Source organism: Neopsephotus bourkii, unplaced genomic scaffold (genome assembly GCF_033783945.1).
Source record: "Neopsephotus bourkii isolate Nb327-2 ecotype Australia unplaced genomic scaffold, CSIRO-AGI_Nbou_v1 NB_234, whole genome shotgun sequence".
NCBI classification, from domain to species: domain Eukaryota; kingdom Metazoa; phylum Chordata; class Aves; order Psittaciformes; family Psittacidae; genus Neopsephotus; species Neopsephotus bourkii.
In genome coordinates, this window is record NW_026900744.1 from 17,564,337 (window position 1) to 17,780,581 (window position 216,245).

The 216,245-nt window shown below is 50.3% G+C and overlaps 3 protein-coding genes and 1 long non-coding RNA gene across 5 annotated transcripts; 2 read left to right on the top strand and 2 right to left on the bottom strand.

Annotated features, from left to right (window-relative positions):
* The first annotated feature begins 5,170 nt into the window (after positions 1-5,170).
* Positions 5,171-9,996, top strand: LOC133208031 (uncharacterized). The gene is made up of 3 exons (XR_009724219.1): positions 5,171-7,525; positions 8,118-8,189; positions 9,215-9,996. It is a non-coding gene; the product is annotated as an uncharacterized LOC133208031 (long non-coding RNA).
* A 15,426-nt stretch (positions 9,997-25,422) lies between these two features.
* BRINP2 (BMP/retinoic acid inducible neural specific 2) lies at positions 25,423-38,676 on the bottom strand. The gene is made up of 8 exons (XM_061345633.1): positions 38,565-38,676; positions 31,607-31,974; positions 29,583-29,773; positions 29,248-29,438; positions 28,819-28,924; positions 28,223-28,459; positions 27,791-28,013; positions 25,423-27,432 (listed from the first exon to the last, which is right to left on the bottom strand). The coding sequence occupies exons 2-8, from the start codon at positions 31,906-31,908 to the stop codon at positions 26,316-26,318; spliced, it is 2,367 nt and encodes a 788-aa protein (XP_061201617.1). The 5' UTR covers positions 31,909-31,974; positions 38,565-38,676; the 3' UTR covers positions 25,423-26,315.
* A 2,102-nt stretch (positions 38,677-40,778) lies between these two features.
* Positions 40,779-94,595, top strand: ASTN1 (astrotactin 1). 2 transcript variants are annotated; one of them, XM_061345640.1, is made up of 23 exons: positions 40,779-41,140; positions 61,866-62,053; positions 65,108-65,501; positions 66,996-67,142; positions 67,570-67,677; positions 68,780-68,929; positions 69,450-69,617; positions 69,824-69,908; positions 77,530-77,604; positions 78,092-78,229; positions 78,608-78,758; positions 79,484-79,650; positions 79,839-80,033; positions 80,359-80,486; positions 82,800-82,904; positions 83,037-83,225; positions 86,283-86,551; positions 86,798-86,931; positions 87,584-87,735; positions 88,076-88,211; positions 88,322-88,422; positions 89,057-89,240; positions 92,558-93,062. In XM_061345640.1, the coding sequence occupies exons 1-23, from the start codon at positions 40,858-40,860 to the stop codon at positions 92,679-92,681; spliced, it is 3,771 nt and encodes a 1,256-aa protein (XP_061201624.1). In that variant the 5' UTR covers positions 40,779-40,857; the 3' UTR covers positions 92,682-93,062. The 2 variants fall into 2 exon arrangements, with proteins under 2 accessions (XP_061201624.1, XP_061201623.1); XM_061345639.1 differs by lacking the exon at positions 92,558-93,062 and adding an exon at positions 93,950-94,595 and having other exon boundaries at positions 40,783-41,140.
* An 8,244-nt stretch (positions 94,596-102,839) lies between these two features.
* On the bottom strand, positions 102,840-189,707 carry PAPPA2 (pappalysin 2). The gene is made up of 22 exons (XM_061345637.1): positions 189,215-189,707; positions 183,160-184,222; positions 164,473-164,618; positions 158,171-158,464; positions 157,241-157,433; positions 155,610-155,731; positions 153,905-154,397; positions 153,248-153,376; positions 152,458-152,549; positions 151,993-152,186; positions 150,655-150,792; positions 147,169-147,304; positions 146,719-146,938; positions 136,108-136,279; positions 133,542-133,719; positions 131,210-131,423; positions 124,559-124,727; positions 123,727-123,859; positions 122,493-122,602; positions 119,727-119,798; positions 105,416-105,514; positions 102,840-103,436 (listed from the first exon to the last, which is right to left on the bottom strand). Exons 1-22 carry the CDS (start codon positions 189,705-189,707, stop codon positions 103,362-103,364), a joined length of 4,935 nt encoding a protein of 1,644 aa, XP_061201621.1. The 3' UTR covers positions 102,840-103,361.
* Between the last annotated feature and the right edge of the window lie 26,538 nt (positions 189,708-216,245).

Below are 216,245 nucleotides of genomic sequence, written 5' to 3' on the forward strand. Positions count from 1 at the left end.
TTGGTCCTCTGTTAAAAGGACAACCATGCCACCAGCTGCAGTCCTCCCAGCACTCTGAAGCACATCTCCTGAAGATCCACCAGCCTGTGCTGATCTAGACCACTGGCTTCATCATTTCATATAGAAGCATACGTAGATTTTTTTAAAACCACTTAAAGACCACTTCAAAGCTCTTTTGGCATCTCACAGAGAGGCAATGGAGGGACAAAAGCAGACACAAAAACAGGAAGGAAAACCAGGAACTGTTTAAATGGCAAAAGGGATGGAAAGCCAAGAGGGGACCATTCTGCCAAAGGCTACATTAGCAGAGTAGCATTGCTCGATGTGGTTACCAACAATCAGATCTGCCCCAGGGTGGAGCATGACTTGCTGGGTTTTAGGGAGCTGTTTCCACCTGAAAAAAAAAAAGGCTTCTGTCTTTTTCTTTTGTAGAGCCTGTTCTCTGCCTTGGGCTAGGAAAGAAAGTAAAATATGAAGAGTTAATTTTTCCTAGCCAAGAAGAATGAAACAAACTTCCCCTCGAGTGGCTGACTGAGGAAATCAGCACCTTACGTATTCCCAAGAATAATACAATCAAGTAGTTGGGGGAAAAAGAAAAAGCCCATAACACAATGTTACTTTTCCCAGTTCAGCACTCTGAATGATGAGCCTACAAGCTGGAGGGAGAGGTCCCAAGAGAGGCACCTGTGTACAGGAGATGGACACAACAAGTGTCTCACATGGGCCAATATCTGAAGCGATTGCTCTCTAATTTTCTACATCAGTGAGAACACAGTGCGGTGCCATCAATCACAGTCAGCCTCCCCTCGGAAAGCCACCTCCTGCCTCACTACTCTGGCATCCCCACTCTGCTTCTGCCCCTGGCTGGGGAGCCGCAGGTGTACCAGCCAGCAGTGCCAGCAGGCACGTTCTGTCCCTGGGGGTTTCTTCCTTGTGTTTGAGCCTGCTTGTGTTTCTGCCCTTCTTCTTCCTCCACCCCCAGCACCTGTTCCTTGCCAGTGCTTTATTTCCAGGCTGCGTTTCTCTTTTGTGGAGTCAGAAGAGGCCAAATACTCCTTATATCCCCAATGAGGAGTAGGTGTGGAGCTGCTTTTCCTGGGATAAAACCCCTGCATTCTGCATGGGAGAGGGAAGGGGGTGGGTTTTGTGCCTGTACTGCTCATCTCTGGATAAAAAGGTTGGATTTTATGGGTCTTCTAAGGCTGCTCCTGCAGTAGTGGCCATCAGAGCATGTTCAGGGGACTGCTGTTGCCTGCTTGGCTCCTTCATCCCAGCCGCAGCGCTGGGCATGGAGTAGCTAAGAGAGCCGTCTTTCGTGCTGGGCTGGTAGTGTGATGCAGTAGCTCTTGGTCTCTCGGTTTCTCCTTCTGTGAAGTACTCTGCTCCTTCCAAGCATGCCTGTGTTTCCAGCAGACCCAGGGACACCTCTTTGGCAGGAGCAGTGGTGATGGGTGTCCTGAGCATGCCCAGGGCAGACACACTCCTGAGATGGCCAGACGGCTAGTGGGAGATGGATCTGTGCTCATGATTGTTTCTTCTACTGGAGCGTGGACACAGCTGGTGGGTTTGATAGCTTTTGCTTCTTCATCTCATGTGCTAGGTTTCTAATTGTGATGGCTCTTGGTAGGTCCAAGACAAAAAGTGGTATGTAGTCCCATTTCTGGCTCCATCAGCTCCAGCACCAGCTAGAGCCAAGGACCATGATTCTTTTTTGAGCACATTCCTAGACAGAAGCATCTTCTGAATAAATCTGTGCAATTGCCACCTGCGTCTCAGTCTCTTACACTGCTTTCTGAGAGCTGCCAAGGATCCTTGACCTCTCTTTCAGGCATGGTTTCCTCCATGTGTCAACCCTGGTCTGGGGTTGTGATGCTATTGCTGGCTTCTATAATAGCTGCTTTGTTTACTTCCCAAATGCCTGCTCTTTCTGTAATGAGCTATAATTCATCCTGGTTTATACAGTGCTCAGAGATACCTGGGGCAAGGAAGGTGTGCTATTAAACCAGCTTCTAGGCTGCTCTCTGGATTGGGGTTGCTGATCAACTGGAGGTGTAAAACACGGAGGACAGGGGGGACCAGAGTGAAATGGGGAATAATTATCTAGCAGGGTAAAAAGGGCTGACTGAGTTGGAAGCTGCTGGGAGCTGACACATGGGTATAGATGAATGGCTATGGCAGGCAGGCAGGGCGGAGGGGTGAAAGATGGTTTTTTAAAGCATCTGCTTTCTTCTCTTCCTCTGCTTTATAACCTGTTTGAGAGACTGCATGAGAAACACATTTTTTTATTAGCAGCTTGGGAGTGGAGAGTAATAAAGATTAATTTTTTTTTAAGTAATTCCTTGCATTATCTTTTAATTTCCTGTGCCAGGGTTTGATTTTTAAATCTGCAAACGGAGTTCACCCCAAACGTGCTCATCAGTTTGGAAGCGGCAGCCAAAGGAGCTGGGAGACCTGGTGAAGCTGGGAGAGGCCCCAGCCCCAAAGCTGAGCCTGAAATCCCAGCTTCTGGGTGACTGCTGTCTGCCTCCACTTATGGACCTGATAAGCAAAGGCTCTCCCTGCCCTCTGCATCTACATTCTCCATCCCTGCCTCCATGAACACAGAAGACTCGATGCTTTGCTGGGCTTTAACCTGCCTGGGAGACTGGCTTATGATGGAGCTGTACTACATTCACTGCCTCAGATGAGCTCTCACGTGCCCTGTTAATGTACCCATAGCCATGGTTGCTCTGAAGCGGGGCAAATGTGATGCCCTGCATCCAGAGACCCCAGCCCCACCTTACTTTTACCACTGGTCACCTTTTCATAGCTTGTTCTTCATAATATGGCCATGCTGGCTGCTTGAGCTTGCTCTGAACTTGTGATCTCTCTGTAGAGCAAGTGGTGGAGGCAGAGAGCAGACATTACGGAGAACCAGCCAGTGCAGACAAGAACATTTTGGTTCACGTGGGCATGAAAGCAGCTGTAGCTCAAGTGCTTCATGTGGGCTTTAGATGGGCAGAGGGGAAGCTGAATGAAGGGGGGAGCACAGTGGGAGTGTTGTGTCCTGAAAAGGCATTTTAGTGGATTACATCACCACTGTGTTGGAACCAGGACCAGAATGAGGGATTTTGGAGATATCTGGGGATGGGGAAGAGTCAAATCATGCATGGGGAGCACACTGACCCAGACAGCTCCTGGCTCCCTCTGACAGATGCCATCTGGAGCAGGCTTTGTGCATGCCTGGGTGTCTGTGTGCTTTGGCAGCCCTTCTGGTGGCCAGCTCTGCTGACCCAGTGTGGGAGGACTGTGCTCTCGCTCCTGATTGCTTCCCTGCATGGCTGGAAGATTGGGTCTGCATCACAGCAGAGGGGCTCCGTGCTCAATCCTGCCTCACTGCTGCTCGCACATGGCCCCCTACTCCTGGGAAGAGGAGAAGCACACCTCAGCCCATCCCCAGGTGTGAAGTTTGGTTTCCCCATGCCAGGTCATCTTGGTGTGTGTGTTGATATTTTGCTGGGCAGAGCTGTCCCTGATGAGGTCTGGGTTTGCAGGCACAGTGCGGGGGGATGTGGGTTGGTCTGCTTTGGGAGGCTGTGTGACTGCCTGGCACCAGGCATCGTGCTTGCAACTATAAATATGCTTTGGGTTCTGGTTTTGTACTTCAACGCAGGCTGATGTCTTGTCCTGCTGGCCAGGCTTCACCTCACTGCATCCTCTGGTGTCCAAGGGAAGTGATGAAAAGCTATGGTGGCTCCTGCGTGTTTTGGGTGTGAAAATGCATTCCTCAGCCCTTTGTTTGGATTATTCATTTAGTCGAGTGTTGGCTGAAAAAAGGATCCTGCCCTCTGCTATCAGCAGAAGAAAGTACTTTATGGGTGCTCCTGATCTCAAGAGGGAAACTGAGGTACAAAGAGGTGGCTTGATGCCTGTACCACAAGCACCTCAGTCACACATAGAATCAGAGGATGGTTTGGTTTGGAAAGGACCATAAGATCATTTGAGTTCCAGCCCTCTGTGTATGGCTGCCAATCCCAATGTCCCAACATGCTACAGCTAGCCACAGCTTTGAGTTGTGTTTTTCAGGCAGAAGAAGCATCATTTGCTAAAGTTACCAGGTGCCATGAGAAGTGGGGGGCAGCTCCGATTGTCAATATCTGCCCCAAAGCAGAAACCTCTCCTGTTGTGATGGGTTCTTCTTTTTTTCCTTCTGAAGTTACAGAGAGAAAAATGGAAATAAAAAGCAGCAGGGAGAGAGCTGTTAGAAAGCTTAAAGCTGTCACAAGGCATTGGTTAGTTTATGTGCAGTGAAGTATACAAACAAGTTTTCAGCGTCTTGGTTGGAGCCAGGGAGCATGTTTTTTTGTGTGATAAATATGTTTTATAGGTCTTTTATGGGATTTTTTAAAATGGCTGTCCCAATAAATTATTTACCAGGGTAATAAAAGATCAAGGAAATTGTTCCAACCGTGCCGCTGAGCATCTAAATCCCAAACATTTACTGGGGTGGAAGGACCCTCCGAATTCCCTTGGCCTTATAAAAGATGATCCAGGTGTGCTGTTTGTCTGCGGTGTTCTTTTGGAGGCCAGGTCCCAAGCCAGCCCCAGTACTCAGTCTGTCTCCAGGCGGTCTCAGAGGCTTGACATTGGTTTTCAGCCCCTCAGCATCTACTCCTGCATTTCCCTCCACTGCTGGCTCTCACAGCTGCAAATTTCTTGATAGCCTCTGACTCTTTATTTAAGTTTCCAAAAGTTCTCAGAGGCATAATGGTCCTACCTGGTGTGAAATAGTCATGTTTGTTTCTGTAGCTCTGAAAGAGAACATCATAATCTAGTTGAGCTACAGGTGGGAAACTATAGATGCCAGAGAGGAACTGGGACTATAGCAATAGGACAAGGGATAATGTGTTAAAACTTAAACAGGGGAAGTTTAGATTGGATATAAGGAGGAAATTCTTTCCTGTTAGGGTGGTGAGGCACTGGAATGGGTTGCCCAGGGAGGTTGTGAATGCTCCATCCCTGGCAGTGTTCAAGGCCAGGTTGGATGAGGCCTTGGGTGAGATGGTTTAGTGTGAGGTGTCCCTGCCCATGGCAGGGGGGTTAGAACTTGATGATTTTAAGGTCCTTTCCAACCCTAACTATTCTGTGATTCTATGAAGTGGAAGGCAGAAATCACTTAGAAAGTGCAAGGAGTTTGAAGAAAGGCCTAAGCTCCTGCAGCACAGGCCAGAAAGGTTGCCATGTAGTCCTGCAGACAACAGGGACCCCCTCCTACCTTAGATGTCTGGGTTGGTACATTTCTCCTTGCTTGGTATCAACTGCTACACAAGGGGTGGGCCAGGTTCTGTTTGCTGCTGGGCTGGTCTCCGTGGCACACAGACCCAGAATAGCCTCTGTGGAGGTGAAATAAAAATTCATGGCATTCCAGCCACAGAGACTATATTCCATACATATATATTGACATATATATACCAATGCCCCATCTTCTGGGGCATTGGGCCAGGCTTTAGGAAGTTCAGGCACTCTCTGTCCTTACTGCTCCCAAGGGAATGGAGAAAGGAAAGGGCTGGGGGTCTTACAATGGGTCCCCACCGCAGGACAGAGCAAATACTTTGGCTGCATCCCAGACTTCCTGGAATAGGAAGTGGAATTAGATTTAACCCTCTGTGGGGTTTAAAAAGACATCTACTTGTTAATACCAGCGGCTTTTGCAAGGACTCTGGTAGAGAGAGAGATGCATCCCTATGTGGTAAGCTGGTCATAAATAAATTTAGATGGGATTTTAAAAGCAATTTCTGAGGCTTGAAAGAGATCATTCTGGAGTGGCCTTCAAAAGGGATGGTGGGTGGGAAGGGACAGCCGCTGTTTCAAGATAGATCTCAATATTAATGGGAAGGATTATTCATTCAGAGTCTTTCCAGAGGAGGGAGTCCTTGGGTATCTGATGTGTTGAAGTGAGACTGGATTGATCTTTGTTCGTGCTCTCTTTAGCTTACATTAATCCCATGCCTCAGGGCTTCTGCTTTCCTCCTCAGGGTCCAGCAGGAAATCCTCAACTCCACTGATGACTAATTTGGCTCCTGGGTTTGGTGGTGGTCCTGTCTCTCCGAGGTGATGGAGAATGGCCACAGCTGGGAGTACATCTGAGTACAACATGTCAGCCAACAGGGAGCACAGGGCTTTATTTGGCTTCCTTCTTGTGCCTGGAGGCTTCCTCAGATCTTACCATTTCCTGAAGTAATTCCTCTGCTGTTAGAAGGCCCTGGGAAATTTGCAGAGCTGCTAATCTTCCCTGTTTGCTTCCCATGCCACGTTACTGTAGTGGCTTTTGGACTTGCTGGTCCTGCAGCCAGGGTATAGCCATGTCTCCAGACCCTTTGGTCTAACAGAAGCACTGGAATGGAGATCCTGGGCAGCTCCTGGAAGTACTCAGCTGCCCTTCTGAGCTGTCCTAAGCCTGGGGAGAGGGCAGGCAGCAAAAAGGGGACTTGTTCCTCTACTCTGAGAGCTGGACCAGCAGGAACAGTCCCATAGCAGCCATTCTCTTGGCTGCTGGCTGCCAAAGGACTGGGGTATGTTCAGTGCACCCTAGAGGATATCAGTGCTGGAACCTACTTCTGCGGTGCGTCCTGTGTGAGTGAGCTAAGCTGGGCTGAGGGCTCAAAGCCATGAATCATTAAGGCTCTGGCCTGGGAACGGTGTAAACTGGAGCTATGTGTTTTAGTGGGTGGTGTTTGCTGGGGTCAAGGCTGCGTGGTTTGGCATTTAGGCTGGCAGCTGGGCACTTGGTTACAGAGCAGGCTTTCTATTGCAGGGAGCAGAGGATGGTATGGGGTCTGATGTGTGGCTTTAAAGAAAAAGGGACACATCTCACCACAGCCCTCTTGTTAATCGTAAACACATCCTGCCAGTTTGGGAATGGATGTCATAAATTAAATGAGGATTGAGCCAGCATGGGGCAGGTGTAAGAAGCCCGGATGATGAGTGTAGGCCAGGCTTAGCATCTCCTCCCGCTCACTCCAGACTATGCAGCATGACTCTGCTGACTTCAGTGGCATTTCCTCCTGGCTTGCCTCCTCATGATGGGAATTGGACTGCATGTAATTGAAACGGATGGGGTGTCTGCCAGCACACTGCAAGCCATGTTCCCCTTGGCAGCTTGAGCTTGTTGATGGAGGACAGGGGAGACAGGCTGGGGCAGACACCTGCACTGAGGGGAGGTGAGCCTCAGCATCATGGGGATCCCAAATCCATCCCCATCTGAAGCTCTCTGGATGCAGCCCCCTATTGCATAGGGGTTGCCCATGCCCAGAGGGGGACTGATGTCTTCAGCTGCTGTTGCATGAGCAGTAATTTGCCCTCATCCGTGATCTCCCCCTTGCTGGCACCAGGACAGACATGTGAATAACTGCTTCTCTGAGCAGCTTTCTGAACCAAGGACTTGATCTTAAAAGCATCCTGTGATCGGGCTGGCTGTGTCTGACCCTGAGCTTTGCATCACCATGTTTCTCCCTGCCTGAGCATCAGTCAAGAGAAGCCAAGGGAGGTAAAAGGCTCCTGGGGCTTGCGTGGTCCTGAACACTAACGTGAGCTTGGCGTTCATGGCCGGTACAGCAAGCCTTGGTGTAAGGCCAGTGATCAGGATGCGCGGGTGTTGTAAATCCGGCACCTACAAAGATGCAGGGAACAAAGCGGGGCAGGATCTGCATTTCAAAGCGTGTTGTTTCTGTAGCAGCGCAGGGAGCAGACGTGCCTGCCTGCCTGCTGCCAAGGTGGAGAGACAAGCTGTTTGAACTAGAGTCTCTGGGAGCCCATAACTACCAGCTCCATGTTCGGGGCATGGTTAAAGGAAAGCTTTGTACCCCTGCACTAATTGCATTGTACTGAGCCTAAGAGGTGATGCCTGCTGGGCATGGACCTGAAATGGCTGCATCAGATGAAGATGTCTTGAAACCAGGCTTTGCTTTCAAGTATACGTGGCCCCGGAAACGTGCTGATGAACTGAGGGAGGCTCTCTGTCTTAGGGAGAGCGAGCTCCTACCTCAAAAAGCCTGCAGTCCAGGCAGGAGAGGCAGCCATGGGAGTAGTAGGTGAAAGAAAATCCAGCGATGATTAAATGATTTGGTTTTGTCTTCCAGTTATACGAGGGATTAAGTCAGGAATGACCAGACATGGCCAGAGCTCCAGCCTGGCCACAGTTGCTGGACAAGGTGGGCTCCTTCACTGCATATGGCTTCTTTAGGAAAAAAAAGAAGAAAAAAAAAGGGTTGCTTTTGGCTGTGAATGTTTGTTGTTGGTGGTGGCATTTTCTGGAAGGAGAAATTGTAGAAGGTGGGTGGGTTTGGACAACGTGGCACAGTTTTCATTTCTCTGAGCTGGCTGACTCGGTGGGAGATGGAGCATCTTGTCCCCAGCACTGCTGCCTGCTGTCACACTCCCAGGGCAACTGTTTCACTGGGGGAAGAGAGCATCAGCAGATCCCAGTTTCTGCCCTGCCTGGCATGGGGTTGTACCAGGCTCAGTTTGTGGATGTCCCTGGGCAATGGACGAGCAGACCTCTGCGTTCCTTCACAGCCCTGCTGACATCCAGACCCTCTGAGCGGAGACCGGTGATAGGATCCTGATGCCTGGCTTCTGTTGAAACCTTGTGTGCCTTAAAGGGACTGGAAAGAGGGGCACTTGCAGGGGGAGATGCTTCCTCCAGGAGCCAAAATAAAATACAGCAAGGAAGTGCTGGATGTAGTAAATAAGATGTCTTAATGTGTCCGTGTGTGTGTGTCCCTTTCCCCCCAGTTGAGTGGGGAGTAAGGATGGTTTTTGTGAATGAAACTTTGTCCAGGTCAGTCACCTGTCTGGGTTATCACTGTGCAGTGATCAGAGGGCACCACAAGGTAAAAAAAAACTAAAGGAAAGAAGAAAAGTCCCATCTGTGCCACTCAAAACACTTCTGCTCACTTGGGCTGTCATCCAGCACTCATGCATGCATGAGGGTCTCCCCGGGCAGCACTGTGTGGCATGCATGCCTGGGGCAGGTCAGCAGGGGCTTTGCTGTCGATGTTTGGAGCAAGGTGTCATGGCATGGAGCCAAGGAGAACCTTGCTCTTTACCTCTACCTTTGCAGCATGCTCATGAGATGCTTTGCAAGATGATGGCTCCTCTTGGTGATTTCTGATTTGATTGCAGGTGAGCCTGGGCTGGGAAGTTACTGTATTTTTCCTTGTGTTCCTTAATCAAGTGATCCTGCCTGAGGGAAATTGAAACCTTACTGGAAATGAGGATGTGGTTCTTCCTGCTGGGATGACTGGAGGACTGCAGGATGTCACCCCGAGGCAGGACATCTTTTCTCAGACAAACAGGTACTTTAGGGTCAATGACATGTAAAAGCCAATTCCCTTGGTCACAGGTCTGGCCTTAGGCCAGTCTCACTTTCAAGCTGCATCTATGTAGTCTTGCTTCTGGACCCATGGAAACCTCAAGCGCAGTTGCCAGCACTGCTGTGGCTGTGGGACCTGCACAAAGCTGTCCTGGGAAGCAGCCGAGCCCTCTCTTAGTGTTCATCTCCAGTAACACCTGTGTCGGGAGGAGGGTGGTGGTGGGATGTGTTTCTCATCTGGCTCAGTGAACTGCTACAAAGAGCAGCACGATGGTGAGCAGTCCTACAGCTGAGACCAGAGCTGGACCCAACATGGTCACCATTGCTGCGACAGGGCATGTGGCTGAGAACCACTCTGGCCACCACCACTGCCACCACTATGTCACCATTGAAGGCATAGCACATCCCACCTCTTGCCAGCTGCTGGCATGCAGGATGTCACACCATCAGCACGCAGTTGTGCATTTGCTGTTTTACAAACCTCGGCTGGGTCATTAACAGAGGAGCGAAATAAAAAACCAGGGCTCCAAATGGATCCCACTGGGATTCCCTGCAGCAATTAGCTTGATACTTGAAAACATATTTCCAATCTTTACTGCTTGCTCTCTGTATTTGAAATAATTTTCTACCCAATAAACCTTAGTAGCCCCAAAACATAATTTTAGTGATTCATTAATTAACAACAAGGTGACCCGATGGTTCAAAAGCTGAGCAAAACCCAATGCATATATTAGGCAGCAAGGCAGTATTTCTGAGATGCTCACTGGGCAGTGTGCGGATGCAAGTGCTTTATATAGGACATTACCTAAGGCCTGGCTGGCCAGAGCGGAGGGCAGTCTGGGTTCTTGGTTGCTGGCGGGCACGTTCTGCATGGGATAACTGTGCTGGAATTTGAGATGCACCTCTTTCTCCTGCAGAGCTCTTGACAGGTTTTTAATCCCTCATAAAAAATAATTTGGGGTATCTGATAAGCTTAGGAAGGTCTCTAAACCTGAACACTCTCCTCGCCCCCCTTAACATTCCTTGTGCCTTCTAGTAGGGAGTTTCAGGGGTTAGAATTGCGGTATATCCTCTGAGCTGTTGTGCAGTCACCACCTTCCCTTTGCTTTGATTTACGTCCCTGTGAGTGCATTAACCAGCAGGACTAGCGGAAAAGCTCTGGTGACTGCTTATCCACAGCTCCCTTTGCAGTAATTCACACTGTGGGGGAAGCACAAGCTTTGAGGTGCCTGGTTGCTTCGGTTGCTTCATGCCTTCTGCATTCAGTCAGAGCCTGTGAAGGGTCCTGGACTGGGGAAGGCACCAAGTGAAGGGGAATATGTACTTACTATGCCATTCAGAGCTGATGCGCATAGAGCTAGGCTCACCTGCGCACAGTTAACCCAGCCCAGGTCCCTCTGGGACCCACTCCTGCCCAGCTTCTGCCGAGTGTGAACAAGGATGGGGGAGCGTTGCCAAGGAGGTTGGATCTGCTCCCTGTGGGGCTTTACCCGGGCAGGCCTGGAGCCCATTGCAGGCTGGTGAAGAATGATGCACTGGTGGGATGCCTTCATCAGGCCTCAGCTGGCCACCTGGAAAGTAGCCAGTGACCATGAGGGTAGGGTGCCCCTCCGTTAGGAGGCCATGGTGGGGCAACTGGAGCACTGACACAGTGCTGCATGGTCTTTGTGTGTGAGGTAAGCTTGTAATCTTCTACTTAACGAAAGATGGGAGGTTGCATTAAAGGCTGCTGCCTCTGTCTGGGTTTTCAGCTATTATGGACTCATCCTGCTTTGTCTGTTGCATGTGAAATATCCTATGTAAAGCTACGCAAAGCTGCAAAGCTTCCATAATCCATCCTAAAGCCACCCTGTCCTTCCATGTGAATATTATGTTAGATTATATGCTTATTAAACTCACTCAACAGAAGTTCTACATCCAGCTGGGGGTGATAGTCTTGAAATGCCATTAAGGTAATAATTATATTACATTGTCCTTCATCCAGATTTTGAGCGACAGTTGCTCACACCTGCTGCCAGCCTTTTAAGTAATAAAGGGGAAGGTTGTGTCATAGTGGGTGGTGTGATCCCAGCTGGGTAATGTCCTGGGTGTGGGAGTCCTGTGCTGGCTCCCTGGGGAGTTCTGTCAGCACCCAGTCATTGTGCTAGTCCTGATCAGAGCACTCTTCCCCGGCCACCCCAGGGCTCCTCCAGCTTCTCCAGTAGGGTGGTGTGAAGAAAGGGGAGAAGGCATAGTACCGTGTGGAGGTGTGGCCTGGGACACCTCTTTGGCACCCACTCTCTGGTGGAGGACTCTCCATGGGGATCAGCACCTCTGTCTGAGGTTCCCTTGTCTTGCCCTCACACATCTGGGTTGTTCCCACGCCTTGGAGATTGAGACGATGCCATTTAACTCGTTCGTAAAGTGCCTAAGTTCTGCTGGCAATCTGAACGATGAACTTCACAAAACTCTGTGCTCAGAGGAGGAGAAACGGAAGGGAAGTCTTTGAAATGAGACTCCTATGGCTCATCCTTAGTATCCATGGTGTAGTCTGATCCAGGCCCCTCTGGTTTGCCCAGCCTTTACAAAGCAGCTGGTTGGCCAGAGCCCTGGGCTGGAGGTGAGGGACAAAGCCATGGATGTCACTTTGCTCTTGTCTCCTCTGCTCAAATGGAAGGCTGAATTAGTTTCAGTTCTTTCTATGAAGCTTATATGTTATACGGGACTTACTCCTATCAATTCCACTTACATCCTTGTGGGGAGAAAAGTTGCAATTTAAAATGTAGCAAAATTGCAGTAGGTGGTTATTTTATAAGTCGAGTGAACTCTATTTATCCTCCAGTCAGGTGTAAGCCCACTGCCTATCACTCATCACACCCCACTCTGCGCAGCCCTGCCGAGATGATCTGTTTATCTATAAGCCTCATGAGCCTAGAACGTATTGCTTCCTGGGTTATAACTGGATTTAGCAGAAATGAAATCTTCCCCTCAGTTTCTTGGTATCAAGTAAGAGCCGAGTACAACCTGACATCCTGCTCCTAAGGGATTTGTAAGGCTAAAGACTCTGAAGACTTGTTGAGGTGTCTTGCTGGACCGCAATGGGCCTTTACTTCCAGAGAGGAAATCAGTTAGATTTTGCATGATACTGGATTTATCTGAGTGACTTTGGTTGCCAGGTCCTGTCAGAGCTTGGAAAGGGATACCACTTCTCCTGAACACATGGAAGGGCAGAAGCTGTGCAGCAGCACCTGGTGCTACACAGAGGAGGTTGGGACTCCTAAACGTTAAGAAGGAGCCCCAGGAGGATGTGGCAACCCAACCTGGCTGTACTCCTCCTTTCAAAGATGTCTCGGAGCTGATATCAGTGTGGACATGATTCCAACCACTAACAAATCAATATGGATCGTTGTCTCCCTTCTGGGAACTGCATCAGGAAATGAGACACTGGCTGGGGGGGGGGATTATTACCCTCCTGGAGAGGGTAAACCAGCAGTGACAAGCCAGAAGAGTTCTTTATGGCTGTGGGATGAGCTAGCACTTCATTCCAGAGGTCACTGTGAAATGCTGCATGCCCATTAGCTGGTATGAGTGTCTCTAGTCTGTGGCAGAAGAAGATGAGCTAGTAATTGATTCCCGGATGCAGACGGGTGGATGGACACAGATCATTTAGAGGGCAGTTGGGCCACCTTCCAGGTCCTCAAGCCTCTCTCTATATCACCACTGATGGCTGTGCAGCAGGTAAGGATCTCTTAAGCCCATCGTCAAGGCCAGGTGAAATGGTGGCACGTGTCTCTAGGGACCTCTAGGTGGGCCCCCGAAAGACTCGGGGGCTTCATGCCGTTGCTAATGTGTCCTGTCTGCTGAAGGGGATTATGTATGCTGATACAGAGGTAAATACAGACATGCCATGCTCCTGGCTCCAGTGCTGGGCATCCCACCATCTGCTTTCAGCTTCCAGCCTCTCTCAGAGAGTAAGCTGCTGGCAGACATCTACCATCAGTCATGGGTGGGGAGCGATTGGCTGCATTAGCACGACACTGATGCAAATTTAAATCCTTCTTTTGCTCTCTCCACTAGCAGCCCTGTGTTTTCAGGAAGAAAGAGAATGGGAAACAACTTTTTTAATGAAGTAGAGCATTTAAATTCTCTTTATATTTAGTCCTATCTAGAGCTCTTTACCCAAATGAAGCAGAAAGCATTTACAGCTGTATTTTCCATCACACCAACCAAGGAATATATTCATTTGCAGTAACATGGCACTCAATGGAGTGGAAAATAAGCTCCCAAAATTGCTCTCGCTATGAGACGGTCTCAGTGACTAGTAAAAGCCCGTTTGGATTCCTCTGACCAGTCACTTTGGTTATGATAATAATTAATTTGATCAAACACCTGAGCTGGGGCAGTAACACTTGGCCCTGAGATAGTTCTGCTCAGGACCAGGCTTGGGGCTGCCACCTCCACCGCAGCTTCCACTGCTCCTGCTCTTGGCTTTGCCTGCCTGGCAGACCTTGCTGAAAAGCCCAGTGCCTCCAAGGGTGGCCATCAGTGCACACTGGTGCTCAGCAGCTGATGCCCCCCACGTGTCCTGCTCCACATCTGCCACACAGCTGCAGGAGGGGACAATGCCAGCGCCGCGGCAGGGCTGGCCTGTGGTTGGTGACAGCATTGCTGTCACACCTTGGCCACCACGCACAGGCTGGAGTTCAGGATTCCCTGCAGGCTACGAACACGGGAGATGTAAATGGGTTCCTCCTTCCCTCTGCAGCAACCTGAGGAGGACGTGAGTGGAGCATTAAGCAGGTACCGACCGAACACCAGCGGAGGGTTCTGCTAATTGCTTGTGATGTCTCGTCCAACTCCGTCGGCACAAGCAACAATTGTTACTGGAAGTGCAATTAATAATTAAGCACTGGATGCTGGCAGGTGTCAGCAGGAATCTGCGGGGCCTGGCATCCCCCGCATCAGCACCTCCCTCTGCCTGCACGGGAGCAGGCAGCGCCAGGCAGGATGCATCCCTTCACCGCCTGGATCAATACTGGGTAGGATGCAGATTCATGCCTTGAAGAAATAACTTGCTGGTAGTGCTTCCAGAGCGTGGATGATGGCTGCCTGCTGTCTGAGGCTTATGCGGCAGGATGGGAGCCCGGCACTGCCTGCCTAGCTGTGGGGACCTGTTCATCATCCCCAGTTAGCATTGCAGGAGTGCTTCCCAACTCAGTCAAACCCTGCAAGGATGTTCTACAGGTGTACAGGGCGCTGCTCAGCAGTGCTCCTTCACAGTGCTGAAGACTTGGAGCGTGTCCCCGGCTGGGGCTGGCATAGCCACTGCAGGGGTAACCAGGGTGTCTGGCTGCAGGTGCCTTAATGGTAATGCCCTGTTCCAGCAGAGGAGGGGACTCTTTCTGTCCCTGGGCAGCATGTCCCCCCTCTGGGGACAGTAGCATGCAGTGGAGTGCCAGTCCTGGTGGCAGAAAACAGGCCCTTGGTGCATTGAAATGTCTTGTTGAGATGTCCTCTGGGCTTACTGCAGTCATGGGACCCTCATGTCCCCTCTCACAGGCTCAGCCAGCATTGCTTTGGCTTCCAGCTTTGGCTGCTGCTTGTGATGACTTACAGCCTTCTTCAAGCTGGATTGTATTTGTAATTACAGTTTGCATCTGAAGATGGGCTGCTTTGATGGTTCGGTTTTGGCTTGCATTGTTGGGGTTTTTTTCCTACTCTTTTTTTGTCTTTTTCCTTTTAAAGTCCAATAGAGTTTAAGCTCCTTGAGAAGTAGCTTCAGCTTTTAGGAAGGTGCAGAACCTTTTCCCTGGGTAGCAAAGTGTTGATTTCCTACACAGGCCTGAGTGATGGTGATTCCCTTATTAAACTGCACTTAGAAGCAGTGACTGTCAGGCAGGGATGGAGAGCTTCTCTGATAAGTTGGAGCTATTCATTATTAAATTATCTTCATTCACTTGAACATCTCTTTTTCATTGAATTAGATGAAAAGTGCTCAAAGGCAGCTGCTGCAGCTGCTTGGAGGCTGCCAGGAGCAGTGTGCAAATGTCACTGCTGGCCTCTCCTCCTGCGCCGGCCCCACCTGACCCTTTCCATGGGATGAACGGACCTTGTGCTGGTGTAAATCTCCCTGAGGTCACTGTGGGGTTGCACCAGCTGATGGCCTGGCCTTGGAGATCTGACTCACCAGCTCGGAGGATCTACCTGGGATCAGCTCCACTGGAGAGTGAGGTAGTGAGACCCCAGGGCTGATCTTAGCCTGGGAGGGGATGAACAAGGTGAGTGTCCTCATTAACAGGGGCTGGTGTGGCTGATGGGGGAGCCTTGCCTCAGTACTTCAAAAGCTGTATGTCCTGCTGGGAGTGCAGCTGAGTTATGCTTTAAGCTTGGCTTAGAGGATCCTGCAGGGCATGTGAGCTCAGCCTGGGTGCCCAGGAAGCTGTACTGGTGGGGGTGCAGGCAAGAAGCTGGCAGGCAACACGGTCTTGGGCATAAAGCACATCACTGTGCAGACAGCAGCTAGCTGCTTTGGTTGTGCCCATCGCTGGGCAGAGGCAGTGCATGGCACTGTCACCCCACATGACAGTGGGGTTCAGTGGGGAGTTTATCACTTTTCTCACAGCAAAATTGATGCAGGGACTGCCTGGGGCTGGGCAGGTCTCAGCCTGTCTAGAAGGGCTGCCTCCTGGTGTTGGGTTGTCTGGTTGTCTTACTAACAGCAACAGCCCTGACACTTGTCTGCCACCCAAGTAAGAGCTTTCTCCTCCTGCCACCTCCCCATCCCCACCTTTACCTCTCATATTGCTCCCTTTCTGTGGCAGTGTGTGCTGGGCAGTCACTAGCCACTCATACAGGCATGGCTCTCTCTTAAACATGAAGCCAGCTAGCCCTGGGGTGCTCTTGATGAACATGAGCTCTGGCTCCTTCCTGCCTCTCCCTGCAGATGGCTTTACCCCTGCCCCTGCTGCCCCCTCCATCCCTGGGCAGCAGCATGTACCTGGTGGGGGCAGCCACTGGCTGCATTGGGCCCAGCTTTGGCCCTCAGTTGCAGATGAGCTGGTTTGAGTCCTGGTGGTTAGTTCTGACAGAGGATGCCATCTGGCTGCCTGATCTCTCTGCTCTCACCTTGGCATGACTCGCTGGCACCCAGCCCCGTCGCTCGGCATTGAACCAGGGGGCTGCTGTCTGGGCACGCCAGCCCACAGCTCTTCAAGGGGTTTTGTGGAATCTGGGCTGGTTTAAAGCTGCCCTCTAGAAATAGGAGGCAAAACGCCTTAGACACAGCACGCTGTGCCCAGGCATCATTGATCTCTGTCCCGTCATATGTAAAGCTGCATCTTTCCCTAGAAGTAGGATATAAAGCTCAGAAGTGGGATATCTGGCTGATGCTCAAGCCCAAACGTTTCAGGAGCAGGCAGCAACCCTCTCACCTATGACAGCCTGTGACCCCACTGGTCAGTGAAATTCCCTTCGCTTTGCTGCCCTGGGCACTGTGAAGTCCTTTGCATCTCCTACCCTCAGCTATCATCTTTTTTGCAGCAAGGAAAAGCCGGCCCCTTGGACCAGCTCCTCAACAACTGTTGCTTTTCCTTGCCAGTAAATCTCACCCGAAGAAGCCGCTTTGATCAATGCGCTTGGATTTCAGCCTTCAGCCTTGATCAAGGCAGGGGGAGGGACAGAGTGAGTACCCATGGGCTCTTTGGAGATGGTCTAGAAAACTAAGCTCATTCTCCAGGAAAAAAACCTGCTTCACAGTAAGAAGCAGTGCCGTCGGAATAAGAGTGAACCAGGCAGGCAGAGGAGGAGGAGGAAGGCTGCAGGGTTCCTGGGGTCTCAGCTGGACTGGGCCAGGTATGGGTCCAGCAGTGATGTGATGGCGGTGTTGTGAGGCTGGAGCTGCTGGAAACCATAGCTTGGGAGGCACAGTGGGGAGGGCGAATGTATGCCTCCCCCCACTCTTAGCTCTGCTGCAAACCTAGTTTTCAATATGTATTAGCTTTTTGACTCTCCCACCTTCCCCAACCAAGTGGGGTTGAGAAAGTTTCCTGAGCTGAGAATGGTCTGTATTTGTTTCCTTGGGTCAGTGATTTCCTTCTCATCTTTAACTGGTGGGATTGGTGCTGCAGGTCAGGTGTTATGGACCTGAGGACAGCTCTGGGACAAGAGCAGAGGGGGAAATGGCATCCCCTCGCCAGCTGTGGTCTGCCCATTTCAGCCATAAGCTCTTTGTGTTGCATGAAAGGATGATAAGGTCGGAGTTTCTGGTTAATAGCAATTAATGGCCAGGAGGAGACCTCAGGGGCGGCTTTGTTTCCCCTACCAGTGCATACAGGAACACCGTGTCAGCAGCTCCAGTGGGTACAGGCCCCTCTGTGGGTTGCATTACCTGGGAGGGGAGCAAAAGATGGAACAGAGAAGCAGAACCTGGAGGCTCCCATGAGCAGGTGAAAGCTCTGGCCAGGAATCACCCTCCAGCACTGTCCTTCCCCACTCTGGCAATCCTCCTCCTCCTCTGTTCCTGCTTCTGCTCCCTCTTCTCCCGCTGTCGCCTTCCTCAGGTACACACACATGCGCTTCTTGCCTTTCCTTTTGGCTACAGATGGTAGGCAGGAAAACCAGCCAGCCAGATGTGTTTTTCATAGCTCCCAAGCCAGGCATAACTAAACATTTACATTTATTACCAATTAGAGGGGAAACAGACTGTAGTTTTATGTACTGTATGTGGCTGGATATATTTCAGTTTGTGACCTTACTTACATCCCCCCCAGCAATTAAATCTTTCTTGGCTGGGAGCAAACCCCTGGAAAGCATCCACAGCACCAGATCCCATCCCAGCGTCCCATGTCCCTCTGACTGGGAGATGATGTGGATGCTGTAGCAGCCCCTGACACTTGGTGAGCACCAGCTACTTTGCAGGCAGCTGCAGAAAGCCTGTGCAGGGGTTTACTCCTAGATGATGCTGAACACCCCTAGGGCCACAGGTCTGCCCCATCTCCAGGGCAGGGATTGCCATAGTGCCCAGCCTCTGGCAAGAGCTGTGTCCATTAGCCCTGTGTACAGATTTACACACAGTGTGGCTGCCAGTTTGTGGCTTGCAAGAGCCCAAAGCCAGCGGTTCCTCAGCCAATTTCACAGCAGCTTTTGGTGACGTTTGAGCCAACAGTGAAACATGAATAAACCCATAACCAGATTTCAGGCCTTACTGAGAGCAGGAAAAGGGGTGAAATAAAAAGTGCGTGGTGGTGGTGATGTCCCAGTCTGTCACCAGCATGGTCACTAAGGGACTGACATCCTAACAAAGACCAGATCCTGTTCAGCAACGGTCTGGCCCCAGGTTGGTCACCACAGTACAGTGTCATTGCTTGCACTGCTCATCTCTGCGAGGCCAGCAACTTAGCCAGAGCTGGTCTGAGCTCAGGATGGGATTTGCATGTGACCAACTAGCCTTGGACAGACTGACGGACTCCCACTCATATGAGGATGAGGACTTACTGGTTCTATGGGTTTGCTACACATGATCATCAGCTCTCAATCCTGCCTCTAGGCAATGCTTAAGCTGCAAAGAAAAAGTTACAGTCCTCTTCTTCAGGCCACCATCCTCTGGGCAGGAGAGGAAGGGAGAAATGTGTGGTGGGGACATACTGGACAAGGGTGTTCTTTAAACAAGGCTGTTCCACATCCACCCTGGTACTGGGAAAGTGCCCATCCAACACCACCCCTGCAGCAGCCCTGCTGGGATGCAGAATGCTGCAGCCACTGGCCCCTGCTTAGCCTGCCCATGCCACCCCCATCCTCCTCCCAGCAGGTACTGAAGCCGTCAATTCAAGCTGCAACATCCCAGTGCCTTCCCTGCTCCCAGTTTTTACCCAGAGGGTGCCCTAAACTCTCCGGCAATCATGCCTGAAGCTCACCTCTGTCTGTGTCACCTGGATCCCTGTGCACACCTCTGCTGTTGCTCAGGCAACAACCTCTGGGTTGGATGCCCCTCCTCTCTCCAAGATGCTGCAGCTGGGGAAGCACCCTACACAGGGAGGGAAAGCCATGGGCAATGCCATACAACAGTTGCATACATCCCTCTGGCTGCTGATGGGATGCCAGGGGCATTTATTGCATCACAGAAAGACTTTAGAAATGCAATATTTTATTGGAAGCCTATTAAACTGTTCAAACAGGCAATTAAGAGACAGGCAGTGTTGCTGTGTGGGATGGCAGCTGATGCAAACTGAAGCAAGGCGGGGGTGGATTGCTCACCTGAGCAGGGAGAGCCATGGCCTGGTGTGGCCATAGGGCCAAGGCCAGCTCTTTCAGATAAGGAATAAATAAAGCTGAGAGGCTCAACTGGTGAGTTATGAAGAGCTGCAGTATTTTGGCAGAGCTATTGGAGAGTGAAAAGGATGAGCTCTGGGGTGGAAATAGTCCAACCCAGCCTCAGCGTATGATTAATCTGTTGCTTGTGCCCATCTACTGGGGGGCAGCATCCTGCCTTCGTTTGGCCAGGGTGGCAGGACCTGGTAGGTAGAGGCAGGACCAACGATGCCACAAGCCTTGGCCACCAGCCTTTGGTCGCTTCTAGAAAGGAGTTGACACAGGGATGGGGCTGCGTATGAGCCCTTATCCAATAAGAGCTGGGGAGGAGCAAGACAGGAGGTGCCACATCACAGCTTCATGCATGGATTTGTCCCATCTTCATGCTAATCAGCAAATACAGGTGATGGTTTAGTGAGATAACTGAGCTTAAGGTTAGAAAATAATAGCTTTTTTCCCTCCTCCCTTAACTTTGCTGCAGTGTGGCAGGGTGTGAGCTCTTGGCAGCTGGGATGGTAAATGTTTTTCCATGTGGTCTCATGATTATTAATGGGTTTTAGCACTTGACAAAGTCGAAATTGGGAGACAAAAGCTATTAGAAACTAATTTGGGTAATCAGTGATCTGTTCCCCCAGGAGCCTTCCTGAGGGCAGTGCTCCCAACACCACTGCTGAGGCACAGGAAAGAAGGAAATCTCTTTTTCACTGGGTTTCATGGGCTTCGGGGGAGCCTCTTGATTTATGACTGATGAGGAGATGGCTTGGACAGAGCAGGCATGATCTGAGCATTGCTATTCTTGCAGCAGTCTCCTGGGATTTATAGGGTTTCACATCCTTGGACACTATTTGGGTTGGTTTATATGCCATATTTTTTTTACTGTTGTTTTGGTGAAACAACCATAGAAGCTAGTTTGGGAAAACAATGTGGGAAATAAATCCTGGTGGCACAGGCTTTCCCAGTGATGAAATGTGCTACAGGTGGAGAAATAGGTCCCTGAGATGCTTTTCTCCTTCAATTCCCATCTCCCTGAGTGGATCAATAATACCAGGGGCAAGGAACTGTCATGGGGCATCGTATCAAGGGAGAAGCTGGAAGGTGGCAACTGATGTAGTACCCACTGCTGATTTCAAGGCAGATCAGCTGGGAGGGTTTTTGTGTCCTCATATGGAGCAGGAGCGGCCTGATCTCTCTCCTTCTGTCTGCCCATGATCCAGCCTCTGCTCCCGGCACGTGCAGCAGGAGCAGAAGGTCTGTCGTGCAGCTTTGTTCTGGTTGTTTTCTCACAGAGCTTTGCCCTCCAGGGAGATCCTTCCAAACTTCACCACCCATCTCAACCCGCAGCCCAGGAGCAGAGCCAAGAGGTCCCTCCCCTGGGAGCAGTGTCCCGGGGGCAGCTGGGCCATGGGGTGAGGGTCCAGCCCAGTGAGCTAAGTCCTGCAGCCAGGCTGCTGGCTGTGAATCAGAGATGCCCCTGGCCCCAGCGCTGCTGATTTACACTGGCTGCGGTGGCATCCCAGGGCAGAGCACCCGTATATAATGGACATGGTACCATTGCTGGCAGCAGCAGCTCCCAGCTCTGAGCCTGGGGAGGAGAAAGCAATTTGCCATCAGCGGCCGCAGAACCCTGCGAGTTTCTCTGCTTGCAGAATGGGATGCTGTGACGGTATGTTATTTGATGGTGTCTAAAGTGGTCCTCAGGTTCTCTTTGAGAGCGGGGAGCAGCTGGGGAGCACTCGAGTTCAAGGGCTGGTGCAGGCAGTGGGGTTGGGTTGGTACTAATGGGTGGGTGAGGTTATGCTTTTCTATTTCTGCTTAAGGAGGAGGCAGTACAGAGGGAAGAACGGAGCTGGGGAACTGGGAATAGACCTCCTGAGGTGCCCTGAATCTTGAGTCATCCCGGGTCCTCACTAAACTCCTGGCAGGGGACACAGGAGGGTGGCTGGGACGTCTCCTGCATGTCTGGGCTGATAGCAACCTCTCTCTGCCTCCTCCCCACCTGCTCCTTGCAGCCCTTTCTGCCTTCTTTGGAGACTGCAGCAGGAGGCTGAGGAGGAGGAGGAGGAGGAGGAAGGAGGAAGAAGTTGAGGTCCTCATCATTTCAAGAGCCTGTTAATTGTCCCCCCATGCTTCCTAAGAAGTGGCCATTTACTGCGGGCCCTGTAAATCCTCTCCAGACATGGAACACCAGGGAGCATGGCATGGGAGGATGAGAGCCCTTGATGGCTTTGAAAGAGACAGCAGAGAGCTGGAGCAGAGAGAAAAAATCCAGCCCACTGTCAGCAAAGGGAGAAAATAGACCGAAACAGAGAGAAACTAAAAATGTGCTGAAGCAGCTGATGACAACCCAAACAGCGGGAGAAGGCTCCTGCCTGCCAATTAACGAGGCTCTGGCGCTAATTTGCCACCTTGACTGCACTTCTGAGCCTGTCAGGAGAAGGGGGAAAAAGGAAAAGACGAGGCTAAAAGAGAGATGGTGAGGTTCTGGTGTGCCTTGTGGCTACGCAGATGTCGCTGGGCTTCAGAGAGGTAGGGGAAGCAAGGGGGTGATGGTGAACCCCCTCCATGAGCCTTGAGCGGGAAGAGAATGATGGCAAGTCTCTGTGGGCTTGTGTGTGGCAGAGCTGCTCCTAGCCGTGGCACTACCCAACCTGGGCATCCTGGTTTCCCAGGGATAGCATCCCATGGTCTGGTTGGTTAGATGGGAGAGTAACTGGTGATCCCATGTGTGCCCAGGGGCATTTCTGGTACCTGTGGACAAACCGTGTTACATGGAAGAAGCTGGAGCAGTGCCGTGCCGGGATGGAGAGGTCTGCAGGCAGCTTGCTATCGCCTGCCTCCCCCAGAAATGCTGTCAAACAGCTAAACAGCTCTGTTGGCAGCTGCCTGGTGGTTATGTGTGGCTGACGAAGCTGGAGGAGCCTTCAGCAAAATGCTCGGCATGAAGCCTCCCGCCGAGCAAATCATCTGATTTCCACTTCTTGCCCGTCCTGCAGCCCGGACCAAGAGGGCAGGGACTGCAGGGGTGAATTTCAAGCAAAATCTGCACCAGTGTGCTGTTTGCATGCAAAAAGAAAGAATATCTGCCAGCAAAGTGTGTTACCTAGAGCCTCCCCAGCCCTCCACCCTTCCCTGGGGATGTTTTACCCCCTGTGTGTCACATGCTCTTCTCCCAGGCTGACAGCATCAGCTGGGAGCTATGAGGAGGATAACTGAGGTGGGCTGGAGCAGGGATGCAGACTTGGCCCCAGAGCCTCTCTCCATCCTGACAACACTGTCCCTGTTATTGAGGCTCAGCCTGATACGGAGATGCTCCTGGCCGTGAGGCCAAAGGCAGCACCTCATGACAAGCAGGGCTGGAGGATCAGCAGGTGCTGTGGAAAAGGGGTAAAAGCACTGGAGGGTAAAACCAGCGTAGGTTGGGTAGCTGGAGCCGTGAGTTTTTTTGATTCAGGTGTAGCCAATCACAGCCGAACATTGTCTGTCTTGGGGCTGGGAGATGGAGGTGGGACCAACCCACACCTGGAAGCCACAAGCAGGAATGCTGAAGGAAAGCACTGTGTATAATCCAGTCCTGCTGCCAAGGGCTGGGGGTGAAACAGCCCGGCCTTTCCCCAGCCTCCTTTTCCCTGGCAGAGCTGCTAAACAAACGTGTCTGGAGGGAACTGGAGCATCTGCAATCAAGAGAGTGAGAAGCTCAGCTTGTTATTTAAGAAGCAGCTTTCTGGCATTCATGCTGCAGAGAATATTGTGTAAATGCAGGGGCTTGCAAACCAGATTCCAGGTAAGGGTAACCACAAACACACCAGCTTTTAAGACCGAATGGGTTTGACACTGAATTCCTGGTTCAAGGTGGCATGCTGGCTTTTTGCACCCCGAGGCTAGATCCTGTTAGTGCCATGCAGCAGTGACTCTCCAGCCAGCCCTGCTGGTGCTGGCACTGTTCTTTGCAGGGGAATGTGCTGCAAGGTAATCAGATGCTGACCTCTAGTTATTAACCTCGTCTTCTTAATCACCTCCATTGAGTGCCTTAATTGCTGAACAGGGATGGGAGAACCCAACTGCTTCCACCCGGGATTAACATGCAGCCTGGCAGTCCCCTTGCAGGGGACTGGAGGGCACAGTGCTACTGCGGCTCTTCCTTTGATTCACCCACTTACCCTGAAAGGAAGTGCAGGTGGCTTTACCAGAATACAGCAGTTTATCAGCAGAATCCAGGGAGCCATCGCATCCTTTCCTCCCCTCAGGTAGAGAGGTGGTCCAGCCCCACGGCATGGGGGCCTGTGGCCAGGCATGTGGTTGGCATCGCTGCCCCTCCTCATCTGCTAGCCCTTACATTACCAATGGGTGCTTTGCTGAGAAGGTGCCGTGCTAGCTGCTGGGCTGAGAATGCCATACACACCCTCATTTCTAATGAGAATCTAAACCAAGTGCCAAACCCAGTGCTTTTGGGCAAGACATGATGAAATCTTGCTGGGGGACTGCAGGAAGGGGAGGCTGAGCATACAAAGTTGATGGCACTTCCCAACAGCTGCCTGCCTGCCCCTGCCTTATCTTGCATTAAATTGAATGTAAACAGCCTTCATCTGCTTCTGTCCCCACGCACCCTCAGGGCATCACTTGCTGATTCTAGCGCCAGCACCATGATGGAGAAGCCTGGGGTCAGTTCTCCATTGTGTGAAAGCTGCTCCACCATGTCCTGGTCAGCGGCAACTTGAGATGCTGCCAGACATCCTGATGGCTCTTGCATTCATGTCCAGGTGACTTTAGGATGTATGACCGGTTAAGCATGCTGAAAAGCATGGCAGGAAATACTTTGGCTGAAGGAGACAGAGGATAGAGCAGAGGAATGTTAGCGTGATGCATGGCCCACATGATGATGGGGAGAAGTGATGTGATGGCTCAGAAAGGTGTGTAGCAAAAGCCAAAATGATCTTTCTAGCCGGGAAGCCTCCCGTCAGCAGGAGCACACAGCACTAGCGGCCCTCCCACCTATACCCTCCCCATCCCTGGGCAGATAGATGTCTGCTGGCTCCCCCCCCGGAAGCTGAGATGGTGGCTTTGACTTCTCGTTTCCTCCTGGTGTGTTTAATTGCCTGTTTTTTCCTCTTTAGGAGTGGGAGACAAGGGAGGAGATGTGAGCAAAGGAAGACAGATGTATGGAGAAGTCCAGGTGACAGATTGAGGGATGCTGTAACCACAATAGCCAGCCTGATGGATTGATAGATTAGACAGGGAATATAAATAGCAAGCATAGTTTATCTACCCCCATTTTATTTTCCTCTCGCCTATCTCTTGATCTCTCCTGGTGTTATTTTCCTCCTGCTTATCTCTTTATCTGTCCAGTCTGAGGATGGAAGAGAGGGGTAGCAGGCTGGTGACAGAAGCAGGATGGATGAGCTCAGGCTACCGCCGCTTCTGCAGCATCCAAGCAAGCAAGTTTTGCCAGCTGGGGAGGATTAGGAAGCAGACTCCGATCTGCACACTGATACTTTTGCCCACCTCTTCTTTTCCCTGTACCCTGCCTGCATCCCCTGCTTTTGGGATGCTGTAGGCTGGGGGATCAGCTCCTTCCTCTCTCTGCACTGTCTTCAGCCAAGAAAGTGGGGCAGCTGCCGGAGCGGGGAGCTCCACTTGTCTGGATACCCAGTGTTTCCATCTGACAGCCGGGCAGCGCCGCTGCTTGATATTCTGGTCAGGCACCTAGCACAGTGGCAGCAGCACTGGGAAGGAGGGAGGGATCCACACAGCAAGGGAAAAGCCAGGTCCAGAGATGACAGTAACTGTTTGGGTTTTTTTCTTTAATCTCCGTTGGTTTTGGTTGCTCTTTTGCTCAAAAAAGGCATTATTTAAAAAATATATTAAACAGATACATTTTACTAATATGTCTCTTGGCTGGAGCCACTGACAAGAAATGACACTCCCCAAATAAACAGGCTTAAAAAAAATCCCTCCCAAACAAAACAAATAAATAAATACATAAATAAAACTTTTTTTTTCTTTTCTTTCTTTCTTTTGTTTTAGGTTTCTCTTTCACATAAGGAATTGTGGCCCAGAGGTCTCTGCCAGTGTCAGTGACTGCAGTGTCCCTGGGGCAGGTGCCAGGTCCTTCCCATGCGAGGGGTGATGATGCCTCAGTACTGCAGCAGGCACAAGAGACCCCAGTGGAGATCTGCCGGGTCTCAGGGGCCTACAGTGTGGTGTCCCCCTGTGCCCATGTGCACAACTGCAAGAAAGACCACAGAGGATGCAAAACCGAAGGCGTCATATAAACCTCTCTTAAAAAGACTACAAAAGTTGGGGTGCTGAGGATCCACTGCTGGAGGATCCTCATGGCAGGTTGGGCATCTGCTCCAGCTGGACCCGCAGCTGCCTCTGGCCAAGGCACATCCCTCCTGGCCATTGGCGTGTCCCCTCAGCCACCAACTGAGTGGCTGTGCTGGCATCGTCCCCATGCTTGGAGCTAGTCTGCGCTGTGTGAACCATCCCTCCTCCATATTCCTGCTGGTGTCCTCCATCCGCTCAAGCCCTGTGTCTCTTTGGCCAGTCGCTGGATGTACTGTGGAAGCACGCGGTTGGCACTAAGGCCTTGATTTGATTTTTTAGGATAGTTATTCCTTTGCTCCTCTCAGGAGTCCTTTCTCCCAACCCCCTCGCTCTTAGATCGGAGCAGCCCTGGCTGTTAGCTGCACAGCTTGCCCGTCTCCTGCTCTAGTGCGTTGGGCAACTTGGCATTGAAGGCCCTCAAAGAGGACTGGATCCTTGCCACCTCATTGTTGGCCAACTTGAGCCTGTGCCGGAGCAAGCAAGTGAAGAGGTCAAGGCGGGTTTTGCCAGGGGGTGACAACCTGTTTACCCGATCCCTGATCTCCAACAGCTGAAGCATGGCTGAGTCCTGGGAGCCCTGTGTGTAGGGGTAGTCCAACTGAAGTATCAGATCACGAATAGCATCTGGCTCAAAAGGCAGGCTGTAGCCAAAGACTTGCAAGCTGTTGATCTTCATGTACCCCAGGTTCTTGGAGGGATCTGCCATCTCCAAGGGTTCATAGTAGATTGTCTCGTTGGAGCTGTCATCCAGAGACTTGATGCGGCTCCGCAAGTAGACGTGGACCGTTTCAAAGAAGGTCTTCCACTTATTGCCCAAAGTGAGCGTCCAGTTTTGGCATTGGGCAGAGGCATCGACATTAGTCCTTTCCCAGTCTGGGAAGCTGCCTTCATTGACGGGCATGAACCAGCTCTCTGAGTGGCTTCCCCCGAAGGGATTGACGTAGATGGCCATGACAGGCTCCAGTGTGCTATTCTTGGTGAGGCAGATCTGCAGAGAGAGTGACAACATCACGTGAACCAGGCCAGGCTTGTACTTGTTGCTCTTCAGGGTCAAGAGCATGCGTTTCCTCCAGGAGGGGTCGAACCAGCTCCCCAGGCGCATATCATTGCTGATGAAGATGGAGTGCACCTCGATGCGGCTGTCCCGTTTCTGCAGGAGGTACTTGAGCTCCAAGTCCTGCAGGTCCGTCTCCAGCCCCAGGTAGTGCTCCAGTGAGTCGGCCACTTGGGGGCGGCAGAAGCCCTGGGTGAGCACGTAGCCGTGGTTGCAGGTTCCGCAGCGGGTGCTGTTGTCCTCGGCACAGCTGGCACAGGCTGGCCCCTCGCCCAAGGCACACGGTATGGACCCCTGGCAGGACGGCTGCTCGGAGGGACATGTGCAGCTGTGGCTTTCTTCCAGGAAGGTCCCAGGCACAGTGGTCTCGCTGCAGTACAGGAGTGACTGTGCACGGCTCCACCAGTAAGGGAGGGACCTGGTGGAGAAGAGACACAGGAGGAGAGATGCTTATATGCCATCTTTCGGGTCATGATTGAAGGAATTTCCCTAGGGATGGAAGAGCTGCCCATCCTGTGGTCAGTTTTCTGCACTGCCTATGGCACTCCATGAATAAAGCCCCATTTTCCACCTCTAGGCTTAGACTCAACCTCTCAGGGTCACATTCCAGGGTGGCACGGCTGCCCCTACTGCCTGCTTGCCCCCAGGCATCCCTCCAGCAGGGCAGGGCCTCTTAAAGCCCCAGCCATAGGTAGGTGGACCCTCTGGGTGTGAGCCTCCCTCAGGACTCTGAGCAGTGGTCCCCAGTGCGGGACAGGGATGCTGTGGTACCCTACCTCTCCTTGGGCAGCTTGAAGCGAGGTTGCCGGTGGCAGCGTTTGCTGAGGTTGAAGAGCCGCCGGATGAGCCGGTGGGTTTTCCTAGAGAGCAGTTTCAGGCTGGTGCCCAGCTGCTGGTAGCGATGCTGAACGTCCAGGTCCATGGCCCAGAAGTGGGAGATGGCTGTCCTGTTCAGGAAACGGTCTCCAGGGAGCCTCTTCACCAGGGCCTGAAACTCCTCTGTGCCGGAAAAGAGATGGTGTCAGCAGACCCATGGGAGCAAGTGGCACAGGTAGGGCTGGAGGCAACTCCCCTCCACCCAAACTCAGGTCTTTACAGTGTGACAACCACTCTGAATCCTTCCCTGGAGCCCCACCACCCAGCCTGGGCTGCTCCCAAAGGAGGAGCTGCAGGGAAGGAGATGCTTTGTGGGGTGTCCTCAGCCTCACCTGACTCCTCGAACTGGCTGTGGTGGCTCTCCCAGGCTCTCCGGAGCTGGGCCAAGCTGCTCTCCAGCCCCTGGATGTCAGCCTCAGGGCAGTTGCAGCGGGGGAATGCAGGCTGGCACTGGCAGCGGCAGTCGCTCTGGTGGCACACCAGCTCCCCGGCTGAGCTGCAGGCGATGTAGCTGAGGGCAGCCGCCACAAACCTCTCCCGCAGGTAAGAAGGGAGCACCATCTGCAGCCCTGCAAGCAGGAAGAGTCCCAAGAGCATCAGGGCACATGTTGTGGAGCCCCTCGAAATCATTGTCTGGGCAAGGAGGGAGTGAGCCTTCACACTCCCCAGGCTCCCACCCTTACATGATTATCATATCAATTTGCTGTGGAGCCGCTTGTCTGGGCTGTGCATCGATCTTGGCTCCTCTTGGCAGACGAGCAGCAACCTCATCCTACACAGCTTTGATTATTTTCATCCCCTCTCCTCCCCAGCTCCTAAATTAAAAGCAGGATCTTGAGCCAACATCCTCCCCTGCGGCCCCCTGTGTGCCCACAACCATCCACAGTGGCACTTGTCCATCACCACGTCCCCACCAGACCAGCCCTACCTTGGAGCTGCACTTTGTTCTCAGGGCTCTGCACCAGGACGGAGCTCACCGAGTCCAGGTTGTCATAGTTGCTACAGCCGAGTGGCCCTGTCCGTGTTTCAGTCACCTAAGGGGAGACCCACAGGTGGTCAGGGACACGGGAGGGGACCCAGAGCACGTGCCACCCCACTGAAAGTGCTGCAGATAACCCCTGGTGGACTTGCCATGCCCTACTCCTTAGAGCAAGCTTGGAGAGGAGGATTAACTGCCTGCTAATTGGCTTGCTGACAGGTGGCAGCCCTGCCTGCAGCCCTCTGAAAAATGTGTCTTCATTAGCATGCCCAATTTCCCATAAATAACACAAATGTGCTAACTTTGCCTGCTCTCCCCTCTGCCTGGTGAGGTGCCGCTGTCTCCCGGTGCTGCGCTCTCCCTTGCGCCCTCACTTACCTTGATGGCGGCGGTGGCGATCTGGATGTGGTGGAGCCGGCGCAGTGTGCTCTCCCGGTCAATGAAGTAGGACGCTGCCAGCTGGTGCAGGGTCTCCAGTGAGACCCCCGAGCTGTTCCCGGCCACCCCGGCGGGCTCTGCCCTGCGGCTCAGCTTGCGCTTGTCCACAAAAATGGTCAGGGACTCCTCTCCTGGGGAGGACATGCAGTGCTTTGAGGGCTGCTGCCGCCCCCATTCCCCTCCTCGGTCATATTTCTCCTATAGTGCTTATTTTCCCACCCACTCTGCCCTGTGCAAGGGAGGTGAGCGGGCAGCAAGCACCCACCAGCACTCACCTCCCAGCGTGGCGGCGAGCAGGAAGTGTGTCCCATACTTTCTGATGAGGCTGTCGGTGATCTGCTGAGCGCTGGGTCGGCGTCCCAGCAGGCGGATGTTGCGGATGAATTCGGGGGCCAGTGGAAGCGGCAGGCTGAAGAAGTCTTTCCTCTCCAAGGCCAAATTATTCACCTTCCAACGAGCAAACTCTCTGCGGGACGAATATGGCAGTGAAGGGAGGGTTTGAAGCAGGTCCAGCTGTGCCACATGCACGCTGTCCCCTCCACTGTTCACAGCTTCCAACTCAGGGCGGGGGGACCACCCCAATCTCCCCATTGCTGCAGCACAGGTGAAGGACCTGTTGGGCTCACCAGCTATAGATCCAGTCAGTACAAAAGCAACATCCCTCCCTAAGCTATTGATGGAGATAATGAACTACAAGCAGCGGAGATACCTAATACTGATTAATTAAGCACCTCCGGCAGGCATTAATCACAGCCCTGGGCAGGGCCAGAGCCTTTTCCAGCCTGCTGGGCTGCCTGGGCCATGTCCATCCTCCACCCTCATGCCAATGGGTCTGAGTGAAAATCTAACATCTGGGCCTTCCATAGTTGTAAGTCTTAGCACCATTCTGTAGCAAGCTGGAGGCACTGGGATGTGGTGGGGCTGGTGGTGGGTCCCCTTGTAGCCCCAGACACTGTGAATGTGCCCCACTGGGCCTCCAGCATCACCCAGCCCCATGGGGGAACTGCCAGCCAGCCACTGCCTGGAACAACCAACAGCCTGTAAGCAACCAGAGACTGATTTCAGCCTAATCTGTGGCATTTTGCTCTAATTAAAACCAGGCCTTGGCTTCAGACAGTTTAATTAAGGGCTGGCTGGGAAAGGAGGGAGAGGGAGGAGTGGATGGCTGCAAAGGGAGGGGCTTGACGGGTGCTGGGTTGTCTTGCACCATGGTTTTTGGGCCCACAAAGCAGGATGTTAGGGCCAGGAGTGGAGCGGAGGCAGGATCCTGCTCTTCCCCTTGCATGCATGCTCCCTGGGTGCTGGGGCACAGGGTGCTGGGTGGCCAGGAGCCCTGCACCAGTTCGCCCCCATCCCATAGGCAAAGCAAGCCCTGAAGGCTGCTAGCTGGTTCTTTGCTTAGAAGAGGTTCAAGCCAGCTGCTGTCCTTCTGGCTGCTTTTTCCCATCCCACCACCATCACCAGCAGCATCCCTGGAGGACGTGGGTCCCTCAGCATGGTAGTATCTGTGCGTAGGAAAGTGGCAAAGAGGGGAGAGGAGCTCTCTGCGGGTGCTGGGCTGCATAACAAGGCTGGCATCCTGGCATTTACGTCAGATCCCCTGGGAGGGAGCAGCTGGGCTTTGCTCCACTGCTGGAAACCCCCAGGGATGGGCACGAGTGAGCAGAGGAAAGGAAGAGGGCTCATTAGCAGAAGGTGACAATTATCACCTGGAAGTGGTGGAGTGGGTTTCCCATGCTGGCTGTCATGGGGTGGCTCTTTACTGGAGCCAATGCACCCTGCTGTTGCTGAACCTGGTTCTCTAGTGGCAAGACACCACCCCCATCAGCATTGGCCCCTATACATGCAGCATCCCAGTGCCACAGTTTATGGGATGACAGCACTGGGAACATGCCAGAGAGTCAGTTAGGGTGACTTTTTGTGAGCAACATTGCAGGCTCACTAATTTAGCACAGAAATGTGTGCATGCAAAAGTACAAAGGAGTATTCCTCCATGCCTCTCACCACAAGGGTTGATCCCATCTCAACCTGTGCATCAAATCACTCCCAGCTTGGGCAAATCCTGCCTGGAGCCGATCCCAGACATGCCATGAGCATCTGTGGGGCTGCTGTTATATTCCCTGAGAAAGCAGCATCTCACTTGCACCCATCTGCTGACTCTCCTGATGGGCAGCTTCCTCCCATACACAGGGATTAATCAACACTTGTGTGGATTAAAGCAGGTGTGTCTCCACTCTGCTGTACCCACCACAGCCCTCCCACACCACAGCTCTCTCCTGGGCTGCCCGTGGTCTCTCACCTGTAGATCCTGTACCTGGTGGTGAAACCCTGCCGGTAGCGCTCCATGAAATCCACGTAATCCTGGGCTCGGTAGAAGGGTCCGCGGTCGGTGAGGAGCCAGTCGAGGGGTGCCCGGCCGGACGAAGAGGAGGATGACGATGAGGAGGAGGGGGTCGCCGGGGCAGCATGCTGCTGGGGCACCGTGCCACCCGCCCCGCCGGCCACCCCCCAGCGGCAGCACGTGCTTAGGGCCAGGAGGGCCAGCGGCCACGGGAGCATCGGCAGGGGACCGTCAGTGCGTGGGAGCTCCTGCCGCCCCATCCTGCTGCTGCCCGGCCGGCTTCTTCATTCTCTCACCCCGCAGCAATCCTCTGGGACAGCCCTGTCCTGCAACGGCACCGCAGGGAGCCCGTGAGGCGCAGCACCGGGTGAGACGAGAGGTGCTGGCCACTGTGTAAGTTAAATGAAATCCTGGCTAATGGCTGTTTGAGGCATTTCTGCCTTTCTCTCAGCTGTGCATCAGCCCGGTGACCCAAGCTTGCTGCTAAGGAGAGCCCATGTGGTGGGACGGTGGGCTGCCTCTGTGCCTTGCACTTTGGGGATGCCTGTCATGAGCACATGCAGCTCATTTTAGCAGGGCTAAAAAATGATAAGCATGGGGAACTGGAAAGAACGTGCTCTCCAGGTATGGGTTGAGCTACATGGTCCTGATGTTAGGCTTTCCTTTGCCTCCTGCCAGTGGCTGGCTGGCTGGGCTAATGGTGATGTTTTGACTGCAGTTGGTGTTTATCTCAAGCCAAGATCTTTCTGCTCTCATAAAGCAGGGTGCAGTATCTGCGGGAGTAAAAATGGAACTTCTGGCCCCAGGGCCAGAGCCTGAATTTGCAGGTAGAAGTGGCAGACAGGAAGCTGCAAGGTCCAGTGGAACTGGGGTGAGACAAGGTGTCTTGCTGGGCAGCAAAAGCTGTTTGATTAAAAATGAGGACCCCATCATGCAGTACATCCAGAGTAGGTATTTTTATTCTGGGGAGGTGGCCAGCTGGGGACCAGAGCCCAACTGCTCATCCCTGCTGAGCAAACACCAGCCCTGTGTTATCCCGGACCGAGCTTTGCCATGTGAATTATCAGGCTTTAACATGTACAACTGTTTTAATTTTTTTCCCCTCTCTCTTATTTTTAAACCCTTAAGGGTGCCCTTTGATTATGCTTTCTCAGCTTCTCACTCAGCCCGCAAGGCTGGGGCCCTGTTAATTATAAACAGAAGCTGAGATTTTCACATCACCAGATTGGGGATGCTGGGGCAGCAGGGTGGGCAAGGGAAGGCAGGAGCAGCAGGCAGGGCTTTTCTGTCTCCTCTGTGCTATCTTTCCACATGTCACCCTGGTTTCACCCAGCTTTGCAGGCAGCCACATGACACCCCAGTCATTGCCTCCTGCTCCTGGCATGTGGAGGCTCCCCTCCAAATCCTGGCCCAAACGAACAGCCCCCACGCTGAGGTGGGGAGGCGGACTGGCAATGTGAGGGTGGTTTCCTCACTCTATGCCTTGAATGTTGGAGGGGGCATCTGTCCCCCCTGAAATATGTCAGGACTTGATGCTGGCTGCTCACAGAGCTGCTCGTGTGCTGCCACGTGTGGGTGATGGCTGAGCAGCTGAGGCACTTTGGCTGCTCTGCTTCCCTGCCTGCAACCAAAGCCGGGTGGGGAGAAGCAGGCACTGGGATGGAGCGGCTGCCTTAAGCAGGCAAGCACCTTGCTCTCCTCCCCAGGAATATCTGCAGGTGCAATTAAAATTGAGCTGGCCTGAGGACCAAAGGAGCCTGCCAGGCTCAGGAGTAAACTCTCTTGTCCCCCTGCTTTCCGGCAGCCATGGGTCATGCTGCTGGGCTCTATGGGATGATCTGGGGAGTGGGGACAAGCTGCCCAGGAGGGCATGGCGGGATCCAGGGTCCAACAGCAAACTCAATGGATTATTTAGATGCAAATCATGGGTTAAACACTCTGTGACTTGGTACCTCTCCCATATAGCAGGGAGGAAAGCAGTTCTCTGGTTCCCAGCTGAGAAGCAGAGGTGAAAGCACTCTTTGAAGAGCATCTTTCTAAACATTGCTCGTGGAAACATGCCGTTTGTAGCATTAAATATGGCTGTGCCAGCAAAACACCTTGCTGAAATAGCTGGTGTGCTAGGTAGCCTGCCTGTTGCACCATCAACAGGGTCTCATCCCCTGTTATCTGTGGCTCCCGACCACCTCCAGCCAAGGTGGGGCTGGGCTGGCCCTCTCTCCCTCCACCAAGGTCTGTACAGCCCAGGGGATGATTTTCCACAAGTGTGATGGGAAACTGGGCTCATTCCTCACCATTTCACACCGGCACAGGCTGGTGTGGATGGTTTTGTGCCAGTCATCCTGCTGCCCTCCCCAAGGCTTTCCTGGTGTAAATCAGGAGGATGTGGGAGCATCCTTCCTATGATTCAAAGCACACAGGGGATATACTTGAGGGACCAGGTAGAGCACTGTCTCTTCCAGCAAACCATCCTGGGTGCTAACATCTTCCCACCAGCACTGACCAGCCTCTTGCCAGCACCATGGCAGTCACCCCCAGGTGTCTTCCCCAAGAGAGGCTTCCTGTGCTGACCTTCCCTCAAAACCCTCTCTCCTCACCCAGCACTGCAGCTCAAGGCAGCAGACCTGGATGATCATGATGGGGGCAGATACTAAGGATGGAGCCATTTTGGATCACCCCGTTCCTTAGGCTGTTGTCCCCAGACCAGCTAGAAACCATTTCAGCCTGCTCTGATGCCTTCCCTGGGGAGCTTGTTCTGAGATTCAAGGCTGAACATGGAATGTTTCGTTGTGGCCTCCTCATGCTTTATTGCAGAGCAATAAAAATAGTCAGAATTGGGTATTTTCAGCACTTGACTGGTGCAAGCTGGTGCAGATCCAATGAAGGTCCCCTCCTGGTGTGCAGAGTCCCTTAAAGCAGCCAAGTTTCCAGCCTTGCTAAATGAGCTCTTATTTACACCTATCTCTTATTTACACCATGAGTGCTGGCAACTCTGAGGCAGCTCCTGCTTGGGGACAGGCGCTGACGCACATGAGCGTCCTTCCCAACAGAGACTTGAAGCTCCAGGTCAGGCAGGAACAGGGAAGCCACAATGGGCAGGAGAGCCTGCATGGGGGCTATACAGAGTTACACAGCAAGCTTATACCTGAGTAGCAGCTTCCCTGCATCATCGTTACTGGGCTAATTTATTTGCTTTTATCTATCACGCGTTATACAAGATAAGCACATGCAGAAATTGCTATAGCTCCATATAGTCCCAATTCCACACAGGTGGGGGGATCTGCTGCTCTGCAGGGTCAGGGGCAATGCTTATCAGGGTGCAGCTCTGCCTGCTCACACCAGCATCCTCCTGGGATGCTGGGAAGAGCAAAGCTCTTTGGAAATGAGTAACCCCCTCGACCTTACTACTGAAGCTGGAAATAACTTTCTAATCACTTTTCCTTGATCCAGAAGAATGAAGGTTTGATGAGAAGCATCTGACTACTTATTTTTTATTTTTGCTTTTTTTTTTTTTTTTTAGGGTTTTGCATCACTAAAGTTGGAAAACTTCCAGCTTGTTAATTTTTCTTTTTCTCCTCCCTCTTCTATAAAAAGAGTGCCAATGCAAATATTTTGGCAAACTTTCCCAAGACCACAACATCCTTTGCCAAGTATTCCTGATCTTATTGCAAGCCCTCTGTGTCCCTGTTGCCTGCAGCAGAACACCCCAATGTCCCTCCAGTGATGACCGATGCACAGCCCAGGCTGTGATGTGTCATGCGCTGCAACTTAAAAATAGCTTGTTGCAACTTCTAGAGGTACCCTTGATATGGCAATGGGATTGCTTCTGCGGTGGGTGTCCTCATCCAAAATGGCTCAAGAGAGACCAAGACAGAATGGTGTGGGGTTCGGATGAGGATGCTCAAGTGCTCGGGTGAGGTGCAAAAGCCCTTCTCTACTACCCTTGGAGCTAGTGGCAACAGCAGCGATGTCCTGCAGAGTTATGTTGGGGTCCTGCCTGCTTCCATGCTGACGGCATCTTCAGAGCCACGTGCTCCACCACTAATCAGGCTGAGTTCGATAATTAAGACGTTAGCTAATTATCAGGGACGTTAACATTGATTTCTGCCCTTTCATGCAGCAGGAGCGGATCTAGACACATAAACCGGGAAGCGTGTGCCGGGGAGAGCTGTGATGGTATTTGCTGGGTGCTGTGGGGAAGAAAGGGACTCCAGACAGGTTCTGGCACTACACCCTGTAAATGCAGAGCTGAAGACTGGAGCAAAAGCGTCATCTGATGTCTGTGCCAAGTGGAGCAGTACTTATCTGTGGCAGAGCTGTGGGACATGCCCAGCCATGGGGGCTAGTCCCTGGGGCACAGCAGGAGCAAAGGTGCATCTGTATGGGAGCTGAGAGCCATGGGGATGGGTCTTGAACTCCCTGGGGATGCCTTTTAGTGGGAAAGAATGTCAAACTTGACTAGTGAGTCACCTTCTCATTAAACATGGGGAAGCTTTATCAAATTAAGGACACCTAAAAAGAGTCTGGGCAGAGGCTAAACGCAGTTTAGATTCTGAAGTGGATTGACTCAGCTCAGTCGTGCCTATATGTATTCATGCAGGCACCCCAGCACCTCTTGCTCTGCCGCTTGCACCCCCCAGACAGACAATCCCAAAGGATGCTCAGCCCAGTGCTCTGAAGCCACCAGGCTTACCTGGGGCTACAGAGGACCTGCTCCCTTGCACCCAGCCCTACCCATGCCGCTGCCTCCTCTGTCCTCCCAGCTCTGTTGTGGTTTTCAAGGATCTGCAGCCACCGGGCTCGCATCCGCACGCTCCCAAGGAAGCGCCAGGGCCTCATTGATCTGCCGAGGTAATTAAGAGAGCGAGCCAGGCACTGCCGGAGCGACAGCAGCACAGTAATCGCTGGCAAAGTGGGCACGGCGGGGTGCTGTCAGCAGCCTGGCACCCAGCCTGCGGAGACGCGGCTCCAGGCAGCGAGCATGGGGACAGCCACCTCGGAGCCTTCCATCCCTCCCTGAGCAGCAATCTTGACGATCATGATGGTGGCTGTGAACCAATTCTCGCTAGGCTTCTGCTAACCACCCTCTGTAGCCCATTCTGTTGCTATTGCTAAGTGACTTTAAATCACTGCCTTTCTCCAGCTCATGAGACTGGTTTTAAAAACCTGCAAGACTTGACAACTTGGGTTCCTTTTATTAGCTTCTCTTCACATCCTCAAGAGCAAGGCACTTGAAGATGAGAGTAAAGGAAAATAGTAGAAAATCCCAGGACTCTGGGAGCTAAGGATTTGCATAAGACATCAAATGAGATGAAGCCTGGGCTGCCATCAGGGGAGATGGCAGCTCCATGCATCGTGTCACACCAGCACCATGTGTTCTGCCCTCTGGCTTTGCTCACCCGAGACTTTCGCACCCACGGGCAAAAATCTTCTTAAAAGAGCAATGTGCAAAATACAAGTCCTCCCAGCATGGTGATGGCAGCAGTAGCCCTGGCTTCCGCTGCCTTGTACTGAGCTCTCAGCCTTAAGCATCCCTGCAGATGGGTTTCTGGGGCTGGGCAAAAGCATCCCTGCACATGAGAGCTGTGGAAGAGTATTCCTGCAGCCCCCTTCCCAGAGAAGATGGCTCCTTATCTCGTGATGGACCCTGCAAGCCAAGTATCAGCCTCCCACAGGAGCTGGGTGGAGGCAGTGCAAGGTGATCACCGCTCTCTTCCATCCCTCACTGGCTTTCACACAGGTGGCAAATGTCACAGGTGAGCAGTGATGCGCAGCGGTAGCTCAGCATTAGCAGTCCAGGGTAAATAAGGTGGTGGATGGCTGGTGCTGGGCAGAGAGGGAGAAGAGACCTGGGTTGTCAGAGTGTGGCCACTCCCCTCCCCAGCCCCTCGCTGCTCCCCAGGTCTCAAAACTGTCCCCGAATGCACCAAAGCCAGCTCTGCCTGGAAAGAAGTGCAGGGACCTCCTTGCAACATCTCCGAGGCTGGTAGGGACCCTCCTGGCTGCTGACAGAGGGGGGACACTGACATCTGCCGGCAGCTCCCTCCCAGACCCGCAGCAGCACCCCGGCTCACCCTGCCTGGCCCCGCACCGCAGCAGGGGCAGTTCTGGTACCCGCCACCCTGCTCCAGGGCAGGCTCGGAGGGCGGCGACAAAGGGGTCCTGCTAAGAAGGGACAGGACAGGATGGACAAACATCGCTGTGCTCAGACCTGATGCTCCCCAGCCCGGTGCTTTGAAGATCCAGAGTTTTGTTTCCTACTGAAACAAATCAATGCTTAGAGAACGGAACTGAACCTCGCAGCCAGGGACCCCGCACTCCTGGAGCTGCCGGCCCCGGCACCGCTCTGGGAACCACACGCAGCGGTCAAGGCGCGCAAACACCTTCTGAAAGGTGCTCGCTCCCGCCTCGCTCTCCTGCGAGAGAGCCCAGCGCTGCTGCGCTGGCCCAGTGCATGCCCCGCAGGGGAGATGTGGGCAGCACTTGAGGGGGCATCGCCGCCGGTCCCGCGGTTCCGGGACTCCTCACACCGGCATCATCCTCGGAGCAGGGTACGCTGCACGAGCGGTAGGAGGTTTCCAGCAGCCCAGGCACCTTGTTTACCGGTCGCAGCCCCCGGGACCTGCTGGGACGCGCACCGCGGTGGCTCCCGCCCAGAAAGAGCTCGTTAGCTTTCGCTACACCTCTCTGCGAAGCGACCCCGAAGCACGAAGGCAACTTGACCAAGGTCACCGAGCGAGGCGGCGGCGGCAGAGCGGTGTCCCCACAGTTGCGCACGGCGGTATGCGGGATCTCCGCCGTACGCGGTCGCGGCTCTCCCGCTCTACTCTGCTCCTTCCCCTTTCCGCAAGCCATCGCGCTGCCTCGGCGGGGTTCCCACGCAGGCTCACCCCCTTCCCCGACCCTGCAGACTTACCCCAGGCTCCGGCTCAGCACCGGCGGGGCACCAGCCGCCGCTCCATCTCGTCCCGTCCACCTGCGCTGCGCCTCAGCAGTCCCGGTCTCTGCCCCGCCGCCGCCTCCCGGCCGCCCCACAGCGCCCCATCGCCGGAGAAACCGGGGGCCCCGACAGCATCCCGCGACCGCACTCCCGGCCCCGCACCGAGTCCCGCCGCGCTCCGCGGGCGCCGCCGCCGCCACCAGATAATATATGCAGGGGCGGCAGCCAATAAAAGGCGCCGCCGGCCTCCCCGCGCCATCCCATTGGTGGTGCTGTGCTCGGGGTGGGGCAGGGCAGCGCGGCGGGGGACACGCGTGCAGCGGTCCCGGCCCGCCCCGCCCCGCCGCTGGGGTCTCCCATCCCCGTCGGCCGTTCCTGCCCTCCTTCCCGGCCCCAGAGCTGAGTCCCGGCAGAAGGGCCGCGTGGGCCTCCCCGCGGTGCCCGGGAAGGGTTGCAGGCTCGAGGCCTCGGCAGAGCGCTGGCGTCGTCTGGACTTCAAAGGAGTCGTGGTTGTGCCAAATTGTCCCATCAATACCGGTAAATGATTCACGAGGCTGGGGATGTGGATGTCGTGCATTGGAGCAGTCAGCAGGAGGACGTGGTTGGTGGCGCCGGATTTACCGTTCTCTGCTGGTTTTAAATGTTTTATTTATCTGTATGTATTATTCACGCCTTCTGCCAAGCCCCTGGTTTGCTCCTCTTTGTGCAGTGTTAGATGTTACAGGGGCATTGCTCTTGGAGACACTCCTGTTTCCAAAAGTCAACAAGCATCTTCTTGGTGACACCTTCTGAGTGTCGGCACCTTCTTTTCAGGGAAAAAAAAAATTCCTCCTTTTAATGAGTTTGTATCCCCTGGTAAGAGAAGAGGAAGGAGAGGGCCTGGTGGAGACCCTCAAAGGGATTTCCCTGTACCCCTTCTAGGGCCATGCCCTGTCCTACAAAGGACTGCTGCTCATTTTTCCTGATTTTTCCTGTTTATTCTAATTGATTCTGCTGGCAGCTGCAACCAGTTGGTGCTGGAGGGGGACTGCGTTGCTGAAACACACCCTGCTGCATCCTCACTGGTTTATGTTTAGTTTGGTGCTTGGCTCTTTTTGTTAAAGGGGCTGGTATTGGAAATGGGTAATTTCTGGTGTTTTTCCTTCCCCAAATGCGGTGGGTAACTGAGAGGGTTATTATAAATCAGAAATGGGTCTGGAGAAAAGCATCTCTGCTTGATGTGTTTGGGGTACAGGCTCCCCTCATGATGCCCATACTAGGATGTGTTAAGCTTCACGATGGCATGAAAGAGGGAGGAGAAATTTGGGAAATTCTCTGAGGCTTCTGCAAGGTAAGGAGGAAGCTCTGAAAAAGAAAACATATTGCAAGATTTTTTTGAAGTAAGGTCTGTCTGCTGTGTGTGGTTTCCTTGAGAGGCATCAGGCGGGATGGAGCCATGTCCTGCACAAGGAGCTGGTGGGGTGGAAGCTCCACTTCTAGGGCAGTGCTGCCTCTACACCCCTCTGCTCCAGGGGTCTCAGATGGCAGGAGCCAGCCTCCAAGGGTGAAAACCGAACTGGCATGGTCATGTGTGCCTGTTGGGCTAGGCCTGGGCTTTTCATCTGACACTGCGAGAGGAGAACATTTAACACCAACATTTTGGCTGCAGAACTGTAGGTGTCTACAGGAAGGTTTGGTGGTTGGGCAAGCTGTTGGTGCTGCTCTGAGCTCACTTAAAGAGAGCGAACATAGAAAGCATCCAGTGCAAAAAGAACCAGCAGCTTTGGGGTTGGCCCTTACCCTCCAATTTATTTATTTATTTATTCCCCAAAAGTACACAGGTTTGAGGGCTTTGGAAGTCCGTGACTTCTCCTGGGATTTTGGAGGTTGGTGACTTCTCCTGGGGCTTTTGGGTCTGCGACTTCTCGTGGGATTTTGGACATTCATGACTTTGGAGGTCTGTGATTTCTCCTGGTTGGGTACTTGTAAGTTACTTTCAGTGCAGAAGGTGTCAACGGTAGCCGGGTTGGGGCAGGCAGCACCGGCACCTCTCCCGCCACCGCATCGCTCCGCAGTCCGCACGGTTTTCCATGGGTGGGGCAAAAGATTGGAGAAGCGGAGGAAGGGGGGGGCGCGGGGCCGGGGAAACCGAGCAGAGCCGAGCCGTGCCGTGCCGTGCCGTGCCGTGCCGTGCCGAGCCGCACGGGGAGGCGCCGGGCCCCGCGTCCCCGCCCCTCGCCGCCGCCGCCGCCGCCCGCCCGGCGCTGTGAGCGCGGCGCGGGGCTCCAAGATGGCTTTGGCCGGGCTGTGCTCCCTGCTCGCCGGCTGCTGCCTGGCTGCGGGCAGCGGCCCCGCCGAGGCAGCGGCGGAGGCGGCGGCCAAAGAGCTGGAGTGCAAGCTGAAGAGCATCACGGTGTCGGCGCTGCCCTTCCTGCGGGAGAACGACCTCAGCATCATGCACGGCCCCTCGGCCGCCGAACCCAAGCTGCTCTTCTCCGTACGCAACGACTTCCCCGGCGAGATGGTGGTGGTGGATGACCTGGAGAACACGGAGCTGCCTTACTTCGTGCTGGGTGAGCCTGCGGGCAGGACCGGTGCGCGGTGGGTCACCTCCCCTCCCGGCGGCGGGCCCCGACCATCCCCGTCTGCGGGGCTCCTCCCTGCGGCACCGGCGTGCGGGTCCCCTGCGGCTTCTGAGCCCCAGTGCCGGTTCACCCTGCTGCAGCATCTCGGCCCTGCCCGTGGCACCTGCTGCAGTATCTCGGCCCCGGTGCCTGTTCACCCTGCTGCAGCACCGTGCTGGATGCCATGGAGATGCTGCAGGCCTGGGGTGCTCTGTGCATTCCTAGGTTGTCATCTGCAGGGCTTGTTCCCTGCTGAGTGCATGGCCACTGGTGGCTTGTGCTGGCAGGAGGCCCACAGTCTGCTTCTGGCATGCCTGGATTCAGGTGAGAGTTTCTGCTTTGTCTGCCCTGAGCAGAGTCACTTTTCCTTCAGCCTGGTGGAAAAATACTCCAGTGCCCAGCATTTCCCATCCTACCTGCGTATACTGACTCCAGTGTTCCTGCTCCCAGGTTTTAGGCTTTGGCCTGCTCACATGGTCCAGGTGGTTCCCACCTCCTCTAGCCAGGCCTCTGCATTTCACCTACTGCCTAAGGCTCATCTGCCCAAATCTAATGGGCTTTTTCAGTTCTCTTCCACAAAAAAAACCCCAACAATTTGCTCCAGTGTTTATGCTGGGATCTGAGCAAGGCCTCTGCCACTTCTGAGCGGGGACCCTCCCTGCCACCTGGAACAAGTCACTGAGGTTTTTAATTTTTAGTGACATCGGTACAGAATACCAGTTTCCTACCGCTGCCTGCACATAACCCCCTGCCCTGGGCAGATGCTACTGTTGCTTTTCAAACAGCCCCTCAGTGGCTGTGAACACCTCCTGCAAGCCTTGTCCATTTGCTGCTGCTCTTGCAGCACCTTGGGTGCCCTTTGCAGTTTTTTAAATACCACCATTGTCTGAATGTTGGCACAAAAATGAGGTACTAGTGTGTTGCTTTGTGTGGCGTTGCTCCTCTGTGCCACCCTTGTGTGCAAGCAGAGTATAGCAGTGGCCCTAACCTGGTGGGTTGGGTCTTCTCCCCAGTGCTATGTCACCTTCATTCATCTATGTGCAAAAAAGCCCCCGATCCTGGGTGCTTTGTGGGCTTGGGGCAGCGCTCACTGCTGCATGGGCATCCCCCTTTTCCCATGGGAAAGACAGAGGTAGGTGGGGGGCTTTTGATGCTATAGGTGGGGAGGTATGTGGAAATACCCTGGGCTGGTTCACTCGAGGCCGGGAGCTGTGTGAGGAGGGGGCAGTAGGCTGTGTGGCCCCCTTGTCCCCTGGTCCAAGCCCCATGCTGCGGGATGCTGCGGCGGGAGGCCGGAGAGCGTTGCTGTGGCAACAGGGCGGCAGCGCTGCAGATGCAGGGGGACTCGCAGGCATGGCCGCCAGCCTCATGCCACACTGATGCCCCAAAGGCAATGTGAGTGCGTATTCTTCTGTCCCCCTTGGGCCTGCTCCCATCCCTGATAGGCCCTGGGATGCTGCCAGTGAGGAGCATCTGGGCAGGGATGTGTGGCTGTGATCCGGTAAGGGTCCCTGTGCATAGCCCCTGGCTGATACTGCAGGGATTTTCCCCAGGATTTTTCAAATCCATGAAGTGTAATGTGCTGGGCAGTGAAAGAAAAGACCCGACAGCCCCCATTGCACCCAGGACTTAAACTGATGATGCTGGGCAGGTGGCTGCTTTTGCCTTCATCTCTTAGCACCACCAGCCAAGCACAATGATGAATGGATCTGTGCCAGTGCATTCTGATATTCCTGTGGTGGCCAGGCTCTCCCGGGTGTTGCCACCTGGGACATTGGTCCCCAAAATCCTGTGGGTGCATAGGGCTGTGTTGGGCCTAGCACTGAAGGGTTTGGCCTGTGGAGACACAGAGGTGGTCCTAGTAAAGTTTTCCCCACCTGTGATGCTGAGGCTTGGAGCTGGGCTGGCAGGAGGAGGCACTTTGCAGGCCCCCTGTTTGCCAGGGTTTTGGCTTGATGACTCCTAAGAAATACCTACCTCCCTTCTGTGGGAAAAGGGCTTTCTTGGAAGCTCACCTGGCAACTTTACCATGTGTGGGTATTATTATTATTATTGTTGTTGTTGTTTTCATCCTTTGCCATGTGTGGGTGTTGTTGTTGGTATTATTATTATCCTGGGCATTGCTTTTGCATGGCAGAAGCCCTGGACTGCATAGAAGTCTTGCAAGCATGCTATACTCAGCGGGGACATGGCCATGTCAGGTTGAACTGGTGTCCGTGGTTGTTTATGTTTCCACAGGCCCTCGTGAAAGGGGTTAGAAAGTGTGTTTGAGCATTCTTCTAAGAACCTGGGTTCACATGGTGCTGATTGCACTACGTCTGTCAATACCCAGACCCATTAATTGTGCCCACCCTGTTGAGTCTGAACGTGTAATAGTGTGTCAGAGTGGTGGATAATCTGCACCCCTGTGTCTGTGCCTCTGACCCTGGAGCTGGGCACCTGCTCCTCCTCTCAGTGGCCTTTGGTCCCAAGGCCTGTGTACAGGAAAGGGGCTCCCGAGTGGAGGGGAGCTGCCCCACTGGTTGACAGAAGCTTGGACCAGACCCCAGGGTGGTGCCTCCAGGCCAAGGAAGGCCTGGGTTTAGACTGGGAGCACCATGAATGGCAGGTGGCGATGCACAGGTGCTCCTGGCAGTGTCACCTTGACTCTGCCATGTGGGCTCTTGAGCAACTCCTTTGAGGTTCCTTTGTGCCTCAGTTTCCCCCAAAGAGGGTGGGAGCATATGGGGAGGTGGCTGTGGCACTGTGGTGGGGGAAGCGGCAAGGGGAGCAGCCAGGAAAGGGTTAGGACTGGGGATTGCAGGGGTGGTTGGGTGTCATCCCCCTTTGGCCTGGCTGTCTCCTCAAAACTCCCCTAAATAATTCAAGTGGTTTCAAGCTTGGCCAACATTCACAGAGACTGGTGTATGTGATTTCCCCTGCCTTGGTGGTACCCCCCTGCCATGGTGGTCAAGCTGGGCATCCTTCCGATGTCAAGGTTTTTCCCCCAGCTAGAGATGTGCTGGGGTCTTTGGAGAGCCACATCTGATGCTTGCTAAAAATGAAGTCCCAGGGGTGTGTGTTGACCTGGGCACCCCAAAACTGGCTGTCACTTCTGACCCTGATGAATTGCTCCAGTAACATAACCAGCTTAATGGTGAGTGCGGAGGTTGTGGACACCCCCTCACTGCTGGTAGGTGGTGTGTCAGGGATTCTGATGGAACCCTCCATGCCAAGCTCTGCTGGGGGTTGCCTGTGCCAGTGGGGATGATGGGCATCTGGGCAGTCTCCTGCCTGAGGGTCTGGAGGGGGTGGTGGGAATGTCATGTGGGGGACTGGCATCCATTGCCTACACACATTTGCTTCTGCTCAAGCTGTGGCTTGGTGGAGGGCTCAGGGGGATGCACTTGCCTTGATCTGCTGCCCACAGCTTTAGCTTTGTATTTCCCTTTACCCAAGAGAGTGAGGCATTGCTTGCTGCTCACTTCCCGTGCATCATTCTGCTGCCAGAGGCAGGTGTGTTGGGTGCACTGATGCTCAGCCCAACCAAACATGCAGACCCTGCAGCTGATCCCATGTTCCTCTAAAAACAGAGGGATCTGTGGGATTATTACCCCTGGTGTGGGAGGAGGGAAGGCACTTGGGCAGGGCTTTCATCTGGTTTGTAGCTCCCTTTGCTAACAAACGGAGTGTGTTTTAATTGCACTTGCTCCTGCCTTGTGCATGTGCTGCCTCTCTGCCCGTGTTTGCTCAGGAGCAGTTCGGCACACGTGGTCCCCATGTGTATTGCCTTTCAAGCTTGTACCCATAAAAACCCACACTGTTTTATATGCATGTCCTCAAAGGGACTCTGACACCATCCTCCTGTTTTGCTGTGGGTTATTTTCCCACCTCCTGAATTTTCGGGAAGTGAAGGGGGTGTGGGAGCAGAGATAGGGCTGCTTGCTGGTGCGCGTGGGGCTGCCTGCATTTAAAATCACCCTGTTTCATCATGCTTTAAACCAAGGAAACCTCAATTTGAAATGGTTGCCTTTCATCTCGTTTTGTGTTTGTTGCATTACTTGTATTTTCTCCTAAAGGGGGGCTGCGTCTCACTGGTCGGTGACCATTAAGAAATGCTAATTAGCAGTTCAGTATTCCCTGTCCGCTAACCTTCACACCCCCTTCTTCCTCACTGCTTGGCTCGGCAACATCCAACCGCATTTGATATGTCATTAACTGGGTTCACACTCCTGCGGGCTGCTAATTTTTCTGAGCCTCATCCTTCGCAGGTTATAAACTGGCAAGCAGGGTATTTATTAGCATCCTGGCTTCCCATGGCCCCATGGGCTTGGCGGAGATTTGCGATGCAATTAAAGAAACGCATGAAAGATGGTGCCTTTGACTCCTTTGCCTTCTCTGTAATGAGCAAGGTAGTTGAAAAGTGAAGTCTTAAAATACCTTTTTGTGTGTAAAGTCGACTTGAGGAGCTAGAAATCGCAGCCGATGGGTCGAGCCCATACTTTCTGGGCACTGGATAATTCGAGGTCCTGAAATACCAGATTTCTGATGTCCTCTTTCTGTTTCCTTGAGTTTGGAGGAACTGAAGGAGCTTTTCCTGCCCACCAGTTTCCAGCCCAGCTGCTGTGCCCTGAAATGGGGGCAGCACAGCCCCTCATGCCCCGATTCCCTCATTCCCCATCACCTTCAAGGGAGCCTTGGCAGTAAAGGATGGTAGAAGGTTCTCAACTTCAGTGACTTTAATAGATTATCATAAACTCAGGCCTTAATACAAGCTGTCATGATTTCAAATTATCTTACTTTTAAATTAAATAGATTCCTTTTTAAATACAAAATCAATTCTAATTTTTTAGAGGGGTGAGATTTTTCAAAGGCACCGAGGAGCTGGGCATATTTAACTGCTCTGGAATATCTGCTCGAAATATCTAATCAATTCTTTTTTTGTTAAATCCCAGCTAAGCTCTTGGCTGTGCTGGCTGATGCTCTGGCTTAGACTCCCCTGGGTTAATTATGGGACAGCATGGTGGGTTGTGGAGATATGAGACAGGTCACTGCAGTGATGTGGGCTGCTGCTAATTGGGGTGACGGGCCACCAGCATGCCTGCCCACCCTGGCTCTCCTTCCAGGCTGCACAGGGCCACAGTGAGATGTGACATCCGTCGGCTCTCATCCTCATCCCACATGTCTCCCCACTGCTGTGGACCGTGGGAGGTGTGTCCCCCCCAGCTGCCCTCAACCCCCAGCTCCTAAATGTCTCCAGAGGAGGGAAATGGGAACCAAGAGGCTGCAGGGCTGTTATCCTGCTTTTCTTCCACTTCCACATCAAGTGAGAAGAGTGTCCCATTGGGTTTTGCTTGGGGTTGCTTGGCCCTACTCATCCCACCTGGATCTGGGAGCTGGCTGGGGGGCCCAAACTGATGTCATGCAGGGCAGCTCTTTGGTCCCAGCTCTCTGTGGTAGGAAAGCAGTTCTTGGGTCTGGCTACCAGTCCCTGGCTTGACTTCACTTCCAGGGGCGGTGCTGGCACCCTGGCATCACTCCCAGAGCACCCGTTCCCCATCACATGTTGCCGTCTCTCAAGACTGGGGTATAGCAGAGGGCTAGAATGGGGCTGTTCCCACTGTGGGACCCACAGCATTGCTCCAGTGTGAACCCTGCACCTGGAAATAGGTGTAATGTTGAAATAATGGAGCAAATATTAAGAAATTCTTAAGTATCTAGAGAACAAATGAGTTAAATTATACCAGAGGAGCTCAATTGCCTTGCTTAGATTGATTGAATTGCTAAATGAGCCCGACTAATGGAATGGAGTGGATATATTGGACTTTTACTCAAGATCCTGAAATAATTTCTCTAATAAGATTGTGAGCCATTAATTGAACTTGGCTTTGATCCTGGACACTGTCGCATGCACTGAAACCCGGCGCTATGATCTATGTTCTAATGTGCCTGGCTGAGAGGGTGGCCACCGGCACCTCCCTCCTGGGTGGCTTGGAGGGTGGCCAGGAAGTTCACCAGGGGGTCCCAACACAACCACAGCAGGGCCTGTGGTGGTGAAGGGACCCCAAATCTCCCTGTCTCAGCTGCGCTCCTTCCCCTTGGCAATACCCACCCTGGCAATCGGGTGTGCTTAATTCTCTGCTGCCAGCAGCTGATTGCCTGGCTGGAGTTCTAAACCCAGTTCCCATTGCTATGGGGAGAATTTGAGATGGATGCTTGGGGTTTACATTTATTGCAAATCCAGGCATGCCACCTTCTTCCTGCATCCTCCTGGAGTGGTTGCTGCTGCTGCTGCTGGTGGTGGGACATTGTCAGTAGCATCCAGAGTGCTGTGGGCTGCCTGGTCTGCCATGTGAGATGCTCGCCACCAAGGCCTGTGGCCTTGCAGAGCTTCAGGAAAGCAGATCAGAACCTGGCCTGGAGCTCTTGGTGGGGTAGGACACTCTCATCTAATAGGGTTTGAGTGCAACCTCCTGGTGGGACCATGTTCCTGCTGTTGCTCTTGGCCATGCGATCTAAACCTCACCTCTCCACATCCCTTTTCCATCTGAATGATGAGGCCAGAGTGGATGAGGTGATCTGCTCGGAGTCACTGAAGCACTGAGAACACCCTCATGCCTGGTCACCCTACTCCAGGTGATGGAACCCAGCACCAGCTTCAGCTCTGATCAGAGGCAGCCCTTAAAACCCAGAGGCTGGGATGGAAAATGCTGGAGGAAACTTGGCAGCATCCCTGGGAGGATCACAGGTCCTCCATTGCCAAACTGGCGGTGACCAAGGCTGAGAAGGGAGACACAGGGTTCACATCCGCATCTTAGGAACACCTTGCCCCATGCTGCATCCGTTGCTGACCTGCTCTCTTACTGGGAGCGGAGGTTTTGGTGGTATGGCAGATGCAGAAGCCCTCTTGTATGTTTTTTCTTTAAGAAAGGAAAGAATCCTAAGGAATAGGGATTTTGTCTCTGGGAACCCGTTGCCACAGCAACTGCGCATCCAGCTGGCTCCAGCGGCAGCAGGGCTGAGAGGGGATCTCACTGACCCAGAAAGCAGTGGGGGGAGCGGCTGTGGGGCTGCTTGGTGTTTCAGTGGTGGGTATCCAGGTCTGGCAGCACCAGCCAGGGTGGGCAGGAGACCAGTGCTGAGCCAAAGGAGCAGTGTGGGTCCTGGCCCCTCTTTCATCTGGATGTGCAGATCGATGCTCCCAGCTGTCTTTATTCACTCCCAGCCTTAATTTATCAGACTGCATCCAGGCAGGGATGCTCGTACTCACTCCTGTTCCCACCTTGAGACCTGTCCCAGTTTTGGGGACCACACTGTCTGTGTGGGTGCTCCTCAAGCGCCCCCAAAGCTTTGTCGCATGCATTGCCCTCCTAGAGTTGTTTGTGGTCCCAGTGATTGAGGAGACCCTCGGGCAGACACACACCTCCCTGATGCTGCTATCTCACCTCTACCCTTCCCTTCCCATGCTGGTGGTGTTTGCTCCTGGGCTTCATCCCCTTCACCACCAATATTCTATTCTACTCTATTCTGTTCTATTCCAGTATATTCTATTCTATTCTATATTATCTTTTTTTTTTTTTTAGTATTATTTTTCAGTGCTTGCAGGAGGCTCTGAACTCATCTGTCTTGGAGTCCTGCTGCAGAGTGGTCCTTCATATGAAGGAATTTTTGCCTGGCAGGATTAAGGCAGCCTCTGGATGGTGACAGCTCTGTCATTAACACTGGTATCCTTTTACCTGTAAGTTTCTGGGTTCTGGCTTCTCTGCAGCCAGCCTGGCTGTGGCCGGCAGCTCACCTCAAGAAGCAGTGCTCTGGAGGCTGGGGGGTTTCTTCAGATGAGGAAAGATGTTTGATTTCCAAGTTCTGGCTGCCCTGCCATGGCTTAACTCTGGGAAAGCACCAGAGGAGAGCTGGTATTTCTGATCCTGTTCTGCTGCCCTGCAGTGAAGAGATGATGCTTGGGATCAATGCTCACCCCGGGGCACTGGTACTGGGCTCTTTGCAGTCTGTTCTGGGATCTGGTCTAAGCTGACCACATGATTTGCTTTGCTATGGGGCTTTGTTTGCTGGTGATGGGCTTAAGCAGTGGTCTGAGCTCTCCACTGTGTCCTGTCTGCAGAGCATGAGATCTACTGAGGAACAGGCAGTATGTGTAATCTAAGGGGCATAAAGAACCTTTAAGGAACCCCCTAGCTGGTGGTGGCACATCAGTCACAGAAGGTTTGGGTCTGTGTTCCTCATGCAAGAGGAGAGGCAGTCCTGGCTGGCTCTGGGGCATTTCAGTAATTAGGATGACTAACGAGCATAACAGAGCAAGCAGCTATGGGCATACAGAGAGCTGGCTTTGCTCCCAGAGGAAGCTGATCCAGCTAAAAAGTAACCTGGTGGAGGAAAGGAGTTGGAAAAGGGTTGAAGAGAGTGGCAGGAGGTGATAAGGAGACTCTGGTCGTGCCCTTCCTTGTGATTGGCCCAGCAAGGGCTGTGTTGTCTCAGGAGCTCTCCCTAGATCAGGTCTGTGGTCCAAGAGAAACCATTGCCTGGCTGCCAACGCCTCCATCCACATGTCTTTGGGATGGAGGTCTGCCTGATGAACAGGGGAAACTGGGTGCAGGCAGCACATTGACCTTGGGTGCTGGGAGCAGCACCTCCCAAGAGTGGGGGTGTGGTTCCTCTCTCCTGCACTCCTACCTTCCTCCCCTGACAAAAAACCCAGCTGCGGTGTCACCGTCACAACACACTGGCTGCCTGGGAAAGCAGATATTAGCAACCCTGAAATATCCCAGAGACAGGCTCTTGTGTGATGGGAGACGGTTACCATGGAAACCTCCTTCAAATAAAAAAAAAAGGAAAAAAAACCCCGGAATTTAAAGCAGCCCTTGTAGCTCAGAGGAACTGTAGACCTTATTATGGCTTTTGGCACACCCCCACACCCCCTCTCCCCTTTTTCTTTTATTTGCTCCAGCTAAAAGCTCCAGGAGACAAGGCAATTAGTTTGAACATCCCAAGGGGAGCGAGAGAGGGAGGGCACGGTGCTGGGGACAAGCTGCCTAGCCTGGTGGGCTCCTAGTACTTCTCTGTGTGGGTGCCCTGTGGACACCCAGTGCCTTCTCTTAATGGGATTTCTCCAACACGGAGGAAGAAGCATGGTGTTTTTTCAGAAGAGGTGGGTTAAGACTTAAAAAAAGCCCCCTCCTAGTGCTGTAGGTGGAGGGCATGGGGGGTGGGTTGGTGAGAGCAAAGGATTCAGGGCATTGCAGGAGGAGTGAGGATATGGGAAATGAGTGTAGGGCACAGCTCCAGGATGGGGGCAGGTGGCTCAGTGCAGGTTGGGGTGATTTGTCTTTATGTGTGTGGCATGAGGAGGTAGTGCCTTTTTCATATCCAAAAGGGCAGTGTCCTGGCTGGGGGGCTCCTGTGGGGATAGGTTGAGCTGTCCAGCTTCAGTGGGGAAGGGGAGATGCCTGGGAGACAAGACATCACACTCACAAATTTTCTTGTCAGGGCCAACTTTGTAGCTTGTGGCACCAGGGTCCCAGGAGGGCCAAGTCCAGCACAGAGCAGAGTTTAAATTGCTGCGGTGCTCTCAGCCCATGTGCTCCCCTAATGATGTCCCCAGTGTCTGTAGTCACTGGGAAATCTCCTGGAAATGTCAGGTTTGGACTGGAGAGCCTGCTGTGCTTGCCACTGCCCCGAGCTCGCCCCAGGCTCCCCTGGGCGCTGCTTTCGTGGCGGTGGTTGTGCTGGTGTGAAGCTGTTTTCCCATCCGAGAGGTACACCTCCCCAGCTTTTGCTTTATTGTTCAGCCAGAAATAGCTGGGCTCTGGCTTTTCCTTTAGGAGAGCTCTGCAGAAGGGCAGTGACAGGACTTGAGAGTCATCACACTGCAGGCTTTCTTTCTGGCAAAAGGGACAAGCCAGGGAGTTTGTCTTTGCAGACATGAGAGGTACGGCCTGGGAATTAGGGGGGAATTATAAATGTCTCTGTTGGACCATGAGTGGGGAGCTGCAAGAGTCTCATCCCAGCTCATGCCAAGGAGCACCTTTAGCTGGGCTGGGATGCGAGTCCAAGCATCCGCAAGCAAGACAGTGCTTGAAACACCCTTCCAGGGTAAAATCAAACCAATTTTATTAGCTGCTCAGTAGAAGTTGTTCTCTTCCCAGGTGTACCATGCTTCTGGCATGCTCAAACCTGATGGGCAGGAGAAATAGCACAGCCACCTTTGTGGATGGTGGAAACGCCTGTAAGCCGGGGAGGGGAGTATATCCTGTGCATCTAACACAGTTAGTCAACCTTGGATTCTGCTTCCACAGATTTTTGTTATCATGTTTTCCTCTTTCCTTGCTTATTGAGCAAGGCACATCACTGGTTAACAGCAGGGGGACTCAGCCTCAAACTGCCATCTGAGCACCCCTTAGCAGTCCCCCCATGCTTGCCACCACAAACTGGGGTGAAGAGGTGTTATGTAGAGGAGCTGTGAGCTAAACAAGGGATAGATGTTCCTGAGATGGACATGGTGCATGTCTCCCCACGGGACACTGGTGGCATGATCAGCCTGGGCTGGATCTGGCCTCCTTGTAATTAAAACTCAGCACTGGGCGACGAAGAGTTTTTCATGTCCTGCGGGATGAAAGGCAGCATGCATGTGAAGCACAGCCATGCCAACAAGGTGGTGCAGGGAGGGCAGGAAAGGATGGTGGTGTGGTGGTAAATACAGGAACTTGCAGTTACCTGGTGCTCATAGTCTGGCAGAGCTCTTTGCTCTTAAGATGTGAAAATGCAGCTCATTCCTCACCTTAATTTAATTTTGTTTGCTTACAGAAATGCTTATTCGCTAAAATGGGATGCTGCTTCCCTTTGGCACAGGGGGAGAAAGAGGCAGCAGCACAGAAATCTCCTAGTCATGATGGTGCTGTCCTGGCTGGGGTGGCCTTCGGCACTTGGCTGGGCCAGAGCATCCCAGCTTAATCCCTTTTTTCCCAGCCATCTCAGATTTCAGCACCAGACTAAGAAAACCAGTAGATTTTCCTCCCTTTTATTTTTGTCCATGAGAATGCAAGAGCACTTTCTGACTGTGGCTGTGACATGGGGATTTCTTTTTCCCTGCCAAGGGGGTGAGCCCTGCCTGAAAAGACAGGCAGGTAAATACAGGCAGGGCCATACTGCTGTGTGATTGCATTAAAGCTGATGGGTGCTGAAACCAGAGAGCGGTGTTACATAATTTGGACTGCAATGCAGAAGTGCTTGCTTAATTTTTAATTATCCAATTGCTGCATGTACGTAGTACTCGGTCTGGGAAGTGGGGCTGGCCCACGGGCACGTGCAAGGGAGCTTGGCTGGCAAAGACAACGGGAAAGCCTTCCCCCATGTTCCTGTCCCTCCCAGCATGGCAGGAAGAAGTATGTTCCAGTGGCACTGACACACGCAGCAGGAGCAGGGCTGGGCTGCAGCTGCTGGGAAGGATGCTCTGCAGTCACCACAGGGAGCAAGGGGTGTCCCATTGAGCTGTGGGAGGACGGATGACGGTCTGCAAAGGTCTTTGAGGTTTCTGGGGCTCACAGTTTTAGATAAAGGGAAGACACTGTGGTTGCTTTGCATCCAGATTTGCTGGTAAAAGAGCCTTGAGTGCCTCCTGGGGTCGGTTTGTTGGGATGCAGGAGGAACAGTGAAGGAACTGTTGTAGACCTCAGCTGTGAAGCACCGTTTCTTTCCCTCCCTATTTCTCCCCCTCTTTCAAATCCCCGCTCTGCACTTTGTGTCCTTCCTACAAAGGCAGCCACCTTGGAGCAGCTTAGGCTTCAGAGTTCCCAAAATAACAAAGGTTAAAATAAATTAAAAAAAAAAAAGAAAAAAGAGAGTTCCTACAAGATCAAGTCATTGCCCCACTTGCACCTGGGCTCAGAGCTTCAAAGTGGCTGCAAAGAGCCCCCCATGGCATCCATTGTAGGGCATCTCAGTGCTCAGGTTCCTGTCTTTGTCTTCTTGAAGTCATGGGAGTTTTTGCAACAGCCAGGATAAAGCCACAAGTAATTGCGCCCATTGAATGTGGTGGGAGGCTTACTGCTTTTGCTGCCCATGAGGGCAATCTGGAGAAGATTACTCATGGAGGAGAGGGACATGGTGGTTGTGGTGATGGGCAGGTTGTAGCAGATGAGATTGGTGTCCTCCTATCAGGCAGGTGGGCAAACAGCTCCTTGCAGGAAGGCTCCATGCTCAAAGTGGTGCTTTGTGCCTCTGCTGGCTCCACTGATTTATATAGATCATCAATATGACAATTATATACACCTGCAGATTTAATTACCTCCATTTTTGCCAGGCAGTGACAGATTTATACCTCTATTCAGTTCCTGTAAATCTGAAACAAGCTTGACTAGACCCAAAAGCCCTCCCATTGATCACTACATACTGGCTGGTCTCTGGCCCTCTTGACAAGCTCTTCCTTCAAGAGTGATAAATTCGAGATGCACAGTTGACTTTTTTTCTCCTTCTACTTTTTTTTCTTTCCTTTGGGTTGTTTTTTTTGTGTGTGTGTGTTTTTATTTTTTTAACCTTCTTCCTGTTATCTTTCAAAGCCTTTCCACAAACTTGAACACGGGACTTGAAACCAGGTAAGACCTAAGCACTGAAGACTTTATGACATTAGGCTGCAGTCAGCAGCCCACGCCTGCCTTCTCTATTCCAGTATGGGGCCACTAGCAGGAAGTCATCCTGTTGCCAAGGCCAGCATCAGTCCCTCCAGGAGAAGTGGGAGGAGGACCACCTCTTAGAAGGTGGAAGAAGGAACTTTTGGCCCTGCTGGTAGCACAGGTTTATTTTGGTCCTGTTTCACTTCCTGGGAGGGCCACCTGATCCATCCCATGTCCCAGAAGACAAAAAGGTCCTGGCTGTTCCCCTAGGAGATGAGGAAAGAGTGGTTGCGCTCGTTTCCTGTGCCAAAATAATGTCTAATTTGCCTGACCTCTTGGCCTTGGCACAACAGGCACTTAAACAAATTAGTCTGCAGGAGCAGGCTGAAGTTTACCCTTGAAGTGAAGTCCATGTCATGGCTGTAATGCATCCCCCTCGCCTCCCCCTCCTGTCCCACCACTGCCGCTGCCTGACCTCGCCTGTACGATATGCTCCAATGTCTTGCTAAGTGCCTGGCAGATGGGCTGGAGTGGCTGGCCATTACCTTCCCTGCCAGCCCATGATGGATATAAATAGCGCTTTGCCTTCCTGTGAAAATCGCTGGCTGGCTTGGAAAGCTGAAGGTAATCTTGGCAGGTGTCTTGGGTCTGTAGGGTCTGACGGCATGGACGGCTGGGGTTTGGAGAGGGGGAGTTGCTGCCTGGGTGTTGAGAGGCTATCTCAATGGAAGGGAGCTGCCTTGGGGTCTCCTTCCACCAGCAAGGCTGTGCCTGGAGGAGCAGAAGGTCTTGGCTGTTCCTGAAGGGACATGTGGATAACATCCTTCAAGGGTGGCCTGGATAGCACCTAGCTGGCTTTGTAGCCACCTTCCATCCCCAAGAAACTGAGCAGTGTTGGGGGACGCAGTTTTGTGGTCCCTTGGCATGTCCAGCTGTGACAAGTTGTTGATAATTGGGGAAAAGTGTTAAAAACACAGCATATATAGCATGGCCCTTTCCCTACAGAGAACGTCTGTGCTGCAGGGATTTCTTTACCTGGGATTTACTTCTGGGCTGTCTGGCTCAATAGCTGCTGTTGGATTTGTCTCCCCTGAGTTTGGTTTGTTTCTCAGTGCTTTCATACTTTATGGTGGATGAAACAGAGCACTTCTTTTTTTTTTTTTTTTTTAGTTTTTTTTTAGTTTTTACATGCCTAATTCTTGCAAAGCAAGAAATAGTGAATAATCATTGCCTTTCCCACTGCTTCACTGGCTTCATGATTTTATAGGATTTTATCATGTCCATGCTCAGTTGTTTTCCTTGCTGAGGAGTCCTAATGCAGTTGGCTTCTCCTCTCCATAAAGCCATTTGCAGTATTTCATCTTCCTTGTACCCCTCCTGTGATCCTTCCAAACTTTGCCTTCTCTGTAACGAGATGGCTGACCTGAATACTGCTTGTAGGATTTGACATCAGCTTGCTTTCACCAAGTTGAATTTCACCTGCCCACTTCCTTGCCCATTTTCCTCCAGCACTTCACAGCTTTAGCTTTGAAGAGACTAAATTTAGCATTGGTGACCAACTTTTTCGTTTGCCTCCTCTTCTAGAGCGTTTCTGAGCAGTCGAGGTCCCAACAAAGATCTCCGTGGGGCTTCTTGGTAACCTCCTTTCATTGTGAAAACTAACCTCTTACTAGTTTCCCACCTGGTGGGCTTCAAGAGGACCTTCCCTCTTAACCCAACCCCACTTCAGCACTTTGGGAAACTTTGTGGGTAGATTTTGACAAGAACTCTTTGTAATGAATCCGTCAAAGTGGATCACCCTTATCTGCTGGCTTAGAGTGCTGAGTGACCCATGCACCTACCAGTTCCTCTAACAAACTGTCCAGGACAGGAGTAGAATTTTCTGGTCTGTAATTTTGATGATCCACAAGAGCTTTTTTAAGAGATTGGGGTCTCTTCTGCCAGGTTTTGCTTCCCCAGTTGTTCACCCTTTCTGAGTGATAGCTGTTCCGGTGGAGTTCTGCAGCTGGCCTCCTCTGCTGCTTGGAGGTGAACACCATCTGGGATGAGCGGTTCATGTCCTTCATCTCACTGATTTGCTGGGAGGTGATTTAGCACAGTAGTTTTCCATGGCCGATTCAGAGCTTCTCCATCATTTGGGCTCTTTCTGTGGAGATCTGGGTTTCCCTCTGGAAGAGGTGAAGTGATAGCACTACAGGTTGGGATATTAACTCCAGATGTGATCCTTTCTGGGGTTTATTTATTTGTAGGTTGTTGCCACACAATCTCTTAAGTTTGCCTTTGTTAACTGTCATGGTGTGGGGCTTTGGTTTTTCTTTTTCACATGACCATGTCTTCTGAGTGTTGGTCTGGAAGGTGAATTTGTCTTCCCCCACCTCCTCTACAGTACCCAGTTACAGCAGATGGGACCAAACTGGCAAACTAGGAGTGAAAATTAAACATCAGCAAATGTCCTAGTCTACATTTTTTTTTTTTCCTTTCCCCAGCTTTGGGTCAAAATTGACAAATGTGGTGGGAAAATAACTGTGGAGAGAATGTCATACAGGTGTGGTTGAGCTTGTCCTTGGGTCCACAGGGAATAGCAGGGGGATGTCGTGTTGTAAGGTCAGCAGCTGCAGAGCAAACTTGGTCAACTCAGACCCATTAATGACGAATCAGTGTCCTTCACTCTGGACACAGCTGCGTGACACAGTGTCACTCCCAGAGTGATGGAAGGTTTTGTTTTAAAGGAGATGGACAAATTAGGGCTGTGGCCTGAATTCCAGTTCAAGGCTACAGCACAGCAACAGCTTTGAAATGTAACTCCTTGACAACCTTTCCAAAAGCAAAGGCACCCTGTGTTCCAAGGAGAAACCTGGTTAGCTGTCAGCCTTGCTATGACAGCTAATGGCTTCATATGTACCAACCTCACGGGCAGTCATGTTAGGATGGTCCTCTCTGACCTAGCCAGAGAGTAGATGCAGATGCAGTGGATGTCTTTTCTTTGAGCCTTTAGGTTCTCCCATGTCTATGGAAATTTTGTCAAAGGCACTGTCTTCCATGAAGCAGGTTCCTAGTAGATACAGTGCCATTTGTGTTTGCCAGTATGGAAAATGTGGTTTATCTTGAAAAGGCAAAATGACCTACAGAATGAACTGTTTTTTCTACCTGAGACTGAAGATAGGGAAAAGAATGCAAATAAAATATGTCAGTGATGAATGTGATATTTTTTATAAGGGCTCATAAAATCATGAATATTATCCCATGAAAGATGCATCACTAAAACCTTGGAAATAAAAACGAATTAAATATCAGGATATGTATTTTGACATCTGAATTGATATGAATCAAGGCTCGAGGCCCCAACAGAGAGTGTGAGTGGCTCATGGTGGGAAGGTGTCCAGCGTTACTTCAAACACTGGACATCCTTGGAGGACTGCAAGGCCAGGGCTTCCTTTAGCTGAGTTACAGCCCTTTAAAGAATGTGCAAGGTTTAGACACAGAGCAAAAGCTTCAGCTAATGGGGAACTTAAATAAGAACACAGTCAGGTTCTGGATGGAAAATAAGGCAGGTTTAAATGTTAACGAGGAAATACAAGTCCAAGTCAAAATCTGCTCTATGAAATGGGTCTGCAGAGACTGGCATTATGGCAGAATTCATTTGACTAATCAGAGGCATCTATTTGTGCAAAACACTTCCAAATGGAAAGGAAAATAGTTTTGCCTTTTTTTTTTTTTTTTTCCCCATCAAATGCTGCTGCTGTGCAGTTTTAAGGAGAGTTTCTGTCTTTGTGTGCCACAACGTTGGGTCTCAGCGGGAAGATGAGGATAGGACGGACCCATATCAGTGCTGGGCTTGAGGGCCACAGTTTCAGCATTGCACCAAGTCAGGCATGGAACTGGGCTGTAACAGAGCTGCTGTCTTCTAAAACGGGAATATTCAGAGGTGTTTCCTCCAAAAGGACTGGCTTGGCTTTGGGTGGGATGGTTGTTCCTAGAGAAATGAGGTTATTAGGGATGATCAGTAATGAAGAAGGTATAAATCCACTCACCTCCAGCAACTTCAGCTGGACTTTTGTCCTCTCTTTAGTTTGCTCCTCTACGACCCTTTCTTCCCTGCTCCGTTCCCTTACAGATGGTCTGGGAGGGGAGCAGGCGCAGCCGTTGCATTGAAAGCATCAGGCTGGGTCTTCGGAGGCTGCTGCTCCTGTAGATAGGAAGGACCTGGGCCACATTTGATAACAGGTGAATGCAGAACAGCCTAATTAGCGGTCTCTTACTGTTATTAACCCCTGACTCAGGTAGACTATTTTTTAACAGAGGTGCAAGCAGTTAATACTAGTGCTAATGCCTTCATATCCAAGCCCTTAATGGAAGCCGTGCAGGGACCAGGCCTATCATCAATATCTTTCAAACTTTGAACTTGAAATTATCCTCTCCCCTCCTGCCTTTTCCTGGGGGGAGGAAGTTGGCGGGAGCTTTCCCACATCCTCTCACTTTTCCACCTCCTCCCAAATCTCGGGCCCTGTGGTATGAGCTGGCCAGCAGGGCTGGCACTTGCAATCCATGGTAGAGCTGAGCCCCTGTGCATCCCAATAGATGACCCCAGCTGGCTACATGGGTTAGTGTAGCATCTCCCACCAGATGATGAGATGTCTGCTTGGACAGCAAGACAAAGATAAAAGTGGAGTGCATTGGACTGGGAGAATAAAGAGCAAATAGATGCTGTAAGGGAGGAAGCTTGCTCTTGGTCTTGGTCTTAGTTTTCTTTTTGTCTTGGTCTTGCTTGAACCAAAATCCAAGGGAAATTCACAGACACAGTAAAGCATTTATATGTATCTTTTTTTTCAAGCAGAAATGGATGTGGTAAGGGCAGTTAGCATGTTGCCAAGACCTGAGAGGAGAAGAGAAACATGTCCAAGGATGAAGCTCCCTCATGAAGGCACTGCCTCAAAAGCGTTTGCAGCAGCAGGGATGGTGGAGCAGTGTTTCCTGCTGTGTGATGAAGGGGTCACAGCGTGCTGGTTTGGGGTGATGGCAGTTGATTTCTGGGGTGTTTTCCTCTGTTTCTAGCACTTCAGACTTGTGTGTGATGCAGCTGCAGGGTCATGTTGTGATGTCTGGTGGGAGACAGTAACGTGCTCAGGCTCTGTGGCTGGATTATTGCTCTTTTAAAACAAGAATTTATTCTCTTTCATACATTTTTCTTTTTAAAATAAGCCTGTTAAAATAAATTTGAGATTATGACAACCTATTTTAAGGCTTAAATTTACTATAATCTATTAATCATTTAAATAACTTCCATCAAGGAGTCCTCCTCAAATATTAATGAGCTGAAGGGTGCTGCTTTTTCAATGATATGTCAGATCAAGGGAAAACATCTTTAACAGTAGCTTTCTAAATGTCACAATGTCATATATTTAATATCTATTATTTTCACTCTTTACAATGGAGCAAATGCTGGTATTTACATTTTTCCAAATGTCAGTGCTTTGAGTTCCTGTTGTGCATAAAAGCTCTTGCCTTAATTACTCCTAATTTCATGTTAGCAGGCAGGTGAGGGAAGAATATTTTCTTACATTTGAGCTAGTTCATTTGAAGTTGAGAAGCCGTGGGGAGTTGGGGAATCGAGAAAGCTTGTTTTCCCCTTTCAGCCCATGAATAAAAACCAGGTGGGAGAGGAGGAGATCTGCTTTTTCGAACCCTCCCGGCTCCCAGGACCAGCTTTTCAAAGGGGATCTGTGTGCCTAAACACACAGCTCAGCGGTTAGAGGGAATTTCAAAAGTGCTTCTGGCTTCCTAGCTGCTTTAACTCCTCTCGGTTTTTCTTCCCAGTGGCATCAAGGAGAGCTCAGCATCTCTCTGCTTGGGACACTCAAAGCACGCTGATTGCCACCAGAAATGTGGCCCGTGCTGAGCAGAAACAATCTGCCAATTCACTCACTGCAGCTAATGTTTCTTTTGATTAATCAAATCAGTTTGGGAGGATGAACCTGGTTCCTGATGCAGATTTCCTCCCCCCTCCCCGGTAGCTAGCTCACTTAAGGCAGCCTAATGAAATTAATTAACAGTAAATTTAAAATGTTGTTTTTCGGCACTGTAATTGAACTCCAGTTTTCATTTGAAGGCAGCATGAAACAAGCAAAATAAAGATGACAATTTACAAAGCAAGACAGGCTCTTTCCCATCAAAATGAATGGCTACAAATGGGATGGAGCAGACTGGTCTAGCTGGAGCATTCCCACAGGGCACAGGAGGGAAAGCTGTGTCTCACTGGGAAGCTCATCACATTTTTAAGCGTCATTCCAACATATGCAATTGAAGCTTATATTTTCAGGAAAAAATAACTAACTTACAATGCAAGGCTCAAGCTGATGGCTGAGATCTAAGTGGTCTGAGATGGTGACCAAGGTGATCTGGTCTCAGATGGCAGTGGTGGTTAAAACAGTGCCCATCTCTCCTAGGGATGTGCTGTTGTCTCCTCCCTTTTGCTAAGACCCTTTGCTGTAGGAAGTCCCTAAATTTTGGAGTCAGCCAAATGAATTTGGTTTGGTTTGCTATTTAGTGTCCTGTGGCATGGGTCGTGTTCATGTCCTCAGCTGTTCCTCCTGCTTGGGTGTCCTCTGCTGCTGTCACTCCTCAGCCCAGTGTCATGGTTTAAACCTAGCCTCTAACAGTACCATGCAGCCACTCACTCACCCCCTTCTTCCCTCCTCCTTGGGTGGAATGGGGATGAGAATCGAAAGACTGTAACCTCACGGGTTGAGATAAGAACAGTTTAATAACTTCAATATAATACAAAACTACTACTGCTACTACTCCTAGTAGTAATAAGCAAAATAACAAGGGGAGAGAATATAAAAGCAAAAGGAGAAAGGAAAAAAACACCAGTAAACACAAATGATGCACAATACGGTTGCTCACCACTTGCGACCGATACCCAGCTCAACCTGAGCAGCGATCTGGACCTTCTGGGTAACTCCCCCCAGTTTATATACCAAGCATGACGTGCTGTGGTATGGAATACCCCTTTGGCTAGTTTGGGTCAGGTGTCCTGTCTCTGCTTCCTCTGGGCTTCTTGTGCCCTTCCTCACAGACAGAGCATGAGAGGCTGAAAGTCCTTGATCAGGGTAAGCGCTACTGAGCAACAACATCAGTGTGTTATCAGCATTGTTCTCCTACTGAAGACAAAACACAGCACTGCACCAGCTACTAGGAAGGAAGTTAACTCTACCCCAGCTGGAACCAGGACATCCAGATCTGTACCACTGCCCCCAAACCCTGAAATTAAAAGTAGTTAGGGGAAGTCAGAGTGTTTGGGCATGGGGTGCAGGTACATCTGCAGATCTCAGGGCTGAGACCTGTGTGTGGAGCTGTAAAATATGGTTGAAGATGGAAAAAAAATGCACCCTTATTACAGCCAGAGCTGCAGGTACAACTGCAACCAATGTATGTTTCTCCATTCACAGAGGATGGGAAATATTTTCTCTCTGCAGTAACTTGCAACATGGTCCCTATGATCCTGTGAGTGTCACTGAGAAGCCTATATCCTCTGCTCCTTATGGCTTGTGTTGTGTTTAACACAAAGCATGTGGGTGAAACCCATCCAAATTAGGGATGGAAAGATGCTGCTGGGCTCCCCAGCTCTGGCCCCGAGACGCTGTCAGTAAGTGCTTTATCACTGCACTACATCTGTCTTTTTGCTCTCTTACCAAAATGTGTAAATACAGGGTGAATTCTCCACCTCCCCCTTTTTCTCCATCACTCTTGTCCGCACTCTGGCAGCATCTTTACACCCTGGCAGAGGTTGGCTTTTGTGCCAGGAGTCAGGATCACATGGAGATTTCAAAGCTGATTTTCTTTCTTTCCCATGCCAATCCACATCTGGATTTTACCTAGAAATTTGGTTTTACTCCACTTTGACCCTTCGGGCTGTGGGTTGTATAGGGCAGTAATGATGCTGGCAGGAGGTGACTGGAGGGAGCCTGCTGTGTGTGTCTCTTAATCCCTTCACCCATTTTGGGGGAAGAGGTGAATGTCCCCCACCACCCCTCTCCTCCACATTTCCTGTGTGACCAGCTTCGCTTTTGCAGAGATCTCGGGCAATACGGATGACATCCCACTGGTGCGCTGGCGGCAGCAGTGGCTGGAGAATGGCACGTTGCTCTTCCACATCCACCACCAAGACGGGGCCCCCAACCTGCCTGGCTTCGATCCCACAGATGAGCCCCAGACCGAGTCGGCAGAGGAGGAACTGAGGATCCTCCACATCTCTGTCATGGTATGTGATGGGAAGGCAGCTCCTCTTTAGGTGTCCAGAAGCCTGCAGAAAATATAGGGGCCATATATTTCCCCATCTGGGTCCAGCTAACCTAGGACTGGGAACTGAGCCACATTTGAGGGCTGGTTAAGATGCCCTGGACACCTCTCTAAACCATACTGCATTCAGGGTGCTTTAACATTGGGCTGTTGTAAACCTCTCCCTTAATTTGCATTGCTTTACAAATATGTTTGCAAGAGTGGCTTTATCCCTGGGGGCTCAGGGCTTTGAAGGTCTCAACCACTTTAACCCAGGGTTAATTCACATTGACTTTGTCAGGAGCCCTTTGCGCGGTGGATGATGCCCGGTGTGTGCTGCTCTGGCACACGGCGGGTGTCGTGGTGCCACTGGGCACTGTCACTGCCACTTTTATCAGTGCTGCAGCCCTGTGGATGTGGTTTCATAGCGTGTAATAAACAAGAGCATCCCATGTGTGGAGACTGCACAGATCTCATCATCCCCCAGATATGTGGGGATGAGGTTTTTGTGGCAGAGAAAGGAGGGCAAGGCAGAGATCTGCACGTCGCAGGTGGGTCTGTGGTTTGTTGGTTGCGGTTTTTTGTTATGTTGGAAAAAGTTTGAGGAATCCAACAATTTTTGTGCTACTGGAAGATAATTAGCTGGAGACAATGTGTTGCTCAGGCTGCAAACTGGCTGTTTAATGGTGCCTACCCTAATGAGAGCGTCAATAGCTCTTCCAGATTGCAGCCCCAGGCCAGGTTTCTCCTCCATCATTTGTGCTTGATTAGTCTCGAAGAAAAAAAGTAATCACTGGCAAAGCCAACCCCAAAAACATTTTACACTGTTACCTTATTTTATTATTATCCTTTCCCATCTGCCTCTGAAAGGGTGCGTCACTCCAGGGGAGGCTGGCCCCAGTCTCCCGCTGCAGTCTTGGTCTTTGTGGCTACCACTGAATCCCAAGATTGAATACTGAGATAGAAATGCCTGAAACAAACTCATTATAGAGCTGATGAAAAGGATGTCTGCAACTCATTGCTGTCATACCAAAATGTGTACATACACATTGAATCCTCCCTCTCCCCCTTTTTCTCCATCACTCTCAGCTCTGCTCTGGCAGCATCCTTACACCCTGACAAACAAAGTTTGGCGTTTGTGCCAGGAGTCAGAATCACGTGGAGTTTTCAAGGCTGATTTTCTTTCTTTCCTGTGTGGTTGCCAAGAGAAGAAGTGTGAGCAAGGGGCTGTATCCATCGTGACAGCAGACCACATGCAGACCGTGAAAGAAGCTCTCCTGCATGCGTCCAGAGCAGAGCTCCTCTGCAGCTGTCATATGAGTGCTGGGTGGGGGGAATGAAGGTAGAATGAGATTTCTGTGCCCCCATGAAGGGGAATGGGGTGTCTGAGGTGGTGCCCTGACACCCTCCAATGAGCAGTGGTTGGAGGGAACTCCAGCACTGGGTTTTATCCTCTTTTAGAAACCTCTTGATATCTCAAGTGGCCACATGCATCTTTTCCTCAGGGGTAGTTTGAGCTCTCAGGCTATCAGGGTAGAAGAAATTCAGTTTCAGTTGAATAACAGGTCATTTCTGAGAACCCAATCAGCAGTCCTCGACACATGTTCATCAGCCTGACTTGAGCTCCAGCTTGGTCTCCCTTGTTTATCAGCATAGGTGTATGGCAGAGCTCTCTGGTGTTCGGGAGATTTAATGTTCCTACAGAGGGCAGCCAAGGAAAGCCAGAAATGCCACATGCTTGTGACCCCTTCTGCAGCTGGACCCTTCCCAAGAGCCATAACATGGGTGGCCATGTCCGATGAGGATGGGGCTAGCTCCACTTATTTATGGATCAGAGGAGCTCAGAGGGATTTGAACATGATACAGAATTGGATCCTAACTTTACCACTAAAATCCACAGTATACGCCTGTCCAGTCACAAATCCAATGACGGTTTTCAGCTCCAGTGGGAGATTTCCCACCCTCCCACCTGCAGGCTCCTGGCTGGAGAGATGCCATGAGCCAGCCAGCCCTCCTCCTCTGCTGAATTGCTTGTTCCTTAATCACTGGAGCTTCTTTGGATTTTCTTTTTTCTTCAAAAAGGAGTTTTGAAGGAGCCTGGGAGGGTGCATCACAGCTCCATTGTCCTGGGAATGAGAGAGGGTTAAACCATAATGGCCATTAAAGCTTCTTCTTCAGCTGCCTCTCCTGCTTCTCATTCAATAATTCCCTTGATGTTTTATCCTAATGGAGCATATTATTACTATTATTTTATTTTATCAAGATCACCTGTTGCATAGCAAAGAGAAGGGGGACCAGAGGCATGGATGGAAACAGAGCTCTTAGCTGGCTCCGCATGCTATTATTAATCTTAGTAATATTATTAACGTTAGTATTATTGGAAGATGGGGCATAAAGTTCAGCTTGGGCTTTTCTCTTACTGCCTCTACCTGTGTGCAGTGATGATGTCTCTGCAGGGGGTGACCTTGGGGAAGGTGGTGAGGTGGTGGGGCTTGGTGCAGTTTCTGTGTCTGCCCGTGCTGCGCAGGAGCTTTTTCGGTCTCTTCCCCCTGGGCGTTCCCCAAACAATGCTTCAGTCATCCGGCTGTCCCGAGCCTTGATCTCCTTTAATCTGTGCTGCGCTTTCTGCAGGATACCCTGGGAAAATCTCCCAAGATTGAGAATGACAGCACTGAAGCTGGTTGGAAATGGGTCAGAAAAAGTTGCCTGTAGGAGTGTTTGCCTGGAATAAAGCTGATCTCTGCTTTCAAAGACATGTTGCAGGAGAGCGAAACAAAATATGCTCTGCTTTAAATGCTGCTTTTTCATGCCTCAGTGGTGACTTCAGAGCGGGTCCAGCTTCAGGCAGGCTTCAGCTGGGAGCGCTCGGCCAGTGCTGAGGACTCCACGTGCCAGCATCCTCTTATCGGCATGACCAGGCTCCTTTCACCATTGCCTTTGCTTTTGGCCACATTGGAGCATCCCCGGGGCATTTGCATCCTCAGGGGGTGCCTGGAACTGGTCCCTGGCTGAGCCCTGCTCGTGTTTCTGCCTGCAGGGGGGGATGATCGCTCTGCTGCTCTCCATCCTCTGCCTGGTGATGATCCTCTACACCCGTCGGCGATGGTGCAAGCGGCGCCGGGTGCCTCAGCCCCAGAAGAGCGCCAGTGCTGAGGCGGCCAACGAGATCCACTACATCCCCTCGGTGCTGATCGGGGGCCACGGGCGGGAGAGCCTGCGCAATGCCCGCGTGCAGGGCCACAACTCCAGCGGGACGCTCAGCATCCGTGAGACCCCCATCTTGGACGGCTACGAGTACGACATCACGGACCTGCGGCACCACCTCCAGCGCGAGTGCATGAACGGCGGGGAGGACTTCACCAGCCAGGTCACCCGCACCCTGGACTCGCTGCAGGGCTGCAATGAGAAAGCCAGCATGGACCTCACGCCAGGTGGGGATGGGATATGGGGCATGGGCTGAGCTGGGTGCTTTCCAACTTGTCTGCTCTTCACAGTATGTTAGAGATTGGAAGGGACCTCAAAAGATCATCTAGTCCAATCCCCCTGCCGGAGCAGGAACACCTAGATAAGGTTACACAGGAACGTGTCCAGGCGGGTTTTGAATGTCTCCAAAGAAGGAGACTCCACAACCTCCCTGGGCAGCCTGTTCCAGTGTTCTGTCACCCTCACTGAGAAGAAGTTTCTTCTCAAGTTTAAGTGGAACCTCTTGTGTTCCAGTTTGTACCCATTACCCCTTGTCCTTTCATTGTTTGCCACTGAGAAGAGCCTGGCTCCATCCTCGTGACACTCCCCCTTTATATATTTATATACACTAATAAGGTCACCCCTCAATCTCCTCTTCTCCAAACTATAGAGACCCAGCTCCCTCAGTCTTTCCTCATAAGGGAGATGCTCCACTCCCTTAATCATCTTAGTTGCCCTGCGCTGGACTCTCTCCAGCAGGTCCCTGTCCTTCTTAAACTGAGGGGCCCAGAACTGGACACAATATTCCAGATGAGGTCTCACCAGGGCAGAGTAGAGGGGAAGGAGGACCTCTCTCGACCTACTAACCACCCCCCTTCTAATACACCCCAGGATGCCATTGGCCTTCTTGGCCACAAGGGCACAGTGTTGGCTCATGGTCACCCTGTCGTCCACTAGGACCCCCAGCTCCCTCTCTTCATCGTTCTATACAAATTTGCCTGGAGTATTTTCCTTGGTTTTCCTTTTTTTTTTTGTTGTGTGTGAGATGTTGGTGGCATTCTGAAGGTGCTTCATTGCTGGGAGACTCTGTAGCCAGTTGAGAGCAGTCCCTGCTGGGTGACACACAGCTGGGGCAATGCAGGGTGGAGCTTTGAGTGAAAGGGCTATGGTTCCTGTGGCCCAATTGAGAACCAGAATGGTGTCCCCTCCAAGCTACCTCATGGTGACCTCCAAAATTCCTTCCTGTATCCCAGGATTTCCAGTGTCTTCTTCAGCTGAGATTTTTTGTAGCAAGATTATACTTGTCATCAGTATGATACAGAGTCAATACTGTCTTTTGATCACCAATGCAGCTTCTTTGAAGCTTGTAACATACTTGTTTGTTGGCCCTTTTACCAACTGACCCATCCAACTGGAGCCTTCTGAACTGAGACATAGTTTTGGAAGGCCGTAGTCTGGACCCTAAATCTCTCCAGGCATTTTATTTACATACCTGGGTAAGCAAAAATGACCTGACAGGCTGAAAGTTAAATCTCAGCCTTTGGCTAGCTTGGTGGAGGTGTTGGTCCCCTTCAAGCTTTGAGGAAGTCATGAGGGTGCACTGGGGTTAGCTCAGCCCATTGGCCATGGCATCCTGGTCAACTCATGCAGATGCTGAAGATGGATCCAAGAAAATCGCTCTCTTTCTCCTTTTGTAAAATCTTTTCTGCTGAAAGATTTTGCCTTCAATTCTTCCTACTCAGGAAGCGATAACGCCAAGCTATCCCTGATGAACAAGTATAAGGACAACATCATTGCCACCAGCCCTGTGGACTCAAACCACCAGCAGGCCACGCTGCTGTCCCACACCTCCAGCAGCCAGCGCAAGCGCATCAACAACAAAGCACGAGGTAGGGGAGTCCCTGGGGCAGACAGGATGCTCTGAGCTTCCACCCACCCATGCTCCTCCTTGGGATGGAAAAATAGGGCCAGTGTTGGGCAAAAGCATGGAAAAAAGGGTTTGGATAGGGATAGCTGAAAAAGTGGTGTCTGCAAGGATGCAAATGGTGTTGAGTTAAAGATGAACATGGTGTCAGGCTTGGAAAATATTTTATGATACCCGCATGGCCATGGGGAAAGTTGAAAGGCAATGGGAACCCTGGCAGGGAGCATGGCTGTTCATGGTGGAAAGGGGAGAGGATGCTGTCCCTGCTGTGCCCAGCAGACAGGGCTCCTGATCTTCAGGCATGGCTTGTCCTGAACCGATAATGTTGGATGTGGCGGCTTGGGGTCACACAGTGCCAGCCCTGCCATGACTACACTTGGTGTCCCCTGCAGCTGGCTCAGCATTTCTCAACCCCGAGGGGGACTCGGGGACAGAGGCGGACACGGATCCCCAGCTGACCTTCTACACAGACCCCTCACGGAGCCGGAGGCGCAGCCGAGGTGGGTGCAGGTGTGGAGGCGGGTGGCAAGCCAGGGCTCCTCTTGCCTTGTGTGTTGTTGTCTCTCTGGGTTTGGAAACTTCTCACTGGCAAGCGATGGAAACCCAGGCACAGTTCATGCTGCTGTGGCAGGCACCAGTCCCCGTTCCCACAGAGTGCTGCCGCTGCTCTCTGGTGCAGTTTCTCAGCAGAGAATGAAATATATTCTGATTTTTTGCTGGAGGCTTCTCCCAGGCTCTGGTGTGTATTAATGAGTAACACGCTTCAAAGGCTGGGCCGTGAGCTCCTGTGCTGCTGCTCAGCACGGTGCTGCCTTGGGTTTGCTCCAGCACCATGAATGTACAATCTGTATGTGCAGCAGAGGATGGGGACAGGTTTGGTCCCCGGGCAGGAGTCTCAGCTCACTGCCCTGCATCCTCCCTTTGGGAGGTTTTCTCCTCTGGGAAGGAGAGTTTGTGTCTGTTTTCCTTCATTGAGCCTTGTTTGATGGATGGTGCCTTGTTTTTCTGGGAGTGGTGGGAGCGGGAGTCATCTCCTGTGCTGGGAGGGGGGCTGGGAGGTTGGTTTGGGCTTTTGTCTCTGCAGGGAATAGCTCAGCCTCCAGCCAGCTTTTTCCACTCAGGTTCTTCAACTGAGAGACTTAAAGTCAAAGACCTGCACGCCCTAAGGAGTTAGGGCTCTCCAGTGCTTTTTCAAAGGCATCCAGGAGGCTGTTGTCATGGCAAAATTAACCTGAGAGAAGTGCCATGAAGGAGGAGGGGAGGAAAAGAGAAAAATTGCATTTACCTTTCTCCTCCTCAGTATCTCTGTTCTGCTTTGAAGTCTCGCTGCTGCAAAGGTCTCAGCATGCTTCAGTGCAGGGGTGCAGGAGAGAAACTCCCGGAGAGACCATCTCCCAGAAGACCCCTGCTGCCACAGGTGGAAGGGAGGGTCCCACAGCAAAGGCTGCTTCATTCTCTTGGAAATCCAGAACAGTTCAGCTTGATTGGATTGATGCTGTATTTCCAGTGGGCTGGGCAGGGTCTCTGCACCCTGAGATCTCCTGGCTGCACCCAAGATCTTCCTGCGTCCCCTAAGTTTGACTTTGCTTTAATTTTTTTCAGTGGGGTCCCCTCGAAGCCCTGTTAACAAGACCACATTGACCCTCATCAGTGTGACGAGCTGTGTCATCAGCCTTGTGTGCTCTTCCCACATGAACTGCCCCCTTGTTGTGAAGATCACCCTCCATGTCCCTGAGCACCTCATTGCTGATGGTGAGCACACCACTGCCTTACCCACCCCTCCTGGCCCATTCTGTAAGCTGTGATGGAGGAGAGGAGAGAATGATGGAGAGGACAGATGCAATAGGGGTACAGGATGGAGGGAACAGGCGTAGGACAGAGGGCACCAGTATACATGGGGGATGGGTGCAGGACGGGGGGGATGGGCACAGGACTGAGGGGACCTTTGTGGGATGGAAGGGACAAGTACGGGATAGAATGGACCATCATGGGATGAAGGACATCAGTATGGGACAGAGGGGACAGGAGTGAGACTGAGGGGACGGGTGTGGGATGGCGGTGGCAGTAGTGGCAGAGGGGACAGGCACAGGGTGGAGGGGGCTGTCACAGGATTGGAGAAGACAGGCATGGATGGAGGGGGGTATCATAGGGCAGAGGGGATGGGCACTGGAACAGAGGATTTGCTGTGGAACAGGCGGGCTATAGAGGGAACCGTCATGGGATGAAGGGGATGGCAGTGGGTTGCCCCTGCTGACTCCCCTCTTGGTGGCAGGGAGCCGATTCATCCTGCTGGAGGGGAGCCAGCTGGATGCCAGTGACTGGCTGAACCCGGCGCAGGTTGTTCTCTTCTCCCAGCAAAACTCCAGTGGGCCCTGGGCCCTGGACCTCTGCGCCCGGCGCCTCCTGGACCCCTGTGAGCACCAGTGTGATCCTGAGACTGGTAGGTGGTCAGATGGTTGCAATGGGTTTAGGAGCTCATCTCTGCCTGCTCAACCTAGCTTCCGTGGGAAGATGCTTTCTTGCCTTGCTCCACGTGAGATAACAAAGCTGCTGGGTGCCCCACGTGGCTGCAGGCTGAGTTTGGCAGGGAAGCACATGGAAAGCCTTGTCTTTCCAAGACACTCATGTCCTCCTCTTTCTCCATAGGTGAGTGTCTCTGCTATGAAGGTTACATGAAGGACCCTGTGCATAAGCACCTCTGCATCCGGAATGAGTGGGGAACGAACCAGGGGTGAGTGTACCTGACACAGCATGCACAGGCTTGGGCCATCCACACATGAGCTGGTTGGCTTCAACAGCAGCATAGTAAGGCTGTGGCAAATCCTCTTGGGTAAAAGAGGCATCTTGGTGAATCATAAGGTCAGTGCCTGGCTGAGCTCTGCAGCAGGAGGGCAAGAGTTGAGGATTTCTAGTCTTTCAACTAATCAGAGATGATGTAGAAGAGGCCATGGCTAGGTTTCAGAGTAAACACCCCCTAAAGAAGATAAAGGCTGCTCCTCTTCCCTTTGCTGGCATTCTCTTCGGCATCTTGCATTTTGTGGGGTTTCAGTTTGGGTGTATGAGGTGTCAGAGGAGGGCTGAGGTTGGGCTGTGGGCCCCAGTGAAGGAGGGAGGCCTCGGGTTAGGGATGCCCTATTGAAAATTGGGCAAATCAGATGCTTCAGTGCCATGGCCTGAGGGAACAGAGCAGTCACTGCTCCACAGCTTTACAGCTCTGAAAGTGCAAAGGAATTTCTTCTGCTGTTTCAGCAACAATTTGGTGGGGGATCCCAAATGTTCCCATCTCTCTGTGACCCTGAGCATGTTTCAGATGGCCCTTAACGCTCATGAGTCTCTGATGTGCAGATGGAGACTTCCAGGGATGGCTGGAGGTAGAAAGACAAGCTGGTGCAGAAAGCCAGGACACCCCCAAACTCGGAGGTCCCATGTGCCCTGGCACCTTCCTTCAACCCCGTTTTTCCTCCCCTCATCTTGCTATGCTGCAGCTAGATTTGTGGCAGCCCTGCATGTGGCAGGATGCCCTCTCTGAAATCATTAGTCTTCACAGCGGGGAGAGAAAAATCATCAAAGGCTGGGCTTGGCGGCACCCGCACTGTGCTGCTGTGCTGGGGGATGGCAGCCGTGGGGGGCTGCCAGTGCCGGCTGGCCCTGCCTGCAATCCTGTTCACTGGGGCCTGGAGAGAGCACCACTGCTCTGTATCCGTTTTAAAAGCAATTTAGCAATTGAACCCCAAGCAGAGCACCAGCCAGCCGCAGGAAACAAGGGCCACTGTTGTGGGTGCTCTGAGCTGAGCTGGGACAGGGCGATGCTCATGACGCGGGTAGCCGCATGCTGGGGATGTCCTGAGTGGTGCGGTCAGGGTTCCCAAACCACAGCTGGGAAAATACAGGCAGAAATACGGCTTCCTGCCCTGTTCATCCCCAGGAGACAAGTGTCTGACAGGGATGTCCTCAGCTCCTCTGTGCCCATCTAATAAGAAGCACTGAGTGATGGTGTCTGGGGCATGTGAGGGTGTATTCCCCCTGCCAGGGACTTGCCCATTTTGGGACGTGTTTGGTTTAGGAATGGGTTAGAAAGAGCCCACAGCTGCCCACAACCACACATGACTTTGGTGCCAGCCTGTGCCTCTGTCAGAGCTACCAGCAGTGTGCTGAACCCACCACCCTGCAAAAAGCAAGAAGGCAAATTACTTCGTTGGGGCAGGTAATAAAAATGGATAAGCACTGTGGAGAAGCATTTGCTTCCTTCCTGTTTGCTTTTCCTTTGCTCTTGGGTGTGTGACTGCAGCTTCATGCTTTTCCTCCCATGCACGTTGCTCTTCTGTTAGCTTCTTCCTGACCTAGCTGCTCCGTTCTCTAAAGGGAGAGTGGAGAAAAAGTTGCTTTCAGGTGAATTGGAGGAAAAAATATAGATGGTAACAAGCAGGAGAGAAGCCAGGGGCAAGAAGGACAAATTAATTCCTGAAGCCCTCTGTTCTCAGATCCAGACCCAGCTGTAGTCTCGGCAATGCCATTCTGAAAGATGCCCAGGACCTACTCTATTCCTCTGGGGGATTTGGGGCCACTTTTCCAACACAGCTGTATCCCAGTGTCTCCATGGGAGCCTTCTCCATGTTCATGCTTGAGCTTCTACTTTCCTTCTGCAGCTGTGTTCCTACTCGGCTAGGATACATATTGCCTTGGGTCTCTCCTTATATACCAAAGTTAGCTATGACAAATTGTATGCTGTATTTCCAACATCCTTTTCTGTTCTGGGCAGAGAAACCTAGCAGATCTCATTTTCCCCAAGGTGCAACACAGCCCTAGACTATGATGGGGCTGCTGAAGTCCTCCTGCCCTTCTCTGGGCTCTCAAGGCTTTGACACTGCAGTGTTGGGGCTTTTTCAATGCCACCCTTTGAGAGCCCCTCTCTCGAGCTGTTTGAAGCCAGGGTAATTTTGTGTTTCTTCCTTGAACTTGACAGATTTTTGTTTCAGAAAATGGCAGCAGCTGAAACCACACTTAACTGTCCCTGCTGCAGCTTCCACTATTTATAGGGGCTCTTGAAGGCGTGTCCACTCTAAGCATTGTGATGCCAAGGCCAGCTTGATGTTTAATGAGGGTTTTTTTCCGCACTGCAATCTGTTCCTATGTCCAAGGGCTATTTGGTGCAGCTCCGTCTGCAAGGGCTTGTGACGGTGGAAGTATCTTCTACCTGTCCCTGTGAACCCTGGGCCTCCCCGAGGTCACGCCTCTCTGTCATGTCCAGCATCTTGTCAGAGCCCATATAACTGAAAAACTTGTAACTTTAATCTGGTATTTATGTTTTTTTGGGGGTGGAGGCTGAGCTACCAGGCCATGCTGTCTTTTGTTGCACTCCAGCTCACTCCAAACTCTAGCCTAAAAAGGGTTGTCCACAGGCTCACCTGATAGCGATGTTTGCAAATCCTCTAATCTTTCCCCCCATCCCAGGGCAAGATCAACTGTGCCTGAATTGTTTCTGACCATTGTTTCTCCAATATGCTCCTAACTCCTCCAATACTGGAGCGATGTGCTGCAGCCATGGGTAGCACAAGCCAGGAGGCAAGTCAGTCCCCAGAGAAGCCACGTGGCCCTTAGCAAAGGGGAAGTCAGCAAAGCAGGAACAGTGGGCTCTGCAGATCCCTCTGTGTGTGCTTGGGAGCAACATGATCTGGCTATGACCTCTTTTGCTTTCCTAGGGTGGCATTTTTATCTGAAAACTGATTCCAACCCTTTTGTTTAGATAGGTTTGCCATTGGTTTGTTTTATTTACAGTGATTACGGGTTGACTTGGAGTCTGTTCACTCAGCAGCATCTAATTTTGCTCATGAAGGTGAGCTCCTGTTTGACCTTTATTGGTGATGGCAGCAAGGCTTTGTGTGTTGTGTGTATTTTGGGTACCATGCTGAGATCCATGCCTCTGTGGTACACATTTTACCCAATACATCCAGTCCCTAAATCTTCATTGATTTTTCAAAAAGTAAGACATTTTTGATCATGGGTAGCAGATACATTTGATCAGCTGCTTTTTTTGTGCTTCTCTTCATCTGTTTTAAGCAAACCTGGCTGTTGCTGCTTGTGTGTTCACAGTCTGTCTTCCTACTTTGATATGCATTGTTAATTAGCTGCTTTTCCGCTCTTAACACTAACATTTCCCGAGTAGGATGCAGTTTCCAGCAATCCAGCCAATCCTGCCTTGTCTTTGCTCATCAAACCCAGTTCCTGCGGTTACTTTGTGGTATGACTTGACCAAAAGTCAAATCAGCTCATTCTGCCTTTAGTTAATGAACTGTTACCTGCCCTCATTTGTACTTCTTCATCTCAGCCCTAAGATCAATCCTATGATGGCCCATGGCTTTCCCATCCCCATGTGCTGTTCTTGCCTGGATGCCCTTTTCAGACACCCGATGAGATTTAAGATGGTCTGCATTTAAGAGGTCTTTATCAACGTGCCCTTTCAACTTGTAGTGGGCTTTACCCCAGCATGGTGAGGCTCTAGGTCACTTTAAGGCAATTTAGTGAACGTGTTTGGCTGGGTACTCTCTTCATTTTCTAGCAGCCGGCAAGTGGTGGCCACCACAGCCTTCCTCCCATGCAGAACAAGTTACCCCTTTCTCCACCCTGCTTCCTTGCAGCCATTTTTCCCCACACAAGATCTGAATTAGGGTGATGGCCTGTGCCCTGTGCACCCACCTCCCCTCCCTGGGGTGCCTCTTCTCTTAGGCATGCAGTTATTTCCCTCTCTGGCTGTACACCTGCTCCTCCTGTACCATCCCCATGAACTACCCTCTCCCCACCCCACAAAGGAGCCAGGGAAGCACTGAAGTGACAAGGAAAGCACTTTTCTGCTTAAAGTCTTTTTTTCCCCCTTCTTCTCATTTTTCCCACCCCTTTTTTCTATTTTTTCCTTCTGCCTCTCTCCATCCCCTGCTGTGTGCCTCGGCTTTGCGAGCTTAAAGGACGTCCAGATAAAAAGCTCCTCTTTCTTTCAGATCCTTTCACCAAACCACCCATCCGCCTCCTCCTCCCACCCCATTCTGCTTGCAGATTTATGGGCAGCCTAGGGAGAAAGTGCCAGCATTAGCATTTTTAATAAAGAGCTGCTTGGAAGGGATGGCAGCGGGTGGGGAGGTGGGAAGGGGAGAGGCATCGGCAGCTGAAGCCTGAGCAAAGCCATTGCAAAGCAAAGCAAAGTCAGAGAAGAGCAGGGATGGGCATCACCAGTGGTAGAAGTCGGCAGCTCGGTGCTGTCTGCCTTCTGCTTGTCCCCCATCAGGGTAGTGTAGGCTCTTCATGGGTCCCCAACTTGGTCATTGTGGAAACCCACTGGGGCTGCAGGAGGGGTGCCAGTGCTGCTGGGATGCTTCTTGTCTTTTCAGCCTAGGCTTGAACCCCTGAGCTGCCAGTGAAGGGATATGGTGAGTGTCATTATGTGCACCACTTGCTCCCAGCATACACTTGAAGCTGGTGTTTTGATGCCATGATGGAGTTGGGCATGGCCATCCTCATGCTGCTTGCTCTGTGGGAACCCCCAGGAGCACAGGGAGTCAGGGAATTAGACACAAAGTCACATATTTCAGTGTCATAACAGTAAATTACCTTCTTCTCCACTGGTGTTTCAGCCACGCTCACATGCAGTGACTTCTCAGAGTCCTCTGCAAAGACTGTCTCCTGCAGCCATTCTGACCTCCCTGCCAACTCCTCTCAAACCAGCTGCTCCAGGTTAGCTCAGTGTGGTCACAGGCAGTGGGCTTTGATTGCTCATCCCACCCCTCTTATTTAGAAGAGCTTTGCACGGAGCAAAGACTGGCAGGAGCACAGTTCTCAGTGCTGGAAGTCAATGTGGCCTTGTCCTCTTGGGGCTGCAATTCAAATGTGGCTGGGGTCCTCTTGACGTGGGTTAGAGCATCACCAGCAACACTAGGTTTAGTGGTATTTTGGGAGCTTCCACTCAAGCCTAAATGCAAAGCAAATCATAGCTGATGGTCCAGCTGGAAAAATCAGAGGCCTGAAGATCATTTCAGGAATACACCTTTGGCCATGGGAACTAGCTGACTGAGTGTGGGGAATTTGTTGTTTCTCAGCTGCCCTAGTGATCCCCTATTTTATTGTTTCAGATGCCTACCTTAATGCCAAGGCTTGCAGGGAGCTGAGAGCTATAATTTCTGGCTCATTTAATCCAACCTGGTCAGGCACAGAGCACCTTCTGATCAGTCCTGCTTTCTTCTGAGCTCTGAGGGCCATGCAATCAAAATACCTGCCAAAAGCAACAAAAACCAGAGCAGTGATGTAGCTCTAGTGATCACAAAATGAAGGGAAAGAGTCAGCTGTTTGGGCGTACATGTGTGCACAGGAGATGAAGGAGGGAGTAACAGAGTGACAGGGGCACAGGGGACAAAACACAGTGATGGAGAAGGTGAGGTGTCCCTGAAGGAGGAGATCTTGCCCCATCCTCTGCAGCAGGAGGCACAAGTCAGCAAGGGGGTGTGGGTGGAAATGTCAGTGCTGAGCTCCTGGAGAGCTTCCTCACAGATGAAGGTAGACAAGTGCCTCTTCTTGAGCTGGAGGTCTTGCATGTAGACTGTTTCCAGGCTTACCTCATAAGGCACCATGTCCTTGCAAGCTCAGTGGTGCCTACAGCGTTGATTGTCTTCTGCCATGTATGCACATAGCTAAAGGCTGAACATTCCTTTTAATAGGCCTTTTGTGACCCCCACTAGAGGCAAAGTGGGGAAGGCTGGAGAGCTGCCACATGGTATCATCCTGCAGCATGGAAACCTTTCCCAGCTGAAAACCATCATTACACAAATTTTAGTCACAGATGGCAATTGCAGCCTGGGTGGATGCAGCATGGCCTGGGCACTGACTTCCATCTCCCAAGCAGGTGCAAACCCACCTACAGTGTGTCCCAGATGTGTTGGCATCCATTGACTGCCAGATGTGCCATCCGGCAGAGTCTGTCAGCCACCACAACTCTGCAGTGCCTGTCCGGTGCTGAGCCCTGCTGCAAGCCAAGAGCAGCTCTTCATAACTGCTTTTCTACCCAAGTCAATGTGGAACAATACCTTGCCTCTGCTTTTGTTCCTTGCCTGGCGTGCTCCTGAGAAGCAAGAATAAAACCCATCTGCGGTAGCACTGGAAGGCGGAGGCGTGTGGCATTCAAGGTGTCGTCGAGACGCAAGGAGCACATCGCTTTCTGACTGAAGCTGACCTCATTCAGGTCAATCCGATCTGTGGGCTGAATGTAATCCCCCTCTCCCAGCCGACCGGATGGGAAAATGGCATTGTATGCCAGCAAGGAAATGAGACGTGCACTGTAATCCTGCAATCAGGATTTTTATTTCTTTTTTTTTTGTCCTTGCTGAAATAACTTCAGATTAGAAATTAAAGTGCTTGTGCAGAAGAGCTGTAATTGCCTCTGGAGAAAATCCTCAGGCTTGTCAGCAGCACCTGATACTCTCACCCTGAATTTTAACAGCGGTGATGCAACGGCATGGAAAAGCTTTCCCTCCCCAGATCTGAGCTCTTGCAAAGAGAATTTGGAGCTTTAGCTTTTGGGAGCGTTTTTTGTGCTGGCTAATTCAAAACTCACCACAGTTGAGTCCGGGTGCCTCCCCTTGTTCTGCCATGTCAGCCTTGCTCTGCAAGTGATGCTCTTCCAGTGGGGCTTTGCTGCTGGGGGATGCAGATCACAAGGTGTTGTGGCCATGGGTGTCCCACTAAAGGGCACCAGCCACTGAATCATGATTGCACGTTATGCTGTACTACCTAGGGCAGCAGGGATGGAGGAGATGGGACCATCCTGCTTGGTTCCAGGCTCCCAGCTTGTCTTCCAGACCCATTTTCAGAGTCTCACAGAGGCTGAGGCTTCCTCAGTTCCCCTCCTGAAACAATGAAATCCAAGGGCAATAAGGAAGGTGGTGAAGCTGTGGCCCCAGACCTCACATGCTCCCTTGCAAAAGCCTCACAGAGAGAATTCAGCTGTGGTTTAGTTCTTTTTGCAATTCCATGGCTGTGACACCAAACCCTAAATGAGGTCTGGGCAGGTGGTACCTGAGCATGCAGAAGCTTAATGCTTATGGATGTGGGGGCAACTGGAATGCACTATGTCCTAAAATAATGGGTGTGATACACCACCGACATGTTGGCAGATTGGGGCTGGGGTGAGGATCTGATGTAAGAATCCCAAAATTAACATCTTGGAGGTGGGGCTATTTTATCACCTTGTCCTGGTTTGGTTTGAGTCACCTCATCCCAGGACCCCTCTGCGCAAGAGCTAGGGCCTAAGCAGGGGCAGTGATGTGAGTGCGCAGGGGCAATGCCAGTGTGATGTTTCTGGGTTTCTCTTCTAGGCCTTGGCCATACACTATCTTCCAGCGTGGCTTTGACTTGGTGCTGGGTGAGCAGCCATCCGACAAGATTTTTCGGTAAGTGGTAAAGGCAACCTGGTCAGCACACTTGGGGGCTCAAAGATATGACGGAGGGCATACGGGCAGGCTGGTACTCCAGCTGGTAGGGCTGAGCACAGCTGTCCTGTGCCACCTCCTGGGGACATGCGAGCATGGCTGGGAAGGTTCTACTACAGCTGCCATGTGGGATGCTGGATGCCCAGCAGTCTGTTCCTCTTCTTCATTCCCGACAAGAAAAAGGTTTTAGCTCTGAATGAGGACTTCTACCAAAAAAGGGAAGTGCCTTTTTTTTTGTAATTACCTAAATTACATGTGCTTTTGAGGGGTCATTTGGGTGCATTCAGAGGAGCCACACCACTGTGTGTCTGACACAACCCATCTGTCTTTGCTTGGGCTGGCATTCCTGCAAGGCAGGGTGGAGCCTCAAGGGCTTGGATTTGGGTGGAGGCAGCCCTCAGGACTTGGCATTTCACTCCATGCCAGCCTTTGCTGCTTTCCCTGTCAGGTTCACCTATACCCTGGGGGAAGGTATGTGGCTGCCTCTGAGCAAGAGCTTTGTCATCCCACCAGCTGAGCTGGCCATCAATCCCTCCGCCAAGTGCAAGACCGACATGACAGTCATGGAGGATGCAGTGGAGGTCAGGTAGGTGCAACGGTGGGGAGAGGTTTTTAGGATGCATTTCAAGCAAACAAATTGGCAGTATGTCCTTAGAGTGAGAAGACCAACTCAAAGCATGTGAGGGTTGATGAGAGCTGGGGCCCCAATCCCACACTTTGCAGGTGCAAATTAGCATGTGCTTTGATCTGCCCCATTTAGTGCCTGCAAAGCTGAGCTTTCGGAGGTAGCTGTCATTATCTCAGTAGCCCCTGCCTCTCTCTAAAAGCTTGGCTGCCATTCTGTTCGCTGTCAGACTGAGGGGGACCTGAGCTCCAGAACACCCCACACAGCAGCCGCGGTCATGCATATGTTTGCAACATCTCATCAGAGCTGTGACACTCCTCCTCCTCCTCCTCCTCACAGGGAAGAGCTGATGACCTCCTCCTCCTTCGACAGCCTGGAGGTCCTCCTTGATTCCTTTGGCCCCGTCCGTGACTGCTCCCGGGACAATGGGGGCTGCAGCAAGAACTTCCGCTGCATCTCAGACCGCAAGCTGGATTCGACAGGCTGTGTGGTGCGTGGTCCTCTGGGGATCTGCAGATCTCCTTCAGTGTGCACAGGGAGGGGGAGAGTGGAAGGGGAAAGGCTGCATCTTTCCTCCTTTGCCATTGCTTCAGGATGGTTATTTTGGGGTTCTGCAACAAGAAGAGATGTTTCTGGGCTGATATCTCCTCCATCCCTGACCTTGCTGCACACATGCACAAAGGAGTGAGATCTCATCAGCTTGCTGGCTCTCTGGGAGGTCCCACATCACTCACACATGTACCCTATCCCCAAAACAGCACAGCTGCTTTGCTCTGCAGAGAAAATGTGTGCCTCAAAATGGAGGTGTTTGTGGGGCTGGGGAATCCTGCTGTGATACCACTGGAGCTGGACATCAGGGTGGAGGCTGTGAGTATGGGGCACAGGGTGGGCTTGGAAAGCACAGCATTGCTTTGGTGTTCACTGAAGATGGGTGCTGGTAAGCAGGCTTGATTCCAGCACATTACTTTGGTATGGAGCAGCTTGGGTGGCTCCCATCCCAGGGTCTGCACTCCCCAGGGCTGCAAATAGGCTTCTGTGCGGGAGGAATATCTGCAGTGGTGGGCAGTGTTGCAGCCACCCGTCCTGCAGCCCCTGAGCAGCTCTCAGGCTGCGATTTCCAATGGAGAGCAGTGCTGGAGCCCTCCCCTCTGCTTGAGCCCCTGGGCAGAGTACTTGCTCAGGGACTTTACCTCTTGCTTCTCCCACCCCTGCCAGTGCCCAACAGGACTGAGCCCCATGAAGGATGGCACAGGCTGCTATGACCGTCACGTCGGTGTGGACTGCTCGGATGGCTTCAATGGCGGCTGTGAGCAGCTGTGCCTGCAGCAGATGGTCCCCCTGCCTGATGACCCCCTGCTCTACAACATCCTCATGTTCTGTGGGTGAGTGACCCGTTGCTGCCTCAGCCATTGGGACACTCCTGAAGTGCTGCTGTACTTTGCTGCTGCCACCCTGAGCTCATAGCGCTGGGAGGGAGGGTTTCCTCTGTTCCAGATGTCCCTGCTGGGGTGGCCCCATTCCCTATGGGTGGAGGCTGCAGCTGATGGTGGACCCTGTGCTGGCTTCCCAGGTGCATTGAGGACTACAAGCTGGCCACAGACGGGAGGTCATGCCAGCTCATCTCGGAGTCGTGCCCCGAGGTGGGGGACTGCGGTGAGCCCCGTGAGCTGCCCATGAACCAGACGCTATTTGGGGAGATCTTCTATGGCTACAAAAACCACTCCAAGGAGGTGGCTGCAGGACAGGTGCTCAAAGGGACGTTCAGGTGAGCTGGGGATGTGGGGAGGTGACCCCAGCAGGGTCAGACCTCACCATCCTCTCAAGAAGGCAGCAGGGGAAACCACGTGGGGCTGGACCTTAGCAGACTGCCTGGTCCATCCATGTCTGGCCAAGCTTTGTGGGAGGTGGAGGGGCCGGTGGGCAGGGCATATCTGAAGCTTTCCATCAGAGTAGATATCTTTGTGACCTGTGCCCGAAGGAAAGACTTCTTGTTGGGTGCCTTTATGGCATTGGTCACTGGCTGGTGAAGATGATCCCTGGCAGTTCCCCTGTTTTCCAGCCCTGTTCTCCTCTCTGCAATTAACTTCCAGGCAGAACAACTTTGCCCGTGGCCTGGAGCAACAGCTGCCAGATGGGCTGGTGGTGGCCACAGTGCCCCTGGAGAACCAGTGCCAAGAGCAGCTCTCTGACCCCATGCCCGATCCTGAGTTCCTCACTGGTGAGTATGTCTGACTGGACCTACACTCTCCCAACAGGGCAGGTATTGGTGTGGGTGGCTTCATCACCTAACCCTCTCAGGAGATATATCTGGTCTGGATTTAGCATCCTGTGTTCATTTGCAGCAGCAGGGCTTAAGAGGAAAGCATTAAAAACAAAGGAGAGGGAGAGGCTGCAGATTCATGGTGTGGTGTAAAAGCTCAAGGGTCTATTGGATATTTGGAGTATTTGCAAAAAGGATTTTTTTTTAATTCAAGGCAAACAAATTTTCCAAGTATCTTTCCAAAAGTATTTCCAAATCAGGAACCCTTTGTCATATATGGTAATATATGCTTCATATATAATGAAGCATTCAAAACCTGCCTCAAGCAAACCAGAACGTCTTGGTTTGTCCTGCCAGAGCATCGTGGGCCATGAGCAACAGGATTATAATGGATTTGTACATAACCTTCAAGAAATTACCCTTCTTCCACCAAGTTGCCAGCACTGATGAATAGCCTTTGTTTCCTTGGTGTTTGTTGCCATTGGCTGAAATTGCTAAGGACACTGGGCAGCTACTAAAAGAGAGGTGCGGATAGTAAGGTTATTTTGGAAGGTGTCTGCAGGGTGGTATTTTACAAGACCTTGTGAATTCACTTCATTTGGCAGAGCTCCTAGGAGGGTTTTGGGGAGCATATGTGGGCTGCATGCAGGGTGCAATGGGTGCTGGTTCCCCCAACAGCACATGGCAATGTAAGTGTGTGTGCAGGCAGATGCAGGCAGGAGAAGGGTGACAGTGGGTCCACAGGCCTGAGATACCCCAAGAGAGCTGTGTCTGGTGGGTCACTCCTGCAGCCATGGGGATACTCAGCCCTGCCTGGAAGTGATGGAGGACACCTGCCTCTCCATGGGGCTCTGCTGCCCTTGACATGATTACGTGGTTGTAAGGAAGGCACTGCCTCTGTGGACTCAGCATCAGAGCAGGGTTATGAGACTGGGACTCCCCTGGCAATTATGCCAGGGAGGCAGAAGCCAGTAAATTATCCTATTAATTTCCCACTGCTCTGCTGGCTCTTTGTGCCTGATCAAAAAAAAAAAAAAAAAAAAAAGAAAGAAAAGAAAAGAAAAAAAGGGAAAATTAGTAAAATCTTCTCTGCTTGTCAGTGAGCAGGTCTGGATATTGCTGTGAATACACAAGAGGCAGAGCTGCTGAGTAAGGAAGGGCTGGTTTTGCATAAACACTTTACAGGGAAGAGCAAGGCTTTGAAGCTGTGTTGGTAGCAGCCAACACCGAAGGGAGAGGCACTGGAAGGCAAAAGATCTTATCCTCCTTATTCTCTGCCTTCATTTGTTGTTATGGAGCGGGGGATGCCCAGTTATCCTCCTGAACTCCTGCTGTGAGGCTGGTTAGCAGCAGAGTTTGCTGCTTTGCTGTCAAGTGGAGACGAGCCATGATGGCTGTACAGCAGTGGAGCTGCGAGGGAGGAGGTGGCTGTGTCCAAGCATCCTGCTTAGCACACGAGGGTTGTTCTGATCACCAAAATCAGAGCCATGAGCACCCTTCAATTCAATTTCTGGGACTTTGGCCAAGGCTCGGTGGCCTCTGTCCCTCTGCTCATGGAAGCTGAGTTACTGCATGCCTTGGCTTGTTCTCTAGGCAGTGGCTACCCAGCCCTAGTCTCCATGAGTTTCTTGTTCCCATAATGCATATGGATGCAATGGATGGACAATGGGATATCTTTGCCCCTAGAAGGAGACACTTTGGGTTCTGCTCAGCCCCATTACTGCTATAATGTCCTGAGGGAGCATGAGCATTGACAGGAGGGCAGTTTTCCCTGTATGTGTGTCTCCTGTTCGGCTCAGTACTGGACAAAGGTGACCTGTGGCCTCTTGGTTGGCCACACTTGGGGACACATGGCGTGACGGTGACCGTTCCCAGGCCTGCAGACAGCTCATTAAAAAGGGTAGCTCTCATTAGTGAAATAATTAGCACACCTGGGCAGGACTTGGGAGCGGGCACTGGAAAGGAAGCAGAAGGGGAGTACAGGAGGAGGCTCATTATCTTGTGACACAGAGCCCCCAGTCACAGGATGAAATGAGCCCATGTGCCTTCCTTCAAAGCCGTGGTTTTAATTGCCAGGGAGCAGCTGACCCTCTGCTCTGAATGCCTCGCTGCCTCCTCAGGGGGATGTGGTGTGTGCACAGTCCTTTTCCCCAGTTTCTTTCCACCCCACCAGCAGCATTGCCCCAGGCACAGCGCAAGGGGCTGAGGCCATCCCCATGGTAAGGCATCCCTGGGCAGTGGCTCTGAGCCCCTGTGTCTTTTCTCTGGCAGGAATGGTGAACTTCAGTGAGGTGTCTGGGTACCCCCTTTTGCAGCACTGGAAGGTGCAGTCTGTCATGTACCATGTCCGGCTCAACCAGATGACCATCTCCCAGTGTAAGTGTATGAGGATGGGGGGAAGAAGTGAAGAAGGAGTGGTGGGCTTGGCTCCCCATTGCAAGGTGCAGGGAGATTGCAATGGCTTGGGGTTCTCTGGGATCTGAGCATCTCCTCCCATCTTCTTCCCAGCCTTTAGCAATGCACTCCACTCTCTGGATGGGGCCACCTCCCGTGGAGATTTCATGGCACTGCTAGACCAGTTTGGCAATCATTACATCCAGGAGGCAGTGTATGGCTTTGAGGAGTCCTGCTCCATCTGGTATCCCAACAGGCAGGTCCAGAGGCAGCTTTGGCTGGAGTATGAGGACATCAGCAAAGGTAAGAGCCCTGCTTGTCCCAAGGAAGGGTCTGTACAGCCACCCCATGGGAGGGAGAAGCATAGCAGGGAAGTGCCTATTTCATGTCAGGGCTGTGTCCCATCTGTTTTTCTTATTTGCACCCTTTGAAGCTGGCCAAAGAACTATGTACTGCAGCAGCATTAGTCTGGGCCAGAAAGGAAGATAAATACTACATCCCCAGGGAGATGGAAGATGAATGCACTAATCCCACCAAGCCGTCCTGCCTTGTTCTGGACTTAACTGTTATTTGTCTTTAATCTTGTTACTTCCTTCCTTTTGTCTCTGCCATATCTGCTCTCTTCCACTTGCATCCTATGGCAAGTGGAAGACTTTTCTCCTTTGAATGTGTTTTCGTCTCCAGGGCTATCAGCAATGTGCTTTTAGTGTCTGGAAGACAGTTATGAAGTGGAAGGTTCCCCATGGTGCAGAGGGCATCTGGCACTGCTGCACCTCCTCTGGTGTCCTCACCGAAGTGAGGTGTGAAGGGTCCGTGGTGGAAGGGGTTTTGCAGGGAGGTGATGGCTGGTTTGGATGCAGGCTCTCCAAGAGCAGCAGCAGCCTAATGTCTGCCTGCTGCCAGCTGTCAGCAGGACCACAGCATCTCTTGTGCTGGCCTCTGCAAAGCTGCCTGCAGGCATTTTGCTGCCTGTGCTGGGGATGTTGGGTTGCACCACCCAGGTTTGTGCAGCAAACAGGAGCCAGCTCCCAAGCCCAGACAGGGGGACGCTGAGTGGAGATGCTGCTTTTGAGGTGACCTTGGTTTGTTGATCCCTGCCCAGGAGCTCCCAGGTGCAGGCAGCTCACATGGAGCTCACAGGCACCATGAGCACCGCATCGTTTCCATCATGAAGCTTCATAATTCTCAGCATTGGCACCACCTCATAGTGCTGCTCTTGCTGTGTCCTGGCCACAGAGATGTTTGTTTTCTCTCCAAGGGCTCTTACGTGGGTAAGGCTTCTTTCCGAGCCTGAGTCTTGATCCTGTGTGCTCAGACCTCCTGCAGCCTGGACATCTTCCCAAGCCCACCTGCTAGAGTACAGACCCATTGCTGTTTTGCTGTGGGCTGTCTCCAGATGTATCATCTTTTGATTGCAAGTACTTTTTTTTTCCCCTGCAATTTCCTCCTCTTTGATTTTCCTGCTTGGAGGCTTTTCAGGTCTGGCAGTCTCTTTCCACCCACAATATCGCGTTTCGTTTTCACTCTGGCACCTGCCACTTTCTCTCCTTTGCTCTTTGTTTGCAAACGTCAGGAGCTGGATATTGATTGAGAAATTGCAAGAGACAAATCATTCCCTGGCTACTCTGCTTTCCCTCGGTGCCTGCTAAGTTGCAATTCACAGCCAGCCCAAAGTGATCCATTTCCAGCTTCCTGGGGGGGGCAGAGTAATGCTCTGGTACCCCAGGCTTTGTTCAACAGCCTTGTTTTCTTTGCAGGAGTCTTGAGGATAGGCTAGTGCTGGCCCTCTTCTCAGTAAGCCTTTGAAATAGGAAGATTTTCCTATTAAGCCATGGGTGTGCTCTCTGGCAGGTCTCCACAGCAGCCAGCCTGCACCAAGCCACCACTGCTGATGCTCTGAACCTGTTCCAGGAGAGAGGCTTTGCCTGGGGATCCTTCAGCTTCCTCTGACCCCACTGACCATCAACAGTAGTCCCTCTGGGCCCAGCTTTCTTCAGTGTAGACCCAAGGACATCCTTTGGCAGGGGTTTCAGGTGAAGAGCACTGGTCCCCACATGGCAAAGCTCACAGCAGCAGAGTGATGCTAGCCAGGGCAGCAGTGAGCAGATCCTACCTACTTGACTGCTGTGCCAGGACTTTTCCCCTTGTGTCAAATTATTTCCTGCTATGGGAGTGCTAGAGAAAAGTCCACCAAATGCTGGGTCTGGCTCACTGCCCTGTGTGATGTGGACACAATGGCATCAACCATTAGGCACCTTCACATGGAACTGTGAAAAGCATAGACCATGGTGATGCTTTCCTGGTGCAAATCTTTGTTCTGAGCCTGTTGAGTTGCAGGGTCAGCAGGGCAGGACCTGCAGATAGTCCCCCATGCACACGGGGCAGAAGGTAAACGAGCCCTTAGTTTCTTCACAGGCTGGGAGTCTGTGGTCCCAATGGGTGACATATCTGCCTTCATGTCACCATTTTCTTTCACTTCAAGATGATGCTAAGCCCTTAGGGAAAGACCCTATCTCCTTGCTCAACTACAACTTTGTCTACCTCTGTCATGCCCCATGACAGTGCAAAGAGATAGGAGCCAGGCTAGAGCCATGTCCTGAAAGGGAACTGCTTCCAGTGTCCCTTCCCCTGCATAGGGACTGAGGGCAGGAGGGATGATGGGGCTGGAGAGAGGCTTGGTGGCTTTGTAGCCATCTCAGGAGCTTCCTGGGTGTCTTGAGACACTGACAAGTCTTCCCTGCTCATTTTGAGATTTTTGGTGCTGCTGGCTGTGCATCTTCGAGATGGGAAGAAGGCACTGAGTCAGCATAGACTGTGTGCGCCCTGGACTGACGCTCATCCTCTCTGGTCTCATCTTCAGGTCTGTCACATTAGCTTTGATGGAAATCCTTGTGAACTGAGTGAGTTGACTGAAGAAATCAGCTGTGGTGCCAGGAGGGCTTTTGCAGTGGAATGGTTTGGTCAGGGGCTTTAATGGGGCATCAGCATGGGGTGAAGGTGCCCACACAGATCCTTCATCAATCTCCAGCCACATGAAGGAGGCTTCTTCTTGCGGAGACCTGCTGCAAGGGTGGTTCATCCCAGTGGCAGGCAAAGAGCTTGGGCTGGGGAAGCTGAGGCACTGGGAGACAAAATAACCTGATGGTAGAGTCCAGAATGGACTTTTAGTCCTGATTCCTCTTCTGAAGATCAGTGAGCACCTCATCCCTACAGAGGAAATGGGGACCTCTGAAGAATACAGAAGGGTCTCTAGGCAGCATTGCCTCTCTCCTGGGTGGATGGCAGGGCACTGGCCCCCTTCCATCCGCTTACTGATGGCTTGGAGCCCACCCTGGTGCCCCTCTTTTCCTCCTTTCCCAGGAAACTCCCCCTCGGATGAGTCGGAGGAGCGTGAGCGGGACCCCAAGGTGCTCACCTTCCCCGAGTACATCGCCAGCCTGTCCGAGTCAGGCACCAAGCGCATGGCAGCCGGTGTGCGGATGGAGTGCCAGAGCCGCGGGCGCTGCCCCTCCTCCTGCCCACTCTGCCATGTCACTTCTAGTCCCGACGTGCCAGCCAAGCCCATCCTGCTGGAGGTCACCAAAGCAGCCCCCATCTACGAGCTGGTCACCAACAACCAGACACAACGGGTGAGGAGCCATTGGCTGGGGCTGGTGGGGTGGGCATGGGGAGGTGGCAGGACAGCATCGAAGTGATCTTTGCAGGCAGCTTGCAGGCATCATGTCAAGCTGTGGCAGACCTTGCCCACTGGCCAGCCCTGCTATCCAGCGTGGACAGACCATGCTGAACCCACCGAGGGATGGATGAACACTGACTTGATTTGTGGTAGGATGAGAGCTCACCTGCCCAGTGCTTACCCCCTTCCTCTCTCTCAGCTCTTGCAAGAGGCCACCATGAGCTTGCTGTGGTGCTCAGGGAGTGGGGACGTCATTGAGGACTGGTGCCGCTGTGACTCAAGTGCCTTTGGGGCTGACGGGCTGCCCACCTGCGCGCCTCTCCCGCACCCCATGTAGGTCTCCATAGGTGCCCAGCCTGGCCTCTGGTTGTGATGGGTCTGGGAGGAGGAGGTGATGGCTAATGGCATGGTAACAGATGTTGGTGGGGCTGGGGTGGTGTTATGGAACAGGTTTGCAAATGGATAGAGGGGACCTGGAAATCAGGCAGAGGGTGCAGAGATGCAGTATCTTTTCTAAATCCAGCTGAAAACTGATTTTAGATCCATTCTAGTAGAGCATTGCCAGAGAAGGAACCCTTTGGACCAGAGTGCCTAGAGCTAGGAGTATGAGAGAGTCTTCTCTCCTGAGGTTGCTGTCTCCCATGATTATAGCTTTGAAATGATTGAAGAAAAGTAATTCAAAACCAGTCCCTACATACTGTCTTACAGAAACCAACTCATTTCTGGTACATTTGCATGTGGTCTGCACAGCAGTGAGTGGCACTAGCAAATACACTCATGCTGCCTTTTACATCAGCCATAGGGACTGGTTGGAGAGGTTGTCCTCAGGATCTCTCCCATACTCTATGCCTCAACCTGGTGGTTTTGCTGTCTTTTTAAGGCACAGAGGAGCAGCAAGGCGGTGATAGACATGGGTGAGGGTGAGCATGGGTGGGTGGCAGATCTCTTCTTCCCAAGAATCTGACCAGCTGACATTGCCCCCTAGCCTCCGGCTCTCCACTGTTCATGAGCCCAGCAGCACACTGGTGGTGCTGGAATGGGGACACTCGGAGCCCCCCATCGGGGTGCAAATCGTTGACTACCTCCTCCGTCAAGAGAAAGTCACTGACAGAATGGATCACTCCAAGGTGGAGACAGGTGAGTGGGGACTCCACTGGTTCTCTCTAGGGAGAGTGGGATGGAGATGTTGGAGGAGAGCCTCTGTCTCTCTATTTACAAGTGGGAATGTATCCAGTATTGTGTGAAAAAGAAAGCAGCCCATCTTCTGCCCACCATGCTGCACAAGTGGCAGCTCCATGCCATGGTGATGAGCCTTGCTAGAAGAGCCGTGGGTCCATTTCTGCACCAACTTCATGCATGAGCCTTGGTCCCCCTCAACAGCAGGCAGCGTGTTAGCAGGCACAGACCTCAGCAGCTCTCCACAGCCCTGGGGACACGTGTGTCATCACCCACAGCACATCCTCCCCTCTCTCCCTAGAGACTGTGCTGAGCTTTGTGGATGATATCATCTCTGGTGCCAAGTCACCCTGCGCCATGCCGGCCCAAGTGCCTGACAGGCTGTCCTCCACCATCTCCCTCATTGTTCGCTGCCTGGAGCCTGACACCACCTACATGTGAGTTGCCTCCCCTGTGCCATGCCCGTGGCAGCACTGTTGCTCTGATGCTCCTTTCTTTGCATGAGGTCTTGGGAGTCCAGAGCTTCACCTTTTTCCTTCTCTGCCAGGTTCACACTCTGGGGAGTTGATAACACAGGAAGACGCTCCAGGTCCAGTGATGTGACAGTCAAGACCCCCTGCCCTGTGGTAGATGACGTGAAAGCTCAAGGTGAGGTGGAGGGAAATGGCTGGACTGTGATACTTGGGACCAGCAGCAGGGGGTTCCCCCTTCCAGCAATTCCCTGCACACATCTTGCGTCCTGGCTGTAACATCTCCTTCACCCATGGTGGCCCAGGTGCTGCCGTGGGGTATTCAGGGTTGGTGTGGAGGGTGGCAGGAGGCACAACTCCTCTCTGCAATGCAGAGGCACTCTGTGCTTCTGGAAGGATAGGAGGATGGGTGGAGGGGCAGGCATGCAGCACATACCAAAATAGCCAAGACAACCTGCCTGTCCTGCCCTGCCCTGAAGTCAACTGGTAGTGTAGGTGGTGGTTGCACTCAAGAAACCCCAGTTGCATACCTTCTCAGAAATAAATGGTATTTCATTCACTAACAGTGCCTGAAGACACCACATGTTTCTTTCCTTAATTGGACTGAATTACGGGAACCTAACCTAGACTGAGTCTGGGGAATACCATCTACTCTGTTGCTCCTCCACTGGGACTTTTTCTTGATATAACTAACAGTAACTCAGAGGACAAACCTTGGCTTTGATCTTGGCTCTAGAGCTGATCTTTAGTCTGGTGGGCTCTATTCATGGCATTCCTTTCAGCCTACTGAATATCTTTATACTTCTGTGCAGAAATAGCAGACAAGATCTACAACCTCTTCAACGGCTACACCAGTGGTAAGGAGCAGCAAACAGCCTACAACACTCTGCTGGACCTGGGTTCCCCTAGCCTGCACAGAGTCCTTTACCACTACAACCAGCACTACGAGAGCTTTGGGGAGTTCACCTGGCGCTGTGAGGATGAGCTGGGGCCCAGGTAGGCTCAGAAGCTGGGTTAGCTGGGAGGGAGGCCTGCCTACCAACAAGCTTATCCCTTGTAGATGTTGGTGACTACATCTACAGGAAGGTGACTCTGGCAAATCTCATGAATTTGATGACAGAGCTTAAAATCTCACAGTGGTGTTCCTGTTTTGTTGGATGCTGTGCATACGTTTGATGTCCAGCCGTCTCCCTTGAAGGACCATAGACACAGGGCAAGTTGGAAGGCAGTAGACCACTGTCAACCCCTCATCCTTGACCATCCCACTAGTCCTATACTGTCAAGTTTTTCCTAGTTTGTTCATGCTATGCAGGGTGGGAAGGGGAAGAGATTCTCTTCTTCCCTCAGTAGCTGCTGCTACATGGAATAATGCATGGAAAAAGTCTTGGAAAAATATTGCACAGCTGAGTTTGGTTGCAGTGTGCTAGAGAAGGGCCCCGGGCTTTGATGAAATTGACTCACTGTCAGTTGTGGTCCAAAGCAGGCAGTAGATTGACCTTGGGTCTGAATTGCATGTGTTCCCTCCCTTTCGATGCATGTCTGTGGTTGTGTGGGATGATCTCAGGGACATGAGCGTTTTAGTGCCCAGGCAGTGTTGAGCTGCCACAGCAGGTTTTGAAGGAGGTGGCCCTGATCTCTTCCTCGCTGAAAACATCCCTTCATGCCTAACTGAGAACCATGTCCTCTCCCTTGGCTCCTCCAGGACATTGCAGCCCCTCCAGTTGCCTGGGGGTTGGTTGCCTCATGTCCTGGGCTTGCCGAGACAACCAGATGTTCACTTCTCCCCTTATCCTTTGACATCTGCTTTTGTCTGCATGGTTTCCTAGTGATGTGGATGCTTCCAGTTGGTTTAACATGCTCACTGCGAGATTGTGTGGGCTGCAGTGGTGTTTCACAGCATCTGGCCTCCAAAGAGCCAGAACCTTGAGCCCATCCTAATTGAAGTAATCAGGATTACTTCAAGTGTATGTCAGCATCAGCTCCTATCTATGAAATGTATGGCCTCCACCTTACCCCCTGTTTCAGACCTCCTCTTGCTGGTCTCACCAGTAGCTGTCTTCCAGCCCCGCTTCTCCACGTGATCACTTGTGGATTTCTAGCAGAAGACTGGAGATCCTCTGAATACCTTCTCTGTTCTCCAGCCCTCTGGTATTTGATCAGAAAGACACAACAAATATCTGGTGGCTGTCATGCACTTAGTGTCTTAGGCATATCTCCTAGTCCAGCTTTGGTGGGAAATTCCTAAGAGATCCTACACTCCTTGGGTAAAAGCTGGGATCCCTCCTTTTTCCCCTTTTCCCATTTATGTTCTAAGAAATGTGAACTCTTTGAGGCACACCCTTAAAGCTCAGTAGCGACATCCCTGTGGTTGGAGTCTTGTTTAAGCTGAGGCTTCCACCAGCTCCCCTGCCTAGGATTGCTTCATTTCAATGACACTGAATGGGATCATCAGACTTGGACTTTCATCTCACCTTTGTCTTGGGCCCAGCTGTGGTGATGCTGCTCTTTCTCAATTTCCAAATGTGAAATCCAGCCCCGGTTTGCAAAGGACATCTCTCATCTTTTGTGGTGGTTTGCATAAGGAGCACATAAAATTCTTTATGTGACAGATTGGAGTCATCACACAGCCACTGCCATCATTGCAGCTGAGCAATACCATAGCCTCTCACTGCCTCAGTGAGGAGACCAAGGACCATACAGAACATAAGGTGGAAGCTGCCTTCTCAAGCCCGACAAGGCAGATGTGTATTGACATGGAGGAGCCAAAAATGCCACTGAATTGCCCAGATGTTAGCTTTGCTGTGTGAGTCAATGAGCCAGAGGGTTAATTCCAGCCTCTGGAAATTCTGGAGTGCTTAGGATGGGATGACGCAAGTTGCTGATGAAGTGTTTGCAGCTCGCACTACTTGGAAAGAGACATTTAGGCAGCTGCAATGGGTTCTGGTGATGACAAATCTTGGAAAGCAGACCTCCTGTTTGATCGTCTGTGAGGGCGAAGCATCCAGACTGATGGTGACAGGACAAATCACTTGCAGATGACATTATTTAGCCAGCAGACAGAGTGTTTGTTTGACTGTTGCTGATGCTCCTTTGAAATCCTGAATGTGGACCCACACGAATGACTTTACCATGTCCCTCCTCTTCCACGTGGCCATGCCGCCTTCTGGCTCTGCTTGTTTGGGGTGCCCCCACCTCCCTTCTTGGAGACGCTGGCTGCTGGAATGAAGGAAGTGAGGGTGTGTGCAGATAACTTGCTGGGGTTACAAAAGAGAGTGCTCTCTCCCAATCCAAGAAGGGCTGCAGAAAGCCCTGCACTTGGCATAAGAAGAAATGGAGGGAAAGCCGCGTCATTTTCTAGCAAGTAATAAGTGGAAATGGGATTTGATGCAAAGCCTGGTGAAGTCTGGTTGTGTCTATGGGCTTTGAGCCAAAATCTGTGGGATCACATTCAACATTCCTGTGAGAGTACATGTGATGCTGGAGGAAGAGAAGCAGTCCCAGCACCTTGTCTAGGTGTCTATATGTGGGGACCAGGACAAGTGAGAGGCCACATACCTTCTCATGGCTGGAAGACCTGGGCAGCTTGGGTAGCTATCTATGGAGTCAACACTGTGCTAAGCACCTCCACCCCTCTGCTGTGATCTGGAAGTGAGTGCTGAGGCTTTGGATATCATGTGGCTGCAGAGCTGGGCAACATATTGGTGGCTGCAGACCTGCCCCTTTGAGCTGCAGCCATATCCACAACAAATGTCTTGAGGGTTCCCTCTCCGGAAAAGTCAAGGTTGGCTCTGGGATAAATTAATTCCTCTCTAAGCAGCTCTGCCATGGTGCACGTGGCCTGGAGGAAGGTTTGGAGGGGATGTGGATGGTCCTCCATGCTTGGTACACGTACCCGTGAGCTGTCCCACCAGCCACAACACAGCCATGTGCTCCACACGCAACCCCTGCTTATCCAAGTAGGAATGTGACAGTGTGTTTTAAGAATGTGCTTTCCCTAACATCATGATCTGTGCCTCCACTGCCTATTCTGTGCTGAACAGATGCTGAGTTAAAGCTACCAAGGGGATGTATCTTCTGTCTGTACTAACACACCAACTGACCTTGAAGCTGGTTAGAGAACTTATTCCAGCTCTTGAGACACTTAAAATTTTGTCTGGGTTTCCAGGCACATGTGATACTCACCTTCGAGGCACTTGATCTGAATTTATTGCCTCCAGATTTGCCAGGTTCCCTGGACATCGCCCAAAGTGTTAAGACAAGTTTAAAATGAACATAACATGTTTTATCTTAACAAACCATTTTTCTTGATAAAGGTATTACAAGCACAATTTTAAGAGGAAGAATGTGAAAAGGAGAGAACACAATTTAGGTCATATTTGGCCGGGATCCTTTGCACCCTTCCAGTATCTCATTCAGCATGAGGGGTTGGTAACTTAGCACTTTCTTGCTATCAGAACAAGCCCACACTAAGGCTATCTTGACCTGGGGGTGCTGCGTGTCAGTCTTCTGCTGAAGATGGATTCTTCCTGGACCTCCTCTCCCTCTTGTCATACAACCTTCTTTTCTGGCTTTCTTGGCTGCGTGATGGCTCTTTATGAAGCGCTACTGCCATGACCTGCCTTTCCTTGTTTTGTTCTCTGCAACTGGGAGATGCAGAATGCACATACAAAGAACTAGGGAGGTCTAGCCAAATCCCCTGCTCTCTCAGAGCTTTTTGGATCAAACCTATGTTGTATGCCTCAGTATGTTCCTTCCAGTTTGCATGTTGTCCTGTGGGACACATTTTCTAAACTGTTATTAAATATTACAAGTCATCTACCAGGAGTGTCAGTCATTGTACTTATATCTTGTGATACTGCATCTTATGAGGTTGATAGTTCTTATCTCACTTTCAACCTCCCATAATGACCCCCACAAGCCAGGCATGGTATTTTGACAAGGGAACAATGCTCCCAGCATACGTGCCTTTTCTCTGCCCTTCCTGCAATGTCACTGTCCTACAATAAGCCATGAGTGATCAGCACACTTCCCAAACATCACTTCATGGAGAGGACACACATGGTGACACTGCACTGGGCTGGCCACACATGTCGTGCCTGGCACCTTTTAGCATTTCTCCACACGCCTGCAGTACTACTGGCTTCCACTTTCCCACCCTGTTATATTTGGGGTCCAGTAACTGCAGCAGTGACTGGTGATGCCATTTGGGTCATTGATGTCCATCCCAAGGAGTGTTGGGTGTTTCCCAGCTATACCTGCGACTTCCCCTCAGTAAACCCAGCCTTGTTATGGGGATGATACAGGGTGGAAGAAGAACGAGGGACAGAACAGGGAAGTGTGAGTGCCAAGACCAGTGCTGCAGGTCCAGTAGCACAATGTTGGCATGGGCATCTCTGACCATAGTAGGGGCTGTTCTAATATGCATTTAGGCTTGCAGTGGTGCCACAGGGCCAGTGTGTCCCCCCAGCCATGCTGTCCTCCTTGGACAGTATCAGGCTCCACTCAGCTGCTGTCTATACTCCCTGACTCTTGTGTTGTGTCTTCTCCCTCCAGGAGCTCTGGCAGTGTACTAAATGGTCTTTGGTTTTCTCTCCTCATATGCTCCTCCTGCCCTTCCCACCATTCCCCCATGGTGTCTCCATCACCCCCGCTGCCCCTCGCTGTCTGTACCCCATGGCATCTCCCCTTGCCCATCCTCACTGCAGGAAGGCTGGCCTCATCCTCTCACAGCTGGGGGACCTCAGCAGCTGGTGCAATGGCCTCCTGCAAGAGCCCAAGATCAGTCTCCAGCGCTCATCCCTCAAGTACCTCGCCTGCCGCTACAGCGAGATCAAGCCCTATGGGCTTGACTGGTCAGAGCTCAGCCGGGACCTCAAGAAGACATGCGAGGAGCAAACACTGAGTGTCCTTTACAATGACTATGGTGACAAGGACTACTGAGGGTTGCAGGCTCCCACTCTCACACTGGCCTTCCCACGAGCATTTGTGAGGGTTTTATACATGGACCCATGGGGGGAGGGTGTCACTGATGTTTCTGGAGGCAAAAATTTGGACCAGGGAGTGAAACCAACTGCTCTGTGCAGGACTGACTCAGTATTAGTTTCTTCTTCAACTTGTCCAAAAGCCTTTCTAGTTAGAAGTCTTGTGGGACCCAGTTTTCTTGATTTTGTTTAATTCATTTTGCCAAGAGGTTCCTCAGCATCAGTGGAGAGGGAAGGCTGGGAGCGCACGGCCTTCTTCTCCCACCTCATCCCTGCCCTGCCTGTGGAAACCGTTCCCAAGGGTGGGGGACATCAGTCACAAGAGAAACACAGTGACACAGGCAGGATGGGAGAGCAAGGGATGCAGGGTTGCTAATGGTTATAGCTGAGCAAAACGGCCACTGGATGGCCAAGAGGACTGGGATGTTTGAGGGTTTTCTTGCAGTTGTAAAGCATGAGGTCTGTATGAGACCCACCTGAGTGATTGCAGGGCAGGGCTGGCATGGTGTCACCAGCTGGGGTAAGGAGAGAGGAGCATTGGTGAGCCCTTCTCCTCAGGCTCTTCCGTCATAGTTAAAGCCTACGTCTGCTCCAAGATGCAGAGTCCTCCAGAGCAAAAGCATCTTGTCCTCAGGGCCAGTGGTCAGCTGGATGTTGTGACCTTTCTTCTTGCGGGACCACATTCCTGGGAAGTCACTTTAAAAATACCTTCCTGTGTTTTTTTTACCCACTACAATAAAGACTTTGAAGCAATGTCAAACTACTGCTCAGGAGAGCCCCAGCCAAGAGATCAGTAGGCAGATGGCTCAGATGGAGCTGCCTTCTGCACCAGCTGCACTGTAACTGTGGCATAGCCCAGGCTCTGCATGGCGAGGGGAGTGGGGTGTGCCGTACCCCACCACGGTGGTGCAGGATGATCCTGTAGGTCCTGGTCCCAGAGATGGCTCAGTGACATAGCATGGCAGGCAGGCTCCTGGGGGTGTTGTTTGCCTGCATTCAGGCTCACATCTGCAGCCCTCTTTTCAAACCAGAGAACTGGGGTTGTCCTGGGACACTGGGCTTGGATCAGGGCAAAATGTTCTCCAAAACCCTTTTACCACTGATGGTGTTAGAGGCAGCAAACAGCTTCCTTTTAGCTTCAGCTTCCAGTCTGGTTTGCAGAGGAGGTATCTCTGCACTTGCCAGCTGTGCACCTTTGATCTGGACAAGCCAGGAGCCCTACAGAGGGATTTTTGTGATGCCTTTTCAGAGAGAAATTTCATTTTTTCAGTCCTGGCAGGAGAAGTCTTCAGCCTGTCACTTGTGACTTTCTGCCTCATTCCTCCTTATACCTGCTAAGGACATGGCTTGAACATTTGCGTGGTGCCGAGAGGGAAGCAGCTGTGGTCCGCGGTCCACAGCTGATTACGGCCAACAGCGCTGCATCACAGTAATTGCTCAGCAGCAGTTCAGTATCTTCCTGCAGGACCACGCAGTGCTTTTCTCTTCCCTTCCACGGGCAGACCTCTCCTCCAGGGACAGCTAGCCTGGATGGGGTGCTGCTGGGAGCAGGCACCAGCAGTCAGTGTTACCCGGGTGTGTTGTTTCTGTAATGAATGTGTCTAGTAGGGGTCATCAGGCAAATGCCTGCTCTTTGCAATGAAGTCTACTGGGTCCTTTTGGCTTTTTTCATGTGTTTCTCATTATATTTTGATGTGCCTGATGCTGCCAAGGGCTTAGGGCTCAGAGCAAGACCAATGCCATCTCCATGCCCAGGTATATGTGCAGATGTGATTTGTACTGAGCCATTGCTCTTTCTCCTTTCAGTCTCCAAGACACTTTGGTTTATCTTTTTGCTTCTCCCAGCAGATGCTGTGACAACTTTTAACTTCCAGCTAGGCAGCTGACCAGAGATGGGCAAAGGGCACCTTTGCTCAATGCCTCAGAGGGGTGCTTGGACGAAGGCTGCTCTGGCCCAGACTCAAGCTGGTTGCTCGCCAAGTAATACCTCTTACATGGCCTTTATATGAAATGCAGACTGTTTTCCTTTGGGTAGTAGACTCTTCTCTTTTATTGCTCACTAGGTGCAGCAGCAGGGATGGGAGCGGTGCAGCCTGCCAGCCACTTGCTGCAGTGCTGCCAGAAAAACCCTGGATACCCCATGCATTCACACCTGCCTAGGTCACCGTTTTGTCCAGCCCCAAGATTTGCACTGGGGCTATTCAGATATTTCTGTTCCACTTCTGCGCTCACATTTCAAAGTCCTTGCGTGGTCAACCAAAACCCTGCAGTATCATCAGCCGCCTGGGCCGGACTCCCTCTACCCCAGCGTCCCCATGGCTGGGAGATGGACCACCCTGGAGGACAAGGGGAAAGCCACCCATCCAAGGTCCTTCAGCAGCATCCCTGCACAGTTGGACAGAGTTTGGCATCCCCATCCCGTGACGTAACATGCAGTCTGTGTGTGGGGCTGTGCTCCACCTGGTTGACACTGCAGGGCTCCTGCACCCCCTGTGCTGCCAGGTCCGGCTGGTGTGGCACATCTGAGGGGCCATCCTCACAATGGCCCTGGCTTTGTGAAGGCTTTGCAAGTCAGAATTTTGTCCAAACTTGGATTTTCTTGCCAGAATCCCCCAACTAACACATGAGCCCTTCTCAGACAAATGCCAGCAGCCTGCCATGGGAGCCCAGACCCGAGAAGGGGGTTGCACCATGGCAGCAGACCTGGCTTTGGTGAGATGTGGCTTGCTCACCCAAAGCAGCCATGGACAAACCCCACGGCGTGCCCTTCCTTGCAGAGCTGACACCACCCATGTCTGCTACAGGGTTCTACTGTTTGGTCTGTACAGTATTTTCTCTCTTGGACTCCTGGTTCCCCCCACTAGTCCTGGGAGACTCAGAAGCTGGAGAAGACACTGTTTTTCCATCCATTTCTGCAACCTCCCTGGCCCCCCTGCTCTCTCTTCTTGTTTTATTTCTGAATTAATGGGCGATCATTCACCTGAGATGAACCTCTGGGTTGTTACCTTTTCTTTGCTGCACCCGTACCCCTGTAATAGCATTTCTACCTTTTACTTGTCGTGGAGTTATTTAACATATAAAGATGGTTTGGTCCTTTTCTTTACAAAGGTGGCTACAATTTATGTTCCTTGATGTTCAATTAAAACTCTAATGTGATGTTTTACTACTGTAGATTGAAAGTAGGGTGCTTTAGGGTGACATAGCCATGTGGCAAGAAACACAAAACTCTTCCAGATCACTTAAAAAAGAAAAAAAAGAAGAGAGAAAAAAAGGTTTTAAACAACAGCAATGAAAAAACCCCATTGTAACACTATGTAAAACTCCAGATGATAATTTAACCAACTATTAAATGGAGCTGTTAGTTATCCATGGCTCTGGCAAACTGGATTGTTTGTTTATAGTTTTGGTCCAGTTGATGTCATCTTTTGGTAGTGGATGAAGCACTCCCAGCCTTTGAACTTGGGTGCATTTTCACACAAGTTTAGCATTAGCCTGTCTGCCCACTGGGTTAGCCTATTCCCAAACCATTCAGTACACACAGCCGGAGCTATGTCCTTCACCTCGCCTTGCCTACCTGCTCTTGCTGGGCACAGAAGGTCCAGATACCTGCAGGCACCTCTGGTTTTGGGGGAAAGGCTACGTTTACACGTTCATGGCAAGGGGCTCTCAATCTTTGCTTTGCAAACCTCCACAGATACTGGGAATTTGGACGCAGAGTCCAAAAATGCTCCTTTCAGCCTGTTTTTTCAGTATATAAGGTGGATGGGATGGTGCTGTCTGGGTGTCAGCCATCCCTTGAGAGCTTTCTGGTCCGTCTGTCAGACTTCTGAGAGAGGACCAGCAGTATTACAAATGCTAGTATTCTACAAATGATGTGAAAATCAGTGCCTGAATGATGTGAGAGCTGCGAAGGATGCCTTAAAAGTAGCTTACAGTGAAGTGTTGTGTATAATGCTTAGACCATCAGGACTTGTAGAGGCTGGTCCCTTGGCCAAGCTCAATGTGTACTGCCACGCACCATGCCAGATGTGTATGAGACCTGGGGAGGGCCAGGGATTACTGTGGGCAGGCAGACAGGATGCCTGGGAGGACACGGAAGGGGGGGAATTTAGGGACTATGCACACAAATCCATAGGAAACCAGACTTCATTAAATCTCATGGAACAATTTTTTTTCTTTCTCTTCCCACTGTTAAATTGCAGGAAAATAAGATAAAAATACATCCAATACTTTCCTTCTGCTATTTTCCATGCAGTTAAATGCTGTGGCTGCCACCAGCTCATTGCACAATAACCCATGGCTGTGGAATGAGACATAAGGATGAGAAGGAGGAGGAGAAAAAGAGGGGATGCGTGGCAGAAAGGCATGCAGTTGCAAGCCTGAGCTGCTGTGTAAAAGAAACGGGGTTTAAAGACAGTACAAGGGAAATCAAAGATAACAAGGAGTTGACTGTCCCCAGAAGGAATGTCATGTGTAAGAAGGCCTCAGCATGACTGGGTCATTGCACCTTCATCAGAGCAAAATCTCCTCAGGGGTCGTCTGCTTGCAAGCAATGGGGGTTTGGAGAAACTCACCCCAAAAAGGGTGGACTGTGAGGGTGCATCATCAGCACAATGCCAGCTTTTCAGGAAGGGTTTGGTAATCTGTGTGTGTTGGAAGGGTTGATGTTGACCAGCAGTCCCTATTCATTCTCAGAAAGCAGGTACCAGAAGGGGTCACTGCATTTCAACACATTCATGCAACATGGCACTGCTGGAGCCCACACACAAGGCACTGTGTCCCTGCAGTCTTGGTGGCTGCCCTGTTTCTTAATGACTCCTCCATCATAACAACTGTCAAAGCTTTTCACATCCAGTTTCTGCTGCTGAAAGAGACACCCTACTCAACCACATGTGCTCATTGTCTTGGGGACACAGGAGTTAGCATCTCTTGCCTTGAGGCTGGGTGTTTGGCAGAAGGGAGAGGATGGAATAGGGAAACAATTCCTCACTTGGCTACTGCCACAGACAGATGCTCTTTTTGTTTTAAATGCAAGACGTGCAGTGGGGGTCCTTGTTGCTCGGGGCTGTGGAGTCCCCCCAGTGAGCTGTCCTTCATGGGAGCAAAACTGGCCCTGGTGGAAGTGCATGGTTTTGGGGAGCTTTGCACCAGAAAGGACATCCAATGTCACCAGAAGAAGATGTTCCTCCTGGGACCAATGAGAGAGTCCATGCAAAGACCAGAAATGAAGCAAGGCCAGTGTGGAGCAAAGTGAGACACATAGCCACCAGAGATGGCTGAAAGAAGAGGGAGTGGGGTTTAAAGACAGGACAATGCAAATCAAAGATAACAAGGAGCTGACTGTCCCCCATAGGAATACACCCTTTGATTTTGGACATATCCATTCCAGAACCCCACCTTCTGGACATGGTGCAAGGGCCAGCCCTGCCTGCAGTCCTGCCTGCATGCCCCTGTGGCTGGAATCCCCAGCTGCTCCAGCACAGGCAGCTAGAAGGACCAAGGGCTTGCCAGGACCCCACTTGTTTCCAGCAGCAACACAAAAGCAAAGCACTTCAGCTTGTTTCAATCAGGGCTGTGCACATATGGCTCCAATTGCTAGTGATGGGAAGGGCAGCCTGGCTGCGGTGAGGGAAGCAGGCTGTGTAATGTGCCCAGACACCTTGAGGTCTGCAGGGGCAGCTACTTGTCCTCAGGAGCTTTCTGCCTGCCCACACAGCACTGCGCACCCTGTGTTAGAGGCTTTTCCTTCCATTTCCTCAGCCCATCGCTTCTCTCTGGGGCCCTTGATGTGCTCACATCAGCCATGCAGGAGGAATGTTTGGATTTCATAGCTTTCCATAGCCTTAACATTGCTCCCTAGGGTCCAGCAGCCCCTGACCCACTGCAAGTGCCTGTGTTTTTCAGTCCTTTTCAATCTCTGCACTTGCTCACCTGTGACTCACCTTCTCCACCACTTGAAGCAAGGTGCATGGAGAAGGAAAGAGAAATAGCTCCTAGCACAGATTTGGCTTTTCAAAGGCACTGAAAAGCCACTTTGCAAAACAGCAAAGGGGCTCCTTGAGGGACCATCTTGCCCCTGTCTGATGGGGGTAGAGGCTTGAAATGTCTCCAGTATTGGTCCATCAGAAATGCAGACTAGATGTTTTTAGCTAACATTTCTGTTTGCTTGGTCTTGGAGATCAGCATGACTTTTTTTTCAGGGCCATCTTATTTGCTCAGTTGAAACAGTCTATTTGCTCAGTCTTAAAAAAGGAAAGCAAAAAAACCCAAACCCCGTAACATGGACACCAAAACACCTGAACAGTGGGAATAATTAAAACCTTATAATCCCCTTTCCCCAAAGTCTATAAACAGCAGTATTTCTTCCCAGTAAACCACCCCGTGGGCCTGAGGAAGTGACCACAGGGCAAGCTGGTCCCATTGCCTATGGAGCCACCAGCTGCAGCCACCACAGACCATTGTAACTCCGTGGCTCCGTGGCTGGCACTATGGGAGACCTGGCCAGCTGGGACCACTGGGGAATGGGAACTGCAACAGGGAAAGGCTCCTAGGGTGAGATGCCAAATCCCAGCCTCATGCTGTCCCTCCTCATGCCACTGGCACGATAGCCTTCTAGTGTTGGGGGTGGTGAGACTTTCAACCTGGCTCAGATGCTCCAGGTGCCTCTGGTCAGGAGGGGATGCTCAGGTATGCCCAGGGATACATAGAGCTGTGGCTACAGCAGGCTCCATGGATCAGGTTGCTTCATCAGATGCTACACATCCCCGGAGCACCAGAAACACTGACTTGGCTGAGTGTGCAGAGCAAGCCAGCTGTGGGCATCTTTGAAGCAAAGTCCTAACCCAGGAGGGCCCTATGGATGTCCCCTGCTTTGGTGACATGGAATGTTTGTGGGGTTTGGACATGTCCATGGGTTTGGCTGGTACTATGGCATCAGCTTGCCCTGATTCCCATCATGCTTTTTTCTGGCAGTGCACTGAAGCAACAAGAGATGGGTTCCTTAAGCAGAGGAGGGCATGTGGGACCAAGGGTGCTGGGAGCAGCTGAATCACCTCCCTCCCCAAGCCTGGTCCCCCTTCAGACGAAGCAAAAGAGGCAAAAGAGGTGGAGGATGAGAAGATTATTTATTTTTCATAAATTTTTATAAAAAATAATTATCAAATACAAAAAAAAAAATAGCAGCAGCCTCCATTGTGAATAAAACCCTAAAGGGGACAAAAAACGCTCAGTGTCGCTATAGAAGAACAATATTTCAGTACATAGAAGCTATCCATTCATGAGAAGCACAAATGTCTATCAACCAAGCCAGCACCTCCAGCCTTGCCCAGGTTCCCCTGTCCGTGAGGCACGGTCCCTTCCCTGTACCCACTGGTAGCCAAACAGGTAAAATTTTGGCATCTAAACACATAAGCATGCGGCTAACACTGACACCAGGCAGGGAAGGGTTTGGCATGGCAGGATGCTGGGACTTGAAATTCCTCTTCTGTGTGTCACTCTCATCCCACATCCCCACTCTCTCCAGCTGCTGCAGGCTACCCTGCCTCTGCTCCTACTGCACTGAGACCCATGGGTACCCCCTTCCCTGTGCTGTTGGAGCAGGGTGGGCAGCCTGAGCTGCACCTCCTGGGGACAACGGAACTAGAAGAGTCTCAAAGGGATTTATTTTTTATCTTCCTTGGGTTGTTTGAGGGTTTTTGTTGGGCTTGTTGGGGGTTTTTGACTGAAAAGTGTGTGTCGGTTAAAAAAGTGCAGCCCTCTGCCAAACTGCATTTGGGTGGAAACCCCCGGGCGTTTCACTTGTGCGTGATGGGAACAGAAATGTCAGTGTGTCCCTGCTGCCAGAGGAGATGGGGCCCATCATGTCTTTCCCCCACCACATCGCTGCCTAAACCAGGGCAGCAAGAGGTGATCTGCTGTGGGGCAATGGGGACACTTGCAATCAGGAAAAGGACTGGAGAAGGACAAGGCACCTCCTGCCTAGATGGTGGTGGATGTCCAGGCACCTCTGACCTTACTTTTGTCCTCCGACAAAACATAGTTTTAGGAGATGCCAGAGAAAAAGGGTCGGGTGAGCTAGCGGAGCCCGAAGGATGCCTTGACAATCCCCGGTCTTTCCACACCGTGTCACCCTCTCTCCACTCTCCGGCTCTTCACAAACCCTGGCTCGGAGCCTGCCGCTACCGGCACAGCCCGTGAAGGGACACGGGGGCACCTTTGGGTCTCCTGGGCCAGCTTGCAGCCGCACACAGGGGCCCGTGTTCCTGCTCTGTGCTCCCTTCTGTGCTCTTCTCTTTCTGCCCCTTTCCTCTGCCTCTTTGCGGCACAGAACCGTTAGCGTTAACCCCAGCTGGAGCCGAGCAAATCCCAAGGGCAAAGTTTGGTACCTGCAAGATGCTGAGAGCACCTTGAGATCACGACCTCCATGCTATCTGCCTGAGCAGTTCTTTCTTGGTGCGGCCTGGGTGTTTGGCTTCTCTCTCTGTCCTCCTTCCAGCTCTCTCTTAGCAAGGAAAGGGAAATTCCCTACTCCTCCCACCCTGACCTCCGCTTTTCCCAATGATTCGTACTTCACAGCAGCATGGTGTGTGACAAAGGATATCCTTTCTCAGCTTCATCAAGAGCAAAGAAAATATATATTTATATATATTATATATATGTATATATATATATATAATTAAGTTTAAATATTTGCAGAGAGATCACAACTACCTCGACCTTGCTAAAAGAAGCCTGTACAGCAGAGGGGGTGAATAGTGACAAAATCCAGAGCAAAGACAGACACCCAGACACCGGACCACGACAAATGTCTGCGGCAGCGCCTGGGCTCTCTGTGTGAAGCCAAGCCCAGCGCACGGCTGAGGCGGTTCTGGACCCCTGGCGGAGCCCCTCAGCGTGCACCGGGCCCCATGTGCCAGCTGGGTTCGGGAGGGAGCAGTGATGGGTAGGGGACTGCCACACGCCTGCCCTCTGCTGCCGCAGCCTGCTGGCTGCTCAGTGGCCTCGACCTGTTCCCTCTGTGCGCAGTGGCTATCCCGCTGCCCAGCTCTTGCTTACACCTCCTGCCCCATCACACCCCACCAGGGACCCTTTGCTCCTCCGGTGCTCGCCTGACCGAGAGAGGCCCTTCATGGTGCTGCTACTGGTTCTCCTCGGCTGCCGGGTCGCGGCATGTGCACTCATCCTGGTCACAGTCAGCAGCAAACGGGATCACCTGGGGAGATCAAAGGGAAATGTGAGCCTCTGCTTCAAGATACCTGGCTCCTGTCACCCCTATGCCCTTGAAGCCCTCTCCACCATCTCCGATAAGGATAGACAGACACTCTGGGCTGTGCCCTGATGTTATTGGCATTGTGGAGACTGCCAGGCCCCATGCTCACTAAGAAAGGGGCTTGGATACAAGCTGTCCCCAGCTGAGTTTTACTCTCAGCATTTTCCTCTTTGTTAACTTGCGTTTCAAATTTTGCAGCCAAGGGTTGGCTTGAGTCATGTGCCCCCCCATAGGCAAGCCCTGGGGAGAAGTCTCCCGCGGTGGGTGTGAGACATTTGGATTAAGGCTGGCAGCGGTAAGGCACCTCTAGATTTCAGTTTCACTTTTCTTCCTGTTAGAAAAACCCCTTGTCCATGTCTAAGCCCATGGATCTGTCCTTCAAGCTACTCCTGGCTCTTCCAAGCTCAGCAAAGCATGTAGATAGATCATAGCATTATCTTCTGTAGCTCTTGAAGGAACTCAACCCAGATGCCAGCTGCAAAGACTGACCTCCACATGACACAATGTAGGGGCCAGGTAGATGCATACAGTTCTTGTTCATTACAGATTAAGAAAGGCCGGAGGCTGTGTGAGCTGGAACAGCCTTCAGTGGGGCAGGCAGTGGGTCTGTCTAGGGCCGCTCACAAGGTGTGCTGCTTTGAGACATCCCATGCAGGTAGAGCGGCTCACTGCACATTGCTTTCTCTACAACAACTCTATGGGGCCAAGCAATCTCATGTCACCTTAGCTGGTGGCAGCAGAATAAGGCAGAAGGGAGCCAGCAAAGCGTCTGGCTTCTGGTTGACAGTTGTCCAGTCATGGGCCATGGGAGCTGAGAAAACAGTTTCCTCCGAAGGTTTTATACACACCAGGCTCAGAGCCAGGGAGTTTGCTACTGTTGAAGCACATTTGATTTTTCACAGCCTAGACCAGCAAGAGGCTGAAGTGTTTTTTTGGTGTTAACCCCATATTCCTGCATCTACCTTATCAGAGGTGTGCTGTAGGCTTGTGCCACAGGAGATCTGAGACCTGCAGGGGAAGTGAGCTGAGGCTGGGTATCTTAGAACTATGGGACTGAATCCTCTCACCTTTCACTGTGAACCTGTCCTTTATTTTGGCCAGAGATGCTGATGTCTCAGACCTCCTGAGAACCATGCCTTGCTCTGAGATGTCATGGTATTGCTGGAAGGGTTCACTCATCACATGGGTGTAGAGCCTTTTCTCTCCTATCTCAACTGGATCTTCCCAGGATTTTATTTTAACTTCTCTGTGTGTATGTGTGATGAAAGGAAAAATGATTCAAGCTCCACAACAAAGATTGAGAAGATCCAAATTCACATATTTCTGCAGTGAGAAATTATCTCATGCCATACGATTTGTTTTGCTGTTGGACATGCTTAGGAAGGATGGGCTGTGAGTGCTGGATAGCAAGTTGGTGGGAGGAGAGGTTGTGATGGTTATGATGCACAAGGAAGGATTTGTGCAACCCCACAGCCAAGTTGCTCCCTCTATGCTATTCCTCCCTCCTTCCTTTCCCGGGAGAATTGGGAAAGACAGTCCATAATGGATGGCAATGGACCATCCCAAAAATCCCCTAAATTATATGACAAGGTGACTTCTGTCTCACCATGGCTAGCACTGCATCCTATGGAAGTAATTTCACTGGGTCTTGTTTCCCAAAACGAAAGGAAATCCTGTGAACCTCAGTGGGAGACGAGCTGAGCTTTCAGTCCCACTGGCCTGAGGCCAAACCCCACTGCTAATCAGTGGGATGATGTCTATCAGCTTCAGCTGGCTTTGGTTTAAAACCATGGGTTAGTTCTCCATTTGTGGGAGAACTGCATTGCAGGCTTGGTTTCAGGGCCAGCAAAGCCAAAGAGCATAGCTAGCAGTCACCGCTTAATCGTAAATCCTGGCCAGCACCACAGAAGATGCTCACTTACCTTCCTGGAGGACAGTGTGGAGGAGCAGCAGTCACCCCCATCATACTGGCAGTATGCCCGATTGTTGATGGTGTCGCACCAGCCGTCTGCTTGGAAAGGCTAAGGCAGAGAAATGAGTCTTTACTTAAAGGGTTGTTCAAAAGCAGAAGGTTACCCCCCAAATTAGACACCCCAGGTCTCAGGCCAGCAAGGCCACTGGTGCACCTCTGATAAGTGCCAAGGCCCAGTTCCACCACACACAATCTCCTCTCCAAAGCCAAAGGGTGCCAGAAGACTGATATCCTAACTGATGTGTATGGAGTAGTGGGTGCTCAGAGGGCAGTAGCTGTAGCTCAAGGATCAGGGAACTGTGTCAGAAAGTGAGAAAGAAAATCCACATCATAGAGAGGGCCACAACCTGAATACCACAAGTCCGCATTCCCATCTCAGTGGTTCCTCACAGAGTCCATTGCCACCTAACCAGAACTCAGTTCACCACCTCATCTGGTTATCCACCTTCCCACGCCACTCTCACTGTGTCTCCACCATAATCCAGATCTCTGTATGCTCACATCTGGACAAATGTCTATAAGAACCTGACCAACTCTTCTCTTTAACACCCTTCCTAACAAAGAGCTCTGTTCTGAATTTGAGCTTGGTGACCTGGCTTGGACAGCTAAGTTCAGAAATGCTGTTATGAGGATCTATAGAACATCCTGCTAGAGGATCAGTCTCAGGGAGGCAAGTGCTTTATCTCCCTTGGAGTACAAGAAAGGTTAAACAAGGTCAGGAGTCTCACAGAAGTACTTGCACTCAAGCTAAGCCAAGCATTGGGCAAGCGCTTGTTACAAGGACTCTGGCTTTTCCAGAATGCGCTTGCTCTGGTTCTGACCCCTAAGAACATGTCCCCAAATTCCTCTAGACTCTCCACTGGAGACTCTAGTCCTATCAAGCCCCGCTTGCCATGTTGGACTAAGAAGGCTGCTTATTTGGTGGCCAGCTGTGACAAATGGAAGGGATATTTATCAAGACCTAGCTCCCTACAGGAATAATCCAGCTCTGGACTGAGTAGAGAGGGCATTAACCTACTGATAACCAGAAATATTGGTAATGTGGCCACCTTCCAGCTTAAGTCTTGGCCATCTTCCTCCTAATTTCTCTTCTTTGTGGCCCAAATCTCACTCTCTGTAAGGAAATTATATAGTTGAGTGGTGGGGAATTCTACATTGGCAGAATAATGGTGGGTCCTCTTGCATGGAACAGCCCAGTGCCTTTAGCTGCTCTCCTGTGAGTTACTGGTCCGTTCTCCCTTGACAACTAGGGATTTGCAGAGCCCAGCTTGCCTTGGAGCAGCTCAGATGAATGCTCCATCACTACAAGCTTTCCTTACTTTCAGCTCTAACATGGGAACAGAAAGCTATTGCAGAGGAATAGCTTTCTGCTCAGAAATGTTAAATGGCACAAGCAGCCATTCAGAAATCCATTTTACTCTTGTTTAGTTACATGAGTCATCAGAAAAGAGAAACAAGCAACTGGAGCTGAGAAGCAGCCAACTAGGGCTGAGAAACAATGCTGTACAAGTGGTGCAACCAAACAATGTGCATGTGAAGCACTTGCAATGAACTGTCAGGAACGATCTGCAGCCGAGGTTTATCACAGATACACATTACCACTGCCAAGCAACAACCAAATGTGCTAGCAGAATGGAGAGGCCATTCATTAACTGAGTGATTAGTAATGAAATGTTTCTCCTGCTTCAGGCTCTGTGATGGTAGCTACTGGCCCAGCCATCATGGCCAACCGCCAAGATGACTGCTGCCATCAGAAAGGGCTCTTGGTGGAAACCTGGCCACCCTTTTCCTCATGAAAGCAGCTGACCCATTTCACTGAACCTGGTAGCCCCAGGTGACAATTAGGCTTCAGAAAATATGCAGATCCAGCCTTTGATGGACACTCGGCTGTAGCATCCCTAAACCAAATGACAGCCAGCTGAAAACTGTCACCGTACAGTGATAGCCCTGCATCCACTGCACCAAATCCAACATGTGGGACTGGAGATAATGCCAGTAACTCACAGGAAAAAAACCATGCCAAACCCAGGGAACTGATGTGGCTTTTTGTCACTGTGACTCACAAGGAACAGAAATTAGCTCAATGCAGCCTAATGACACTTTAGGAATTAGCAGCAGGGATTACGGCAAACCACTGAGTCTGTCTGTACTATCAGTACCATAGCCCCTGGGATCAAATCCAGGAAGCCACAGAGAGATTGCATTTGTCTGGAAGGTCTCATGAGAGAAGAAGAGTGCACATTCCTACAGCTGGGAAATTGAGGCACAGCCATGTTAGGTAGCTCACTCAAAAATAAGAAGGGATTTGGCTCCTATTATTGCTGTCACAAACCATGTCCAGAGGAGACCAGGGTACAATTTCACCAAGGCAATAGGGTTAACACTCCTCTTCCATTGAAAAGCATCAGTGGGTCTTAAATGATAGTGATGAAAGAAGGTCTCTAAGCCATGAAGTAGCTTTGAGCATCGGAAGGACTGGGGCAGGGATGCTGAGGCTGTCCAGTGCAGGGATGCAGGCAGGGTCCAGCCAGGGCTGCTGGCAGAAAAGAGCTCTTCTGGGTGTGAGTTGCTTTTGCTGCCTTCCACATGGTAGAGTTTTTCCTTGAGCTTTGCTCCATATGTCATGACTCACTGGCAAAACAACACCCGCCACTTCGGTAGTTTCCATACAATTACAGGGAGGTTTGCCCATCCCGGCTGCACAGGTCTGAAACGATTTCCAGATCTTGTGTACAAGGTTGAGGGGGAGAAACAGGGACAGAATGTGGAAGGAGAGGCTTTCAGTTTCTCTCTACACCTATTAGGGCTAATTGCCCCCTCCTCTCAACCTGCCGGAGCCCGTACCCCACCCTAAACAAATACAGGCTCCTATGGCAACACTTGTTGGGGAAACTTAACAGCTCATGCTCCAGATTACATTGGAAAAACATATGAAGGGAAAATAAAAAATGACTAATTGGACTCAAGGCTCAAGAGAGCTAGGCACAGGGTTCGGGAACTGCTGTCCCTGCTCCTCACCCGATGCCTGCAGAACACAGTGAGTCCCGCTGCTTCACCTCATCAAGAATCTCCACCTGGCTTCATATTTGCAACCAGCAAGAGCAAAGTAAGGTTCCAGTGGGTCACCCCTGAGGGCACAGGTGCTTTTGCACTTGCAGCAGTCTTACTGTTCTTGCAAGAGTCATGGCAAGGGAGGACATGGGCAAGGCAAAGAGGAAAACCCATAGAGACTCTCTTCAGCCTGTGCTTGAGCCATGTGGCTCTAGAGAAAGCAATGCCAGTGGTGGGAGAAGGGAGGTTTTCCCCTGTTGGTGACTCGCAGAAACACCCAATGTTTTAAGATGGCAGGAAAAAAGAAAACACCAGTATCCAACCATGCCATGTGAAGGCAACGGATGTGATCAAGGGAAATTGCCAGCTAGGATTCTGTCTCCAAAATATGCATCCTCCAGTGCAGGGGAGAAAAGAGCTGCTTGAAATGGCTCATATAAACTGGGAAGAAATGAATAAGGTGACTGCTGCAACAGCTCCACACTGTGTTAAGTGATAGGGAGCTGCTCAGTTAGGCGGCGTGCCACCGAGGCAGCCAGGGAGCTGGGCTGTGTCAGCGAATCTCCCCACTCGCGCCATTCATCTTCCTTGTTTATTCAGACAGGAGCTTCAGCGGGGCGTGTGTTAGCACGTGGAGGTGCAGCATCTGGCACTGCCAGGCCTGAGCCCTGTGCTGCCGGCATAAAAATAGCAACCACGAATCAAGAGCTTGGCAATTCAAATAGGCTAAAAAAACACAGGCTCTCAAAGCTGGGAATAGGCACAAGTAAAAAGAGAAAAAATTAAAGAAAAAAATGAGGGAAAAATATTTCAGGCAAAGGAGGGATATGAGAGAGGACTAGTTATCCTGCTGCATCCCAGGCAGAAGCATCTCAGAGGGCTTGGTGGTGAGGTTTCTCTTGAGGCTGATGGGAGATGCCATGCAGGGAACAGCATCTATGCACAGTGTTTTTCCACCGTCCCTGCAGAGTCCCTGGGGCTGGGGCCAAGCTGGCTGGTTCCCTCCGCAGGGCAGCCGTACGCCCAGCAGGAAGCCCCCAGTGCCATCAGCTTCTTCATGCTCTTCTTCAAAGCCACCCTGTACGTAGGTTGATTCACTGTGAAAAAATGTCAAAGGGTGCAACAGAACGAGGGAAAGACGAAGCATGAAGAATAAAACACAGATTCCATCAGTATCATACATATTTGAGTGCTGTGTCACAGGCATTTGGTGAACACTATGTCCCAGGAATGCGGGTTTTGCTCTGGTTGAGCAGACCTGAAGGCCTGGTACCTTGCTTTTGGCATTCCAGATGCTTTGGAGGAAGGTGGAATAAAGAAAAACCAGTGTTCACCTGGCCAGTTGTGTAACCGAAGAGCTGTAAGACTCTACTGCACTGCTGTTGGAATGGGAAGTGCTTGTGGTTTCTGTCTGTCCATAGCTACAGAAAGCCCAGATCCCAGTTTCAGGAGATCAAATCCAGCCTTAATAAGCAAAATGTTTCCCCCCAGCCTTCATGAGGCTGTGCAGGTCCTGAGCCTTGTAATTGTGCTGATCCCATCCAAGGAGGGTACAGTTTGCTTTTATACTGCTTCTAAATCAGCAGAGATTTTGCTGTTCTTTCATCCTTCCCTTTGGGCACCAGCATTGACCTTAAACCCTTTGCAGGGTTTGAGATGACCCTTTGAGATGACCACAAGCAGCCCTGTAGCTAAGGAGGTGCAGTTGTCTTTGTCCTTGGCTGTTGCTTTCAAAGCAGCTCCAGAAGAACAGGGGAACCATCATTTTGGCAGGGAGACTTGCAGGGACCAGCCCTGGGAAAGCTGCCACTACTGTCAGATGCACACCCTTGTGTATCATCTTCACTGCTGTTAATTCCGCTCTTGCGATGGATGAGCCATTAGTGGTTGAATGATCAGCTGGAGGAGACAGGAGGGAGATGGCATGACAGGAAAGATGGGAACAGGGCTGGGCAATAAGCGTCTGCTGGGGAAATGTCTCCCTCCACTGTGCACATGATCTTCCAGGAGCCTTGCAAGGTTTTCAAGAGCAAGTCCCCAGAGGCATCAGTGTGTGCTTAGCATCAGAAATGAAGAAGTAGCAGTGCCAGGCTCTCACGCACAGCTGGAAACCTCGGACCATTTGATGGTAGAGGGATATCAGCCCAATCCGGGCCTCACTGAACCATGGGACTGAACCTGGAGTTGTCCCACAGTTGGAGACCACTGCAGTTTCAGGGGTCTAAGACATGCAAGAGAAGCCACTTTCCAGAGGCAAGCCATTGGATGTGGCAGGGGGAAGCAGGCATAGGTGCATGGGGAAAGGAAAGCACTGAGAGGCTGCAGCAGCCCTTGGACAGGGATAGGCAAAGGGCAGCTTCTCCCTGCCAGATGCCTTTTCTTCCTTCCCACCTCAGCCACTAGCCAAGGTATTTCAGAAAGCTCTGGGAGGTCCCTGGGAAGACTGGAAGAGTACCCAAAGCCTTGTTAGAAGTCTGGTTCACTTAAAGCCCCTATGCATCCACCACTCCAGATTGGGTGCCTGGAAATTCCCCTTCCCATCCCTGTCCACATACCTCCAACATTGTTCCAAATCTCTGTTTCCCTGAGGAAAACTGGGGCTGGTGTCAGTGCCTTCAGCAACAGACATGGCAGGAGCTAGTCAAAGTGATGCTATAGCACAGTGTCCCCAGGACACATCCCTTTCCGCGCACACACACACACTCATGCTGGCGAGGCAGAGAGCCCGGCCATTCTTGGCTCCCCCTGCTTGCCCAGGGAAGTTGACTGGGAATGCAGACTGTGGGAGGAAATGACAATGTTCATTGTTTGGATTAAATATTTTTCTTGGCCTATTCTCCATTGCAGTGTGCCTTTTATTTCATTATTTTTTCTCCCCCCCCTCGACACCCCAAGCACATTCACTTTCCCTCTCTCCTTCCTGAGGCTCTCCAGCAGCAAGGAGGAAATCAGCTCTGAAAAACACAAAGAGGGACGGAGAGGGGACAGGGCTGGCTTCTGCTCAGAAAGCTTTTTGGTATGCCTCACTGCCTGAGCCATTGAGGCAGCCAGCAAGCTCTACCTGGCCCATTGCAGCCAGGGAGGCAGGGTGCGCATCACTTAGAAGAGAGCTCCAGAAATTTGGCAAGAGGCGCCAGGGACAAAGTGGCCTGAAGAAGGGAAAAGAGACACAAACTACTACAGACTTCATGCTTCATCCACTGCTTCTGTGTCTCCCAGGTTCTGTCCCCTGAACTGTCCCTCTGCTCCTTTTGGACCAGGGCAACCATCCCTTGGAGTCACATGCCTGCAGGATGGCTTGTCTGGAGACATCATGGACCTGCCCTGTCACCTCAAACACAGCCAGAAATCAAAATGGAGAAATGACAATTGTTTCTGAGCTTGCCAGTGTCCCCAAGCTGCTTGCTTGTCGGCTCAGCATTCAGACTGCTTTCATCACATCTCAGGTCTTCAGGAATATCTGCCCCAGCATCCTCCTCCCCAGGCCTCCCTAAGAAAACTGAGGTTTGCTGCTTGAGAAAGTACTCCATATACTCAAAGGAATGCTTCAAGGAAGAGGTGATGGACAAGAAAGCAACATCCTGCTGTCTGGTTTCAGCCTGTGTGCCACCACTTGTACTGCCATGCCCAAGGCAAGCAAAAGCCCAGCTCCCAGCAGTCTTGGTACACAGCTCTAGGCATTCCTTAGACAAAGGGAGTTCCTTGGACATGGGTTTCCTGCAAACATCTGGGCCTTGTTTGAATCAGTCTGGATTGAGTTTGGACAGGATCAGTGTCTGAAGGGGGATGGACAGCAGAGGGGTTAGATTCCTGCTTGGTCTCCAGCTGGAATGATGATGAAGATGACCATACCAGGAGAGCAGGTCCTTGCCTTCGTGTATGAAACTGCTCCTGTGTCCCAAGACAAGATTTGGCTTGGACACACTTCTGCTGCAGAAGTATGTTGCCCTTAGGGCTACTGAATGGGGATGGATCTCTATCCCTGGTCTGCTCTGTGCCTTGCTCCTCAGGGACCCCATGTCGTGGCAGACAATGATCTGTGAAGGGCTTTGCCACAGTCCATGGAAGCAAAATTAAAGAAAGGGCTGGAAAGCTGGTGTAGATGAATACCACAGCGACGGAGGTCTTCGCTTCCATAGAAGCATCTGTGTCAATGATTGATTTATTCACAGTGGGATGCTTAGCCTTGTCCTTTTCACGCCCTGATCTCAGCGCTAACAGGAGCAGAGAAACAGAAGCAGGAAAGAACAAGTGAAGAAGAGCAGAGGAAGTTGTCATGTGTCAATAGTGTTCCTGGCAAGCATGGCGATTCCTGGAGATGGGTTCCAGTGCTCACCGTTCACAAGGATGCTGCTGCATGCAAGAGAGAAGCCAGGACTTCCCATGCCATAAGTACCAGCCTGCAATCTTGCCCTCAGCAGCTCGCCTGCTGCATGGATTAGATCTCCTGCCAAGCCATTTGTGCAAAATATGTTGCAGGATAGAACGGGTTATGGAAAACAAGCCCTGAAAACCACAAGGGCCTCCTGACCCACTTGTATCTGGTTTCTGCCAAGTTCTTGTTCAAGATCTTAAACAGAAAGAAAAACAATGTACAAAGGATGAAGGAGCTGAAGGGGAATGAATATTCGTGTTGGAAGAACAGTTGGCTGGGCTATGTTTGGGGATGTTTGTTTATTATCAGAAGCAACTCATAGGTTTTTATTTCAGCTTTCAGTGGCTTGACACTCCCTCTGTGTCACCAGCTGCATGTCCGAGACCGCCAGGAGAAGGGAAAGCGGGACATGGATAGGGATGGAGGATGGCAACTGAGCTGAAAAGGGCAGAGAAGCAGCCAGGGCATCCCAAGTGCAGACCAGCCTGTACCATGAGGCTTGGGGGAGCTGAGGTGCCTCCACCACCACTGTTGATGTGCCTGGATGCTACTCATGCCAAAAGGCCCCCATCTTTCAGGGCTCTTTAAGCCTGTCCCTGCAGGCAGGAGAGTGTCATCTGTCCCCTGTCCTTGCACCATGCTGGTGTGTGATCATTCTATTTCCCTCTGCTTTGTCTTTTAAGAAAATCGAGTGTCTATAATCACACTCTAACTGTGTTCAGGGGACAAAGATCTTCTCATAGTTTAGGAGAAGTATGCCTCAGCTGAGATTTTTGGAAGAGAAATATATTTATTTGGGCTCATCCTCTGGAAGGATACAACCCAGGCTAAGCAGCCCATGCTGCTCAGGCCAAGAGCAGCACGAAAATGTACTTGGTAGGTATGTAGCGAGGTCTTGCCTTCTACCTATCCAGCATGAAGGGCTTTGCCTTCACCAGTCAGAGGCCAGGTACGATCCAGAAGAGACCACCATCTGCAGCCCATTCTCCTCATACTCCCCCACCATTTGCACTTGCTACATTAACCATGGTGGAAGATATAGCCCTGCCTGCTCCTTTTGGTATCTGTTTGTGGCCCTGATGTCCACTGATCTGTAACTTAAAACTACTACTCACCCCTGCAGCCTCATGTGGCAGACAGACAGTGCAGAGTACTCACTATGTTCAAAGCACTTTCCTTCACCTGTCTGGAACAAATCCCTTGCCAGTCCCAGTGAGTGCTCCCCAATTCTTCGTCCATCCTACCTAGCACCTCTGTGACTCGGCAAACCTCCAGCCACCTTCTGCTCTCCAAAGCTGGTTTAGGGTCTCCTTGAAGGGCAGCTGTGGCATCCCTTTAATAATTTTGATTGTTTTTTCCAACTGTGCTGCATCCTCTTGGGATGTGTAGGCCAACATGTACTATCCAAAACTGCATTGTACCAGAATCTAGGGCGGTCCTGTTTGGAAACAAACCCAGTCCTGTTTGGTCCCCTGGATCGCAGTGGTTTTAAACTTTGGCATTGGTGAGACCCCTGAAGGAACAGCAATCACGTGGACTGCCTCTTGCCTGCTTGCAAGAGCAGCAGTCACATCCAGTAGGATCCTCTCTGCATTTTCAAAGCCAGACAGCAGACAGAGGAAGAGTGCAAGGTGGATAAAGATGTCATGGAATGCTCTCACAGGGACAAGAGATGAAAAAGTGATGATGTGAGCATCGCAAGACAGTGAATGAATTCTGGCCATGCTCTAACACCTAGTTGCTCTAGACAGCCTCCTTGGAGAAGCTGGGGTGCCTGTAGTCCCTACTGCTTTAAGCTGCAGGAGAGCAGATCTCTCTCCCAGAGTGGAGCATCCCACCATGTTTCTGCCTGGTTTCCTGTGCTGAGCTTTGTCATGGTACAAAAGCCCCCCCAGGTCTGGGAGGAGGGACAATCCAAGCGCCCTAGCCCACTTAATGGTGAGGAACAGAGGCAGGTGCCTGCAGCTGGGGCCCAGGTACAGTGATTTGCCCAGGGAGCGAGTTGCACGCTGTCTCCTGTCACATTACAGCACAGCAGGACCCTGAACTTGGATAAGACTTTCCATGTCCCTTATTGCATGTGCCTTCAAAAGGGTTAATTCTGGCTGACAAATGCTGAACACAAGCCGAGCAAACATTTTGTGCATGCTGCTGGGAAGACCGAAGGACCCATGAGGGTCCTTGCCTACGTATTAGATTGCGAGATTCAAGAACGTCTTGCAACCACAAACACACTTCAATCCCTATCTCATCATTTCCATTGTAAATGGGAAACCTCAGGAAAACCACAAAACAGGGAACAGATTAGTGTTTTATGATTGTGATAACATGACCAGCAGCACACACAAGGGCAGTGAGACCTTGTCCTCATGTGGGGAAGACCTGAGAAATTCCCAGCAGCTCATGCTCACAACAGCTTTCTGGTATGGCCCATCCTCACCCAGGACATGACGATAAGACCTCACGCCAAAGTCTCTGCACGCTCCCTCAGCACACAGGCAGGGTTGTTCAGAGCAAAGCACAGCAAAGCCAACCTCAACCAGAGAAGGCACTGAGTCACATCAGGAAGGAAATTGCTATACATGGAGGCACACCACAGGTATAGTAGCTCTTGTTCAGATCCAGCCATACCAGTATGAAGCTTTGCCTCCCGGTGATCTGTCCAAAGCATGCTGCCTTCAGTCCCTTGCAATAAACCCTTTGCATATTCACACAATAATGAAACAGAGCTAGAGGTGGAGGTGAGGTCATCACAGTGCAAAATGTAATTGCTCCCCAGCAAAGCCTGCCCACATTCACTCTGACGACTGCAAGAGCACCCTGCCTTCCTCCAAGTGTATTTGAACAGCAGAGTGATAGTCACTCCATCCTGTGAGTAACACTAAAGTTGGTGACAACATACCTGAACTTTTCCACCTAAACCACAGCCACAACGTGAACTACAGGAGCCCCTGTGGTGGGAGACAGAAGGATGCAGAGCTAGCGAGCTGCACAAACTAGGAGATGTGCTATAGCAGACACACTCATGCATAGACTATTTTGGAACATGGTGGGAATAGTCCAAGGGAGCAACCTGGATCTCTGTACACGCTGTATCCTCTTTTGAAGACACCAGCCTCACTTGCTCTTTGGCGCAGGAGGAGGATAGCGGGGAGGCGGTTACCTTGTGATGGCTTAAGAGAACCTGCCCCAGATGTTGCAAACACCTCCCAAGCACACAGAGCAGATGAGAACACCAGGACCATGAGCACCTCCTCCCAAACCAAGCCAGGGAGGGGGTTCTCTCTTCCCCTCTCCACTCAGCCCCAAGCTCCTTCCCGCAGTGCTGCCATCTGTTTTTCTACTGATGGCAGGGGATGAGATGTTCCACTGGCCCTTGAGAGGAAATGTTGCTCGTCACTAACTCATATTCCTGATGGGCTCCTGGAAGGGTCCCTTACCAAAATACGTGCTTCCCTGCTCTGGCCATGGGGAACTTGGCAAGGCACAGTGGGAGACCAGAAGGAAGATGGATGACCAGATTAATGGAAAGAGAAGGGAAGTGGGGAGAGTCGCAACAGATGAGCAGGCAGGCTGATCTGCTTCCAGCATACAATAAAGATGAGTGAGAATCCCTCTAATGCCATTGCATGGTGACCTGAACTTTCCAACATGAGGCAGGGCTCCAGCTGGGACTGGGAGTTGGGTCTTGGCTACTGCTCCCATGCCCCAGCCTGAGGTGACTCCACCAGGGAGAGACACTACAAGCAGCCAGGTGACCTGGATTTCTCTTACACAGGGTTGTTCCCCAACTGAAGCATCCAGATGAGAAAGCTTTCTTATCCAACACAATCTTGGCACTCAATGGAGAGGCAATGGCATTTCTAAGGGGCGACTGACACCTGAGGTGACCTGGGCAGTCTACTGGAACAGCACTTTACTGCCCGGTAGAGAGGATAGGCTGGTATCCTAAAGAGGTTTTCTCCTGTAAGGGATTACTGTGAAATGAGGAGGAATGTGGGACTAAGAAGTCCCATGGACATAGCAAGTCAAGCTGAACCACGTCAGACCCAGCAGAGGCTGTGTTCTGTCCCTGCAGGACATTGTGCAGGTAAATGAAGGGAGGAACAGGAAAAGGAGATGGGGGTGGGGGCACCATACACCACAGACAGGTGACAAGTTATATTCCATCTCTACACAAATCTTCTTGTCTGATGTCCTCACATCCTGCAAGGGACTGAGTCCCATGTTAAACAGCCTCTGGGAACTGAAGTGTTTTTGGTCACAAGGATGGGGAGAGGAGAGGTATAGGAATGAGGATGGAAGCCAGAGAGGTGAAAACAACATTCAGGGCATTTTCTGTGGTCAAACATGGACAGGGAGGATGGATGGGACACTGGTAACATCTCCCTTCTTCCCAGTGCTGAGCAGCAGCTCCCAGAGACGTATTTTGAATGAGACACATTTGATAAGAGTTACTCTTTATGGCAAGGCAATGATTACTATAAAACACGTGAAAAAAAGTTATCCAGGAAGACCTGCCTTATCAATCTAACCTTAACAACCTGCAGCATCATAGAAGAAAACCCAATGAAATGAGTAATCAAAGACATGTATGTGAGAAGTCAGGAGGAGAACAGGAAAGAGGTGGCTGTGAGCTGTATCAAAGGAGGAGATCATCAGCTGAAAGAAACTATCCGAGGATGAATCTTCATTAGTATTACGGTGAGTGACTGTGACCTTAAAAATAGGCCTGCACTGATGAAACTGCTAATGAAGGAGAAGGCATTGTTCCACAGAGATGATCAGGATATCTGACAAATAGTTAGATGACCTGAAGGACTAGACAGAGAAACAGGATGACATTCACTTGCATAAAATTGAAGAGCAAGCTCTTGTACGTATGGTAAAACATCTGCTGTTAGCTTGCAGCTCATCAGTTGGAAACAAAGGAGGTAGAGAAAGATCTGATCTGGGTGTACTTGCTGACCTCAGGATATCTCTGAGCTGCCAGACTGATGCAACTGCAGAAATAATAGATATAATCCTGGGTCCTATCAAAAGAGGCATCTCCAGTACAAGGAAACTGTGCAGGGCTTTGTTGAGACCTCAGCTGGAAGAGTATGTACTGCTTAGTCATTGCTGATGAAAGATTAATTGAAAGCAGAAAACACATTAAAAAGTCTCAAGATTTGATGAAGAGCATGGACTCTCCACCTTTTGGTAGGACACTGCATGATTTCTGCTTCCTTAACCTCTTTTATGCTAAGAATGCTGTCTAGGTTTGCTTTCCAAGAGTAAAATGGGGTGACAAGCATCCAGGAGCAGAAAGAGGTTATGTTGGCCATGAGCATGTTGGCCAATGAAGAAATAGTGACTGTTCCTACAAGATGCTGGGACTTCAGATAGCTGCTGCTTATCTCTCAGTCTCTCTCTCTCACACACACACACACACACACACACACACACACACAAATAAGCTGGCAGTTTCCACCATCCACTATGGGATCTCTGGCTGAAGACACAGATCCAAGGTGAGGTACACGAGGAGGAAAGGATAGGTTTGGTCTGGTGTACCTGAGCCTAAGGGAGCATCCTCATGTCTGTGTCAACTTTCTGTCACCTTGAGTTGCACAGGAAGGGAAGATGAAGCACCCCACACCCCATCTGTTTCTATTTTGGAAGGACTCAAATTGCACAAAGAGCACTTACTCCCTTGCTAGTAGGAGAGCACAGAGAGGATCACCACAACCATCTGGACTCCTTTTTTCATGTAAGCCCATCCTACTTCAAACATGTTGCCCCAGAGCTGAGCTAAAAGATGGGATTTAGAAAGACCTGGAGCTCCCAAAATGCCACAGGATTCATTGCTAAGCTCTCTACTATCAAACACCTCACTAGCACACAGTATCTCACTCCCCTACACTTGCAGTCCATGCCTTTTAGTAGACACACACAACACAGCCATTGACTTCAGGAACAAACTGCTGCACCTTCTGCTGATCATAACATTTCCTTCCTGGGGACGTGTCCCCTGCAACATCACACTTTCCCCAACCCTTCAGTTGACAGAGAGCTGAGATAGGCAGGATCAGTGAGCAAAAGTAATCATTTGCATTAAAATGAGCCCATTTAAAAAATTATCAGCAAAACCCAAAGCTATTTTTAGTGCGCAAACTTCATTTACATTTTCCTTTTTGGTAAAAATCCGAAATTTTTAGCAGAGAGCATTCCAAAATACCCTCCTTTTTCGTAAGTAGTGCTTGACAAAGACTGCCTATTTTTAATTTCCTTTGTGAACTGACTCCAGGCTGCCTATGATTTTCTCCTGCCTGGTCATTATTCAAAGCGAAATGAGTGGCTAACCAATTTCTGCAAGGAATTCTTTGTCTGCAGATTCTTCAGGAGCAGTTTGTTTTGCATGTACGAGGCTGGAAATCCTAGTTGTTTTGGTTGGACGCGTGAGTCACACAGGGCTTTTCTGGATCCATGTTACTCTAGAACTGCGGTTCTGGTTAAGGAAATATTCAGGCTTGGAGTCAGCACAGGCTTTTTGGGGATACCCCTTGCCAGTGAAATCCTTTTGCTAGAACATTCTTCCCAGCCTGGCCAAAAAGCTACAGGCTAAGAAGGAAATAGGTTATTCTGCAGCTTTTGTTCCCCAGTGTCACCCTGGCTGCAGGAGACCAGAGATGCTTCTCTGACCTCTCTGGCCAGCCAACAAGCCCTGGCCCAGCTCATATGGAGCAAATATGAAGTCAAAGCCACCTGGGTTTGTGCTGGAGCAAGTCTTCACATGGCCACGAATTCTACTGCAAGGAGCAGGCAGCTCATATTGTGGGCAGGGGGGACTTACCTCGCATGACTGGATGCAGTGAATGACAGAGGGGTCTGGATACCACCGCAGCCTTCCTGTGCACACAATATGCTGAGGAGGGAAAAAAAGAGTGGTTAGGGGAGGTGGCAGAGGAAGATGAGCAGCCACCAGTGCTTTCTAGAGGCAGAGGGTTTCTCACAACACTGCATTGCTCATTGCGGTGCAGAAAAGCAGTGGCACCTCCAGGACTCCCTCCATGCACCTCTGCCCTTCAAGGAAACCCTTTGCAACCTGTTTGGTTCACCCACAAACCAGGATACATTGTTCAGGCAGACATTAGACAGATATGCATGTATATGTAGATGTATATAGATGCACAACTGTGAGAGAACAAAGAGAGGTGGTGGGGACCACCAGAGAAGTGAGCTGGGCTAGCTCATAGTATCTGACTTGGCCAGAAGCTGCTGCTTGCAGGAAGCCACTCAAGGTCATGGCAGGCTGGTGTCTGCCATCACCCCTTTGCATGATGCTGGATTCACCAGCTTCTCAATCACACAGGATGCAGGTTCAGCTAGTCATCACTCAGTGTCTGTATCAATTTGCTCACTGATCCCTGCTCAGGCTCTGAGACCAGGTCCCACGAGGACTCACCTCCCTGGACCTGGCCTGAAGCAGATACACCAGACTCACATTCATTTGCAGGGCTGAGGTTATTGCTGGTATTTACGAGACATGAACTCAGTTGCTGCAGCCAAATGGACACAAAAGCAAGATGTGAAGGGCTCTGTTTCATTGCGCTGGAATTCACCATTCTGCTCATTGAGCAGGGGTTTGTGGGGAGCACTCATTATACAGGGGGAAGAAAAGCCCCACCGCACATGCAATTTCCTCCTTGTTAAAGCTCAGGCAGACTTTGAAATCTGAGGCTCCATAAAACAACGGCTAGCCCGTGAAAGTGTCCTAGGATGCCCTTCACAGCACAGGAGTTGCACAGAGGGGCACATGTGTTTTCTCCTAGCCTCCCATTTGAAACGTGCAGCAGCAGGCAGAACAGCTCCAGCATCCCTGGCTGGAATAACATTTGGGGATAGGGCAGTTTTGCTTGCCCTATCCCCAGATATGAGAGATAGATGTGAAGACCTGCTGCAGGTCCTTCTGCTACATGTTCAATTGAGACAGTGATGGAGCTAGTGCAGGATGAAGTCCTGGCAACCCCTAGCCAGCGTAGGGAAGGCAGACCTGGAGGAACCCACTGTCAGATGTGGCAAAGGCTGGGGTTGCTGACTGAGCTAGCCAATTCCTGATCAGTCCAGAGGATGCTTGCAACCTAACCCTACTGGGGTGTTTCATATGTGGTTGTTGTGCAACTTGAATGGCATTTTAGCATACTCATACTAGTATACTCATATTCCAGGCTGGGAAATAAGGGCAGAGGGCAAAACCTGCTCAGCTGCAGGATTCAGTGAATCAGAGCTGAAAAGAGAACAGGACCATGCCCTCCATGAGTGGCCTCTGCAGCTCCCTGTGTGGTTCACCCCATCCTCTCCATCACCTTGGAAGCCTGGCAGCTCCCTGGAATAGCAAGTTTTTGGAGGCTTGGAGGAGCTAAGCGGGGAGCAGAGGCAGGAGCCAGGGCAGAGAGGAAAACAAGACGGTGCAGGGAGAGGGCTCCTGGCACGGAGGAGCACTGCTTCTTAAAATAACACCTCTTCTCCCTCCTCCTCTCTACAAAATGCCTCCCTTGCACGAAAGCCCGCAGCCGTGGCGAAAGGGAAGCCGAACTCCGCTGTCTTGACAGGCCAAGCCATCTGATCCCTCAAAGGCGAGGACTCCTTCCAAGGCTCGTGCTTAACCATCCCACACACCCCAGGCGTCCTCACCCCCCGGCAGCGATTCGTCGTGGGTCTGATTCAAAGCAATGTACAGTAGTATCCACAGGCACGATGCTGGGCCTCCTGCGGGTTCCCAGGAGGAGGGGAAAGCGTTTGGATGGGAGCGCTGGCTCCTGGGAAGACTGTTTGCTTTTCTTTGTTCCACCTCCTTCCTTATGCATCTCATTTTATTTTAAGAAATATTACCCCAGCAGAGCTGCTTTTTGGGAAATTTGTGCCGGGAAGATCCAAACTATTTGAGTTATTTGAGCTGGTTTGCCTACAAAATGACTAAGAGATGGGGAGGGAAAGGCTCCCCAGCTCCAGCAGCAGAGGCAACCAGCTGGCCAGCGCGTCCTGGCAGCCAGAGACACCTTTCAGCTGACAGTGCCCTGCCTCCTCCCGGGAAGGGAGATGCCTGCCTGGGGTTCCGTCTTTGCTATCAGGTAACTGGTGACCCAGGCTCACACCATGAAAGGGCAGATTTGCTATCCCCGCACACAGCAGCTCAGCATGTTTAGACATGCAGCATGCCCTGAAAAATCAGTGGGATTCCTGCATTTAACTTCATTCACTGTGGTATCCTGCAACTCCTTGAAAGCTGGCCTGGGAGCTGATAACTTATGCTGAACTTTGGTATGGGAGAGCAGGAGGCTGTGCAGTAGCATTTGCAGGGGAGGGAAGAGGAGAAAGAAATGGTGAGAGGGAGGAGGACCCTGGCACTAGAACCTGGTTATGGGGAGCAGCAGATACCTCCAGAGCATGCAGCCTGGGCAGCTCCGTGGACCCCACAAACTCAGAGCTCATTTTTGCTGCTTGTCTTTCCAAACCTTACCCTTCTTCACACAAGGCAGAAATTTCAGATAAAAACCATCAAACAGAGAGGAGAGGGACTCCCCTCTACGCTGCCAGCAAACTCCATCTTCCTGGTTACCTGGACTCTGGTGGGCTGCAGACGGTGATCCATTGTCTCTGCTGTTATGTTGTCGGGCAGTATGACAGGGTCGCTGGGAGGTATGATACAGGAGGGCATGCACACAGCACCTGCAGGAGGACAGAAAGCCTTGAGGACTTCAGGAACAAGGCAATGATGTTTTTCCGGGAGACACTAAACCCATATGTGTAGGCTCCTTACCACATCCACTACTCCACTACAGGGTAGAGATGGACATAGAAGAGAACCTTTTCCTCCCAACCTGGGGTGACAACTCCTTCTCCAAATCCTGAATTATGCAAGAATATACAGGAGTTGTGTCCAGTTCCCTTCTCCCATGAGGGGAAAATGGAAGACACCCTAACAGACAGATTCAGCCCCTGATGGCAGGACATGTGATCCAGCATGAAAATAAGTCTGTCCTAGGTGCTATTGGAATGTTTATTGAAATGTTAAGAAGCCTCTTTCAAAGCTTTTTACCACGCTGGATTCCCACTTCCTTCCTACGACCCGGGAAGATAAAACAAGCTGCAAAAACCACATTGAAAAACTAGGTGGATCCCAGCCCTAAGCCCAGCCTCACATCAGATCTGCCCAAAGCTGAACCTTAGTAGGCTCTGCCCTGGGAGTCTCCTCGGCCTGTTTTGATCAGACCCGGAGAAGTGGTGTGTTTGCTTCAGGATGATACTGGCTCTGCTGAAGCATCCTGTCCAGTGGGATGCCAGACTGAGCACTGCAGCTTTTCCTGAAAGCACAAAGAGACCAACTCCTGGAGAAAGAAATGGATGATGTGGTGCCTCATCTGACAAAAGTGCCCTGCTACACACAATTGGTGTGACTTTTATCTGGACCTGCCACATTAACCCTGCAAATGTCAGCAGCAGTAGCAAGCAGAGAGACCTTGAGGGGGTCAAAAGGCTAGAGATTACAAAAGTTACTGTGAAGGGCTGGGTTTGCCCTAGACACAAGTCCCTGCTCCTTCTGAAAAGGAGAGAAGCTTATACTGGAGCCAGCTTTAGCTTTGAGTCTTGCCCATGATTACAACCAGCTCATGCACAAGACTAAAGCCAACCCTGGCTCTATGTTTAGAAAGAAGATGGAAAAGAAAACAGGGTATTTTTCATGGATCTAGTGGGGATTGGTACAAGAGGAAGAGTAACATGACCATCAGATCTGTGGGAGGGCTGAGTCAACATGAAGTTTGGGTTTTGGTTTAGCTTTTGTTAGCCCTCACCTATGCCATGCCCCTGCTCACACTTGTATTCCACAAAATTCAGCTCTGGGGGTGGTGGGCAGGTGCCACGTAAGCTCTCGCACAGTTTGAACTCCTCTGTCCATAAGCCCTCCTTGGTGCAGACAATGGGAACCTGCAAAACAGAGGGAGAGCAGCCAGCTTTACTACCGGCAGCAGCAGGGCTCACCCTGCCTGGCCACTGCCCAGCTCTGAGGGGAATAAAATGCAAGCGCCAGTGGAGTCCAGAGGGAAGTTCTCCAGGGCAGCTGGTTTGCAGCAATCTGGTCCAGCCTACGTGTGCTTTGCACTACTGACGAGAAAGCAAATCGTTTTCCAGCTGCTGCTGGATCCCACCAGAGGGAATCAACTGCACTTCTGACAAGACCATTTCAGCAGGTTGGATAAGAAATATGGGTGGCAGAGCCAGGCAGGCAGCAGCCTCCATCCCCAGGTAAGCCCCTTGGTTAGCAAGCCTGCTGCAGCCAGGTCACCCATTATCCCAGGTGAATGCATTCGCGGCAGCTACCCAGACCCATTGGAAATCCTCTACTTCTGCTTCTAATCCTTTTCACTCAAGAGAAGCAGGCTTGCTTAAGACCACTGGTTTTTGGAAGAGCAGGAGATCATCCCCAGCTGGTGGTGCACTCTTCTGTGGCTGGTATCCAGCAAGAAAAGCTCTGGGTTTCCAGGGCAACTGCTGTTTGAAGATACAAGGGATGGCCAAGCTGCCGTGGGGCCCCTCTGCACAGTGGGGCATAGGGAGCCCTTCTCTTTTCAGGTGCTCTGCAGCACAGCACTTGGCCGATCTCTGCCGGCCCCCCAAGTCACTCACCTGTTGCTCCTGCGGCTCGCAGTTGAGGACGCACTGGCTGTCCAGCTCAAAGCCCTGGGTGCAGTTGTACATGCCCTCGAAGACAGGAGGGGGTGGCTCACACACCACAGGGGTGCAGCGCCCCTCTTCCCACTGCCCGCTCTCCAGGCACTGGACCTTCAGGAACTTCCTGGGAAAACACAGAAGGGATAAACCCACACTCAGCCAGGACCTTTTCTTCTTGCTGGGGAGATTGCAATGATTTAGGAGCACCAGATGCTTTTTCCTTGCTCATTTTCCCACTGCTCCTCGTCTCCTGTGGTGCCTCTAAACCATCTATCTGCCCCACAGCCTCTGTGGGTCCTGGGCTGCTTTGTCTCACTCCCAGTAGCTACACACTCTGCTACGCATGGATGGAGCAAGCCTCCAACAGTCAATCCTGCTGGCATGCATCAAGCTAATCCAGAGGCTCTTCTTTGTAATCCGTCCAGTTCTGTCAATCCTGCTCCTGACGAGGGTCTGTCATATCCCTGCAGACCAATACCATCCTCTGCTGCTAAAACAGCCCAGGCGCAGGCTACTTGCCAAGAAAATCATGAAAAAGAAAGGAAGAGCAGGAGCAGAGCCCAGCAGGTTTTTAGTCTCCTGTCCTTGGCAGCAACAGACACCACATCTTTTATACCGAGGCATCAAAACCCCATGAGGCATCAGGCTGGATGGGATTGCTCTCCCAGAAGAGGACATGTCACCACAACCCCAGACTTTGACACACAGGTTTTGACGGTGCTGACAGGCTTTACCTGAACCAGTGTTAATTGCTCTGTATTTAATGACACTTCTTCCTCTACCCCCATCCTTCTTTGCTAGGCAGCCTGCTCCAGCTGCTTGCCCCTGCCCTCTCCCACCACCACTGCCAGAAGGCAGGGCTCCAGGCACCAAGTTATGAAGTTTATAGCATGCCACAGGTATGTGGAGGGGGTTTAAATGGGTTAGATAAACCCCTGTAGGAGACACTAAATTGCCCCTTGTTCTGAGCAGCCAAAACATTGCACAGGGCCAGCCGACTTCCCCCCAACACACAGTGTTGGTCACGCAGGCCAGAGTGGTGAGGGGACCACATCTTCACACCACCACCAGACCTGGAGCAGGAACTGTTGGCCACCCTCATCATACATCTGCTGGGAACCCCTAGAAGGGAAATTTGAGAGATTTTTGAAACATTCTCATCTTTTTAAGTATTTGCAGCTCATGGAGACTCCCCTTCTCCCTTCAGAAACCAGGGGTCTGTTTTTCCTGAAGACTGTATGTGGTGGACAGCGGGTTCCTGCTGTGATGAATTCAGGCTCCAGCGGGTGATGTGGAGGCAGGCAAGGAAGGGGAGGTGACAGGTCCCCCGGCACAGAGCTCTGCACAAACCTTCCCACCAGCCCACGCCATGTGTGCTCACGGCACAAGCACCTGAACAGCAAGTGGTGCTGCACTCACCCCTGGGGCAGTCGCCTTGAGTCGACTGAAGGGAACTGCAGCTATGTACCGTTTCTGAAGGGTGGAGAGGAGGAGCCCTGCATCCCATTGTGGGTGTCTGTGGTTTTAGCCCATCCCTAGTTTAACTTTTGTGATTGCTTGCCTTTTCCATTGGGATAATGGCCACTGCCTTTTGAAGATGTCCCCATCACACCTTGCATCCTCCCATGTCTGAATGCTTTGCTTTGCCCACCTTTAAAGGCAAGTGAAGGCACACGCCAAGGGGTAGGTCTGTGTTGCGTGTCCAGGTACTCCAGCAGCATTTTCCCCTTCTTGAATTGCCTGGCATTCAGGGTGTGATCCTGCTGTACAATTTGCAAGGGGTAAATCAATGGGGCTTAAGCTGATGCCAGTAGCAGCAAACTGGCAGTGCAAAGCCTCACTGCAACAGCAATACCTCAAGCACTGAGTAAACTCCTTTACAAACCAGGAGCATCAAAGCCACACACTACTTCTCACTCCCCAGCTGGCCACCACACTATAACTGATGCGGCCACTGCACCTCCCTGCTGCTCCTCCAAATCACATCAGAGGCCCTTTGCCCGGGAGCCACATGAAAACCTGGGTGGAGAAGCTGAGCACAGGGAGGACATGCTGTGGGAGCTGCAGTTTGCACAGGTGCACACTGTGGTTTGCAGCTCCATCATCTTCACCAGGGCTCCTTTTCTTGATGTGGTGCTGGAGTTACCCCAGCAGGGGCCAGTGCCGTGCATGGACTCTCCCACCTCTCCTAAGACCTGCACCCCCCTGCACCTGGGGGAAGAAACCACCTTGCTTTGGAGGCTCATCCCACCACCAGCATCCATGCTGGGGAACTTCAAACAGGGCTAACCTGGGCTGACCCCAGCGTAGAAGGTGGCGTGTGGACCACTGCCACATGTACAAATTGAACAGGTCATATTAAGGCATGGAGAAGGGAAGGGAGAGCCATTTAAAAAACATATATGTATATGCACATATATATATGTATGCACATATATATATATATATATATAAACACAACCTCATAGCAGCTTGAAATTTCCAGACCCCCCCCAACTTCTGATCTGGGTTAGCAGCATTTCTCAAGGATTAACAAGGAAGCCAGGAAAATCGGAGTCAAAGCTTTCCTCTTCTCCCAGCAGGCAAGCAGATGCCTAATGGATAGAGAAGACAGGGGAGACGTCCAAAGCCAGCCACGGCTGCATCTGATGTGAAGGCATGAGTGTTCACCTGGCTCCAGAAGCTGAGCATGCAGGAGCCTGGCTGGCATCCAGCCACGTAATGGGTCAGCCAGTTTGTGGGGACCAGGTCCTCTGTACAGGAATGGTGATAAATGAGCCTAAAGCCTCATCTCCCATGGCAGGAGACTCACAGCTTCAAAATGAAGGGGGAGGGGGGGGAAGGAATGAGGGAGATCTGGCAGTAAACTGAAAGAAAGCATTACAAAAGAAAAGAAAGCTTGTAGGACCTCTGCTGCTGTGCTCCAAACGGCCTGGGCAACCTGGGCTGTAAATCTTTAAGAGAGAACTTCTGGGTAGAAATGACACAGAAGTCCACTTGGCAGCCTGTGTTTTCTTTACCTGGCCGTTTGGCTCTCTCAGCTGTGCTGGTGTTTGCCTTTTATCTGAAAGGGGAGAGATGTGGGCAGGAGCAGTGAGCATCCCACACCTTTGCACCCACCACAAATGCATAGCGGCCTGGTGCCCTGCTGAACTCCAATGGCCCTGGGCTAGGCTGCCCTGCTTTGCCCAATGTCATCTTTCTCATGGATTTCTAGCCTCTGGTTGCTAACTCCTCCTAGTCCATTTTCTCCTCCATGTTCGCTTGCCTCGTCTCACTCTTTCATGGTCTCTGTAGTCTTCAAATGGGGAGAGGAGTCAGAAGGGCTGATATCTGCATGGAAGTTCATCAGGGGCCTGTGCTGCCTTGATCTGTGGTCGAAATGCAGGCTGAGACTTTCAAAGTTGCCTGAAAAGACCTGGGTGCCAGTTCTTTTTGCTTCATTCTTTGCTAGCAGAAGGGGCTCAACCCCTCACAAAGGTAGCTTCGAGATCTCCAGATCTCTCCGGGGAATCATCCTACATTGGGCTAGTGAAACAACCACTCTGCAGGGTCTGACCTTTTTGGTCCCCTAACTGAAATAATTCTCTCAGCATTAGAGTGCTCCTCTGAAGGATGCCCTAGATATTTCTGTTAGCATTAGTGAGCTGCTTCAGATGGTCCTTCATGGCGGAAGCAACAGCAAGGACCACTGAGAGGGTGATGCTTAATTTGCACAAAGTATCTGACCCCTGACTTTCAGGCCAGCTCTTTTCAATGCTGCAAATTTGGACAATGCCAAACATTGTTCCTTGACAGTTCATTTCTCTGTACGATCCAGGTGGGTTGGCTGGTGCTGCCACTGGACAGATGCTGCCCAGAAACAGAGCACAAATGCATATATTAAGTTCCCCTTTTGCCACTGTTACAGGGTTAGGTGTGAAATAGCTTGGCAGCTGGTAACCAGGCTGAAATCAGATTTCCTTTAGGAAGAATCAAAGAAGCTTTAACCTTCATGTCAGCATTGTCAGTAAGATGATCCTGCCAGCAGAAAAGCAACAAATCTCTGACAGGATCTTGATTACACAATCAACATTTCCTCAAGGATCTCTTGTTGACAAGCAGTGATTTCTGAAGGGCCTTTCCTTACCCAGGTTAATAGATAAAAGCATCTTCTCCGAGACAACGGATTTCTTCATCTCCTTTGTCTTGAACTTATGCTATGGGAAACGAATTTCAACTAAGATTTCAACATCTCTGTCCAAGAGCATCTCAGCTTGGACAGAGACAGCTGGATTCCAGCCATGGGTCAGGTCTGCATAAGATGGGCACTGTAGCCCTACCAGTGAGGAGCAAAAGCCCCAGGACTTACGCCCTCAGTCCAGCTTTAATAGCCATGGTGTTTTATGAGGTGCATGAGAGAGAAAGACTGCAGAGGCTGATCAAAAAGGCAGCTAGTCAAGTGGTGATGCTGAGCCTTGACTGGATTTAATTCCTGCTTGCTCATACTACAGCTTAACTGTCCCTGTCTATAGAAGTTCCAGAGCCAACCCTGAGGAAGGTGCCTACAAGCAGCCCTCAAAGACAATGACAGAGATTCTTAGAATACACTTCCTCCATCATTCCCCTCTAAAAAGGTATGCTCACTAGAGCTAGAATAATTCAAAGGGAGCCTGAATTTATTTCCAAGGTTAAGCTAGTTAGCTGGCATGCAGTCTTCAGTGTTAGCCATGGATCATTCCTGACAGTATCCACTGTCCAGTATCCATGGATCATTTGTGCAATATATAGTACACATAGAGTCTTGCTTTCTTATGCCTATCAACACCTGTACAGCACTAAATCCTTTAGTAAGGCTGGTGCTTGCTGGGTTGATGGACAGCAGGGAGACAATAGATCAAGAACTCAGTCTGCTGAACCCAGAAAGACTTCAGAAGACCCCCAAACCTGATGTCCAAATCATCAGCAGAGACCTCACTTACACACCAGCATATCCAGAATGTGCACCTCACCAGTGCTGGCTCCTTCCAGAGCTCTCCATCACCTTCAACAACTTGCTTTCTCCAAAACTGGCCTGAACAAAGAAAGCAACCACTTACTCAAGCAGATCCCATCCTCTGCCTGCCAGGCCTGAAAATTGAGAAGGATTTCCATCAATCCAGCAATCGGCTGGCCTGCTTAGTGGCTAGTAGCTGCCCTGCATGTGCCAAGGGGTTTGTACTTATGCTGAGCATATATGCAGAGCTCCAGATAAGGCTGTACACTGACATTTACACTTTCAACGAAAGGCTTTTGCTTTGAATCAGGCCACTCACATAGCAGTTAACCTGCATGATAAGAAAGCAATGCATTTTCTATTAATGTTTTTTTGCTTACCGTAACAGGATCATTACTCTGCCAAGATGTTAGACAAATCAGTAGCAACAATATTAGCAAATTTGATAATGCTATGATGTCAACATGCATTGCTGTGAAAATGTAAACCACATTGCATGGTTTTCCTTGACTTGTCTCACAGGCTGTTCAGACCCATAGATAGGGGAGTTGCACACACATCAGAGGAGCCCTGGGAACTCCCAGAGGGCATCCTTTTTACTAGCAGTTGCTGCGTCATGACTGAGATGGCTTAACATTGCAAGCTGCATTGATCTGATCGCACATCCAGTGCCTGAAGTGCCACAGGCACACAAGCTCCTTTGCAGTTTGCAAAGCAGTCCATGTGATTGTAGCTATAACCATAATTTGCGCAGCTCCCCTTGGCCCAAGAAATGCTCCTAACACTGTGAAGAGCTGTTTACAGAAACCACTTCCTTCATTACAAGGCAAGAAATTTGGCAACTGCTTCCCAGAGCACAACAACCCTACCCCAGAGCAAAGTAGAGATCAAGTCTGCATTCAATTAAAACTGGAAGGGGGCATTAAACAATTAGCACATAATTACCTGATCTGGGCTACCATGAAGACTCTGGGGAGGACCTGGTCAATGCCAGGAAATCTTTGGTGACCATACCCAATGGAGACTTCAGCAGGAGACATTGCAGACAAAATGCTACTTTACCCCCAGCGCCACGATATTGGCTGAGTGCAGGACTAGTGAATCACCACGAATTCTTCCCTGAAGCACTGGGAAAAATCTTCTCAAATTGAAATGCCAATGCTTGAGATTAAATTTAGCCAAGATGTGCAGGGGGTAAAATGCTAACCCTGACAAAAGGCAGTCATTCATTCTTACAACCAGTGCTTTGATCTATGCTTTATCGCTTTTAGGAAAGACATCAGCTCCAGGAATCTTCCAGCATCTATTACATCCAATTACCTGAGAGTCTGAAAACATTTCTGTACATGCTTGATTTTCACCAAGGTGCATGGGAAAATTCACATGCTTTAGGTTAAGGCACTTATCGAGTACACATGCACAACAGCAGTTTACATCTTGCTTCCACCTGCTTTCACCTAAACCAGGGTATCTCTTGTATTTCACGAAATCTCCATGACCGGAGCAAGCTGCTGTTCCATGTACCTATCACACCAACTCCTCAAGACTGCCGGCACACTATAACCTCTCCTTGCTCACACTGGGAGAAGAGGAGGAAGGAAACAGTGATAACAGACCCACCACAGACTTACTTCTTAGGCTTTCCTGCTGCATTCTCAGCCACATGGTATCCAGGCTTGCACTTGTAGCGACAGACCGAGCCCACGTCATGGTTCCCCTGCAAGCACCGTGGGACCAGGAGCTTGGCATTGGCCACCGCAGGAGGCACATCACACTCCAGCTTGCAGTAGGCTTCAGGGAGTGACCAGAGACTATCCTCTAGGCAGGTCAGCCACTGGTTTGTTCCTGACTCCAAAAGAGAAGCAGCATGTTGGGGTTACAGCCCACCCAGGGATGGAGTCCTGCTGAGGGAAGCTCAGACCAACCAGCAAAAGTCGTCTTGTTAGAGTGGATACTGACACCAAGGCAGGCAGCAGATATGAAGACCAAAAACTTTCCCTTAGAATTTCCCTCTCTGGAGATGCCTCAGGATAGCCTTCACTGTGCTGGGGGCTTTTGTGTATGACACCTATCTGTTATATTCTGTTCAGCCCACCTTCATTCTCCCCAGGTACTTTCTGCAGCTCGTCCTTACCTACCCTTACAAGCTGTCATTCCCTTGTGCTGCACATGCAGTGAAAGACAGGAAGCACCAGGAAGACAGGTGTGGGAGCCTTAACTGGTGTGACTGGAAATTCAAACCATCCATGGGTAAAGGTTTGGGATCGTTATTACAGTCCAGCTCTCTGTTGTCCCTCAAAAAAAGTGTCTGGTAGACTGAGCTAGTGGGTGGCTGAGACTGCACAGCTCTGAGTGTGTATAGTAAGTGTCCAGGACTGCATTGCCCACATGGTGTGGATGATGCATGGTTCGCTGGGAACTACTGAGGAAGAAAAGAAGCTGGACTGAATTGAATAGGACTCCTCTGAGAGGTTTAGATCAGCAGGTTCCCAGTGCAGCCAGACCGCTCCATGCTTCCATCAAACACCTTTTTCTGGGCTCACTGCTCTGCCTACAACTGCTCTTGGGCCAGGGGCAAGACCATACCTCCACTCAGCGCTTGTGTTCCTGGTGGGCCAGTGCTGCTGAGGGTCATCCTCCACCCTCAAGCACCGTGCAGCTGTGTCATCCTTTCCTTGCCTATTCTTAGCATTTATTAGCCTTGAGAGCCTGCCCGTAAGGATGTGAGCCTTTGGGGAGAACAAGCATCAAGCACGTCTCTGCCTCGACAGCTCAGCCGAGTCAGCTGGACCTCTAAGAGTTTACCCGATGGCTCAGCAGCCTTGGCCAAGCACCATCAGCCATTATGTCAGCTGCTGGAAGTCACCCAGGGTGCTCCACTGAGGGGATGCCTTCCCACCAAGAGAGCCTATGGCAAACCTCCTGTTGACTTCAGCTGCAGCAAGAGGCAGCTGTGAGTGAAAGATCAGATTAAAGCCCTGCCCTCAGCTGACCCATGCAAGGCAATGGGCATCGTTTTGTGCAGAATTTGGACTGTCAGGTCATTGTTCGTGTGCTACCCCTTGGATCAGTTCACAGTGGGGATCTACCGGCATCCCCCTGGTGTGAAAGAAGACCTTAGTTCCCTGCAGTTTTTGCTCCTTAGATTTAACTTAAATGAAATAAAATAAAAAAAAAAGTAAATTATTTTCATACATTTCAGCTATAAATGTCTCCATAAAATAGGACACCCATTAAAATGATTTGTTGTATGTGATTGTTCAGAGCAAAGGCGCTAGTGAAAATTCACATAAAGTCTCAATGCTTGAAGCTGTCAAGGCAATTACCCCAAAAATCCCATCCAGCTCAGCCTTGTATAGACAGGAACAGTAGCTCTTTTTCTCTGACTTGGCTTCAAAACATTCCTGCGGCTACCGATGGAGTCGGCAGAATGAAAGCCAGGCCATGGCATGTCTGGGGGGGACTGCTGTGTGTCTGGGTGGTGAACATCTCCCAGAGTGTTCTGCAGCTGCGGGCATCAGTCTTTATGGCTTTATACAGCCCCCAGACTCCTGAACCACAGGCTTTCCCACAGCCACCAGGCACTGAGCCATTTTTGGCTCTCTGAAGTCCCCTGTCTGTCTCCTTTGGCTGCCTACACACTTCTTGGCTCCCTTGTCCCCATAATACTGGAGGGTGACGGACCTCACCAGATACCTGAAAAAGACATCTCTACCCCCGGGTGGATAAGGCCTGCCAGCTGGGGGATGGGAGTCAGAGGGAATTATCCATGCTATGGTGTCTCCACTCAGGGGGTTTGGATGCTCACCATTTTGAGAAGTGTCTCAGAAGCCCAACTGGCTGGCAAAAGCCAGGATAACCAGGAAATTCAAAGTAGTAATGCTCTGTTTGAACAACCTGGGACAGACAGGGAAAGTTGGCACCAAAAAGGATTCCTCAATCTCTCAGCACTCCAGAACGTACCTTGGAGCTTGGCTGGGTGGATGCAGGAGAAGGAGCATCTCTGCAGATAAGTGGTCCCCTTGGGGCAGGAGAACTCTGCGTAGTACACATGGGACTGGTCAGGAACACCGCAGTCAACAGGGTCACAAGTTACAGATCTGTCCCACCGTCCTGAGCTGCACATCAGCACCACCTCCTGCTGCGGAGATAGCAAGGCTCCATCAGACCCCTGAGAGTGACCTTTAATCTATTAGTTTACCACCTCAGCAGAAAGGGCTGACCCAGGTTCAAGGAAAAGGAGAGCTTTCACCCATTTTTCCTCCCCAAATGTGTTCTTTCTCCCCACTCTGGACACTGAGTCACAAAGTGACTGTTCACGGGGTGACATTCAGGGTGTGAAAACAGTGAATGGCCCTTGGGGTAACATGCAAGCCACCTGCACAAGAGACCTTCTAGTGCTTGGTCTGGAACTGCTTACCTTCAGAAATGCTAGCTGCATACACACTGTGTGAGTGGTGCCAGAGCATACTAGAGAAAATAGAAAATCCCTTCAGGATACACTACAGCTTCCTGAGCTACAAGTTATTCCCAGCTCTGTGCGCTGCGACTTTCTCCCCTAGAAGATCAAGTCTTACTTATCTGTTGATGGGCAGCTCTCCTGTTTATTGTTTTTTCCAAATGCACTGATTCTCTCATGCCTCAGTCCACAGACCCCACTGAAATCAGAGGTTCAGATAACCTCATTTAAGTATCCTAATTACATGGCCCCTCTTACACAGCTGGGGGACTGCATGAGAACCTAACACCCTGTGGTCCAATCACTAAACATGATCAACATGTGCCACAGACTTCATCAAAGCAGAGTGGTGGATGTCGGTGTGCCACGAGCAGCCTGGTTTAGTGAAAGGAGTCCCTAGCCATGTCAGGTTTGGACTAGATGATCTTATAAAGACCCCTTCCAACCCCAACTGTTCTATGATTTCCTCTTCCAGACTGCTAACCCCAGCCCAGCAGTCCTCAGGCAGGGCTGCAGACAAAAGAAAGATCTTCCTGGTATCCCTTCGCTGGCTGACTACAACCATGCAGCTTGTACAGTCAAATATGTGACCTGTCCTCACAGCCAGCATGTTTTGATTGAACCTGGATATGGTGGCTCTGAAGGACATCACTAAAATTGAGGCTGATACTCTTGGGCGTGCAGCAGAATCATGGTGTATCTGAGCTAGGTGGAGAGGATAGCTCAGGGGAGAGCTGTGTGCATGTTCCTAAAACACCTCAACACGAGTAGGGTCACACGGCCAAACCAGTAACATCACTGGAGGGCTCAGGACAGGGCACTTGCAAGCTGCCATCTGCTGTGACAGCCACATGGTGAAGCTCTGTCCAGAAGTTTCCCATCTTGCTGCCAAATGCAGGAAAACTGTCACCCGAGGCAGATTTATTTTCTGTGGTTTCATTTCAGAGAATGGGAACATTTTGTTTTCCCTAGGCATGCCTTGGACCACAGAGCCATGCGGCCACATAATTAATAACCTCCCTGGTGATGAGGAGCCGAACGGTGCATCCCCAGATGCCTCATTGCCCTTTCCCACACCCACCCCTCCTGCAGCAAACACCAATGGATGCAGCATGGGAAACCTGCCTGACAGGCACCACAGGCACTTGCAGCTCTCCTCTTTCCAGTGGGGAAAGGTCCACCCTGCTGACATGGCCTAACTTGCCTCCATCGGTCTCTGCCCTGTGCAAGTTCATGCTCAAGTTAGCGTGGAGACCAGCTCAGCCCCACAGACTCCTGTTCACCCTCCAGGAACAGCCTGAGGACGGGACACACTGTGCCCACAACTCTGTCAAGGTCTGTGCCCACAACTCTGTCAGGTCTATACCCAGACCTGAGGCAGCTTGGCACCCAAGGACACATGAGTCCCGTCTCCTCTGTCAACGCCTAAGAGCCATGTTGACTTGTGGCTTTTACGAGGCATCCCCCCAGCCCTATGGGAAGCAGGACAAACTCTTTCATGGTGACCTCTGGGCTGCCCTGCTTGCTTGGGCAGTGCTACTGCAATGTAACACAAAGGAAGAAAAGCTCTCCGTGCTGTTGGCTGCCTCTAAATATAGTCGCTCTGCCATGACTTCGTTTTTTCCTGAGCCACTAACTTCAGCGTTAAGAGAGAAGACATCCCTGGGATGTTAACCCTCCCAGCAATGCCCACCTGGAGAACAGAAATGTCTACCTATCCTTCTGTGTGAGTGCAACACCCTAGCTTGGGACATCACCTGCAGTGGCTTTTAGCCTGGCAGAGCAGTGGTCTGGCAGAGTGTGGCAGCACTGGACTGGGAGAGCTAGAAGGACTGCAGGGAGGGAAGGAGAGGTGTTGCCAAAGCAGGACCACCAGCCACCAGCACAGAGATCCAGTACTAGAGCCTCCACTGGGCTGAGGTTTGATGGAAAGGAAGCAAGGAGGTCAGGGCTGGAGGAACAAGGTGTCCTGGGGTCACTCCAACCACCTCAGCATGGTGAAATGTCTCTTAACTAGCACTTGGTCCTAGCACAGGCTGTGAGGTCACCTCCACCTTGAGGTCTGCTTACCTGTGTGGATCCCAGGCTCTTCCCATTGCTGGAGTGGAGGATGAAGCCCTTTTCACAGGCAACAGTGCATGCCATGTGGCTTGGACCATTGGAGGTACAGTTGAGGGTGGCAGCATGAGCAATCAGTGGTCGCATGCAGCTTCCGGATCCTGTACAGGCACCATGAACACAGCTATAGAGGAAAGAGAAGAGTGAAGGGATCAACCAGTGGGTCCCAGGACTTCTTTAGCTAGGAGGGGCTCTCTCCGGGTGACACCTACATGGGATGCTCAGCAGGTCACAGGTGCCTACAGAGATGCACAGGTATCCCTCAGCCCCAGCTACTTGAAGGCTTGAAGTCTCCTAACAATGATGCCAGGAGGGTACTTTTTGACAGCTTTGCATTGGCTGCAGCTCAGCCCAGTCCTAGTCCATACCTTCCCACATTCCATCATGTCCTTCCAAGCTGATGAAAGAAGGCATAGCCAAACAATGCTCCATCCAAATTCCATGCTGTCTGGTGGGGTTACTCCAGCTTTTCTGCACTAGGGTATGCACTCTGCACTGCACAGAGCCTGCATACAGCCTGGCACCAAAGGGACTGGTGGTGCTCAGTGTAGGTGTGGCAAGACAGCAAGAGAAGGGAGGTGACAGGGAGAGGGCAGGGAGATGGGCGTATGCAGCAAGGCCACAATTCTCCCATGGCCAAAGTAGGAAAGTTGACACGAGATGGTCCTAGCAAGCAGTACTCCTGAAGGCACAGGGGGTAAAGCTATACACAGCTGTTACTGTAGCACCATCCCAAGCGGGCTGCAGCTTCTTCAAAAGCAAGGTGTTATCTAACACATGACCATTTCTTATCTCCAACATGCTCAAATCACACTAGAAACCAGAGAATTTGTGGCAAGAGACCTCCTGAAACTGCACTCTGCAGCGCCACAGGGAGTACACCTCACACATGATTGCATCCACTCACACATGTGTTCCCATAATACTCTGCTTATCCATATATCTCACAGTGAATAGTAAGAGATCTGTGTTTTTCAAAGGCAACAAAGCCTAGACAGTAACACTGGGTGTTTCCCCTTCCTTTTGAATGTTTGAATCTGCACCTCAATTTCATTCAGCCCTAGTGCAAAATAAAGACAAGATCCGCAGCAACAGATGGTCAGGAAGAAAGGATGAAGAGGCCTTTTTAAAGTCTTTGCTGATAGAAGGGTGATGAGTATGTCAAACCTTGTATTGGACATCAGAGAACCCACAGAGGACTCTCCAACTGCAAGGAAAGGTTTAGCTGGAGAAGAAACCTCTGCAGATCTTAGGGAACCAGCCATGAGATGTTCTTCAAACTCTGTGCTGCCCCTCCTCAGACCTGGCAGCACAGTTGCCCAAGCTTCATGTCCACACAGCTACACCATAGCCTGTGGTGGAAGGGAGAAGCTGCACTTTCTGCAGCTGTCTCCTCACTCCACTCGTGACCCCTTCCCACTCTGCTTTTGAGAAATGTCATCAGGATATTGTCAGTATTTATCTATATATATTTTTAAAGGCAGGAATCTTGTATAGGAGAGAGACAAAACACAAAATTCCATCTGTGGGGACAGTGCAGCCCTGGGAACAGCAATACCTTGTTTCTGAACATCATGGGACAAGGACACCTTGGTCTTGGCTGGTCCTCAGCACCTCTGCTCTTCCCACAGGTCCATAAGGCATTTCAAGCCTGTGCATGTTGATGCCAGACTCTTTAAGATCAAGAGCATCTCAACACGCACTTGTCCAGCTCTACAGACTCAGCCATGGCCACTGAGGTGAGATGCAGCTAAAAGGAGGAATTACCCTCCACTGAGCACCACCTGAAGTTACATGAGGTCCCAGGAAAGCTTGCAGTGTGTCAACCATCACCTCAAAATAAACAGTCCCCTCCTCACTGCAGCAGCTTCCCACCAACAGCCATTCATTAGGTACTGACTGAGCATCACAAATTAACCTATAGTGAAGAGGAGGGCTGGACAGAGAACTATGGTCTCCATCAGTGAAATATAGCCAGTAGATTAACTACTGGGCATGGAATGAGGCCAAGACATGGGATTGACACAACAGCTCCCACAGAAAAAGAATTCTGATGTTATCTGATGTTATCTTTCACCAAGTGGTATAGGTGCAAAAACTGACATCAGCCTTCCTGAAGCAGAGGCAGAGGTGCTGCACCTTCAGCTAGCAACTGGGGAGAGAAGGGAAGGAGCTGCACCCAAGCACCTCCCCTCTGCTCCTTTCTTTGCACGGGGATGCTGACAGGTTTTGTGCACTTCACACAGAGGTGGGACAGGCAGCCTTTGCCTCTTGCGTTCACTCAACCTCTTCAGCCAAGGATGCACAGCTAGAAATCCCACAAATGACACCAAAAAACCCCAAACCCTCAGTGCCGACACAGACGTTAAGGGAACGCAATGTGCTGTTGACTCTGGACAAGTCCACCCAGCCAAAGGCATGGTGGAAACCTGCAGGCCACAGTCTTTAAAGAGCTGGTGGGCACGGGAGGGGACCACAAAGGAGAACAAGAAGAAAGGGGCTGTTTTTTCAATGCAGACCTGTTTATGAAGTGAGAAATGGTTTCAGGGCAGCTGCTGCAAATTCTTTCACTAGCTTATATTTCCATTTGCTTCCTTTTTAAAGAATTTGTTTTATGAGCACAGCGTTTGTCAGGTCATTAGCTTCTGAGGGCATCTGGTACCAATTGTAGCCCTCTCCCCTCCCCTCCTGCAGTCACCTTCTCCAGGCAGTTGCTTTGCTCCCTGTCTGTACCCCAGGCATACACATGCTCCCATCCCCAACTCCAGCTCCCCATGACAAAGCCACTCTCTCAAACCTTCTCACGTGTCTCTGCACAAGCATGTGTGAAAGCAGCTTAGCTGCTCTTCTTTCCAGCCTTGCTCTTGCATCCCATCCCCTTCCTTACCAGCCATGGGCATGTAGGGAGATACAGCTGGTGCTCAGCATCCATACTATGGTGGTTGGTGCTACATCAACAGACCACCACAAGGAAGTCCTTACCTATGGGTACATCCGGGCACATGGAGGTTATCTAACCAAACTGTAGACCACATGTTGGGTAACAGGATTAGGAGATTAGCAGTGGCTTCACTAAGCAGCTGTATGCTACAGGGAAGCTCGGTGCCCACCCTGGGACCCCAAGACACCTAACTTTATTTGCTCATGATGCTGTGTTGAGTTACAGAGCACTCATTGTGGCACTGATTCAAGGTGGGGTGGTTACACTTCTGGACACATCCAACTAGGCCAAGTGCTTGGTTGGGGCAGCTCTGCTGACACTGGTGGAGTGACAGGACATTGACTAGGGCAGCCTTGTCAGTCAGGACACCGTTGTTATTAAATAACAAGTAATGAAGCACAGATCCTTTTCAGCGCTGCTGGGCACATTTTGTTTTTCCACCAGGTTGGAAACACAACTGACAATGCTGGTATAAAGTAGATCAAGACATCAGCAAATTTCTTACTGTATTATTATATCTGAAAAATGTTAAATAAATTAGTTTTACATAAGGGATTGATAATCATAGATGATAATATCAAAATAATTCTTTTAATATACACCAGATATATATACTCATTCATGCGTTCTTTATGTGTACATAGATGTATTTCACAAATAATAAGCTTTCTCTTTGGCCCAAAAGATGACTAACGTGTTGCCATTTTCTTTGTGACTAACAACACCCCTATCCCACAAATACCCACTAGGTTTTATTTTGAAAATGATCTGCAACCTTTTAACTCAAGTTCTGAGAAGCTATTCCCGTCCTACGTGTAGCTTTGAAGTCTGGTGCTATTATTCCAGACCTGAAGAGGGGCTCAAACACTGACAGTTTATTTTCCCAATGTATTTCTCAAATATATCAGTAAGCTTAAAAAAATTTTGTATATATATAATATATATATATAAATATTATATATATATATCACTTCTATGTACATACTTTGCCTTGATGGCTTGCTTTATTATCAGTATCATCACAACTATCACTGCACCACTCTGGGCCAGGACACCCTTGAGCCTGATGGTATACAGTGCAGAATAAGAGTAAGGAAATCAAGCCATGTGGTAAGTCCCCATCATAATCCACATGTCTTACCAGGGTTTGGGTAAAGTGATGGAATAAATCACTGCTCCCAGCTGCTGGAATCACCCTAATGAAGGCTGGACGAGGAAATGGTGCCGTTAGCCCAGTTCTGATCTCAGCATGAAGGAGCTCTTTCTCTTTTTGATGATAAATGAAATTCCTTTATCACAGCTGCAAACTTCTAACTTTTGCCCATTTCTGATTCAGGCCATATAAGATGTGGGACAAGCCAATTTTTTTTTTTTTTTTTTTCTGCATGAAACATCCAGAAATATTTCCATTTTTATCCCAGCAGCTTTTGAAGCTCAAACTAATGATTTGTCAACATCGTTTTCACAAAATACCAAGTTTTTTTCCTAACTTATTCCACGTCAGCACCAGGCTGCATGATTTTCTGGGCTCACCAACTCCCGCAACTCATACATCAAAGAAAGTTTCAGATGTGAAATTTGTGAAATTCTGCTTTGGAATGATAAGAGGTTTGTTCTGAAATGGGACCGATTCTATAAACAAGGCCAAAACCTTTCCTTTGAGATCCTTCATCTTTCTAGAATAAAAGCAGGAGGCAACTGACAGCAATAGTGGCAGTGGTGGCAACGTTGGTAGGGAGATACTGTTTTGTTGTGAAAAAACCCAAATCCTGAAAAGCTGAAATTTCACATTTTACAGCAATTATTCCATGGAACACAGAAAATACTGATGGATTTACCCAAGTCAAGCTAAGCCAAGCCAAATACAGTGCAGCTGCCTAAAGTCTAATAAATCATCCAAAAATTGCTGTACTATCTACACAAGCTTTCAACCCAAAGATTGCTGCTAAAACAGCCCTTATCATCAAGCTCTGACTTTAACAGGGAAAATTATTCTAAGTTCATCTCATGGTACAGATTTCTGGGGAGAGGGTGTTATAGGAGATGTTGATGGAAAGGTAAAGGCTTCAGCCAAATCTCCTGAAGTTAAAAGTAGTCACTGCATGTACTCTGGTGGAGTCTGGACTGTAGCACTGAACATCAGTGAGATAAAAGATGTTTACCCCAATGTGGTCTAGCAAAAGGGAATAGCTAGGAAATGAGAAAAGGTGTTTTGGAAATACTTGGGAATTTCTCCCTTCAGGCATGTTTCTCACAGAGGGGAAAGGTCTCACTTTTCCAGTAAATCTGATGGCAACCATCCTTGTGGGAGCAGGCTACGTGTACAGACCCAACGGTGGTGATACTTCTTGATTATGATCTTCATTGAGGTTGCCATCTCAAGAAAAGATGTTTGCTTCTGTACGTGACTCCCAAAGAAACTTGGCAAAAAAACAACATCTTTGAGTCATCCACTGTCATCTACCTCGCAGAGAGGGAAAAGGCACCAGTAGGATGTCAAATGGCACCTCTGCAGCCATAATGGAGAAAGAAGAAAAAGAAGCAAGAGCAGATCAATCTTAATATATTTCCAGACAGCTCCCTTCCATGTTTTTTTGTTGTTTGTAACACCAAAATAGACTTATGGAAGCACAGAAAGTGAGGCTGAATGGCACGTTAAGGTTGGTCTAGTCAACTTCCCAACCTGAGCAGGGTGGACAGGTCCTTCGTCACTCCTGAGAGGAGCTGGTGACTCCTTCCTGAACACAGGTAACCCATCTGCCCATTGTAAGGCTACTTGTGTAGGATTTACCTCAAGAGTACATACTCAGCTACCCCAATGAACACTTTTATCCGTATCCAATTCTCACAACAACACACTGTAACTCATTTCTGCCATCTCATATCATGCCCAGAGGAATTCACTTCTGATCCACATCTACTACCAAGAAAGACACCTAAATAGTCAAGGGATTTCAAATGGGAGTTGCAAGCAGAAGCCATAGCTGGACTGCAAGACTTACATTATAAGATTTAAGGAGGAAAAAACATTTGTTGTGACAGAGAGGATATGGTGAGAGGATCTGATCTCTCTGTACAGACACATATACACAGAAAAGTCATCTGCTGGCAGGAAGCATTTAGACATTTCTGACAAGAATGGAGTGAAAGCAACTTTAATCTCAAAATCAGAGGCAAATTCTCAGCAGAGGGATACTGAATGTAAGAATAGCTCAGTAGGCGAGATGGTGGACTCGCCACCTTCCTGCAGCCTATACCAAGAGATAAGAGAGCCTTCAGAAGCACATATTTAATCTAGTTTCTGTGAAAAATGCTACTGCTTGTATATGACAGTAGGGAAGGCGGGCAAAACAGGGCAGGCTGGCTGCAGCAGTACACCAAGGGCTCTGCAGGCAAACCTCAGGGTCTCCAGGACTTGCTCCCTTCTTCACCGAACACAGGAAGAAGACTTTGAGATTCATGTAATGTCCATAGTGGTAAGAGAATAAGGAATCAAGATCAAGCTTCAGGGTATCATGAGAAGCTGTTCGAAGTTTAGGAAAGAAACATGCCTTGCAGTCACGTCTTCTCTGTGTTGTAATTCACCTTCCCTCAGTGTATCAGGGGCTGGCCATGCTTGGGACAAGTTTATTGGACCAGTGGCCCTTTCCATGAGGTGACACCAAGCACCCTGCTTCTAAGCTGTCCAGCTACCATGATTGGCACCAAATCAAAGTGGTGAAAACCTTCTGTGTTGGGAAATATTTTTTCCTAGGCTGGTCTCAGGGAAAAGCAGAAAATGTTTTGAGCATCCTCATAAAACCCCATATACAAAGTATTGAACTCAAGAAGCTGACTAAGCTGCAGAGAGCAAATAGAATAAGGCAGCCTATGACAATGGTCGATACACCTCCAAGGCTTTCCTTTGTCACCTTCCAGCTGGACAGTGAAGCCACCAGTTTAAGAAATTGATCAAGTCCTGCAGTAGAGCCTTGGCCACCACTGCCCACCACCTGGTCAGGGACCTACAAGAGAAGTTCCAGAGGTCAACAGGCTTTGGTGTTGGAGGAGAGGTACTTGAAAGGTCTCCATGGCGGAGGCTGAGGGGAGCCCATGCTTCAGGAAGGGTGGTGATCAGGATCCTAAGTTCAGTTCTTGAGAAGTGCTTTCCTCCAAGCCAAGGAGAGAGGATGAGCATGGTGCAGGATAGACACAACCTGCTCTGATAGGCCTCATGCTGCACCCAAGAGGCTCCGTTTGCTTGGTAGAGGCAGAGAACAGATGTCCAAGCAATATGTGTTGTCCTCACAGAAGACAACTCTCAGTGCCGGCTCCACTGTGCATGCAAGCAGAGCCTGAGCAGACACTGGCTGGGAGGAGAGAGTGGTGATGGGGGTACATTTTAACCTGAACGGCATCTCAGCCGTCAGGGTGACCTTGGGATACCAACAAAAGGGTCCATCTGCTTTGTGCATGGTCCCTGACCATGGGGCACCCTAGGCCAAAGGGAAGAAACACCAGAATCCTCACAAATTTTAACACCAGCACAGATGCAGTTCATAAACTGACCCTGCATAAATTTGGCACCCGGCAGAAAAGAAACCAAACAAAACCTGCCTGGGAAATGGGGCTCAGCTGAATAAAGCTAAGCAATTAAAAAGATGTAAACAACCCCCTTCTTTGTCTGATTTTCTCTCTCTGACATCAACTTTCCATATAAAAGGAACCCAAACCTCACTCCCCTTGATGCATCAAATCCACTTTGAGGGAGCAGAGAAGGGTACTCACACAGGAAATAAAACACAATGCAGATAGCATTTTGTAACACCTTTCCTGTTAACCTGCCAAGGCATTTCCCAGCATATGCTAACATAAAATCAAACACACTAAAAATAAAACCAAACTAAAAATAAACATAATGGAGGAAATGAAAAATGTTTCCCTGGTTCAGCATATAGCCTGTACCAAGCAAAATAGGAGAGACTGTGACACAGTATGAAAATACAAAGGATGAAATCTGCAGAGTTTGAGTTTCCTGGGTGGAAACTCATTAAAACTGATTTCTGCTTAGGCTCATAAGGTACAGAAAGCAAAGAAGAGCCCTGAGCTGCTGGCAGAGACAGTAGAAAGGGGTAAGTGGTGCTGGTAGCAAGGTGCAATGGAGGGACACCTACACTGCTTTGGTCTGCAAGTGCTCCTTCAACCTCCACAGCTCAAACGTGTCCAAAAGCAGAAGACAACTCTTTTTTCAAACCAAGGATGTACTTTTTTATCATCTAATTCTTGCTGCATCCTGGCCTGAAGAAGGCTGCATTTCATCAGCAAAAACATGATCTGTTTTTTTCCCAGCCTGAAAAGCGCTTTTGAGATCCTTCAAGATGGAAGATGTTGCAGAAATATCAAGCTGTCATATATTCATTATTTTGGCAATGACCATTCCTAGACTAAGTCAGGAAACTTCATTTCTTTGTTGCTTTTGTTACCATCCCTTTCTTGGGTTATTTTAGGAAAGCACTCACATTCACATACTGTGTATATGAGGCTAGGTGCATGCGAACGGTCAATTCAATTCTTTACAGGAATAATACAGATCTTCTGTGATCTTTTACAGATGAATGTTTCTAAACCCCTTAAGATTTTATATTCCTGAATTTTTATAGGGGATTTTTCCCCCAGACTCCACCTGCCTTTTATGAAATGGATTATTAGCTCTTAAAAATAAAAATACTACTGTACATTACTTTTGGAGATGAAATAGATTTAAAAATATGATAAGGGGTATACTTAGATGTTTTCTGACTGAAGTCAGATCCTTTATTATTTGTGAGGCTACTGGAGGCTGTAAGCCTAATCCCTCTTTAAATATTCAAGCCTTTTGTCCAGAAAAGCAAAACTATAAATAGCATTTCCTACTCTGAAAACTCTGAAAACACTCTGAGTGCTTGCTAAGAGCACGTGTGTAACCTGCAATACTGCAGCTAAACCAAGGCAATGGGGAGCCCGCACAACAGCAGCAAGAGGAGAAGACATGAGGATCCTTCTGTGCCCACACAAAGGGGACAGCATGCAGCTCTGTGCGCTTTGGTGATATGGGGACTGGCTTGTGCTTCAGCTGTAATGAGACTTTTAAGAGAAAAGCATCTGTTTTCCTCCCTATTTGTCCCCTTATGAGCTTCTCCCCGTCCATAGGTAATGCTCAGCTGTGTTCAGTTAGTCTATTCCTCCTTCCAGTCACTTCTGAGGGGAGGGGTAAGATCTCAAAGCAATGAGAGGGTAAAATTATTTTAAAGGATGAGAAAATGTAATTGAAAAACCACATCAGTTGGCTGGGTTCTTAGAAGCATGTGTGTACATAGCTGTAACATCTACCAAGAGGAAACGGACTGCATTTCAGGTGGACACTGATCCTCTAATGTAAGGCTGAGAATAATATTTATATGCTGACTCACTAAGATTAATGTTTCTGTGTAAATCACACATGCACTTAAAACAAAATAGAAAGGAAAAAAAAAAAGGGAAAGTAAAAAGCAACTGCAGGATATTCATAGCTTCCAGAACTCTACATAAATCAATTGTACCATGATCCCACAAGCTTTTAGACAAGCACACGTACGCTCATTCATTACTGGGGATCTTTGTCCATCCAGGGCCATCAACAGAAGAAAAATGGCAGTAGCAGTGATGCAATGACCCTAGTGAAAGCCCTTCACTCTTAACACCCTCACAGCTCCAGCAAAGCTTGGACCCAGTATCAGTATTCCCAGTGGTGCAGTTTGAGTAACTGGCTGAACCAGAGCCCTGGATCAGCACTCATGCAACTTCAGGGAGCCTGAGATCTGAAACCAGAGCCAGACTTGGCAGGTCTGGCTGTCGTCAGCCCCACTACCCCTGTAGGACAGAGCTGAGCACCATCTTTTCATTCCTCCTTGGGTCCATGCCTCTGCTTGGCATGCTCTTTCTGCCTTGTTTATTTAGTCTATTTTGGACTACAGTCCTTCCCCGTCCTTTTGCCAGCACGACCCGCTTGGAGAGCGGCGCCCGTTCTGCATACGCTGCCTCTCGTTCGCTGCTTTATGAAGACAGGCAGACGCCTGGGAGCAACAGACATCAATAAATTAGAGCACCGTTGCTACTATTATTGTTATCACCCCATTATAACAGTGCAGCATGAGACCTGTTTGGAAGCCTTGGGGAAGGGGAGTAAGCACAAAGAGAAGGAGGAGGAGGAAAAGGAGAAGGAGGAGAGCCTCACCCCCACCTCCTGCAGTGTGGGGAAGACTGGAATGGATGGAGATGGAGCTTGCAAAGCATATGCAGAAGCATCCAACATTTCAGCTTCAGCAGCAACCCTTAACAGTAACTCCTCAGCAGAAGGAGTTTGGTTTTCTCAGCAGGGAACAGCCCTTTAGTGCAGTTTTGTGCAGATGTAAGGTCACACACAACATCTATTTTCTTGCCTCCCCTCAGCGAGATAAGCAAATCTAGCCATTATACTGGGTGTTCCAACACCACCTCAAAAACCACTGGAGAACAAGTCATGAAACATTCAGCAAGTAGATAAAAACTCCAGAACGCAAGCATAAAGCCCCAGGGGAGAGAGGTACTCTGGGTGCGTGTTGCATAGTGCTCTGAGGAGACCATACCTGCAGCACTGATGGCCATATCCCTCCCCATGTTGAAGGAGGCAGGCAGTGGGGTCAGAGGAGCCAGGCTGAGTTGAGGTCCGCAAGGCCACAGCAGCAATGCCCACAAGTGGGGAGGAGAAGTTGAGCAGCACCGAAACAGCCCAGTGGGATGGGTCCTCCTGGCCATGGCTCACATTAATGATGAGGGGGTTGTGCTGGCATGACAGCTCGTACATCCCTGCAAGACAAGGCAAAGAAAGAAGCCACTAGCTCAACTTCAGGGATATTTTCCCTGCTTTTGGTTTATCTCTTCTGCTTTCCCACACATCCCAACAGACCAGCTTGGGAAGCAGAAGATGCTACAAGTGGGAATAGGGGACAGCGGCACCCAATCCAGTGACAGATCCAGAGAGCAGGGGTGTGAGCTCTTGGTGTCCCTGCTGGTACCACAACCCATAGGTTGCTCACCCAAAGAGCGGTTCAGCCCATCTATGTCACTCAGCTGGACAGCGACCCTTGGCTTGCGCTGGTTGCTTGGGATGGTGCCAGAGGAGGCCAGGAAGATCAGGAGAGAGGTGGGCACTGCAGGTCTCTCAAAGCACACCTAGGCAGGAGGGTGAGAGAGACCCTGAGAGGATGCATACGAAATACAGCCTTTCTGATCCCATATATACAAGGAGACAAAGAGGGAACGTGGTGAGAAAGCAGGCACAGGGTTAGTGGGTCAGAGACTACAGGGCAGCAAATGTGTCGGAAGAGAGAGAAGAGAAAGAACGGTGCAGGAACACACTCCTTTCCCTCCTAATTCCTCTTTTCCTTTTCACCAGTCTTCCCCACAAGTATCAGTCTCCTTGCCATAAATTTATGGTATCTTCCCAGCTTCCACATTTGCTGCTGTTAAAATTGAGCAACACCTGACCAAGACCTGGATTACCCTTTTCCAGCCCTCCCACCACCACGCTCTGACTCCCACCCCATGGAGTGCTGGCTAGGCAAGCAAGGTATTCAGAGCTACTGGCCCTGCCACCAGAATATCTCCATTTAAAAAAAAACAACAAATCCAGACAACAAAACCAACAAAGAACAGCCTCAGTACCCAAAGTGACTGCAAACTGTCCATCAGCCAGCACATGGAAAGATTTGTGGGAAGAAGCCCTGCCTGCTAGGACAGCCGACAGCTCCCCACTTGTCTATAGCCCCGAAGGCTACGGGAAGCAGCCGGGAATCTCGTGGCATCAATCATAGCAGGACAGATGTTCTTTGGAAGTAAGAAGATAGAAATGTTTTTCTCCCCCACCCTGGTATCCCCCCACCCTGTGCCAAGATGTGTTTTGATCAAGATCCACCCTATGGAGTGTTTTTGTTAAATGCTGGTGTGGAGGAAGCCCAGAAATTCAAGGCGAAGGTGTATTTTGGAGGAGGACAAGTCCCAGCAGGCCAGGCACAGCCCAAGGAGCAGACTGTGGGAGCGGAGGGGACAGCCACCTGATTCGTGATGGCAGCCCAGCCTCAGGGCTGTTCATGCCATGCCAGGCATTGCTTATGCATGGGAGCAGGAAAAAGCACTGGGCTTCAGCCCAGGGCTCCCACCCTGCAGGGAGGTGTTCGACAGCAGACACCCCAGAGCGAGTCCCCACTGCTGCCTACATGCTCCCTTGGGCAGGGCTTGCTGCAAGGAGTGGGCCAGGAGGCACAAGCATTTTTATTTGGTACATCCCTACTGCCTCCTTTGGTGAGAAATGTAGGGGTGGGGGGGAGAAACAGGAAAGCCAAAGGGAGGAAAGGAAATAAAGAGAAGATGAAGAGCCAGCAGTGCTCACAGCCTGCTCTAAGGAGCCCCTCAGGACAGGACTGCAACAGGAAAGCTCCAAGGAGTCAGCCAATTTTAAACCAGGCACCTGCTGCCTGCTCCTCCGAGCATGGTTCTGGAGGGGAGAAGAGATAGTTGAAGTCAGGTGGGGCTTTCCCTGGACTACACAGCTTAAGGTGGAAGGTTTAGTCTTTGCCTTCCTACAGCGCACCTACTTGGTGTTGAAAGACACTGGCCCCAAATTAGACCAACATCAGCTGATTTGGACTGAATGTCCCAATTCTTTTTTAGTTTTAATGCATATGATGAGCTTGGCCACAGCCAGCTATCTTAATTTTAATCCCTCCCTCTCCCCCTTTCCTTTTTCATTTCCTGCATGTTACGCATCCTGACTTGCTTACAAGTGATTTTGATTTCTTTCCTCACCGGATGTGTTGGAAACTGAGAACAAAGCATGGCTAGAGAGCTGCAAATCATAATGATTCCCATCTGCAGACCCAAGGTGCACGGTAGATGCTTTGTTAGGTGACACACACACACACGGCTCTTGCTCCCCAGCCTACTTACAGCATGACCTAGCCTTTCCCTTGTTATTGGTGCCACCTCTTGAGAAATGCTGTCGGAAGCAGTTCCTACCACCCTATCAGTTTTGTTGCATGGCTCTAACAGGGTGACGCAGGTGCAACAGCTTTAAAATGGCCATAGGAGCTGGTGGGCACAAAACACCATGTGCACATGGGTACACATGTGCATGAACAGCACTATTCCTGTCAGGGCAGGCGGGTGCGCTAGGCAAATTGTCAACAAGAAGCTGTCTTTCCTAACCCAATATGTTACCAATCAGGCAAACTGTATTAAAAACAAGGAAAAAAGAAAAAGGGCATATTTATTACTAGTCCATAAATAATTTTATGGGTGGAAAATAATAGCACTCCTAGAGAGAGCATGGAGAAACAGTAATGAAAGTCTTTAATATAAACATCCATAGAGGAAGAGAACTGACCGCAAGCTCCAATAAAACTGGAACACGCTTTAACCCCTGGTGAGAACTGGAAAGCAGGCTTTCATCTAGGTAGGGCAGAGGGGGAGATTGCTGCTTTCTCACTAGCAAAGGAGGAAAGGAGCAGCGTTTTTCATGGCCAGAGTCTGAAGCCAGAAAGTAGGTTGTGAGCACACAGACAAGGAAGAAAGGGAAAAAAGAACAGTTAAATGAAGTTCTGTGGAGAGACAGAGAAGCTCAGAGGCAATAGCCATGTTTATTCACTCAGGTTTGACAATTCACCAAGTCATCTGAGCCTCTTGGGAACAGGTCATCTCTAGACAGCCTCAAGCAGAGCAGGGCAAGGTGCCCCTCAAACTGCAGAGGAAGCAGCACGCCAGAGCCCAGCTTTCCAGTAACACCAGGAAACAGCCACGAAACCTCTAAACCGTGTCTGTGGTCAGAAAATCAATGCTGTAAAAATCACATTGGCCTCACCCTCAGCTCTCTGTCCTGCTCCTCTGCCTGCTAGGACAGAGAGATTCAACCCTCCAGATGCCCTCCCAGAGGCAGCCCCCAGCTGTGGAGGCAACTCCTGAGCTCCCATTGGGATGCAGGACCAGCATCTTTGGCACAGAAGTGCCTCCTTTGGCCTGGTGTCACCAGTGAGGGCAGAAAGACCTGCATACCACAGCTGGTTCCTGTGGGCTCAGGGTGCTCAGCAGCAACCTGAATTGCTCAGGACCCCTCAGGATGGCAGAGTATATCCAGCTACCCTCTTTGTTCATCAGTCATGGGGAACGAAGGCAACTAGGACTTTCAACACAGCTTGTGTCTGCTCTCTGTGGGTGTAATGGCACAGCTTGACTATAAAGGACAGTTAGGAGCAAGTTGTTTCTCAGCCTCAACACATTTCTGTGGGCTTCTGGTTTCAGGCACAGCCCTTCTCCTGGCAGTTTGCCCCAGGATGGGTTTGTTGCTCACAGTGGGAATGGGGCAATGATGTAAGACCCAGCCACAGGCATTTGGGGTTTTTGAAGAGTTCGGTAGAATACTAAGTCCTACATGAGCAGTTTTTAAGACTGCTGTAGCTCCTACAAGACAGAAAAGGATGGGCCTTTATCATCAAAATGCTGAGGTAAGCAAATCCTTCATCCTTACTTACCTTGAGCCAAACTCCTTCATTGCCCAAGGACATTCTCTCCTCATCTGGATCCTGAGCATTGTCTTGGCTGGCTGTGCAGGGGAACCAAGCAGCCAGGGAAAGGTCCTTCGGCACACTGTGAAGGTGGGATTTACATACCTGAAAGGAGAGATTTATTTCAACCCAGAAAGAAACAAGGAAAGTGAAAGAAAGAAACAGTACCTACAAAACCTCAAGGCTCAACAAATGTTGAGGAAGATCTCAGCTTGTTTTCTAGTAACTTCTTTTGCCTAGCAAACTTGTTTTGAAGACAATTAGGATGCAGGTTCCTAAGCAGGAGTGACATCTTGCCACCCATACCTGCACAGGAGACTTTTGCCATTTTGGGGTGCTGTAAATATGCCATTTAAGCACCCTATGGTGTCTGTGGGGCTGAGTCAGGAATCAAGCCAAGCTGTGAGATGATAGGTAAGACCGCAGTGTCCTGATTTTGCCTGGCCTGATGAGATCCAAAGGTGTGATTCATTTGCCTGAATACCAGTTTTCTGTTCCACTCAGTGCCCCATGGTATCCCAAATATCCACATATGCCTGGCAGGAAAAAAAGCCAAACCAGGAGATATGTGTATCATTCTAGAGGAGTAGACAACTGAGTCCAAGGCATCTCATCAGACATATATATCTGAGCAACTTAATCGTGTAGGTCTCAAGAAGAATGTTTCTTATATCAGGTCAATAGAAACACATGCATAACAGACTAAATATGACTTCTTGACAAATTTCTTACCCTTCTTCAGTTTGCAAGGAAAGAACATACACATACCATGTTAACACTGATCAGGCGAATTCCTATCCTAGACCTCCAGGCCCAGCTCCAAAGCCCATATGAAAGATGGGAATTCTCCCACAGTTTTTCCTTGGCTTCAGATCAGAGAGTTTGAGAGCAGTACAGATGCTGATGAATGCGTGATTTTATCCTTTCAGGCCCTGACCTTATAAGGTATTAAACTTGTGGGATTTTTTTTAAACCAACATGCTCAAGGTTGTGCGTTTAGCTGGTGGGATGGTGGTGGTCACTGTTTTGCGAACCGCATGATTGGGGGGTTGCTCCCAGCCTTGGGGAAACATGCTCCCATCTACTGCAGTTCCCAGGCTTAGGGACTACTGAAAGAGAGGTGTGAGAAATGCACAGGTCTTCTACTGGCCCCCTGCATGGGAATAGAGCAATCAATGAACGCTTCCAGAGCTGCTCTGAAGGTTTTGGTTTTGCCACAATGCACTCTTGCAGCAGTGACCTCCCCAGCTTTACTGCATGGGCTTTGCTAGACAACTCAGTTTTGGGGTCCATGCCTTCACTCACCGTCACAACAGGCTCTCCAGTGGCTAAGGAAGCAGGGCAGGACTTTGCGTCATGATGGGAGGCATAGGCTTTTGTTGCCCACAGATCCACATAGCCATCGGGTGTGTAGGGTCCACAGTCCAGGACACTGATTGTCTTCTCAAATGGCTCACACACGCCGTCCCCATCGTGCACGTAGCACAGGCTTGGTTCCCCTGCAAGGAACGACCTGTTTACAAACCAGGCTCCAGGCACATACATCTCCACATGCTCCTCCCAGGAGGCATGCTGGCTGTTTAACCCTGGGATTTCCCACCACAAGGAACTGACAAGCTCCGTGGATCACTCCAGCTGGAAATCCACGTTTTGTTCTGAGGAGGTGCATCATTCCCTCCTCCAAGGAGCAGTGTGAATAATGGAGCAGTGTGAATAATGTATAGTTTTGACTCCTGCCTCAAAAGGAGATCACAATCCATTTGGACTCACCGACACAGTTGAAGCCTTTTTCCTTTTTACACTTCCTGGAACAGCCATCTCCATCTAGCAAGTCCCCATCATCACATTCCTCCTCCAAGCTCCTAAGAGGACAACAGTTAAACATGTTAACAATGCCCTTGACTGAACATTCCTGTGCTTCTTCTCAATTGTGAGTGAGGACCCCATATCTTCGTTCCATTTCCACAGAAGCAGGGAGAAGAGGAATAACTACATGTGGAGTAAGGTAGAGGAGAGAACACACTGTATCTTGCCAGGGGATAAAAAAGTTGAAAACACAGCACATGGCAGAAGGTGTGACTGTACTGTGACTTTCTTATAAGACCTAACACAAGAACAATGGGAAAAAATGAAGCTATAAGCAACAGAAGAAGTAGAGAACCAAGTATCAGGAAGACTTGCTGCTGGAGAAAGCAAGAGTTGGAATGGGCAGGAGGTTCTGAGATGGGGCTGGTGTTTCAGTGGGAGCTGGAGAAGGGAGAGAGAGAAGGTTAGCCCCAAGGGAGTCAGGAATCAGCCCCCAGTTGACATTTATGACATCTCATGAAGAAAAAAAGCCCAGGCAGTTTCCTGAAAAAGGTTCTGTCCCCACATTGCAGAAAATAGACCCAATAGGCAAAGCTGGCAGAAATGCCTTGATTCATATCTGTTCCTTTGTGCACAGTTACATATCCCAAACCGCAAGGAGGAAAAGAAAAAAACCCTCCAGTGTACATCCTTGGGGCAGGATGACGTGACAGCTTACAGAACCTCAGCTGAGAGCTTGAGTTTCTTGACTTACGTGGTCACCTTCCCATCCCCACAGTAGGGTGCTCCATGGACATGGACAAGCGGTGGGGAGGCTTCTCCTGATGTTGTCCCAGAGACTGCCTGTACCTGGTATTGGTACACCTGCCCAGGCATGACTTCCCTGAAAGAACAGAGAGGACTTGATGAAAGAGTAGGAGGGAACAGCCCCTACATTTGCAACAGATATGTTCACCACAGCTACAGAAATAATATGTGTGTGCCCATGCAGTATCACAGTCTGACATGCGTCTTTGTACTCTAAACAGCCAGAGGCAGAGACTGTGGGAAGAGGGTCTCTGCCGGGTCATGCAGAGGGCCCTGCTACTTTTTTTCCCTAGAAGTCTGAGCAGGAGAGAAGTGGCATTAACTGGAACAATAATTTTCCTGGTTGTGTTGATGGGGAAAATGTTTCTGGGTTAATAAGCTCCTTCTAGTTAGCCTGGGCTCATGGGCAAAGGTTATGCTAGCATGGTGGGTCTGCAACAAGCTTTCTCAGTGCTGAACACAGAATCCACTTGTGGCATTGAATGTCATAATTCCCGAGGTGGGGAGGGAAGGAACAAAACACAAGCAACACCATCCATGGATTCAAAGGCAGGACTGGAGGAGGTCATCAAAACTGTCACAACAGAGCAGCCCTGTCACTCACGTGTCAACGAAAAAGCGGTGTGCCTGAGGTGGGGTGGCAGGGGACCCACTTGCAAATGGGGGGTCACGGAGGACTCGGTACTGGATCAGCTTGCAGGCAGAGCAGAGAGAGCTGTGGGGCATGGATGTCAGCAGGGCCGTGTCTATCTCCATCCTCTCATCAAAGGTGTAGATTTTGACTCCAGACATCTTTTTAGGGATGTTAAGCTTCACGGTAAAGGGAACATCACAGAAGGTGTCCAGGGGGCCCAAATGGATGGACTCCCCATGCTCTGTCAGGATTTCAATGTCAGATAGCGACTTGGGAGAGCCCGTGGAGAGGTACGTGGTCCAGAGGGTGAGGGAATCAGGGTAGACAGGATGCAGGAAGCGCAGCTCCAGGATGCAGCCATCTGGCTGGGGGCATGGCACAGTCATGTTCATGTGGTATAAGTGGAGCTCTGGACTCCAGGCCTGCAGGCTGGGCTCACAGGGCTGATCCACATCTGGAGGCCCTGGGCAGGAGGGATGAGAAGGCAGCTGATGAGAACCAGGGGACAGCTAACTTTACAGGGGACACAAAGAGGCAATCCTCCCTGCAGCATCCCATAGGTCCTTGAGCATCTCTGTACTACAGCTGCACAACCATGAAGTTTTGCACTCATAGGCATATGCCAGAGCTGGTAGCATCTGCCCTAACATCCTAAAAAGCAATAAACACCACTAGTCTCCCAGCTCCTGGATATGCATACAAGCATAAGGCTTGGCAGATCTGCTGTCTCACAGTATTCCAAACCAGGGACAATGGTATCCATGCTGTAGCTGGTCACAGTGCCAAGCTTTAGAGACAGTCTGGACAGAGCTGTGAGACATGAAGCTTTCTCTATAGTCTCATGGGCACAAGAGGCTTACCAATAGCATCTGGATGCCAAGTCCCTAGGGATCCATGGTTATTGACATAGGCTAAACAGAGCAGTGACCAAAGCTTTTTGCAGGCACATGGTGGAACAGGTCACAGGCAGGAGAGGACCAGGTCTAAAGCAAGTCAGAGAAGCAGCTCTGGAAGCAAGCCAGTCAACTGTGCACTATATACAGCTCATGAGATCGTTTCACCTGGTCTCCTACCTCCTCTAGCTTTGCCATTGGAGGAGCTGAGGCAACATGAAAAGCCCAACAACCCCTGTGGCAGCTGCGTGATCCTGAAAGTCACCAACATGCCCACAAGGTGGGTCTCTAAACCAACATGTGAGTTTCAGAACAAGTGAAGTGGTAACATCCTGCTGTTCACCTCGGCCGGGAGGAATTACATCCAGCCCAGATTGCCCAGGACTTGGCACAGACTCAGTGGGACTGAGCAAGGAGCTGCTCTTGCTCCCTTTGGACAAAACTGCACTAAAGCCTGTGAATACCCTTGAGGTTTTGAATGAGGTCCCAAGATCTATGCTGTAAGACTTTTATTTCAGTTAAATGCCCCTTCCTTTGACAAGAATCTCGAACAACTTTCTGGGCAATGATTGGGGTTAAAAGCAGGGTGTCAGTTTGTTTGTCCGAAGCCATCTGGCACTTACCAGGTATTTCCTGGGCATGTAGAAGCCCTTCCTGTACTAAAGAGCCTCCCCAAAGAGGAGACAATTTTCTAAAAGAAAAAAAAGCTTCTTTTTATTTCCCAACAAGATCCCATCTCTGTTCAAGGGATTCATGGCCAGGGAAAGAGCAGGAACATTTACCTTCTGCTTCTTCTGGGGTCCAGTAGCCAGAGGAATCACACACACGAGGGGAAGAGGCCTCGTGCACGTACTGACGGAAGGTGCCATCCTCTGCACAGTTGTCGCAGAGCATGTCCTGCTCCCTGCAGACAGGGGACATAAGCGTTGGCATGCCTAATTGTGACTAGTTACTTTTCCATCCGCATTTATCCAGACAGGATCAGATGGGACGTTAGAAAAGCAAAGCTAAGTTCCCAGGAAGCCTCTGGGCATATTATCCTGCTTGAAATAAGCTTCTTCAAAGACAAGACTGTGACTGTGGACCAAGCTGGTTTTAATCTGACTTCTACATGCTCTATGGATGAGCCATTGAGTCACCTGTTCTTACCCATGAAGCAGAGCTAACAGACTTCATACTTCTTAGGGCAATGCCTCTGCAATTGGGTGCACTTGGGTCTACCTCTGCTAAACCCCAGAGTCAGGTTTTGGCTTTCATCACTGCTGTAACACAAAATGGTCACGATAATGTCAATTAGGGTGTGTGTGTGTGTGTGTCCGTCCTGCTGTGCTCTCCAGGAAAGAAAAAGGCAATTTTTTGTGATAAGTTTTAGCCACTTTCCTTGACCAGTTCATCTCAGGTCCCCCACCATGGAGCAGCTCCTGAGACAGCTATGAGCAAGAACAGGGGATGGATCTGGAGGCCCAGCACTTGCTTTCTAGACCCATATTTTCCTGCTCACAAACCACTCCATTCCCCACCAAAGCAGTTTGTTTGAGTGACTTGAGGCCAGCCAGCACTCAGAGGTTCTCATGTCCGGAGGTGTGACAGACACATGCCATTGCCATCCCTGGCCGAAAGGCACATTGTGGAGAGCACCAGCTCTTTGAAAAGGCAGCAAACGCTGATCTAAGTGTCCCAGCTACCTTCAAACAGCACTTTAAATTGCAAGAGGCAGCTTTGTGAGGCAACTTCAAAACAAGTTCAAGAACTCTTTAACATGTGCTTATGGTCCCATAATAAAAACATAGACCTAAAACCTGGGGGAAACGAAGATATTTTAGTAAGAGTGGCTGCTGATAGCGGCATTGGTGGTGTATCCAGGTCTTGATGACTTGCTGGTATTGGGGAGAATGAAGACAGCCACCCGGCACTTGGGGCTATGAACTGCTCACCAGCCAGAAAACTCTGCTTCCTTGGCATCATTTCTCTGGCTTGAAAAGTTTCCTGAGTTACCCCCAGTTAGTTACTCTGCAAGTCCGTGACAGTGCTGGGAACGAAACCCAGCTCTTGCGGTTCAAGCTCCCTGCCTTAACCACAAGGCTGCATTTCCTCCTGGTAAATAGCTATTTTATACAATAAGTGCTAAATGAAGCTCATTTTTCATTCTGTGATTGCACTCTGGGGTTTAAGAATTGGCACTGCCTCCCAACGCTCTTCAGCTTTCCCTCCCGGCACCCTGACAGCAGAAAGTTTGCGGGAGAGCCCATGTGCCAGTGGGGCCGCTGCAGCAGCCCAGCTCTTGTGTCTGACGGCTCTGCTGGAGACAGCCAGGGAGAAAAGGGGATGTGGGGTCTGTATCATAGAGGATCTCTTGTCCCCTCTAGCAGGCTCCTGTGCAATCCCAAGACCATTGCAACAGCAGACCGCTTACCTCTCGTGGATGACACCACTGATGGGAGGCAGCCAGTAGATGCTGAGGGAGTTCTGTGTCTGCCCTGTGACCATGGGAGGCATCGGGATGGGTGCAGGCTTCTTGCTCTGGCCCCAGCGCTGGTACACCAGGTCCAGGTAGCAATGCATCCGGGCCACTTGGTTGGGAGTGAAGGTGTTGGTACAGTCGTCATCTGGCGAAAGAGAGGCCAGGCTGAAGGTGGCAGGTATGGGCCAGCGATGCACGACAATGTGCACATTTCCTGATCACCAAACCCTGGTTTGGGAATCCCTAAGGAGACCTGGGAGAAATCAGTGTGTGGTGGCTTTCCCATCAGGACTCTCTGGTGTCGTGTGTCCGCACAGCCACAAGATGGCACTGCCTCAGCAGCTCCACATCCTTGGCGCTTACTCAAACAGCCGCTCGCACCAGTTCTAGCGCTTGAGCGGGGCCACCATCTTCATGAGACTCGCAGTGGGTCAGCAGGAGGTGACAGAATTGCTCTTCAGGCTTTGGTCCTCCTGGACTGCCAGGAGGAAGGCCAGCCCTCCACCACATGCCATTGGAAACCAAGCCAAAAGGGTTCCACTCAAAGGTCAAAAATTATAATAGTAATAGTTGTAATAACAACAATAAAAAAATAATAGAAAAGTTGCTTCAGGACTGGAGAACAATGGCACACCACCCTGCAGACAAAAACTGCCTTAATGTATGTCCAGTGACAGACTGGCAGGGAGGAATGGATGGAAACAGCCTGCAGCAAGAAAGGGACTAAGAAGATGCTGCAGCCTGCCACGTCCCAGTGCACCAGGAGGGACCACATAAGTTACAGAAGGAGAGAAGAGACTATTAGTGGAGGCAGAAGGGAGAGAAACCCAAGTTTCTAGGGAAGGTGACCCCTTACAATTTCCGACAAGGATTACTCATTACCTGTGTAACTCATGTAGTTGTTGAAGGGCGTTCCCATGTAATGTGTCTGGCCACAGGTGTCATTGGTGGGGTCTGGATCCCGACAGAGTTTACTCTTTGGGGTAGGAGCAGTGTCTGCACAGAGGTCTCCCGTTTCCATGGATGGAGTTGTCTCTCTGCAGGGATCATCACAAGATTCCCGCTCGCTCACTCCCTTAAAGACATGGTACAGCCCCAGGACGTGTCCCACTTCATGGATCATGGTGTTCGTGTGGCCATGCATACCATAATAAGCAGGGTTGAGAACAACTCCACCTAGAATTGGAAGTACAGAGAACATCAACCACAGAAAGAGAGAGCGGGCAGCTGCCATTACTCACCTATGCTATATAAAACTCCTCTCATTGTGCTTCTGGGTCACAAATTAGGTGCCAGATGGAGACCTGAAGACGGACATATTCACCCTTTTGAAGGATGGGAAAAGGGCTCCTTTGCCTTCTTGGAGTGGAATGGGGTGGGTGGCTTTTCTTCCCCTTCTGATCACACCATTTCCTCTAACATCTTCAATCATTTCAGCTCGCGTTTCCCTCTGTGTCTTTTCACATGTTCATAATTCAGAGCCCGCTTTGGTTCACACTTACAGCTCCAAACGAGGTTTGGAGCCAGGGCACCAAACCAAGATATGCTGTGAGTTTACAGACATACTCTTTTGAACCAGAGGACAGAAGACCTTCCCTAGCCCAGACAGTGGGTAAAGCACGCCAGCCCCCATGGCAGGGGAGGGCAATGAGGTGCCTAGCAAAGTCCCAACACACTTGGCTGTGCCAACTAGAAGCCACCTTCAGCACAAGTCCACACGAAAAGTCAAACGCCCTCCCTCTGGCCACTACTGAAAACATCAATGATCTATTGCTTCAACCTCCAACCAGACTTTAAGGAGTAAATTAAAACTCCCATGAGGTGCTGTTGCAATCCAATAAACTTCTACCACAAACCTGCCCCAAATTCACTATGTATTTTAGAGTGGGACATCCCAAAATGCAGTGTCTGAAGAGCCCTTCCTCCGCTTCATAGGGGTTTGCATGTGGGCAAGGGGGTAAAAAGCAGACTCCAGCATGTGCCCAGGCTGTCTCCAAACAGTATCCCCATGACATAGGAAGCTGTTTTAACCCACACAGCTTGGATGGCAGTGCAGTGAATAGCTGGCTCTGGCACAGCTTGCTCCCTCCTTTGCAGGACTCTGGAGGATTTACTGTGCCAGCTACCTCACAGCAGAGCTTCAGTGCTGCTGCATCTCTGCTGCTGATTGCTGCCCCTGCCAGCAAAGTTAAAACTGGCAGAGGGCCACTGTGTGATCCTGTCTCCAGCACGAACACCATAGACTGCTTGAAATCTGCTCCTGAATCATCCCCATGCAACACTGGACTACCTCATGTCCTCAAGTACAGGGCATTCCTTCCAAGAGAGGGCTTTCTTCAGATCACAGTCTCCCTGGCAGGTCTGTGACTCCTGTGGTGGAACCATGCTGGATGAACAATGGCTTGGAGCTAGAAAGGGGTCTTCAGAGACGCCCTGAGAAATTCTCTCAGGCACAACAGAGTTGCAAAAGGGTGAAGGAAAAAAAACCCCAACAGAGTGACATCTTCTATGAAGCATCCTCTGTGTGTGGCTCATAGAAGGGCTGAGAAATACCACTGACCTGTCAAGTAGCACTGTTTCCTAGCTAAAAAATAATGTTTATTGTTCTTGTTCCCCACAGCATGGATTTTATGCTCAGGGCAGCTTGGCTTGAGGCTAAAGATGGGTCACAAAGTAGCCGCATTCCCTTTCTCCTCAGTTGTAAAACACCAGAGCAGAGAACCTTGCAGCCCATTAGCCAGCTCTTGAGCCTTCATTTGACTGGAGATGGGCCACAAAGAGGTACAGAGGTTGAAAAATCCATTTGGGAGCTTCATGTTGTATCCTGTCAATCATTAGGTTTTTGCAAGCCTCTCAATTACCACAGTGGTAAACACAAGGTAGCAAAGGGCACTCCATTGATGGAGAACCCAGTGGGCACATAAAAAAAGGCTGCTCCTCATTTTAATCAAAACAGGGTGTAAGAGAACAGAAAGAAAAGGCATGTCTGCAGCCAAACACAAGCCTGAGCAAGGCAGGGGGTGCCTGCCCAAAGATCTGAGAGGAGGAATGCTCATGCAGAAAGAAAACAGTGTTCATAAACAAATAAATGAGATGTGAAAACCCCACACACATCCTGTGGCACTAACCACAAGGAACAGGTCTGAGCACGAGGGGTACAGGAGGCCCTGTGACCAAGCAGCCCTCCTCCCAGCAGAAACCCAAAGTTCTTCCCATGCAGGGAAATAAATGGGATTCCAGCACAGGGAGGGAGAAAACTGTCACAGGGGAGCAATGCCAAGGCTGGGATACCCTGTCCCTCCTCTCTGCTGGCTTTCCCTATCCCATTCCTCCCACACACTCCACAAGGACAATCATATTTGTAATACTTTTTTGTTTTACAGCTAATTGGATGGCAGGATTAGAAACAGCATGAGAACTCTGCCTTCCTTCCAGAACATCTCTGTCACTCCTTTCCCTGTCCCCACATCTGCCTGATGAGCTGGGAGAGCTCCCAGCTTTGGACCAGGAAGTTGTATTTCCCCTCTGCAGGATCCTGGCTGTGAAGACAAGATATGGAAGTCTTTGTAACATCCCAACAAGACCAGTCTCCCCTCTTCCTCCTGTGCAGATCAGGCTTTTCTCCTCACCTCTGCCTCCTCCTGCCCTGGGAGATGGGGTAAATTTGGCTTCAAGCAAACTCTCCCTCTCTTGCCTAAGGACCAGCCCAAGGAGACTTCCAAGGTCAGCATTTACACAACCAAGCTAAAAACTTCTATGTCATGCCCCTTTGACATCAAGGAGGTCCAGCACTCCAAGGCAGGTGAATCAGAGTCTTCTTTGAATTTGCCCACTCAACCAAGTCCAGGCAGCTTGAAAGCTTCATGTCTGGCCTCTTCTTCCCCTTCCAGACCAGACCTACCAGCTACAGCTGGTAATGTCCCCAAGGCCAAGCCCCAGTTCTGCTCAAAAAACAAGAGATGCCCAATCCATCAGTACCATGAATGATTAACACTGGTGTGGACTGCACTTCACCTTCACCCATCCCTTGGAAGCTCTCAGTCCCAGCACATTGCCCTGCTTCTAGCCATGATCAACAGCAATACTGAAGGACTTCAGTTCAATCTAGACCCCAAGAAGCTAACCTGTTCCTGGGTTAGGGCTGTTACAGAGGATGTATGCTCAAACAAGCACAGGAGATCTTTAAACAGCAAACCACAGAGCTGAACCTGTATCACAGGGCCAGTCTTCCCCAAACACTGAGTCACAGCAATTAATGGAACAAACACATGACAGTTAGTCAGACAGGAAGATGGCGATTGCTTAAGGTACCTTTGATGGAACGGCTGGCCCTCCTTCAGGATCCACTGACCTCAGCCAGATATATGAGCTGGCCTCAGCTTATATAACTACAGAAAGTATTTATAACATCAAATATTCACAATTCCCTTGCCTTTCAACCATGTTTAAGCAAATACAGTTCACATGCAGCTACACATGAAGTTTAAAGCATCTGCATTATTACAGGGTTTTTGAGGCAAGGCTTTCCACTGTGGAAAGGTAAGGTTTTTATAGGACACGAGTTCTTCGACTCCTTGTGTTTTGTAGTTAAAAAGATTTACTTCTAAGTTCTCAGAAAATTCATTCCAGACTCCAAGTAAGAACTTTGAATTTGAGAGTGATTATGGTGGAAAGACTGAGACAGACGGTATGGTTAAGAGGGAGTGGTGCAAACAGACCTGAGACCTTCTACCTCTGGCTGCAAGTTGCCCCTGTCTAGGAGCTCCACAGCAGCTGAAATACTGCCTACAGAAGTATCATAGACCAGTTTACCCTCTTCAACTCAGTATGTTAACCCTTGTACTTCAATAAATGTAGTTGCTGTTGGTTGGTATCACTACTGGTCTAAAATGGGAAAACAACCCTAAACTTTCAGAAGGGCTGCCTGAAATTCAAATTTACTCAGGAGAGCAATCTGGAGGAGAGCAATAGATCTGTAAATCATCAGCATAAGAATGGTCACTTAATTCTGGTAGCCCAAAACAAGCATAGGTGAAGAGAAGGGGATGAAAAACAAAGTTCACTGAACACTTCCAAAAGGTGAAGACATCAACAGGAAGATGAGGAGGACTCTCTTGAAAGACACACTCAGAGGTCAACAAAGAATGGTTTTGAAGGTGTTCAAAGTCCAGATGGCAGGTTAGAAAAACATCTAGAGGAGAATTTGTGGAGAACAGTTTGGAAACAGTATGCTTATTGGGCTTTTAGATGAGAGGGTCTGTACGTGCATAGGAAAAATCAGCTTGGCATTTCTGCTCCATGGGACTAAATAGTGGCATAAGGAGAGCAGGGCCTACATGCTGACCTTAATATTTTAAGGTCAGGACAGACCGGATATTAGCAAGGGTCAGCACAAGTGAAGGAGTATGTCTTCTTGGAGAGACAGACCCTTCCCATGTAAAGATCTGTCTTCACCCTAGTCACTGTAGATCCTAAAAGCTCAGGATTTTTTCCTCAAACTACTATTCACTCCTCCCAAGGTCTTCCTTGCTCTTTCCTCACTGCTTTACCTTCACATCTCAGATTCTCCCGTAGCCTCTGTTGAGAGATTTTGTCAAAAGCCATGTATTCATGACTGCTCAGACCCAAGTTTCTTCTGTGCTGGAAAATAATATGCATTGTGCATGCTACAAAACAGTCGGGTGGACACTACTGTTTATAGAGAACAGAGTCCACCACCCACCCTCCCAAGTTCTATAAATCTAAAACCAAGGACAGTTTTGAACAAACACCTTCAGTCTGCCAGAGCCTCAAAGAGGTTCGCATCCAGCTTCATACTTAACAGCTCTGGCACCAGAACCAAGACAACACCCCTTCTCCCCTGAACCTCCATGGTAAAACCCTGATCCAGCATTTCCAAATGGTGCCACCTCTTGTGTTGCTTATTGGGCACAAAGACTGAGACTGGACCTAAATGTAATCTTTTGATGAAACCAGTCACCCTGATTACCCCTCTGTACAACTGCCTGCAAACCTTTGGAAAGGGCCTGAAAAGAAAACGCATGGATGAAGCACTGGCTGTAGTAAGATGATTGCCAAGCTGAGCCTTGGAAGTGCTTTCTGGGAGCTGAAGGAATAAATTTCATGGAGATCTGCCTTCCTCAACAAGCAACTGCAGCAATATGCTATTGAAAAAACAGTTCTGAAACTTGCTGAGGGAAACTGGCAAAAAAGAACTTAGAAACAGGTCTTCAAAACTTTGAAGGTTTGACCATCACCCACTTGTAAAAGCAGAAGGTCTAGGTCTTTTGTGCAGGTGTCAGGAGTAATTATTTCCAGTTACTTACTGAGAAACACTTTAGATGTTTTGACTGCAAAGTATAAAAGGCTTTGCCGGAAAACTCTGACATTGAAGAGGTGTAGGGAGAAGCAGGAAAAAGAAACAGCAGAAATAGGAGAAAACACACAGTATGTTTGCATTCTAGTGAAGCTGTTGCCCTTTTGACTGCTGTGTAGCCTGCCAGGGCTGATGCCCTTGAGGGTCTGCCTTGAATTCACTGAAGTCAAGAACCTTGCCTCCAGCAGGCAGTAAGCCAAGTTATAAAAACATGGTTTAATTTCAGTCATCCTCACATTTGCAGCTGGATTCAGAAGCTGCCACTGCTCACTGCCTGGTCAGGTTTGGAGTTGTTCATATCTGGAGTATCTGGAGTCTCAGCTCTGAAATCACCTGCACTTCTGGTTTATCTGTTTGTCATTACATGGTACAAAGGGAACTTCACCATTTCCAGAACCCTGTAAGACAGACCTGGAAGGTCCCAGAAGAAGTCAAACATGGAAGGTCCCAGAGAAGTCAGTTATGAGTCTAAACCCCAATCCAGAGCCTGCTCTGATAGTGAACCTGTAGTTCTCCCCAAGGTCTCTATCCCACTGTCTCACTGCCTTCAACATTAAAAGTTTCTCATAACAATCTGGAAGCTGCTTGTCAGGGTGTAACCCCACCACTTTATCCACATGAGCACAGGAAACAGGCAACTGCTTTTCTTATAGCAACAACTGTTGCTACACCAAAAGCCTGTTTATCGTGACTTTTTTGTTAAGTATCCTCAGTGTTCAGCCAAATCATGGCTGCCTTTTTGCCAAGTCAACCAAGAGGGAAAAATGCCAACAACCCTGAGATCCCACGAGTGGGACAGCTCACTTACCCAGGTGACTAAGGGCCTCTTTATCCCATGGCCAAGTGGCAGCACCAGCCAACTCTTCCCTCACCGAACTGGCAAAGTAAACGTTGAGGAAGTGGGTGCTGTTCAACTGCAGTGCCTCCTTCAGCTCCTTCACACTCATGTATGCCCTGCAAGGACAAGGGAGAGGATACAGTCAACATAGACCTCAATGGACCAAAAAAGGAAAAGCAGGAGCCACCTGTAGATAACCTGAAAAGGGTGCAGCAGACCTGGAGATCTCATCATCAACTCTCTGAAATCAGCCACATTTGTTAAAGCATGGCAAAATTCAGCAAGTTTCAACGGGATGTCCCATGACACTACTAATTCTGCTCTCTAAGGTGCAAGCTCTGTCAGTGAGTGATCTGGGTGGGAGGAAGTCATGCAAATCTGAAAAAGTTTTGCTAATTACAGTAGATTTGTTGATGAATTCTACTCTTACAGAAGGTTTTCCAACAACAGGGACAGAAGAAACCTCAGAGAACAGGTAACAGGACACAAAAAAATGGGGGGAGAAACAACGGGGTAAGAAAAGAAATGCAGAGGCCAGTCCTGCAAGGAGAAAGAAAAAGTGTAATTTGAAGGGTAGGAGTGGAAGTAAGTTTTTCTCAAGGTGTGAGGAAACAGAAAGGAATCGAGAACTGCAGCTGGTTCCAACAAGGGTTTTTCAGGGATTGTCCCTGGTACAGGTCAGGGCAGGAATGTACAAACCTTATTCTTGGAAAAATAAAGTGTTTGCCACCTAAGGCCAAGAAGTCTCTTCTCCAGCTTCTGTAGCCTGATTTCCTCTACTCTATTCTCTTCCCCAGGATGAATATACTGGAAGTGGCAGTGCATGGTAAGAACAAGGGGTCCCTGCAAAGCACAGCCACATAACACACCAAGAAACACGCTACCTCACTCCCATCCCTGATTATTATATAAGGAGAGCATGAGCAAAAGGAATCTCAGAATTTGCTCGAAGAAATTTCTCTTCCACCTCTGTTCAAAACAGACCTTGGAGAAAAGTGCTGCCTGGGTCCAGCCAGCACTGAGCCAACAGCAGGGCTTTCTTCACATGTATCTATCTGTCTCTCTGCACATGATCTGAATCTTTTTTGACAGGAGATCTGGGATGTCTGCAGGAGCCAGGGCAGGGAAGCACGGGAGCTCCCAAAATAAGCTTAGCGGGGAGAGGAGGACATCGCTGAAGACAAATCCATCAAAGGGCATGTTTAGTGAAGAAAGCCATCTGACAACACTGCTGACTGTCTCTCCTCCCATCTCCAGAGCTGAAAATAAAGAGGTGCAGGAGCAGTAAAATAATACTGGAACAAGGATATCCAAAACATCCATTTCTAAAGGGCACAGGAAGGTAACAGCTGGGGGAGGTATATAGGCAACAGACATTGCAGCAGTGCAGTAACACCCATGGGTGTCTGAATGTCCAAAAAATGATCCTCACAGTGTGGTATGTCTCTCAGCACTTGGAGGAAAAATATGTAACCCAGCAGTCAGGAAATTTAAGTTTCATTCTGCCCTCTGCATGGCTCTTTCTGCACAGTTCAGAGGTCTATATTGCATTCACCCGTACATCAACAATCCCAGTGTTGATCTTTAGGGAGTTCATGTCCTCAGCTGTGTAAAATGATCAGGATCTAACTTAATGATAATAATAATTCCAATAATAATAGCAGTAGGGCCTTGAGTTGCACTGCAAATGACAGATACTCTTTTACATCGAGTACTAGCATTTCCACCATCAGTGCCATTAACCTCATGGACTGAGATATGATTAGGTCAGGTAGCCCTAGAAGACATTGTCTTCAAGTCTTCAGAATCTAAGGACCCTGACCTGTGGTTTGTGAAGCCATTAATTGAATAGATTCTAAGAAGGGAAAAAACTCATGGAAAGGCTTCAAATACATCACTGTGGAATGATGATGGAAATGCACCATTGTGGAAATATGTCATAAGAATGACTAAACCTGCAGCATAAGGCCAACAGCAACAGTAAGGTGGTGGAAAGCATTTCATTTGTTCCCATGCTTCCAGGAGCAATTGGCATCTTTAAGCTGCACAATGCGATCATTTCTTTATGCTGGATTTGCCGTAAAGGTACAGCAGCTATATTTGAACAAGAAGCTTCTGTATAAGTGGTGTCCATTAGTTCATTCCTTAACACATTGAATTATAGAAGGAAAGACAAAAGAACTGAGCACGGGCTAAGGGGAAAAATGGCGTATTCTCATCTGAGATGTGAAGTGAGATGTGCGAATAGAGTGTTTGAGATGGCAGGATATGCAGTCAAGTTATTATACCAACCAATTTGTTTAGAAAGAGAGAGGTTGCTACAGCAAATGGAAAAGAAGGAGGAAAAAGTGGAAAAACTCCAGAAGTAGACTACAGGAGGATGGCATGTGGAGCCGAGCTTGGTAACCCAAGGCCACTTCTCTAGATATGAAACAGCAGAGACTTCCAGAAGCCATTGCTGACTTGGAAGATTTAAGATAATCAGGATCTGCTGACTATCTCTGCTCTACTGGTCAGACCCAGTAGGCCATCCTGAGCTGGAGACATCTCACCCACCTTCCCAGGGAACAAAGCAGCTCTGAAACCCCAGTTACTTTAGAAAATCTTGGCTGGACGATATGGCAGCATTTAATGGCAAGATGAGATGACCAGCTTGTCTTCACCAAGCCTTGAGATCTCCCACCACAGAGCAGCATTCCCAGAACACTTTCCCCAGCCACATCAGCTTGCGGAGAGAAAACTCTCCCAACCGGAAACTACAAATTAGGAGAACATGATCTCTTCTCTGTGATGTCTCGCCTGAGCATCCCAGACACGCGCCACACTGACGCCATCCCTTCAACCCAACCAAGACGGGAGCAGGCCGGGAGGAATAGATAGGGAAAAGAATAAACAAACCTGAAGAACATACTTGTGGTATGACGCAGAAGGAAGAGAAGCAAAAATTTCATAGAAATAGAGCATAAAGAGGGGGAAGGGGGGAAGCACCAGAGCTGCTTGGGGGACACAAACTTAAAAATAACATTGATTCCTGACCTATGATATCTTGGAAAAATAGCCCCGAGTCCTTCTAGGCTATCCAAATTCCAAGAGCTGACGTCAGCCCTATTCAGAGGGATATTCCCGACGCCCCTCTTCTGGAGACATGATGTTTTTCTGGCTGTCGCCTGCCATTCCCTTGACACTAGCAACATTTTTTGTCAACCCTTAATTATAAATAACTCTAATTTCCTCCATTGAGAGATCTGGAAGGTTCAGGGCTGTGTCAAGGGAAGAGGGAGCAGTTCCAGCACTGGCATACTCAGATGAGTTGGATGGACAAGAACAGGGAAGGACCCCAATTTCATCCACTATGGCATGGAAAACATAAATATCCTGCTGGTGTCCCCAAAGTCATGAGCAAGGCCAAAACAGCTCTAGAATGGGCAACTCCAGTTCTTCTCACTCCACATTTCCCACTGGCATCCTTAGCTTAGACAGGGAACACGCAACTGGCGTCTTCGCCTGTTGCTTACTGCCAAGGTTATGCTCTCCCTCTTCTTTAGCGCTTCTGTGATTTTCCCCAGGGGGAAGGCAAAGCAGCCTTTGGACTCCACAAACAGCCTAAATGACAGCCCTCTCCTCTGCTCCCCAAATAGCTTTCCAATGCCTACAAGACCAGAGTATTCCAAGCTAGATGGTATTTACAACAGGGTGGGCACTGCATTCCAACACAGAAACACAAGGAAAGACAGGACACATGAAGGTACAGCTATCAGCTGTACCAAACCCAAAGGATAGAGCAAAGGATAGAAGAGAGACAGAGAAGGGCCATCAGGTCATCAGGTTTCCCAGATTCAAAGCGAAAGTTCTTTCAGTAGCATCCAAAACTCATTGTGAGCAGGTAGCTGCATAGCAATACCACCTTGAGCTGGGGAGTATTTGCATCCCTGGGAGAGTGGAGCTTTCAAGAAGAGCATATTCAGCAGCAGAGAGAGATAAGGGACAGAAGAGCTATGGACTACCATTATTAGAAATGAGCATGGGCATGTACACCATGTGAAATGATGGCATTTGAGGGAATGAGATCAGATATGATGGCCTCCCTCACAACAGGTGCTCACCCAGGACACTGCTGACTTAAACTTCTTCGGAATGACACTAGCTGACAATCTGACTGAGGCAGACTTAGGCACAACACTGCATATTGTTTTACATGTGAGACTCATGGTTGGCAGAAGGCAAGGTGGAAGAAGCAGCACAGTGGAGCCACACTGACACTTGTGTGGTCCTCATGCTAGGTCAGGAGCACATGTCTCTGTGTGGGACAAAATGATGTGCTGTCATTGTGTGGCATTTCATGCTGTAGAAAAAAGGAAAGGAAGATGAAGTTCAGCAGCTTCAGTGACTGTCACCATAGAACAGTGGAATCAGAGACTCATCTGTGGATAAGGAGGATCTCCACAAGTCATCTACTCTGACCCCTTGTTCAAAATAGTTCTAACTAAGTAACACTGTTCGAGGAAACATCCAGCCTGAACAGCTACAAGGACAGAGGTTTTCCAACTTCTCTTAGCAACCTATTCTAGTATTTAACCATACTCATGGTCAAAAATAGAAAATTCCTAATGTCTAAACCAAATTTCCCACATTCCAAATTGTGACTCTTGCTTCCTGTCCTCTGCCATCTTGGAGTCCTGCTTCATCTCCTCTCTGTCACCCCATCAAATCAAAGGGGAAAATCACCAAATGACTGTAAGCTTTGCATGGAAAAACTATTACTGCAGTAGACCATACCACACTAAGATCTAAAAACCCAAAGCTCCTTTTCGAGCAGCTGAAAAATCATGCTACATCCATGATCCCAGGCCTCCCTGGAGAACCCTCACAACTGTTTATCATGCTTTTCCCTCTGCAATTTTGTCTTAACTCATGGGGGAGAGAGCATCTTTCTACTCATGGCTGCAGGTCAGGCTCTGGGCTACCTTGGCCAAACGAGAAGACTTGACATGCTTTGGAGAGACAGAACTGTTGCTGCTTTTCCAGGCAGCAATTTCTGCCTCAACAACAGGACCACTGCTAGGGGGCAGGTGGGAGAGAGGAGAGGATCTGCTAATCTACAGGGCAGAGGAATTGACAATCAAGCTGTAACACAAGCCTGATGTGATTTAAGGTGGGAGGAGCAAGAGTGGCACATTTTAGTGACAGCCATATTCATCCTGGGGCCATGAAAGTGGCCATTACTACTGAAAGGTAAATGATGGAACTTACAAATGAAAAGCAAGGCCACCATGTACCCCATGCAGTACCATAAATCAAAATTAATTCTCTGGGTACTGCAAAGGATGCAGTGTGTAATGCCACAGGAATTCCATTGCAATTCAAAAATAGGAGTCTTTTCCCTGTAGACATTTCAGAGGGGAAGTGGGAGTGGGGTTGGGTGGAAGCTGTCCAAGTGCCCTCCATGGACAGCTGGAAAATACTTGAGACCAAGCCAGCTCCAGCTAACCATACAGTCTAATGAAGTCACAAGGGATTCCTGGTTCTGCTTTCATGTCCTTTAACCACCAAAATTCCTCTTTCTACTCCCCCCATGTAGGGAGGCTCCCCTTTTACCCAAACCTCTTCTTGACAAACAAGGAATCCCTAAGACTTCCCAGGAACTAGCACGAGCCTGCCAATAATGTTTTTGGTGTGTGGACAACACATTCACCCACGCTGCAAAGGGTTAACACAACATGCAGCAACCTTGCTTCTGAGGCAGCAGACACAAGTCCAGGAGCCACAACTTACTCCATGAAGACAGATACTGAATCAAGTGGCATGGATATTTTTTGGAAAGCAAACTCTCCAAGCTCTTCGTATCATCAGTGAAGAGATGCTTCTCCAGACAGTAAGTCAAAGTGGACATCTTCCAGTTCACCATACCAAAGGACTCGTCTCCATGGTGACTCTGTAGAGGGGGGTTGTCTAAAGGGATAATCCTCCAGGCTCAGGCTTTCTGCTTGCATACATGAATCTTCCTTGCTAGAATTTGTGAACTCTCACCTTCCCTGAAATTTCTGGTGTTGATGCAGTTGGGGGGTGATGTTATTTTAGACAAATGCTAAAGTCCTTCTGCGTTTGTTAAGACTACTTGTATCCCCATGACCATGGTCTAGGAGCTCCGGCTCCAGTACAGCACTACGCTGGTATGCAACAAACATCATTGCCAGCATCATGACAACTTGACAAGGCAGCAACATCCAAATGACTCTCATCTGGACAGGCGTTGGTAACACAGCCAGATACAAAACACATGCAAGAGGTGAAGGAAAGGCTGAGGAGCAGCCAGACATTCCCCTAGGATCACAGAAGACAAAACACTGCTGGAATAATACCCTCTGTAGTCCTCAAGAGTCTCTCACCAGCTTCATTGTGTGTTGGGCTCCAGCCAAAGAGAATCTGGGTACACAAAGGATGAAGGCATCACACATCTCTTGGATATGCCTGGAAAAACCCAACCCTGAGGCACTGATAGCGTGAGTAGAAGAACCACCTAGGAAGCAGCCATCAGTGGCAGCACCGCTCAAGAGACAGTATAAAATTTGCATGAGCGGCTGAGTATCAAGATGCCAAAGAGGACAACAGTCCTATGAGTTCCATCTCTTGAGCTGCTTCTCACCCAGAGGCTAACTGCAGAGATCGCCTACAGTCCCACCATATTCACACCTCCACAGACTGCTTTAGGGTCCAACACAGCACCAGATGCCCAAAAGGGCTTCCTTCCCAGGGCAGAGAAACAAGGACCTCTTAATCTTCCCAGCAGCTTTCCCCATACAACCTTAGAGGTGTAACACACCTGTATAATTTAACATGGAAAACCTTGTGCCACCAAAAAAAGGCTCACAAATTCAGCATTTCCTACAGCACTTCAGCCCTAAAGCATCTTGGTTCTGCCAAAGCCTGTACACACTTGAAAGTTAATACAAAATAAGCCAAATGCTTCCCACAGGAAGCCAGCTTTGAGCTTCTGCTAGCACTACTGATTTACCCCATGAACCTTTCTTTTTATGCCCTCAGGGAGGACAAATCCATGCACGTCCCATAAACTTCCTGGCTTATGTGACAATTCTTGTGTTGCTTAAGCATAATGGGCCATCAACTTTCCCCTGGGATAAATTTGTCCTGGCTATCTGCTTTTTAGTGCTCTACATCTTGGGGGAGTTGATAGCATTTGGGGGTTATTTTAATGGGAGTTGGTAGCCATGATCAATTGTAAAAGCTCTATTTCCAAGGAAATGGGTATTTAATAGATCTTTGAAAATGTTGGTTATTGACCCAATGGCCTTAATGGCTTAAAAACAGTCTGATTGTAGCATGTAAGAGTAAATGCATATGATTTTCAAATGCATACTGGAATAGGTAGTAAAAACCCTTTTAAACTGCAGGGCCCTGGTCAATAGGGAGTTTCCATTTGCTTGTTTGTCCTTTTTATTTCTATCAGAGTGAATCATGGCCATCTCTTCCTCAGAGAGGCTTACCATTTCCTCGTGGGTGAGATCATCTTAAAACACGCGACCCATCTGAGACCCCATCAAGGTACAGGGACACCTTTCATTAGACTAGGTGGCAGTGCAGAGTCCAGCTTTCAGAATGCTGCCAGGAGCAGAGGACACATGGAACGTTTCTCATCCTCCATGGGTGATGCAGCCCCAGTGCTCCCAGGGAAGCCCCTTGGGAGCTGAAGAGCCCCATGTGCCTCAGTATCCTGGGTTTAAACTGAACTTACAGGCTCCCAACTAACAATCATAGAGTGAAATTCTGAGGAAGAAATCTTGGTTTATGTGGGGTTAACACATACCAAAAACTTCAACAGGAGTGAACTACAAATGAATGCCATTCTGGAAGCAACGAACAGAGTAAACCCTGATATTTATTTCATGGTGCCTGCAAGCACTGACTCACACACGCAGCCAACCAAGGCACATATTTAGGGTTAGCAACCCCAGCAGCTCTCTAAGGTCTACAAAGGCTTAGCACAGGCTGCAGTTATTCCCCATCTTTGCTCATCATGGGGGCAGCTCCCCTCTCCTGGCTGCCATTTTCATAAGCCTGCAGGAACACAGTTGCCCAAGATTTTAATCTGTTTGAAACCAGCCTGTGGGTTCAGCCATTGCAAAGAGGAGATCCCAGCCATGCATGTGCAGGACAGCTAGACTGGGTATACATCACCCCCATAGAATAAGAAAAAAACAAGGACCTGAAAACTCCCAAATTTCAAAGGGACATCTGTCCTTCTGCTCCCTTCTACCTTCCCCTTCAAAAACCGCACAAAGAAGAAATTAGAGAGTTCAGAGCCATGGCCCATTGCTTCTCCTCATCAGTGGAATAAGCAAAGGAGACAAATATTGCAGGTCATTGCCTGTGTGCATCCCAGTAAGGTGTCTCCTACTGCCATCCTAAGTACATCCATAACACAGTATCCCACCTGCTTGCAGCAACACTCACCTCCACCACCTGAACCCCAAGAACATTTAGAGCGAGGTGTCCCTGCCCATGGCAGGAGGGTTGGAACTTGATGATCTTAAGGTCCTTTCCAACCCTAACTATTCTATGATTCTGTGATTCTATAATATGCAAGGAAGGAGAAACACTGCTGGCCAAGTGCAGACTCTGGGTGCAAACCCCAGGGCTTGTGCATGCCTGGGTGATAGGACCCTGCTGGCTTTGGCTTTGCACGTGCTCCCAGCACTGATCTCCTGACTCATGGCAGGCATGAAGGATGCTCAGACCATCACAGTGGTCTCTGAAAACACATCATCATTCCCCTAGAGCAGGTGCCTGGCCATCTGCGAGAGCTAACAGTGTACCTAGCAAGTAAGGAAGCTACTGCACATCTATGGGGGCTGTAAGCAGGACATGGGAGCTTTCATCATGAGACATCATCCCTGAAAACAGGGGAACAGTAGTGCCTGGGGGAGTTCATCAGAAAAATTCAGAAGAAACAGAGCTAAAGATCCAGTTCTGAACCATTTAGGGGAAGGAAAGGAGCCCTAACAGGGAGAAAGGCAGTGAAGCAGCAGCTTGGGGACGGAGGGGAGCCCAGCATCGCTCTGGGTGGCCAGGCTCCAAAGCCCAGTGTAGGCAGCACCCTTGCTGCAGTGCACACCCTTTGGAGAGACCTGCTATCCACCATGCAGGGTAAGTGCTCGTCTTCCTTTGACAATGTTGATGCTGGCTGGCGAGACACTGGTGTTACACAGAACATATGTGAGAGATGCTAAGAGAGAAGTGCCGGGGGAGAAATTTGCAGCCCCTTGTGGTTTTGTGAGGCAGAACTCAATGGTGGCAAGTTATTCTAGAGCAGTCTCCAAGCTAAACAAAGCCAGGTATGGTTTACTTTCTGCCTGGATTGTTTGCTTCAATGGAAAATAAAAACATTCCTGGCCAGGACCAAGTTTTACAGCACATTTTGCCTATCTAAGGTTGCACAGATAAGCCTTATCCCACCTAATCCACAAGACCAGACCTGTAAATCAGCTTTCTCTTACATTTTGCCTGCATCAAAAATACAAAGCAACGTTCCAGGTTCAGGAAGGTCTTAAGGCCTCTGCAACCAAGTCAGTGTCCTCAATTCCACTGCTAATTTTTATACCACAGTTCAGAGTCTGCTGGAGGAAGGCAGAAGGGGTAAAACACAGGTAGGTACAACACTCCTGTTCTCCCCCAGCATTGTATGGGCTTCACATGGCTGAGCAGAGTCCCAGCACCAGGAGGCTCAGTAAAGCAACGCAGACAAAGGAGAACTGCTTAAATAAGACCATAGATTAATGCCTTGTGTTTAGCCAGGACCAAGCCGCTTCACCTCTTTTCATTAAATGCCTCTTTCCCATCCAGGGGCTAGGAAGCAGGAGGCCAGAGCCCCAGCATCAGCAGCAGTACCTCACTGCTGCATGACTCGAGGTTGGCAAGAAGCCTGAGACTTCCGTGCCTCAGTTTCCCTGGCAGAAGATTACCCTTGTCTGCAGCACAGGCAGGTGTTTACAAACCCACACCCCAGTGCTGTTGAATGGAAAGCAAGTGTCTGGCTTTTCACCATGTTTGTCCTCCTTTCCCACCCATCATCCACAGTATCCTCCTCTACAGGACAGATCGGAGGTGGGAATGAGGGAGAGCTGTGAACTGGATGATCATGGTGAAGATGACCCTACAGTGCCAGCAAGGATGTGCCTAAAGCCTGTCTCAGCCAAAATGCTGAGTCTGAGGCACATCAGACTTGACACCATCTTCTGTGCCTGGTCTCAGGAGACAGAGTACATGTGGAGCTCTGTGCTAGGACTAGTTGAGGCTGGAAAGAAGCATGGAATAAAATGTTTCAAGAAACAGCTCAGTCCCTCCTGAAAGAAGGCACGAATAGTGCAGAGGGGGAGGCCATAAGCTAGCTTCTGCATGGATGGTGGAGGCAGAGCCCCTAGCTTGAGATCATCTCCAAAAACTGTTCTGGTTGACCATTAGGTGACAAGCAACAGTCAGTCTCTTCTTCACCCAGCCTCCCTGACTAGTAGGGCAGCAGAAAAAGGAAACAGACACTGCAAGGCGGGGGAAAGATTTTTGATGATGCCCAGATGAGCCCACAGCAGGCTGCAATGCGCATGGCCATCCTTTAGAGGGGCAATTCCCTTGCAGCAGAAGTCAGTGAAAGGGTGGCAGAAGATGAGGGTGCCACCCTTCTAGTCTCTGGCTGGTCTCATCTGGTCAGACTAAAAGCTCCTGGGCACTGGCAGAAGGACAACCCTTTGACAGGACTGACAACAGTGGATGAATTTGCTGAGCAGGGAGGACACTCCCAGAGGCATTAAGCTAACAGCTCCCAGTTCCTCTGCAAGGGGAACCACATAGCCCTGTGGTCAATAAATCCCTCTCAGACACTCTTTACCATCATGCTAATGTCATCTTGCTAAAAGATCCAAAGCTTTGCTACCTTCGCCCTAAACTTTTCGCTAAAGAGCAAAAACTACTAGCCTCGATATGGATTAAGAAAGGGATTGAGACAGAAAAAGAGGAAACGAAATCTTTTCAAACCAAACATCTACCCATCTTTATTATTATTATTATTATTATTATTATTATTATTTTCTTTAAAAAATCCCCCCAAAACAAGTCCCAAGCCTCCAACTTATTTTTAGGTCCAGGCGATTGTGTGTCCCAGCCGGAGTGCGGCGCACTCAAGCCAGCATTCTAAAAATGCCTTCCTTGTGGATATAAAAAGGACACAAGATAATTTATTGGGGAAGTTTTGTAATGTAACAATCGTATGTTAACCACAAACAACAAAAAATATCAGAGGCTGCCTCTGGTCTCCAGCACAGCCCTTGGCAGGCTGCAGTCACAAGGGCTCAGCATCCTCGCCCTCCTCAAAGCCTCCCAGCAAAGTCTTCTGCCTCATGCCATTTTGGTGGGTTTGGGCTCTGCCGGAGCCGTTCCTTCTTGCCCCTCTGCAAAGGGGCAATTTGATTTCCTAAATAACAGAGGCAGCTGTGCCAAGGAAAACTAAAAGCAGTGTGTTCGCTTAATGACTCCAATGGCCATGGCTCAGCCTGCCAAGCCAAATGTGGATTAATTCATCCCAGAGACCCCATCAATGCCAAGCTGATGATGTCCCACAGGATGGCTGCTGAGCTCCCTGCCACTCTGCCATTTCAGTTCCTGAGGTCTCTCTAGCATGGCCAGGGTCTCAGCTGGTGTCCTGCACTTGTGGGCAAGGGTACAGTCAGATGAGGAGGAGCCCTGGGGAGAGCTGAACATCAGGACAAAGAGTGACATCCCCCACCCCACCAGCCATTGGACACACGCTGTTCCCTCACAATTGCCATCCCGATACAATCAGCCCCCTTCAAGTGAGCCCCCGAGACAGTGGTGTTTGCTAGAACAATAGCTCACATCTGGGACAGCTGTTTTCCCCGAAAGCACCCAGGCTGCCTACAGCCGCTGGGCAGGAGTGCTCTCCCCTCGTTCACATAAGGATCATGTTCCCCCTCCTGCAGTCATCCCAGGGGAGACCTGACAGCTTCCTCGAGGCACATGCTGCCTGGCAGCTCCCAGCTCAGGAAGGCTTGCAGGAGTGAGTGAGACTTATCCTCCAGCAGAGGCTTATTGGAAATTAGCCCTCAAACCTTCTACCTAGGGCAGCAAAGGAGTGCATTACTGCACCCCTAAACATACAGAAGATTTAAGCACATCAGCTTGTAGCTGTAGCTTGCTATACAGAGCAAGCTGCTTTGACTAGCAACAAAATCAGGGGCTGGGAACCAGCCCTTGGACCTAGACACCTCTACACTTTCATGCTCCTCTTCCAGCCCTGCTCCTCTGCTTCCCGGGATAACACAACAGAGGTCTGGTCCCACCAGGATCCACTGTGATACGAATATTTCCCTTTATCTACCAGCTCATGCTGCTGAAGTTATAACCTCCCTTTCACACATCTTTGTGAGACCAAAAGCTCCAAAGAAATCTTTGGCATGCTCAACTCATAGCCTCATTTATAGTGAAGTTTGGAAGGTACAAAAGACACAAGGGCAGACAACTACTTCATATGGAAGGAAAGGAACAGCCTTCACAGCAAACAAGGAACAAGAAATTAAAAATAAGCAGACTAAGCAAACAAAAGACATCTTGCCAGGACAGCAGAGGCAGCAACCAGAGACTGACTACTGAGTTCCCCAGAAGCACAAATGCAAACACACTGCAGAGCTCACTAAGTCACACCAACCAATCCCACACTGCATTGCATTATCTCACCACCCTGAGTCCCCCTTCTTGGGAGAAAAATCCCAGTGTTGGGCTCACCTTTGGCACAATGCACCAGATACTTCCTAAAGGGTAGTCACATGCCAAATACTCTCCAATGTACTTTGAGAAGGTCAAAAGCAAATCTGGGATCTTCACTTACAAGCTGAGTCACTCAGAAGCACATGCATAAGGATACAGCCTCCAAGTCCCATCACGAGCAAGCAGCTTGATAGGCAACCTGCCCACCTGATATAATGGGCTCTACCAAGGACAATCCCTTCTATCCTTGCCAAGTTTTGAAATCAGTAATCAATGGGAAAGCTCAGAGGGAGTGGGTTTTCCTACAAGGAAAGAATACATTTTTTATGATCTTAAATCCAACCACACTCATGAAACTTTAAAGCACCTACCAAGAAACCATCAAGCTTCAGCAAAAAGCCCTCTTTATTAGTGTACCTCCCCAGTCCCAGCAGGTCTACTAGAGAGGAGAAGCAACAAGCTTAAAGCCAGTGAATTCATCACTGCCACCTTTGATGTCTCCAAAGCATCCATCTCCTCACCACCACACTTCCAATCCCCAAGACCTGAGCCCAGCACCTGCAGCACTGTCTTTTGGAAGCACCAGGCCTATGTGCAGTCACGGGGCTTTGATCTCATTGCAGCTACAGAGACATGGTGGTACAACTCACATGACTGAAATGTTGTTGGAAGGTCATAGCAATCAGGAGAGGTACCTGAGGACTGGAAAAAAGTAAATGTTAACCCAGTCTTCAAAAAGGGCAAGAAGGAGGACTCTGGGAGCTATAGGCTTGTCAGCCTCACCTCAGTCTCTGGAAAGGTGATGGAATGGCTCATCCTGGAAGCTGTCTCTAAGCATGTGTAAGTCGAGAAGGTGATCAAGAGTTGTCAGCATGGATTCACCCAAGGGAAGTCATGCTCAACCTACCAGATTACCTTCTACAATGAGACAACTGGTTGGATAGATAAGGGAAGAGCAGTGGATGTTGTTTACCTGGACTTCAGCAAGGCTTTCAACACTGCCTTCCATGATATCCTCACAGGCAAGCTCAGGAAGCATGGGCTGAACAAGTGAACAGTAAGGAGGATTAAAAACTGGCTGAAGAGCAGGTCTCAGGTGGTTGTGGTCAGTGGTACAGTGTAGCTGGAGACCTGCAACTAGTGGTATACCCCAAGGGTCAGGTATAATTTAACTTATCTATAAACGACTTTGATGAAGGGATGGAGTGTCTCCTCAGCAAGTTTGCTGATAATACAAAACTGAGAGAAGTGGTTGATGCCCCTGAGTGTTGTGCTGTGTCTTTCAGGAAAACCTAGACAGGTTGGAGAGGTGGGCAGAGGTGAACCTTCTGAAATTCAACAGAGGTTTCTAATTGTGAAATAACATTGCACATACCTGCCCCCTTTCACCATGAGGAAGATCTGCTAAAGTCTCCTTTAGCAAGGAAAGGTAGAGGGAAGCTGAGTAGCTGATTTAAATGTTGTTTTACCATCTCGTTGGGATTAAGGTCTGGCCCCATTATCTGTTGCCCCAACATGCCATCCATGCCTTACCTGCTTTCAATTTGACATCTTTTATGCTACCTGTCCAACCACATCCAGCTCAATATCTCCTGACAGTGGGCTGCTTAAGTGCCAGAGTAATTCATTCAGAGTAATTAGTTCATCCTTCTGGGGAAAAGGGAGGTCCACGACTGACACTTAGTTCAGGTTAATCTGGATCAGCTTTTGAAGACAGCACTTAAACAGCAGGAGGCTCCTAAGCATCCTTAACCCAATTAAGCACCCTTCCCTTAGGGAGGCCAGCTAAGCTTGCATTAGAGCCCATCAAGTGTTCTGTTAATCAGGTACACTTTAACATCACAGCTGTGGTCATCCCAGTGGTGGCTACCAACAGACGGGAGATGTCTCATAATTTTTCACCTCCTTTTGTCACTTTGGTTATTTCTGCCGTTACTTCGGGTAGTCAGATGAAAGGCCCAGCAGCTCTGCCCTTAACCACTTTGCTCTCCAGACTCCCCTCCAGTCTTTCTTTTCACATTAACTGTGTCACACACCAGACTCTCATTGACTAACTGCCCGAGGGGAACCCTCACTGAGTGTTAATTGCTGTTAATGAGCTGTTGTTGCTTTCCTTCTAAGAGCACCAATTAACAACAGCATTCAAGGCACTGCAAGAAGATGCATGTCTGCAGCAAATCAAGGCAAATTTTACACCAGACCCTAGCATTGCACTGCCAGCAGCTCCTGGAAAATGCTTTAAATCAGGGTGAAGGATGACAGCAGGCAGCTCTCCTGCCATTGCCTGTCTCCTTGTTGTTCATACGGTGGGTCAGGGCATATGAGAAGTCTCCGCCTCTCTTCCTATGGTTCCTGTTGTGGTGCCCTGCAAGGATGGCTACACTCAGCTCTTCACCTGAGCTCTAGTCTTCCTCCAACCACAAGCACATACTCCCACTGATGGTTTTTACACAGAGGCTGGCTCAGAGTTTAGTGGGATTTATCCTGTCCCATGAGCTACCAGATGAGGTGCAGGAAGGACTTGGCAAGATGGCTTGATGATCTGGTGGTGTGCACAGTAACACTGCCATTGTTTCAGCTTCATCCCCCACCCTAGAGATGGGGGCAGTTCCTACCTCAGCTACAGCAGGGTCCACGCCATCAGAGCTTTATAATCCTTCTTTCCAAACCCCATTTTCCTCCCTTGTTAAGCACTGGAGAGGGTATATGCTAGCATGAAGTGTGGCCCTGGAATTATACTGACATATGCACCTGCTAAGAAGTACTAGAGCTACCGCTGTTCCTAAGGCTTCTCCTTCTGATTTTTCTGTCTCAAAGCTGGAGTGCAAGGAAAAGAGATTTTTAAATGAGGGATGTGCTAAGATGGTAAAAACTTTTCATGAGTGCTTAAGGTCATGCAAGTCAAGACAAGGTATTGAGACCATTCAACAGAATAGACTAAATCTGTCTACAATGCTAGTAAAAAATTGTCCACTGTCTCTCTCTGACTTCTCATTTGGATTATTTTTAGCTAACTAAGAAACATTCACATCCAGACTCCTTTTTGTGAAAGCCCTGAAATGAAATACAGCAGAACTTACTTACTCCATAAAAAAAGATCCCAAGATTTTTGTCTTGCCACCTTGAACTGGAAGGAGATTTGGAGGGCAAGGTTTCCCTCTCCCCCAGCTCTCCCACAGCCTCACCTCCCTCCTGCTCTCTGGCACATGATTCTCCATCAGGTATGAAAAAGCCTGGGCATCTCAATGGAGCAGCATCCAGCTTGCTCACTTACTCTCCTGCAGTTACAGACTAACTGCTGCTGCTCACATTGAAGCGCCTGGCTCCTATTGTGCTGCCTTTCCACAGTTTGTTAAATTTTATTTCACATTATTTCTCCTGTTTTGGCTTCCACCCTAAAAATCCTCCTGTAAGTTCCCCAGCTGCCCACTACTCATAAATGCTCATTTAAGTATAATACCTTATGAGCAAATCCAGAGGAACTCACTCAGCTGGAGCTCTGTCCAAACAAAATCCCTTGGGCTAAAGTCACCTTCTTGTGTACCTTGAGATTCATCCACCAACCCTGGGGGAATGACACTGACCTGGCCATGCCTTTGTGTGAGATCAAGCTCACCTTCTTTTTTCCCAAACCCACACTACCAATTTCTAGTGGTTTTCCCACAGACAGATATATCCCTCCCCAGGAGCCAGGGAAGGGTGGGTGTCCACCAGTATCTCTGAAGAAGCCGGCCAAAGACAGCTCAGAAGAGCTCAGCAGCAGGAGGATTCAGCTCATGCCCCCATATTTCCCAAATGGGTGCACCAGATTTTGCTTTTCAGAGCTTAGCCTACAATCAGTTTTGTCTTCTGCACAGGCCAATGAGGTCTGCGGAAAGAAAATTGCAAAAGATTTGTTATTTCCCTAGTGCTCCCATTTTCCCATTCCTTTCCCACAGAAGCAAGGTTTTTGTTTTCTTTTGTTTTGTTTTCTTTCCCAACTTTCAGGGGAAAATCCTGACAAATGGAAGCCCTGATTCATACCAGCAAAAATTTGGCCTTTTTTAATTTAAGGTGGAGCCTTTCTTGTCTGAGGATGAAAACATTTCTCTAACTGCACACAGAGGGCAAGGACTGAGCCTTTGCCCTGCTGAAACAAAAGCCGAGTGGCATTGGGTGCTCATGGCCATGATGAGCGGAGAGCTGTTGTGCAGGCAGGAGTGCTGCTCATCTCCCCTCTGCTCAGGAAAGCACTGGTACTTGCTCACAGGGATGAGAAACAAGGGTACAAGCAAGCACAGGGTAGCAATGGTGAGACTTTCAGAGGTGGAAGAGCATCTTCTTGGGGGGTGCTTGGGCAGAGGCATGGTTTGAGGCTCCATGGCTATAGTGATGCATTGGAAGAAAGGCTCCCCATTTTCCTCCCATGTTTTCTCAGGTGACTGAAGGATATGTGAGAAAAGCTCAGGAAGGGAGGAAGGGAATTACTGCTCTCCTCCCATCACCTCTGCCTAAGGAGGAACATTCGTTTCCCTTCTCCTTCTGTGTCTCACTTGGGAAGCTGAAGAGAGAAACAACAGGCTTGGGAAAAAGTATTTATGGCTACAGCCTACCTGCTCATGCAGACCAGGGAAAAAACAATGAAGGAGAAAGAAGGAGATCAGAAAAGCAATGTGCCCCTAAAGCCCTCCCATGCAGCTTTTCTCCCCAGATGCTGCCATCTGCACTGCACCACTCCTGCTCTGGTGGGCACCTCTGCCTGTCGCCAGGAGCCAGCAGCAGGGAATCAACAACTTTCCCTGACACTGAGACAGAAACAGCTTAAAAAAAAAGAAAAAAAAAAAAGAAAAAGCACAAAAGCCATGACTTTTTTCCCTGTCTCCAGCCAGAAAGCACATTTGGCAGAGCCCCGAGCGCTGGAAGCCATCGGCAGGGCTGCCGGCACCTCAGAGGCTCCAGGGAGGAGGGCAGGTGTGTGCAAACCACCAGCTGTGCTAAGGACACTGTCCCCACCACCCCAGCGTCACCCATCACGCAGGCAGTTCCTCCCTCTCCATCCTGCCCCAGCTGCTGCTTCCACCAAGGGTGCACCAAGGGAGCAAGGGTCCCCTAATGCTCTGCGTTGATGTTCCAAGAAGCAATGTGGATTTTGCACCTGTGACATGCAGTAAAGGCACATATCCTCCTCTGGCACCAAGCAGCCACCCTGTGCCTTTGCCTGAAGAAACAGATTTGCTCCCCAGCCACACTTGGTTTTGAGATGCAGGGTTTGATCAGCCTCTGCCAGTGCCCAGCCAAGTCCTTATACCCACAGGCATCATTCCCCACAGCAAGATTCAGGGAGGCTCATTCACACCACCCCGCTACCTTACCAAAACCTGCCACTCACCTAGCAGTGTCACCTCTTTCTCCCCACCCCAGCACTCTTGCAAAGGCATCTGGGATACAGATTAAGAAATCGGACTGTTGGACACATCCATGGAAGGAAGGGAAGGGGCCTTGGTTCCCCTCCCTGCTGCATCCCATGCAGGGGGTTCAGGAAAAGCAGCACTCTGCACAGAGCTGCTCTGCCCACCTCAGTCCTGCTGGTGTGTCCCTGGAGACTGGCAGCTCTGCACTGGGAATACCAGCGGGGAGGGGGGCTTCCCATCACACCCACTCATTTTAGGGGGAAAAACACTTAGGGGCATCACAGAGGGGTGCCATGCCATGTCGTGGGATCTACTGGTTCTCAATGGTAAGCATACCTGTCCCATGCAAAAACACCCTTCTGCCTTCCCACACTGGAAAATCACCAGTTGGAAGAAACATCCAGGTGCAGAGTGGTTGTCAGAGAAAGGGTGCACCCCATCCCTTGATGTGCCACCTCCCCATAAACCCTGCACCTACCGCTGGGGTGAATCAGGGTCGAAGCATGTCCGGGATACATCGGTGGCCTGTGGGTCGCAGCAGTCGCCATCATCGAAGTCATCCAACATGTTGTTGCACTCCATGTGGCAGATGCCATCACGGCGCTTCCAGGAGAAGCAGCGGCCTGGCCGGCGGCAGTCCCCACCATCATAGCCAGTCAGGGGGTGCTCGCACTCAGGGTCACAACGCTCATTGCCCACCTTGCTGGGCTCACAGCCCAGGAGGACGGCGCGGCGGCGCAGGGAGGAGTTGCGTACCTCCATCAAGCTGAGCTGCCAGGAGATGTTGTAGGGTCGGAAAGCTTCACTCAGCGCCCGGTGTTGCCGCCAAACCTGCTCCTGGCTGACTGTTGGCCGCCCACCGTCATCCTCTGCCAGGTTCACCACCCGGTACCGCACCACCTTCCCGCTGCGCAGCGGCCAGTGCCGATTGTAGTGGGAGACCAGCTCCACGTTGTCGCAGGCTGTCTGCCCGCAGGCAGGGGGGCCAAGGGGCTGCAGGACAGGCGATGGCGGGGATGGCAGCACCCACTGCTGGGGGAAGGCACCCTCCCGAAAAGGTGCCCAGCGCTCCTCCGGGGTGGCGAAGCCAGCAGCCAGAGCCAGCCCTGCTGCCCCCCTGGCTGCCCCCTCTAGGAAGGAACGCTGGAGATGGGGCTGGGACAGGGCACCCTGCCACAAGGCTAGCCCGGCCAGGTGTCCCCGGAAAGCGTGTGCAGTCCCCCAGGCGTCCCCCCCCAGCAGCAGTGTGCGGCAGGAAGCCATAAACGCGCTGTGCAGGGGTCCCCCTTGCCCGCCAGCACGGCCCACCCGTGCCCCGTCCACGTAGAGAGTCATCCACCGCCCGTCATAGCTGGCAGCCAGGTGGGTCCATGCCTCGGGGCGGTATCGGTGGTACGCAGTCACCTCGGTGGCAGTGGCTGCCCGGTCCGTGCGGAGAGAGAAGAAGAAGCGGGCGTCCTTCTTGCCACCGAGCTGCAGGGCGCGGATGCCCAGAGCCCAGCCCTTATCGCTGGCTGTATGTGAGCAGTTGTCGAAGACACCTGCAGTGGGGACAGGTTCGGGGATGAAGAGAGAGGAGAGATGGTGAGCACTGGAGAGCATCGCTGCTCCTCCCCAGAGCATAAGCCAGGTCCTTGGCAGTGAGACAGCTGTTGGCAGGGCTGTAGGGAGCCTCCTGCTGCCACTGCCATAGGTAAATGAAGGTGGCCAGAGGCAGGGCAATGGGTGCTACACCTGGGGTACCCCCACAATCACTGGATGAAAAGATGGAGAAGCCAGGAGAGATGGCAGAACTGGAGAGGCGGGATGGAGAGGGGAAGAAGAGAGTGGATGCGAGGAGAGGCCAAAGAGCAAGGCGTTTCTGCCCTGCTCTCCATAGGAGCACTCCTGTGGAACAGGATTAGAGATTAAGCTTTTTATCTGCAGGCCAAAGCTTTTAAGAATTAGAGCACATCAACACAAAGCAAAACAGCCTCCTTCAGGAATACTTCCCCAACAGCTTCCGGGAAGATTTACAGCTCTGCTTCGTGTTCTAGTTTTCCTCCAGGTCACACATCCAGTGCAGGTGGGTGAGGGTTGGAGAAGGATGCACTGCCTCCAGTTGAGTGGGTGCACTCCTCAGCCCATAAGGCTTCCAAAGCATAAATCCATCCTGTGGAACAGCTTTGGACTCAGCCTCTCCCTGTGTGCCCAGTGTGCTGCACACCTGTGTTTTAGGCTGGGCAAGAGCTGGAGCTTTGCTGACATTCCCTGAAACTTAGGCTGCTGAGTGCTCAGAGTCAAGACCCAGCGGCCTGCAAGCACTGAATGCCCTTGGAAATCAATGGCCTTAAGGCACTTAAATACTAACAAGGGCAAATGCATCCACTGCTCGAGATAAATGCTTCTGGGCTCCTAAATCACCACAATGAGGATGTTCATGCAGATCATCAGCTAGGGCAAATGAGCTTGAAGGCAGACTTTTCACCCCACCAGTGGCACCTTCTGAGAGCCTCCAGCTCTCCCATTCACCAGCCCAACAAATCACTTCCAGCTGCAACTGTGCCTGATGCTGCCAAAACCTGCTGCCATGCCCAGGAGCCCTTTCTTTTTTGTATTCCTGCTGCTGTATTAATGATGCTCCAGCTGGCTCTTCCCTGCTGCGTGGGTTCTCCTGCCCCTCACTGTACCACTCCCATTGCATGCACTGCCTGCCCATCTCCATGGAGTCAGGCCATTACAGACCAAAACAAGGGACTCCTGCCCTGTCCTACTGCCCTGCCTGTTCCTGCAGGTGCTCAGCATGACACACTAGGGAGACTGTACCTGTCCCTGTGACCGCAAAGAGGACAGCAGAGAGAGGCAGAGGGGTAGAGCAGCGGGATCTCCAGAAAGAGCAGGATCTCCTGGCTTTCATCCAGGGGATGTGACTGAAGCCAGGTTACCATGACCCCACATTCCCCTGCCAGCCCTGACAAACATGGCTGGCCAAGGTCAGTTCAGCCCTGCTGCAACGCAGGAAGCAACACCCCTCCCTCCATCTATCCCTTTCACCCAGGGCAAGACGGGCGGTGGCCTCTCAGACATCCCACAGCCGTAACCACCCTGGGCACAGGTCCCTGCCACCACTCACTACAAAGGCAGCCACGCACAAGCCTCTGTGGGCGGATGGGCTTTGGCCAACTCTTGTTTTCTTGTGGATTGTGAAAGGGAAGCAGAAAGACCAGGGGAAGCTGGGACAGGGAGAAGACAAAAAGCAGGAGGCAGGCAAAGGAGCCTTGCAGGCGTGAGAAGGCAGAACTGAGGGGTATTTTTGGGCTGGGTGCTGGCTGAAAGGGGCTTAGACCTGCATGCTTGAAAGCCATCTTCCAGTATACCCTCACTGCGAAACAGGGCTCGATACCTCCTCTCTTAGAACTCATACCTTTCACCTTGAAATAATTCAGAGTGCCCCACATTTTATTAAGCACTAAGGCAAAAAAATAGGTCAAACAATGACAGGGGTAGTAACAGCCTCTGCGTTGAGTGTGAGTTAGCATCCTCACAGACCCCTGCTGGAGCAAAGCCAAGCCAAGCCTGGAAATATCTGGCAAATTCAAAAACCTGCCAAAAGAACATCAAGTGAGCCTAAAACCAGATCTGGAGATTTCTTCAAAGGAAGGAAAGTAATACCAAGGTCAGCTACAAGAGGGGCGGGAAAGTCACTACAGCAGCAGCTGATGCTTCTAGACATGGCCACGGATACCATCTCTGGCACAGCAGCAGTGAAGGAACATGAAGGCAGAGCAGCACATCCCACAGCCAGGAGCCACTGCAGAACCATAAGCAGAGCTATCCAGCACCAGGTCCTGGCATCTTCGTAGGGCCTCCACAAGAAAGCACCAGAGCCCTAGTTTAAAGGCCCTGCAGTTTGCCTAAGAACTTAGTATTTTGTCTTGGGGCAACCCACCAGCAAGGGAAAGAGCTGTTTGCAGAGGAGGTGCAAGGTGATCTCCTCAGCACCTCTAAGTGCAGTTCTGCCTCTGATCCGTCAAGTGGGAAACTGAAGCTCTAACCTGGTTTGTGATGTTCATCAGTGCTTAGGGTGACAGATTTTGGTTTAAAACAAGTTGGCAACAGTGCAAAAAAAAAAAATTAAGAGAAAGGTGTCTACCAAGAAAAGTGCCTGGTGGAAAAAAAACCTCCAAAGAGATGAAGTGTGCAGCTTTGTAAGGGCCACACTCAAAGCAACATCTCCCATTAGGCACTGGCCACGGCAGGGCACTAGGGTTGCTCCCCAGCAGAAATCCCCACACACAAGAGGAGCTAAAAGGGACGAAGAGCCACATTCAGGGTGGGCATAAGGTGAAATGTGACATCTACAAGAACAAAGCCTCAACTCCTGACACTTCAATCCAGCCAGCAGTCACACAAGGCAACAAGACAGCTTACTTTGCCCAGACAGAACTGCTCAGCCTGGCCTTATTTCCCAGGCAGTGATGCTGGAAGGTGCTCAGTTTTGCCCTTCTTTCCTCCTGCTTTCCCTCACACATGGACACCTGGAGCATCTCCAGGTCCTCCACAGCTTTGGACCACTCCATGGCTCAGTTCCCTCTCCACTGACAGAGCAGGAGCAGAAGATCAGAGGCAGGCTCAGCACCTGCCAAAGGGCTAGCAGCTGTCTGCATCACCTGCTCACATGAAATGCCATCAGCAATGGTCTGTCCCCCTTTGCTACCCACACCTGGGGCCCTGCAATCCCGGTTGCAGGGAGGTGGTGGGAAGTGGACAGTGACTCAGACAGCAGGAGGTGCCTGGGCCTGACTCAAACCCTGGAGCACAGAGGACAGGCAATATCACCCGAGTGAGTGCCAGTGCTCATGGGAGGTGCTATCAGCACTAACAACCATCCCACCCTCTGTGAGGAAATCAAAAAAGAAAGAAAAGAAAAAACAAACCCAAACCGACAAAAATCCACTGGCTAGCTGGGAATAGTAAAGCCCAACACCTGCAGGCCAGACCTCAAGATGCAAACAGCTGTGCTGCCAATGCAATGGCTGGGAAGTGTGATCTGTGCATCCTGAGCTACTGCCTGCCATTGGGGAGGCAGCAAGGACCCTGGTGGGAAGGCAGACAGCAAAGTAAACACTAGGTAGGTTCCTTGTACATGGTTGCTTTTCCCCTCTGCCACCCATCCTGTAGCCTGTCTCTCCTACCTCCTCCACAGCAAAGATGCAGCTATCTCCACTACAAGCCAGGGAGATAATGAAATGGGCTGAGCAGCGAGCAAAGCAGAGGGAAGTTCAGAGAAGCGACTGCCAGTGGAGGGAGAGTTAGGGTAGAGAGAGGATTTCCCCAACCAGTCAGCTTGGCTGGGGCAGCAGAGGAACCTGGCAGCCCCCACTGTGGAGACCCCAGATATCCCATGGGAGTGGTACATCCTGATGCTGCCACCCATTCCCAGCCCTACCTGACATCACTGTGCTGCCCTGCCACAAACATTCATACTCCAAGGCTGCATGAAGCAGCACTGCAGGACATGACATCTGTCCCACTCCATTCTCAGGTGCCAGTGCTCTTTGTCTCCTCATAGAATCATTTAGGTTGGAAAAGACCTTTAAGTTCATCGAGTCCAACTGTAAACCTAGCATTGCCAAGTCCACCCTGAACTGTGTCCCTAAGCACATCTACACCTCTTTTAAGTAACTCCAGGGATCATGACTCAACCGCTTCCCTGGGAAGCCTGCTCCAATGCTTGACAACCCTTTTGGTGAAGAAATTTTTCCTAATATCCAAACTAAACCTCCCCTGGCATAACTTGAGGCCATTTCCTCTTGTCCTATTGTTGCCTGGGAGAAGAGACTGACACCCACCTCGCTACAGCCTCCTTTCAGGTAGTTGTAAAGAGCAGTAAGGTCCCCCCTTGAGCCTCCTTTTCTCCAGGCTAAACAACCCTAGTTCCCTCAGCGACTCCTCGTAAGACCTGTTCATCACTTGCTTGTTCCTTAACTCGGTGCGGTGAACAGGTAATTCCCGGCAGCAAAGCACCTGAGGCCGCCCTCTGCACCGAGAGCCGCTCCGCAGAACCCTCGGTGGCGGGGAACGCCGGGACCGGGGCCGTGCGTGCGGCGCGGCTGCCACCGTGCGGCCGCGGGAACCCGCCGGGAGCCCGGCCGGGCCGGGCGGGGAGAGGGGAGCCCTGGACAGCCCCCGAAGTGTCCGCGGCCCCCAGGAAGGAAGGGGGGGTGTGCAGGGGAGGGTCTGGAGGAACGTGTCCCCCAAAGGGACCTTCCAGCTTCCGGCGGTAGGAAGGGAAAAGCTAGATAGAAGCCGGGGGGGGGGGGCGGGCTGGAAGGACGGGGCGGGGGGGAAAGCGAGTGGAGGGGATGTTTTAGAGTTTGGTCTCAAGGGAAAGAGGCATGTTTCACGCCTAGGGTGCTGAGGACACGGGTGGGAGAGCGGGATGTCACCTGCCACAGCGGAGAAGGCAGGCGAGCCCCCAAAGGGGAAGTTGGGAGAGGGGAGTGTCGGGTCCCCATCCTTCCCTGCCTGCCCGCCGGCGGCACGGGGTTTACCTGCGATGATGGCCGGGTTGCTCTGTCCGCCCTCCGCCTTCACCCACACCTCCAGGGTGAACTCCTCCCGCGGGATGTCGGGCAGCGCCTCTGGACGCGCCGCCAGCTGCTCCCGGCCGCCGGAGAAGTACAGCGCGGGCAGCGGCCGCTCCCGGAGGGGGCTCGGCACCTGCGGCCCCCGGCCCCACTGCCTCTCCCTCCGGACCTGGCCGTCCACCTCGCCCCCCGGCTCCTCTCCGCCTCCCTCGGTTCCCCGCGGTCTCCGGCCCCGCGGTCGCCCGGAGCCCGGCGGGGCGGCAGAGCCGAGCACCCCGTGCGCGCCGGGACCCTGCGGGTACAGCCCGTAAGGGTGATGCGGGGGGGCGGCACGGCGGCTCGGGGCCTCCATCCCACAGCCGGAGGCCAGTGGGGGGTCGGGGGGCCGCGGGTACCCGCGGGCCAGGCTGAGCGCCGTCAGCAGCAGCGCGGCCAGGGGGGCCCCTCCGCACAGCATCTTCCTGGGGCACAAAGTGTTGGGGGGGGCGGCCCCGGGGGAGGGGGTCGCTCAGGGGGGCGGCGGGCGGCAGCGCCGGGGCATCCTCCCCCGGAGCCGCAGCCCCCAACTTTTCCCCGGCACCGCTCTCCTCCCCTCTGCTCCTGCGAGAGGAGGAGGAGGAAGAGGAGGAGGAGAAGGAAGGCGAGAGCACCGCGGCAGGGACCCCCCTTCTGTCTGCAGCCGGGGTTCCTGGGGCACAGCGGCCCCTGAGCTGCTCTCTGCGCTGCCCGGCTCTGCCTGCGGGAGCGGGGGATGCGTTAGACGCCCTTATCTAGAAAGCCCCGAGGCGCTCCGCTCCCCCCCCCACCCTGTCGAGGGGTGTGGAGGGGGGGCTGCCTTATTTAAAGATGATTATGTCCAATCTAATAAACCCCGAGCGGAGCATCGCCCTCCCTTCCCTCCTCCCTCCCGGGCGCTGCTCAGGATGCTGACGGAGAGGGGATGCGTTGGGTCCCTTCCGCATCTCCTCCCCGCCCCCGGGACTTCGGGGCAGCACCTGCCTGGTCCCTGCCGTTATCAGCGTTGCAGCCTGGGCTGCTCTTGGGTTCCCCCAGCAGCCTTCCCCACAGCCCCGCTCGCTGCCGCTCTCATTCCTCTGCTTGGCACTCCAGCACTTGGTTTCTTTTATTTTCTTTTCCTTTCTTTCTTCTTCTTCTTTTTTTTTTTTTTTTTATTTTCTTAATTGCTGTTGGATTTTGTGTTCTTTGGTTGTTTTTTTTTGTTTGTTTGTTTGTTTCGGTTTGGTTTTGTGTCTTTCTAAAGTTGAAACGTGCCCGTGTTTTCTCCTGTTGTAGCTTGTGGTGTGATATCTGCCTGAACACCTCACCTCCATCCTCCACTTCCATCACCTAGGGGGGAGCAAAGGAAGGTGAGAGGAGGGGATACCCCTCCTCAGCCCTCCCTAAGCGAGGGGAGAGGTGGTCTTGGGCTCAGTGTGTGTGGAGGACCCACCCTCAGCCAGAGGTTTTGCTGCCTTTCTACTCCTTTATTTTTTTTTCCTTTCCTGGGCAGCAGTCCTGTCTGTCCGAGACGTGCGGAAAGGTGGGATGGAGGTCTCTTATCTGGGCAAGATGGAAAGAGCCACGTTCAAAGCCCCCCAGAATCCCTCTCGATGCAACAAAGGAGCAGGCATTGGTGTAAGATGCACCTCACCTACCATCCTGCCAGAGGGTATGGCACCGGTGCTGCCACGGCAGAGGTGCTCCAAGCATATGGGTGAGAAAACAAGCCCCCAAAGTTTCCTCTTGGTTCCCAAGATGCCGTTGCACCAGCGTGCAGCATGGGAGACTGGGGAAACTGCAGCAAGGAGATTCAGCAAGAAGAGATTTTTTTCTTTTCATTATTATTATTATTTTATATATAATTCTTTTTGCACTCTCAAACACTATCTGTGGCGGTCAGTCTGAAGCAGGGTTGCCAGCGAAAGCTGGGAGGCCCCTTCCAGGGTACAGGCTTTCAAACCAGCAAGGCAGGAGAGAAGGGATTTAAGAACAAACAGCAGGAGCTGGCTGCATGGGGTTGGGGTTGGGGTTTTTTGTCTTCTCGAGGTGGGAGGGTGATGGACGTGGGGGGAGCTGGAGCTTTAGTGGGGGGAGATAGAAAAAGATCATGCTGGAAAAAACTTGGGGGTTAAGAGGGGCGAGCACAGTGCTCCATCAGCCCCACAGGAAGGAGAAAGGTAGGTGTGAGCATGTGGAGAGGTAAGGGCATGATGAGGCTGGGCTGGAGATGTGCAGAGAGGAAGATGCAGAGGGTGAACAAGGCCAGACAGAGTAGGAATGGCTCATGCAAAGAAGCTCAAGCAGCTCCCAAGGACCTCTGGGGTGTGAACCATGTCCAAGGACAACATGAACACCTATCCCTCACGGGGAGGTGGTGAGATGAGAGGTCTGTGGCTCTCCTGCCTGCATCGAACACACCGGTGCCCATCTGCTGGCAGTGCAGGTATGGAGATAACCCTGCTTGGCACTTGGCAATGGTGAGGTGGCCCAACAAAAGTATTATCCTGGGGCCAAAGCCAGCAAGCATTATGCGTGTTCATTCAGGAATGAACTGAGCTCCTGATAGCCCTGTCTACTAGGGCCTGACAAGAGAGGATCCCAAGGGATGGCTTATTTTGAATGGTAGTGACCTTATTAAGCTGTTATTAATCATCTTGCCACACAACATCATGCCCTACCCCGTCATCAGATCACATACTCCAAAGAAGCAAGACCACAAGACCCTCAGCAGTGTGTGCTGCCATCAGTGAGGCTCAGTAGTGCTGCCTCCTCTGGGACAGCCTGGCTGGGATGAATCCAGCATTGGAGCAATAAAACCCTCCAAAAATGCACTCAAGTGAGTCCTCTATATATAGGCTCTGGCCTGGACTAAGCCACTCACTTGACAGATGACACCCACAAACAAATAGCTCTGCTGTCTTTTGGGCTGGTACACTGCAGGAGCTGCAAAGCCCACCAAGGAACCTCCTTTTTGGAGGGGAGATGGGCAAGAGCCAAGGAAGTCTCCCTGCCACACCAAGCCTCCGGCTCCCCCTGCCTGAGCCTGGCTGGATTTAAGGAACCACCAGAGCAGGCAGCCGAGCACATGAATCATTACCCAGCACTGGCTCCAGCATCCTCTCCATCCACATACAGGCACGTTCCCCTTGCAGCTGCTGCTAAGGTGGAGCCCAGAGGAGGTTAGTGAGGTTGGGGGGAGCAGGACATGGGGGCAGCTCACCAGACTGGGTCAGCATCTGGAGAGCAGAGACACCAGGATGCTGTTCTCATCCCAGCACTACTGCGGGCTAGAAAATAAATTCCTGTGGTCTGGATAGTTCTTCTTTGTTTAAAAATAAATAAATAAGGAAATAAATAAATAGTAAATAAATGGGGCAATTAGCTTGACCAATTTGATGATTTTGCTGCACGTAAAGTGAAGACTCATCCTGGACATAAGGCGATGGACTTGAGGATGTCAGTATGGTGGCAGTGCACCCTCAACATATTTTCTGTCTCTCAGGGAAGCCAGGTGGGCATTTGTTAAGAGGTCCCAGCTCAGAGCCAGGCTGCCTTGGCTGAGGAATGAAATGGCCCTGCATCTTCCAGTGATCATTCCGGGCAGGATCTAGCTGCAGTTCAAATCTGTTGAAGCTCAGGAGTAAGATAAAGGATGTTGGATAGAAAAAACAAAGACAAAGTGGTGGCAGAGGGCAGGTAGGTTTGGCTGAATGTTCCTTGTCCCTTCCCCATGCATTGTCCTTCCTGGTATGTCCCCACTCTTTGGAGCCTCTGGGCTGCAGGTGTCTCCAGTCAGAGTTATCTGGGGTGAGGACTGAATCAGGCAGACTGCCAGCACTAGGCAGGGGGCCCATGTCAAGCCCCTGGACAGGAGTCTCTGGAACGAGGCAGGGGGAAGTGGGGAAACCCCATCAAAGTGAGGTGCTGAGGCAGGGCATTGGGGTGACCCCAGAACACGGGTGGGGTTCCCAGTGCAGGGTCAGCCCACGCCGGGGGAAGGTGAAGAGCAGCATTTTAGCTGGAGCAGAGGCAGAGCTGTGCTGTTCCCCATGGCTGTCAAAAGCCATCAGCAAAAGCCTTCCTTTTGCCCTCCGCTCCTCCTTGGGAAACCTCTGGCAATTTGGACATGGGAATTAGGGCTCCAGAAGAATCCAGCTTTTTTGTTCATGGCCCGGCAGCAAATCCCGTGAGCCTGAGACAGCAAGGCTCAGCAATCAAAGCCACAAGCGTCAGCCGACCCTGCTCAGGGCACAGCCCCAGCCCTCCCTCCTCTCCCTCCTGAGTTTGCCGGCTTTTCCCAAGCAGATTAGGAGTCTGTTCAAACGCGCAGGACCCCCAGAGGTCAGAGATGCTGGCCTCCCGCACCAGAGGTTTGCTTGGGAACTTGCTGAGTTTCCTGCTTCTGGTAGGTCTCTAGATAAGCCGTGGTGTGAGGTCGCTGCCGGTGCCAGTGCCAGCAGGAGTCCCCAGCCAACACTGAAAATCCAGCAGCAAAGCTTTCCATCTCTTGTGTGTTTGTGCCTTGTAGTTGGGTACATCTTGTAAGGGACAAGAGACAACCGGGGGCCCCCCCACAGCCTCTCTCACCTGGATTCTCCAAGGTCTGACAGTAATGCTGGGCTCCCCACAACCCACACCTACTATGACTTCCCCATGGTGTTCAGTTCCATGAGTTTGGTGAGAACAGGTTCTCCAAGCCCCTCTGCTGAATTCATCTATACCCACCTCAAGAATTCAACAAGCCATGTACACAACCTCAACTCCTTTGGCAACAGAGCTAATGAATGACCTTTAACTAATAGCAAAGAACATCCAGCTAAGGATATGGCTGCTCCACATCCTCACACCCCTCATCTGCCTACTCACCTTTGCTCTGAACCATGCAGCCTGCAGACAGCGGGTGGCACTCCCATGGCTGCAGGGATAGTAAGAGCTCATGGAGGAAGCCAATTAGCCAGGTTCTTATTAGGGCTTTGAAGGCACTTTGAAGCTGGTTTGTTGTATCGCCATCAGGTGAAGCTATTTTGGAGCAGCCTTGGATGTCACACTGAAACCCCAAGCTGTAGCAGAGCGGTGGTGTGGAGGGCTCTTGCAAGCCTCCAGTAAAAGCTGTTTACTTCCAGTTAGGAAGTGAGGATGATGCAGATACTCAGCAGCACACTCACATCTCTACATAGGGAAGATATTGTTCCCTACGCAATAGCCTCCAGGGGTCTTTCCGCATCCTGGAGTTTCACACTTCACCAAGAACTTGCAGATGCCAGATTAAGACCATCTAGAGAACAGAGCACGACCTTTGCCAGATGGGATGTCTCAGATACTGAAAATTATTCCAACTGCTCACAAAAGGCAGGAACTTACCTGCCTTCACGTAATGTAGCTCCTCCAGCAGCCACCAAGGAAAAACGTACATGAAAAAGCAGGGGGAGAAAGGGAATCAGCCTCTCACTTCCACTACACCACTGTCTTTGGGGAGTTTCAGCCCCATTAAATCGAGTTGTTCAAGTGCATCTCCATATTCTGCTGGGTGGGAAGTGTGCCAAAGAGACAGGATGGGAGAGGCACAGTGCTGCACAGCTCCTGTGACAGCAGCAGAGGCAGGATCCTGGAGGAGGAGGTGAGCTCCACAGGCACCCATGGGAGGAGCATATTGGTGCAAACACAGCAGGGACACGCTCAGGCTTCCAAAATTCCACCCCAGCAGAGCCAAGGTCTGCTGTCAGGAGCTCCAGGAGAGCACCACACTCATGGCAGCTCCAGCAATAAATCCAGGTGGAATAATTATATGACCTTGTTGCATATTCACCATTCCCGTGTCCGTGTGAACATGTTTGCTAGTCCTCCTTGGATGTGCTGCTCACATGATAGCATCTCTTCCCTAGCTGAGCATGACTTTCTTTGCAGGAGTGTCAGAGCAATTACTTGTACAAACATGCCTCTCCATCTCCAGATCGCCTTCGCTCTGCCTCTTGCATTAATATACACTTCCCATGTGTCACCCAGACAAAAAAGCCATTTACTAGAGCCAGTTGATAAGACACGCAGTGAACAGGTATGTGAAGGATGAGAGGAGGGGGAAAGGGCTCGTGCCACCCTGGTATGGCAGCTTTGCAGATGCAAAGCTCAGCAGCTAAAATGCCTGAAGACGTTTTAACATCTCTCCATCTGACCTGAGCCAGGGATCAGGTGCTGCAAGAAGAAATAGAGCAGGATCAAATGAGCACGTTGGCTGGGGTGGAGGCAAAGGGGATGTATCTTTTAACATTGCTGCCTCTGGCCTTAAGGTAAAGCAATTTGCTGGGCCAAAACACACTGTCATGGCGACACCTTCTATCCTGCTTCTGGGCCAGTGGGAAGAACCTGCTTCATAACTTGGCAGTGAGCAATAAAAAGAAGCATGAAAGAACCAGACTCCACTCCTAGAAGCTGGCTAGCAGGGCTTTAAGTATTTGGGAGTTGGATAAGCTCACCACAACAAGGAAACACCTCTGCCCTCCCCACTCACTGTTAGCAGAGACTTGCCAGAAGAGCCACAGGCAGGGCAGCGAGGGGGAGGAAGCCACGTGCCAACAGGCAGCTCGCAGCCTCCAGCTTGAGTCTGTGCCATGGACCTGCACCACCCAGTTCATTCGTGTCCCACCTCGGGGCAGGTTGGAGCCCTGGTGAATAGTTGAAAGAAACGATAAGCATGCACACACACATATGCTCTTCTCAAGCAAGAGGAAAAGGTGGATATTGCAGGCTGGTGAAAAGACTCCTTTTGGTTATTACTGGACTGGGAAGGAGATCAAGACATGAACACATTATCCACACATTATCCAGCAAGTTTCTGGTTCCTTCTTAGTTTGGTTGCTAAACACCGCCCATATGACTCTGTAATGAGTTTGGTTTTGCACCCCTGTTGTTGGAGGTGCCAGCAGCCCTGGGTGTCCATACTAGTGGCATCCTGGTACCTGTGAGCCTACACAAGTAGTGGGAGCTGGAAGCACCAACAGAGTTGGTTCCCCCAGCCTTTGCAACCAGAATGGGTACCTCCATTTCCTGGAGGACTGGCACTGGGATGTGTATTCTGCCACATTGCAATTTCTATGCCAGTTAGCTGAAGCTCATGTAAGGACTGGAATCTTTGGCTTCATGCCCCTGAGCCTTTAGCCTTCAGTGTCTCTAGCAATGGCCCACTTCCTTGGCCCATTCAAAAGCACAGACACATCTTCTGAGGAGGTTTGGCAGCTCTGCTTCTGAGACGTTTGTGGCATTTTCCACCTGATCCCAGGCCTGGTGACACTTCAAGACCATCTCAATCCAGGGTGCTCACACTCACCATCGCTATTGAGCAGAGAAGGGAAAGGCATGGGCACGAAGGCATTTGGCAGGACAAGAACTTGATGCCAAGGACAACCCCTTCCAAATCAGTGTCTTCCTGCTAAAACCCACTGCATATTTGTAGCCTGCTCTTGTAGTCTTTATTTTGGCTCAGCCAAACCTAATTAGCTCTGCTAGGCTTCATCTCTAGGTCAGGTTTTTCCCTATTTCTGTGGCTTTGTTTGGAGCTGCAGATGGACGAGTGATCCCTGCTGTGCCAAGAGTCACGCAGGGCCATCTCTGAGCTCATTCCCGTGCTGCTGTCAGAGCTGGCCAGCAGCACTTCCTGCTTCTGCCAGCCTCACTGTGCTGGCAAGAAGCACAAGAGAAGAGTGGGAGTCTTGGTCCAGGGTGAGCCAGCAAAATCAGTAACATCACTTTGGATGGGTACAGACTCACCAGGCAAGGTTGTTCCAGGTGAGCATGGAGATGAGAGGATATTTGCTGGCATGCCCTCCCGGTGCAAGCCTCCAGCTCCTAAACCTCTTGCTCAAGTCCCTTGCAGCTCAGTGTGTGCACCCAGCGTTATCTCTTTCCTACAGCCCACACCACTGCGCCCAGTGCTGCAGTTCCGCCAGCATCACCCAGAGTGGTCTTTTCCCTTCTTGCCTTCTCCCAGGCCCTGGAGATCCTGAAAACTCACCATGTTCCACACTGCTCCCCACCATAGGACTGGGAGCACTGGGCCAAGGTTCAGGAGCTCCAAGAATGCAGCAGTCCCTTGAGCAACACCTGTTGCCCATCAGACTCACCAGAAGAGTCTGTGGTGGGCACTGCCCCTAGCCAGAGCACAGCTCTCCAGCACTGTAGGGGACTGAGGAGGAACATGCTGCTCCACGGTCTAAAGCATCTGGGATGAAGGAGGACAGTTAAAGCTTCGCCTTGCTGGGATATCAGCATATTGGCACTCACATTCACCCTCTTAGTTCAAGGTGGTTAGCAGTGCAGAAAACCTCAGGCTAAATACATCCAGCAAAATCCTGTAGTATAGATAGAGTTGTTCCCATAAGGGGACATTTGGCAGCATTGCTGTCCCATTCCGGGTTGAGATTAAAACAGAAAGACCCATTTGCTGGTACAGAAAGTGCCTCGTGTCAGTTGCCTTGATCCCAGGGAAGGTGGTTAAACTGTGCTGGGGAAACTGTTCTTCCACCTGCTGCTGCCCATGGGCTGAGTCAGGCTAGATGGTTTCTACTAGCCCTCTGCCCTTGCAGCACTGATTTCTCCTGCTCAGTTGCCAAAGCCCCACCAGCAACCTGGAGGCTGAGACATGTCCCACCTCACCATGAGCCCCGTGGGGGCTGGTGAAACCCCCGCAGCGAGGGAAATCCTCAGGTGCCTGTGCCCAAGGCAGGCAGCGGTGCAGGCACACGGCACACACCGAGCCGCGCCAGCGTGGCGGGGACCCTGGCACCCACCCGATCCCCGGCGGAGGTGCTGCGGTTCTTGGTCTCCCCCCAGTGACCAGACCACATATAACAAAGCGGCCCGTCTGGCTCTCGCTCAGGAGGTTTCCAGCCCCACGAGCAGAGCTCCCGGCTCCCAGAACGGGAGTGTTATTAGCAGGTAATTATACTAATCATTATTTCCCTGAATCCGCCCCACGGGTAAAGCCCTCTCGCTGGCACAGCAGCTTGCCTTTGCATTTTCGGAAGCAAGACCCTATTTCCCTCCCAACACCAGCACCTCAAATGTATATATTCATTCATTAAAGAGACTGACACCGCTGTGGCAAATGACCTGTCAACAGATTTACAGCAGGAAGTAAGTCACTGCCTCTGAGCCTCTGCTCTTAATGTAATTAAAGTCCTCTGTTCGGAACTCGTTGCTAATTAATATTCATGCTCTGTTCCCCATCTGCCATTCCCACATTTCTGGTTCCTTCTGAGATTCATCAGAGGGCTATTAAGGCAGTGAAGGAGGGGGGTGGTTGGTGGGAAGGGGTTGGATCAGCTTTTGGTAAGGGAGCAGAATTACATCTAGGACCCTGGCTGCTCTGGGAGGGGATAGCCAAAGCATTGCGCTGGCTTGCTCCACTGCTGGGGGGAAATTAAAGGATGGATGAGGAAATAGATACCATTGGCTGGCTCCCAGTGTCTTTCAGGGCTTACTTGAGCCCTTGGAGGAAGGCAAGAAGCATCTCTAGAGCTGGGCTGCCAAGGACAAGCTGGTGGTGTGAGTGAAGCCTGATTGAGATAGCACCTAATTGCTGTTTCTTGTGGTTTGTCATGAGGGAGCAGCCAAGGAAGCCCAGCACCATGAAACAGACCCACCAGTGTGGCTATTTGGGGGTGACGGCTCAGACGGAGTTTCTGATGAAGCCATATTCACCTGGGCATATGCAGAGAGGGCATGGATGTATGAGGTGTTCATGGGCACCAAGAATTTGCCCAAGCCCAGTGTGGGGCATGAGAGGATGTCTGCAGGGACACCCTGGCCAGCTGCTTTGGGTGAGCACTGCCTTTGCAGTGACAATACATCAGGTGCTCCTGTTAAAGGAGATCATGGGCTGCCCCTTGCTCTGGGGGGGCACTGAGAGCTTGCCCTGTGTCTGCACAGACTTGAGGTCTTGTTCTCCTCTATGATCCGCAGCTGCTGTGGCATTTCCATGCATCCTGACAGGATGAGACACCCATGGGAACCACCACAATTCCTGTGCCAGAATCACTGAAACCAGACACACACTGTCTACCTCTCTGGGTGACAAAGATGTCTCCATGTCACAGGCTGAGGAGCTGGTGGATGCCATCCTGCTGAGCACACAGGCTGCTGTGAATAAATGCAGTGCTCTGCAGCATGAGAAGGCCAGGCTAGGGATGCATCCCCAACGGTGGCCCTGTATCACCCCATCACTCCATCTCCAGATGCTGGAGATGCCAGAGCTGAGCATCCTTTGAAACTAAGAGCACTACATGCATTGCAAAGCCTCTTGAAGACTCTCCCTTCTCCTAGGATGCAACCATTTGTAACTGGTAGTCTGTGGTTGGTGCAGACAAGTAGGAAATGGGAAGGCAGGTCTTGCAGCCAGCCCCTCTCAGCAGGAGGATGCTGCCCGTCTCCTTTTCCTGGGGATCTCTTCTTCCCCAGGAAAGGTGGCATGGGGACCTGGAATCTCAGGATGGAGATTCCCAAGGGACCAGAGGAACTGTGACTCTCAGCCAAGCCCCATGTGCTGGGCAACACTGGCTCTGTTGCAAGAGCACGATGAGTGGGATTTCCTCAATTAACTAAGTCCATTTCAGATGGCTTTTAGAGCCTTAAACACAATCGCAGGGCTTGAATCGGATGCACCCTGCTTTGAAAGCTGAGTCCCACTGGCATCTCCTGTTTGTATATGAACAAAGTGATTTATTCATCTGCCTAAAGCACGGTTGCTCTTTGACCATCCATCCATTATCTTTATCTATCTTGTCCTAGTTAGGAGCTGAGCAATCCATCTCACCCAATCTAATGTATGCCAAACGACTCCACGAGCCGCTGTGCTCTGAGTGGGCTCTGCCGGGGCAGACAGCGTGGCCCTGGTTTCAGCAGGATTAATGCAATTGCACTGACGTCAACCGGAGCCACTCGTCACCACCTCTGAGAAAATTGAAGCCTAGGATGGGCAGGCCTGAGACAGGCACTGAAGGGATCCATGGTTGTAATCAGGACTGGATCTGCTACCAGCTCACCGTGCAACATGCGGGCCCTGTGCCATCCGCACGCAAAGAGCCTGTTTAACTCAAACTCTTTGTTTCTCCTTGTTAAACTGCAAAAGGGCACAGGGGTTGTGGTCCTGGGGCAGCATCTCCTCATTTGTGCTGAAAAGACCTTGCTGCTCCTGTGTTGCATGAGCATGAAGAGTGGCGGCTACACCCAGGGACTCCAAGTGTCTGCCTGGGATGTGGCAGAGGGGCAGCACCTTCTGCAGTCAGACCTCAGGGGGTGTTGCAGGTGATAGCAACCATCATGTATCCTGGGGGAGAGAGGTTCCTCACCTTGTAGAAAACAAGTGTAGCACCACGGAAGTGTTCAAGGGCAGGTTGGGTGAGGGCTTGAGTATCCTGATCTAGTGGATGATACCACTCCCCATGGCAGGGGAGTTGGGACTAGGTGATCTTTTAAGGTCCCTTCCGACCCAAACCATTCTATGATCTATGACCATGAGAAATTAGCTCATAAAGTATGTTGCCACCTCTCTTCTAATCTTCCATCAGGGACAAGCAGTTGTGCCAGGCTGAAGGTGCCTACAAGCTCCTTGTCTGCAGCAGGCAGATGCCCAGCAAGGAGAAACAAGTCCTTGCTCTCTGCCCCACTCTTTGTCTGCATCCTGGGCTATACAGGGACTGCTCACTCCCATTGCCATGAATGGGAGACTACCAAGGCTCCGTCATGCAAGAAACATGGAGAAGATTTCAGGAGGATGGCATTGGATCTGCCCACCATCTGCATCACCGTGGTGCTGCTGGCTGAAATATTCCAGAGAAGTTAATGTTAAAGCAAATCTCTGGGAGTCAATTTCTGCCTAAATGTCCACATTCTGGTATTGTTCCAAACAATGGGAAACACAGCCCTGTAATGGGAAGTACTGGGTAACCTCAGTAACAAGCAGTGCTATCTATCCTATAATTAATTCACATTAATTTACCCTCTTTGCTTTTGAAGAGGATTGCCAGACCGGGGAATAAAAAAAAAAAGAGAGAAAGACAAAAAAAGAAGAGAAGAAAGCAATGGAAATAGCACACTTGAGTCACTCCAGATCTGTGCAATGGCATCTGGTAGAGCAAGGAGAGGTGTTAAGTGCTGTGGTGCTGTGGTTAGGAGACCTCTGAACTCATCTAATGCACAAGAAAAGGTTTCATCTGTGCAGAGTGGCCAAACAATGCTCTCCACGCCATTGGTGAATGGGGTTTACAGACTATCTGAAAGCACAAGTCACAACATTTTCGTGAAAGAGACTACTTTTTGAAAGATTTCCAGCCTGAGCAGTCCATGCTTTGGATTATCTAGAGACGTTCCAGGTAAGGATAAAAAATTTGGGGAATCAAGCAGCCCCAGACCTCAAAAGCAGTGCCCAACTGGGTACCAGGATGCTTCATTTGTATCCCAGTTCTGTGGCCAACCTGGTAGGTCAAGTGAGGAGAGATGACCCCCTCAACCACACACCTTCTCCTCTTTTGCCCTGGTTGGATGGAGACACTGGTTCTGAGCATCATTGCTGCCAATACCACTGCCCTGCACCTGCAGTCCAACCCAGCAGATCACCAATATGCTTTGAGCTGTGACCAGTTTTCTTCTGGAAATTCCTGACTAGATTGTTCCAAAACATCACCCAGGTTTGATAAATTCAGTTTGCTGTAGCATCAGATGACTCTGTCCACAAGCCAGGGTGATTTCATAGCCACTGTGAGCACGAGGCAATCACCATGTGCTTGTAGAGTCAAAGAGTTGCTTTTGTGCAGTGAAACTATTTTGACTGAGCTTAAGTCAAACAATGAAATATTCATAGGACACTAAAACAGTGGGCTTACTGGCTGCCTTCTTATGGGAATCCGATAATACTGGAGACAGCCTTAATTCAATATTCAAAAAGCCTTTTTCTTTCTCTTTCCTTCTCCCTCCATCTCCGTGTTGTCTCTTTGGGTTCAGAGATCTTTTCAGAAACCTCACTTTTATGAGCTGGATGCATTAGTGGGGGGAGAGTAGTGGAGAAGAAAAACAGGGAGAGAAGAAGTGGGAGCACAGGGATGGAGCCTATACACAGGACAACTGAGGATTTCTGGTCCCTAAGCTGCCTGGTGAAGCTTGGCTAGAGGATCAGAATCAGATCTTCCTAAAGCATGTCTGCAGGGCTTTTTTGGGAACCAGACCCATACCTATCTCAGACATGGCTGGTTATGAGTCAGTTCTGGTCGAAGACCTGTGTACCTGTTGTTTGAGTAACAGGCTGCCTGGCTCTGCCATAGTGAAATGCTAGCAGGATTCAGGCCGGTTTTGGCTTGGCATCAATCCTATTAACAAAAAACAAAATGGTGGAGATGGAGCCTTTGTCCATCAGCATGGACTGGAAATTGGGAGATTTGAGCCTAGATGCTCATGAGGGGTAAAGCCCTGTGGCTCCAATGATATGGGTGCTGTTCACGTGGACATTCATCGTCATCCGGGGTAAGATGCTAAGAGGCCCTAATGAGCCATTTTGTTGCTCTCAGCTTGCCCTGCTGTTGCTACAACTCTCAATCCCTGTCCTGGAACAGCAATACTGTCATTCTCCTTCCTGTTTCAGAGAAACCAAGGACCAACCTGTGAACCAGTTCCCAGAGGTCATATTTTGTGTGGAACTTCACTTGAGCTTACCCACAAAAGCCAACACTGTCATACAGATACCCCATGCCAGGACACGGGCACTGCTTTGTGCTGCAGCTGGGTGGGAGGCAACTGTAGCTCTGCTGGTAAGACCTTGCTGCCCATTGCGCAGAGGGCCAATATTAGAGGATGTTATCAAAGCTCCTCCAGCCATTGAGGAGCCAGGGGACTGGTTGCTGTCCCTCTGAATACAGAACAGAGATCACCAAAAGATACGAGCAGCAGAAGGTGGCTTCCCACACCATTCATGGATGCTGTGGGCAGGACGCCATGGGTGCTGAAGTTTCATATGGTTCAGACAAATTTAGGGAAGAAAGTCCCCCACAGTGACCCACTAGTCATCTGTAGCTTTGGATGGCGATGCTCTAGATGTCTTGCAGCAAAGTGTGGGTTTAGAAGAGCAACAGTTTTCCAAGCACTTAGCAGGGCTTTTTTCCCTCCTCATAGCGTACTTTACAGGAGCGTATTTAAAATCAAATGATTTACTACACAATGCACTGACTATTTGGTTTCTTCTGGCATCTCCCTGTCACGAACGCCCTCGAGCTGATCAGTTTCAACCTTCAGAAAACCTCTCTATTAGCATTTGATCTTGTCAAGCTCTTTTTATAGGCACTCTTAAAGCTAAATGGAAGCTGCTTGATGGCTATCTGCCATGCTGGGTTGTGTGGGCAGATGCCAGCTAGCAGGAGCAGAGCACAGTCCCCATAGCAGCAGGCTCCAAAGCACCAACGATGGTACACAGGATGCTCAAAAATTGGGTCCACATTCATGTGTTGTGGTGAGGATGGGGAGCTTTGTACAGCTCTGAGCTGCTCCCCGTTTCCGAGGCTAGGTGGGAGCCCTCTGGGGAGAAGCAAGATGCTCCATCCCATTTCAGGAAAGGTGGCTGGGTGCTCAGCGAGTGCAAGCACCCTAGCCTGGGGACTGTGCTGGTGCATCCTGAAGAAGCAGGGGGCAAGCAGGATGCCTGCAAGTCCTTTCACACCTGTAAGAGCCTCATGTTAGTGAGGTTCCAGTCAAACTCCAGCAGGGACCTGACATGCTGATTCCTTTTCCTGCACTTTCTATGGCAATAAAAAGAGAGACTTCTTTCTTTTTTCCTTATTCTAACATCTCCAGACCTAACCATGCAAACACATTCAAGATACCCTTTCTCCCTGTTGAACATTTAGAGATTCTGGTTCCAGCTGTACTTGGAATTTTTTGTTTTGTTTGGGTTTTTTTTTAAGACTTTCTGGCAAATCACCAGTCCCACAGATGACTGCTTTGGAGCAGATTTCCCTGTGCATTTGGAGCCAGTGCAGATTTCCTGATGGGGTCTCAGGCAGCACTCCTTGTCCTTCACCTCTCTGCTGGTGCTCCAGGTGCATCTCATCCATGTCATCCCCTAACACTCACTCCCTACCCCATCTACGAATTGCCTTGGGCCTTCCTCTCCCATGTGTGTCTTCAAGACAGGTGGAAAAGCTGGACCACTCTCCCAAGGGGCACAGAGACCTCATGTTCCTGGAACCCCTGGCACTGCCTGGAGTCACCCCATCCATGAAGATGAGTGGAGGTACAGTGAATGCAAGAGAAGTTCCCAAAGTGTGCTGCCAATTCACTGTCAAGCAGGAATTTGATGGTGTCAGGCTCAGACTTTCCCCTGTCTGATGTAATATATCAGATACAGCATGCCAAGCCACAACCCTACCATAAATACAGCTATGGAGCCTTCAGCGTGTGTCCAGGCTGGAGAGGTGAGGTAGGCATTTTATCCCATGGCAACATGGCACTGGAGGCAGGTATTTAGCTATTGGAAAACTGGCTGTTTGGTGATGGGCAGAGATTATGAAGCTTGGTTTTCTCCAGATTCTGAGTCTTATGTGTTGAATCCAAGTTTTAGAGCTTCAAGCTAAGCTTTCTGTGTATTTGTGATGTTGACTATTTCATGGTAACTCTTGGTGAACACCAGAATATAGTTGATGGATCTCACAGACCATGTTGAGAGCTGAAAGCAGAGACATGCACTGATGTTTCAGGTGGGAAAATAGGTTATAAACCAGGTCAAAACAAGGCTACATAGGGGACGTGTAGCAGAGCAGGAATGCTCTCCACACCTTGCCTTGATCCTTTTCTTCTCAAGGACAGCTTGAAAACCTGAAGGCCTCCCTTTTCTCAAAGCATCCATAGCGCCATGGGTCTTGGACCACTGGTGGCTGAAGGACCAGCTCTGCACCCATGCAGCAGTGCATGCCAGAGTGTCTCCTTGATCCCAGCTGTTCCCAGCTTCGCCCTCAATGAACCCCTGCTCCCCAGGTGGAGTCACCCACAGACCCATAACCATCCCAAGAAGATCTCTGCGAGAAATAACATCGCTGATGGATGTTGCCTGTCTGCATGAATCGTCTGCCAGTAGGTCACGAATTACTCAGATGTGTCTGTTATCCCAAATTATTCCCTGATTCACGCGGTGGCTTACGCAGAAGCTCCTTGATTAGATTCGTCAATATTGAATGCCCCAGCTCATTGGCCTGACCTTCTCATCCGCGTAAGCCTCCAGGCTATAAACCATTCTTATCCAAAATCTTGACCTCATGTTTAATTTTATCTCCATTGACGTTAGTGGAGGTCAGTTAGGCTTGAGCATGCACTGGAAATTAAGCTTTCCTGTACCAGGGCCTCCGTGTGTTTCCCTGTGCTGACTGGTGACCCGAATTCAAGGATGCCTCTTCCCTGGCTTCGATGGGCTCCAACTTGGAACACACATAATTCCTGGAATCAGTTCTACACCACTGACAATGATGAATCAATCATTTGCTTTCTGAAAGTGTTCCACAGAATTCCCTCAGCATTCAACACGCTGGCAGGCTTTCCCACCAGAAAATTAGTTGGCTCAACAGTTCTTGGGATAGTGAGCACCTTGAGCACGGTTCCTGGAAACAGATGGATTTAAACATTTGAAATGAACTTTTTGGGGATGACCTTTTCCAGCAGTTCCCCAGCCCTTGGGAGAACCAGGCTCAACAAAAATGTGTTTGTGGACAGAGGGTGGTTGAGGAGAAGGAAGCGTACATGAGAGTTGGTATATTGACATCAGTCAGTCTGGTGAAGTCTAGAGAGAATTCTTGCAGGTTCAGCAGATCCTCGTGTACCTGACCTCGCCTGGGTGGTTCCATGGACAATTCTTGTAATGCTCAGGTTGAATTCACCTCACATCAGATATCTTTAAGGTTGTTTGGTTTGCTTGGTTTGTCCAAAGCAAGCAAATTATCTAGGCTCCCTCTCTGGTAGGTGGAGACGAGCAAGAGTTCAGTCCACGTGTTCATTTATGCCAGGTATTTGAGGCAACTGGCTGAAATGGGATGAATCACTCTCAGTCAGTTATTCTTCAGTCCTTGGTCATCCAGGGATCTTGGACAATAGCTTTTGCTGCAATAAGTAGCTTTTGGATGGCTAATGCTAGCTACAGTGAATCCTACCCCTCGGTGCCTACCTCTACCTTTGTAAGTCTCCCCCACAGTCCAAACACCCCAGTATCCAGGATCTACTTCCAAACAGTGCCCTCCACAGTTGCTGCATGAAGGAGGACACAGCACCTTGAGCCAGCAGTGGGAAAGGAACCAGCAGGACCTCTCAACTGATGCGGCAAACCTTATCTGGCATTGCACTCATAGCTGCTTACAGGTTGGATCCTCCTGCCAGCAAAAGGGACTCCCCACAACATCTCCTACTGCTTCACTACTTTTTGTCCTCACAGAAGGAGATTCCTTCAGTTCTTCCTAACTCTTTTTGCTGCAGTTTAAACCAATCACTCCTTGCCTTTTTCTCAAGGCACAGTTTATGCCATCTCTGGCAGTTTTTAATGTATTTGGAGCCCATTTCTGTAGTCTCTCCTCAGACTTCTCCGGTCTTGGTGAAACTGCCTCAGCCCCCTGGTCTCCCCATGCTGAATAGTTCCTCCACGTTCACACAGTTTTCAGTCTTTCTGAGGCAGCCAAAAACATTTTCTTCCACCATTCTTCTTGTCAGAATCCAAAACAGGAGCCCAAATTCAGATGAATTGGTTGACAGCAGCTCTTCAGAGAAGGACTAGGGGATACTGGTGTGTGACAACTTCGACACGAGTGAGCAATGTGTGTTCACAGCCCAGAAAGCCAATGATATACTGGGGGCATCACCAGCACTGTGGCCAGCAGGTCCAGAGAGGTGATGCTCCCCTCTACTCTGCTATCCTGAGACCCCATCTGAGTCTAGCTCGGGTCACCAGTGCAAGACAGACATAGACCTGTTAGAGGGTCACCAAAACAACCCAAGGGCTGGAACATCTCTCCTCTGAAGAAAGGCTGAGAGAGTTGAGGTTGTCCAGCCTGGAAAAGAGGACGCTCCAGGGAGACCTTCTTGAGGCCTTTGAAGATCTTGAGGGAGCTTATAAGAAAAAATCAGATGTTTTACCAGGGTCTGTACTGGTAGGACAAGGAGTTACAGCTTTAAACTGAAATAGGGTAAATATAAGGAAGAAATCTCTTACAAAGGGGGTGGTTACAGGTTGCCCAGAGAAGCCATGAATGCCCCATACCTGGAAGTGTTCAAGGTCAGGCTGGATGGTGCTTCAAGTAACCATTAAAGATGTCTCTGCCCGTGGCAGAAGGGTTGGACTAGGGGATCCTTAAAGGTCCCTTCCAATCCAAATCATTCAATGAACTTCAGACCACAACTTAGATTTTAGATAAATGCCCCTGCTTTCCAACAGATGCCCAGCTCCCTGGTAGGAAAGCTGAGTGAGGAGGGGATCCCCAGCACCTCTGGCAATCACATCATGCCATCTTGAATGCAAAAATGGGGCTGAAGTCTCAACAATGGGCCAGGTGTGAATGTTTAATGTATTGGCACAATGTAGAGCATGTTTGCACGGAGGAATGAATCATTTCTCACTACCAGTTTAATTGTTAAACACTGCCTCTCTCTGCAAACTATTCATAAATAGATGACAACTTTCTCTAATTTAATCATTAGTCCTAATTATTCGCTCCATCTCTCCTATTAATAACATCCAGTCAGCAGACTGACAGTAAACAGCTCCATGCAATTATTTTGCTGAGTGAAGTTTGAAACATGAGCTGTGCCAGGTATTTCTGATGAGGCACAGATTGCATGGCGCATCTCTGCCTACCCACCACGTGGCTATGAAATCCTAGAACTGCATTTCTGGTGTGAATGCCCCTGTTTGCAAAATGAACACGTGCCAAAAAGCTGCTGGTTCCCAGACTCAAAGGCATTTGTTTGAATATCTGTGAAAAGTGAACACAAAGAAGGACCAAAGCAAATACAGTTTATACATTTTAAACAGCTCAATAGATCACCAGTCTCAACTTTACAGGAGACAGCTTTCTTTAGGTCCACGGTGTACTATGTATTAAGTGACAGTGAGAGAATTTTCCACCTGAAACTGAGTGATTTATTGCAAGGGTACATGAGAAGTACTCAATATTTACTCAGCATGATGTTAATTAGCTAGAGCACATAGCTTTCTGTCATCCATGCTATGATCCAAGTAGAGTCAGGCACCTGAGCAGTGTGTGCAGACGTCTGCCTTTCTTTTGACGTGTTACCTGGGCAAGGATCCTGGACAACACCAAACCACAGCAGCTTACTTAAGGCTTATCAGTTTTAAGGCCATTTGACACTATAGTGCCAGATTTTATCCTTTGCAGAGAACAGAAATAGGAATCTCTTTTACACACATAGAGACCTAAATTTAAAGCCCTATATCAAGTAAAGTCAACAGCTCACAAGCATGCCTTCATCCCCTGGAAGAGGCAGCAGCAGCATTAACTCCAGACAAAAATCTCTGCTAAAGAAAACGTATCGACTTCTGGTGGGGAGAGCTCCTGTCCTGGTTTTAAATTCACTTGAGATGCAGAGTTTATTCAATTATTGGCCATCTAGAGAATGAAATGTGGCTTCACTCCAAATATCAGCTGGGTAGGAGAGAAGATGACAACCAGGTTAACCCTTTGTTTACTCTTCAGCTAGGCAGAGGGTGGGCATCAGGATGGCACTGAGCAATCTTACATACATGCATCATGCATCTCCAAGGTTAAAACTATTGGCTCAGTCCCCTGCACGCAGAAAGGGCTTTTATACTAGCTACGCCTAGGAGGGCAGGTGGAAGGAAAAAAATCATTTTGATGTGATACCCAATGGGAGGATGCTCTGTTCACAAGCCCCCTTTTGTAAGGGGACCCCATGTAGTACAAAGGGCTCTCTGTCCTCAGGGGAGACCCATGGATGTAAAACAAAGAGAGACACCGGGAAAGCGTCTGGTTCATTATTCCCTTCTGAAAAGCTCTCCAGCGTCAGGCTTTTTAAAGGAAGATTCTGGGCAATGAGGGGGGTGTGGATTAAGGCTGAGATTCATTGGAAGAGGCAAAGGAGGAGGCTGGCAAGATGTAAATCCTCACCAAATGCCCTGGGAAGCACGGAGGGTCTTGGGCTGGCAGCAGGGACCACATGCCTGCACATGGGGCTCCTGGGAGAGGTCAGAGCTCTGTAGTATAAAGCAGTTTTCTCAGCAACTCTAGGATGCATCTGAAGCATTTGAGGGGCACCACTCCCACAGATGTTACCTTAATGCTACTGGCTTTGCTGGGGGTGTGCAGCCACACTCACTGGTGGCTCTAGAGGGCAGCTGGATAGATGCTGGATAGAAAGCAAGCACCAGCCAGTGCAACTTTTCAATGTGTGTCTGTTCTCAGCCATAAATACAGCTTCTGCTGGAGGAGGACACGGTGGGGAAGGTTATATTGTATTTGGGATGCTAAAGCACAAACCTGCTGCTTTCTGGGAATCGTCTGTATTAAGCTGATCTGATTTAGAGCTCACAGCATCATCCTTGCCACTTGCTGCAGGTTGGGATGGTCTTGCAAAGTGAGACTTGCTCTCAGGGGAGCCAGGGAGCAGAGCCACTCCTGGCAGCAGGCAGAAATGGGAAGCTGGATTTGTTCCCTGCGAGAGGGGTTGTAAACGGCCTCCCTTTCCTTTGTCATTACCTGGCAGCAGCAGCCCTGGCAGAGATGAGTCTGAGAAGGAGCAGCCTGCAATAACTAGGTATGGAGCATCTTCGCCCGGTCTAAGCTTGCCCTCTGATGGTAAGCTCCGGTAGTGAGAAGAAGCAGGTCTCTTAAAACTCCCCGCCGGGCTCTCCACTACCCAGCTGATCCCACTGATGCTAATAAAGCATTTCAGAGTGCTGTTGCTACGAAGGCATACTCAGCTCCTTGGGCTGAAGATTATTCCAGTGAGGGCAGCTTCTCCATGCAGTCCCTTGGCCATGTTAGCCCAAGTCCTGCCCTACCTCAGGCAGGGCTAGGGAGACAGGGACTGGCAGAAGGCAAGCAAGGTAGTGCAGGGATGCTGCAGCAGCCCAAAGAGGGCAACAACACCACAGACTGCCTTTTTAAGGCCCTAGTTTGGAAAAGGAGCCAGGGAACATAAATAAGCAACTTCTGCCAGCCATAGCCATCTACTAGCTTACCCAAATCCAGCAGCTGACATTATTCGGGGTGCTGGGTTTTGTGCATAGTCCCTGGAAATTCAGCCTGGACATTGTATTTCTCTGGAAATGTGTGCAGGGAGGGATGAGAACAGGCACAACTTTGTCTTTTTTAATCATGACAAATCTGTATGATAGCTGTCTGGCCTATGAGCAACAAGACGGTATCACTGTGGGTCATCCTAGGCTGCAGGTAACAGAGGGGAGACAGAAGAGCAGAGACTGCTCCAGCTGGGCAAAGCAGAGAGCAGAGGGTGAGAGTGGTGCGTGACCATCAGCTCAAATGCAGGTAAATATATATAGATCTTTGGGTTGGTTCAGAGGACAACTTTGATTTCACAACTCCAGAAGGCCTTAGGATAGTTTTCCTCATCAGATAATCATCAGAGATGTCATTTTCTGTTGCACTTGAAGAAGGAGATACACCAGACATTTCTTTGTGCCCAGCACAGGTTTGATTTGGGCAATGAAGAATAGCACATTGGCTAGATGGAAAAGCTCACCTCATGCAAGCAGAATTTATATCTGTTAGAGGAAACAGGGCAGTGTGAAATTTCCTGGGCTGGAACCCATTAGTAGTTCAGTGGATCATACCCTGAAATGCCTTCCATAGAAGAGTAAATTTTTCAAAACCCATTGATCTGTATCAGAAGAATCAACCCCAATGAATTAAAGTGGACTGGTGAATATTCAGGATGGTCAACCCTAATACAGTCATTTGATGGGCTTGGAAATACTGAGATTTGAAATAGATTTCTCTGTATGTGTTTCACTTCCTGACTTTTTGAAATGTTACAGCTCACTTCTTCCGGTCTGCCCCTATAACCACAAGGGCCAGGCACACACTTCCCTAAAAATGCTGCCGAGCAACCCGGCTCAGGCAAACACTAGATCTGGGCAGCTGGGGCTACAAGAAAACATCAGCTCTTGCAAGCCATGCAGTAAATCTTAGCAGGTGGCAACACTAAAGACAGATGACTTTTGCCATCCATAACACAGTGGAGAGAGTTCACAGGGGACAGCAAAACATGCTAATGCTCAAAACAATTGCAAGCCACTAAACAGACCTGTCCCATAGTATAAGGGAACATAAACTAAATCAGTATCAATCATTTTGTGGGAAAGAAATCACTTTGGGCAGAGATGCCAAATTCATTCTTATTAAAAATTATTAGAACAGTTACACAAGGAATGAATTTGATCATGGTTGTATTTAGGGACGGTATATTACCTGAGAGGGGGAGCAATAGCAGGGGCTGGGTTTGGCCAGATTTGGGGGTGTCAGTGGGAGCAGGGATGATGGGTAAGGAACACTGAGACACACCACTGCACTGAATGAGAACTGGTGAGCTTCGGCAAAGCTGCAGCATCCTGAGGTGGACCTGGAGCTGCACAAACTGAGGCTGGGCCAAGCCTGCATGAGAGAGAAACCATCACTAGCCCTGCTTGCACCGAGTGGAGGGTTTAGTTAAGTTTTTTTGTTTAGTTTTTTTTGCCTAGAAAGCCCACTCTTTGAATACCAGGCCAAAGACTCCCAGAGCGAAAGGACGTGCCATAAAGGAACCTTCACTCTGCCCCTAGGCATGTGCATTACAGTGTGGCGTTTAATAACAAGGTGGCATCTTTTCTTTCCCCCTGCAAGGGAATTTCATAATTACGAGCAGTGAATCAGGTATTTTTGCTTCTGTAGGTCAGAAATGAAGTCAGGCTCTTCTGTAGCTTTGCTTCAGCACATTGAAACGGCAGTTGCATACACATTTCTCTTATGGTCTCTGTAGTGCCTGAGAACTTTGAAGACAGTATTTCAGTATTACAGATGAATCACCAAATGATTTTAACCTCATTTTAGTTCAATCAAGTCAGATGCCTCTTCCAAAGACCTGAATGGTGTAATTTGCGGTGTAAAAATTACACTTCTGCCAGATACGCCTTTTGTTATTTTTTTTTTTAAAGTAACAGAGGTTTTCAAACACAGCAGTAAATGTTAATATTTTATTTTGTTGGTTCTTAATTTCTGAAAACGGTTAAACCATTTTTGCTCAAAATCTCTACACCAACTTGGAGTTAGCCTAAGGCAACTTTGCAAGTGACAAAGGTGTTATAAAGCATTGAAAAAAAAACCTTTTTCTGTTAAATAACTCTATATAATCTTAGCTATATGTTGCTAAGCATCCCACTCCTAGCACTACTTGCTTCTACAATATTGAACTAGAAAATACACTGAAAAAACAACTAACCAACCAGTCTCCCACAGCTCTTGCTATACCCATATCTCAAGCAGCCTGAGCTAAACTAAACTGTGTACTGTAATAACCAGATATTCTTTCACAGTCAAGTTTCAGGTGATGACCAGACATGTACCTGAGTTCCTATAAGAGAAATTAGTTTTTACTCTTCTGCCAAAATACAGTCATTAAATGAATCGTGCCCCTTCCTCAAGGGCTCTCCCAAGTGCAGGCACCAGACAGGTACCACTGCCCTGCAGAGACAATGTCTGCTGTGGGCAAGAAGTGCTGCAGAATCTTCTCCTGTCTGACATGTCCTTCAAATCCCCACATCTCTGTGTCTGACTGCTGGAATGGAAATTCAGAGAGATGTGGGCAGGTTTCTCACAGTTAACTGGGCAGGGATGGGTAGGAACTGGGTCTCCTGTATAACTCTCCTGCAGGTAATCTTTAGGAGAAGTTGCTGACAGCCTGATTTTGAGATTTATGGAGCATTAAGAGTTCCCATTGACTTTGTAACCAGGTGATGAATCTGTCTATGCTTAATTTTTTTCAGCTATAAAATGGGATAAATGGCATTTCTGCCACTGGCTAGCTGGGAGGTTAATGCAATGATTATTAATAAAGCTCTCTAATGACCTCTGGAGCAGCAATTCCCAGGCCAGGGTAGCAGCTCCCAGTAGGAGTTGCTACGCTCTTGAACGGACTAACGGACCCAGTGGAAATGAGGTGGCAGCAACGAGCTCAGAAATGGAAGCAGAAGTAATTTTCCTAATGAGTCATCATCAGTCAGGAACTGAGCCTGGGAGGTGACTGTCACTTCCCCCAAACATCTGGTGTCACTCTGTGTGGAAGAAGTCTCAGTCTCCTTGCATGGTAATCCATGCAGAGCATCATTAATGATTTCTCTGTCTGTGCTACAACTGGGCATCACAGCTGCAACTGCCTGCTGCACAGGAAAAGGAGCTGCACTCATAAAAGTCACAAGCTCAGGACTTATAATTAAGTAGAATTTATGTACCCAGAAGAGCAGAATGTACACTGCCATTAAGACTCATTCATCTATAGATAGCACTTGCTACTCCTTCCTTTAACAACAAAGGTAGTGCATCATCCTTCTTTGCACAGGATCAGAACTGGTACTTCACTGCTTGGGATATAGTTAGCAACTGGCTTTGAAGGCTGGAAAATAGAGAAGAATGACAACAGACTCCTACAACCAGTCTTCCAAAATGTACGTCTGTCAGAAATACCAGTTTCTTTGTATAACACACTCATAAATGGCTGTAGTTGGAGACAGCTTATCGCAGAGTAACTGATTTGTCTTCAGCCTAAGTTTCATGCCAGTCAGGAGCAGGTCATCTTTACTGGCTGGGCAGGAGGTGCTTGCTTTGCTGTACTCCATACATCTTTGAAGGCAGACAGACATAATACCTCCTTTAAGAGAGGATACAAAGATAATACCCAGATAAAGAGAGGAAACACAAGCAATCCTCTGGGGGCAGGTTTAAACCTGAACAGGACCCTAGGAATAGCATGCTACATGAGGATGCAGGTGTTCCTACATCAGGACTCTCCCTTCTGCCCAAACTCATCATGAGTTGTGCTTCAACGCACTTCAAGGCAGTGCAAGCATCTGGTACACTGCTGGCTGGAGGAGACAGAGAAAAACCTCTTACAGCTGATCTATCATGTTTCATTCTTGTACCCCTGCCATTGAGTCTAATAAAAGCACTGTCGATACTTGGACTGTAGCAAATTAATTCTTAGAGCTCATTTCGTGCTAATAGGGACTGGAAGGTAACTGACCTACCACTGCTTCAGCTGCGGTGAACTTTAAAACCGGGAGACTTTATCCATGCCTTTTATGCCAGTGTAATGTATAGGTATCTGCAGGAAGTAGCATCTAATCTTCCCTTAGGCTGCATACACTGATCTTGGAACTAATAACACAAGGTAACCCCAGGAAAGAAATACCTCCATAAGCCAGAGGCTGTTCAGTATGCAACAGGGCAGTGAAGAGAAGGTCTTCACTTAGAGGACCTCCAAGACCTCATAATGATGTCCTAAAGCTCAGATATGAGGGAGTTCGTCCTTTGGTGCTGAAGGTGTTGGGTGCCACACTCACTGCCAGGCCTGTGGGTGTAGGTGTTGTTGTGAAGGCCAATTACATGGAGGGATAAGTGGGGATGTATTTGATCTTTAACAACTTTTACCTGTGTCATTTTTTCCTCTCTGGCACACAGTGAGTAATGGCATCAAAGAATAGCAAAACTTTCCAAGGATCAGCCAGTACGTGCAAAGCATGTGGACACACTACTGAGAACACAGCTTTGTTCTTCCCTTGGAAACTCAAAAGTCTCATTGCAGACTTATCCATAAAGCTTTTGGTCCCTCTGGAAGACAAGTAAATGAGGTTTTCCTTTTTACTAGCAATAGGAAATAAGATGCAGACACCAACAGTGAGGCTCAATGGTATTTAGGCAATTTGCTTTTGCTCCCACTGAAAACAGGGGGAAATCAATATGTTTCAATGTCTTTATGGAGCTAGTCCTGAGACCTGCTGGTCAAAATGCTATTTATAGAAAACATGGGAACACAGTGGCTAAAAAAAAAAAAAACCAAAACAAAACAAATCAAAACACCAAAACTACAAAAAGGAAAGTTTTTAATAACAACATGGGAATGACTATAACGGCAGATGTCAGCTTGTAAAGGGAAGACTACTGGATCTCAAAAAGAAACTGCCTTTGAATTTTCCAGCTTGCACAGATCCACATTTACACATTAAAATTCCTCACAGTTTAGGTTTTGTTGACTGTCTTGGTTGGGTTTTTTTCCCAACATTAGTGATATATACATAGAAGCAAATACTCGACTGTATTCAAGCACAGTTGAGAGGGGCAGACAGGAGGAGCACTCCACAGCTCTCCACCTGCAGCAGCACCTCCAGAAGAAAGCAAGAGCTGTGTTTCCCTATGGGACATTTGTGGTCCCTCATCCCTGCCACCCTGACACATGTCAGCGAGGTCTCCTGACCTCTCTGGTCAGTAGATACTGCCTACCTGAAGCCAACTTTTTTTTTCTCTCAGACCAGTTTTACCAGCTCTCGCACTGGTTTCACAGCCCACTAAAGGCTCACTGTACCGCCTGTACTGGGAGGACTGCTGCAGAGCTGATCTCTTTGGGCGTTTTCCCATTCCTGGGTTTAGGATTACCATTCTCAGGGAATGCCCTAATGTTTCACTAGCTGCCTCTTTAACCCTAGACAGGTAAAACTGGCTGAGAAAATACAGTTAACACAAAGGAGGCAATATGTTTCTATAGGTTTTTAGAATAGAAATGAAGGGAAACAAGAGGTATCTCTCTGCAGTGCTTCTGGCCAAGCTGCGAAGTTGGCAAGTGCTGTGTTTCATGAACCCTTCAGCTTGGCTTGCAAAAGTCTGGAGGCAGCATCTCTTGTTACACCCAAAGCATCTTCGGGGCATCAGTCATTAACACTTTATTCATCAACTTAGGCAGAAAGCAG

Coding starts and splice junctions, on each gene's coding strand:
- BRINP2 (XM_061345633.1), bottom strand. CDS start 31,908: ATGGGGCGGCAGGAGCTCCCACGCACTGACGGTCCCCTGCCGATGCTC. Junction 29,774..31,606: donor ACCAGGTACAGGATCTACAG/GTGAGAGACCAC, acceptor TTCGTCCCGCAG/AGAGTTTGCTCGTTGGAAGG. Junction 29,439..29,582: donor GCTCGCCGCCACGCTGGGAG/GTGAGTGCTGGT, acceptor TGTCCTCCCCAG/GAGAGGAGTCCCTGACCATT.
- ASTN1 (XM_061345639.1), top strand. CDS start 40,858: ATGGCTTTGGCCGGGCTGTGCTCCCTGCTCGCCGGCTGCTGCCTGGCT. Junction 88,212..88,321: donor GAGCCTGACACCACCTACAT/GTGAGTTGCCTC, acceptor CTTCTCTGCCAG/GTTCACACTCTGGGGAGTTG. Junction 89,241..93,949: donor GAGGATGAGCTGGGGCCCAG/GTAGGCTCAGAA, acceptor TCCTCACTGCAG/GAAGGCTGGCCTCATCCTCT.
- PAPPA2 (XM_061345637.1), bottom strand. CDS start 189,707: ATGCTGTGCGGAGGGGCCCCCCTGGCCGCGCTGCTGCTGACGGCGCTC. Junction 184,223..189,214: donor CAACCCGGCCATCATCGCAG/GTAAACCCCGTG, acceptor TCCCCACTGCAG/GTGTCTTCGACAACTGCTCA. Junction 123,860..124,558: donor GCGAGCCGCAGGAGCAACAG/GTGAGTGACTTG, acceptor TCTGTTTTGCAG/GTTCCCATTGTCTGCACCAA.